The following is a 218,051-nucleotide window of genomic DNA, read 5'->3' as shown; positions in this document are numbered from 1 at the left end:
TAAAATAACTCTTTCTGTAACTTGACTTCTGAAAAAGAAAATTCATCTTCGGCAACCAACTAAAGTAAACCGACACAGTGGGAATGTTACAGGGCTAGGCGACGTCGTGGGCTCATCGTTCAACATGAACCCCTTCATGCTGCCGACCTGCAGCCAGGGCTACAACTCCTCGGCCAGCAGTCCTCTGCTCTCCTCTTCTAGCGGAAAATAGTGTCTCGGAATGACGACATAAGGCTACCCTCGAAGACGATGCTGTTCATGGCAGAGGACGCACTCATCGTGTGATGCAGCTGATTCTGGCTCGTCGATTGTGTATACGCGATAGTTATTATATAAGAATTAAGCAACGAATGAAAAAGGAGCGTCGAAAAATTATTTATTTGTTGTTTTGCATTTGGTTTTTCGATTGCGAGGAAAAAAGTATTGAATCTATGGTACTAATTTGACAAATAATCACTGTTCATGGCATTGTTTTGATATTGTTTGAAATTTGAAGACTGTACAGATCCTTCTTCGTTCGTTGTCCCAAAGCGCACATAGTGCGCTTTTTTCTAAGATAAATTTTTCTTACGCGCATAAAGTGAGAAAGAGTGAGCGAAAGCATATCACATGCAATCTGTTATAGAATTTTATCGATATAAGAAAATTCAGTGAAGGATAAAAATATGTAAAAGTGACACCAGTGCAAATTCGACGATATACATATACGAAAACGTTCAGGGCGTGTATTTATACGAGAGGGTCTGATTCACGGATCCTCAGGCATAATGTAGTTCAAAAATTTATACATATCTAGACTGGAAAGAGTAAATTTTCATCCGACTTTTATCATCCTGCTGTGGCAAACTGTAAAAAGATCGACATCTGTGTAAGAAGAGGCTTCATACACCCTATTTATCGTATTTTCGGAGAAACAGGGAAACTCGGATCAGCGACTTATATAGATACACTTCAGTGAAAGAAACAAGTATACAGCAAACTAAAAGTTAAAAAACTTATCAAAGTGAACAATTTCTGAAAGTATTTTTTGTACTAAAACGTCAACGTAATCACGCGTCATTACATGCAGTACATAGGGATCACGGTTTGAAGCCTTTCTATCGCATCGAGTTTGTTTACCTTGAATTTCCAAGTGTATCAAAATCCACGTCAATCAACTTTGAACTACCCTTCTTTTTGTCGCGAAAAGAAAGTACGTACGTTTTGTTTGAATTTCAAGAGTACCGAGAGCGCTCACGACGACGAGCATATGTCAAGCAGTGGGTTTCCGGAAAGCGTTGAATCTTTCATAGAGAAATGGTCGCCGTCGCAGAGTTTTATAACGGAGGTAAAAGATGCCACTAGACAGACATATCGCTTATCAATGAGTAACAGACACACGCTACTCCGTAGTAACTCGTATACTGTGTACAGCGCGCAGCGACAAGTCAGGAGGATAGACTGTGCCGAGCGAGAAACGATTGATTTTTTTTTCCCGCGCGACCAGCTATCCCTTATCGAGTGCGTTCGCGTGAATTCCTCCCTTTCACCTCTTTGCCTCGTATATGAAAAGTTATAAGGAAAAAAGAGTGCATCTGACTAATCGATAATCTCGTAGTAAGTTAAAACGTATCAATGCGTGCATAAATATACGAAGAGGGCGAGAAGCAAGTAAAGGTAAAAAATGAAGAATTGTAACTTGTACATTATTTTGTAAATATTGTTGCGATGTACAAACAAGAGGTAACAAAGTAGAATATCGGGTCGAAGTATCTATTTATAAGTTGCCCCCCTACGAAGTGAAAGAAAAAATATAGACACGAATGTAGAGTAATCGTTAATTATCTATACATAGATGTACATAATCTTAGAGCATACCTAGCTTATCTTTTCTGTAAGAGGCTCTGCGTGGCCGACAATGTTCTCCGACATCTAAATCTTCTAGGAGTTTACGGAGGACAAAGGATTCCTCCAGTGAGTGATAGACGCGATTTCAATTTTTTAACGTTGAAGCGTCATCGAGAGCATTGTTGAGTCACACCGAGTCTCCGCATTGTAAAAAAACACACTTATAATTATAAGTCGGATTGTTTGATAAATTGGTCCAAACATGTCTTATACAGAACTCATGAAAGTATACGAGAGAGGTGGGAAAAAGCGAGTCGTCGCCGACTCGACGAAACTCAGAATTCTATAAGCGAAAGCGAAAATGCATTGATTCCCGATTTTTATGATTTTCTTTGGATCGTCGCTTATGTTTATTGGCTTAGATTAGAGACATACAGTCCCTTCAATCCTACGAACGTAATCCATAGAAGTCTTGTAACTAAGAAACACAGCTATACGACCGTAAGATTGTTTCCGAGAATAAGCGTCTCGTTAAGTTTTGCGTTCGATCTTCCTTCTGTGTAAGAAATTTTTATTCGTCCTCGAGGCCCATCACGCACAAGCCAGGAATATGTATAAGTCCATTTTCAAATGCAGGAAGTATCTAAAGAGACGAATCTTGTTGATGTATATTAATATAAATGAAAATTTTTTTGGGAATTAAACATTTTGAATTCATCAAATCTTCGTACATTTTGATTTCACCGCTCTGTCCTAGTATATCTCCTTTTACCAAAAAAAAAAAAAAGTCACGGGATAATCCACTAATCGATCCCTGAAGAAAAGCGCAAACACAAATTCGCCCACCTACGGTATAAAGCATCAAACGCAACCGCCCCGTTCTCTCATTGTCCTCCTCATCCCTCCCACCGGCGGCAACAAATAGCGAAACAGGATACCTAGCCCTATAGCATCGTGGTCGTACACACTCGAGGACCACTTCAGAGCGATTAGTTCACATGGTGTCCCGTTTCAGGCTCGACGAGCGCTCTGTAGTATAAGCAGCAGCCGGCCATTGTGGGGGCTGTTTGCGTTATTAGATTTAGATTGCTCGGCACGTGTAGTCCGCGCCACGTGGCGGGAGAGCTTTCTGCGAAAACGCGCCGCTGCATACACTGAAATTACTTTGACGCGTGGACTTTGTGTGCGCTTCTTTTTTCCCTTCGATTATTTTTTCATCGACGGCGCCCCTCTGCAGCGCGAGTCCGTATGTGTGCGGTGTATAGCTTGTTCTCGCAGTGAGAAAACACCGGTAGTATTAATTTGTAATTGCGCGCGTGCGTTCAAAATATTGCTGGGGCGAAGTCGCCTCGCCGATATGGAATTGGATATGACTCTGGTGGATTAGTTGGAGAATTTTCAATGGAACTTGTGCACACACGCATTGGATTTGAATTAAAGTTGCGGCGGTGTACCTACATTATTAACGCATCGGTCCTTTCTTGTTAGAATCAGACGCCGACGTGATGTCTTTTATGTTTATGCGGGAAAGCATTTCACTTTGAATTTTTCTGCTTCCCCTTTGAGAAACTCCCATCTCCATTAGCCACTAATCCGCCGCGACCAATCTGCTTACTTTTTTGCTAGACCCACGCGTTTTAAAACTTGCTTTCATGCGACCCTAACGATCTGTATTGACTTACGGAGAAGATGAGAAGTATTTTAAAAGCAAGAGCCCAGTGGATCCACGACAAATGTCAGACTTTTGATATGTAAATGGCGCAAAATGTACTTATACCATGAGCTTCCCCTGTAATTTTCGTCGAGAATACGATTCAAAATGCTTTAAAAATAGCCGCAACTGTATTGCCTCCACTGTCTGACGTAGTAAAACTCTCTTGTACATCTCGCAAAGTAGCTTATTCTCCAAAAATCACACGAGCTAATCCGACGCAACATCCGTGCAGCAAAAAAACTAGCGATAAAAGCATCCGCCGCTCAGTCCTAATGAAGGGTGGCCCCCACACACGTACACTCACACAACCCGTCCACACATACACGAGGTCTCCCAGCCCAAAAAACCATAATACGAAAAGGCGAGCTGCGACCCTCCTTACACACCGTATATACGCGCACAGAAAGAGCTGTCAGCTCGAGTTCGAACTGGCCGGATTGCGAGCGCGCGATACGAGCGAAAGATGAGCATCGCCGGGGTTAACCCTGGCACGGCTGGGATAGGAGCAATCGCAGAACGATGATGATGCTGCTGATGATGATGCACCCCCGGCTTTCCTTCTACTCTCTGACAGCCGCACGATAAGATCTCCGCTCGGTTGGCCTCGTGAATTTCGTTTTGTCGGCCCGCCAAGCTAACCCCCTTGAATGTACTTTTACAGGGGGGTAGTGCGCTGCATGCGCTATTGTGTTTCGCGCGACGGGTCGGCAAAGCACATTACCATCTGCTGATTACCGGTGGATCTGTCTGCGTGTATGTGTTCCAAGATATTACGTTACTTCGACTCGCCAACGTCTGTTCCTCGGCTTTGGCCAGACTCGTAGTCGTTGGGCTCCGCATCTCATTGTTTGCAGCGGGTGGAATAAGCTATTTGCGAGGTGCGAGATCTAAATGTTTTGATGCAAGAGCTATGATGTTTACTGTAGCGTACCCGAAGCTTAACTTTTTTTTACTGAAAACTTTTCAAAACACTTTTCTGTAATTTTTTTAACTCGTGCATCGTGAATCCTTTTTAATTCTGCGAATAATTTTTCGAAAGGTTTTTTACTTGCACATAATAATAATCTTTCTGATACACAGTTCCGCGCTTAGTTTTCGCTGAATGTCCTAGGACCGAGTCCCACAATTTGATTTTTAACTCCCACATCTGTCTGAGAACTTTGAAAAATATTAAAGGAATGTTAAAAAAATTTGCCAGGTGTGGGATTCGAACCCACGCTCCCAGAGGGAACAGGAGCTTAAATCCCGCGCCTTAGACCGCTCGGCCAACCTGGCTCCTTTTTGAAGGAAAAAATATTCGTGCCCATAAAGGCTGATCGAGATCCTTTGGATCAAGCGAATGATTCATTCGAAGATTTATCGATTTTACTCAGTGTATCATGCCGAGCTGCATTAAAGTACGTATCGCATTATAAAAACGTACTAAATATTACCCTATTATTCATGTCAATTATGCATTATATCTTTTTGTTATTAATAACTATTAGGAAGACAAAGTAGTGGAATCTACGGATGCATCAATCGATATGGATATCATTATGCACATACAGATCATAAACGAATACTCATCTTCATCAAATTTACTGCAAAATATTTAAATACACAAAAACAATAAAAAGACAAACATTAGTGTAAAATTATTTACAATTTGTAAACGGTTCTAAAGTGCCCATTGATCATCTTAAAAATATCGAAGCCACGCGCTTATACGTATCTACGATTAAAAAGAGCACAATTGTTGTAAGCATGATTGTATTATTTAAGTGTTGATGAGGTAATGCCCTGTGAAAATAATATTGCGTGAATCGATTCGAAATTACGTGTTGTTCCCTTAGCAGATTGCACTAACGCCACCTACAACGAGCTTTGAAAACGTGAACTATATCCGATGTCGGTACTGCAGACGTCTCAATCCTGCCGATACTATACCAACGGGATTGCCGTATTACAGAAAGGCTCTTGGAGATATATCGGCAGGTCACCATCAGTCGAAGTAGTTTTAAATTTCTCCGCAAGGATTGGTAAGTGTATGATTTTGTGAATACATTTTTGAAGTAAGAATTTTGAACCAAACCATTTTTGAGATACGTCAATGCGCTAAAGCAGAACACTTCAACGTGCTTTTTACTTTTAATTATTTTTAATTAAAATATTCATCGTTAAAATCAACATATTGTTTAATTAATTTATTATCATTGTCAATTGATAAAGTTATCATAAAAATTCTTTTTAGAGGAAAGTTTAAGACTGCACAAAATACAGAAAAGATTTTGGCTGATTTCGAAATCTCACGTAAAGACCACACACAGATCACACTTTTTCCCGATATTTGAAAGTATGTAAAAAGACGAAGAATTAACGTGTATTTATTCCGAGTAAAAAATTGCACGATACAGGACCGCTGCGTTCCGCGCGCTGTCCAAATCCTAATCTCGGATTGGCTAATTATATATATCGGCAGACTTCGGGGCGAGGCTCATTTTTCTCCTCCCCTTATTATATACGACGCTGATGGGCAAACGTATATAGCTCCTCTTATGGCACATATTATATAGGTTTCGTTACTCTAGCTTGACGTTTACAGCATACTTTGTCGAAGGTCTTCTCCGACAAAGAATTTCGCAGAGAACACTGCGCGAAGACCCGATCAATAATTAAAACAGTCTCCTACCAATGTTAATAACTAAATTTCTCAATTTCGAATCCGGATTTGATTACACCGACGCGATAGAGTCAAAGCGTTTCGGGGAAAGAAGTTGTACAAGTTTTTTACGCATACATCCCGACGAAAATGCATATCGAACCCAAAAAGTTCGTTCCCACCCCATTTATAACGCGACTTTATTATTCCGTATATCGCCGCCGAACTTACGACTATATCACGTTGTAACACAAGCGGCAAAAAAGTTCCTCCTAGACCAGACGAAAAACGAGCCCGAGCTCCGATCGTTCATTCCGCTCTAAGCGCGGCCGTATGACGTTAGTTCCGCGAATCGAGTTGCTACAGAGCGCACAGTTGCGTTGTATTTACATGAAATTCCACACGTCCGGCAGATACTTTTCTAATTTATCTAAAACGCGCGCGCTGCGCGATAGGCCTTGCTTGCTGCAGCCGTCATTTCCATTTCGCGCGATGTAACTTAATCCAGGCCGCCTTCCACTTTCACGCGAAACGGACTTAAAAGCGCGGCGATTTATCGCTAATTTCGCCTCGTAAAGATGGTCCGTTGTTGTCCGGATCCCCGAGCTGCAGGTAAACGATACGCCGTATAGCCATTCTCATGATATTATTGTGCTGCGCGGCGTTCTAAGGTGTTTATTACGGGCTGGCTTATTAATTCTGAAATTCTCGCCTTTTGAGACACTTTTATAAAATCCGGATTTTTATCGCCCCAACTGCGCGATATCTCTCTGCGTGGCTGCGACTATTTTTCTCAAATTTCATCCGCCGGTAAGACAATCTTTCGCACTGCTGATTCGTGAATGCTTATAGAGCGCTGGTTTATCACCTACGACAAAGGCTCTCTCTGGCCAATTTTAAATTCATCGGCGGAAAATAGAAGGGTTGGCGGGAGAGACCCTATTGTGGGTGTTGCAAGTAACAGAATAATTGGATGTACACACCTTATGGCGTTTTTATGGAATGTGTAGACGGAGAATACCCTGATGTACATATTCTGAAGCGTGAAACTGCCCACAGCCATTTAAAATTGAAAAATCTCTCGAGTTCTCGACTTTTTGACTCCTTTTTCTTATTTACGGTAAAAAATGCATCCAATGGTATACAGAGTCTGAGTCTCTCTCACTTTTCTCCGCTCAAGCGCACCTATGCAGTAAAGTTGTTTCGACGCGCTGTAAAGTGCCGTAAAGTAATGGGAAGTGAAGTGAAGCGAAGTCAAGTGCTAAGTAAAGGAGTAGAGTCAATATAGACAGTGAATTCCTCGCCTTGCAAGGACATCAAACTCTCGAGATTTTGAAATTGCAATTATCCATATTCCGCAGCCAGCAAACGTCCTCTTATTTTGAATCATCGACGACAACGTGAACCCGTGCGGTTGCACAACAGATTTCCTTTTTTCACCCGTGTGTCTGTGTATCACGTTACAATTCAACACACGCACGATCTCGTTACGCTAATCTCCTCTCGAGAGCCATCAGCGCACACTTATCCCCGTCGGCAGCTCGTCGAGGGATCTCGCGAAATCCCGGCAAACAAACGCAGAAACGCGGCCGGCCGCGACGCAAAGGAAAGTCATTCGGCTCGTCTGGCAAGCGTGACTTGGCGCATTACCTTCTCATTACCGGCGTTAATTTCCAGCAAAGACGACGGCTCTCTTTTTTCCCCGGCCCGCTCCTTTCTGCATACGCGCTGGATTCTTCGCGTCTCTCTCGCGCGAGAGGTTTATTGCGACGCGGGCCATTAACGCTGTCATTGCGCTTTTGCCGCGAGAGCGTAAGACATTCGCGCGAGAGTACTGTATATCTTTATTAAGAATGCATCGCTCGTACAGTCTCGGCGCGGAGCAGTGCGTGACAAGCTCTCGCGCGTTGTTTGTTCAGCGGACAAAGGGAGCGCGTAACTGTAAATGGGAAAGCGTTGCGGGTTATATAGGGTTTGTTTTGAAGACGGAATCTGAGGAAAAGTCGCGAGCGTTTCTGCGCGTTTGCGTAAGAAGCGTCTATAGGGAATATAAGGCTATAATTTCATTGGGACTCGCAGCTCTGCGCGACTATCAACGAATCATCGGATAATCATATTAATTTACGACGATCTTAGGGCCAGGCCATTTCAATAATTCACTCGAGCGTACGGCCTCTCATTAGAGCTTTATGATTTTCATGCGCCATTGTAAGCGCGATTTTATCCTCGGAGTCCGCATAAAAACCTATTTGAGGAAACGAACTTGTCCGAGGAATTTTCTTCGATCGTCTCTTTACAGTCGGCTCGCAATGAAATTTACATAATAGGCACAATTTCACGTGCAAATCTCGGCAATTCGTATTTCCCTCTATCTTACTCAAGAGAGAGAGAGAGAGAGAGAGAGAGAGAGAGAGAGAGAGAAAGGGAGAGAAAGAAAGAAAGAAAGGTGGTATCAAAAGGTTCGCCGAGACCTTGACCCATTTAGCCGACAGGCTCTCGATACACGCATTTCATAAAACGCCGCCTCGTTTTTTTTCCGCGCGCTTAAATCATCTCAATGGCCGAACGTGCTTGAAATGCGCAGCTAAGTTTTACGAGATCCATAGAGACGACGCATAGCGAGGATGAAACGAATTTAGTGAATCGCAACGAGCGTTATTCAATTTCTGATCCTTTCAGGCTTTCAGTGGTCGAATTGAATGCGCGAAACGTTTCGCAACGTTTATTTCTCTGCCTACTCCAACTTGACCTTTACATTCCCTGGCAAAAGTAATTCCGTCGAATTCAAGCCGGCAATAACCCTCTGCTTGCGTCCAAAAACGGCGCGAAACAATCGTCCGGATCCCCGGAAAGAAAGCAAAAGCAAAGCGACTCGGTCCATGTCCTCGTATTTTCGGCCGAAGAGGACGAGCGAGGCCACACAGGAGGAGTGTGTGGCATCGACGAACACAGACGGGACGCTGCTCAGCTCTCGCTCTCGGGCTGATTTGTAATTATTGCCGCTCGCGTCGCGTGTACGGCGGTAGTCGGTCCCTTTTCGACTTTACGATCGCTCGCGGCGCCACACACGGGGATAATCACGCGGCCGCCGCGTCTTTGCAGCGAATCGACGCGCGTTAACGAAGTGCCTGATTTATCCGCGCGATTGATGCGAGCGGGTGGATATTATGCAGCGAAATTCGGTGAAAAGTTTCGCGAGTTTGTTTTAACGATTTTTTTTAACAGCCGCGCTTGTGTTTTATACGGGTGCTTAAGAGAGCCGGTGCGTAAATAACTTTAATAACGCGGAGAGAAAATTAAACTGAATTATTGCGCCCGTGAAAGGATGTCATTGCCTTTTAAGCCGATGCTCCGAGTGTCGCAGTCTATCTTGAGAAGCTCGCGGTTTAAATCAAACGTCAACGTCTCTCCTCCTCTGCTCGCTCAGCTCTCTCTGTTTTTCCCAATTTGAGAGAAAAAAAAAGATACGCGATGCGTAAGCTCGCCGCGCGCGCGCAACTAATATAGCCTCGGAAAGTCCAAATTTAAACGCAGCGGCCTTTAAAGTCGAAATTAAAATAAACACGCGCCACGAGAGCGCAGTTATGCCATTCCGGAAACGTCGGAATGCCGCTGCGCCGGCGCCAACGGCCGCAAATCAATTTGCTCGGAGCGAGCGCGGATGACCATTGCAACTCGCGCGATTTCTGCTCTATCTGTATAGATATAATACGTGTATGGAGCTAAGAGTAAGAAAACGTATTGGATGAGAAATGGGGTCGATGGTACGTGTCGAGATCGAGTGTTTTTGACATCGCGCGTACGGTAAATGCAAATTGAAGCTAATCGAAGTCGTATGAGTTATGAAGGGGATATTATTTGTCGACGAAAAAGTAGCTGCGCTCAACTTTATAATCGTGTATATTTGGACAACTGCGGACTCACTTTCATCTTTATTCGAGTATCGCGTGCTAATGGTCGTGTCGTGTCACGGGGAGAAATTGCAAAAGGTTATAACACATAGACGTCGGGGATATGTGAAAAAATCGAGATATCGAAATGCAGGGACAGAGGCGTAAGCGCACTAGATAACCGCCGATATCTCGCGGTCATACGCAAATTATTGGGGTTTATTTTTCCTTCGATCTCGTGGTTCGCAGTCGACTATTTACGTAATGAGCGCGAGAGTTTTAGGGAAAAGCAAATACCCACACGCACGGCTATTATGCAAACTTGATAGTTATTACTCTCTCTTTTGAGCCAGAGGTTTTCTCTTTCAGCGTTTTTATCGAGGATATTATTTATTAATTTTGCGAGATTTTGCAGTGAAAGTCGATAGAATTTTCGATAGCAATACAATCTCTCGAATCGATACCGGTAGGCTATGCGAGTAATTTGTAACGACATTCTTGAATTCGTATACAAATGTCCCAGAGCATCGGTCGCTTATTAGGAGGCATTAATTTTCCAAAAGCCGATCACCGCGCGTAGCTTATCAGCATCTGGAAATCTCAGCTCCGGCATTCTTTTTCGCTGCATCGCTGTAGGAACGCAGAATACATCCCTATAATAATCGAAGCTTGTTTATATCGAGCGTGTCTTCGCTCGCTGATATAGGGCGAAACGAAGGATCGGACGAGGGGGACTGGGAAACAAAAAATTCGGAGAGAACGACGTGGGTGTAGTCGCGTGGCCCGTTCTCTCCTTACGCTTCTTCGCGCCTTCCACGCCAGATCTGATTTCTTGCGATCCGCGACTCTTCCTTTTTTCGGGCTGCGCCATGGCTAACGAGTCGACTCGCGCTGCAGCGTTTGATATATACATCGGCAGCGCTGAGGGGCTTCCCGGAATGCCGACCTTTTTATTTCCGCGTGCCGCGCGGCTTGCTGCATCGCGGAACACAAAGGAACGATCTAATCCGTCTAAATAACGCAAGGCTGACACGCACGCGAATCCTGAAGCGCACACGCGAGTGTGGTCAATCTTATCCGGCATCGATCGAAGAATAGAAAAGTCACCGTACCGTCTATTATTCATCGGCGCTGCGCTAGAGTGCAATAGCCTGTGCGCAGGCTGTTATCGCGTCGGGCACGTCCCTTATCAGAGCTGCAGGTGAATAAGCGCCTGTGGACACGCCGCGCGGCTATGGTTCACACTCGAGGCTTATCGTTCGGGTATTGTGGATCTTCTCTTTTTACCGCGGACACGACCAGGTTTGGAAATTTATACAGTGAGTATTGTTGGGGGATAAGATAGCCCGGCAGAGAGTTGATTAATTGGGATGGGTCGGATATTTATAGAGCGCGATTGCGGCGTGTGGACAGAGCTTTTTTTTAACAGTAATTAGAGTTTCGATTAGATAGGAGCGTTCTGATTTCTTTGGTATCTGAATTTTTCCTTGCGTAACTTCATATTCCAGAGAGGTCCTTCGATTTATGTTTCACTTACCACCAATGATTCCCGGGGCGACATATTTTTCCTATTCCACAAAACGTAAGCCACCAATCAATAGTGTATAAAGAAGAGTCGAAAAATATACCGACAAACCCGAATTTATACAAGCAGCTCGGCTATACTGTACATATATACCTATACTCGAGCAATGACATAGAGGACGCGCGTATGGGTCCGAGATGAAGTGCTTCTGTGTCACCGAGAGGTTGCCTCTGCCGGCGCTCGTTAATCCCCCCTGGGGGGCAGCTTCGGACGGTCCATCAGGGAACGTCGATGACCCAACGAGGAGAGGACTGGCGCGGTGCCAGCTTCGAATTAACCTAACGAGTCAGTTGGGCGAGGGAAATGCTCGAGGTCGATGAAAGCGAGTTGAGATACTTTGTTCGTTTGTGGGCGCACAGCACGTGGAAAATAACATTATTTTAAACACAGGATAAACAAGTGTAACCGAAAGTAAATCTAACTTTCAAACGAGTCTGTACCGTCGACGAAACAGGCTCTCGAGCAGAGCAGCGATCGAATGAGAACAAGATCCCAACGACTACGGCGAAAAAAGGGCCACGAAAGATAGGACGGCGGCGGCGGCAGGAATAAAGGCCAGCAGCTGTATACGCCCGCCGCTCTCGTCGGCGGTTACGTGTACAGACTAGATAGAAACGCAGACATGAAGAAAAAGGACATCGCGATGTTAAGCGTTGCCAGGTTTTTCGTCGCGAGACTTATACATAAATATATACATGCTTGCATAAGCTGCACCCCCGCATCGAAGACGACGTGGCCTACATACGCTCAGCGAATCTAATTGTTTCACTGGGATGCGCGGTCATTATCCGAGAAACGTTTCTTCCACGGATAATTATATCCAGTCGCGATTTATCATTTTCAGCGGGGAAATATTTTTCTGGATACATTATGACTTGTTTTTCGACGCTCGCGGTCGGAGGTGTATCGATTATTTTGGTGAGATCCCAGTAATCGGACTGGACGGACCCCTTTCTTATATAATTTGAATCCATTCATATACCTCAATTGATTTCGAACGCTTGGTCGAACTCAAAAACCATTATCGTAAATAAATTCGATTGTGATGCGCCCTACACGACATTGAGCGCGCAACTGAATTATCGTATTGACTATTCCAAAATAACACAGCTAAATCATACCACAGTAATATGTACAGGCGTAAAGTATCGATTTTATAATCCCAATAAGGCTCCTCCGGAAAGAATCCCGCAGCACTCGTGCACTAATCTCTCAATCGTATATTTTCATCGAGACTCAAGAGCGCGAGAGATTTCAAAAAGGCCGAAAATCAAGATAAACATCTCGGGAATTATTTCTCCCTCTCTCGATTCCAGTATAGGCGAGAGAGAGAGAGAGAGAGAGAGAGAGAGAGAGAGAGAGGAAGACGTTTTCTTTTTTGTGGTCGCGTTGCCGCCGAGAGAGATGACTGATAAAATTTTCCAACCCCTTTCCAGCGCTGCTGAGGCAGGAAATTTCACGGGTCTCTCATTCGATTTTCGACGTCTGGAGCACCGTAGACATTCCTCGACTAATTATCGGCATTCCTCGTATTGGCCCTCGGCGGCTTCTCGATTAAGTAAGCGGTTATGCGCCTTCCTTCTTTCACGGTGAAAAAAATAACGGTGGGTCTTTAAATCGCCGGTTTTATGGATATTAGTATAGTTTTGATTCTATTCATGCAGTATTTCAAGACGATATTTTTGTAAAGAAAAAGTCTGCATTTTACAATACTCGTGCCGAGTAAGCATGATTCAGCAATTAGCATAACATTGCGCGATTCCTCAAAACGATCGCATCAACGCACTCGGCGTCGCTAGCACTCGAGAGATTTACGCGCTGTCGCATTCCGATGCATTCCTCCGATCCAGTATTTTCGTTATTTACGCCGCGACACCTGGTCTTTTGAGAGCGAAGCCATACGTACTCGCCACAGCGATAAGCCAACGCAGAGCGGTCAGTCCTGGGAAACGATTTGGTTGCTAATCGCGAGATTACGGTCGGGAAGAATGACGCCGGAGGTGTGTACTAAAGCTGCAGGTGTCGTGAGTCACAATTGCGGGAAAAGATAAAAGCCGGAGAGGCGAACGAACTGTTATTCGGTGCAGCGCGTCCGAGTGATGCAATTGTAAATAAAGTCAACCTATCACTCTTGAGTCACTCGCGAATCGATATACTTACGAATCGAGATGATATCGTCTCACTCGAGAAGACAACGGGTGATCATTGAAATCCTGCCTTTGTCTTTCGGAATTGCCGACAAGGATCTGTTATATCACCATACTTATCGACAGTCCGTCTCGGTATCGATCCGCCGGAATCTCTACCTGCCGACAGGAAAGGTCCTTGACAATACGGCTTATTCGAGCGACGACTGCACGGCCGCCAGTATTTCCGTTGCCACTCGATAGAGCCGCGCGATTATCGTAAAAGACTGACCGTCCGGCCCATTACGGAACTTGGCCCAATTAAGGCTAGACGCTGGCGGCGGCGGCTACCGCGTGTTACAAGGATAGAGGAAATCCATCGGCAGTTGTAGCAGTAGTTTGTTCCAGGAGCGAGTCGATGCGTAAGTCGCTGTCGAGGGTAATTTCCTGCACTTGGTGGTGGGTCCGACGTGAGAAAATGCTTAATTTATCTTTACGACGGCTGTTTAGTGGTTTTAGCTTGTCGTAAATTTCTTTTTTATTCAGAGTTTCAATTATTTCGGGGAAGATTATCTCGCGCGATTGGGGAGTTTTCTTTGGCTGCTGCATAATTGAGTCGTTGCCAGGTGTCGTCGGTGAATAATACGCTATTTATATTTTATACTGACTTTTTATGCATACATTTTTCTTTTTTTTTTCTTTTTAGTTTAAAACGAATTCGAATCCAATAAACTGAGAAACCAATGAGTCTTTTTTACAGCCTCGAAATAGTAGCTCACAATACTTTTCTCGACAGTATCCAAATATAAGGTCACATCAAAGGCAGCAAGCGGCTCCGCAAATTCTTGGCTACCTCGTAAACCGGCCAATACCCGGCCCTATTCACGGAATCCCTCTGTTTTCCCTCCATACGTAAGCAATTAACAAACGCGCCATAGAGAAAAAAATTCGGCGTGTAAAAGCTCTCTTTGCTTCTACCGAAAATATACGAGCATGAAATCGAGTCGGCAATGTGTATTATATTCGAATTGCGCAATAGTCCCAATGCAAACAATGCTGCTACCTTCGAGAAAGCCATTCTCCGCGAGAGGAAGCGTAAGAGAAAGGACACAGCTGGACGCGTCGTCCTTTTACCCTTACCGAAAAATTCAACCGAAAAGAGAGAGAGAGGGCCGCTATACATGCGCATTTCCCCAATTTCCCGTACAGGGTGTGTCGCGTGGCCCACCCGGCAGCGCATAAATTCACGCGCCGTCACAATTGCGCCACAATTAAAGGCTCCGAGCTGTGTGTGTGTGTGCATGCGTATGTATTTACACAGGAGCCGCGTCCCATTGTCGCGTGTCTCTTTTTTTCCGAGTCACTTTTCAGGGTGAGAGAGAGGCTTTCTTCGGGACGAGGAAAATTTTTCAGCTGGGCGGACGCGGAGGCTCCTGCTTCCTTATGCAATAATGGAAGACGGATCTGTTTCTCGCGAGGGACGGCGTGGTGACAAAAAATTATGTGAAAGTCATTTTCAGGGGAGAAGAATGCGTTGGGAATTCGTCGACTGTGGACAGATGAGAGAGGAAAAAAATTGGCGTGTAATTTGCATTGAATAGAAAATAGGGATGATTTTATTTTTGGGAGGACGAGGATTTACGCGGAAAGAGAAAGTGTTTGCTATTCACTCATAACTAAAAAAAAACAAAAATAGTTTACCGCCCTCGCAGACTTGGTACTAAAATAGCCAGTACAGAAATTAAAAAGGTACACCGATTTTCGAAGGACCATTCATCAACCCCGAGCGTGAAATCCAAAAACACTTACACACCCCGAGTAGAAAAAAATTAACTTACCATCCCGAGCAACAATTAATCAAGATCCATATCGTCCTAATGAATTTCTCAAGTATTCGCACTTACCAAAAAAACATCAATCACCCCCAGAAGAAAATCGAAAGCCTCTACCCAGTGCCCGCTAAAATTCCGCAAACAGTCGGTAACCTGGTCAAAGGGAAAGTGGGCGTGAGGCTCGACTGGCTTTTTTCACGATTTCGCCACCGAGTAATTCGTCAGAAGAGTCGAGGTCGATCATCGACAGCAAATCGCTCTCGGCGCGTTGTTCGACTCGCCTTTGTGCGATGCGACCGGTAGCCAACCCCCGAGAGTACAGTCGCGCTCGACAATGAACCTTCCTTCGGGAGGATGTGCAAAACGGAGGAAACGATTTTTCAGGGAAGGAAAATCAAGCTGACTCTATTACGCCTGAAAAGTAAAGAGCGTACGTGAGCACATCCACTGATTAACATAGTACGTTACGTGCGTCATCGATTTTCTAAGAAAAAGGCACCTCGTGTGTATGCAAGTATACCATAAAAAGCCAGCGCAGCCGTCAGCGCATCTCGACGGCAAAGGGCACACGACGTTTCGCCCGTATAACCGTAAAAGCAACGCAGGGAGGTCCCTCACACCCCAATTAAGATCTCTCAATTAGCGTATCTTATCTTGCGTCTGCTTATCGGCCCTGACAGCTGCCGCGGCAAGAGCCGGTCTTATCTCGCGGCGCATATTAAATATTGTACGCGCGCGTGTGCGGACTTCGATGTTGCGGATCTTGTTGATGGTCACGCCTCCGGTGCTATTTTTAGCTTGTATCTTCGATCGTACCGAGAGGCATTTTTTTGCTCCATTTCGAGCTGCGGATATAACTCGCTCGGTTAGTCCTACGGGATGGATCGGCTGCAGGATCGAAGGATTTATGAGCTCCGAGATTTTTGCACCGCGTGGAATTGGAATAATTAAAGCTACACGCGGCTGCGAGTCGGAGAAACACGAGCGCGTAACTTTATACCGATAAATTAGAAGCGAAGCTTTCAAATTTATCAGCCGATCTTTTTCAGGTTGACTTAGTCGATATTTACCTTTGACTCTCTCGCTCTCTTTAGGGACGACGATTTCACACGACTCTTCTGTGCAGCCTTGGAATATCGCGCTCTCGTTTCGCACGTACGCGACATAAAGGCAGCACTTTACCAAAGGACTCCATGTATACCGTCGGCTAATACTTCCGGCGGTCCTCGACTCAGCTGCGCGCGCAGTCAAGCGACGAGAGGAAGCGAAAAAAGGTGTACACACACAGCCGAACCTCTAAAAAAAATATATATATAGAGAGAGAAAGAAACGCAGACCTACGCGCGGAATGTAATTTAAAAAGAATTTAGATCCATCGGAGATAAGAGCGCATTATTTCGTGCGCGCGAGTGTGCGTATGCGTGTATATATATAAATATACGGCAAAGAAGGAGGGTCGGACCGGCCTACTATTGCGCTCAGGAGGAATTAAAGGGGAGGAAGTGGAGGAGATATTCTCTCTGGCTCTCCGCGATTTCCAGATCAAATATAATGCAGAGCGAGAGCGAGTCTCGAGTGATCGAAGAAAGTCGTCGTCGGCTTAGCTCAAGGGAGTGCGTATAGAGCGGAGAAAGGAAAAGGACCGAGATTTTTTCGGACGATGTTTGGGGAGCCCTTGAAGGAGTCCGCATGATGGAATCAACGGTATATGCCGTGGGGATATTCAAGTGGCCCGCGACGCTCTGGAGTAGACCGAATTTTCTCAGTCGCATACATGCGTACCTATACAGCGCGTGCTACACTCGATTTTTTGTGCTCTCTTGGCGCTGCTCGCTTTCTCTCTCTTTTCGCGGCATTGTCGTGCTCGGCTCTTTGTCACACGACGAGAGTATGATAATCCTTAGCTTCATATAAGAATATGCAATGTTATCATTATAATCAAGCTTTCTGCAGAAAGAAGCAAAATCTAATACACGCGTGGTCAGCGAATAAAGAAAGCAGCGGCGAAAGCCATTTCACACGCTGATAAATCTTGATACAAATCGTCGTCAGCAGCAGCAACGCCCCAAGCTCGGGGCATCAGCAGCGACCCTCGTACATACGAATGCGCGGTCGCCCTAATGCTTTCTCGATCTCTTGTATAAGTATACAATATAGAAGGACAAATAGGCACACGAGAGAGAGAGAGAGAGAGAGAGAGAGAGAGAGAGAGAGAGAGAGAGAGAGAGAAGTGCCGGCGGACGATGATGTTTGATTTCGCTTTTCACGAGCGTCGTCCGTTCTTCTTTCCTCCTCTCCGGGCCGAAAGTTTGTTCCGTTTTATGTGTGTGTGTATAATATAATATTTGGACGTGGATTCCAACTCGAGTGGCCGGGACAGCTTCTCGTGCCATTGTGTGGAATCGATTTGATCTGAATTATGTCGTGGATTCTCTTTTTTGTATAGAAAAATAATAACACGTCGTTTTGAAAATAAAAATTGTTTCGAAATGAAAACTAGATCGTGCAGAAGAGGAAAACGTGCGAATGTGAGAGTATATGAAAAGTAGAGAAGTAGGACTCGGTGAAGAGTAGAAGGCATATGTGCGGCATTTACAAATGCACACACAGAGCGTCAGAGTGCAGGGCAATAAAGAACACACAGAGTCGTTTTTTTAGCAGTGTATGAGCGTGTATTTGACAGTGTTTTTTTTTCTCTCTTTCTCGTATACGGCGGCACACAGTAGTTTAAGAACTCGCAGTTGTATGTATTTTTTGCGATTTGCGTTGGAATGTTAGTTTATTGCTAGCTGCGACCGGGCGAGCCGTGTTCGTTTTTTACATAATTAATTTTTTTTTGTTCTCTTCTTCCTCTCCTTCTCCGGGCAATCGTTACTCGCTTTTCCCTGCGCAGACGTATATTATGTGTGTATGTACAGCCGTGCGGCCAAGTTTTTCATACCCCCTTTTTTCTTTTGATTCGTTCATCATAGTGTATATAATTATTGCTGCTGTCGCCGGTGCGGCGTCAGATCGGCCTCGATCACCGCTCAGACCTCCTTATATAATGCTCAAACAATCGAAATATATATGTTTGTATTTGTTTTTTTTGTTTGCTTCTTATTTATCATGTTTATCATCGTATGTGACGTGTATATTATCGACTCTCCACTGCTAAATTTTTCTTAAAGAGCTTAAAATAAAACTTAGAACAATGAATTGTGGTCAGTCGTGTACAGCATGCGTGCTTTATTAATCAAGTTACATGCTGCAACATATTTCATTTCATTATCTTCGAGTAACTTATCTAAAGCTTATAACGTTATACAAATTCATATATCATATACGAAAAATCAAATTTACAAGTTTTTATAATATATATGCATGTTCAATAAATTATAACAATGACAGTATACAAATAAATAATATGACAACTGCGCACTGCTCGCACTCACATATATCCGACCGAGAAACTTCGTCAAAGTAAAATCCATTATAATGTAGAATAGCGACGTGAGACAACCCGGGAGACGGATCCTATCGCGACCGCAGACGCGCGTAACTGGCCACGTTAGTCGTAAAATAACGATCCTATTACAGTAAAAAACGTTGAACGACAGCCGCGAACGGATCCGTCTTCGGAGTCTCGCTTCGTGAACGCGCTCGCGAAATAAACACTCGATTATAACGTGTAAAAATACTCGACCTTTAATCCTCTCATCGTTGAAAATGGCTTTTTTTATATTATAAAAAATCAGAGTGTGTGATCAAAGCGTCTGAACTCTCGCGTACCACGTCTTCCTCATCACCCGCATCAACGTCGTAATCATCGTATAATCGTCATCATCATCATCATCGATTGCCAAAACGCGACATCCGCACTTATTATCCTCGAAAAATGTATGCGTGGGTGTGTGTGTGGTGTAAGTGTAAGTGAAAATTCGTCGCCCACCCCCTTTGCTATTTCGAACATTTATACACGATCAGAGCACGCCCGGGTACATCGACACATCGATTTAGTGGGTAACGGAGTATGTATGCCTCTATATTACAGCGCGAATAATGTAGGTGTATCTCACACGCTCTCTCTTTCTCTTTCTCTCTTTTCACACAGCAATTCGTATATACCTTTATTATCCTCTGTTTTTTTTGTGTTTTTTTTTGTTTGTTATGTTTGTTTGCTTCATTCGTACGGCTTCCACATAGTTGTCTTCGTTATAATCGTCGTTATCGTCGTCCGTTAACACCTCATTCTCACTCAGCATACTTTTGCATCATAATTATTATTGGTAATATTATTATTATTATTATCATCATCATCGTCATCGAGTGTCTCTAACAAGTCGGTATTAAATATCTTACAATACACATCATCTGTTCATATATATTTATTTATGTATAATATTTATATTTTACCTTTTGTTTCTTATTATTTCATTTTTTTTATTAAGTTATATGCTATCTATCTAGGGTAGTCAGATTCATCCTTTTTTCGTGTCATAATCTTTTGCTTATCTCTCGTTTTCGCTATTCGTTAATCATCGTCATTTCTCTCTTTTTCGTCGTTTTCCGCATCTTTTTGAAATTTTGTTCTCCCCCCTCTCTCCTTCTAGTCAATAATCGATCGATGGCGAAAGTAAAAAAAGTGACGTTCGACTCGCAGCCAAGTCATTCGTCAAACGAGTTTGGTAATTCATCTTTTTTGTCTCACTTGTTTCTCCCCCGTATTATTATCATCCCCACAAGCCCTGTCTCATCTGTATATATAATATATAAATTCCAATGCTCATAATACGAAGGTGACAAGAGATATCAAGGTATTTTTTCTTGTTAAAGTTTCTTTAATTTGTACACTTTTTTCTTTTGAATATTTGTAAAAATACAAGTCTCATTTGGTTATACATTCCTCTCCTCTCTTTTTCTCTCTCACTCTCTCTCTCTCTTTCTCTCGCTCTCTCTCTCGCTCTCCCTCTCTCTCTCTCTCTCTCTCTCTCTCTCTCTCTCTCTCTCTCTCTCTCTCTCTCTCTCTCGTTCTCTCGTCGAATATATATCTCGAGGCGCTCTCTCGACTTCGATGACTTGCCTCCGAGCTTGCCGATGAGTCCGCGATATTTGGCGCTCGACGAAAACACATTTCCGCCCGTCTCGCGATCCGTCTGCGTCTATCTCTCCGCGAGGCGCCACCTTTCTTTTTGCTTTTCCTCGTCGCGGCGCTGGCTGATCCTGTCTCGCCTCATCGACGAGCCGGAAATTTTTCTGTCGAAGTGTGCTGACAAGAGATTATGCTTAATACACATACAAAAAACGAGTAGATTAATTTTTAGAGCTGGCGTTACAATACCGTATTACAATACAATTACATTACAAGTTATATTAGTAGTTCTATTATTAAATAATAAGCGTCGTTCTCGCGTTCTTATTTTATTTCTCTTTCCTTTCTTACTACACGATCCTTTTTCATATCTTTTTTTTTGTCTCGTGGTCAGAGATTAAATACTTGTGTAAGTGGGTCTTTGCGACTCGAAACGTTGTTTTTGCATTATTATTACTTTTTTGTCATCGGGTCCATCGTTCGATGTCTTCATGTTCCTCTCGATGTTCTCTGACGAAAATCCGTATTTGAAAGCTTCTACACCCGGAACCGTCAAAATACGTCTTTTATATTTTATGCCTCGAAAAATATACAGACCTTCGGCGTCGGCAAAGATGCAATCGGTATTATCTGTTTCAAAACAATAGGATGCACGTTAGGTATCGTATAGAAATATCAGGACTTTTCGACGCGCATCGATAGGAACACGAGTTACTCATCAGGTTGCTCTCTTCTACAACATCAGCTTTATTTTTTCATAATTTCATAATCTTTCTGACAGGAATCATCATGTATACTTGTGTTTTCATGTAAGCTTTTTTTATTTCTTTTATTTTCCATTAACGACAATTTTATTTTTACAAACATCGCACTTCCGGGGCCCTCGGCGCACTCTTATATATCGCCGTCCGTGTGTCGATCTCGCGCTCGACTCATTGATCGTGAAAAACGAGAGCTAAAGGAGATTTATATAATCGTCGTCTTATACATTTTGAGTATTATCAGATATATATTCTGTAGTCGGAGGGTGAAAGCGTGATTGGCGGCGTTACATGTTCTGGAGGTGCGTATAACACGAGTTAGGATGACTACTTTATGTATAGTCCAGAAGATGCAACGATTCGTGATCGCTGACTGAAATTCCGCATTTTGGTGTTTGAAGTCATACATAGCTATAACGCAATATAGTTCCTCGACTATACGTAGGGGAGACTGGAAGATAAAACAACTAGGACTCTCACATTGTTTTTTTTTTCAAGCTATAAGGTTTGTTTCGTTTATTTTATAAAAATTTTTTTTCATTCAACGACCGCCCTAAGGAATCGGCATGTGGACTCTGACAATATTTCGTCGTTTTTTTGTAGTTTTTTTGTTTGTTTGTTTGTTCATTTCATATAGTTTTTAAATTGTGCGCGTAGGCCACCGGCTTGCATATAACGGAAGCGTCGTGTGGTTCAAATAAAAAAATTAATTTAATATAAAAATAAAAAAGATTCAATACACTCGAAGCACGAACAAGATTTTTGTCATCATACATCCTCCTCTACAGCTTATACAGTAGAAAATTTTGATTAGCATCGTTTCGCGTCTCTATGTAGTTTCTTAACAATCAGACTTCAGGACTTGTTTGCTTTGTTTTCTATTTATTTGACCATTTAACCTCTACGTTGTCTAGAACATTAATCGAATGTTTCACGTGTCTCGTTATTAGGTTTAAAAAATCTCTCTCTCTGAGCTGCAGAATGGCCGTCTCTCTCAATCGTGCTTTGAATGCCTTAATAATAATCGTATGGTTCAATGAAGTAATGGCGTCGCGGGTATATTATAGAGTATACTTTAAACATAACAATAATGTACAATATGAGAACTGACTTGACGTATACTGACTGTTGCTTATGGGAGAGAGAAAGAAATGATAAAAGGACAGAGAGCAGTACAAGATATATAGATTTAGCCTTGAGTTATTCTTTCTTTCTTTCTTTCCTTCTTTCGCATCTCGCGATTAGCCGTCGTGTGTGTGTTTGTCTTTATTTTTTGCTTTTTGTCCTTCGTGTACACGCGTACACGCAAGAGGAAAAAGGAAGAATGTCCGCGGCTTATTCACAGTACAGATATACCTAAACGTGATTTCAATAAATAAGCTACCTAGGGGAGCGATTCTTACAATTCTTCGTCTTATTCTGCTTATTTTTTTTCTTCCTCGCGAGAAAAGGGGTAGGCGCTCCTTAGGTGGTGACCTTGCCAGATTAAGAAACCCACGATAGAAGAGCTGCGTCCCCTGCGCAGCGCGGCCCGTTGTACGGATTCTCACTGCTTCTTTTCTTTTTTTCTCGCTCTTCGACGAAAAAACACACGCCCAACAACTGCAGCGTACTTTTTTAAGGCAATTATTTATCGCAACGCGTACATGCACGATGGCCAGTGAGGATCCGGAGCAGACGACGTGCGCGCGCGACGCTAGGGGGCGCAGCTAAAACCCCGCGGCGCGCGAGAGAAAATTAGCCGGCTTTGAATTCTATATTATAAGTACCTATAAGTATACTGGCATGGCGTTTCTTATGGCGTCTCCGGCGCGCGTCACCACCGCGTCATATATCGTGTACCTAACCTAGTAATACAGTCTGCAATTAGCGTCCTAAGGATTAAGTTCATTTTTCTTTTTCTTTTAATCGGTAATGTATAATATATTACACGCACTCGCACGCGTCGTCTATCTCGGCATGTTTACACGCACACACGCACGTTATGTGTCACCCCCGGACGTCGTCCGTGTGCTCTTTCTCTGAGAATTCAAGGAACATCTCTCTCCCTCGATATCGTGAAAAGAAAAGTCCAGGAGTACACACTCGATAAAAGATCCTTTATTCATGTCAATTTTCGAAAAGTAAGTAAAAAAAACATGCGACCACGCAGAGGAGCCAAGAGCACGCGAACGATCTCCAGAGTATACTACAGATATTATATTATAAGTAAATGTCATCGCTGCATACACATGAATCAGACACGCATACAAACTTTGTCTCACACACAAAACTACAAGTTTTAGGCGGTGTAATAGCACAGCGAGCGAGTTTTCCTTATAATTTTTTCTTATAACTTTTATTTTATATTTTTTTTTTGTGTTCAGCGCGGCGCGACCTACTGTTATAACATAGTATGCCTGCTCTCTTTTTTCTCTCTCTCTCGCGCGCGCGAGAAAATTTTTAGTACACAGCGCAAACGTTTATTATATAATCGTATTATCATATATTTTTTTTTTGCGGTGACGCGAGAGCGAATTTCGGATGTCCTCTCGCGGGAGGCGGTGGCGGCCGAGCTCAGGGGTGCAACAGTCGAGACGTACGAACTAACACCCGTCTGCGTTTATTTATATCGTCGATTATCCTCTATTGATTATTATATCAGACCCGCTGAAAGGTATTCTCTGCTGAACTCTCTTTCTCTCTCTCTCTCTCTCTCTCTCTCTCTCTCTCTCTCTCTCTCTCTCTCTCTCTGGCATGTGTATAAATAATAATAATAATAATAATAGTAATCAGAATTCGAAGCGCGCAATAAGTACGAGAAATTAATAATTACCCTATTTATATATTACTGTGGTAATTTTAAAAGGAAAGGAGGTAGTATCCGGTGATTCGCGTACGTATAGACTACTGCGCGGCACCTCTGAGCGCGGTTGACTTGGTCTTCATTTTTGCTTTAGACTCGTTCGCGCGTATACAACTACATTATAATGTGTCTGTGTGTTATTGTTGCTGTTGCATATAATATAAGTATAGTGAACAACAGAACGATTATACTTTTTTTCTCTCGCGTTATACTTTGCGGTGGGCAAGTATATGCATGTGTGGGTGTGAGTGTGTTGGTACTGGGGAGAAGAGGAGTTTCTCTCGAAAAACTGCGTGTAATAATCACTTATTTACAATACTTCGTATTTAATATTATTAATATATGGATAAATGTAAGGCTCTCCTCGTATTTACAATAATATAATTATAAACAGAATAGTGGTCGTCTACACGCTAAACATAAGTAGTAGAGTATTTTAAGTTACATAAATACATTGTGTAAGTAATACGACTTTCCTCGATGGGCCGTGTAAGTGTGTGTGTGTGTGTGTCTGCGTAGCGGGTTCTCTACCGTTGAGAACGCGTTCAAACCTTATTGCTGTCGAGGTGTACAATTCGTAATGTGTGTATAATTAATTATTAATCAAGACTCTGTTCCAATCGTTTTTTCGCAAATGGAGAACGTACTCTCTCCCTCTCGTGTATGTGTGTCTGTGTGTGGGAGCAGCATGCGTGAGAATTACAAACGACACTTTTAACGACGATGCAGCCAAATACGAAATATCATAAATAAATGCTCACAATAAATCTACGGTGCGCTCGCGTTGGAACGTAAAATCGTACAAAGTACTCAGCAGCGGTGTGTGTGTGTGTGTGTGTGCGCGCGCGTGTTCAATAAAAACGAACGGAATGAATCGCGGAAGTGCGCGAACCCGAGCAGAACTTGGAGGTGATCGGCTAGCCGTTGGTCCAATACAACTTACTGGCCATTGTCGCTCGACTGCAGTGCGTACTCGCCCCTCCGTCGATCTCGGCGCGCTCGATCGCCGCGAAGGATTCGAGCCGGAAAAATCGCAGCTACGGAGGATCGTTCGCGCAATGAATCAGACTCGCGTGTACAAAAATTATAGAGACGGCAAGAAGCTAATCGGAAGGATCCCCCGGTGGCGAGCGTCGATTTCACCCGCCCGCACATACTAATGGCTGATTCGTGTGTCCGAGCGGGAATCGTTCACGGATCGTCGTCCCGAGCTCGTCGGACGAGCGAATGAGCAGCAGCGTACATTAATACCCTAGCGCGGAATCCGTCTCGTAGCTGGTGAAATTCTGCTCGGGAGCTGGCTCGCGACGACGAGCTCTACGATAATGACGAGGAGGAGAACGAGAGGCTTCGGCCGCCGCCGGGACGAGGAGGCATCGCTCGATAACGGTGGGTAGTGCTGGTACTGCTGCTGTCGATGATGACGATGAGGAGGATGCCTCGGCTCGAGCGGCGCCGGCTTCATCGCGAGCCCTCTCGTCCTTGTAGCCGTCGTCGTGGTCGTCGTAGTAGTAGTATTATTAGAATCGTGGAGAGTAGTCTCGTGGGTCTCACTTGTGATGAGGCAGTCTTGATCGACGAGCCGCCCAGCGGCGGCGGCTCAATACTTGCTCCCAGCCTCGACGAGTAGGCTGCTACGACTACTGCTGCTGCCGGCGGCGTGTCGTCTCCTCGTCGTCGTCGAGTCCTCGCGCATCTGCTGCTTCTTCCAGCTGTTGCCGGCCTGGTGCCGATGGCGGTGCTGCGTCGCCAGCTGCGTCAGCCGGCCGCCCGTCGCGGCCGCGGAGCTTTCCGACGCCGGCAGCAGCGAGTTCTTCGGCTGCTGGTGGGACTTTCTGCTGTGCTCCGAGGAGCTCCCTCGCAGGAGCTCCCGGTGCTTCATGCCGCCCTTGTTCGACGTGATGATGTCGTTGTGGCGCTCGACGCCCGCGAACGGATTGAGCTTGATGAAGTTGTAGCACTCCTGCCGGCCGCGCTGCGACGTCATCGGCTTGCCGCTCTTGTTGAAGCCGATGTAGCGCGTCGGGTCCACGACCGACCGGTACCTAAGGTACCTGCCGTTGTAGATCTCGTAGAACTGGCACCGCTCGTCCCTCTGCTTCTTCGGCTGAAAGCAGACGCGCGTCATCGTTTCGGTTCACTCTCGACTCGCTCTAACTTTGATATTACACTAATGTGCATGTGTTTTGGATACCTACCAGGCCTATGACTTTCCACCGTTTGCTGAAGCAAATGTACCGTCTGCTCTTCTCCGCGAAGATGTACAGCTTCATACTAAAATCTTCCGACTGCGTTGTCATTTTTTCTGCAATCAGACAAAGGGGAGGCACCGTTAGCGCTGTGTAACTCGCACGGTACCGATATTCTGATAAAAGGTAAAATCGCGATTTTCCGACGTTTCACACCTCTACGAACCCCCGCATCGAGAGCAACTCTTCCACGAACGACAAAATCGTAGACTCTGCATAGCCTCTCTCTCTCTCTCTCTCTCTCTCTCTCTCTCTCTCTCTCTCTATCTCTCTCTCTCTCTCTCTGCGGTACAAAAGAAGGTGTCTCTTCCAGGAACGAGAAGCGCACAGCCTCCGGCAGGTTTTTACGGACGGCCCGACGGTGCTAATGAGGGGGACACGCAGCAGTGCGACGTCCTCCGCTCTGTGTACTTTGCCATTTAGCGCCGAGGCATAGTGTGTCGGTATGTTCTCTCTCTTTCTGACTGCCTTCTTTTATAAGGAGGTGTTACGAAATTCAACGGGGAAAATACCGTCGAGAGGTATTCCGTCGCTTTTCATCGGATTTTTATTTAAAAAAAATCGAACCTACGAAAGAAGTACACGTAGGGTCAGACTGGTCGGGAGTCCGCTGCCGTCAAAATCGGAGAATGTCCCTCGTAAAACCGGCCCAAAGGGGAAGATCAGAAAGAGGGACAAATAAACAGAGAGAAGTCGCGGTAGTCTTCGGGAAAGGACTTAATTCTGGCTCTCGACTTTTTTCCCGGCGTATTAATACAGATGTTCCTCGCTCTCTCGAGCGGCGTGTATGAGTTATGTTATTGGACGCTTCGCTGGGCTGCTTCTACTCTCGTGAGAATGTATCCCGACGTGTGTATCTCCTCTGTGTGTGTGTGTGTGTGTGTATACCTGAGGGACACGAATTATCTGACGATCGATAAATATGGAAACAAATGTCCGCGCGTGTGTTATGCAAATACACAGCGCGCGGCCGAGAGGATGTTTCGGGCCGAATCGCGCTGATTTACGAATTTAGAAACTTCCTCGTGATTGAGTTACGCGATGCACTTTCGAAACGCCCGATGATGTTTCAATTCGGCAAGGCGAATCGGTCACGTTTATATTTAGAAAAAATAGGACATTGTACGCGCACGTCACGTGTCTAAACATAGTCCGCGTGCGTTTCATACTTTTTTCATCGATTATACGTCACGGAATTATAATACGCGAAAGAGAAGCTGCTCAATTTGCGTAATTTATGTCATCGTGTTCCGCCTAAACCGATTCTCGCGCCATTGTTCTCTCGTGTCGGAGCTACTAAAACACGGGATTAAATCCGCGTACGCCTCCTCTCCAAAAATAAACCATCCATCGATAATCACCCGCGCGAAGCATCTGCACCCGCGCGATATAATTAAAGCCGGAGTTTCTCTCGAGATATACTCCATATATATATAAGCTGTCTCGCGGATTCCGCCGATGCGTTAGCGTTTTAACGGGACGTGAGAGTTCCTTTACTCGCTCGTGGCCGTCGCTCCGTTAATGGCAGTTCCCATTAATGACTAATTGAATTTATCGTCCGAGCGCGATACGACGGGATACGTGTATCGATTGCGATCGCAAAAGGGGTAGAGGGAGATTAATTGATTGACTTAACGTTTAGCCGCTCCGCTCCGCGATGATCTATTTTTTCCTCGACTGGAGCCCGCGTAATGCGATATACCCCGCGTTGGAGAGCTTCGTGTTTGCGAAAAGAGGGATATAGTGGTAGGCTATGAATATTTTACGAATATAATATTGTGTCATACTCGCGAGATTAATGCCGATGGATGAAGGAGCTGAATTATTAAAAGCGATAGACAAACAGAGCGAGCGATCGGATCTTTTCCGCGCGAGGAGATCGACGGGAAAATGTCGGGTCGGCTTCGGGCGCAGGGATCAAAGAGGTATTAATCGCTCTCGGCAGAGAGAAAAAATCATCTCTCGTTCGAGAGAGGCTGATTTATCGGCGATTGATTGGACGCGGAGAGTGGACGTGATGCGCGCGGGGAGCGACGACCCGGGGAAAATTCCTCTCCGTCTTTCCCGGTGAACTCGCGGCGTCTAATTAGGGAAGAGGAGGACTGTATAACACTGGCTTCCACGACTTTCCCATCGAAATCGACGCGTGTCGAGGGAAGCGCCCCTGTTCGGAGCCGAGTAATTGGCCACTTACGCGCCTTCTGAAACACAACGATATTATTCGGCCGTTCCGCGAACGGCGATCATTAGCCCGCAAAGCAAGCGCGCGCGCGGCGTCCAATATCGAAGCCGAATATTCGATTAGCCCGCTCGCGCTGGAGAAAATCGATTCGCTCTCCGCAAAAGTTATATCCTTACAGTGTCTCGAGAGAGAGCGAGAGAAGAGGGGGCGGCTCGATCTGAACCCGGGTCCCGGTTATTATCGTGGGGGTAATCGCGCCTAAAAGCCGGCACCCCGCTTTTGATTAAAATTGCCTTTTAATTCATTTGTGCCACGGCCTCTAATCTTCGCGGCGCGACGGCTTGATACGGGTCGCTCTCCTCGCCGTGCACTGCGTATACGGCTGTTTATTCGCGCGAGAGCGAGAGCGACTCTCGATGGATGGGTGGGAGGAGAGAGAAACGGTAGGAGAGAGAGAGAAAGATCCTCCGCAGATAGATGCAGAGCGACGATAAGCGGCACCGATTAATCGCGCGCGCGCCTCGGATTTTTTGGGAGGGGCTACTGCGCGCCTCGTATTGTGTGCAGTACCTACCCCCGAGATTTATACTTCTGGTCATGTCTACCTGTTATTATCGTCGTTACGAAATTTTTACGAGGAAATGTAAATCCGAAAGTTCGCAGTATAAGGTTTTATCGAGCTGAAAATCCGAGTTGAAACAAAGTTGCGGATCATACTCGCGGAAAGTTGTTAATAAACTTTAATGACCCGATCTTAGGGCGAATTAATACCCTCTCGTCAAAAAACACGACACTCGATCTACCGCTTGTTTTCGCGCTACATACGGAGACGCGCAGAGAGCCAAGCGCTGCTACAGCCCCTACTCGCGTCTCTCCATTAAACAGCGGAGCGAGTTCCGTCGTCGTCTTCGCCGGAAGCGCCCAAGTTCGATAATGGTAACTGGAGCGAAAGCGAACGGCCTCATACGATATCGTATAGTGTTATGGCTCGGACGTGCGCGAATATAAACGCGAGAGCGACGATCTATGTATACTTCTTCTTCATCGCCGCGCTTTTCAGGCTGTCTCTCTCTCGATGCGTATCGATACGAATCCGAGACGAAGTTGGTAATTAAGATTGCCGCGGAGGTAAACAGCGTATAGAGTGTCTGCGCGGCTGCGTACGATAAAAATTGGGAAAAAGAAACGAGGGGTGTGAGCTAAAGAGAAATCAATGCCCTCGCGGAGGGAAAGGGGGGAGGAGAATGATGGAGGGCGAGAAAGGAGGCTGATCTTGTTATGCGCGAAGGCGCGAGCGAGCGTATAGTGACCCTATCATTAGCACCTAAACGAACGGCTGGTTCGTTTCTTCCTCCCATTGTCTATCGCGGCCAGACTCGGAGTCTTCCTTTCTCACAGTTGTCTCCGATGCAAACCGTAAACTATTATTACGGATCGGAAGCATGGCATCGCGGATGAAAAATCGAGAAGAGCCGACCTGTCAGCGCGGGAATTCGCGTGCCTCGAAGAAAGCGATTAGAAGGGCTGCTGCTGCGCGGCGCGTTCCGAGGATTCTCTCTCTCTCTCTCTCTCTCTCTCTCTCTCTCTCTCTCTCTCTCTCTCTCTCTCTCTGCGGGGGTCGAGACTCTCGTACTCTCGTCGGCTTATCGATCCTTCGGCGCCGGATGCAGATTCGCAGAATCGAATATTAATGTCCCCGGCAGCCTTTGTTTCCGAAGGCTCATTTAAACATTAACATTCCTCGTGTCTAGGAGTTTTTTTTGTAGTTTCATACAGCTACATTTTTTTCTGTCTATTGCGTAAGCATATCGCTCGCGTGTGTTTACAGTTACGATATTCCAAATCGAGTGACTCATCGAGCCTATTCTCAACGCCGATAACCACAGCGACCAAATGAGTGCGTTAATGAGACCGAGAGGCAATTTGCTCTCGGTCCTTTTTTCTCTCTCTCTTACGAACTCTACGCTCGCGACCGTAAATGCAAAGTATCCCCTGCGAGACTTCCGTGTTTTCGAGGCCGTCGTCGCTCTCGTGGTTCACCTAAAAAAATAAAGAGAGAGAGAGAGAGAGAGAGAGAGAGAGAGAGAGAGAGAGAGATGTACGCTGGCATGCGACAAACCGAAAGTGTGTGTAGCGAGCTTTTTACGATTGCATTTCTATGCTAATCGGCGTAGGGCGTTCAAACGCCTCGCCATACTCACTCTCGCTCACCTTATACGTATTTTTCGCGGCACGTCCAGTGTTTTCTCTTCTACCGTCGATTATCCGCCGTAGTGCATTTTTTCAACTTAACAGTTATGCCCGGACAAATTCGTTCGATTAGAGGCACACATCTTTTTAACGCCGAGTGTCGATTAAAAAGAAAAAAGTATAGTCGCCGCTCATTTATGCGGAGAAGAGCCGTAAATAAAAGCCACGGGGACGCGTGACGAGCGAGCACGCGATGCTCGACAAAGTGTCTCCAGCCGTAAATCTCGGAGGAAAGCATCGAGCGCGAGAGAGCCGTATCGAAGCCGCGTGGATTTTCGTTAATTGATTATACACGCGCCGAAGGATTTCCGAGAAAAGAAATCGAATAGTCAGCCGAGCGAGAGCGATTAGAATATTCATCAGGCTCGTCTGGTTTGGTTGAAAAAATTCAGATTTCCGGAAGATCGTCGAGACGCTCGCTGAGTTATGATTATCTTAATTAGCGTCGTATCTCATCGCGAACGAGATGAAATTGAATTTCGTGTGCGAAACCTATTATAGACAAATATTATGCAGGTGTACGGATGTCTGTGGATGACTGTATACGTCGATTTATCAGAATATCGGCGGGTTCGTATAATTAACGCGGTTACGTAATATTATAAAGAAAGATGATGGGTATACTTACGATAGGGTGCATTATGCTCATTGCGCACTGTGGATTTGACCGTGCGTCCGTGCACGGTAACATTGCCTCTGCTGCAAGTCGAGTAAAGACTCACGGAGCGCACCGTTGACGGCACCGCCCCGCACATCACCACCTGCACAACAGAAATCATATCGCACATCTCAATATCCAACATCTATAAAAGCAATAACTCGGCCGGTTCAACACACCCAAAACGACCGGCGCATAACCATCCCTTATGGAAAAATCCTCGTACGCGTTCGCTCCGCGTATTAAAAATTCCCGCGAGCGCGAGCCACATAATCCCGAAAATCCGGGCAATTCGTTAGCCTTTCCGGCTCCGTATTCGCGCTTCGCTGTTTTCTGCTCGGGCTCGCGGATCGATGGATCCCCGAGCGCGCGCTGCACACATAACCCGTAAACTTTTCGGGGCACAGGGCGAGTCGCAAGCGCGGAAGGTTCGACGACCGGCAGCAACGACGTCGTTACGATGGAGAGAGAGAGAGAGAGAGAGAGAGAGAGAGAGAGAGAGAGAGAGACGCGCGGCTTTTACGGTCGATTCGCGCGACACAATTCGCTGCTCCCGACGTTTCGTGTACTATTTGCGCGAAGCTTTCTCTGACTACTATCGTCTCTTTCTGTGTGTATGTGTGTAAATCTATCGGGGATAAAACGCATTATGCGAGCTCGGGATACATGTTGTTTTCGAAAGGGTGTGCAGTAAACCCAATTTTCTGCGGGGAAAATAAAATTCGATCGAGTAGCCTTTCTCTTTTGGCGATAGATTCTTACGACTGCTTCGAAGGAACCCACAGCGAGCTTTCACTCTCGTTTAAACGAGGAGCCCGAAAGATTTTTCGAATTCCGAAACCGAGGAATCGATTAAAGATCGCATCAAAAACCGACAAAGACTCAATTTGCGTCGAACGACCCGCGCAGTTGAGACGTCACCCCCCGAAAAACGCGAATAATTTATTCGCGCACGACCCGTTACACACATGCCCATAGGTGTAGGCGCCCGGCTTTCTTCATCGCACATAACGGCGCTTAATTATAAATTAAGATTCAGACTCTGTGTGGATTTATTACACGCACGCGTGTCTCCATTAATCGCGAGGCTGTGCGAAATTTCTGTTTCAAATTGTACTGCGACGATTTTCCCCGTAGGGCCCCCGATAAAGTACACACACACGCCGTCGCGACTGTCTCTCTCATATACGGCTCCGTGAAAATCTTGATAATATATAACGCGAGCTGCGGCGGTATAAGCGCATATTAATCAAGAGAGTGTGAATGCGAGAGCGACCTTTAACGGCGATTTAGTGCCGGAAGGAAAAAATATGGGCGTTTAATAGTCGCGCGGCGATTGAAAATAAAGTAATTGGCCACTTTTACGAGAAAGTTAATAAATTATTTTTACACGCGATATGCGCTCGCATGCATTAGCGACTGTAAATCAAATCATTACTCTTTTATCGATGTACGTATTTTTAATCTGGATTAGCTTGATATGTTCATTCCGCGTCCATTTAATACTGGTACTAATGAATCCACTGTATAAATAACCTTGGCCCATAAATCATCCGAATAACCGATTAAAACCGCTCGCAGATCGACGACATTTTTCATGGGCGAATTAGAGTACTATATATTTCTTGGCGCGACGACGACGGCGACACACACGCGTGTACCGGCAGAAAAAAACGAGACGAAGGACGAGAACCATACGTTATCCCGGCCGAGATAAGACACGCCGACAAAAGACAATTTATGTGATTAAAAAATGAGCTGCTTCTCTTCAGCCGCGGAGAGCGAGCAGAGAAGAGAAAAAGCCGTATTCGTATCGAATTTATCGGGCACTATTAAATCGAAACAGGTTCGACACTTATATTGATTAAATCATCTCGTCGCTCACGCGAGCCCTCCGCGCTGACTGTATAATTTTGCACGCGTCGCTCTCGACCTTCTTCTTCTCCGTCTTCTTCCCTATGCCTATAAGCGACTGGAATTTTCGATCGGCGCGCGATATCGAAATTTGTCGAATCGCGGGGGACTTCCGAAAAAATTGTCGCGCGTCTCGTCGATGGTTTATCGCTCGTCGGCTATCATGGGACTTTTCTCGTTCCGTCGCTTTTCTTCGCTCGAGAATATTATAATACCGATTTTCGTTACATAGTAGAGTCGTGTCGTAAAAAGTCCCCATAAAGTCGCAGATGGCCCGATATAGTCGAGCAAAAAATCCAGCTTTAACCCACTGCCCTCCTCTTTGTCGTCGTCCATGCAAGCTCGAGAGCAAGATCCGAATCGCGTATTATTCAAATGAGTATACGGTTGGGGGGCCTTTTTCTCTCTCTCTCTCTCTCTCTCTCTCACTCTTCGGGTATAGCTAGTAATAAACGAAACATACACGCTACTCTCGCCTTCGTAGCGGCCCGATTCGATAAATAATTAAACATACCGGGTGGTGGCTCGCCGCGCGCGATAAATTTCGGGGACATTTGTTGGCGGTTCGTAATATAAGGGTCAGTCGGTGCCGGGCTATATAAGCCGCCCGATTATCGCTGAATAATGATCTAGCGATTAAATTTATAATATCGCGAGGACTCTCCTGTGTTTGTATATTCCGCCGATTTATCATACTTTGCGAGCGGCATTATGTCATTACGCCGTAAATTATGTTTCGGGGGAGCCGATGTGCTCCGTGTGGCGAAACGACTTCGTTATACAGTATTCGCCTAATGCGACGTGAGCCGCTTATTTATACGTATATGATCGCGAACAATAATTCGATGACCGTCGAGTCAAAACGATATCGGTATACGCGCATAATCAGGTCGAGAGCGAGGAAACCGCCGCAAAATGCGGCAGCGGCTATTAAGCAAGTGCAGCGCGCGATTCGTCACGTCGTCCTCGATATCTAATCTCCCTGCTCGCGTCGGTATACTTTCCTATACCCAAGAGTTTCACACTCCATAAATCCGGGCATGATTAATTTCCGAATGGATTTTCACCCGCGAATCATTCGTCTCGGTTATACTTTTGCTATAAAAACACAGACGCGAGTGAAAGTGTCGCATATAGTACAAATTTGCTTTTATACTCACCATCAGGAGGCACAAAATCTTCGCTAAGACGGCAAGCTGTGGTAACCTGAAACAAGCAAGAGCAGGGACTGCATTAAAATCGCATCTATCAAGGGCCTGAAAGAGAGAGGCTCTCTCGAGCATTTAAAATAATTATCGCCGGTGATAAATCCGCCGCTGCAGATTTATCGATTTCACCGCTGTTTATTAAAAGGACACGCGCTGAACACGCGAGACGAGAGTTTACAGGATAATATCCGTGAGACTACAAACGATACCACCAGCCGAAATGACGCTTATTCGAAAATCTTCGCATCGACACGCGAAGCTACTCAGAATAAGAAACCCAAGCCATCGCGCATTACATGCGCATACGTCCTACAGGTATGTACACTCGTATACTATTTCCCGCGCGTGCGGTCGAGTGTTATCGTTATATTACGCAACTCTGCTCACCGCGTGCGTGGACGTTATAACGGACCGATCCACCACTAGAGCACACATACGATCTCGAAATTCAGAGCAGAGCGTTACACTGTGAAGAAAATCCGGGGGATCCCGCGGATAAATCATCGTCGCTACGCCGTGACGGCGAATTCTCCTCCGCGCGCCGTTCACTCTCTGGAAAACACTCGGGCGCATTTATCATCGGCGGGGAGAGAGAGGGGAAGGCGTATACATCAAATCGTAATACGCGCCCTGCTTCTTTGAGCGCAGCTCAAGTTACCGCGAGGTTTAATTGCCGCGACGTGTGCAAGTGTGTGCGTGTGTACCTTTACCGCGTTCGCTGCACCGAGAGAATAGGCTTCGCTCGGACAAACAAGTGGGAATAATTACAATAATATCGTGAGCGCGCTGTGGATACGCAATTATAAGACAATATTCTCTATTTTGAAAACAAAACGCACCGGAATTCCCGGCTTTCTCGGCAAAGCGCGTCAAGCATCATTCAATTTGAGACTTTAAAGAAAAGCCGCCGCCGCCGGTAGGAGGAGAACTGCAGCAGCAGACGGAAGGGAGTAAGAGAGAGAAGGTGGGCAACGGCGCACACACGCCCCGACTGCAGAATCGCCTTTCTCGCATAAATCGGAGCCGCGCTACTATGCTCGCAGTAGCTCGCTCCTTCTCTCTCTCTCTCTCTCTCTCTCTCTCTCTCTCTCTCTCTCTCTCTCTCTCTCTCTCTCTCTCTCTCGCTCGCTCGACTTTTCTGCTGCGCAGGTATGCGCGCGAGTCGCGCGACAGTAATGTTGGCCGGGTGTTTACAGGAGCTGATGCTGTTTGTTTCTCAGACTCGTGATGAGTTTTCGCTTGGAGTTTTTGTTTGGAGCATAAGAATATTATATGGTCTACATTCCACAGTCCATCAGCTCGACGACGATGGTTAATCGGCCGACGAAACTGGTTATCGCGGCTGAAATAATAAGCTACACCGCGCGAACAATATAAGCGCGAGTGATTTACGAAGCAGAAGCCTATGCATGTATATAAACACACACTCACGTACACGGGAGCGAGTAGTACGAGCGGCGAACAATCGGACAGCGGCTCATTAGCGTCGAGCGTTAATTAAGGAGTGATAATTTTATTCGACACTTTTCAGCTCGGGTGTGGCGAACCGAAGTTCGTGGAAGTGGCGCGCGCCCAACTCGGCCCCCGCGTGTGTATCTCGCGCACACGCGAAGTTCATTAAAGTCAAATCAAACGGACAGTCCGTGGCAAGAGTCTGCGCCTCCGCTTTGAAAAATAATTCAAGATTTATTCGTGCGCGCGCGCGCGGTGAAAAACAACGGTATACGGGCAGGACTAATCGAATTAAATCCAGAAAGGGTGTGTAATTGTTGATGCATGAGGGGAATATTCGCGCGACGAGGGCGAGAGTAAATTTTTGCGTGACGACGCTTGATTAAGCGCACGCATTTGAAAATTGAATCCGGTATCGCCGCCGCGGTACTTTCCAGAGCAGGAGGAATTATTACACTACTGAGCGTAACTGTGTACTCGTCTTCAAATAATACACACGATATGCCGTATTATGAAGAACATTATGCAAGAGATGTTTTTATTTTTCCGAGAATACGCTGTATCGTAGTAGACTCTGTATGTGTTTTTGTTTGCCGATCGACGGACGTAAGAGGTGCGCGGAATTCCGATAATTTATATCGCGAAAGTGCAGTAAATAAATATTTGCGTCTACGCGCGCGTTTATGGGCTCGCGAGAGACGATATTGTTCATTTACGAAAGGCGATTGTAATTAGATCGCTGCATTCCATTCGTGTTTATGCGATCGAGAGTTCAACGACACAGTTATAGCGATTGATTTCTCTTCTGTCCCAAAAAACTCACCCTCGGCACAAGATCACCAGTAACATAACTGCGAGTCCACCTCATCCCAGATTCTGATCATACTTCCTCACTTTGCGCGTCGACACAGTCCGGAGCCGGATATCGGTGAGCAACGAGCGATTATTATTTACGAGCTCGAAATCACGCTTTTTCGACGTTTCCTCAAACCGCGCGCCGAGTCCCTTATCAATATTTTATGGCGGCTTTAGATGAGTCGGTGTTTCGGCTTTGATGGACGAGAAGGCAGATGATGATACACGCAAGCGGGCGCGTTATCTGTCTCGGCTGACTAATTAAAAAAAAAATTTTTGCGCCTCTGAATCACTTCTCCTTATCGCACCGCAATTTACATCTGCGTCTCTCTCTCTCTCGTAATGGATTACGTCGCTAGTGTGTTACACTTCTTCACTCTCACTGCAGCACTGAGGCATTGGCTCACCGCACCGCCGCATTGTCATCATCGTCTCGGCGATGCTAATCTCTGAGCACGCGATACAAAGCCGATGACTTTCACTTTCGCCCTTGCCTTAGGGGTTGAGGCCTTTTCCCATACTACTGGAGCATCGTGTTCTCTATTTGTTCGCGCGATCTTCCGCTCCTCCGGATAAGCATCGGACAGATGAGGGATGACTCGAACTTTCTCGCGACACTTCGAAAATTATACACTCCTCGGCATTGTATTAGCGCTAATTTTCTCGAGCCGCGCGCGCGCACATACACATACACAAGTAGTTTGCGGCAGCTGTCGCGACGCACTCATGAATAATTCACACAACTTTTCACGTGCGTATGGTATATGCAAAACTTTCGCGCACAACAACAACCTTTCTCCGATCGACCAGTGCAGAGCAGAGCGGCGGCTGTTTTTCTCCCCTCAAGACTCAGCACTGCACAAAAGACGCGACGACACAACGGAGCAGCGCGCCGGTCCGATGTCGAATGCCGGCCCGGCAATTCCGGCATGTTGTATATAGTCCAGCGGCGGCGGCCGAGCAGAATGACACCCCGGCGTGAGCTCACGTGGCCGCCGGGAGGCCGGAGTGGGGGGACGGCGCGACGCCGCGCGCGCGCGCTCGAGCGGAAGAAAAACGCCGCTTTGCGACGAGTTTTTTTCTACAGTGCTACGGATGACGGAACTGACCTGCGATCTGCGAAGGCGCCAAAATTATGTGGCGTGCGACGCGACCACTTGACGCGGCGAGTTGAAGGACTAGCGGGAAAAGACACTTTGAGCGGAGTCGCGATTGATGTGCGTATCGACGTCAAGGTTTCGCCGAGTGATGAGGTAATGCAGAGTGAAATAATTATATTGATAAACATTCCTGTGCGTTTATCCAAACGTTATAGCGGTGGTAGCCACCCAAGGAGGAAAATCCGTTTGCGCCATAAACTTTCACCGCAGAATAGAACGCATCCCGCTTCTCTCCAAACAAGCATATTTATGTACACACACCGCAGCGCGTATACGTGTATATCGACCCCCATGCGCGCGCGCATAAATAGCCATTACCGGCCAGTCTTGTCAATTTGTTGAACGTTAGCGAGATTTACAACCGCTGCTGGCTATTGTAGCGGGTGATTTGTCGCGTTGAGAGAGAGAGAGAGAGAGAGAGAGAGAGAGAGAGAGAGAGAGAGAGAGAGAGAGAGAATTTTCGGCTACGCGCGTTATTGTCGCATTCAATGCGCCCGCTCCCCTCCGATGCCAGGTGACTTTTCCGGAGGCTCCAAGTCGCAGAGGAAGAGAGGCTGTAAATTCTGCGGTTATGAGAAGAAGGCGGGACGCCTCAATGGAGACGTTTTTTATTATACTTATACGTTTGCTTTCGCCAACTGTACTTTTCTTCGCGAAAAAAAAGGAACGGAGTCCAACGGAAGATTCCTTTGTGGTAGTCAGAAAAAAGAGTATAAGTATTTATACGTTCGCGCGAGTAATTACGCAAGCCCGAGATCATAATAAACGCGGTTATAATTGATCACCGCTCATTATCATAAAGAGCCGGTGAAATATCTGTCTGCCGCGCGGCGAAAAGCCGGCATAATCTGGTCATTCATAACGAAAAATATTTCAATTTCGCCATAGGGCTTTGACGCGCGCGCGCCGAAAACGACGCTATATAATACAAATGAGAGCTAATTTTTAATCGTCCCGTCAGCAGTTCGATCGTAGTTCTCCATATCCTAATAGTTGCAAACTCAATTCGACTACGTTGGTGGCGAAATATGCGCTAGTCCTTTTTTTGCGGCGATGAAAGGTGCCTCGAACGCTCCGATATTTATGGGGGTCGCATTAGTCACGGGCCACATTCGCGTCCGATTATGATGCTGATTAGTTTTTTTCCCCGTCTCGGTACTTTCTCCGACCGCCTCTATCCCGAATTCGAACGACATGCATAATCGAGCGCTATCGTGCGAAGTTTATCGGCGCAGTTCCGCGCGTCGTCTTTGTGCGACGTAGTGAAGTCTAATCTCTCTGCCTGTGTTTCTCACCTTCGACTTGGTTTCCCCGCGAGTATACACTCGGTTTTTGCGCCTCGACGTCCAAGTATCGATTACGCGGGAGTGTATCGGCCGTCAAGGAGGGAAGCCCGGCAAGAGATTTTCGCGTGGTGCCGTGGTGCACGCGCCCCAACAAGAGCGAGTTATAGAGGAGGAGAAACACACCCTCGGCGATCGTCATGACGATGAGAATAATGATGATGATGATGAGGCGGAGGGTGACACTCTGTATTTTTTGTGGGGTTACGCTGGACGAGTTTCCGGTCGATTTAACGGATTATATTTTTTACAGGAATCGGGTTTGGAGTTGGCTCACATCAAGAGCAAAAATAAATGTTTTTCAACTTATTTTTTGTAATGCACGTATACACCATGAATCTCACCGCTCATCAGTCACGATATCAAAACGACGATACATCAGCGGGACAATCCGAACTCAAATCCCGTAGTAAAAATAAAATATTCATTATTCAAATCTATGCAGCGTAAACTGAATTTTCACCCGTCATCAAATCCTCTTAACCTTATGATCAACAGTACAGCCTTGAACTCGCTACTGCACCAGCCAAATAGAATAAAATGAGTCTCCGCTTTTTTATATGATCCCTAAACGTCGCATACACAGCCGAGGACTCTGATTCAGAAGCACAAAAAGCCGGAGGCATCGGAGACGAGGATCTGATGAATGACAGCTGCCACACGCTCGATGACCGATTGCGCAACAATAAACGCTGAAAGCTCATCTTCCTGTGCATACACGAAGCGGCTCGAAGGAGAGAGAGAGAGAGAGAGAGAGAGAGAGAGAGAGAGAGAGAGAGAGAGAGAGAGAGAGATAAGACGAAAGGGGAGAGTTATAGAGGAAGCATGAATCACCGGACGAGATCCTGTGACGAGCGCAAGGCGCGACGCATGATCCAGTGTCATCGAGCCCGCTTCTTCCTCCGCCCTCTCATCGTGTCTCTCGACGAGGCTCTCCCTTCGTCGTTTAAGTATAAGCTAGTAGAGAATAATTTTCGAACGCAGATGTTTTTGTTAATACTTCTCGCTGGGCGGGATTCACCTTGAAACAAAAAGGATCAGGTGTTTCGATTTTTTGTTGCTTCTTGGACCTGTTCTTTTTTCACCCTCGTAAATCCTTCTCATTTTCACGAAAACGGTTCCGCCGTGTTACTTATGATTTACAACCGATTCCACCGTAGCACCCGCTGCTTCGACTTTTGTTTAACCAAATCAAAAAAACTTCTTTGGACACCTTTCTCCCGTTTGCTTTCCCACACTCTTTATCTCCTCTCTTCATTCCGTCCCGTACACGCTTTTCATTTCCATTTCACTCCTTTCCTCGTCGTAGATTTCGGCTGCTGGAAAGTCGTCGCCGTAGCGCGCGCCAGCTTAATTGAGTTTTACGGAATTCGTTCCGTACATCCGCGCGATAATGGAAAAACTAGTCGTCGTCGTCGTCGTCAAGATACCGCAAGACAAAGTGAGGAATTTCAATCGAGTAGCTTTATCAAGCGCGGCACTTAAAAAACCCGTAAACTTAACGCAATAAGTGAGTAACGAGCTGGCCCGTAAATCTCCGTTTTATTATAATAAGAGATGATTCCCCTGACGAGACTCTCTCTCTCTCTCTCTCTCTCTCTCTCTCTCTCTCTCTGTTTATTTATACACATACACACACTCACGGCGGAGTTATGATTTATCGGCGATCGCGCAGATAACGAGCGCGAAATTTTTATTAGTCCATCAGCGGAGCGCAATCAAAGCCACGACTCTTTTTTATTCGCATCCGCGGACGAAAATCGACGAGAGAGACTCTAAGCCGCTACAGCATCAGCCGTCGACCAATTAAGCATCGCGAGCGCAAACCTGCATCGGTATAAACAAGGCGGAATGCAGCGCGCACGCTTACGTGTGTGCCACCGAGCGGCTATACTATCGTGGCGACGAGTTCTCTCTCTCTCTCTCTCTCTCTCGCTCTCTCTCTCTCTCTCTCTCTCTCTCTCTCTCTCTCTCTCTCTCTCTCTCAAGACGTCGTCCGGCTGATCGGCGCCGCTCGATCCATTTGCCGATAGGTATCGAAAATATACTCCGTGCTCTGCGATGCAAGACCGATGTCATCGGAATTTCTCGTTTCGCTGGAGAAAATTTTGCCGCGATGCGGTTTATAAATAAAATCGTGTCTAGCATTACCGAAAAAGCCGGAGCGAGAGGGACACGGGAGAGGATAATGCATCCTCGCGCGGTACGCGCGTGTTTGCCCGTCGGATCACGTATGCGAAGGCGGCGGTTGAAATGTGCGAAAGGGGAATATGACGGCGAAGCTGTTAAGCTCCTGTTTCACGGCCGCCCCTCGCCGGAAAACAGCGTCGACATATTGTGTACCGAGTAAAACAGTGTTTAAAAGATTTGCTTTCTCGAGCAGTTCGCACAACAAGGTCTCGAAACATCCAGTGATAGGAGAATCGCGATGGTCAGCCAAAATATCCGCACGAAAGAGTCGCTGCGCAGTTCGCGCGTGAAAAAAGGTCGGAGGCCTAATCGTATAATACCAGGAAAGCGCGTGACTGCGTGAACGCGCTTCGAGGCGTGCCAAACAAGCCGCGAAGCTTATGAAAATTCGCCGAGAAAGTGTAAACAAACGATGACGAATCTCGCGTCGGTAAGCCGATCTTCGCGCGATTCTCCGGAGCAGTGTCGTGGTCAATCGTCGCTGTAATATACAACTAGTGTACACATATCACGACGCGCATGTGTGTGTCTCCGGCAACGCTACGATCGATCCGAAGACTGGCAAAGATAAAGCAGGCGGCTCGTATTGCCTCTATATAGCCGAGGCAGAAGAGAAGCGCCCTAAAAGTGCGACTCGCGCCGCTCTTGTGCGGATTCTTCTCTCCGCTCGTGCAGGCGCGCACACTTGCCAGTTTCATATGACTAAGTTCTTTCTCTCTGACTCACGCCCTCCGCGCGCATGTGTGTGTTTGCAGAATGCTCATGGCAAGCGCGAGTTTGTTATGGGCAGCGAGAGTATCGAAGCAAAAAACGAGAGGAGCTGATGGTGAGGGCTGAGACGCTTTTCGGTGAAGCGCGCCGATGTGGGTCGTCAACCTGAGGGGAAGAAAAAGCGCGCGATTATCGAATGTTTATGTGCGGGGGACTTGCGAAAAAAGTAGGAAAGAGAGCTTCGACAAAAGTAAGTGGAATTTCGTGGTAACGACACTCGACGTGTGTCACGGCGACGATGACTAAGTTCGCAGGCGTCGATTAAGCGCCACTGATATTTTTTTTTCTAATCAACGCGGCGAATATTTATGAATTATTCACGTATGGTAATTTTTCTATTATTACTCCTTTCCGGCAAACCGTCCGCGAGTCTCTCTCGGAACGAGTTTAACGCGTTATTTTGAAAAATAACGATGAATAAGGAAAATTCTTCGATGGATCGTCAACCTCTCGCGCTATGCATTATCTCGACTGACCCACAATACCGTATCTATACACACCGCCAGCAAGCTCTGAATTCGATCGATCGCGCGTACACACGTACGCGATCCGATAAGGGCGATTATCCATTATCGCCCTTTCTTCTCTCTCTCTCTCTCTCTCTCTCTCTCTCTCTCTCTCTCTCTCTCTCTCTCTCTCTCCCCGACGATTTTTTCATTTCCAGGTCGCGAGGCGCAAACACACAGAGACGGCGTTGCGCGATTGACAGCTTTGAGCGACTCTTGACATTCTTTGCCATAGGTATGTATAATTGATAAAACGTCAGGGACCGGCCGCGAGGCACTCGAGAGCTGACGCTGTTTTGACGCGATGACATCGACGAGCCTGGAGTGTAATTGGGAAGAAGAGCTGCTACGCTGCGGATTAGGGTCGAGATTCTATTTCGCTCTGCTAAAAATTCAAAAATAACAAGATCCCATCGCCGTGGAAAAATAAAGTGAAAAAAAAGTACAGCCACTTGTAGCGGCGAATCGCTTCGCACGCGGCTTATCCCCGGCTAAACACACTCGGCTGGCTCGCCGCGAGGAGGAAAGAAGAAAAGGAAAGGAAAGGAGCGAAAAAATCCTCGAGTGACACGCGCTTGTACGCGCGGCGTATGTATCCCCCGGTGAGCGACTCTATATGTGTTATACGAGAAAAGGATATAAAGAGAAGCGGCTGCGACTGTCCGCCCCGCGTTAATGTCTTTACGTCGCATCGGATTTTCCCAAACAGGCACCGACAGCCCGATTAACTTTCGAGCCGAGTGGATTTCATGCTAGCCCGGCTGTATTACGACGCATTATATTGTAGGACAAGTGTTTTGCTCGGGATGCTCGGTTTTGCATATACTTCCGTGATACGCACTTTATCCGCGATTATATAACTCGACGCTTTCGCTCTCGCGTAATCGAGCTTATAAACAAAAAACAATGCGCGACGATTACGCTCTTTCTCACAACATTACACAGCGCGCGCACATCCGAAGAATGCGAAGAGTTATATAGCCAAACAAGGAAATACAAAGTATGATGAAGCGTGTTTTGCAAAATGTGTACGAGGAAAAGAATGAAACGATGAAAATCGACCGCACATAGCGATAACGCAGCAAATCAAAACAAAATTGAATAATCATCTCGACGCCATGGCGTAATCGGGTCAGAGAAGGCGCCACTATTACAGAAACTCGATTAACTTGCACGCAAAAAATCATCAGCTCTGCAAACTTATTAAACGCTTCTAATTAATACATTTCCTCCGATCGAAACGCGATAATAATCCACGCCTGGTCCCGCGATAACGGCAAAGAGCGCAGTATATACTGGTCCACCAGATGATGAGTATAGCGAAGAAAAAAAAGGATGAGTCTTAGAAGAGGGGCGACCGGTTAGTCACAATTAGCTGGCAAATCAATTGGCCGCTGGTGTGCAGAGGAGGAGCAGCGGCAGATTCATCAATATGCATTGGGATATAATCGAAGCGAGGTCATTAAAATGGTCGTCTCGCTGTTTCATTACCCGGAGGAAATTCCGAATGGCTTATTACATAAATAATGCCGTGTTTAAGCTACCGCGCGCGAGCCGCGATTTTTGTTTTTTTCTTTACTTTATAATATTTTCCGCTCATCGTCGAGCTCCGACACGGAATGCGCCGTGAATCAGTTTCCGAGGAAAAAAAAGCGTCGGACGCAATTTAGACAAGAACGTTTCTAGTTACGCACGAGATGCTCGACTGTAAAAAACGAATTAATAATCGCCCGTAGTGCATAAATAACTCAATTTGCGGAGTATTCAAATCACAAAACAATCTCTCGAAAACAAAGGTGTAAATCACGCAGCAATGAAGTCAACATCTTAGGCGCCGCGAGCGCTCTGCGGTGTGTGTCCAATTAATCGATATATAGCGCTTGGAAGGTGGAGAGATATTTCGGGGCGCCGCCGCGGCTGATCAGAAATGCAAACGATATGCCGCCCCTTTCGGGAGTAATGACGCCGAATCGCGCCCGGAGGCCCGTCGACGTGTGCATCCGATGCACCTCTGCTCACGGAGCTTTCCAGCTTTGGTTCCGGGAGTAAACAGGAGCATTACTCTCTCCGAGTCGCCGGAGACGCGAAGCTGGGCACGTAGTTCGATGGAACGTCCCCCTACTTCGTACGACCGTCTTGTACTCGGCTGAGAAAGCTTCTGGAAGGGCTAGATCGAGCTTCGGAATCGAACGTTTACGGAAGCATCCGTGTAGTGGGCAGTGCCGCGAGATCGCTTCTGGTTTATTGCGCGGGTGCAGCCGCGGGCCTAAAGTGCGCTCTGCACCTAATTAAGAAATGAGTCGGCCCACCCGCATCGACGCGGGTATTTATCGGCCTTTGATTTTATTGGACAAAAGGAGGAGATCCCAAGGCTTAGAAGAGCTTTTATATATGTCCGCAGGTTTATGCGGCTAATGAGGCTCTCTGGGCGTGGATCCCTGCGCGTTTTTTGGCGGGAAATTCAAACGTCCGCCGTATCGGTCACGCTCGACGCGTAACTCGGCTGCACACACACTGGTATCCTATCGGGCGTCCGGGTCACGGTCGATGCATATCGCGCTGCGGCTAATTAGCCCGACGGCCGACGATTGGACGGGCCTCCAAGTCCCTCCCCCGTCGAATTATATTGGCGCGCTGTCGCGCTAATTGCGCCGATGGGTGGCCCGATCGCTGATTTTTCTCAAGCTTTCTTCTCTCTTTCTCTCTTTCTCCTCTCGGCGCGTTATGTTATGCAAAGGAACGACGGGTGTAAATTTTTCGAGCCGCGGATAATTTGTAAGTAGCCGTCGTATACATACCCGTCAAACCAGTTCTCTTTTGCTCTCCGCGAGAGCCGCGAAAACGCGCGAAATTTTCGTAACGGAATATTATCATTATAATTATCCTGGCGGCGGCTCATTGCCGAAACTGATGCGTGAAAAAGAAAACGAAGCTGCGTCTCTATTCATCGAAAACGAGAGAATGTTGCTGTGGGAGGCGTGTGGTGTATATAATAACATATGAAACACACAGAGACGCGCGTTAAATCGAAGGTGATCCTTCAAGCGTGACACATGCGCGACCTCGCACCGATGTGTAATTTGCACTCGGCAACTCTTCGCGCATACGGTACACGCGTATGCAAGAGAGAGATATTTTAATTTCGTGATGTTTGCCGACACTAAAATCCCGACGCGAGTCGTTGCCTAATTCTTCTATTAGCCGTTCGGAACACACACGATGCGGACTATTTTTAGAAGAAGACACTCGCAGGTGAGAACCTGATGTGGGATACAGGAGATTTCTAACGCTAGATTTGCGGAATCGAACTGTATGTGTGGGTGTGTGTGTGTGTGTGTGTGGCGAGTACCCTTTTAGCGAGTAATAATTTTCGCGCGTGATTAGCACCTCGATGCACAGAATACGTGTTGGGAGAAATTTGTGGTAGCGCAATTTTTATGGTTTTCGAAAGCTATACTCCGCTGAGAGAAACTTTGCGCAAACAGAGTCTATCGATCGCTGGATCGTTCGATCGTGTTGAGAATTAACACGTTCCTTTGGCGGTGATTCGGACCGGTATCGTAAAATTCGCGAGATCTCCCACGCACATCAGCGCCCTGTATAGACATCTACGACGTCAGCAACTGCCTTGACGAGAGTTTGCGTTTTTGCAACTTTTGCGCGTACATCTTTTATCCTCCCGCTTTACTATCGATATCCTCGAGCGTGTATACATATACTCGGATGTATCATTTTGGAAGCTGGCCTTGGCGCGAAACTAAAAATTGTCTCTCTCTTTATGTATTTCCCATTATTCATACGCGCAGACGCAACGCAATACCCCGACTGATTTACTCGCTCTGTCTCGTATAGGCCGTTACCTCGAGATCGAATAAGCTCCTTTTTCTCTTTCTCTATCCGCGCACACCACAGACTCGGCTTCTCAAACGTCGTGATTTTTTATTGCGACGCGGCGCCTATGGCTTTTCTTTATCGCGCGTCGTTCTCTCTTATAATGGCCGCGCGCCGGCTTTAATGCTATCGGGGCGTATGTGAACCAGCCGTCGCGCGACTTTTTCTCCATCGGCTCTGCCACTACACTCCTTTTAATACGAGAGATAGCCTAGGAATACATAAACGCATTATTTTTTCCCTCTCGATAAAAGCGCTCAAGCGTCAAGAGAGTTTCTCAAGGCTCGACGGCTCTCGCGAAACAACGACTCTCTCCAGCAGCTTCCAGGAGAGCGAATAATAACACCGTCGCTCGTTTCCGCGTTTCCACGTCCCGACTGCCTTATCGCGGCCCTTTTACGAGTGTGTACAGCGAGAAAAGGTTCAAGGTGTGACACGTCCGAGTACTGCATAGGACACAAAGCAGCTCCGCCGAGAGGAATGTCTCAATCCTCATCTGCAGCGTTAGAGAGAAAGAGCAAAGAAAAGAACGCAGGAAAACTCGCCAAATTAACGGAGCTATCTCGAGGGGGAGAGAGAACCGCGGCGAATAAACAATTTATCGCGTCTACTTTAAAGCAGTCGCGTCTTATCGCTCGCAGACGCCGAGACCGTATACGCGCTGCCGGCTGTGGTGACGGCGGCAGCTTCGTATTGGCTCTCGCGAGAGAGCACGGAAACGAAATTTTCGATAAAGCAGAGTTACGGCGCGCGCTTTCCCCGCGCGGAAAACACGGCATAAACAAGCCGGAACCGACGGCGAGGAGGAGAGGCGGAAGCGGAGATTGCCTCGCGCGCGGCCACGCCGATCAGAATCGCATTAATTGCGTGCCCTCGCGATTATGTCTGTCGTACGTCTTGATTGGCTCGAGAGCTTTTTCGTTTTGGGGGAGCTGAGTAAATGTATATGAATTCGGTCTCTGTCGGCTTGAAGAATTTATTAGAGAGGAATTTCGAAAACCACCGCTTACACCACGCGGCTAATCGTCGTCGGCAGGGCTCGAATTTCATGCGCGCGGGAAACGTAATTGATTGCTGCCCACGGAAGGTACGAATTATAATTAGATTAGCCGCTCTCCTGAGCTCTTTATCAGTGTAATACGCGCTTCGCCATTACGACTTACCTCCGACGTCGTGCGAGAAAACGGCCCTGTGTTCTCACGTTTAGCCGTATACAGAGTTGAAAAAATTTCGGCGGGAGAGCTACTCCTCCGGATTGAAACGTCTCTCGGGCTATTTGTCGTCGCCCCGCCCATCTCGTCTCTGGCTTTTTGCACGTCGTCTGCTGATGCAAGAGACCGAATTTCGCGCGGGTAATTGAAGGTGCGCCGCGCGAGGTCGATCTCGCAGTCGCGATAAACAGCTCGATAAATCCCCGCCGCGGAAAATATAAGCAAGTCAGTGCAAATTTCGGCGAGATTGGGGGAAAACAGAGAGAGAGAGAGAGAGAGCGGAGAAAAGTTGGGAGACAGCAAGATTTAGCTCGAGTTTTCAATCAGCCTTGCGCCACCGCCCGCTGCTTTAGAGGAGCGAGACGCCCTCTTCGTCTTCCGCATGTCGTCTTGAATCACGTCTGTTTTAGTGCACTTGTTCCCTCCAAATCTCTCTCTCTCTCTCTCTCTCCTTTTAAATTTCCACTCCCACACCGTGTGTACAGGTTCCCGGAAAAAGCGCGGCAGCTTATAATTGAATCCGATAAATTCATTTCATCTCTCTCTCCCTCCGCTGCAAATTAAAATCCGTCTGCGCGCGCAAAAACGCATATCTTATACATCCCTCTTAATTTTCCCGCTCCGCGTCAGACCTCCTCTTTAATTTACGGGTATGCGCAGCTCGCATACCCGCTCGTTTTCTCCCTCCGCGGTAATCGCGCGCGTTCTGCGAACGGGAACAAATAATAAAGAGTTTGCGCGTACACACGTCTGTGTGTATAATACTGTACGTACGTAAGTAGCGAGTGAGGCGTTATATAGGGAGAAAGTGTATGTGTGTGTGCGTATAGGTGCGAACGGGATTTTTTGCACGCGCGAGAAGAAATTTTTCGGAGCTGATTGCCGCTCTCGCCGGGAGAGATGATTGGGCACGCTTGTTTGTTGTGCATTGTGCGAGTGTGTGTTTTTGAGAAAGGCGGTGAATTTTTTTGGAGAATCGCTTTTATATCGTGACTGAGTTTTTCTAAGTAGCTCTTTTCCGCATAATTCGCGATTGTGAATATATTTTTTCCGGCGAATCTTGTTTACAAACATCATTACCCGCTAAACTGCATACTCGCTCTATCTGTCGGAGTCTATCATTACAGCGATCTTATCGACGCGCGCGAAAGGGCTGCCGCGCAAAACTCTCCTAATCGTAAATAACCAGCAACACGAAATCCATTAACGCGCGTATATGCCTGTACCTGCTCGCGGCTCTAATTAATCGGACGACATTAGAAGTAGCACAATATTGCCGCGGTTTTATTCGTCGTCGCGAATCGGCTCTCTGCTCGTGCGCGAGCGCGTATAAGCGGAATGTATTCACGCGATAATTCAAAAGTAAAAGCGGAGAATTTATTTGTCGTGTGTGTGTGCAAAGCTTGTGTTCCGTTACGCGAAGTTTCCTCTTGTGACCTGTTAGTAGTCGATTATGACGCATAGGTGGCGCATAGGCACGTTTCGATTTCCCTTATCTTGATCTGTGAGAGAATAATATAAAGCAATATGTCATCCATGCCAAAACTGCCTTTCTTGAGCCCGTTTGGGCCGCTCATGCTGTATAACTGACATTTGAGCTTTATTTGTACGCACAAGCAGGTATGAAGAAAGTTCGCGTTAACAAGATAAAGTCAGCGATGGAAATCGCGATCTTCGAAAAAAGGAACGACGAGCTTATCATGTAAATATTATTTCACATATTTTACAGGCCGAGTTAATGTACAGCGTCTTCGGGAGATGAGCAGCTCTCGCGCGAGGGGCTTTTCAATTACATTATACGCGCGCGGAGATAAGAGCCAGATTCCGGCGTCCGATTATCATCGCGTATGCTTGTATATATAAGAGCCGCTGCTGCCACGCGCGCGCATGTATAAATTTCATTCTCGCGAAATTGCACAATTAACTGCGCCGCTAATTACCCCCGAGAGCTCGAGATAGGCGCGAATAATCTATCGACTCTATTCGCTACCTGAGTGTGTATAGACGTAATTAAAAGCTACGCTTGTATGTAGATAGATGCCTATACATAAGCGGAGGATGTTTCGTCGGATTTTTTTCTTGTAATACGCGTGTTTATGTTTCCGTACACTAGCAGGTGCTACTTCGTTTTCGAGCTGTGTGTGCGTCTGCGCGTACGTATCGACTCGGGCTTTTTTGCGGAATTAATTAAGTGCGCGTTGCCGCGTGGGATTTATGTAATTATTTGTTACGGCTGTAATAAGGCGGTCTATACGCTGGAGCATTAGTACTAGTCATTACGATCGTTTACTCTAAACAATCACACTCCGTTCTGACGGCCACATGAGCTTTAATCCGTCGGAAGTCGTTTGACGTCACATATACGCTGTGCAAAATCCAAACCATCGTTACACACACACACACACACACACACACACACACACATGGTAATTCAAGTAATCCCTCCTACTCCTCGCAAAGTAATCCTCGCAAACAAGCGCAAAGCGCTCGAGCCAAGGGTAGGTACACTCACGCGTCAGCGGCGAGTGTGTAAGGACGTGAAACGAGGAAAAGCGCGAAGGATGGCTGCGCGCGGCCGTAAGGTCGTCGTCGCCGCGGCGGCGCTGAAGATGATGAAGATGAAGAGGAGGGACGCGCGCGCGCGTGCGTGTGTCCTCTCTATAAATACATTACCTTGTTTGCCAAGCACTCGTACTCGTCACAGCCTCTCGCTCGACTCTGTCTGTGTTTCTGTGTGTGTGTGTGTATGGGTCTCTCAGTGTATACAGGAATGCGGCTTTACGAGCGAGTCGAATTCAGAGAAGCTTTTTGCCGGATTTTTAATACGCGTAAGGCTATAGAGAAATCGGTTTCGCTTCTCATGTGGGTGGTATTAGCGAAGGATCGGGCGTATTATGAATGAACGAGCCAATGGAAAATTATCTCGGATCGCGGCTCGTCCGCGTGTAATCATTAATTTTCAAGTTTATCGCTCGTCAGCTTAATACGAGTCGAGTTTCTTACACGCGTTATGCGTCTGGTAATTTTTCATTATAAATATGTGTGCTAATCGCACACGCTTGGCCGATGTGTCGTTATAGACTATTTATCTCGCCGGTTAATGCAACTTTATCGCCGAATTCCAGGTAATTAGATAAAAACGAGCGTATTATCGTCTGAATTTTCGCGACAGCGTATACATATAGTAGTGCGTGTCTCTTTTATCCAGAATTTTCGCGGCCGAGAGATCGGTATGCCGTTATACGGACGCTTGCGTAACGCCGAGCAGTGTGTAACATAACAAGAGGGTCGAGATTAGCATCGGAATTCATCAACGATCGAGGCTTCCTCCGAATCTCGACTGTTGAAAGTTGGTCTTTATCGATGCGAGAACGGCACTACCACAATATCGTCGTTGCTCTGGTTTGCCTTATAGCAGATAAGTGCCCGCACATTGTTACCGCGCCGGGAATACACCTTTATTTGCCGGAATGATGCGCGAACCAGTCAATAAACTCCGACGTAAGACCTTCGATAAACGCGAGGAGATGTGTTATTGAACCTAGAGATTTTTCACTCTCCTTATCGAACTTAGACTTTGCGCTGCGAGCATGTGGAATTTTTACACTCGGCGAGATTACGAATTTATTGGTAGTTTTCTTTATCGCGCGACTCTCTCGACGGAACCAAAATCCGCGACGCTTTCCAAGTACAGTTTGCCGAGCATCTCGCAAGTCACTGGCATTTTTTCATCTCCCGCCGCTAAAAATAGCCGTACCTATATCAATGAACCACGTCGCGCGGTATCGTTCCCGCGATAATATCTTCGGTCAATAGTCGCGACTGTACACCTCGAAGGTTTCCCGCGACGCAACGAAAATCGACGATGACGACTAGTATGGTACCAAAAACATTTGCTCGAGTGCAAAGATAATATAGAAAATTTCGTGTGCCCAGTGGCAAGCTCATAAGAGTGACAGGCGAGTTATTTCGTCATCCTCGCGTGTGTGTGTATAATAATATCCTCCGGAGGATCGTCGATAATTCAAGCTCGCAGCGAATTTATCTGCCCGATGACATAACGAGAGCGTTTCGAGCTGATGGAATGCGGCTGCACGAAAAGCTGACGGAGAAAAATCGGCGGAGGCTGAATAGCTCGGTAAATGATCTCGGCTCAATAAAGCTCGACTTAACGAGACTCGATTGTGCCGCTCGCTCGCATAAGCTTCCGCGCTATGCGCGCAGCGCGAGATCGATCCTGAGAGCGCGTCAGGTTGGCGCCATTGTCCGTGCGTGTGTGTAGTGAGAGAGTGACTCGGTGCACGCTCAGATAATCTAATCTCGCGATAAATGCGTAAGGTGTCGCTGAGCTGGTTTATTGTTATGCGTGCTGGTCGCACAACCTGTCTCTCGGTTTGTTCTCTGCTGATATACCAGCCCCCGTCGGGGAATAGAGTGTGTCGTTGTTGTGTACGCGAGGGAAAGCTGTCATTTATCATGGTATCGAAAATCCAGGTTTTGAAGGTCTCCGGTGTTTCACCGATTGCGAAAAATAGAGCTACAAAAGAAATTCCAGCCTGGTAGCAGTTAGACAATTACAACGGGATAAATATGCGTTTCTCGCTATTATACAGACGTACATAACTTGACGGATATTACGATCGACGGCATATCCATTAGCGTGAATTCATACGACTGTTATTCCAATAAATTGTCCCCCCGAGGTGGGAGCTGCGCGAGGCAGCTCTCCTCTCTTTATTACATCCTTTCTCGCGCGCGCTCATCCATTCGTCATTAGGATGTTCGCGCGCGCACAGTGCGCATGTACTCGCGTAATCCCGCGTCGATTTGCGCTTTGATGTTCGCTCGCTCCTATATGTACACGTATAATAGGACTGATCAGGTGGTCGATCCATCAAACGTCAGCGGCAAAACCTTGGCCGCTGCCGCCGACGAAAGGACGCGCTCACAAAGAGGAGCTGCGCCGGCGAAATAATCCTACTCGTGCCATTGTGTCATTAGTCAAGTGTGACCCAGTTATATAACAATTCGGCGAACGCGCGGCGCGTTCTACTTTCCAGCTGTAAATCGCTCGGCTGAGTGGCTAGTTCTCTATACGTGTATATACGAATTTGCATTCCACGCTATCACCTTGATTTTAGATTCGATTTTCTACGTGTGTAATTTTGCAGTAGTTGGACTCACCAAAACAGTAAGGAAAACGCAAAGAATTTTACAAGCATTTGTGTGAAGCATGAAGGAAAACTCGTTCTTACCTGAAACAGAGAAGCAAAAAAGAACAATCGTTATTGTAAATCGTATTCAGCGAGATCAGCTCATCGTTTAATTCGTCGCGTATACGCGCGTCTGCTCCTCTCAAAAGCCTCGTGATTCTCCCGCGCGAGCAAACTCGCTTTTTATACGCGTGTTACGCCGCTCGTCGTTTATATCATTAAGGAATCATTAACATTCCAGCGGGGGAAGGATTTTCACGGCCGGCTGCGCGGAACGGGTTCTCCACGCCGGGCTCGTTAAACGCAAAGTGGAAAAAAGGGTCTAGAAAACTAGATCGATTTCGCGCGAGGTGCGAATTTCTCGTCGGCTGTGTACGATCGTGTGCGGATATTGTTTCGAGTTGGAAACATTGCTTTTTCTGTGTAAAATTTTTAGCCTCGATCAATCATACTCTCGCGTGTACAAGAAAATCCTACACAAAAGCGGAGAGATTTTATCATCAAAGAGATAGTGCCGTAATGTCCCGACAAGCTCTTCCCGTCAATCTTTGGACTCTCGACTTTATCAGCGGAATTCTCGGCGTCTCTCGCGATTTTTCCCCGATCCCATCCGCGTCGTCTCTCGTCAAACTAGAATCGATAATAAGCCGCGCCGGCAGAATGCAATCACAAAGCCGGCGACGATCAATTAGCGTGTCTATATACCGAGTAATATTCCTCTCCACGATCAGTGAAGACAGAGAAAAAAGTCTCGCGGCTTATCGCTTCTAACGACGCGACTACTCGTCTATCCTTACTCGTATTATACACTCGCGCAGTGATCAATTATTTCTGTGTATACACGCGGCCGCGTGTTTTTTCTCCGTCTGCGGCTCGTCTCGTCTCGCATGTACAGCGTTTAAAAATTCGACGCGCGCCGAGGTGATCGATCTTCGCCGATGCTTTTCACGATTATCGGGCGACACTTTCACGCGCGCACCCAGTGTACACGGGTGGATCGGTTTCCTCTGCTTTTTTTGTCATTGTTCGCGCCCGAGGATAATTGACGAGGCCCTGGGGTGTTGACGTAGTGAGATGTGCGTGTGTGTGGGATTTTTTATTTTTGAAACGTGGTGTTGACGTTATTAATAATTGTATAGGGAATGTGGTAGCAGTATTCTCAAAAATTCCTCGCGTAAGGGTATCGTCAAAAGATTTACGAAAACAGGCCAATAAATAGCTTGCAACTAATGAAAAAGGAATACGCATATATAGTCTTTTATCTTTATTGCATTCGAAAAATTATCTCACAGTGTGTGACCGGAAAATCTCTGAACGATAAGCACTAGCCAAAAATATCAACGCCGCGGTATTTATGCCCCATCTCTCACCTGTCAGCGCAGACGACGATAAGATTATTTACATACGTGTATACAGGCATACGCATCGGTGAAAGCGAGTGGCGCAAAAATTCGCGAAAGTCGGGTGACGGAAAGAACGAGTGTAGGGCCACCTGCGTGCGAACGCCGAGAATATACAAGGAGAAGCGGAGGCGCATTAACATTCCGAGCGTAATTCCGCGCATAAATATCGGCGCGAGCGAGAGACCGGAGCAAAGGATACGCTCTCCGGCACGAGCACAATATCTGGTAATTACAATCACTCGCGGCAGCCGCTCGAGAATTCCGTGCGCTACACGAGCTGGCGATGGGATTTGAAAGGGAGAATTTTTTCCGCTAGTAAAATTCAGCGGTATTTCGCGTACGCGCATCAATCTTAGGTATAATCAAATCACTTCCGCGTAACCTGTCATCTCTGCTCTCGTCTTCGCAGAAGAATCAATTAGCTGATAATGCAATCGATCGCGATCGATTGCAACGATTACACGCGCGCGCGCGCGCATAATCAAACGCCCGAAAAATATACAGAGCTCGTGTGTGGCGCGCATGTAGGTCGATCGGGCGCGTTTTATGGAGCTCCTCTGAACATTTTTGATACGCCCGCGCGTAAACCCTCGCTTGCCGATCTCGGCCCCCCTTTACGAGGCCGCGCGCCATTAGCTCTGTATCTCTATCTCGAAAATAGACCGGGGCAGTAAACGCTCCTCCTTACTTATACATTCCGCGATCGTCACGCGAGGGGCAAAAAGGGCTGGACATCGATTCGCCTGAGAGAGACGTATGGAAGTCGGCGACTATATGACCGGCAGTGGGATCGGTTGCCGTATCTGACCCAGATTGCGATCATAAACTGGCCAGTCATAACATAAACAGGTACACTATACGCACGGTAGGGACTGCATAAACTGTGCGACTCTTTCGCATTTTTCGCGGCTGTACAGCTCCCGAGCTTGATTTATCGACTGGCTTTACGGCGGGAATTTTGAATTTCGAATCGTGCACATCAGACTTAGAGAGAAGAAGATCGAGGCTCGTAAGTCAGAGCGAGGAGTCAAAAATAGCGCGAGCTCCATCTATTTCACTTAGCGGACATAAGCGGCCGAATAATAGCCCGTTATTGGCGCGCAATTACACCGTTCGGTCAATCAATTCGGACTCGATAATCGCCGCGGCAATACATCAGTCGCGGATTAAGCCCGGATAATCACAGAGCGCGGGAGCCGCGAAATTACCTCCCCACGCGCGCTCGATATCTCTTCATGTTCATACGAGTTTTAGCCCCTTCGCGACGTAATAACGTACGCGCGAGAAGCGTTCATCTTCCCATCGCGCGCGAGAATTGATTCTGGATCCTTAGCCCTGTCTCTTTTTTCTCCCCACGGAAATTCGTCTCCTAACGCACATAATCCAGCCTACAAATTACCACAAAGCCCCAACACAAAAGCAATCCATCACCTCCCGAGGAAAAAAGTGTTGAAACGCATTCAAAGAAAAGCCACTCGTAAACAGGCGTGAACGCGGCCCCGGCGCGCATCCCGAATTTCCCATGCATCCTCTCTCAGCCGAGCTGTGTCTACTCCCTCGCGTGTAACGACTCGAGTCAATAGCAAGGAAGAATTCGAGTCTGCGCGCGCGAGCGCGGAGAAAAGCCTGTGTGCAGGACAAAAAAGCCGCGGCGGCGCACGTGAATTAGTCGAGGCCGTGCGCGCGTATAGTACTCGAGACTCGCGCCTCGAGATGTTTGTTTGGCTTTCTCACGGAGAGTCGAGCACCACTCGCGCGCGCGAAGCTCCGCGGCTGCGCAGCAGCAGCGAGACGTCCCGCGATGTCGAGAGGATTTGTATCGGGACGAGTGTAACCGTTTGATGCTTCAGGCATTTTTTTCCGGCTGTTTTAATTTTAGAAGATTTTAGTCAAACAAAGCATCGAAATTAGAATCGATTAACCACTTATCGTAAAGTCAACGCATAGGCCCGCATATGTTCCCACAGTGCGTTGATGATCCTCTTAATTCGCGGCCCCTAACGAAGTCTCTTTAATCCTGCACCGCTAAACGCTCGGTGAAACAAAAGTCGTGTAGGCAATCGTTTAGAGCCGGGCTAACAAATTATCCGGGAATAAGCGATGCGGGCCACCAAAGACGACGGGCGCTTTCCTCGTGTTCGCCGGGGCCTAATAGCCCCCTCCTACCGTTCGGCGATTGATTAGCTGCTCGACAAAACGCTTACGGGCTCGCTCGCTTTCGTTGTTCTCTTATTTTTCCGTTCTTGCCCCGAGCGTCAAACTTCGAGAGTCGACTCTGATCTCGGCGCGGTAAACAACGAGAAGCTTCGAATCGAACTTATCGAACTGGTTCATCGTCTGAATCATCGCTGTGCATCTGCTGTGTCACTGGCGGAACGACCTCCGAGTCTCTAGATCGCGAAAAAAAACGAACACGCGTATATCTATTGTTTCACTCGCTAAACACAAATTTCTGCCTATTGAAGCGGATTCCAGCGGTTGACGTCGAGAAAGAGAGAGAAAAAACCGCGAGCTGCACAGTCAAGCAGTCTAGCTGTGCTCATTATCTTATATCTCTCCTCGCCGACGAACAATAGCTCGCGCTCGCGGCGTATTTTACAACACTGCACACATCGCGCTGAAAATATGGAAAACGATGACGCGCTGTTTTCCTTGATCAGCTGTTCGCGGGGCCGTCAATCATACACAGACTTTCGAGGCAGAGCTCGATTGATTTTCAAAGCAGATCTGCACACTCGCGCGCATGAATATTGATATCGTGGCAGCAGCAGTAGCGTTTACGAGCAAGTTTGCGAAAATTGATTGATACAATCGTCGTGCACAGCTCGTAAACATCTCCGGCGTCGTCGCGGTTTACGGCTGTAAAATTCGATTAGGTTTCGCTTTGTCTTCGAACGAGATCCAGCGAGGTGTTTTATAAATAAAATGTAATAATCGCGCGGAGGGAGGAAAAAATCGTTGAAAATCCATCAACGTCGAAGCGACGTCGACACAATCGGTCATGCACATAATTTCATCCTTCAGAGAGAGAGAGAGAGAGAGAGAGAGAGAGAGAGAGAGAGAGAGAGAGAGAGAGAGAGAGAGAGAGAGAGAGATTACACGCGCGTTTACCCTTACGTAAGCGAACGCCGAAGAGCATCACATGTCGCGCAGGCGTCGATTCGCGAGTATTATATCTCGATGCATCTCGAATTCGTAATCTGGCGCGGCGACTATCTGATAATAGCTCGGGTAAGATGATAAAGCGCATGTATGCGCGCTCTCGAGACGTAAATATAGAAAAAGAACGGTAGCTGCGCTGGTAGCGGTTCTCTGGTTGAACCGATCGATGCGAGGGGCTGTGCGATGGTGCGACGAACTCGCCGCGAGTATAGCTGCGAGGAGTAGGAAAAGACGGTGAAACGTGGACTAGAATGCGAGTCTGTTTATTCGCGACGTTTCGTTGAGTTTTTTTCGAGAAAACGCGAGCTTTTCGACGAATGCATCCACGAAACACACAGTGCGATGGCGAAATTCTGCGAAAGCAAGGGAAAATAAGGGAGAATCGACTAGTTCTTCCAGCAGCTACGTCATGAATTGTTCAGAGCCTCGGGGTCGTCGGCTCTATACCAGTCGATACTATCTGTCCGTACACATACGCTTATACACTCGGCGCAAGACGGGGCTGGAATGCAGCGCTGTGTTTGGTCTTCGTTTCTCGCGTCTCGGTTTTCAGTCGGGCCCCTCCGACGAGCGATAAGTGGGTTACGCGCACGACTGTCCGCGAGATTATATATAGGGGATTTTGCGCGTTTTCCTGTTATTATTACCGAAGAATTGTAGAGAGAAATCAAGGCCGCGCGATTTTTACGGGGAAATCCCCCCGGAAGCTTCCGTATCATTTTTGCAGCTATTGTTCGGCGCTGCTTATCGCGCGTTATCGTGTGTCACGATATAGTAGCCGCATCGGTATTCCGATATTGCGAAATAATCATCGACGGCAGCCTCGGAAAAATCGCGCAGTTTTATCAATGAATTCCACGCGTGACGAAATGCTATACACTTTATGCACCACATATCGGGCGGAAGAAACATATAGGATATATCGAGTGCCGGAGACATGCACAATGCAAACAGAAGGTGGTGCAACGCACGTGTTTCGCAGGTGAGAATCCGAGAGTCACCCTCTCGGCTGTATAACGCAACTGTGATTCCCACGAAATAAACGTCGCGACTGCCGTCTATACGCGTTACACAATCGCGAGATTTCTCGGTACACACGTAGTATACTCACGCAGCTTATCGAGTGCGAGTTTCTGTAACGGACTCGTGTAGGACTAACAAAGCTCGCGAAAAATATGCTCATCTCCCGAGTTCGACGATCCTTCGATTCTCCGAACTCGGCTGATGTGTATAGGTTGCGCGAATAGCATTCGGCAACAAGCCGATCACTGACCCCTACTATATGTGTATGTCAGAACGAGCAGCTCTCGATCGTCCGTCGTTGCGTCACTCGCGCGCATGCAAATCCAAAGCGGCAATAATCATCGCGACACAGAGACAGAGCGAGAGATAAGCTTATCAACGTGCCTCTCGCCTTACGCGCGCGAGGGTGATGTCTGTCTTTCTTCCTGTGCCGCAGCGCGGAAAAACTCCCGGCGATGAGGAGTCGGCCAGGTATGCGGCTTTCTGTGCTTTATCATCGAGCTTTTTTTCCCTCTATCTTTTGTGTTTATAAATATTGCGCGCAGGCGAGCGAGCGACGAGATTGGAAAGTAACTCGCGCAATCTTCGAGAGCCGTGTCTGCAAACGGACGAGGAATGGATACGCGCTTATGCTTGTTTTGAAGTAGCGGAAAATGCAAAACAAGCATTTCAGGGCAGTGGATATATACGACGTCTTCGAGAGCGGCGCGCGACGCGAAATATGTATTTTCCGAAACCGCGCGGGATTATACGTGTACAGCGCAAAGTCGGCGGATCGGGCGGGCGTTTGTTGAAAAAGCTCGCGCGAACAAAACAGACATAAATCCCGGGCGTCTTCGGGAGCGAGACTCGAAATTCGAAAAATGCAGCGAGAACTCGCCGATAACACGGCGAGCAAACAAATTCGCGCGCTCGCGGGGTTTCTGGGTCAGTGTACGCTCTCTGTTACTCTCGTCGACGCAAGTCGTTACACGCGGAGGCAAGGCCTCGCGCTCAAAAAATGCTCGGGCTATCAAGAGAGCAGCGGGGAAAAAAAGCTTCGAGAGAGCAGAATTAAGCATCTCTCCGCGCTCTTATTGTTCCTTCGGCCGCTCCCACTCGCATTTGTGCTCTCCGGGGTGTAACAATCCTCCATTATTGAGAGTCCTGTTTACAAATTGAACTCGCCGCCGAGTCGATCACACACACGCACACACGTACACGTATAACAGTGCGAGAGAGAGTCGAGCTCTCGGGTGCACTTGCAGTTTTCGTAAGTTTTCGGGCGCCGGCGCCACGGCGAAAACTTTATTCCGCTGACTTGGAAGCTCCCCGCTCTCTCTCTCTCTCTCTCTCTCTCTCTCTCTCTCTCTCTCACTCGCGGCTGTTTTGTCCGTCGCCCGGGGCATCGAACCCAAAAAGACCCTGTCACGTATAACTCGCTGCTGCCGGGATTTCTCGCTCTCGCTCTATGTAGTAGAGCTATCTCGAAGGCGCTTTATGTGGATGCAGTGGAAATTCAACTGGGAGGGACACGAGAGCCGAGTTATCGATGGGAGTTTGGAGGTGCCGGGATTTTTCGGATAGCCCGCGCAGGTTGGAGCTCAGATTTATGGCTGTTTTGTTTGTTGAGGGAGAGAGCGTCCGCGCGTGCGGCCCTTCATACCGATCTCTCACGGTGCATACTTAATAGATTATAGGCGAGATGTACTTTTTCATCGATGCGTAAAGAAATCTTCACCCTCCGCAAGTCGCAATCATCCGTCGATACACTCGCTCCCCCCTGAATAACCGAGGCTTGATTGAGCCTTTTCACAGCGAAAATTCGGCTTTCCCGCGATTGAGAGAGGGACGCGACCCTCGTCTGTAATTAAGAGACGCGTCGGCTAGTCCCTGTATAATTAAGCGACAAAAGTGCCTCATTACGCGGGCCGAGTTTTTCTAGCGAGTGTAGTGCATTAACGCCACTAACGAGTCGGATTTACATCGCGCGCGAGGGATGAGAGAGGAAGAGCGAAACGAGCGCCGGCTCAATGTGTATTGTGCGCGGGAGCTTTATCAATCATCGCGGTTCAGCCTTTCGGATATTTTTGTGCAGCTGAGAGCTTTTTCCCGAGCCGCTAATCGTTATTTTATTGTTTGGGAACCGAGTGCTTACATCGCATTTTTTTTAAATTAACGAGTTTTCCAATTGCGAGCGCGGCTGTTTTCACGAGCGATTTTTGCAATCGCATTATCGCTCACGCGTACGAGTGTCCCCCAGATAAGTAATTTCATTATCAAGTGTGCAAAAAGCTAAAAATATTTTTCCGACGCAAAAATCCAATTATCTTGTTTATTCTTAATTAGAATGCAGCTCTGATTAATTGCATACACGAAAAGCGTACTCCGCAATCTGCGCCGTAATCTCGAAAGTGTAATTATACACCGCAAACTTCGTACCCGATAGCCCTTGCGCAGCTACAAAGTATATAATCCTAGATCCCGCAATAATAAAAGAACGAAAAAAAACACAATAACAATACCGAGAAAAAATTGGCAATATCGCTACCCTGTACACAAGTCGCGCATATCATACACGCCTTCATTCTGCATTCTCCGCAGTGCCGATCGATCGATCGATCGAGAGCCATCGATCGGCAGATCCTTATCTCTCTCATGAGATATCTCGCGACGTCAGCTCGAGGATGGGGGTCTGTCTGATGTAAACGGGCCCGCAGATCTATTAATCGACGTCGATGCACATCCTTGCCTCTCCCTCAACGACCTTCGATGTAAATTTACGCGCGATCGTTATGCTCGCTCTGGAGAGTGGGGGAGGACGCGATTTATGCGACGAATTTTTGAGGAGGCTCTTCCCCCATGGGGGATGACAACGTCGGGGGCGAGAGTTATTAGGATGATTGGGAATAAATTCAGCCCGCGGTTTGTACCGAATTGTGAATTATTGTTGGTACACGGTATGCGGTTTGAAAAAGGCATTCCGTCATTGTTAGCGTCGGATTTATAGGCTGGTCCTTCGGAAGGACCAATAAATTCGTCCGCGGGATTTGAGGATCTGTAAATCACTTGTATAGCGCCACCGCTCGTTCCGTCCCCGCCGACGATGTCTCGCCTTTAATTGGGGTACATCTAGGAGTCGGCTCGGAGTCCCGTGTCATATAAGGACGATCGCGCGCGGCCGTATAAGTAGCCAGAAGAGGATCCGGATGATGTTTCCATTAAGAAGAATGTTGCAGAGACTGGCTTGTTAAGAGCCCCAGGGATTTTTCTCGGACGAGCCTTGTTACGGGACCGTATAGTTTGTTAAACTATCCTAGCGAGGTGTGTTGTAAAGCCAGCGAGTAGTCGTAAAAGATTTATACCGACGACGGGACGGGATCCACCTGTCGCTTCTTTTTTATCAAACATCGGAATAAAATCGCAACTATTCGAGCAAAACAGTCCTACATCCACCTCCACACGTTACACAAGCTACTCAGTCACAGAGTCGGCTCGATCAACTGGCTTGTGTCGCCTCGGCTGCACACACCAATGCACATATATACTCTTTCTCTCTCTCTCTCTCTCTCTCTCTCTCTCTTGCTCGAGCGCATTCGCCGCGCGCGAGCGGCTGATTGACTTTTTAATTGAACCGGCGTACTCGGCAATTATCCGGGTTCCCTCTCCGTCTTTTCTTTTCCTTGGCTGCCGCATGCGCGCTCGCGCGCGATCGTTTTCCCTCTGCAAGCTCGGCACATTCTCTCTGCCCCGCTCTGCATTGCAACACTTTTTTGCAATTTCAAGTTTGCCGCTCGTAAAACGGGATGACCGTTTCATTATGTCGTGCGATGATGCGTCGATGGATTCGGACGAAAATACTAAATTATTAGTAGAAACTGTGATCGATATCATTGTCGACTCGAGAAAGAAAAAAACTCGAAGAAAAAGCTTGCTTAGCTACATTTAATTGCCCCGCGATTCCGGCTTATCTGAGAGGCATTAATAATAAATTAATTACAGCCTCTAATCGGCTTATAACTCACGGCTAATGCACCGGTCGCTAAGTATACAGCAGCAGCGGCTACTTAATGATTGACAGTTGGCAGTTTCTTGTTTTCCACGCGATCACATAATGCAGCCGTGCGCATCGCTCGCGATTATCGGCTCGGCTCATCTAACGACTTTGCGGACGCGACGAAATGAGTTGGTTTTGCTAATCGAGATTCGATCGGCTCGATACACCGACTGGACTTATACATTGGATCTTCTCGCGTACCTCGTATACAGTATACAGAGGCTGATTGCGATCCGATCGTTCAACGGCGTATGATAATTTTGGGGCTTTTTTGCTTTCCTGCAGTTTTTGTTTACATCTCGCGGATAAATTCGTGTATTATTTATACCGGCATGCGGTGAGTCAGGTTCGAAGACGGAAGCGCCGCGATAATTGCTTCTCTCTCTTATACTCGGAGTAATTATTACGAGCAGAGAGCTTTTTTGCTCCGTACAAAACGAATCGTATGTATACGTACTTTCACTACCAAGGTTAGCAAACACAAACCGTATGTGCTAGCGAGAGGTGCCGCGCTGCGAAGAAAACACGTTTGACTTACGTAAAGCTGAAAAAATTGTTTATGTATTTTATCGCTATAATATTCGAGGGAGGAGCAAAAAACGTCTCGGCTGATCGAGCCGCTCGTTTTATTGTTCTCGGAAAGGTATGGCGCCGGACCATTAAGTTAAGGGTTCGGAAAAAGGTTATTTATCCGGCAGATGAAGCTATTTTCGATCGCGCCCGAGGCTATAGGTATCGGGACTAATGCAGCGGCCGCCCATTAAGTCGTTCCGCGGTAATGATTTACTTCCCGATGTTTCAAAATTCGAGCCTCTAATTGAAAATCGTCTGGGCAGAAAAAAAAATAGTTACTCGCTCGACCGCGGAGGAAATACGGGCGAAAAATTTGTTTGCGCCACGAGATTATCGAGGCCCTTATCGCGCGTATAAGAGCTATTGACCTCCAACCGAAAATCCGTATATTCCCGACGTATAGCAGCACGCGCTCGTCGCGTCGCCTTATCTCCAAAGACGCGCGATAATTTCGTTCGGTCTCTTTTTAGGTCAGTAAGTCACGAGACGCGAGCGATTTTACTCCCTCGAAAATTCCTCGTCTCTCTGCAGCCGATAAACACCACACACGGGAAAATCGTCGTCGCTCGCTTGGCAAACAGGCAATAAAATCGTACACGCATATTTGCATCGTCGGAGGTGCGACGACGGTCACGTGCGCGACTTTTCACATGTTGACATCGACGCGCGTCTCTGCGGCCGCGGTTTATTTCGTGGTACGTGTGTCACGTGTAGGCCAGTTTTTAACGAGTTTGACTCCGCGCGTGCGTGTGTACCCCGACGCGTCGAAAGTTGCGTAATCGCTGTTTGATCTGTCGCTTGTCCGCCGCGGTTTCGTTAATTTTTTCAGCACACGGAAAGCCAAGCGTTTTCTATGTACTCTCGCGGGGGGCTATGAAAAAAAAGTGTGACTTTTATTTCCGACAAGCGGCTAATTAGCTGGAATACTTTTTTTCCGACAGCCTTGAAGCGCTACTCCGAAAAAAGAAACTATTTTCTGTACGTTCCATGCGTCCTTGATGCTATTACGTTCGCGATCATTATCTCTAGTAGGAAATTCGATTGCGGCGAGTACCGGCTATTCTAACGAGATAAGCGAAAAAACAGCCTTCGCGTGCTCTTCTGAAAAATTCCTCCATCGAAATCCCACCCCAAAAAATATCCACACATGCCGGCAGTAGTTTGTCGCGTCATCCGCGTCTTGGACACATCCCAGCCCATGACGTTAAAAGTGCAATAGCCCACGGCCGATGCGCGCTTAACGGCCGTCACACAGCCTCTTGGCTCGCGGTTGCTGCACGGCTGATAAAGCCGGCCAATGGGGGGTGTTAGGCTTCGCGGCTCGTTTTCGAAATCGCCGAGTTTAGAAGACGGAGAAGCGTGGATCGATTTTTTTTTCCAGAAAAATTGTTGCGTATCCCCTCGCGCTCTCTCGGAGTAAAGCACTGCACCCCAGGGGAGAAAAAGCTCGCAGACAGATGTATCGCTCGCGGTTTCTTTCCCGCCTCGAGCTTCCGGCTGTTTTCCTTCCTGCGAGGCAACAATGAATACGTTGTTTGGCCTGAGCAGATCCTTTATCACGCGCTGGAGAAAGCCAGTTTGCACACTGCCAGCTCGTCGTCGTCGTCGAGCTTTTTATTCGCGAGCTTTATAATATTCCGCGCGGCCCTGAGTTATGCGTCGCGTGGGAGGGTGCGGAGCTTTTTCTCATGGCTCGACGGACTGTCGGAATAATTCGAGAATAAATTCTCTCGATCGCGAGTATCGCTTTAAATATCCGGCCGCGTTATCGTCGAACTTAATCGAGCCCACTAATACACCTTATCAGCTGCGTTACCTCGTGTACGTAGTCAGAGTACAGAGCAAACAAGAACGAGGTGGTTGTATATCTCTCAAAGCTATCGATCCGAACCGAAATCTTTAACCCAATTAATCGAACGCGGACACAGCTCGACGGATGCGTGTGTCTAGATTTTTTTGTCCAATCGAGAACGTAAGTGTTACCCAACACCGTGTCTAACTCTCCCCCGTTTGTGTGTTACGCGCATATGTATGCACGCCTGTAACCCACACCGGACGCTGTTTGCCCTGAGTAAGCGCATTGTTCAATGCCGTGTACCTACACGCGCTTCGCGGATGATGATGATGCCGCGTTATGATTTTCGAGAAGTTTACTTCGCTGATCTCCGCAGTGCTTCATCAGAAGACGCGTCTGACGAAATTTACGAGGAACTGATATAACCGAAGGTCTCGGCTATCGGGTATTTTGTTTATTTAACGTACGTATAACCGCACGATTTTAATTGCTCTACACACGTCGCGTTAATAGTCCGAGGCGCAGATCGCACGCGAGCAGCTGGCACGTTATCGCTCTTATGTGCAGCACGAGGTGCTTAAGGCGCAAATGCGCGAGCACGCGAGCTGCCCCTATTTCTCTTCCCGCGCGAGTTTTACGACGTGCAAGATTTAATTGAATTATCTTTTTACCCCAGCCCCGGAGGGAAGCTTTTTACGCGGCGATATTGTTGTAAGTAATACAGCGAAGGAAAAAATGCATTCTTGTAGCTGAGCTTCTGCTTACTCACGTCGCGTCGCGCAGACATTACAGATCTCGATTACGCGGGAAAAGCTCGTCGCGCGCAATCTCAAATATTATTTTACGCTCTGGAATTCGTAAGTGCGCAGAAGAAGCCCGTCGTCGTCTGAGAGCCTCGAGAGCACGTACGCGCGCCGTGCAAAGGGCGCGAAAGCAGCAAGCTAAAAATGCGCCGACATGCGTGCCTGCGAGCTAAGCTCTTGAGTGGGGGTGTGCAGTGCGCGCGAGCTAAATGTGATTATGCGTAACGATTTTCTGCAACACTTTCTTTAAAATATATTATATCGCGACCATGTACTAATGCGAAAAAAAGAGTCGAAAGCAGCTCGCTCCCAAAAGCGCGCGAACTTTTAAATCGATAAAGCTCGCGTCCCAGCGCGCGCATAACTAGATTTCCGCGAAGCGCGCGTAAAAGCCTTTGACTCTCTCTCTCTCTCTCTCTCTCTCTCTCTCTCTCTCTCTCTCTCTCTCTCTCTCTCTCTCTCTGGTGCATTAAAGCGGGTCCATTACCCGTTATCGCCGACGATGTCGCTTCTCGGTGGTCGTGTGCCGCTCGCGAGTGCACTTGCCACACTCGTCAATTGCGCACTTACCTATCGATAATTCGGCCAATTAAGCGACCCCGATAGCGGCGCTAAGTGAGCTGCCGAAGGAGCGCCTCCGGTGCTTTATGGGAGGTTGCGCCTTTTAACTTGAGATCTGTATCGCGCGATCGCTTCTTCTCCAGCTCTCCCGACTGTGTTTGAAATAACATATCCTACACTTTTCGCGAACTTCATCTCCGCCGTATTATAATCGGGAATTCGGAGCATGAAAATACATTCTCTCTCTCTCTCTCTCTCTCTCTCTCTCTCTCTCTCTCTCTCTTAGCAGAGAGTCGCGCCGGCTAATTATCGCGAATAAAGCGGCGCATAAAAAGCGGCAAACACGCAAAAATGCTCGCGCGTATTTATTTAATTAAACCGATCGCCGCGGCCGTACTCCTCCTCGACAACCGTAAATTTTTTCTCCCTATACGTGTGTGTGTGTGCGTAGCCAGTGCGCACTATAAAAGCAGCGGCTACTCCCAGCGGGTTATTAAAAAATCCGCGTAACCAATTACAGAAAGGCTCTCTCTCTCGGCTGCGCGCGGGGAAATACACACTGACAGTGAATTAACAGTAAATTTCAGCTCCTGAAATAAGAAATATCCCGGGTAACGAGAGCACGGCCTATATATCTCCCCCGACGAATACGATCGCCGAGAGAGAGAGAGAGAGAGAGAGAGAGAGAGAGAGAGGCTACCTGAAAAATAAAGCGCGACGAGCAAAAAGTCTATGCCTCAAAAAGGTGCACGCGTATACGTGTGGGAAAATATCGGTATGCAAATTTTCCTCGCGCAGCGTGTATAGAGCTCGAACTTTAACTGCGCGAGCTCTGAAATATTATTTTTCCATTCTCGGAGGGCAGCTCGCGATATCGGAAATGGAATGCCGATTAATGCGTCCGCGGGATATAATATCGACTCCCGCCACCGTAGCCATTTTTAGAGTCGCCGCGCGGTAGCACAGCGGCAAAAGTTGGAGGATAGTCGTGCTGTAAATTTTTGCGCTGCAAGTTTCGCGGCGGACGACGGTAGTAAAGACTAAGAGAGTTTCGCTCCGAGCGCGGCGCACAGTGACCGAAAAGAAGAAGAAGAAGAAGAAGTCGTTCGCCTGCTTTTTCTCCGGCTACGCGCGCTTATACGGACTAAATTTTTCGAGCAATCATCCTCGAGTACGATCGCATGCAAGCACGAGAAAATATCATTGTTTGTAAACGAGGACTGCGATTCGCGATGAAGCCGTAGGTCTGAGACTCGCTTCTCTCAGACTCGATATCAATCCGTGACACACACGGCGAGTTAGCAGCAGATAATGGTATTACGCCGACCTTGTTTTCTCTGATTGGATTGCCCTCGAGTAGCCACCGCCTGTGTGTGTGTGTGTAAGTGTGGCCGCGACTGCTACAGAGAGCAGGTGCCTCATCGGCTCTTTTCAAATTTTGACGCGCGCGCTGCACTTACGCAAGATAAATCAACTTCGATCGAACTGTCCCCCAGCAGGCATTATCAGGAGGTATATGTACCCTCGAGAATCCATGTGTGTGTACGAAGAGGCTGCATCGGCTCGTTGCAGCTTAACGCGTGAGCGCCGCTAAAATCTTTCCTGTGTTCGCTTGTTATTCATATTAGCACATGCTCCGTCCCTGGATTTACAATATTTGCGCGGACGGCGACGATTTTTTCTACCTCTTCTCCTCCTGCTCCCTGTCGTCGCCGTCGCAGGAGGAGGAGAGAAAAAAATGTGTGTGCGCAGAGAGATCCATTAGGGAGATCGCGGTTCGAAAGCAAGCGACTCTGTTTTCGTGTGTACTCGCGGCTTGTCAGCGTAATTGAGACCGCGCGATGGGGAAACGCGAATTTTTTCGTATAAAAGCCGACAGGACTCTGTATAACGAAGTGATCCGAGTGTTACATACGGATACAGATAAGATTGAGATTGCGCGCGTATCGAGTCGATACGATCTTTTGCATAATACGCACCCGATGAGGAGCTTCCTTGGCGCGAGCTTACAGCGGAATTATCTAAGCGATGCGCGCTTCGAAAAACTCGTTTCGCGCGCTTAGTTTCGAGCGAGCCGGTTTCTTCGAAACGACGGAAGCCCTTTTATAGACCCGCGCGCGATTAGCTACTTATATCCTCTCTCGCTCGGGGTAATTAAAAGCCGACGAGGATAGAGAGAAAAAATTTTCGGAAGGCTCGCGTGCGTGAGTATAACTTAATTAATGACTCGGATTTCCGTTTGATGGATGGAGCCCGGTGCATTCTTCGGTTTAACCTAGTTTCGCGTTGTGTGCAGCGCAAGCCGGTAAGTAAGCCATTTATTCACGTCGAGATAAACACTTTCTTGAAAATTTTTAACTTCGAGATCGTAATACGCGCGCTCGCGAGCGTAATGAGTAATGAGGGTAATTATCGCATCGGGCTATTTACGGAAATAGCGCTTCGCTCAAAAATACGCTTGATTAATAACCGATCGGTAAAAAAATCGCTCGAAAGAGCTGCTGGACGTATCTGCGTACACGGATTGGGAAAAAAAAAACGAGAGTAAACAGACTCGGCGAAAGATCGGATCGGTATGAGATCGGAAAAGGAGATACGCGCGAAAATAGATCGTCTCTCCTACGCGCCTCGATTTCGAGTAAGAAAAAAACGACGCTCTCTCACCTTGAGAGCAAAAGGTGTAATAACTTCGCACAGCACACCAGTAACCCAGTGCGTGTAAGTACGGTTTCGAGTCTACAGGCTTGTAAATCATCGAGCCCCTGGTGCGTATACTTCCAGGTGGTTGTTTTCTATGCAGTTTTCGCGGCGGTGATTCATAGGGCATTAGATGAGATTCGAGTGTTTTCCACTCGCTGTAGCTTGTGTAATTCGGAGAGCGAAGGTGTAAATATTTCTCGGAAAAAGGCTTCAGAGTTACTCAAAAAGCCGATCGGTTGTTGCGCAACGTTCGATTTCTTGCGCTTTGGAATAATCTCGAAGCGGTGTGCATTATATAGGTATATGCATATGATCTATATTTACCGGCTGGTGGTCGGATTAAAAATGAAAGTTTTCACTTAGCTCTAATCTACAAAATTTAATCGCGAAATGTGGGAGATAATTGGATTAAAAATTGGTATTTTTGCAGACTATCGCGCTATCGCTTTCACGGCTACTATTTGGACGAGCAAAAATCCCACCTGTGCAAACGGTTTTTCATAATCGAACGTGTACGATTATTGGGTGCCGAAAGACCGATGTATTACGCAAAAGGTTATCGATAAGAAAATAACGCAGACTTTATGAATTATACAAGTCAACGTGCGTGGCTGACACGCAATATTCATTAGCCTGCAACAACACACATTGTCAACATCGGAAAGAAATCGAAGCACGAGAATACACACATGGAGCGCGAGAGGAAGAATTAGCATGGAATTAACGATAAGAAAGAATTTTTGCATGAATGACTAATTGACCTCACACACGCGATCCCTCAAATGCTAATCGACCGCTTGATGGAATCGCAATGAATTTTCTGCGAGACAATGCTGCTATACACTCGCGTTCTAAATTAACAAAGCCGATCTATAAAAAAATCGCGTGAGTTTATTATTACTCAACTAATCGAACCTGTGCTTTTGCTGCACGCAAAGCTTGTTATGCCATTAAACAGGGTTACCGCAGCGGGGAGATAAGAGAGTCGATCTGTGGGTGACAATTCGGCGCGAGATTTTCGGTGGAAAACTGTGGTGATGACTCGGCAGATGAAGTTAGATGGCACATTGTCGGACTATATAAATACATTCCACGATGTCAACAACGCTTATCATTTATATAACTTTGCTAAATATTTTCGGCAACAGTTTAGCAATCGATCCAAACAGCCGATAAGATCCGCATCGATAGGTATACCGGTCGGCTAATTACCGATAATTTTTATCCTCGAAATCTAACCTATAATACCAGCTCGGTTAAATCCCCGTCCACACACTCTCCGAAATTTACCGTGGCAATTTCGGAGATTCGCGCAGTAAATTTTCGAAAAAGCCATGCATATCCCCGCAATTCTATTTACACCCGCGTTTTCATTCAACAGTTTTATATTCCGCTGCACATCCTTCTTCTTCTCCAGCGCGAAGGCTTATCTTCGTAATCGGTAATCGGCGCGGCTTGTAAACAATGAAATTCGTCGCGTCGTTTATAACGTACTTGCGGATGCTGTGCCTTTCCATTGGCCGCTCTCGCGCGGACGCCGATAGCGCTGCACTCAAGTTAATTGGAAAAATTGCTGAATTTATCGGTCGCTTGTAATTTTTGAGAGCGTTGCCTCCGTTGGCTTTTATTGGCGAATTGATAGCTGGATTTCGTTAAGCTGTGCGTGTGTCTGTGTTTTGACTGTTGCACTCTCGATCGAGCTTTCTATTTTGAAAATAGAAAAAAGGCTTTTCGTTACAAAACTCCGTGAGATCTTAAGACACTGATCGATCAAACTATCTCTAGCGCTAATCGTTATCGGTGGCGGTGCAACTCCGCTCTCCTCGTTTATTATTCATCAGGTAGCACTTTCATTTATCTTTCATAATAGGCTCGTTAAATCCAAAAAAGTCACTCTCGCACTCGAAAGATAAAACGCCGAACGAAAAAAAAAGAAAAGACGACGACGAAAGAACGTAATTGGTCCAGCGCTTTTTATACACACACGGGAGAGCGTATCGCGGATACGCATCTCTCTCTCCTCCGCGTCGCCGTCGTGTGCGCGCATTACATCGATGGAAAAATGAGTCCCGATAACAGCGATATTTTCGATTATCTGCGCTGCAGCAATTAAAATTCCCGATGCCCTTCTACAGGCTCAATTAGGCCGCGGCGAAAAGCCGCGCGAATTTCGTCATCCATCAGATTTTCTCTCCTTTAACTCGGTCTCGAGTGATACGCGGGTAACGGCAATTAAGAGAAGTGTATAATCGCGCTACGGGAGTTTACGAAAATCGCGCGCCTGATAAGATGCGAGCTTGAGGAAGTGCTTTGACGCGAATACCGCTCGTAAAGCTGTTTCGAGATAGGCTGATGTCGTTTTTCGTCTTAATGCTCTCCGTTTCGGGGTAATTTCGCGGACAAATTTTCGGAGCGAAAACGATCGCAATACTCCACGGAATATGTAATTCTCGAGGAAAGTCAATATTGTGACTTTGAATGACGCTCGGAGTTGCATAGAAGAAATGCTACTATCTATTTGTCCACAGCTTCGTTGTTTTGCTTCGACTGGCTTATTGTCACAGATAAGTGTAAGCGACGAGTAGTAAATAATAAATAATCTGCGTGGAAGTTTTCTGCACTCTTCCATCGGAGATTTAGTCAAAGTGTCAATTGTAGGTCATGACCGAAACCGATACCGGAGAAATTAAACCCCGAAAGTAAAAGCCTTCACGAGAGTCACTGGCACGATTTATACAAAATATCTCTCTCTCTCTTACAAACATTCCAGACGCATCAGCAGAAGCGCCAAGTAAAACAAACTAGATAAACCCAATATCTTCAATAAAAATCGTCTGCAAATATCGTTTCAATTATACTGCGTGCGTGCCTCGTCGTCGAGCCAATAGCCGCTCGCGATTAGGCCGACAGTTCGTAATTGAATCTAGAGAGAGAGAGAGCTGGCGCGGCAAATTCAATCTCCGCGCGCTCGAGTAATCTGTCATCCCGTCAGTCGCCCACGAGAGTCAAAAGTTCAGCGTCTTTTTTCGTGATCTCTCTCGTACGCTAAGACAAGCAAGCTCGTGTACGATTTGGGTTACGATACACATACGCGCGCGACGCTAATGGCCTTGAAAGCGAGTGGCAGCGTTCGATGTACCGCGAGCGACAGATAAAACATGATGCCGATTTATCGAGCAATTGATTATGAAAATGAGCGCGCGCGCGCGCGGTGTAATTGGGCTGAGACAGGCTAAAAGAGAAAAAATTACACGACGGGTTACATTAGTGAAAAATCGCTGAACACACACGCGCTGTACTCAGCGGTTATTATAACGTTTCCTCTTTCTCTCTCACTCGTTCGTTCGTTTTTACCCGCCGATTTTTTGCCGATCTGCGTTCTGATCACTTTATCGATTAAACGCTTCGTTAACCGTCGGTACCTCTAGCTTCCTGACGCAACTACTAACAAAACTTATTATTACATCATTCATCACAGGCATCAGGTTAACGCGCAGCAGAAAAAGCGTCGTGCGTCGAAACGTATAAAAGCCGCTCCGTGAATAATCGTCCTCAAGACCCGGCGAAACGCGATAAACTCATCCCCGCGAGAATACGATCGAAGAAAGGCATCGGCACACGACGACGACAAAAGTCGAGCGCGAATTCGTTCCTCTCCAAAGAAGTCAATAATTGATTCCGTATGCGCTCGCGCGGCCAACAAAGACACGCGCAGACGTATGCGATATCCGATATAGGCCTGATGTCTGCACAAAAAACTCCCCGGCGCGTATGTGGAGCGTCGCGCGACTCGCTCGCAGGTATACGAGGGGTTGCGAGCGCGTATAGCACAAAGGACGTATAATGCGGAAGCACAATGGGAATGTGTATACTTGAATTATCGCTCGGTCGGAAGGTGATAGATGAACGAGAGGTGGCGTGATACAAATTTCTCCATGGCTATACGTTTTTATGCGGCTATACTTTTTCGATTATCGATTTGTCAGCCCCGACTTATTAGGGTGCGACGCGCTGCATCAAGTGAATCTTCGCCGCGGTAAATTGGGATCAGTCGCGCGCGCTCGTATTGTGGGAAAGTTTTATGTATCGCGCTAATGAATATGAGCGATTGTTTGCTCGGAAAAAATCTCTGCGCACAAAGCACGAGCGAGCTGGAGGCGAAAAAAAAATCGGGAGAATAGCCGGCGAAGCCGGGGATTAAGGCAATCGGGCGCGATAGGACAATGTCGCTCTCCTATTTTTCGCTCCCCCTGTGTGCGGCTAGAGAAGTGAGCCTCTGCACCCTTTTTTTCATCATCGTTCGCGGCGCGCGGGAACAACGGCTCGTCTAAATCCCATATCCTACCCACAAGGCATTTTCATTTTCGACTCGCTTGTAACAAGTCGTTATCGAATGCGTTTCTCGAAAATTTTGCACGAAACAAATCCGCATCCGAGTCTCGCCTGGCGGCGCGTCGAAATCTCGCAACAAAACGCTGTACCTCTCGCGTATACACTATACTCGCTCAGAGGAGAGAGAAGCATAACCGTCCGCGCGCACGATATTTCACACGTTATAACATTTCCGTGTTAGCTCGGGGCGTCGTCGCGTGAGCGCGAATAACACAGCGAGCGAGAGCCCGGCGCCACGATTCGCGCGAGAAAACGAGTCGAACACGTTCTTTCCGCGCGCACGCACGTGCGGACATATACGTGTGTGCATTTGAAATAAAAAGAGCGCAAAAAATAAGGGCTGCTGCTGCGAGGAAAGCCGCAGAGAGAAAACTGCTGCAGTTTACCGCAAGAGTCGAGTGACCGACTCTGCGTATCCGATACGCTCGCGCGTTTTCAGTTGTGAGGTTTGGAATGAGCTTTTATGTAAGGCAGATCGATGAGAGTGTCGAGACAGCCGTAATGCGGACTAATTTCGGCTGTTTACTCTGGGCGAGATACAGCGCAAAATTGCTCTTTCTCGAGGTGTTTGAGCGCACCTGTCACTGTTCACCATCCGAAAATCGCGTGCGCGCACCTTTTACGCGCGAAATTCAAAAAGCCGTCCGCGCACGGCTTATCGCTCGCGGCTCGCGTTATCTCGCGGCCGATAGCGAGCACGCGCTCTCGATTCCCTCTCTGCACAATAAAAGTACACACACGCAGACAAGAGAGCGAGAGAGACGAATAATACACGCGGCCGCTCGAGAAAATAGTAGAGCGAAAACAATGGAAAAAAGAAGGAGAAGTGTATATAAAACACACTCACGTGCTTAAAGTGAGACGCATCCAGGCGCGTTGCGTCAGCAGCGTCGACGCATTGCGTCGGGCTGGCCTTCGGAGCTGCTTTCAAAATCCACGCATCCGCCACCCCGCAGACCCTTCTCTCTCTCTCTCTCTCTTTCTCTCCTTCGCACTGGCCGCGAAAAAGCGTTTTTCTCTCCCCCGCGACGCACTCTCGAGTCACACTTTATCCTCTGAACACACACTGGTGTATATATTTAATACAACGAAATTTTCTCGCCGCAACACTGCAATAAGCTTCCTCAGCTAGTTTCGAACTTTCGGCGCGCTCACTTGTAGTAGGTGCAATTAACGAACAGGAAAAAGGTGAACAAGAACAAGAACTAAAATGCACTTTCTCCCTGGCAACAGTTAGGCGGCGCGCAGCTGCACTTCACTCGGCGCCGCTTGGCCAGGTCTCCTCGACTGTCCTGCACCGTCGTAACTATCATGCTCTCGATATGCTGCTCGTTCGATAATTTCTCTTACGCTTCACGCCAGAATCGGTTCCGACACTTGTGGCGATGGAGCGCGAGATGCTACCTTCGAGGCGGCCGAGCGCGCACTGATTTTTAGGCAGCGCCAGCGGCGGCGGCAGCCGACTCTCTGCCCCTGCTGCGGCGGCTCGGCGGCGCGGCCAGGCCTACTGCTGCCCGCTGCTGCTGCTGCTGCTGATGCAGGAGAGCTGGAAAGGCCGCTGACGGAGACTCGCAACGCTGGGGAAGCCGCCGGTGCAGCTTGCGGAGAGCTTTTCACCCTCATTAATCAGGAACGAGCTTCGGTCGATTTCGAATTTTTTTCCCGATCACTCCGAGGAACAGCGCCGCGAGCTCGCGGTCAGGTCTTCCTCTCGCTCATCTCCATGGCCGGTAACTGTCTAATCGCTCACGGTGCAAGAGAATGAGACACAACGAGAAAGCGCCGCAAGCTTATTCTCTCTCTCTCTCTCTCTCTCTCTCTCTCTCTCTCTCTCTCTCTCTCTCTCTCTCTGCGGCCGCTCGACGCGCACACGGTACACGTACTAGCAGCGAGTACCTCTACTGCGCGGCGGTAGGCCGGATAGGCGAAAGACGTCAGCGGCTGCTGCTGCTGCCGCTGCTTACCTGGCGCTCTCTCGCCATCCCCACTGCTCGGCTCCCTGCTCAGGTAGTATTATACACGGTTTCTCCTTCTCTCGCGGCACCGTGCGCAGCGACGGCGGTAGCTCCGTCTCGCTTTATCTGCCGCCGTCTCTCTTTCTTTCGTTCCGTCCCGGCCCCCACTCCCCTACTGTGTGTGTACTGTAATATTGAGAGAGCTGCTACACTCCGCGAGGCTTCGCTGCGTGTATAAGTGGATTACGCGGGCGCGCGCGGGGAGACTGCTGCTCCGAAATCGAAAATCATTGCGCTACGGTGTGTATGCTCTGCGATCTGGAGTAGGAAATCGGCACGCGCGTGTGTACAGCCCCCGTCGTTGCGAGTATGTCTCGTGGGTGTGTGACGGTAAACAAGTATTTTTGCATTTGTTCAGAGAGATCGATGGAAACTTGAACTTGTATCCAATTACCGACCATGGCGAACGCTTTCGATTGATCGCGCGAATTGACAATAGACTTCCCCGAACGGCGATAAGGGACAGATTTCCCGGTAATCTACGTATCGCATGCAAAACGTTAACCTCCGAGATTGCAAAAACAGAGCCGCCCACGCGGAGACTAGAGCCCCCCTCTCAATTGTTACGCGCGTGTATAAAAATCACGATGCGAGAGCCTGAACAGCTGAGCGTCGGTTAGTGGTCCACGCACTCGTGTATCGAGAGTGAGAGAGAGAGAGAGAGAGAGAGAGAGAGAGAGAGAGAGACCCCACCGCTCGAATAAGCATATTATAGCTGCAGATAAGCCGGCGTCGCTCGCGGGCCGCAATCTGAAAGAGCTTTCGACGAGTCAACAACAGCGCGCTGCGGCACGCGCGCGAAGAATTCCTGCGTGTGCGTGAGTTTTTTTTTCTCTCGGCTGTGCGATACTTTATTGCACTTTCAAAATCGGGAAGTCTATGCAAATCGCCGCTGGGTTTGCATGTTATAAATTTTAGGCGGGATATGTGTGTGTGTGTGTTTTTTTTTTTTTGTTAGTTCAAAATTAGACATCGACGGTTTCGTAAGCGGGAGCCAAGGCTTTCGGCTGTGAAAAAATCGTTAGATTTCTGGATTATTCAAAAACTACGAGCGACCTCATTGTTCGTATAATAAATTCAATGCCAATCGTATTTTCTAAACCCGGGATTCCGAAATAAAGTTCGAAAACTGGAATTTACGCACGTTTCGAGTCCCATCGCGTGTATACCGATTACACCGAGCATCGTGAATTTCCAAGCGTCCGAAATCGTTAAATTTGCATTCGAGTATGAACGAAGATATCAAAGCCGAATCTGACTTTCATATCCAACGCGCACTCGCCGATTGGAATTCCACGACAGCAATGCCTCCAATTTTCTCATCGAGCCGGTGAACAATCCCGCGATCACAATTAATCCACATCGCAGGCGCCGAGAGAATTCCTCGACGAAAGTCATAGTGCATAATTATCGGCTTTCCGCACGCGCCGCCTATACCGCTTGCGTAACGCGGCACGCACGATCTCGTTATGATGATTATTGTGTGCGTATTTATTTAATGGCCGCGGGGCTTACACAACGCCCACGTACGGTCGTGCTTCGGCGCCGTTTAGTGGAGGGAAAATCGGCAAGGGTTACAAGTGCGCGCGGCGCCTCGATTTATTTCCCGCTGGAATTCCGCGTTGACGAGAGCTAATTATACCGAGAGCGAAGTGTAGTGTATCAATTTTTCGAGATTAATTGTACGCTCTGGGAAATCGGTTGAGTTTCAGAAGGCTGTGATTATCGGAGGCATGATGAAGAGATCGGTTGCGCGGAGACAATCTCGGCTGATCGCATGTTAAAAATAGATCCGAATCGACAGGTATCTCTCGAGGCGAGAAATATCACGGCGCGCGCTATTCAAATTTATGCTAATACCAGCGCGTTAAAACAAAATATTTATATGTAGATGTATGTGGTCCACTTCGCGCGGGAAAGCAACGGCTCGTTTCAAGTCAGGTTCTCGATTTTTTTTTTTCGAATCGATCGATCGGTAAATAATATTTCTCTTCGACGGCGGTGTGCGGAGAAAAAAATCGATTCGAAAATTGTTTCGCATTCATCGACAGAGCAACTTTTCATTGATCGGGCTACTGAACCGCGGCTGAGTTTCTGACAGCTTATATACGTATACAAATTACACTCGTTGAAATCGTTGTAAAATCACCGCGGCAACACGCGCCTCAGCTAATTACTCGTAATACACATTGTGCACAAAACTCAGCCTTAAGTAATCAAGCTACCGTAAAAACTCGATCCACTTACGACACACAACAGCTGCTTCTAAATTTACCCGCGTATTTGGATGTTTGCATTTCGTGGCGGCCGAAAATACACCGTATAGAAAGCCGCGCGTCTAAAAGGCGCAGGAAAAACAATGGGGAAGCGTCGAACACGAGGCGGACGACAAAACACGTACAAGCGAGGAGAAAAGGGGAGAACGAGGGAAACGGCGACAAAGCAAGAGACTAGCGACGAGATAATTAATTATCAATCGACGTCCGAGGCTGATGGCGCTTTTTTTTCTTTCGGAACTCGTGTTCGCGTATCAGCTCTTTTATTGTTGAGACAACACGCTGCGAATAGGCCATGTGCGGCCATAAGTGACGTCATGCGCGGAAAAAAAGGAATATTTATAGCAGATTTCGGATGGAGGACGACACAGTGTGTCTCTTATCTGGCGATGGCTTTAGGTGTTGCGAGATGTGTTACGTTGGTTTAATGGATTGTGTAAGAGAAAAAAATCCAATGTATTATACAAAACAGTTTTGGACTGGCCCTTCCACAGACATCCTTCAGCTGCTTAGTATCTGACTGACGACTATAGGTGGCGCATAGACATTTTTCCATTTCCCTCATGACAATCCGCGTAAGAAATGTATTTATAGAAGTGTGCCACCTATGTCGAAACTGACTTCAGTTGGGCGTTTTTATTGCTTGAGCTGCTTATACTATAACTGCGACAGTCTTGCTTTCATATGAATGGTGGCCCCGTGAGTTTCCCTACGAGAGAAAAATCACGAGGCAGTTTTGCCACGTCGATTAGACACAGTGTTCCTCGAAAAGCACTCTACCTGGCGAACGACAAAAAGGGGCATTTAGTCATGGGGAGACCACAGTCGTTTCACGGTTCGACGTGTACACGGCACTTCCGTCAAAATTCCCGAGAGTTGTCGTCCGAGACCCAGCAATTTTTCACCGGACTTGCTCATCAACTGCGCATAGACGTGAAAAATTGCTAAATAAAAAAATTTTCTTCCGCTCACAGTGACTTGAAACTCTCAAAAACGCGCGCACAATGCCAGTTGTTTACCTGCGAGAAATACCTAAGCAATGGCCAGCAGGAAAACAACAGCTAATCATTTAGGCTATACCAAGAACCCAAAAATGACAAAACGGTGTTTAACATGTCGGTCGTGTGCCATCTCCCGGTAAAGCCAATAAATTCCCGGCCAATATACGGTATACCAGGTGTCCGAAAGTCGTTACAAAGTCAGGAAAGAACTCGGCTAGCCCAAAAAGCTTATCAGTTCTCTGAAGGGTTCGTCCTGCCATGAGCGATAAGACCCTCGCAGCCCCCGGCGCGTTTGATCGTTGCGAAACACGCGCCTGCTGTCCAGCTTATCTCCGGGAAATCTCTAGGTACTGCGTGTAGCTTTCGAAACGGCCGTCACGTGCTGCGCGGGTGCATACGGAGGACGACACGTCGGCGCGCGCGCGCGTCCGGCTGCTGCGCGGGAAAAGCTGACGTGTTCTCCTTGGACGGGGCTATATGGATCGTCGCTTCGCTGATTAATAGGGATTTTAGGACGCTTCTTCTGGCTTTTGTTGTATTCGTCCTCTCGAAGAGTTACACGAGAGATGAACGCGTCAAAATTGATCGAAACTTCCTATAAGGCAGCCGTCGGTAGGCGGCGATAATCCGAAAACAGCAGCCAATAACAACAGCAGTCCCCGGGAGCCGTGAAAGAAAAACCTGCAATTTCACCGGGCATAACCAGCATGAGAAATGGAGAATTCGCATCGCCGCCCACTTCTCTCGCTCTCGAGCACCGCATTCCGAAAACAAAGCTCCGTCCCTTTTCTCTCTCACTGCGGAAACTTCTCGACCTCCTTATCGAAAAACACTGTGGCGAAGAAAAAAAAGAAGGAGAAGAAGAAGAAGAGAGAAAAAAGAGAAGCCTCGGAAAAATAGCCGGTCAGCAAAAGCGCCGGAAGATCGAGACGTCGGCTTAATTACCAGAGGGCGACAAGTGTCTGGAGAGAGAGAGGCACCTGCGAGAGAAAACCCGGCATAAATCATTTCGGCCGGCTTTTGTTCTGCGCGGCTCTATGAGGTCTCCTTTACCCGTCGAAATTTACGGGGGAAACTTTTTCCAAGGAAAAAGCGCGCCCAGGTAACGCCGGTTTTATTGCCGAAAATTAGGTGCAAAAGGCCGCCGGGAGAATGGAATGCGACGTCATTATGCCGCAATTTGGAAAGATCACAGCGAAGTGGAGATTAAGGGACGAGGGTGTTCTTGCTTACGGTTTATTGTCTCTCGAGAGGACGTTTATTGGATTCGGTGATTATCGGAGGCGCGAAGCCGTTTACGCATAGCATCCTTACACACGACCAGTCACGACGCTCTTCTCGGTATACTATACACGCATTGACTCAGCGCGTTTATGGAAGAGATAAATTACGTTCTCGGAATTATGAAATATCTAATTAAAAAAAGCCGATTACGGCAGCGTTTGATAATGCAGCGAATTCGGTGCAGACTATCGCGCGCGGCCCACGCATTTCATCTTCTTCCGCGCAGTGAGTCAGTCGATAACGCGCGCTATTTTAATTTCTCATTCGGCGTAACAGCCTCGAACGTCCAGCAAGAGTCTATTTCAATTATTGCGGAAGATGAAGGGTCGACAACCTCTCCTACGCGAATTAAAACGTTTTCGCAGCCGGTCGCTATACCCGTCTGAAACTCAACTCCTAATTCGATCGATTCGCCGGGTACAGAGAGATGAGCACGTGTGTGTGTGTGTGCCGGCGGCAGCGGCGGATAGGAGCGCGAGCTTTTACAAAGGAACTCCTGGAACACATAATACCGTTTTGCCGCGCCTCGAGCCCTTTCTTCCCTCTTGGAGATTCGACGCTCGAATAACAAGGTCGACGACGACGATCTCTCTTATACGCTGCGCCGTGTCTCTTCCTTACGACGGGGTGTAGACACGCGTGTGCGACGCGGGACAAAGAAGTGTGCCGACGCTCGTTTTGTGCGGGATACGGGGACGGGCTGAGATGATTTGTGGATTGGATTATGGGGTTCGAGTGTAACAATTTTTTTCTTCAGATTTTTCGATGTTGTAAATAACGTTTGAAAAATAATTAATCGAGCGAGCCTCTCGACAAACAAAGCTCGCGACAATAGGCGTGTATACGTGAGTCGTCGCCGCGGAGCGCTGCAGGTTTACAGCCTCTCTCGCGGCGTATACGGTTGCTCAGACCGCATTTAATCAGTTTGCGGTCGCGCGCCGGCTGTACATACGTATACTCTCTTATGCGGCCCTTTTCTGCCCGACTCGCTTTACTGTTTCTTCCAAGAGACCGGCCATTATCGAGATGAGATGAGGTTGAAGTTTATTGAACTTGGCTTTTCGCCTCTGTATGTGTGTAGAGAAAATCGGCTCGATTTTTTCGCTCTCCGATTTACAATCACATTTCTAAGCTCATCGGATAGATTGCTCGATCCCCTTTAAAACCCGCACCCCACACGCGCTCTATTCTCTAGGCGAGTCGTGGGACTCGTAACTCAACACCGAGCGATGTGCACGTGAGCGTTATTTTTTCGTCCTGCTCCGATCGCTCATGCCAAATAAGCACGTGTCTTTGAAAACGCTCACGCGTTCGGCGACGGCTCTTGTTTTTTCGAAGCGAAATCGCACGCACGCGTGTTTTCTCGATGTTACAATGCGGTCGCGGAGGCTCGCACGTTTTTATGGTAAAGCGTGAGCGAAACGATGACTTAGTTCTGTACGCTATATGGACAATAATATCTAGCGGAGTAAACAAAAATTGTTGAGAAGAAAGAAGCGTAAACATATTTTGGTTTGAAAACAAGGAGCCCGCGTTGTTTTTCTCGGAGGAAACAATGCAAAAGCGGCGTACGGTTCAGCTTATAAAGAAGCGACTTTATTAAAAGCCTAAAGTCCGAGGATATGCCCGCGATATACGAAACACGAGGAGAAAACACAAGCGGCGATAGAGTCATCGCGCGGCGAAATCTGTAGCAGTATAATACTCCCGGAATATCCGACCGTCGCCAGGTATTTGACTAATTAATAAATTTTTTACAATACTGCTAAATGAAGACGTGTAGCGGGACAACAAAAAATCAACACATAACCGAATCCCAAAACACGTGTATATATACCCTCGCCCGATATCTCTCTCATATCTCTCTCTCTATATATATATATATATATATATATATATATATATATGCATGCTGCATCGTTAAATTATCAGAGACCCGTGCGTACCTCGCGTTCCTTTATTTTGACAAAAGCCAAGGCACAGCGTAGGCATCCGAAAAATTCGCGCCGTATTCTCGATCATAAAAAATTTAGCGTCTATTCCGCCAAACGATCCTCGACTGCATCGCGGTGTATAACTCGATTAAAAAGTTGCGCCTAATCTTGGGCCGACATCGACGCATCGACGCGCGAGAAAATTTCGGTGCGCGGGAGAGCGAGCCTTGTAAATCAATTAGCCGAGTGGCGCCGCGCTTCGCGTAAAATGAGATTTTTATAGCGAGCAGCGAGTCGAGCTCGATAACGACGATAATATAATGGTCCGAGTAGCGACGGGCTTTATGATTCCCTCGCGCGAACGTCGGTATTACACGAGAAAAATTTGCCTTTTCGTATCGGGAGTATTATGCGTTTGTAAGTTCAATTTTCAGCTGGTTTACCGAATTCGTCCCATAAACTTCCCGCTAATAGACTCACAAAAATCCGAGGCGGCCCTAAAATAATGCGAACCGCCCGGTCGCGTAAGCAAATCCGCCGTAACTCAGCCGATACAATCTTCCCGCTGCAGCAGCTCTCCTCTCCAATAAAGCCGAATAATTCCGAGGAGACGGATAACGTATTCGCGGCGCTGCTTTACATTAGCCACCGCGAGAGGACCCACCGCCGCCGCTGCAATATAACTGCCTCTCGCGCAGGCGCGGTATAACAACGTTTCGGAGACTGACTCGGGGAATGACGATATTAAGTACTACCGCGAGTGTGGCCCGAGGAGGTGATCGATTTGTGAAGAGGCTTCTTTCATTCTCGTATATTAGAGGTTAATATGATTGATGATTTCTAATGTGCCTTTTTCACTCGTTACACCCGCATCTCCATGAGAAAAGCGTGACGAATTGATGACACAACGAATCGAGAGCAACTCCTTAATCGGAAGAATTCCCCTCGCGAGGACGACCATATATACATACGGCTCATACTTCAGCCACTTTACATGAAAAATGACCCGGTAAAATTGTGAGCGCTTCGCTCGCCGCGAGCGCGCGCGGCTAATTGAATTAAAATTCAACCGCAAACTACACGGGCGGCGAACAAAAAAAGCCCTTCGTCTAAATTTAGCCGCCGCCACCGCACAATGAAGCAAGAGCCGCTGACAACATCAGAGCGCGCGACTCGCTGCGCTGGCCGCGGTTTCAGCTCTTCCTCCGCTTTTCAGGAACTCTTTTATATGGCACTCAATGGCCGGTTCTGTGCGTTTGCCGCACAAGATTTCTCCTGTTTTCCCGCCGCAAAAATGCAGCCGATAATACACTTTTACGCGCTGAAAGGAGAAGCGTCACGTGTGCGGCGGTTTTTGTGCAACTGGAACGCGAGTCACACGCTTCCATAGGGAGAAGATTGGTTTTTCTTTACTGGCGTTTCGGCACGTGTCCTATCTTCGGCTGATGCACTATTGATACTCGCAACTCTTTACACTTTTCTGCGGCCGCATTAAAGAGTGACGTTGGAAAAATAAGGAGGAAAAGGCGCAACTGCAGCACTTAGCTAATTACGAGGACGGCGTCAATGGTGCGACACGCCCATATGCATGTTTACACGAGAGCTGTGCATCGATTATCGCCGTCGCGTATGACAGAGACACGTCAATGGCGAGTATAAGTAGCCTACTCGCGTACTACACACGAGAGACCCGAGGCGGAGGAATTAGGACGAGCTCGAGTCGATTACGCAAATGGAACGTAACGATAAACGTCGCAGCGAACCTTGACGCGCTGAGTTATTTCCACTGCGATTTCCGGGGATGTACCCCGAGATTTCGCTCTACAACGTGCAGTTCACCTCGCACACGCGTGATCGGTTGTCTCCGTTAATCAGTCAGCGACGGCGATTTCCGCTTTCCTCGAACCGACAGCTCGCTCGAGCAAAGCGAGCGTTACACCTCATTACAGGCGTGTAACACTGCAAAATATTTTAATTGCGGCGCGCGAAAACGTCCCGAGAACGTATAAGTGACTCGGCAGGCGATAACGAGCTGCGTCTCACTCTCTCGAACTGGAAAACCTCTCGCCGGCACCACACGACGAGATAATTTTCCCCGTCGGACAGTTATGGTACACGGGGTATTCGCGCTAACTGGCGTCGTTCGTCATCGAGTGATTCCTCGTCGAGCCGATAGTCACGTCGACGCGGAAACGCGCGTGCGACACATGTCACGCGAGCGAGGGTACAAGTCTCTCTCACGTGCGTATGTGCTGTGCAAAGATGATCGATGCCATCATCGCCGGCGGAGGAGAACCTACCGCAACGCGGCTGTAAATTTGTACATTTGCATTGCTGATATCGGGAGGTTATTGCGGAAAATCTTCGATTTTTATCTCCTACGGAAGATTTATCTTTGAGAAAGTTTTTATGCGCTAGAATACTACTGCCGCGGAATTTTGCCGAAATTTACGATCCTCGAGGCGGGATTTTTGAACCGTATCCGGGCCGTGAAATCGGGATTGTGCAACTTTAATTTACGGTTCCGCGATGATTGACACTTGCTTTCGAGTCGACACCTCTATCCTGCGAGAGGTCGGCGAGTTTGGACTTAAACGTTCGGGGAAAAATGACGAGGAGCCGCTCCGAGGAGGTGAGAGATTTCGATCGTCGGGGGATTAAAGGGTAATAAATGTCGGTGTTTATACGTCTATATGAACTGGTTGTTTCGCTAGTCAATCGACGTGTCGGCGGTAGGTCCAGGGTAAGAGTGATCCTCTGCCGGATTTTGAGACTCACCTGTAACAAAAAAGGATTATACGTCGTTAATTATGACTTTCGTTGTTTATTGTGTGTTGAATTGTTATCATTATCTAAGATTTGCGTAATAGTGGGACAGTTTGCGTTACAATGTCTGAGAGCCGGAAACGATGTCTAGTAAGATACGGAATGCGCGATTCAGTAGAATAATTGGAAAGCCTTATATAATTGTAATCGTACGATGATTAGATCCCGGTCGATATTGCGTTATCGTTGCAATGAATTCTCGGTAATTTCTGTAAACAGAAACGCAAAAGGTAATTCACACACACACACACACACACACACCCACGATATTTTCGCTGGAAAAAATGCCACTGGTATTGTAATTCAATTATCAGCCGCACAGAAGAGATTAGATAAAATTAGTCGCTTGTCATTGCCTATCGATATACTACTATAACAATTAGTCAAATTCTTAGTATAGCTCGCAGAAAGTGTCGAGCCCCGCACGCGAAGCGACTACTTCCTCAGTTTTAATAGCGTAAAAATAGCCGCCTCCGGAGATGCTATCGCGGTGGGGCACTTCAAACAAAAATTCCTTTCCACGGAAATATTTCAAGTAGAAGACTAACTATTGCACAGTTTTCTTTTTGCAGCGTCATGAAATCTACATTGATAAAGCGCTAATACGCGTTGAAAACTGCTGTACGGTAAATTCTCGCTCGATGTAAGTGCAAATTGACTGCTGTAATGCGACTCGAAAATTTCTATCGTCACGTCGTAGCTTTACTGTGTGTATTATTGTAAATATTGACATTGATATCGAAGCAATAAATGCAGTTTTGAAAAATCATATCACACACCGTTACATACTATAGATTTCCGATCTCGAGAAACAATGCGCTTAATTCTTTCTGGTTATTTCAATGGCAGTCGATAAACAGAATCTCTTGGAGTTTTTACAATCGAATAAGCCCCTTCCGAGCAGCCATAATAAAGAATCTCGAGATAAATTGGCGAACATTATTAGTATCGCGATGGTCGAGAACGAGCTGAGAACGTTCTGTGAATCACCCATCAGAGAAAACGTCACTCAATGCAATCGTAATATATAATCCCTTTCACGTGTTACTCGTGCGGTCTATAGCACGCATCGAATCGAGTTCGGATCTTCCCCGCTCCCGTTGTAAACTCTATTTTAAAGCCAAAGCGGCATTTATCTCCCGTAAACTTCAACTATTATTATCGCGGATAAATCGATCAGAAATATATATATATATATATATATATATATATATATATATATATATATATATAATCTTCGATTCGAGAGATAACGTCGCGGCTAAGCTATTATTTAATTGAGCTCAAACCGGCTTATTTATTGCTATTTTTTGTTGTCTGGCGACAAAAGACTCCTGCTCGTAAATGGCACTCGAAGAAGAGGAGGTTTTAATAAAAAGCCCGATAACACGCGACAGTCGAACGATCGATATTTGAGAAAAGGGGAGAAAAAAGAGCTCGTGTCAAAAACGCATGGGTACAATGGACTTTCTCCGCAGCCGCGAGGAGAGCTGCGTCCTTCGCGTGTGAATCATTAACCGATATCGTTTAACGGATAAAACCAGTCGCCGCTGCTATATACGTATACAAAGCCGTTACGTCACGTTATACTCCTGAATATGCAAAACATTGTCCTCGCGCGCGAAATAAAATATTCATTCTCGCCACACCGCGGCGCATCGATTTCCTTCCCCCTTTCTCTCTCGCGTATAAATTACACGCGATTTAGTGTTCGACAAGTCGGATTCTCTTTTTTCCTTCACGGACGCGTATATGATAACTGCTATTTACGCGAATTTAACACGTGTCACGATAATGATAAAAAAATGTGTTTTGGAAACTCTCGGACGATTGTAAATTCCTGGCTGCCGATTATGCGGAAGCGAATATAACGACTTTTGTTTTCGAATTCTTCCGATTTGTTACGGGAAGTCGATCGCTTTATCCAAAGAATTCAGGGCGATTAAAGAAATCTCGTGAGTTTGAAGAAACGAATCATTCGACCGTCTCTACGTGCGGAATGCGTCGAGCAAACATCAAACGCACTGCTGGAAAAAACGGAGGGAAGAGATGACCGCGGAAGATAAATAACAGCATTTTGATTCATTGTGCCATTGTAATAATTTTGTACAGCTGAATTAGAAGCTTCAAGAATCATTCGCAACTTTATCGTCGCCTATAGAGGACGGATCAAGCGATTAAAATTAATACGCGCGGATATTTATACCGCAAAGGATATTGTTATTTTCACTGAAATCGTCTCCCGATAAAACTCCGAGCTTTTAAATAAATAACAATCAACAAGATAACGGCGCCAACTTCAGCTATATTTACGACCTGCACCTCTCGAGAGAAAAAAAGTGAGCAACGGGAACAGGTACGGAATGGGAAATAAGTCGCACTGCGGGAAGAGAGGCGTCGAGCTGTGTATAGGTGCAATGCGGACGAAAACGGAGCTGGCGTATGGACCCACGTAGCGCAGACCTGCGCCGCCGCGGCTAAAAGTATTTACCCACGTTCGTGCGGCTGCGGAGCGACGTGGTCGACGACAAAAGGAAAAGGACAAAAAATCGCTGCAGAGCTGACTATTTTTTAAGGCTTGCACTAGTGAGGAGTAATAACTCTCGATCGATCGTTCCTCAAACGAAAGAAAAAAAAATAAGCAAAGAACCCGAGAAACAGATAAGACCACGAGGGCTTCCGAGATCCTCCGGCTCGTCCTTCAGGCGAGATGTATACCGGAAGCGGTCGGTCGGTAGGGATCGGTTACTACGGGCAGGTGCTCCGCTCGCGCGACACATTAGCCGGGAGGTCCCTTCGGAGATCGCGTGTGCAACTCTGCTCAAAAGCGCCGCCGACGAGCGAGGAGCTGCTTTTTTACGGACACTTGGCGATGCATGCAGGCTATACTCGCCGGCACGCGTCGCTCCTACTGCTTTATCGGGGCTTTAAGGATTCAGTGAACTTTCTTGCTCGGACTTTTTTTGCGCGCGCGTAAAGTGCTCGCTCCTTTTTTCTCCGTATATTAAGAAACCATTAGTTTCGAGTAGAACAATCGACTTGACCGTCGCATTCCATTCCCCCTTTTTACGTCTCTAGCGTATACTGTATCTATCTATTCGCGGAAAACGCACGGCAGCGTGTATACGCTATAGGCTCGATGTTTGCCGATCGCGGAACGAAGATAATCGGCCGTAAAGACGGCGCTAATCCCCCGACGCATTCTCTCGATAAAAGCGCGATTCTGCGTTTCATCGCGCCTACCTCTCGCAGCGCGTTGCTATGGTTGTCGTTGGAAAATCGGGGGACTTGTACACGAGACACTGCATTTACATGCGAAAAGAGAGATAAAAAGTCCTTTGATCTCGCTCAGCATCAGAAGCGACCCTCAAAGGGATCAACGATCCTCCATACCGCGTCATGATCATCTTCCCTTCGGCTATTTTCGTAACAGTCTCGCGCAGGCGGCCTCGCTGTATAGGCGCCGTCTAAACACACCTTACGCGAGCGCTCAATATTTGAACTGGAGAAAATCGTTCCGCGGAATCGTACACCGCGACGAGCAGCGCGACGAGCCGGAAGCGACGTGGCGGCTGCATCAGCTGCTGCTCGGAGCCGAGAAAGTGAAGACGAGATTTCCCTTTGTGCCTTTGTGGAGGAGAGCTACTCGATCCTCTCTCTCTCTCTCTTGAGGATGAAGGCTGCAATGCTGGAGTGTACATTGTGCAAGGGATTTCGGGATGACGTTCTGCTTTTTGTTGTCAACGTCGTATGCAGATTCGACGGAGAAGACTCGATCAATATTTGGACGTGGGTTTCGCTGATCGGTGACAGGTATGACTCACCAGGGAGGTAAATGTTTTCGTGGATCTGCAGAAAAACACGTCGCGCTATCTAAAGAGTCCAGTACTTATACAATCCACATCTCTGCGCTATCATCGCGTCGGTATCGGGGCCGCGCGGGAGATCAAAGCGACGGCTGCAGTGCGAAAAAATCCGAATTCCGCGACTGTTGAAAATCGGATGATCTACGCCCGCGCTATCTCCGATATATGACAATACAGCAGCGATTGAACATTGGCGCCTGGCGACTGCGCAGGTAACGCGCGCGCGTGTCCGGCAAACAACGCGCGCTGACGCGCCGAGTCAATAAATCATAAAGTCTCCGGCGCGCTCGCAACTAGGAAAATGTTTTCCTCTCGTCAAATACCGCGTCATCGTTGTCTTTTTCCTCCTCGGCGTCGGAAATTAATTGCTCTGGAATAATTGCAAACTCGGCACATGATATGCGCTGTTTGAACACTGCGCTAATTCCAGTGAGAATTCGATAGTTTCGAGTATGACGGATGGTATACTCCTTTCAATATTTTGACAGAGAGCCGAAACGATTTATCGAGCGTTTCCCCATTCAGTCCGGATTTTCACGCGGTTTATTTCGCGGAAGCGTGATCTCGCAGAGCTGCTGTGCAGCGAGAAAAGCCGAAAAAGCGAGGCGTCATTCGGATTAATGTCGGCGACCACAGGAGTGGAGATTCTTCAAATTGGCCGATATATCGCCGCTCTCTTGGGGAGAACTATTGTACTATTGACTCTAACGCTCCCTTTTCCCGTTGAGTGCTCTAGCGCTGCATAAAGAAAGGGCTAACTCACGCCGGCTCTTCACACCGCGTGGAAACGAATCGGTTCGTTCACGCCTCGACGCGGAACGGGCCCATTTAAGGGATGAGGAGTCGATTTTCCCCGTCTGGAATGTTTTCGAATGTTTTTAACAACGGCAGCTCGCTGTTGGGTAACAACGCGTCGTGTACACGTATATCCGTGTGCCTCGCGTGTGTAGTTGGGCAATCGTTAGCATCGCGGAATCGCGAGGTGCCAAGTAGGCTAAGCTACCCAGTCATTGGCCCCAAGCCCATTTAATTATTTACAGCCTCGTAGACGCGCGTGTGGCATAATATCCGTCCTGGGACAGTAACACCGTGGCGGCGGATTCTAATTAGGGAAGAAAGGTGGGCTCGTCCGATTGAATTACCGTCTAGACTACTGCTGCGTACGCACATCGCGAGAGCGACACGGTAGTATATCGATCACGCGGCGTCTCGGTGCAGCAAAAAAGCTTCGAAAACAAACTTCATCATCCCCCATTTGTTGAGCGCGCTCTGCCCATCCAAAAATAAAGTCGCGCGTCCCCGAAAGAATTATCCAAAAGTTATTTTCAAATCCGGATAGCTCAGCATCTCCCTATCCCGAAAAAACAGCCCTCCTCATCCTCCTCTCGTCCCAGTTTCCTCTCTCGGTTCGCGAATCGAACCCAAAACTACTACCACTAGCCGTTCGGAGGCCAACGCACTTGCCGCGGCTGCCGGAGTAGGGGACGAGGCAGCAGCGGCAACTTTTCGGCAAGTCGGCCAAAGTACGCCCGTAAAACTACGAGCGAGGGAGGGGGAGGAAAAAACGCGCAGCAGCGGCAGCGACGGTGGAGGCTCTCTCGGTTATAAAATCGACGCGCGCGCGAGCGCTGTACATGAGCCGTGTCGAGGTCGAACAACACATTAGTCAAAGGCAGTTTACGCGGGTGTAGTATGTGAGAGAGAGAGGGAGAGAGAGAGAGAGAGAGAGAGAGAGAGAGAGAGAGAGAGAGAGAGGGAGAGAGAGAGTAAGAGAGCGAGGTGCACCAGCGGTATTTGTGAGCTGTCTGCCAATTTGTTTCAGCGCTTGACAAATGCATTCGCGCCGGAACCGGTCGCTGCCCTCTCTGCTCTGCTTCCCTCTCTCGAGTGTGTGCTCCGCCTGTGGGGAGAGAAGGAGGAGAGCTGGAAAAGAGATTTCCCCTGATAATTTTCAAAATCATTCTCAGGACAATTTTGATGGATACGCGCCGAGCCATTCGTCAAACCGTTAATCCCCGCGGATGGATGTACATCGGCTAAAAATCGGCGAACGCTGCGGTACATGGAACTGGTCGAAGCCAAGCGAGAGATGGCAAAAAAGCCAGCTGAAAAAAGAGGAGCTCAGCGGATAAAGTGATTGCACGATGGATAGGAGAAGAAAGTCTCGCCGGGAGAAAAAACGGACACGTCGTACATACAGATGGAGGTCGATGAAAAATTCACAGTCGACAGATAGAGAGGGAGCTACGGCCCTTATTTGGGTTACTAAACTGTAAACAAATTCGCGTCTTTTTGCCCGCGCGCCCGCCGAAGGATCGATAATCGATCGGCTCTCACGGGGGCAGGGACCTCTTCTGGCTGACTGCTCGGCTGGATGTATGATGTGTGCTAACCCCCGATTGCTGCACACACTCGAATTCTAAAGCTTGGTAGATCGTTTTCGCAGTTGCTCTGTGGAGCTATTTTTTCATTAAGACTTTTTTCTCATCGTATGTGGATTGTGGATGCATACATAAAACATCATCGTCAACTTTTATAGACACGCGTTTTACGAAGGCTGTTTACGGAGACACAGTAGCTAGCAGTGACCCGGTTTACACAGCGGGGCGCATATCGGAACACTTGGAATTTAATATCTCCATCCTCGCGTGTACACAGTAAAATTACTGGCCGAGAACCAAGAGCGGCTAGCCTATTTCTGGGATGTAACGCAGGGCTCATTAGCCTTTCTGAAGCCACTTCGGCATCGCTTCCGCCAAGTACGTAAAACTTTGCTCTTCTCTTCCTCGATTATTGACTCGCGGCGGATAGAAAGAGTCTTATTCATACGCGCGTGGAAATAAAAGGGTAACACAGATAAACATGCGAGTCTATCGCAATTTTACGGCGAGATTTACTGGATATTTATCGATTTCGAGTATTGGCAGGTATTTTATGCGCGCGGAATATTTCGCCTCGAAATATCCAGAGCAGAGTTTATTTTCTTCACTTCTTGAAAGTTATCGCGTAGCAGCTTGTACGTCAAGTGTCGATTATGCGAAATTCTCATGAGACGTTTCAACGAGCGTAATTTATAGCGACTGTGTAAACACCTCTCTGGTGTAGCTACAATGTATATCGAATTTAATATTAGTCGCGCAGTTAATCATCGCGGCGCATGACGCAATTGCATTCTAATAAATAATAAATAACACGGCCATTTTTCACTGCCTTACATCCCTTAATTTTGTCCGGATAATTAATTGCCTATACAGTGTCGCATTAACGCGTGACTTTAAAGCGTCGTTAACAGCTTCGCGGATTAAATTTACGAATACCAGTCGCTGTATAAGGCTCGAACGAGTCACCTTGCTTTTTCTCCAATTAAACGAATACACAGTTTCAATTTCGATCTCCCCAACAAAACTTTCAACCCCTCTCGCCAATCAAGCGAACGACATACAAGCCCACGTCGGCGGGGTTCACCTTGAGAGCTGCATACCCGCGCAGAAAACACATAATGCGGGCAAGCCGGGGATTTCCGTGTCGACGCATTCCACAACGCAAGCGAAGAAAGTTCCGAGAGAAGATCGAAGAAGCGCATGTCTCTCCGCGTAGCGGACACCTCATTCGCGATAAATATAAAATGCAAATGAGTCGTCGTAAAGCGCACCGCGCGAGCGCAGAAAGCGATGAAAGTGCATGTTCGCGTGAGAAGATGCGAGAAAAGGTGGAGCGTAAGGAGACTCACGCGCGAGAGAGGACTTTTCAAATGCGATGATGCCGAGGAGAGAGAGAGAGAGAGAGAGAGAGAGAGAGAGAGAGAGAGAGAGAGAGAACTTGTTTCTCGCTGTGGGTTCGTTTGCTAGAGCGGCTTGGAGGTGATGGTTTTGTTTTTGCCGCTGGTTGGCGGGTCGGTATAAATTTTAATTTCAATCGCCGATTATCCCGAGCGAAAACAACGTTCGAGCTTCAAAGGGTTGAATAGACCGCAAACTATCCGAAAATCCTCTTAATTTCCTGCGACACGACGCCTCGCATTTCCAGATGAAAAACTGGTAGCTCAGAGAGGCGACGACACAGAGCCGAGCTAATCGCACGCTAAACGACGGGGGCTAATCAGCTTAGAGCCTCGATAAAATCCACACTGCGGTAGCCACCAGCGGCTTTTTAACGCCTGTACGGCTATTTTCGGCTCTGAATAATCTGAATCCCATTTTCCGTCGCGTGCCCCGAGTCTATATCTCTTTCTCACTTCGTAAACCATTGGCCGTCGAAGGCATATAGCTATAGAGAAAATCGCAAATATTTGTGAAATAGCCCTAGCGAGGTAAGCCTTTCGCTTGGAAGGCACAAAAGGAGCACAGCCCGTCGCAGGTAACTCACACATACGAGGAGGTCCTTTTCACGGGAGCCTGCGGAAATGGATTATCTGCGAACAAAGCGCGCAGCCGAAAAAGCGCGGCCCGATGACACCGCCGCCGACGCGTCTGAAAAGCTTCGCGAAAAGGATAATCTCCGGCCGGCGGAGCTGTGTAGCATTCAAAACAAACGGCTCCTTTCATTTCAATAGTCATTTAGACTGAAAGCGCGCGCGCGCATCCCTACGGCGGCGGAACCCTTTCTCCGCTGTCTTTCTTTCGAGAGGACGTCTTATACGGCCCCGAAGACGGCTGAGGAGTCGCGCGCACGTCGTTTGGCCTGTTTGTTCCTATTCGGCTGGTTCGGTTATGGCGATGGATGGTCGAGTTTCGGTAAATAATTTCGTCGTCAATTTTCATCGAGAGATACGCGCCTCCCCAATTAGCTCGAGTATTTAGACACAAATGGGGGATTCCTCTCTAATTGTCGATCGGATTCTGGGCTGAATTAATACGCGAAGCGCGAACTAGACACCGCAGAGGGAATGAAAAACGCGCGGCATTAAACGGTAGAGACGGCTAACGAGGGACCACCCTTTGAGTTTCGGGAGACAAGGAGCTGCCTCGAAGCTTTAGTTATTGCTAATGGATTTTCGCTTTAATTTGGGAGCCGCCGGGGCAAAATTTGTTTAGGAATTAATTCCTCGGGACTCGAGAGAGAGAGAGAGATAGAGATTTTACGATTCGACTGCGAATAAAATCAGCTTGATCCGCTTGACACACGGCGAACTATCCGAGCCGTTAAGGTTATTTAAGAGCCGCGGGCAGAGAACACACGCGCAAAACATTGTTTTCTCTAAACCTGCCCCACACGCACACACGCATCACAAAGCGTCGAGACTAATAACTCGGCGGCTGCAGCGGACTAATAAAAGTCGCGCGCGTGCTCGAGAGAGAGAGAGAGAGAGAGAGAGAGAGAGAGAGAGAGAGAGAGAGAGAGAGACTAAAAATTCTGCGGCTTCCGAGCGCTCTCGCCCCTCCCGTGTAAATTGCCTAATTTAGGCAGAGCCGGCTTTTATAGAAGCCGACGTTGTTTCGCTCCCTCACGGGAATAATTAGCTTTTTAACCCGGCGGACGATGATGGAATTACGGTGCAACGTCGTTTAATGTTTGTAATTGAGCGAGAGAGGGAGGGCTCGTCCTACTCGGCGGCTTTTTCGGAAATTGGTCTTTTATTTACGGGTTTTTGTGCCGCGATCGCGGATGTCGTAAACTGCGCCCCGGTAAATTGAACCGGCTGCTTTCGGTGTTGAAGCTTTGATAAACAGCTCGTGTGTCTTATTTTTGCTGCTGTTGTTCGGAATAATAAAAAGATCGAACTCGTGGAGCATCGCGCACAGGTGATAAATTATCGGCTTACACGTGCGTGGTGACAAAGGCCGAGGAGTATTGCGCATCGATAGGTCCGTAAAAATAAAATTTAAAGCAGTACTGCAGCAGACGAGATCGTAAAGTCGACACGACGACGACGACGACGACGACGACGAACAAAAAGCAGAGACTATACACACACGTATGAACGCGGCTGAAGACACGATGAACCCTGGGAGCCGAAATCGATAAGGGTAATTATAGCTCGCGACGCGGCTGAGTATACATATGGGTCACTTTCGCCGGAAAATTCACGTCGAGACCGCAGCCGATTTCTGCACGCTCGAATAATTCAGCGCCGAAAACTCGACGGTGACGACAGAGGAAAAAATCGTCCCTGCGTGTGGACTGCCATAAAGGCTGAAAGTATAAAAGATCACTCAGTAGTTGCTGAGAGGGTGAGGGTATACAATAGATCGCGGGCGAATGCCACTCGTGCGTACAAGCCAAGAAGTTCGCTGTAAAAGTACAGAGTCGACGCACTTTTGCTTCCACTCTGTCTCCCTCGTCTCTCCCTCTCTCTCTGTCTCTTCTTCGCAATTTGTGGCACGCGAGTCAGACAGAGAAAGAGCGACCGGCCACGCGCCACTTGTTCCCTCTCTCTCTCTCTCTCTCTCTCTGGCGCTGTCTCGTGGCAAAAAGGTGGCATTCGTGCGAAAAATTGCGTATCACGGCTCGTTCATTATGAAAATTGCATTGTCCGCGAGCGAGCGGACGTCTAATCGAATTATTCGCGCGTCGCCGGGAGCAGCTCACGCTTCCGTTCTCGTCGCTCGGCTCTTTTTTGGTGCGTCCTGCACACGCAAGAGAGAGAGGGTCGCTTTTTGGCGCTTTGTGTGCGTGTGCTACGCCGCGAGGTAATTAATTTTTTGCAGTTGGTTTAATAGCTACGCTTTTAATCCGTCGGAAGCGGACTAGGCGTCGTAAATTCCCACACGCGTACTCGAGATTCAAAGGCTTATGTAAGAACCCTGTATAGTCTCCGAAAATCCAATTACACCACCCCTGCGCAATCAAAATCGTGTACATATCCGTCCATGCGATCGCATACGATCGAGTTCATTTCTGAAACCCTCTCGAATATTATGCGTTCGACAAACACATTATCGCGGCGGGCTCTCCCGTACACAGCGCGCGTGCGCGCGAGAGATATTACAAGCGAGCAAAACTCGCTGCGCAAACAAACACTAGAGTTTGACAGGATGTGCCCCCGGTACATATTTCATATCGGAGAGGGGTCGCCCGCCCGCGCATAAGCGAGCTACAGCCGAAAACTCATAAATATGCAGGAGGACTGGCATATGTATAGTGTGCACAGGACGACCCTCGCGACGACGACGACTCCCTCCTTTTGATCAGACCGCGCGAGCAGCTTTGGAGATGCTTCGCGGTGCAGCGAATGTGGTGCGCGCGGCTTGTATTTTTGCTGAAATTTAGCGATGCCGTAGAGTAGGTCGTTGTGAAGCTGAGGGATCGATTCAGCTATTTTCAATAGGATGCTTAAATATTTGCTAACTCGAACGGTTAGTAATTCGGGTTAAACAATGGGATTCCGAAGCGTCTTATGGAGCGAGAATATGTCAATATTGACAGAACAAATTAAAATACGCACATTGCTCAATGAATTTCGAAGATCCGTTCCATGTGGCTGATGCGAACCTGGTGCATCGACGCGATACGCCGCTTGCATGAATAAACTCTTCCAGCACAGACTCGATTCCTATATACAAGGCACTTTGTACTTATACGAATTATGAGAATCTTACACTGTTAAATTCGAATCTCTCGTCCGTCAATCAAGAGACCTTTGTTCTTCCGAACGGCTGGCTGACGAATGTCTGTAAATTGCGTCGTTTTGCACTTTCTTGCTGCCCCACGGAGACTTTTGATTTCTGCGCGATTTCTGCCTCTAGCCACTGTGCGTCAATTCAAATTTCAAGTGCGGCACGCGCCGCCGATCGCACGTGTAATTTACTCAGCGCTGACTATCGACGGCTATATTGTAGTCGGTGTATTTGACGTCAAGTGATTCACCCGATTGTGTTCTCTGGATAAACTCTCTTGTCTCGCCGAAGCGCATTAGAGAGTGTATTTTGAAAATCAACCGATAGAAGCGTTGCGGTACTATTATTCCACAATTGATGTACTGAAATTTTCAAAAAATCCATTAATATCCACAATAAACGATTCATCAGCTTTTCACGCAAGCGTCTGGCCATACCGAAAGCCACAATTTGTATGGTGCAAATCACTCGGACGCCTCATTGTTCTCGCCGACTCTGCTCGTACTCAATTTGGCCAAAGGGATAGTCCATTGTATTTACGAGCAATCGCGGCTGGCGATCAACGAGTGTACAGTCGCGTGTATAGAGAGCTGATCCTATACACACCTATTCAAAGGGAGCGCGAGCTAATTTGCGCCGTCGCGAGTGCTCGCGAAAGATAGCGCGGGGCAGAAGGGACAGGCGGCTTGATAATTGTTTCTGGTCTGGCAGGCGTCTATGGCTGGCGTACGCGTCGACTGGGCATTTTCTGTGAGCGGACATATTCGTGTTATGGGCTGCTGGACTTTTTGTTGATGGGATTTTCAAACGATTGTTTTACAAATGTAATTTCAAAAGTTATTAGCCACAGATTTCCTCCTCGAATCGAAAATTCTCCCTCGAAAAACGTCCCTCATTAAGAATGCAACAGCCAAAAGGGCTCCATCCATCTCGGTCTCGTCTGCGAGCAGCTCCCCTCACCTCCAGACGCTCTTCTCGTCATCGTTTGATATATCCTTGCCCTCTTTCTTTCGCCCTCTCTCTCTCTCTCTCTCTCTCTCTCTCTCTCTCTCTCTCTCTCTCTCTCTCTCTCTTACTCAGATACCCTCCGCGAAGACAGAAACGTGGAAAACCGGCAGTCGCGCGGTTCCTTTGTTTGGGAACTCGCGCTCGGGCTTACAAGAAACTACGACTGTGCACGAGCATCGGAAATTCAGCAACGTTTCCTTCCCTCTCTCTCCGTTCCATCCCTCTTGATTTTGCCCTCATCCATCTCCTTCGGCGCGTGGCAAGCTTCCAAGCTTCCTTCTCTCGTTTTCGCTGCTCCCGTTCTCTCTCTCTGTCTCTCTCTCTCTCGCTCTTGCTGCCGTGGGATTTAATTATCGGACGCGCCGATTGAACTACCCCCAAAAATTCGCGCGCGCTTGCTCTGTTTTCCCAGTTTTCGGAAGCGTCGTTGTCGCCGGTTCTCTCTTTTTCGGGAGCGGCTAAGTGAACGATCAAACGCGCGGGAAAACAGGCAGCCAATCGTTTTATCGTTCTTGTTTTTTCGCGCGCAGCTAATTCTTATCGATCCTCGACTTTTTTCCCTCGCGTAATCGAGTTATAACCGATGCTCTTTTTGCTGTGTTATCGCGAGGTGGCAGCTGTGATTCCCGACGGTTATGCTATCTTCTCTACGTCATTTTCGAGTTATTAGAGCGGAGTGAAGATATGCAAGAGGTCAAGGGTCACTGCAGAGTTTTGAATAGACAATAAATAGGGCAAACGTCGCGATAACAAACTCGATCCAACGTTAACCAAAACAGCGAAAGGCTCAGCTGATTCCGATTGCTCATCGATGCAGAATGCGACCAAACTCTCCTGTGTACCAGTGAATCATCAGACGCAATCGCTGTACGCTTAGCTACACCCGTATGCTCGACTGGGCATTTCTCGGATATAGAACCATTGCCGTTAAGATAATAGCCTATTCAAACCGAATCCATTGTTGTCATTCGATCGAATCCTAGCCTCGCTTTACTCCACCTAAAGTCATCTTCTGCATAACGAGATCAAAACTCTCGAACAAAAAGCGTAATACATCAGAAAAGTTACGTAAAAAGAAGACACGCAGCAGCTCCAAGTGCTAAATAACTGCAGGGTGAAATTCAGCGTGAAAATGCTTTTAAAGGCGGAAAAGAGACTCTCGGCCTCTCGACTACCACGACCACCACCACCACTACTACTACTACTAGCTTCAGCGCCACACTAACGAAATCAAGCGCCGTGGAAGTAGCTTAAAGAGAGCGTTTACTGGCTCTCTCGCTCTCTCTCTCTCTCTCTCTCTCTCTCTCTCTCTCTCTCTCTCTCTCTCACTCACTCTGCACTCCCATTAACCTTCCCTCGCGGACCTTCAATCATCTACATTCTTCGCCGGCGGCAAATTGCATTTGCCCTCTCGCTCTCACCTTTGACGCTCGTCGTACATTACCGAGGAGCATCCTCGCATAATGCGCGACCTTTCGAGGATGATGCTGCTGCTAGATAGCTACTAGGTGTACTACTACTACTATTACTATCCGTAATACGCGGGCAGCAGCTCACTTATCCCGGTGACATTTGCTCGCTCTAATACCATCTGCTCTTTAATCGCCTTGAAAGCTTTTAATGCCGGAGAGCAGGAGGGCGAGCTTCTCCTCTATACACACATGTCGAAAAATGGGACAGTGTCCATGAAAGGATGTGGGACAAACTTCGCGCAGTGGAGGGTAAAAAATTACGATTCCTATTCGCACTGTCCTACATAATATATTCCGGAGAGTAACTTCCGACGCGAAATAACGCGCTCGACCCTCTCATTTTGCGGAATCACGACGTAATCGCCGTACGCGCGCAGCTGATGCGCGGCGATTACCCCCACCACTGGAGCCGCCATTTAATAGAGACGTTCGCGCGGCCATTTTGCTGCTGGGTGGCGCGCGGCGGTCCTAATTACTATATAATAAAACGAGACTGCACATGCACGCTAAGTTTTTTCGCATGAGAGCGATACGCTTTGGCGCCTTTAACGACCACCTGGCAAGTCGTCCGCGTCTCGTAAAGTTCCCTCGCGGTGTGGATTTTTCGCTTTTACGAGGAAATCTTACCGACTCCCGGCTAATAAAGTAATTTCGGAGGCCCCGTACAGGTGCGTCCAAATGGCTTAACTTTAAAGAGTGCACGCCGTCTTTGGTGTAAATTATAATTATACCAAACCTCCAATGCTAGATTCTCCCATCCAGCGGCGAGCATAACCATTCGAAAAACAATTCCCCGTGCGGGCGCTCAAAAAACCAGGGATTCCTTGTTTACGAGCTCGACCTCCCCCAAAAAAGCGCCGGCGTAGCCACCCGCAAAAAAGTCCTAGCGCAAACAGCGGCTCCTTTTCTTCTGCCCGCGAACCTGGGCGTGGAGCACGCGATCGTTTCGCTGCACGTCCCCTCGAGAGCCGGAGCTTCTCTTTTTCGCTCGAGGATGACGAACCTATAAGCGGTAATTCCATCAAAGCGAGAGAGAGAAAGAAGGTGCCTTATTTGCTTTTCGAGACGGTTACGCCCTGCCCCACCGCGAGGGCGTTTTTCTTAAGAGATCGCTTCATCCTGGCCGGAGAGCCCAGGATTTCGCGGAATTATCCGTGTACTAGACGGGGTAGATTGAATTTTCTCGAAAAATAACGCGCATCGTAAATATGAATATTTTTAAAGTGAATAACGACGGGCGTAACAGTAGCCATATCGCATTCGTCAAGCGCGGACGTAAAATTCTCCAGCGCGAGCACCTGTGATTTTTGGTAGCACCGTAAATCACAAATAAGTGGCCGTAAATCACGGACCGAATAAATATTTTAAAGCCGAAGAAAAGTAGTTCCAGCGCATAACGCTTTCCGCGTAAAAATTCACTCGTGAGAATCGGCTGGTGAACGACCTTCTCCTCGAGTTTTCGGCTCGTTTTTTCGCGCGAGTCGATATCGTGCCGCGCGTTATAACCGAGGACGTGTACACCCGCGCGCACGCGACGCGCGCTAAATTATTGTTCGGCTTGTTGGCTGCCAAAATGTTTACAGCCATTGCGGACAAGCCGCCGGACGTGTCTGTGTGTAACGCTGCGAGAGAGGCAGATGAACAGGTAGCCAATATGGGCATGTTTAATGAGTTATGGGCTGGCCGTGGGTTTTTCTTATATATTTGCCGAGAGAAAGTCGGCTTTATTGAAAATTAAAAGCTTTAAACTTATTCAACTCCGATAGTTTTTTTTAGAGAAAAATACTTTTTTCTCGCGGACGAGTCATCGCCCTCGTCCACACCACAGCCTATGCCCAAATATCGATCTCCACATTCTCGTAAATCAGGCGCACACCCTCGGCCGCCGCGATTTTGCGAGGAGAGCAAACTGCAAGTCGCCGGCGCTCTTTTGGCCTACACGCAATTTCGACACGGAAGCAATATCCGCGCGCGTATGCGGGCGCAAGAATAAATACGATAAATTGCGTCGGGCTCGAGATAAGCCGGAGGAGACGATCGTGTTCGAGCATTTCGGGCGTCTCTTAGCTCGACGTTTGTCTTTGGGGTGTTTGTTGCTGCTATGCGCGCTTATTCCAGTTTACGCCTTTTGGGCAAGGGGGCGAGTGAATTTATGATTGGACTTACGTGACGCTAGAAATTCTGTGCTCCGCACTCACCTGGAACAAAAAAAAAACACTAAAGTTAGACAGGCCAAATCGAAAGCTTGATAATAATTCAACATTTTGTTCGCCACATCGAATCACAAAAATCCATCTGGTCTAATCAGCGTTCGCTTCTACACGTGAAGCCTCGATAAATTAACCGGCTCCTCACCTCGCGCTCAGCCTATAATGCCTAAAAATATGGCTTTTATTGCAAGATTCCCAGGCGTGGCTTTGACGTACTAAGCGACTAAGGCTGGTCCGCTGAATGTATATTTTTACTGCTCGCGCTTTTCGCTCTCTCTCTCTCTCTCTCTCTCTCTCTCTCTCTCTCTCTCTCTCTCTCTCTCTCTCTCTCTCCCGCTCGTTACGCACATTCGCGTATTCATATGCTAAACCGGCGAGCCAATGACGCGTTTACCTCCGCGGCGCCTTCGTTACGCCTTCGGGAGGAGATGCGTGCATGCAGCCTCTCAGCGATCTCGTAAAAATATCCGAGAGAGGAGCCTTTGAGTTATGTGTGTTATTGTGCGTTTGGCTCGTTATTCGCTCTCGGCTAATTTGACTGGAAATCGATCGTTATTGGAAATCAATGATGCACCTGGTGCGCGGTAATGTGGAATAACGATCGCGAATTCCACATTCATCATCGCACGCTGCAGTGTACATATGGTTATTAATTTCGATTCCGCGAGGATTTCCTTACCTTCGCCCGCATAAACTCTCGGCTTTTTTTCGCGAGGCTTCCGCCAGCAATCACCATAAGTTTCGCGCGACGCGTCAAATCTATTTTGGTCAGCGAGCAATTTTGTACCTTTGACAAAGTTCGTTCGTTAGCCCGGGGTTCGAAGGTGAGAGCCGCTGGAAAAAAAAATTAAGTCGACGAAATATCGCCGCACGTGGGAAGAAGGTTCTGACTTTGAGATTTTTATTTGGTCGATAAAAGTAAAAATAAAGATACGATTCGACGCGTCACAGTGTACGTACGTAATTACGGGTCAGAGTTTGTCGACGAGTTCAGGGCTCGATCAATTGGCGCGTTCACGATGTACCGATCTTGGCATTTCTCCCGCAATATTTTTGTGGCAGTCGGCTTCCTCGAATTCCGTCCATTCATTTCGTTGTGTTTCTTAACTCATTCAATCGATGCGCTGCAGCGCTTGCTCCCTGTTTCGCGTAATTAATTTTCGGGTTCGAATTCATTTTAAAAAAGTTTACAACAACAAAAGCAGGCTTTGATATAATCGAAGCTGAATATTGAATATATTCAATTATAAAACATCGAGTGATTTCCAATATTTATCTGTCAAATCAATTCAGCGCCGAGAAAATAATTCGAGTGGATACTTGGGTGGCCCGACATCGACAGTGCCGGGGTCGATTGCAAATCAGCGCCAGGACACGTCATCGACGTCTTGCGACAACAACCAGTGACAAGTGTTGACTCCCCAGTGTGGATGCATCTGACGCTTCGGGCCTCTGTACACGTTACGACAGGTCAAGATCTACTACAGCAATGTCACCTGAATTCTTCCGTGGGTTTTCTCTTTGATTTCCAAATTGCGGTAAGTTGAAGGTAAGGAAGAATAAATCTAGATACAGTATCTCATTAATACTAGCAGATTTTTAGCTCGTCAAGCCCAATTTCAGTAACGAACTTGCGTCCCTCGGTAAGCGTTAAACCTCTCAATTGGCGATCCTCCCAAATTCGCACCCACGTGTGGAGGAGCGAAACTCTTCACTTGAAAGGAATTCCGACGAGGCTAAAAAACCAGATCTCCGATGTAAAAGGGAATCCTCTCGGTGTGCGATGTCGAGGGTATTGTAACTTTGCCGATGTTATAGCTAAGGATTCTGTTACAGGGTAACGTTTTGATTTGCCTTTTAAAGAAAGATTTTTATGTTGCCGAGTTTCGACTGTAGCATTTGTTTTTCGGCAAGATTTAATCTCTCAATCGAGTATCAGCCGGATGGGACCAAGTGTGTGACGTCTGAATTTATAATTTCAAAACAATAAACAGATCTTCCAGCGTACTAATGATTCTATCAGATCAAGTTCAAATGATCGTACAACGACGATGACCCAAAACCTCTGTTCCACATGAAGCTTGTCCCAGTAAGAGTTGCTCGCAAACACACACGAAGCCGTTGGTAAAAAAGCGGATCCATCGAACTTTTCTGCAGCTCGCACACACAAGTTGGCTCGCGAGTGATTAATGAAATAGTAGTAGGAACCGACGAGTGCTGCTGCTGCAAGCTTGATTTACACGCGCGGCGCACATAATTCGCCCGGGCTTTTTTAGGTCAATGCGCTCTCTCTCTCTCGAACTCAGGGGAGGAAAGAACTAATTTTGCCCTCGGTAATAGATGGTTCGATTCTCTCGGTCGCGCGCGCGCGCGCGCGGAGTAATCGTTTTTGTTTACCGCACCGAGCGCAGGAAGGCGCGTAAGGGATGTGTTATTTCGTCGAGGAAAAATTTTTCCCGCGACTTTTCGCGCTAGCTGCGCGGCCAGATTTATCGCCGATATGCGCGTTGTACTCGCGGGAATATACGTAAGGCGGTATGCGGATATCTTCGCTTGCGGAGCTTTTAATCCGGACTGGCTTTATTGTTGTAGTTTCGAGAGGTCGCGATGAGAAATGGTTACTTTTTATGCGCGAGAGAGTTTCACTTCTGCTACGCCGCGGCGGCCGTTGAATATTTATGGAAGTTTTGATTTTCCTGCGGGCTGCGCCCCCAGCTCTATATCTCGCTGTATACGTAGGTAAATAATGTCTTCTTGTGCGCGAGGCTATATAACACGCAACTGGGTCAGCTCCCCAACTTTTTCGATGATGGGGTGAATTTTAAGATTTTTTTTTTCATCCACATTTTTAATGCATTCCCTTAACGACCTCTGCTACAACCTCGATGATGTTGCTGAATGTGTGCATACAGCGATCTTTCTCTCCTCCGTGTGTTTGGATGAAATATTACGGTTGACGAGGAGAGTCGACCCTTCTGGTGTAATCACCGGGTATCGCGCACTGCACCCCCGCTAAAAATGTGGGTGGAACGGCAGATACTGCACTCGAGCCAACAGTCACTTAACGCGTCTGAGTAGCTCGCGGGCCGATCGCACAGGTAGGGCACGTAACGCCGAGGATGACAAAAAGAACTTGATAACGGGTTGATTTTGTCGGTGATGCTTGCGGGGCGATAGAAACGTTGAGTAGCGAGAGACTCTTTCGTTAAACTTTTCGTGCGTCATTGTAATTTTTGAGATTCCAAGGGACCATAAACTATGCAAATAACTGCTCATAAATCTCAGGTAGTTTTTATAATTCTCGAGGTCCTCCCAGTAGTTTTGACCATAAGGCACGTTCTCGCCTCAATTAAATCGCATGTTTACTCCCCGATGAAACTATCAATTTAACTTTCGTCATCATTAGCATAATTATAATCGTTAACCCAGACGACTACCTGTTTCTGTCAGTTTCAGTCCGATTCTCGAGGTTTACGATGCCGATAAAATCGCGAATCCTCCATAACTCTCCTGTCGCCGATTTTTCCACGACTATGCTTACCCATAACCCGAAATGGAAGACCATACGGAAGGCAAAACAATGGTCGCAACGTCGCATCGAATTCGTCGAAGCGCAGCCTTGCGTTCACCCGCGCGACATCCGCATGAGCTCAGCGGGTATAATTACCGGTCCTACAGCTAATTGAAGCCGAGCTGTAGCCGCAAAAGACTCCGTTAACACTATACGCATAATGCGTGGGAGTCTGACTAACTTTTCGCGGATCTCTGCGTGCGACCCATTACTCGGAATAAATTTCGTCGAAAAAGCCAAAGCTAATAAGAGACAATGACAGCATACCTGCATCGGGCGGAATTCGTACATTTTTCTTCGCGCGCGGCCGGGTATTCCCCAAAGTTTATCGGCTCGCGGCCGAGCGAACATCGCGCGGTACTCGGGGCTATTTGCCAATTATACGGATTTCGCGATCTCGCTCTCGTTCTGCCGCTTTAATTGGCGCCTTATACTTTCGAGAATGGTTTTTTAAAACGAAAAAATCGATCCGCGCGCTACTTTCAATCGTTTTATTGCGTAGAGAGCAGTAACGTCGTAAACGGCGCCGAAATATCTTCACGCGGCGAAACGTATGCGCGGAATGAGATATAAAGTCCACTGCGCGCGAGTGTATGTACGCAGAGGGAAACCCCCCGGAGCGTCACTCCCACGGCAGGTCGGAGCCGAAATTCAATTTGCGATTTCGGAAGTGCCGCGCGCGCGCTTTAAGCATAGGGGTGCACTTGAGAGCTTTCTAATTATCGAGCGAATCGGGGCTCCTTACTTAATACTACCGAGTATTCCGCGCTGCAGTCACAAAAATGTAATAATACATGCATAACACAGCCACGTATACATGCGCGTTTGGGAACTCGAAACTACCCCCCGAGAGGCACGCGACCGCCGCTCCGATATGGAGCCGAGCCACGCGAGCCGAAGCGCTCCCACACGATTTCAATGTTCGCCGCTGCTGCGATGTTCCTTTTTTATTTTCTCCTTTGTCTCTTTTTCTCGTTCCTCGCTCGAGGATATATACACCGCGCGTCGTCGGGTTTCGCTTTTTGACGAAAATCGGCCGAGGCGTGCGTGAGAGATACTCTCTCTCTCTCTCTCTCTCTCTCTCTCTCGAGAGAGAGAGAGAGAGAGAGCCGTATACGTCTACCGCCTAATGCGTCTAGAATTTGAAGCGCATTATACGACGCTAAAATGAAAAAGCGTATACATATGTATACAGACTCTCTCTCTCGAAAGCGAACGTTAATTACATCGCGGGAATAATTTAAAATCGAGTGAGAGAAGGTAGTTTCGTAACCTTATCCCTCTGAACTCGACACAGCGCTGCATCTCGTCCAAGCTTCGGCTCAACAGCTTGCACACATCGCAATTACACTCGCGCAAATTATTAACGCCGTCTCCTCCTCCTCCTCCTCTCTCTCTCTCTCCCTCTCTGACACATTCCCCGCGTTAACTCTGGCATAATAAGCTTAAATCAATCCCTCGACGACTGCGTGCGCGCCTCTCCTCTTCTTCTTCTTCTTTGTGCGTACACGCGCTGCTGCTACTCTCGCCCCTGTCTTCGGTTTCGTGGCTTTGAATTAAATTTCACAGCTCGTGAAGAGCCTGTCAGAAATCCCCTCCAGCCTATACACGACGTGTCTAGAAGCGACGCGTGTGTGTACGCGAAAAAGCTCGTCGTCGTTGTTTTACGCGCGCGCGATCATCGGCAAATTAATTTGGCGCTCTCTCACTCTCGCTCTCTTCTCCGGCGCTTGATTGAAAAATGGTCGAGGGGATATATCTCTCGCGGTATGTCGAGAGGATGTTTCGGCGCGCGCGTGCAGTCGGCGTTTAGTGTAGAGAGGAGCAGTAATTGAAATTTCATACTGATTTGGCGCTTTTCGACGCGCTTCGTTATCCGAGCTATTGATAGACGAAATTCGGTAAGCTGTATAGGGGCAACATTCGAAAATTCAACTTTACCGCCGAATATGCTTATAAAAACGTTAACGCCGCGGCTACAGTCGTAAAAGTCCAATTACCCGCTCCGAAAAGACCGCGTGCACCGCGAACGTGTGAGAAAAATCGCCGGGCTAAAAATACACGCGCTCGCGCATAAAAGAAATGCCCTCTCGCTCATTATGTTGTCTTGAGTTTCAAGGGGGAGTAGAGTTCACGGAATATGACTTCTCCCGCTCGCTCTCTCGCGAAATTGGAGGTTTTCTCGCTTCGATTGTCGTATTCTTGCAGATTTAATGCTCGTCTCGGCTTACTCCTTCTTTTTTCTTCCTCAGCTCTCGTACGTACATACACACACGCGCGCGCATATCGAGAGAATATATCCCGATATAATGATTATCATTAAGATAAGCGCAAGCGAGCCTTTATGACGACTTTCGGCCTGGTAATTGCCCTCTTGAGAGCCGGCAAAACACACTACATCAGCCGCCGTGACACATCGATCCTCGCGCGAAATCTCGCTGCAAAAGGTCTCCGTGAAAAATTGCGCAAACTCGCGCTCGCCCAATCTCTCTCGGTGAATCTCGCACGTGAGATTCGATAAGTTACACGTGTGTGTGTGTGTACGGAGAGGATCGTGTACTGGTCCGAAATAAGCGCGACAGGAGGCCGGGCTCGAGACTCTCGCTTTCGCGCGCGGAGGAGCGTGCGACCAGTTTTCGGGGGATCCTATCAGGACATTCCGATCGGCTTCGGGCGACAAATGCGAGAAATTGCGCGCCGAGAGCTTGTACAAACGCGGTTTTCGCGTTCGGACTTTGCTCTTGTTGGGTGGCTCGCGCCCTGAGAGCAAGTGTAATTAATTTCGCCGGGTATTCGCGCATTGTTGAAAAAAAAGGCTGATAAATAATCGATTCGTCACCGAAATTTCGGGTCCCAGCGTTGCGGAGATCTCGAGTGTCGGGTCGGATCGAGGAAGCTGTAGGCGACTACGGCGACGAGAATAGAAGCGCCAAAATTTATGGACAGCTGCGCGCGTGCCCGCGCGATAAAGACGTTCGACGCTGCAGAGCGAGCGACACCGAGAAAAAAGAGAGAGAGAAGGAAGGGTTCGCGTAGTCCCGATCGGATTGCCGATGCTAATTTCCAATCTCGTGTCGGCGATCGCTCGATGTGTTACTGAAGTTCGGCGTCTAACCGATAGCTCCGCGTGTTCGCTCGCGCAGGAATCTCCGAGATAAAGTCTCACAAGAGGTAAATCATCTTCAGCTGGAAAATATTTTGAAAATTGGTCGCGCTCGTGATTTTAATAATCATCATAATATTTAATAATCTTAAATTGTAACCGAGCGAAGCCATTAGTCCCTCCCGTCCAATTGAGGTCGCTCGAATCTCGTCTATTCTAGTATATAGTGTAGTAGTAAAGCTTCTTTCCTCCTAGCCGAAGATCTCCCTCTCGCGCAGTATTTAAAAAATACAGACTGCAATCAGAGCACCGATTTAGACGCGTCGCTGTAAAGGTGAATTATACACAGCGGAAGGGACTACGTATAGGAAAAAGTCGCGGAGTGAGTGGAAAAGAGAGATTCACGACACGACGCCCCCCGATCGTCGTGTGTTTTTAAAAAAGATATTTAGGCCCCACGCGACGACGGCGCTCTTTCTTTCTCTCGAAATAAAATCTGACCCATTTTCCGAGCTATACGCGCTCTTTTTTTCTCCGCGACAGACGATTCTTCTTCGCCGCCCGCCGGTTTCCTTATGGTTTCCCTCCGTAAACACGGGACTTATTTACACGGATCTGCTTGCGATTGCTCAACGATCGATCGTTACTATAAATACAGAGCTTCGCTTTTTATTGTCGCGATTCGCGGAATTCAGACACAGAGCCGCAGATATGATAAGGTCGGAAGGGAAAAGGAGCGACTCCCGACCCATTAGTGCCGACGGTAATAAAGTCGTCGTCGCGCGGTTTATGCTGCCTCGGTGTATCGCGGGAGCAGGACGGAGATTGTAAAAATATGGAATATTAAAGGGGACGGGATAATAAGTGCGTTTTGAAAGCCTTCGAAAGAATAACTCGAATATAGGCGTGTGCTTACCAATTTTCGCATTTTTTTACCGGTAAAACTCGATCGAGTGCGATTGTTCACTCCGGTAAACATTTCCGACGTACAATAATCGTAAAATCGCGAGAGGATCGTTTCTATTCTTAATGTAGCCGTAAACCGGGCATTAAGATGCCGAGCGATACTATACCGAAAATCGATCTCTCGCCGTAGTATAACCCCTTGGGTGCAGGCGCACCTAATTCCATTACCGGTCGCTGCGTGTAATAAAGATGCGTTACTGTTATTATCGCCGCAGTTCGGGAATGTGTAACGAATATTAAGCGATCTTATCGTCACGAAATCCGGCGATATTTCATCGCCACAGCGGCGCTGTTTGTTATTCCCTCGCAGCTCGCCCCCGAAATTTATTGCTAATAAGTAATTAAAATTTCTTCTTCACACACACGCGCGATTATTGATTTCGCTCCGGAGGTACATACGCATTCGTTTATTACCGTACGATTATATGCGTATCGACTTTTTATTAATGTTCTCTTTCGGAGGTAAACAGGGTCGTTCCGATTGATAACGTCGGGGCAACAAATTCCTGCTTATCGCTCGCGCTTATCTCGGCAAGCGCGTTCGGGCGAACAATGAGAGAAACAGAAAAGCTCTTCAATAAATTCAATTTGTCCCGTCGCGGCGGCGGGCCCTTATTCTGCGGGAAAAAATGCGTTGCCTAATTTTTATGCAGAGGTAGAGAAGGGAGAGAGAAACCGCAGTGCGCGCGACGTCAAACGAGCCTCGTAACTCATACGCGGCCCCCCTGGACCTCCGGAATTCGGTGCTCGGCTGAAGCTCTCCTCTTTTTAATCTTCTCTTTCGTGCGCAGCCAGTCTGTTTTCGTCTTCTAATTTTCGGGTTCTTAGAACCTATCGCGAGCCACCGTGGGACATATAAGGCCTGAATTAATAAGTGCGTATGGATTTAAAGTTATTGTACACCTATATCGAGCTGGGAAGCGTACGGTAACCGTTAAAAAAATCGCACGCGAATTCGATAAACGCCGGCTTCTCAGCGACGAGACCACATGCGTCTCGTACCGGTTTATTCCACCTGAAGATCTTATCGCGCGAGCCCTTCGAACATCGCCGAGTGTATAGTCTCTCTTTTTCTGTTTTTTTTTTGCTTCACCGATATATTGTAAAGTATTGTTCCAGTAAAACTGTGTTACGACCTTTATCTCAGATAAAAGCATTGATTTTGACATATTAGCGAAGCCGCTTTCGTGCAGCCGTAGTTCCAAGTATAAGCGATTTATAAGTTATGGAATTCCCACTAACACTTATAGAGATATTTGCAATGGAATTATTGTGTTCTCCCATTACCTTAATTAGTACTTCATTAGCCTATCGCGTCCGCGGCTCCTCTATATTTGCGCGCGAAATTCGAACTCGCTCGATTTTCCAAGAAGCCACGCGGATAGCGAGATAAGGATTTTTCCTCTCAAAATTTATTTATAACCTTCGAAAGTTCTTAAAGGCGCATACCTATATAAAGATAAAATTCCGGGAAACCCCGTTTTATCTCAAGGATAATTACGCGAAGTTTATTATTTTCGCCGATAAATAGCCCCGCGCTAAAACGGCTCAACTTATTACGTATATATAATGTACGAAACGATGTATCGAAAGTCGAGCAGATATTATCGGAGTGTACAGAACGAGCCGGCGATGTTAATGACAGCATTAACCAAGTGCCCGCAAAGAGATTATAACGAAACTGGAATGTAACCATACGCAAAGCGTTAATGCTCTTCGTACGAGAAACCAAACGGTTTGCTCGTCATCAATACAAAGCCATCGCGTCGAGTATGGAAAATAAGCCGCATCGAAAAAATTTTCCAAGCCGAGAGGAAAATTAACAGCCATTAACACGTCGTTGAATCTCGCGCGCGCGTTAACAAGCGCGATAATTGCGCGTCGCGAGCACAATGATCCGACGACGACGCACTTGCGATTCTGCGCGATAGCGATCTTTTCACGCGCGGTGCGAGCTGTTTACACGCCAGGAGAGTAATGCCTGCTCGGCGCGGTTGTAAGTGCGCCGTACCAGACGTAAACGGCTTGAATTAATAATGCCTCGATTTTGCGTTTTGGTATACGTTATAAATAAATGCAGCGAGTTAAAGCAGTCGCGCAACAATATAATTCCGAATGACACGGCCGTAAATCGCGAACAGCTCTCTCTCTCTCTCTCTCTCTCTCTCTCTCTCTCTCTCTCTCTCTCTCTCTCTCTCTCTCTCCCTCTCTCGGCGCTCTCTATCCTCTCTAAATCACATTGCACAACTCAATCGTCTCCGCGCGCGTATACGCGAACGCATGCACAAAGCCACCGTAAATCGCCGGAGCATCTCCTCCGGTGGTAAAAGCTGCGCAGCCGCGCGGCCTAGAGCAAATAGCGCTGGCCAATAAAATCGAATTGAGACGCGTAGGGAGTGAGAGAGATAGTCGGAGTTATTTACGACGAGCCGGCAGCGATGCTGCTGCTGCTGCTGCTGGGCTGCCTGTGCTCTTGTCTATGTGTGCAACTCTTGCGAGTCTTGTTGTTCTAGGACTGAATTATGCGTTTTTTTTCTAAGAGTAATAGGCGAGGAATCAGGAGCTAGAGGATTTTTCAATAGAGCAGGTGCCACGGTACAGCTAGCCATGATGAAACTGATTATGAAGCAGTTCTGTAAGCATGAGCGGCCCGAGCAGGACCGACGAGTCTATTTCGGCACACCAGGTGTAGCGCACCAGCTCTATATCTAGCAGTGTTTGGCGAAATGGAAAATCGGTCGTGCACTACCTATCGGCAGCCGAAAAGTTCAAGCGTCGCGATAGAGGCAAGTGCGGAATTGCTTCGCGTTTTACTGTTACTCGAGCCTCGTCGGATCTTTTGTCCCAGTGTGTACAGTCCTCATCGCCGGTCCAGCTGATTTACGAGAGAAAGAGAATCTCTCTCTCCGCGCGTCGGCCGCGAGAAATAAAAATAAAGCCGAGTGTGTTTCAGGGGTTACACGTATGTGGGACCACTACGCCGATCGTAAAACCACGTGTGAGCGCTGCGAGGGGCTGTAAACACCGCAGCCACGGGGAGTTAGTTGTAGCAGTATTATACCGAGAAACAATGAGGGTAATAAGAGTTTTATGGCTAATTTTCGACGTCTTCATTTTTTTTAAAGAGAAAGAGTAGAGTGTGGGGTAAAAATTCGAGAGGAAGAACGCACGCGGCTGTGCATTAATCCGAGTCATATCGAAACGAGGACGAGATAAGAGCTGACTACAGGATTCTCGAAATCTCTCTCGGGCTTACACATTTCGCGCCGATCGCGCTGTAATCGACCTCAATATTTCACGCGCCCCTGAGCCACGACATAGAAGCGTTTTATCAATCGCTTCTTACTTTTTGTTCCTTCCCTGATGATGTATGCACGCAAAAAAAGACAGTGGCGACTTTTAAATACCGACAGCCGAAAAATAAGACACTCGCCTTAGATTTACGACGGTTTTAATAACACTTGGCGGCCTCTCAAATAGAGCAGCCACCTTTTTTACGAAACTTCCTCTGCGCGCGCGCATCCACACTAAAAACTCTTCCAAATGACAGTAGCCGCCGTAGCCGGCGATAAATCCAGAGCGGCGATTTAGACGATAAAATTTGTTTGCGTCCGTATTCTCCCTCTCATACGCGCGTGAAAAAAGGGCTCGCAATATCAATTTTCAATTCGCGCCGAGCGAGAAGATTCCCGAAACGAGCGGGGGAAAGTTATGATAAAAGTATTGAAAACTGCGAGCGCGCTTTTATGGCGCGCCGACGGATCGCCGCCCGTAAAAAGTGTGTCGAACCAATCGATGACGTCGACTCTAGTTTCGAGGTCCAGTCGAAGGCTTCCGCGCGAGATGGGATGTGTGTGTGTGTGTGTGTGTGTGTGTGTCCTTTGAGAATGATTTTGAGGTCGTAACGGGTCGCCGGCGATGCACTTGTTATTAAACGAGGAGAAGTTTCGCGGATATTGAATTTCGCTTTTAATTGCTCGGAGGGTGTAAAAAAGTCGTAAACGCCAGGTGCGGAGATATCAACAGCAAAGTTTCCTTAAAGAGTATTTTAATTTCGGATTCGAAGGAGTATATATATATATATATATATATACATAGGTTCGAAGGAGTATGTTATAACAGGCCACGTTAAAAAATAATTTCAAGATGATCAAATTTTCTACGTCGAATAAATCGTCGCAAGTTCCATGTAAAAAGACCGTTTCCTCTCGAAGGCCGCGACTCTATGACGCTCTCGCGCTATGTGAAAATGAGAAAAAAATAATCGATACTCCGCGCCGCGAGAACACGTTCCTCCCGTCGTTACGAAATTCCTGCGGCTGTCGATTATCGGATATTAATTTGAATATTCCACGTGGTTCGCGCTATTCTGGTGCGGCTTATTTATTTCGGAAAAAATAACGGTACGACGACATTAGAGGATAATAGCGCCGCGTTTATTTATAGTTTTACGAAGATACCGCGACGCTGATCCTTAATTACGAGTATTATTCGACTGCTTTCAATGGACTGGCCCGCGTGAAAGCACAGCGCGACTTTTCCCACGAGAGACCACCTACGCCTCTCGGTATACGCGCGTTTCGCAACACGTGTGTATCCCATAGAGCACATAATCGGAAGACGTTGCTCTTCGGAAAATGTGTTTGTAGTTCATTAACGCCGTGTGTAATGCTTGCTCGTGATGTCGGCCCCGGGCGTCATCAGCCTCGAAACTGTGAAAAAGCTATGCTAATTCCGCGGTACCGCATCAGTCGCGCGACGCTAAGAGCCAAGGAAAACACCATTAATGATGAAAAGCCCTCACCGACATCGCGGATCTCCCTCTCGACAAATTACAAGTGGATTCTTTTCCCGCCAGCGCGTGAATCGAGACACAAAAGCCGGCCCGGGCAAACAGGTGTGGCGTTATTTTCCAATTTAAATGGGACTCCGGACAAAAAGCTTGCATCATATTCCTTCGACACGTGTCGAGTACACGAATAATACGCCAGTATCTCGGCTCTCCCGCTAATTCGAACAGCTTATACGATCCGCGGGAGGAACGATCTCGCAGGCACGTGTGCGTCGAGCTGCGACGAGGTGAGAACGGAATGCGGGGGGACAGCGCTCATTAGCCGCAGCGAACGCGAGACTTCAATCAGATTATGCGTGCGCGCGCGCAAGAGAAGAGGATCGAGAGCTGGTAAGGCGGGTTCGATGAGCCGCTGCGCTGCAGTCGTGCAGGAGACAGCCGACGCGTGTAACTTTCGATGTTATGAGCTGCTGCTGGTATTTCATGCTCGATTTTTTAACTCGGCTGCCTCGAGCGGGGGCAAAAAGTTGTAACGAGCTTTTCGCGATATCGCGATTCGAGTGTGAGAATTAATCAGCGCGGGTTATCCGAAAACCTGAAATCCGCGCGAAGGAGATATTGATAAATGCAGTGGAGTATATAATAATTAATAACTTACATCTCGATCGTTTATTTGCTAAATAGGCTGCTTTTAATAATTATTACGGAATGTAATTTATATCACTGCGCGCATAGCGAAGAAAATCAAAATCGCCATCCATCTTTCACTGCTCGCGGTATATGTCCGCTTGAGTTCTGCGCGCGGGCCGATTTATATAATAAATGCACTAATTTACGTCTAATAAGACTCGTTTCTCTTCTAATCTCTATATTTAGAATCGCGGCGCACTCGGATAAATCCAGCGCTCGCTGGAGAGCAAAAACATTATACGCCGCTAATTATTATTTCAAAAAGACGAGATCAGCAGCTCCTCTCTACGGTAATCCTAAGCGTTGCCAAATTAGCAATGTCTTGAAGCGAAGACACCTGTTCGATAAATTAATCGCGACTTTCGACAGAGCGACAGCCGATGACGACGTTGATCGTCGAGCGCGTTATGTGCGCTGGCTGGTTGGCGCGCGAGGGCCGTGCGTCATTGGCCGCGGCTCTCTGGGAGAACAGCGCGACCGGCCAATAAATTACCCGTTCGGTACGCACACTCGGCTTCGAATCGCTGCGACACGGAAACAATTTTACGGCGATGCTCCTTTTCGTTAATATGAATATATATATATATATATATATATATATATATATATATATATATATATATATATATATATATATATATATATATATATACATACATACACGTGGTGGTTTTTTTTCGTTTTTAAAACGGACGACGCGGACTGTTGCCGTCGCTTGTACATCAATGGGTTATTTACGTTTATTACTCTTTTCGAGTGTAAAAAACTCGTATCGAGGCACGTAGCGAAATACGTGTGCGTATATAGCAGCGGCGGCACTAGATTAGATCGAAAGCAATGGAGCCCTCGGCACTTCATAAATCCCGGCTGGCACATCTCCCTCCTCGTTTGACGTCGCTCGGCGAAATTGACAGATCGCAGCAAAGGAGAAGAAGAGGATCGAACTGCGAGCATAAATTGTTCGATTGTTTTCTAAATTGAAAGACGAGGCGTTATCTTTCAAGAAGCCCATACGCCTCGTATACACGCAGCTCGGATAGAGATCTCAAAAAAAACGCGGACTGCGAGTATACGTTACCACCTCGAAAGATTCATCCCAGATAAATACCCTCGCGCCCGCGGCTACGCGGCTCGTAAACTCTCACGTGGCTGCAGCAGCACCTGCACATACACCGGTAAGTGGCCGATAATCTCTCGAGCCGCGCGTTTTACGCGTCGCGCACCCACGTTTACCCGACGAGACGATATGCTCATACCCCCGAGCTGCTGCGCGTCCGAGAGTGCGATGATTGAAAGAGTGGGCTGAAAAATTGGCCTTTGATGATTTTATCCGCGCCTGCAGCGCAGGATTTATAGTATTGGAATTTTCGAATATGTGGTGAGAATTATTAATAGATCAGCGGCTACTCGATGCTTGATTAATCAAGTATAATTGAGCGGCGCGTTTTATCGCATCGGCGACTCTGTATAAACTAGTTGGCGATAATCCATCAAGCGCGAATGCAAAAACCGTAGTGCAAAATTCAAGCGGCTGCCGACGTAATATAACAGCGTGAAATCGTAACTTTCGACAATCCGACGACGGCAGCGGCGGTAAAGGAAGAGAGAGAGAGAGAGAGAGAGAGAGAGAGAGAGAGAGAGAGAGAGAGAGAGAGAGAGAAGTGAGACGTCGAGGGAGAAAAGAAGCAGAGTCGAAAGGAAGGCGAGCGCTGAAAGCCGATCGATCGAGCCGAAGCGACAGGCCACTGGCCGCTTGTCTCGTCCGTCTCCGTGTGTATACGCGCGTGTGTCGTGTGTATCGCACGACAAGTGCAGCAGCGGCGGCGGCGGCTCCTTCATGGCCGAGCGCTCCTGCCTGTCTCTCGGGCGCTTCGAAAAAGAGTAGCTCGCCGATATCACTGACCCGACGGCCTGATTGGCTGCGCGGACTTTTATGGCTTTTATTTATTTCCCGTGCTAATGACGCTTTTTTTTTAATTGCTCGGTGCACCATAACCGCACCTTTTTCTCGCGAGGATGATCGTCGGCGGCCAACTTTTCCTCCCACGAGTCCTTATGCAGGCAAGAAAGAACGAGAGATGGATTAACGCGGGGACCCGCGAAGCTAACAAGCGAATTATCTCCGAGATATATTACACGGCCGCTTCACGGGTGGTTAAGTACGCGCGAGCGAAAAAACGAGGAAGGAGAATCCGGCGCTGCTAAAAAATACACCGTGTTCTCAGCTCCTCGACGTCGTCGTGGTATATACCTTCGCTGGAATTGTGTTATTCCCCGGAAAGCCGAAGGATTGATTGAGTTTGCCCGATAGTGGATTACCGTGTTTACGTTGAGTCGGGAGATTTTTATTTTATATCGAAGTCCCTCTCTCCCGATAGCTCGCGGGTTGTAAAAATTTCAGATGATGCGACGCTTCTCCGAGAAAAAATCTCACGGTGTCTTATGAAAACCCCGCAAAAAGAGAGAGAGACGGCAGTTTCCGAAACGCCCACTCTGGTCTGCTTTTCCCGAGGGTAATGCCTCGTAAGCCCGGGGCGCTAATCTCCTTATATACCGGTCGCGTATTCCCTCTCTCTCTCTCTCTCTCCGGCTCTGATTTACAGGGATGTTTTCATTGTCTTTCGGCGACTTCAGCGGCCGACCGTAAAGATCAGCTCTCTCCAGCCCTATATACGTTGTGTAACGCGTTCGTTAAGAGGACGACTTGATTCGGGAACACGTTTCGCGGACGCATCGCTGACTTTTAGCCGATCGATACCGAAATAATGCGAAAATCTCTCCGCCGTCGCGCAAGACGGAAGAGAATCGAGGAAGGAACGCAAGAGTAGAAAAAGAGTCCGGAGAGGGAGCTTAATCACATATCTGCGGAATTCTAAAAGCCCGGTACATATACAGAAAGAGAGAGAGAAAGAGAGAGGGAAAGACTCGATGCACTTCGATCGCTGAATTTATGTGCCCCGGCGAGGCCAACGAACCCCCATTAAATCCCGCGGGTATTCGTGCGTACTCGGAAAAATTCTTGCGCTTATATTCTCTCTCTCTCAGCTCTATGCATGCCGGCACGAGAGAGTGTATTATGGTGTGCATAGAGAGAGAGAGAGAGAGAGAGAGAGAGAGAGAGAGAGAGAGAGAGAGAAAGAGCGAAAAAAGAAAGCCCTCGCCGTCCTTTTTCCCTCATAAAGTCGGAAATCCCCATTGATCGACAGAAAGAGTCGTAAGAAAATATTATTCCTCGAGGTGCAGCGCGCCGCTCGAACAGAGAGAAAGAGAGAGAGAGAGAGAGAGAGAGAGAGAGTCGCTCTTTCTCTCCGTGTGAGCGTGAAAAGGGTGAAGAGCTGCTTGCGCTTTTCCGCGAAAATAACCGGTGCCGTTGTCCTGTTGGCTTTTCGCACGCCGGAGGCTGAATACTAATTTGGACAGAGTAAACACAACACTCCTACGGAAAATAAACAATTTTTGTTTTTTAAACGGAAAAACTTGCCTCTATTGGATCACCCAAGCTTTATCCAGTTGGACTTCTCGCGACGAGTTTCCCAAGTTTTGAATACATATTTTTCCGGAGACTACCTATGGGAGAAAGATACGGCCCGATGGTTTTTGGGCGACGATAGCTGTTTTTCCAAAGATATCGCGAATTAAATAACGCTGTTTTTTTCTCGAAATTTCGACGCTCCGAAGTTTTATGTCTCACTTCCCTTCGAGAACCCATACAGCGATAAGCCCTTGGAAAAACTTGGCGAAAACCATAGGGCGAAGAGCCGAGGCATAAAGTAAAGCATCGACACGCGTAAGTCATACAGCCCCGAAAGCGAGCTCACGCGGGAAATGTGGCCGAGGCGAAGTAATGCAAGGAAAGCCGAAGAAGAGATAAAAAGAGTCTCTTTTCCTCGCGCGCGAGAGTGTATGGAAGCGCACGCCGGGGCGATTTAAGGGAGTGGCCATAAAACACGCGGTATACGTGTGTATACCCCGATATTTTACCTACGCGCGCGAGAAAACTGAAAAATTTCGCCGCGTGTGTGGGAGTTGTTTTCGCGGACGAAGAGGCGATGAATTTATAACGTGTTTCGGGAAAACTTTTCGAAACTGATACACACACACACACACAGAGAAGCGGCGACGACGACGAGTCGTAAAAATATACAGCGGACGTCAAATTCACCGCTGGGGGTTGGGGTATATGTTTCAGGTATATCCTTCTGTAACTTCAACGTATAAATCTTGTTCGCGCGCGGGCGGTGTGTTTGTAATCGAAATTCGTCGAAAAATATAATATCCTTCGATTAAAAACGCGCAGCCGTGAAGGATCCTCGAGTCTCGAGTTCCACAAAAGGCACACACACGCCAGATCGAATTTTCCGCGTGGCCCCCTACACGGGCGGCTCTCTATCAAAAATTCATTGTCTCCCTGCGTGGCATAAAGCGTCGGCCTAATTTTTCCGCGTCTCTTTCCCACAATCCTCGCGTTCACATGCGGCAGAGAGCGACGCGGAACATGTGTATAGCAGCAGGTAGTCGAAGGAGGCGCAGTGTGCATAAGCGGCGGAAGAACAAAAGCCGCCTACTCTGCGGCAGACTCCACAGGTGCTCCGCTCGCGTTTTCCTCGGGAAAATTCAGGCTGTATGCAGACGGGGAATCGGCTTTGATTTTTCAAGCGCGTCTTTGCTGGCTCATAACGAACGATCGCGTTTTTAAATTCAAACATCGCGTTTTATACGATTCCATCTAAATTCAAGAAGAAGAAGAAGCCCGCACGCTCATCACGGCGCCATTTAGCTCGCCTAATTAAAATTCCCAAAAGCGCACTTTCTCTCACTCTCGTCGGGGCGCCTCAGCGGGCGTCGCATCGGGGCAAACATCGCCCGCAACTTTCTAGCGCCTCGTCCGTTATGTATTCCACGGCGGCGTGCAGTGTATTACGGTTCCGAGCTGGGCGCGGTCATCTCTCTCGGCTCGCAGCATAACGAGCAAACTTTGCTCCGCTCAAACACTCTTCTGACGAGTAGCCGCGCGCATCTCCCTGCGGGATTTTGGGAAAGCTAATATTTTCTCTCGCTCAACCGAAATTTCGTCCAGAGCGCGTAATAACACGTACCGCAGTGCGTGGGAGGAAATGAAAAATTAATGCACTTCTGGACCGTGGCGTACGACACTCGGTGTACTGCGTGCGCGCGTTCCATTATACATCCTCGCGGCCGCGTTTTTATCCGTCATCCCGAGCGGCGTCTCAAGGTCTAGACGCGCTTGTAACGCTCGCGCATCCGCATAAGAAATCTCCATTTCGTATACGTGTACGGGATCGATCCAGCGCCGACGATCAATCTCAATTAACCCCGTATAAAAGCTGCAGCTCAAAACACACGTGAGCGAGTGAGAGGAAAGAACGTACTTCCTCGAAGCGACTGGCTTTCGTGCGATCGCGCAACAACGACACCCACGATTACTCGCTCGGAATAATACCCGAGACGGTAATGGCTCGAGCGGCAATAAAGCCACTGCGGGGTGGTAGCCGCTGCTGCTGCTGCACACACGGAGAAAGAGCCACTTTGCTCGCCGCGGCTATTTTTTTTCTTCTCCTTCTGCGCGTGTCTCGCGGTCGCTTTAAGTGCCGCCGCCGTGCTATTGTTTTCTCTCGGATATGCGAGCGAACGTGTGGGTGTGTGTGTGTACTTTTATACGCCGAGGTTCATGACCACGCCGAGCTCTGCGTGCAGTTAATTCGAATCGGATTTTACTCGGCGTCGATGCTCGTTGCGCTATTCTTGGAACTCGGGAACGATTAGTCGAGATTCTCGCCGGCATACATTTATTCGGATGCGGGAAGCATGAGGCGCCGCGTGTATAGTAAGCTCCTATGTGAGTGGAAGAGAGGACACCTTTTAACGGCGCAACGGCGCGTTAACGTCGCGGAAGCAATTACGTTCCGCGCTCGTGAAAGACCGCAGTAATATTCTCTCTCTCTCTCTCTCTCTCTCTCTCTCTCTCTCTCTCTCTCTCTCTCTCTCTCTCCAGCGGAGGACCCGTGAAAGAGCCGAGGCTCTGTACGGTGACAATAGTATTATTATTCTGACGCGCCGTATAATAGCTCTCGGTCGGCGATTTTTCTCGAATACCGAGGAATCTATACCGTCGGCTTCTCGCGCATTGATGATAATTTGTCGTATAAGAGTAAAATCGCCCGCGGCTCGATTGTCGGCCGAAGGAAAAGTTATTTACGTTACGAGCCCCGAAACAACAATAAACAAACTCATCTCAAGCCGTGCGGAGGGACATTCGGGCTCATTATACGACACAACGCCGCGTAACACAATGAGGGCCATTACGTCGCGCATTAGCGAGGATTGAGTGCAACCGAGGCCTGGCGATCAAAAAATCTCGACAAAGCTCGGAGCCGTAAAGACACTATAAAGGAGTTTACGAGGTGAAAGTCGGAGAGAGCAATTTTGCAGGGTGTGTGTAGTTGAACAAATATCGTTTAAAAAGGACACGCATTATGTACAAGGTTCGCGAGTGTGTAACTTTCGAATCAGATGCATCAGGAAAAAAAGCGCGTGACCCCCTGTGAGAAAGGGGCGACGTGCCAGAAGCTTCGATATAGGTAGCGGGAGGCTCGCGCAAAAATAATTGGAGCGAAGAAGTACATCGGCTTGTGGATGGAGTTACGTAAGATGCCGAGAGGGATATACGTGTTACGTGAGGAGCCGCGAAGTAGCTCGGAATTTCGCTTCTGTTGCGCGATGAATATTGAATTCAGAGCTGTGCGCGGAATCGATAGTGCAAGAGAAATTATGAGCGACAATTACCAGTGCGGTGATGGACTACTCATGCTTGCGAGCAATAAGCGAGGCGCGGCTAAAAAGGCATCCGCGTGTACTCGAAAAACGGCCAAATCCATTCAGCTCTCGTCCTTATTCCATCTCCGAGGCAAGCGAGAGAGGGAGGGAGAAGAACTTATTAAGCGAGCTCTTGCCAAAGTCTGATTCCGCTATAGGAGATTGGAAACTGTTCCTCTCTCTCCCTCCGATTCGATTCTCCACGCGAAGAGCTCTGGCCGCATTATGTCAAAGTGCATTTCTGTGCTTGAAATATCTGGGATGTGTATACGTACGTGTATACGTATGTGTGTGTATACCGACTGGATACGTGCTGCGAGAAGAAATCGGAAATGGAAACTCGGCTGTATCGACCTTTGCACTCGTTCTCGCGAAGTGGCTTACGTATAAACCCTCCGCTCGATCCATTGTTTGGCTCTGATGAGTTCTCCGTTTTGCATGCAGAGCGCGAGAGAGCTTCTTTTTTCCGAACCTTCTCCTTGCGTTATAATTCCCCCCTTCGAGAGTGAAAAAAGCCGGGCACTTCCATCATCTCGATTCAAAAATTCGCGGGAGAGAGAGAAGGAGGCGCAGGCCGAGAGAACTAGCGAACGAACAAACAAGTCCATCCGGCAAAAAGCGCGGCGACATAACTCGCGCCGGAAAATCCCGGGAGTATGATGTTCACGAGGGAGAGAGAGAGAGAGAGAGAGAGAGAGAGAGAGTAGCGCCGGCCAGGCGGCAAAAGCCAAAGTGCCGGGGCTGCAGCGCTGACAATGTCGCGAGGCGCAACGACACCATTAATCCCACCCGGAATCGCGGACAATAAAGCATTTATCCAGCCGGCGGCTGCTACTCTGCTCTGACGGATGTTCCTCAGACGCGCCGCCGCTTATACGTGCGTGTACGCTATGCGGTAACAGCTCGTTTTTCAAGAACTTTGGAAAATCTTCAAAAGCTTCTCGGTTCTAGAATGAAGCTCGAGATGAAGAAAAAGCCAGGCTTCTCGCAAATCATAAGAATCCTCTCCCGGTAGAGAGCGTAAAAAGCTCGGCTGCATCAGCGCAAAAAGATCGCATCGCATTGGTAGCTTCCTTCCCGAGGAGCTATATACGAGCGCTCGATGAATGAATAAACCGAAAAATAGAAGAAGCCAGTCCCAGCGAGAAAAAGCACAGCCATTGCTGCGTCGTTAGCGGGGTGGCAACTGCACACAGAGACCCACACACAGACACTAGTCTATCTCTTTAATCTAGCAGCAGCAGCGCTGCAGCCTTGGCTCGCGCGCGTTATAGTCGTCGCTCGGCGAATTTCGCTCGTTTCTATTTTCGGCGGCGAATCGAACGCGCGTCGTCGGGAGGGAGGGAGAAGCGAAGCGCAGCAAACGTCGGGGGGCAATTCATATCGTCTTCCGGGATTCTCGCGCTCTCGCGAGAGCTGCGTCCTTCGGACGGACGAACTATCGCGTGTACGCTATTTTTGGGGGGAAAGGCTGAAAGCTCGCGATATAGCCGATAGGAATTAAGAGATGTAGGGGGGTCATATTGATCCGTGATTGATGAAGCGCATAGGGAGAATCGTGGAAGCTTGGCAAGCTGATTGTTGGAAAATCGTTTTTTGGAAGACGCGCGTGCGGTTGTTATTCTGGCACGGAGCTGTATGGATTTTCGGGAGAATTTATCGCGCGCGATTTAGACAAGTTTCGTGCAGTGCGCGGTGAATTATACCCGTGGAAGTGGTGACGCGCGGAATTGTCTCATCGGCTCGCTCGAAATTTATTCGTCGGGGTGGAGGAGCCGCCGCAACTCTGAATGAAGCGTGCGGTTGGTTACGTAAGTAGTAAAGGCCGGCTTCGGCGAGACTCAGCCGAGTTGGTTTCGTTGAGGGAAAAACGGTGGGTCTCGGGATTCCTGAAATAAAAGAGAAAAGAGAAAAAAGAATGGACGAACCTTATAAAGAACATGTGTGTCCCGTGGTCCCTCGATTGACAGTCATTGGGTCTCACTGGTGGGCGAGTAGGGTGCGGGTCCGTAGGCGAGCTTGTCGTCTTTGGCAAAGTTGCAGTGGCACCTGCAGCCGGCCGCCTCAGCAGCAGCAGCAGCAGCACGCATATATAACCGCACACTTCCGCCACGTGTTCTCCTCTACCAGAAGCGGCGACGGCGGCGGCGGCGCGACTACTCTCCTGCACCACTACTTCGACTCCCTTGCGCCGCGCTATTCTCTCTCACCGTGTTCTCGGCTATATGGGACTATCCTATACTCTCTCCCTCACTTATCCTCTATGTCACAGTTGCGCGACGTCGCGACGAAGCACCAGCGCATGATATTTAAGCCTCATGCAGTCCCTTTCGCCCTCGGCTCTCACTCTCTCTCTCGATTCGCAAAAGCTCGAGCTTTTCTGGACTCTTGCGGACGAGTTGCAGCAGCGGCACGTGTGGAGCACGCGAGCCGGCTTTTCGCAAGCGACTGACTGCCGAAGGGGCAGCAGCAGCAGCAGCTCTCCGCTATTCTCCCGTGGCTGCGTGTGGGTGTGTGGGTGAAAGAGAGAGAGAGAGAGAGAGAGAGAGAGAGAGAGGCGCGGTGGTGGTCGATAGCGCGGCGCTCTACTGACGTCGCGACGGCTCGCGGCTTCCACCCCCGACGAGAGTAGCTCTACACTGCCGCCGCCGCCACCGCCAGCGCTTCTCTACTCCCCCTCCGTCGCTCTTTCTCTCGCTCACCCTTTGCGCGCGCATAGCCTCCGGAACAACCCGGAAACTGACGAACCTCGCCGGCTGGATTCTCCTCTCTCTCTCTCTCTCTCTCTCTCTCTCTCCCTTATTTCGCCACGTCCCCACTTCCTTTCTCTCTCCGCCACCCCCGCAACCAACACCCCCACGAAGCTCCCCTTCGACGCCGGCGAAGGGAGGAGAAACAGAGATGCGCCGTCGAGGGTTATCTTCTTGCGGCCGAATCTTATTGTTTTTGGAAAGTGTCTCGCGAAATGCAAATATTTACGCGCCTCGCGTACATTGATTACTGAGGCAACAACGCTTGAGAGCTCATGCGACGTGTGTGCTGGGTATTTTCGGCATCAATCGGGCTATTTTCGACGCGAGCGCTGGGTATTTTCGCCGCCGAGATTTGCGCGCGAGTGCGGAGAGAAAAAACGAGGGAAAATAAGGACAAAGAAGAGACGCGCCGTCGCTATTTCCAAATCCGCGCGAGAGGAGATCAAAGACTTCAACAGGTCGTGCAGGTTTATCGGATAGGACTCGCGGTATTTATGCACGCGCGTAAAAGCTCGCTCCGCAACTTTTCACCGCGCGACGAAAAATGTGTCCATCGCGCTAATTAAAACGCGAGTGACGAAAAAAAAGTATCTTTCCCCGGGAAAAGTCAAAAAGAGAGGGAGAGAGTCCTCGTCCGCACGTGGACGGTGGCCGTGTGCCAAATAACTCGCTTGGCACGCGTAAACAATTACTCGGAAAAGTCGGTGTTATCGTATTATGCATGTCCGGCAGCTCCTCCGCCGCCTTCTCGTCAGTAGTCGCGCACAAACTTTCTCCTCTCCCCCCCTTCCATCCCCTTACACCCCTGGGGATATAATGAATTTCGCCCCAGTGCGCGGAGCGTTAACGACCGAGGGATGCACTTGAAATTTCGCTAAGGAAGACTTACGTCGTCGCGGGGAGAACTTAGAAGACGATTTGTTGCCGGCGAGCGAGCTGAGTTATCTTTATTATCGGTCGCGGACTTTTTTGGAGTATCGGTGATCTGTGGTTATCGCGCGGCCCAACCGACGATCGCTCGTTTCTATCTGGAAAAGTTTTTTTTTCGGTGTGTGTTCGAAAGAAAAAAAATCGGCGTTATTTCACTCGAGTAGCCTAATAAAACTGCATCCCCCTCTCGTGACCCGGTTGCAGGCGCTCTTTTTGTTCGTTATATGTGCACCCGAAAGCTTTTAACTTTTGCTCCGTGCTATCGCGCTCGCGCGCGTTTATATGCCATGAATTCGAAAATACACGTTCTCTCTCTATCCGTCGACCCACGCGAGCTGATTATTATCCGGGCCATCGCGATACACCCGCGCGCATTTTAATTTTCGCCGATTTTTTTCTTCTCTCTCGGCTCGCCCCGGAAATCCTCTTTAATTCCGGAGAGCGAGCACAGTAATCAGCCGGAAAAGCTTTCGCGGGGGTTGGCAGAATTTACATGCTTTTCCAACATTTTCGGGAGCATCAGGATAAGAGGCAGCTAAGTGAAGTACGAAGTTATATGAGGCGCGCGCCCGCGAGAAGAAGTTCGCCGGGAATTTCGAAGAAAGCGCGGCGTTGAAATATTAGAGAAAAATTTTGCATTGTTTCGAGAAACGATCTAATTGACCGCGAGACCGTCATCTTCCGCGTAAAATGATCGACGCGAGATCGATTCATACGGTCGGTAAGAAAGAGGCATCGCGTCGCGGGCGCCGGGTGTAGAATTTCACACCGAGCTCCAAAAAGGCGCCGCGACGCGGATGTGTATGAGCCGGCGAGTTTGCATATACACGAATAATTCTAACGTTTCCCCGCGAAATACCGCACGCCCGGAATACCCGAGACGCCCGGCTTGTCTGTCGTGCGAGGAGGATAAAAAAAAAAGCCCGAGAATGTCATCGGCAAACATCGTAAAAGCGAGTTTCCGCTAAATCAATTGAGTGCGAGGATTGCCATTGAAATGTAGCGGTCGAGCGAGGCGATGACGAAAAATTTTTCGAAGATGGTCCGATATTTCTTGTTCGTCTGTATAGGATTGAATTTTTGCAATTTTTACAAAGTTGTCGAGATTTTCGAAAAGTGCACATTTTCTTGAAAGCTCCCGGAGCTTTCGCTTAAGGCAAACTATGTTTTGAGCAATACCAGAACGAAAATCCGAAACTTTCAACGATAAATATCGTACAACAATTAAGGCAAGCGTCGAACGAGCAAAATTTATCCACGAGCCCTCGACCTCGAGAGCCAGCATCCCCCGCAATAACGCAGCCGATTGAGTAATTGAACTCTCCAAACTGCACAACTCATGCACTCGAGACCTTAAGAATCTCTCTCTCTCTCTCTCTCTCTCTCTCTCTCTCTCTCTCCGTCTCTCGAAACAAACGAGCGGTTATACTGCTATGACGCAACGTCCCGTCGCCTCGTCACAAACGTACATACGCATTCTCACACACTTGTACACGTACATACGTATACACTCAGCTGAATTAGACGGCGGCCCTGACCTTTCGCGTCCGCAATCGCGAAAGCGCGTCTTTTCTTTGTTGGACACGTTCTCTCTCTCTCTCTCTCTACGCGTTCTGTGAGAGACTTCCGGCTGCATGTATGCATAAGCGCGATCTTGAGCTTTTGTTCCGGCGAGTTTGCGCTCCTTTGCGTGTCTTTGATGCGACTGGCGGAGATTCTTCCGGAATTATTAATTCGACTGAGTAAAGTCAAAATTCAAGAGGAATTTCCGCGTAAAGATCGACGTGTGACACGCCAAGCCCACGACGAGTTTTACGAGTGATCCTCTAGGAGAGATTAACCGCACGCGCAGCTCGCCCGTGTAATGATGATAAAGCTTGCGCGAGCGAGGATTAATGCGGCTTTTAAGGTTCTTCTCGGTTTTACGCTACTTTTTCATGGAAAGGAATCGCGCTCGATGAATTAAGCCTGGGACGAACGAGTGTGAATCATTCCACGATTTTCTTCAGTGTACACAGGCCTGTTATATTCCGAGTCGATACCGTATTATAACCGACGGACGGGGGATGGAGTGAATGGACAAAACGGCTGTATTACTACGAGATGCACACCGGCCTACACACGGCGGGCTATCTCTCTCTGCGGCGATCGACAATGGCTTTCGGCCAGAAAACGTCAGACGCGGCGCATTGTGCTTAATAACGACGTATGCAATATGGAATACGACCTCCCACTACGTCTTCCTCAGAGGAGTCGAGGATCTCCTTTTTTTCGGTGTGAATTTCCTAAATTTTTTTTTCGTTTTTTCTCAAAGTACAACATTACTTTTGCAAGCAGATACGCTGCGCGAACGTCAGAGGATTTTTCTCGAAAATTAAGATTTAAGACTGTTAGAATAATCAATATCGCAGTCAATGTTGGGGAACAGCCAAAAACAGATTTTCCATGTATGAAATCATGATGTCACCGCTCGCCAGTTACGTCAGCAGACCGCGTTCTATATACGCATGCAGATATTAAACTTTTCCTTGAATTTCCTCTCGTCTCGCGAGAAAAAAAACTGGCCAAAAAATTCCAGCGCATTTTCCCTCCGAATTCGATGCAACCGAGCTAATGCAGCTGCAGGAGGCGAGTCCTTTTTTTTCGTCCGCGAAACGAGGTCGAAAGGCCCCGGTGCGCGAAAAGCTCACGAGAGAGCTTGCAGCGAGCATTGATTTTTCGAGAGAGCCCTAGAGCTGGAAAATGTGTGGGCGTGCAGTGCGCGCGCTTTAATGCGATTTTCTTGACCCACTTGACGACACGCGGGCGCCGAAATTTTCGGTCAATTTGAACCGACTGTGTCTCTCGCTTGGCTAATGTTGCACCGAGCGTTATATATTTCTCCTCTGCGTTTATCGCAGAAACGCCGTACATTGTTGCGTGATGGGCTCGAAAATCGCACACGCTATTGCGTCAGCGAAAAACGCCGATCCATCAAGAACTATAGCTCAGCTCTTACGTCGTTTGCGTAAAAAATCGAGAGCAGCATATATTGCGAAACAGCAAAATCACTGCCCCGAAAACTCCTGCGTCTCATCGTGCTGTACACGTACTATAAATCTCGCCTGCTTTGGCATACAATAAAGTCAAATTTTTCTCCCACGTCGAAGCGCATCGAGCGTTAAAAACCCCCGCAATGTCACGCGTTATTACGAGAGAACGACGTGGAGCGTCTCCGCGTCTCTTTATGTGCATACGAATTGCAGTGGAAGCGCGAGATTCTGAAAAATTTATTCGAGCGAGTGGCTCGACGTCCCGATGGCGGAGTCGAGGTCGCCGCAAACGGTGTGACTCAACTCTCTTTCGCGAGAGCTGAACGCGCGGGTGGTTCCTTCGAGTGCTCGCGGTCGAAGGTGAGGAGGGGATGGTTTTGTTTCTAAAAACCTGCAGCTTCATCGTTTCCATTGTTTTTCCAGCTTTCGAGGACATCTCTTATCTTTTTCGATCTAAAAGTACATAAATAGCTGGTTTCTTACCCTCCTAAATATCCGCGAAAACTCCGACAAATTATTTACCCTTGTATCCAGATTCATAAAATCTCCTCCACGCAAGTTTTTGCACATATCTGGTACCGCGAAATAATCCCACGTCATTATAGCGCGCGAGAGATCCACCCCTGCAGCAATAAACCTCGAGCAAAAATCGCGGGCGTCAAAGTGTGAAACGAGCGCGCGCCACCAACGCTCGAGCTTCTTAAAAAGTCAAACTCTCCCCGCATATAATACACACAGAGAAGGAGAATCAGCTCCTCTGCATATCCGTAAATTAGACTTCCTAGAAGTCAGCAGCGGAATCTCGCCTCGCGATCAGCAGCTCAACGCACTCGCGTGGGTGCTCGAAGTTCGCCGCGGCTCAAAAAAAGCTCGACACCCCCTCTCGAGTGAAGTCATCGGTTGGCAGGGCTCTGCGCATGCAGAACGAGAGTGTGGATGGCCCTAAGCTGGGGGGTAGATTTTTCGAAGAGGGAGAGAGGGACGAATTTAGGGTATGAATCAGTGCGGTGGTAGCGGCGGCGCCTGAATGAATGAATGAATCGACTTTGCCCTACTTTCGCGCAGCTAGCGCGTGGGCAGTGTGTGACTCTCTCTATCATGCTAGAGAGAGAGAGAGAGAGAGAGAGAGAGGACGTGCTGTGTACATAGATCGCGTGACATTCCTCTGGCTCGTCTGGAGGGAGCCAAAATTCGCCCCGGACGAGAGACAGCGAGAGAGAGAGAGAGAGAGAGAGAGAGAGAGAGAGAGAGAGAGGGAGAGAGAGCGGGGATTCCCCTACTACCGACGCCAGCGCCGCGCGGGAAACGACCACGCAGAAATCCATTTCCCGCGCGCGCGGACATCCCTTCTTCGGATCTGGTGATGCTAGACGTCGTGGGTCGAGGAAGAGGGAAGGGTTGAGATTGCTTGGCTTTGTCGCGCTATCGACTGGTTTGTTTTTCTCTTTTCAACGCTCGCGGGGCGAGTTCTCGTCTCTGTCGTGCGCGGTCTCGCGTATCGATTCGTTAGATTTCGTCATCTCTCTGGTGGAGGTGGTGAAAAATTATTTATTCAAAACTCGAATTATCTTTCAATTACCAGTTCTAAAAGCTTTTCACGATTTCGTTACCAAATTTTGGTACACGCTGCGAATGGTCATACTTGCAAGCCAAACTGCATCAGTCATTAATATAACAGCCATCCGCCCTCAATGCCACCGAAGGATTGTCCTGTTTATCACATGCGCGCGATCATAGGGTTAACCGATTCTCGCTAGTATTTTCCGGATTCCCTCACTACTCTTCTCCTGTTTTCCCACTACTCGCGCGTCCGCGATCGAACGTCCACGCTTTCAGCCCCTCTTCCTCCCACTACTCTCCGGTTATTTTGACGTAGTCGCGGATTTCGCGCGAGAGAGAGAGAGAGAGAGAGAGAGAGAGAGAGAGAGAGAGCCAACGGACGAATACGAGAGTCGCCGGAGATGTACTTATATTGGACCGGGGGAGAGAGAGAGAGAAAAACAGCGCGTGGGACGATGAGCGATATCGAGTATAGGGCTGAGCGTGCGGTCGTTTGGTGCCGAAAAATTCGAGAATAGGATGCTTATAGTGCTGGTGTAAGAGATTGCAATGATGAAACTTAACTTGTAATATTTCTTAGCATTACGACAAAATAAGTCGAATGAATTGCAATTCATTATATTTCTTTATAAATTACGCATTAGGTTTCAATAAACGCCAGTCGCATTTCTGATCACTCATTTTTACATCGGATATAATAAATCGCACGCACTCAAAAGTTCTCCAGCCCCTCTCGAGAACAGCATCGAAACAGCGTATCTCAGGGTATCTTCGCGGAACATCTCTCGAGAAAGAAATACGTTTACGAGACATATTTCGAGTCGCGCGCGCGCGTTACAATAAAGCCGTGATTTGTCGCCACGCGACCGGACTAGAATATCTTAGATCTCCGCGCGCGCAGGGGTGGCGCACACGACTCTCTCTTTTAAACTGCTGCACGACTCCTTTTTCTCTCAGTCTCGATAGGCTGCACGATCGGCGTTTAATAGAACCATTGTCTGGAGTTGCCTGTTTCATTCCTTCTCTTTTTTCGAGGGTTCAAGCACTTCGACTTCTCGGAAAGTTCGCTCGATCGGTCCCTGACCATTGCGTCGAGTGGTGCAATAACGTACATCGATGACAAATAATATTCATGAAAAAAAGAATCGAACGCAATAATCGTAAATACGCGAAATCGATTCGAACCGATCGTACGCAAAAAGCGCGCGGTGTTGAACAACAAGGTGAGCTTCCTCGCGCGATAAAAATAAACTCATTTGGAATAATACTATGTACGACGGGAAATTAAACGGGCGTAATCACCCGCGATGAAATTTAAAGCCCCCTAAAAGCGTCCGATTCGATTTCAACAAAGGCTTTCAAAACGCGCTGCAGCGCGTAGTCTTCCGAGAAAAGCCCGTCTCTCTCTCTCTCTCTCTCTCTCACTCGCTTACTCGGTCTTTAGCCTTGACTGTAAACACACTATACACGCGACGCGTGCATCCATTTAAGTTCATGTTCATGAGATGTAGATTATATTTCGTAAGAGCGAACATTTGCGGTTTGCGTCCCTCGAGTCGTTCTCCCGCGGAGCCGGTATACGCAATGACACCGTTTCCAAGGCATTTATGAGCTGGAATTCTTAAATGCTGTGCGCACCACTGTGTGCGCGTGTATATGATTTTTTTCGGCGAGTCTTAACGCCTTTTCTTCATGCATTTCTAATGACATTCGACTTTTGGTATTTACTATCTCGAGAGCTTTTCCTCGCGACGAGAGACGATAATTTGCATGCGATAATGTTTTCTCGAAAATCGCGCGGATTCCGCAAAAACTTCAATCATCGCTGGCCAGAGCAGCGACGAATGAATACACACATGTAAGAAACACAGCGGCGCCGAGCTTTCATTGACTCGTGTTTCTCCCTCTCTCTATCTCTGCCATTGAGCGAGAGACAACTGCAGAGAGAAAGAAGAGACTCAACCCTACCCTCAGCTTCTCCCGAAAAATCAATGTACGTTATTTTTGGCGAACGATCCGGCCGTGACGTAGGATGACTACGTATGTACCCGAGAGAAGGATGTATATGATGCTACACTGGTTGGAGGGTCGCGCTTACGTAAAAGAATTCTGCTTCTTCTTCTTCGATGACGAAGATGTTTTCTGCGTGAGTGTAGGAGGCTGCGGAGCTTCTGTCAATAACCCGCAAACACGTGCGTCGTGCTTTATGGCTGTTTGTCCATGCGATTATAATTCTGCCTTCATAAATGGATTAGTCTCGCGAATACTCCGAAAATCGACATATCGCGTACTGTACAAGAAACCTTCGGCTACAGAATTAATTTTTGCCACAGACGTCTCTTATGCAGACCGGCGAACCACCTACACGCGCTCGGCTGTCCTACGTTATAATACAAGCCCCACACGAGGATGAGGCTCGGTGAATCGTCCCTTCTCTCTCTCTCTCTCTCTCTCTCTCTCTCTCTCTCTCTCTCTCTCTCATTGTCTCTCGAAAAATAATACACGCCTTGACGCGCACGCCTTCTACGAAGAGGAGAGACGCTTGCACCGCTCGCTGTCTCATTAATTTTCATTATATTTGGAATGGCGCGTTTAGCGCCGCCGGCGTATACGAAACGCCCAACTGTGTGCATACGCGCATCGAGTCCTAGAGTCTTCGCGAGCTTCTTTTTTTTCCTCGGCGAGCAAAAAGAGCGAGGGAGTAGGTACCTATATATTTATTCAGACGTGCGGGGTAATGGATTTTTATTTCGCCCGTTCGACGGCGATTTACGATACACGCGCGCGGCAGAGGTGCACTTAGGCACGAGCGCGGCTCTGTTATTTCGGCGACTTTATGGGGTATTGCTTTTTACTGCCGTTCAGAGTGAGAGACGCGTTGGGAGATAAAATGTTGTTGTTTGGTTCGATCACGAAGTCGTGTACGCGTGTGCTCTTTCGTGCGAGCGAACCGATACCTCATACCGATTGTCGCCTTGCGTTAGCGCCGCCGTCGTAGTCAATCCTCAAGGTGACAGTCCCCTGTCTCTCATCGTTGTACCGACAACCAAGTCGATCAATACGAGCCATAAATGAAATCTCAGAGCAATTCTCCACCATACCCGCAGGTCGCCAAAGCTCTTCACTCTCTCGCGCGTACAAAGGCACCGCGCGGCTGCTGCACTAATCGCCTGTACAGCCTACTCTTCTCCGGTTCATCTTGCTTTCATCGCTGCCGTTCTCTCTCTTTCTCTCTCCGGGGCCTAATCGTCGAGCTCGTTTTCTATAAGGCCGCGCTTTTGGCGCGCGGAATGAATAGCCCGGCTCATTCGGCTGGAAAGGGTCGCGCCAGAGGTTGAAAAAACGACGAGACTCCGAGAGGCTGTCATAAATTTAAACAACAATTAACATTCAGACTCTGCAGCGGCGGCGGCGGCGGGTGCAGTGTTTTCGCTTCCCACAGGTATACGCGCCGCCTTGAGCGCTGCGCGGCAGCCTGACAAAGTACTATACTCTTCGAATTCCGATTCGCGCATTCCTTCGCCCGCCGATGGGAGTATCCGAAAATCGTCGCGGAAAAACTCTCGCGTACAACGACCATCATCCGTTTAAAAAGAGAGTATCGATCCTCCCGCGGCGAGTTTAGCATAGTTGAGCGTCTGCAAGCGCGACGCGTTCGAAAAAAAAGAGAGAGAAACCGCTGGCGAGTTATTAATTTTCTCTCTCTAGGCTCTCTGAGCCGGGAGATAAAAATTCAAAGCCCGGACATAGTTAGCCAGGGTGTCGTCGATCTCACCGGTGGCGCGAACTCGCCGCGTAAAATAGCGATGTCAACGCGAGCGTTATTATCATTGTTTCTCGCAGCGAGCTCGCGATGCGACGCGGACGCTGCTGCGCGGCGTGATATATGGAGTTTGAAGGGGATATAGCTTTGGCCTCGGGGCGCGAACTCGTTACAAAGATGAGGAGTGCGCCCGCTAATCGGTAATTACACGGCCTCTTAATTGTCCGAGCTGCTTCGGGTCGTAAATAAGCCGGCGAATTTCTCTCGCTCGTGTATGTGTGTTTGTGTGTGCGTCTGATGCCCGGAGAGAGGCTCTGTGTAGTGAATTCGTGAGTATGAATCTTGGGCTGCACTTTACCTGACTGTATTAGCCTGTGAAGCTGGACTGGTGTACGTAAACTTGAAAAATCGAAAATCAATTTCATGTGGTTCACACAAAAATACATCGACTTTCCGAACTCGACAAATTTCTCGTTCTGTCGTCATTCGCGGAAATTACCAAACGATGCTTCCTCTCGAGTGCATACAGAGACTTATGCGCGCGCGCGGTAATTGAGTTGTTTGCCGGGCTGTCAGTCCACTTGCGCGGGCTTTTCAAAAACTAACGACTGACGGCTTCGCCTCCTGGCGCTTCATATTTGGCAGCCGCTTATTACAGCGCGCCGCCAAAGTAGGCCTAGAGTATCTCTCGCTCCATTGTTTATCTTGCGCGTATGTGGTTATTAGAAGCCTTTCATTTGTTGCGCGCGCCGCTCGAGCCTCTTCTCTTTTCTCGATGCTAAATCAATGCGGGAGTTTGTTTTGCGCCTCCCGACATTTATTTCATTGCTTCGAGGAAAGAACTCTGCGCGCATGTGCTGTGTGTTCGGAGAACTTTTGAATTTGATGTACGACGCGTATTCATACGCCGATGTACAGTGGAGATAACGATAATAATTGATTCTGCATCGGCGCGATTGTATCATAGACCTGATTACGCAAACGTATACGTGTTGCGGCGCGGAGGTATCGAATTCTGCGCTCGACAGGAAATCACTGAACAATTACACATCGAGGGATTAGATGCTCCGCTTGACACGGGTATCGCTAACTAAGCTGCGGTTCGCGTACAACACAGCTGTTTCGCTCCTATCACGCAATGATAACTCGATTCTAAAAAGCGAGTCCACGCACTCGAAAAAAAATCGAACAATGCAAGACCCGTGCACCGCAACGATTGAATATCAAATAAAAACTAGATCAGGGTGACGAAGTCCTGAGCAAGCCACAAGCCAGGCTCGCAAAGGCTCGAAAAAAAGAGCAACTGCAGACACTATAATACGACCGATTGAAGCCGCGAAGGTGAGCGCAGAGAGAGAGAGAGAGAGAGAGCGAGAGAGAGAGAGAGGCAATAAATATCGCGCGATTAGATCAGCCGACGGGGTTGCGATGCTCCGAGGGAGCGACTATTAATCACCGAGCGTTAATCAAGCCGATCGCTAAGTAGGCCGCGTATGAGCTACTCGATATTCTTTCCGCGTCGGCGTTATTGCGCGATACTCTATGATTGACTGGATGCGCTCGCGAGCGAGAGGTATGTCTGTGTAGTGGGGCTTGGCGCAGTAGTGCCGTTAACTCCGCTCGCGGTTTGAATTTCCCGCGCTGTACCTTTGTTGAATAATTAAGTTATCAGCGTTGACTCTAGCGGTCGATCTGTGTGTAATTAACGAGTCTGCGGAACGTCGAAAAAAAGAAGAAGTCCGTGTAATAAATCTGCAACACGTGCCTCAGATCTAAGCCCGCGCTTCGAGCGATAAAAACTCACTTTTCTCTTTTCACTTCCTCCTCCTCCTCCTCTGCTGCCGATGCTCTAACTTATAATTACATCTCGCATTAATTGAGGCATACTCGCGCAGATCGGCAGCCGAAAGCGACGTCTCGTTGTGCAGTCCCCTTATACGCGCGGCGTAGTCCCATCGTTCTATTATGTTGCCCCTTTTACCGTTCGACCTACCGCAGACTGCTACGCATCGTCCTCTCCGGCGCTGCTTTTCATATGCAAGCTAGCGCGCGATCCATTAAACAAATTTTTTTTCGCTCTCGATTTATGGCTACTTATTCGAGCTATGCATGCGCCGCGCGGAAATTAATAGTGAAAGTTTCTGCGAATCCGCGCTAGAGTAGGGTCGATGGGGGTATTGCGAGCTATACGGAGGTCTTTATTGCTGCGGAAGTAGTGGAATGCCGTGTGGGACGTATAACGCTGTTCTTTTTTCTTCAACCTTCAGGGTTTACATTTCAGACTCTTGTTAAACGTTTTTATCGAGTCCTTTATATCGAACGCACAAAGCCTCTCGCGGATAGGCAATATGACGAAATCCCGAGGATACACACGTCTCCTTGTGCGTCCCCCCGACTAACTTCATTTTACAAAAGTGAATCTCCGAACGAGAGAGAGTCTCGAACTCCCCGGCGCACAGCGAAGGGATGAAAAGCCGAACTCGCGAATCTCTCTCTTCCAAAGAAAATACGCCGATAAATCTAGCGTCTGGTCGGGATAGGTGCGCGCGCGCTGCGCTGCTGGTGCGTTGCACCGGAAAACTCTTATTCCCCATCCCGTGATGCGTCGTCTCGCGATTGCCTTAGCCGATATGAGACGGAGGAGAGGGAGAGAGGGTAAAAGTTAGCCGGCGGACGATATCGGGCTTTACTTTGAGCGAGACGGCTGATTTACGAAGAGGGAGGTATACGCGTATACGTGATATTCTCCAGCACTGCGCTTCGCTGAAAATCCTTTCGCTCTGCTTCCCTTTTTTTCGTCCTCCTCCTCTTCTTCTTCTTCCGAGACGACGGCTTTTAAACTTGAACTCTCTCTCCGCAGCTCGATCGTCTCTCCGTACACACGCCATCTATTTCTCTCTCTCTTTCTCTCTCTCTCTCTCTCTCTCTCTCTCTCTCTCTCTCGTACGTACATCGCATTAACATTTTACCATATAGTCGAAGCGGCGTATTCTAATCGCGAGGAATTACTTACAGGCGCGCGTGTCTTACATTCCAAGGCTGCGAAACGAACTACTCCGCCCACGCATGTTCTCTCTCTCTCTCTCTCGCTGGCGCCGCGCGCCTTTCAATGTGCGCAGCGGCGGCGAATTAATATCGCGCGTGTGTACATTAATCGAGAGTATATACCGCGTGCGCGACGCGAAGGAGAAACGATGCGAAACGTTTTTGCGCGAGGAGCGCACACTTTGTCGATTCAACGCCGGGATAAGCGCGAGAGGATGGGTTGGTTATACACGAAAGTATTATAGCCGATATTCTTTGCGAAATCGCTCGCGGTGTGAGTTATGCGCGCTCGTTTTTTATCCCTTTTTTCTGAATTGGAAATCAAGATAATCACACGGTGCGTGAATATTGAAAGTGAAGTTGCTCGATGAGGATAATCAATCGCTGGTAAAAATTTTCTTAGCCGCAGTGTGCAGTGTTTGGCGAATCGTAAGAGTTTTGATAGATAGCTACTTTTGTGCGCAAGGACGATGTGTAACGATTCCGAGAAGTAATAATGCGAGCGTGATTGAACCGTTAAATTCTGTAAAAAAAATACGATTGCGCAAACGGAGCGATTCAAACGTCAAAAGAAATATAACGTCGTGGCGTCACGATTTGTAAGGACGATTGTACAATAAATAAACTCAGTTGCGCGATCGGCGATATTCAACAATTAGTACACAGCCGAGAACATTAAGACGTTGACTTATTAACCGAGTCGTCGATTCGAAAGATACTCGCACGGTGTCCTCGTCGATTTTTGCCTCGTTGCAGGCAATGAAATCATCGACGCTCGATTGTATCGCATGCGATTGTCAGTTCGCGCGGTGCACTGGTTTCTCGATTAAATTACTACCGACAGGCTGGCCATTGAGATATGGGACTCCTAGACCAGATTTGCTATTATTATCGAGGTTCGTATATTATTTGCGTGATTTGTTACCGTAGTCTACTTACCAATTTTTAAGGACTGGAACTATAAAGGACGTGTAAGAAAGGAACCCAGTTGATATAGAACGATCATTTATTTATAGTTAAATTCAAAATTAATTGAAGCCACTATCGCACGATTTCGGCATGGCAATAAGTAGCGTATTTACTAGTCTTTCACGATGCAATGCGTTTGAAAATACACAAAATATATATGTAGGTATGATGAAAGAAGCTTATCTAGCGCAATCATACGTAGAGTAGGTGGAAAACGTTGACTGAGGCAAATACGAAAACCAGTGTGAGCTTTCGTATAACGCACGTTCGAGGAAAGAAAAACTAAGGAAATAAAAATACATCATTTACTCCTTGCCGATAATACAAAAACTGTTCGGCGCAACGAAAGCAGCGAGTCTCAGCCGAGCACAGACTTCAAAACTGCATACATGATACGAGCACATACCTTTTCGCTCTATTGTAGCTAATACAAATCGTCGATCGAAATCTGTGAACGCGTTAAAAGAAAAACACGAATAAACTGTATACCAGACTGCGAAGCGTCCGCTGAGCTCGATGAAAATTATGACAATGTTTACACGTGATCTCGCGCCCAATATATCCGCTCAGTTTAGTCCATCAAAAATCTTTGCCATACGCTCCCAGCGAGTCATGCAGTAAAAATCTCTCTTCATCGGCGCGTTCTACACAAACACGTATAATTCACACTCCTTCTCCCGATCTTCTCATCTATCGTCAGTTTTTACGATACGGTCTTTTGTGACCAGCTCTCGAGGGCTTGGCCGCCAGGTTCTCCTCGAACACGTCTGCGGTGAAATCCTGATCGTTGAGCTGTTTGGTGCCTGCCCTACCGACGGCGCGAGTGATAGGTCCTTTAGGTGGCACTATTTTGCTGGGCGATAGCCTCATAGGGGGTCCAGGTAGGGGCCTCGGAGGTCCCGGTAGTGGTGCAACTCTGGGCGGCATTCCAGGTGGTACACGTGGCGGAGGGCCAGGTGGTCCCATGACTGGAGGTGGTCTTGGGGGGCCAGGAGGTATGCGCATGGATCGAGTTCCTGGTGGTGGGGGTAACGGTGGTCCATGTCGCATCGGCGGTGGTGGGGGTAGAGGTCCGAAGGGTCCGCCACGTGGGGATCTGGGAGGTCTGTACATCGGACCACGCGGTGGTGGGGGACCGACCATCGGTGGTGGGGGTCTCGGCGGACCAAATGCTGGGGGCCTCGGAGGGCCGAATTTACCGGGAGGTGGTGGTGGAAAGGGTCCTCCGTTCATGAAGCCACGTGGCGCCGGTGGGCCCATGGGTGGGAAGGGAGGAGGACCTCGTGGGCCTCCCTGGTGCTTCATGCGAGGCCTGCTGTTCTGAGGTTTAACGGGTACGTTCAAGTTCACCTTGCTAACGTCCAGCTTTGCGTCGCGTGGTGCATGATAGAGATCAGTGACGTAAGTCGAACGTTCAATCGCGTAGCCACGAGCATCTGCGAAAGCTGAAAACAGAATGTAATTTGCCTCTTTAATTACAAATCTAGTTTTAAATGCAGGCTGCAAGCTTATACTGTACAGTTGTACCCTGAACTTGAGTTCAGAGGGCAAGTGTATTCACGATGAGAATGTGCAACAATTGCTCATATCAATACTCAAAATTATTTGCAAATATCCTATTGTTAAAAGAAACGATTGCTTACGCATGTATAGTTTTGAATTACACTTTTGCAAGAAAATCCATGGAGGTAAATTCAATTTAGTACTAAGATACTGTAATAACAGTCTGAAACAGTTAGACTTTAAAGTAATGTGTGCGAAACTTGTATTACCTTTTAAGGCATCTGAGTGTTTCCAGCCTAATTGTTGCACAAGATACCTGTAAATGCCATAGTTATGTCTACGTTAATAATTCCAACAGCACAACTAAATAAATGTGGTCATGCAAAAAACACAATATTCAAGTAATGAAATAGCCTTTGAAAAGCGTTTGCTAGTTTCCTTATTCATACCTGCAAATCAAATACCCTGCCCTGTTAATTCCATGTGTACAGTGGACTCCTATGAGCTCATCTGAAAATCAAATAGTAAACATTTACGTATGTATTAACAAGACATTTCGTGCGTAATGGAAGCTACCAAATTCCGCACTAGTATATAACGCTATAAATTGAATCAATTACAAAAGCTTTCAATCAATCTTTCACGTCCACATCTTGTTCATACACGAGTGCATGCGGAATTGCCCAACGTCACCGAATTGGTAAACATCGTGTCATACAAAATCAGCCCATGATCAATCCTTCGGCTCACACCACTAGAATCGAGCATTTAGTAAAGTGCGAGATCTAGCGCTAGTGTGGAAGAAAAAAATACCTCGCCGAACACACTTTCGCCGCGTTCGTCGGCTTTTCCCATGAAAAAACTATACATGATCGATCACCGAGCTAATTTGGCGATGGAAGCCGACACCGATTAGGAAACGCAGAGCCGCTTTCGCATATCTTTTTTTTTTGACTGCTGCAGTGCGGTGAGAAGTTGATGAAAGAGCGCCGCTTGTACTTTTTTCTCTCTCGAAAGGGATATAATATAATGTCGCAAGAGGGAGCAAACAGAGAGTGTATAGGTATATCGGTATGTGTGTACCGACGAGATGCGAGTGGTTTATCCGGATACTCTCGATCGATCGGTCGACCTCGCGGGCTATGAAATTTACCGCAACCTCTGACCCCATCGGCGTTGCCCGTACGAGGTCAACGAGGTGTCGGCGCTGCTTTTTTAAAAGGCCCTTAGTTGTATTACTGTAATAAGAATGTTTCGTTTCAGAAAACGCTTCGCAGAAAAACGATCCCGATTGTAATGACGTTGTTCGCGCTTTCTTATAAATTCGTGTATTTTGCGCTCTCACGTCGATAATTGACCGACGCGAACGCGTTAAAACATGGTTTATGCAACAATGTGAAACGTGCAGCAAGTGTGATATTCGAAAAAAGAACGTTTCGAAAGTCATATGTAAAATTTTTAAAATGTATAACATAATCAATTTTTTTGTTTAACCTCAATTTTACGTGTGAAAAGTTGATAAACTAGTCGATATTCCACGCGTATAGCTATATCGATGAAATATGATACAGCGCGGGACACACGCAACTTGTTATTTAAATCAAGCGCGCAACGATTTAAAAATCAAATTTTCGAATCGCGCTCGGCCCAGAAACGATTTTTCAAAGCTCACTCGTAACTGCAGAAAACCACGAGCAAACACGCGGCCTCGTCAAATATTCCAAATCAATCCCAATAGCGCCGACCAGCAACGATACATCGAGAAAAACGAGTTTCGTAATAAGAAAAGGGACATTGACTCGCGCGCGTGGGCTCGGAAGTAGCTTCGAAGCGCAGCATAGTAGAAGGGGAAAACACGTGTTGATTACTTCTGGGAAGACGACGGCGGCAGTGCCGACCACCTGGTTTATTGATCGAGCTGTGTATACATGTATATACGTCCGAGGTGCGCTGAATGTTTTAGAGAGAAAGAGAAGCAACGGCTGCAGTGGCGATCGTTCTATTTTGTAACGGGGCGAGACGCTTCGGAGAAACGCCGGCGCTGCAGTGCGCGAGCGTGTGTTATATACGTGCGCTACAGGCCGGTTTTCTACGGGCTGCACTTGACTCATCGGCCGAGCAATCGATATGCATTGCCGAATGCCTCGTACCTGCCCGGTTAGAAATTAGACGTTTGCTCGGCGTGCTTTTTTCACTGAGAGAAACTGCTGTGTTACTAAGCTGGAATTTATGCAAAGGAGCTTTTTTAAAAATATCGAGCATCCGGAGATATTCAATTTTTCCTGTGACTCACTCGTTCCCAAATCGTCCGGCTGCGTTGTAAAAACAATGAAAAAAACCCTCCCGAGCGAAAGAACGTCTCCTCGCGCGACCTTGGGAACCACATGGAAAGACGCAGATAAAAAGTAAAACGGCGATAAGAAGCGGAAAGAGTGGGGGGCGGAGAAAGAACCCGAAAAATGTGCAACGGTAATCCAAGAGAGCTGGCCTCGTTCACGCGCCACGTCAGCTTTCTTCTTTTTCTACGACCACGACGTCGACCACTTCCGAGGTCGGCGAATTTTGCATACGCTCTGCACGAAATAAGAGCGAAAAAAGCGATATCGCGTTCTTCTCTCATTGTCGCGAAACGTCTGCGGGTGTAATATAGAACTTCTTGCGCGTCTCCGCGATGTTTTTTGGTCGAACGTTAATTAGCTGTGTAACGCGGCGCCGTGGTTTTTAGAAAAACAAACACGGAGTGTATAAGATATGATTTATGTAGCATTCATAGAAATTCGCAACTTTGAGATTTATAACCGGTGTAAAACGGAGAAATCGATAACTGCTCTCGTAGATCGAGCGTAAATCATCGGCTCTCGCTCGGGAGAATCCAAAACATATGCTTTAATCGTTAATAAACCCGGCGGCGGTATAATTGCATTTTATGCTAATTCGGGAAAAAAAGGGGCTGACTTATGGGCGATTCTCGCGCGCCTGATCCATATTACTCATTTCGAAGCCTCTCGAAAGATCTCTCGCCCTTAATCCGAATGCGCCTAACCCCCGAGAGTGCGAGATAGGAGCGCGCGAGAAGATTCGGACCCGGCGCTTACGCGAGACCATCTTATTTATCGTCCGAAGGGGGTCCGCTTGAGGTACAACGCGCGTGTGGATTTTTAAGGGAGTATAGACGGTGTTCCATTGCGAATCCAAGAGTTCGTAACGATATTTCGTCGCGAGAATTTTCCATCGATCGCGTAAATCACTGAGTATTTGCAAGAAAAAAAAGATCGTGAACTTCTGAAAGCTTCGGCAAAAATTCAAGTCACGCGGTCACTCTGAACTTCGGGCGAACACGTAAAGCTCCGTGTACACAAAACTTCGCTAAAAAACAAGGGTCCTCTCGTGCGCGAACAACGCCGCACGCTCGATTCGAATTAATCGAGGCTGCCGTTGCAGCTATCTTTCTCCCTCTCTCGGGGCAGCTAATTGATGGCGGCGCTGCTCGCGCTTTCGGCTCCCGTTGAGCAATGCCTGCGATGCGGCGCAACAGCGGGAGTGCGCCACCGCTGCCGCAGAACTTTTCACTCTCGGCTTATAGTGGCGCCGCGAGCAAGCATTTTATAAGCTGCGCTGACCGTATCGTTTTGCTCCTCGCGGGCTTCTCTGCTTCTTACTCAATGTATAGGTACACCGATAAATTCAAAACATGCAAATGTATACCTTTCGCGAGATTTCCCGCCAAAATTCCAAAAGCTCTTGATGAATCGACCACCGCTCGCGAACTCATCTGCATAAAACACAGCCCTGCGCGGGCTGTTCAAAAACTCGAAAAATCCCTTCATTTCGCACGGAAAAACGCATCGGCGAGGATCGGTATTATGCTCTCTCGCGGAAGCTTCAACTTTTTAACGGCGCGATCGATATCCAGTGGCGGCGGCGGAAAATCGGCAAAGAGCTCGCTCCGCACGACGTCGTCCGAGTCGTATTTTTCAGGTTTATGTACCGGGCGCAGCGGCGACGTTAACGTTCTCCCGTTTCAGCCGGCGCGCGCGTACATACATTTCTCTCCTGCACCGGCGGACTTTATGCATGCGCACGCGAGCCCGCCGTCGGATGTATGCGCGCGCGCAAGCGTTCTACTCCCTCGCCTTTGCATATACATACATCATATTGCCACATTAACCGTGTCGCTCCGGGATACCCGGCGAGACTGTACAATACCAAACGGCGGCTGCTGCTGTGGTGCGCGAAAATCGCGGTCTTGAGAAGAAGTGCGGTATACCTTTTGAGACATTCGAAAACGCAGCTCCACGGATTTCCCAATCGCAGCTACTCAATTATCCTCGTTAATACTTGACACCAAAACCTCCATACGTATGAACACACACGCTCTGTATCTAATCGCGCGTCGAATAATTTCCCGAGAAAATGCGCGCGCCTCCCAGGAACAAATGACCCTTGAGTAATTCCTAATGGAGGCCCGGCTTAAAAGCCACTCCGACCCGAGCTAGGTGTCGAGAGGGCGATTCGAATAATATAATCGGGAAAAAGACCCACACGGGTTAACGCGAGATAAGGCGCGCAACTAAGTGGACGTTTTTTCCCGTAGCGGGATCACATGGTATACACTCCTAGGAATGCATCGCAGTCGCGTATGCATATGCGATGGGCGGTGCGCTATCGGGGGAAATTGTAAAGAAAGGGCATAAAACGCCGAAGAAAGTTAATTTAGCCGATATGGTTTATTGGCGCTTTAAGAGCCGAGCCGCTATCGCTTGTATTTGGGCTCTGGATACGCCTGTTGTTTGACATTGATTTTTTATTCGAGTGCGGGGAATAAGGTATTTCTTTCCTTCGAGAATACGGCCCGGCCACGCTCATCTCTGCGCTATAAAAACGTGGAGTTAATGAATTCTTTTCTTTTATGAGCGCGTGCTCCGACGTTGGATTGAACGGTATCGACGGCCGGCTATCATGGGAGAATTTTATTTTTCTTCTCGGTTTTTAATGTATACCAGTTACCGGCGGGCCCTAGTTAGCAGCTTTAATCGTCGATGCTTTAACGATGTATTTTGTAAAATTGTGCGCTTGATTTATCGCTCTTGTGAATTACTGGATTCAATAAAAAAAAGCGGTTACACAAAATAAAATGAGGAATTACACGCAGAGTTGTCGTATTAGAAGAGTGTAAAATCTCAGGATGATTGATTTATACTGTGGTAGAGATCGAAATTTCGAAAAATCTAGCAAAGTTCTACATCTAAACTTTCCCGTAGCAATTGACGCGGCGCGTCAAAGCTCGTCAATCACACAGCTGCCTATAACAGAGTCGAATTTGTCAGCGGATCTACGGGCGTCGCAGTCGAGAAAAATGATCGACGACGACACGAGCTCGTCTCTAGCGAGCAATCGATCCGACGTCTCAAAAGTCGCCGAGACTAGCGAGAGAATCGTCGTTTCACGCGTATTTCAGTGGACGCCGATTGAAAGCGTTTGAAATCAATCCCCGAATTTAGTATGCTTACCTGGTCCGCACTCCTCCGAGAATGTTTCTATTGCCTTGCAAAATCTGAAATCAGAAAAAAAGTCTGGTTAACTAAACATTGACGTAGTTGTATGACGAAGCTAGTATAACTACTTTTTCTATTTTCGCCATGTTGTTTGCCAAAGACAACGTGTTCCGATGATTCATCGAAAATCGACTAGATATACCATAACGCGAATCGCATCTTTGCTCCATCAATCAACCTCCAAACTATAAAAAAAAAATACCTCCGAAGCATTTTTCGATGCACCGCCAGCGCATCCTCGAGGAACGCGAAGCGAGGAACAGGCCGAAACGCGAGATGAAAGCGGCGAGAGAGAGAGAGAGAGAGAGAGAGAGAGAGAGAGAGAGAGAGAGAGAGAACACAGTCCCTACAGCACGCGCTTCAGAGCCAATTGGCCGTTTAATAGGCCGTTTTAGCGCCCTCTCATCCCTTTCATCTTCCTCTGCTGCTGCTGCTGCTGCAACCCCCTACAGCAGCGATTAGTCTAACGTGATTATAACTACTAACTCACTCCTCGCGCAAGATGCAACGCTGCTACAGCACGAGGAAGAAAAAAAGGCCGAAAAAAGGGCGAGAGATCGCTTAACTCATCATAATGACTCTCACAATGCGAGAAAGCCAAGCGGTCGGTTCGTTTCACGGTGCGCGCGTTTGGGATGATGGTATGACGAAAGCAGAAAGAGTGGTAATAATAAGCGAACGAGAGGAGAGTGAGTTTGGGGGGAGAGGATATTGGCTGCAGTGTCGAGAGAGTATACGCGCGGGCTGTTTCGTGTAATTTTCTCGACGCTTGTATTGACAAACGGATCAGGCGTGCGAGCTCGGAAGGTATTATCAAAAGTGTGTATACCTGTTGCTGTTTTCATTCGAGAGACGTCGCTCGTGCGTGTATTATTATACTCTCAATGATAGAGATCCCTAATGAATCGGAATTCCACCGAGCGGCGAGAAAATCAATTTGGACGGAAAGCCGCGCATAGGTGCGCGCCGAGTCCGAAAAATAAATGATTAATGGCTCTATTACTTAAACAATTTGGAAAGACGTCATTTTTCACGCAGCGCCGCGGCGTTCGAAACTTTATGGAGGATTCCCGAGTATCCCGGAGAGAAAGCCGACAAACGACTACCGACGCGCTGCGGTGCACATACTATAGATGCTATGAAGAAAGAAACGATTGCCGTGATTTTTGGTATCGAACATTAGCGTCGATTAGTCGTTTTTTTCTTTCTTTAAGAACCATACTCCAGACGGTAAACAAAAGCGCACCGCCTCGTAGCGGGCGTGTAACTACTTCCTAATCCCCCCTTTTACGAAGAAGAATAAGAAGAAGAATAGAAAAAAAGCCAACCGAATCAATTGGCTCTCTTCTCGCCTGCGGAGAGCCGCATTTGAATTACAGATATCGTCGCCGAGGTGTCGCTCTCCCGCGGCTATTGAATGCATCCGAAAATCAAGAGCGCGACTAATACACACACACATGCACGTGCGGACGGCATCAATATTTATAAGGGCGCCGATCCATCAACAACAGCCTCCTCGAGTCGACGAGCTGCAGGACGAGAGAATCGTACGTCGACCTCTTCGATACAAGACCATTTTCGTCGCTGCTTTTATCCGTATATGGTTTTATTAATAATTATCAGAGGCACACAACGCTTATCAAGCAGGCATTATCTCCAAATTGAATCAGAGTTGACAAATCCCAGCGGCGTTGTTTGGCCTGGCGCTAAAAATGCAGATTGCGCTGTAAATTCGCGGCACGCAACGTTTATGAGGGCTTTTACAAGCCCATTTCATTTGAATATCAGCGCGCGAAATTGCCCATAGCACATTTAGTATCGAGTGTACGGTAACGACGGGCTGCACGCGCCCCCGAGCAACAAACTGCTCTGCGCACTGGCGAGAGCTGATAGCAATCGCTACTTTCAATATGCTCCCGACTCACATATTTTTCTCTCTCAGCTCTCTCGCCGCATAACGCGAAATATCGTTACGATACGCTTTTTTCGATCACGACGCTCATTTTATTTTCGCGTGAAAATTTCAAGATCGAAATAATCGAATCGGCGCACGAGATTCGGATTATCATAGCGAACGCCATCGCGGGTGCGGGCGCGGAGACACATGACTGACCTGAAGTGCGCGCAATCATGCTGCAGCTGTCATGCTCGCGCGCTCTTTCCTCGATGCGCGACCCTGAAGGTAATGAATCGCGGCTCGAGTGGCCGTCGCGTCAATATCCGCGGCCTCCGCTGCAGCAGCCGATGCGCGAAATGTCATCGCTCAATCCTTTCGGCCACGTCGTCTAAATTACCCCGAGACTCTTCAGTTTAGGATCGTTACTTTTTTCGTCCAAATTTTCCAAACTGGAACGTAACAACGGCAAGATGTGCAACTGTCCCGAGGATAAGGCCAGTCCGCAGAAGGAACCCGTTACTCCGAAAAACGACAACCAGCTGTGAGTCGTCGTAACCTCGCGTTGTTTTGATTATTGCAACCTCGAAAAAAATCGTTTCAGCTCGCCTCAGGGAGCGAGTGCCGAGCAGCAGCGCGAGACGCGGCAGAAGAAGCCCTGCTGCAAGACCAAGCGAGTCCTCACTTACGAGGACGAAACGATAATCCCGGGCCAGTGTCGAGATGACAACGTCATCGCTTTACCGCCACCGTGTCCTAGGCGCGCCTCGCCGATGAGACACTGCGACCTCAGTGGGATCGCGGTTGTTCGACGTCGCATCGACAGTAATAAAAACCGATATGACATATCCCGTACTCCGACGAGGTTAGAACTTCCTCACCTGTGCGATTAATTTTCAGCGAGCACATCACCCGAGCGAAAAGCCGATACCTCCAAAAAAGGTTCGTCCCACGTCAGATCCGTAACCTTTAAAGTACCGCGTACAGTCGAACGTTGAAATGGAAAGGTTACCATTCCAGATACCGCGGCTGAGTCACTCAAGAGCGACGCTGACAAGGTTACGGAGAAAGATAAGAATCCAGAGAAAGCCAAGGATCCGGAAGCCGCGGGGGAAAAGGGTAAGGAATCCGCTGAAGACAAGAAGGACGGCGAGGACAAACCGAAAGAAAGTGAAAGTCCACCAGCGCCGAGCGGGGAACCACAGCCGGCAGCCGAAGCTTCGGTACAGATGAAAGATAAGGAAGCAAAGGATATCGTGACTTCGACGCCCTGTCCGGGAAAGCTAAACCCCAACAACGAGTGCAACTGCTCGCCCGTTCCAAAAATCGCGTGAGGTGATACATTTTTTACTGTGGATGCGGCCGGTATTCTTCGAAAGCAAAAAAAAAAAGAAAAAAACAGAAAAATTAAACTAACCACTTGATTCCGACTACTCGCGTTCTGTTTGATTTCCAAATGAAACCCCGACGGGAAATGAAAGTCCATCGACTGTACGAGATCTAGAGGCTCACTCGAAAAAATTTCCAATCGATTCCCGGCGTTCTTGGAAACGAATAGGTGTACACACACAGAAAACAGGTCAAGCATCCAGAGTCCAATAAAGTAAAATCTCGCGCGCAATTGCAAGCTGAATCACAAGCACTTCCCCGAAAAATCCAGCCCGTCAGGAATCCGGATAGCCTACGCCGGTTAGTCAGTCCGATCTCGAGGACACTTCAGCTGCATCAGAAGATTCGGTAAACGTTCGAAGCAGCGGGAATCCGGAGGGTACGAGTACTCGGCAAACACTGCAGCCTCGCGGGCTATGCGCGTATCGCTTTGTTTTATACGGCGGTTGTGTGTGTGTGTGTGTGTGTGTGTGTGTGTATAAGTACTTCCGGATCGCGATGATTCGATTGCTCGTTTCTGCAGCGGGACCGATTGTGAAAAAGCGGCTTGATTTATGCATTTAATATTTCAAATTGAGGAAAAGCTTCTTATTAGTCGGGAGGCAAAAACGAAGAAGAGCCTACTCGCAAGGCTCTCTTGTGCGACTTTTTGCGCGAGGTTCCTCGAGAATAATGAGTATACGAGAAGGTGCGTTATAATGAGGCGAGAGAAGAGTGAGAGACCGGGTGGATTTGCGTAATGAAGAGATCGCCGGGGTGGTCCCCTTCTAGAGCTTCGAGAAAGTACAGTTGAAGACGCTGCGCATACCAAAGAAACGCGTCACCGAATCAATCGATATCGAGCAGATACCGTAGCGCGAGGAGCGATAATAAAAAGCGGATTCCGTTGGTCACGTGTAAACCCGCGAAATTCCAGGTGAGCACTGGTTAACCGGTCGGCGTTATGTACCCTACGACCTCTTGTATAAGCCGAAAGCGCGAGGCGCCAAAGAGAAAGAATTTCTCATTCTCTTTCCCGCTGCATCGGAGAAACGAGAAACGGCGCGCGGGAGAGAGACAGAGAGCGTGCCACCCACAATCGCGGCGTTTCTCTCGCCTGACGAGGCGCCGAGAGAGAGAGAGAGAGAGAGAGAGAGAGAGAGAATGGGCTACGTCAAAATATTTGAGATGGGTGAGACGCGCGGGCCGTATAAACGTCGAGAAAATCGAGGAGGAGACGCTCGGATTGAGAATTAATTGGGAGGGATTTCGCAAATTAATTAGCCACTTTCTGACGCGTTGTGGGAATGCGCGTGGCTCTTAGGCTTATTGAAATCTACTCGTCCTCTCCTTTTTGGCATTATCGTGCTTCGTTAACTCTTCGTATGGCAATAAAAAAACTTAACGAGCTCCGGTATACCTCATCTGCCCGAGAACCTCCGACTCGATCTCTGCGCGGTTGTATTGCCCTTGAGATCGCGAGCCCTGAAACGCGTATCCCCTTACTTACATCCTCATTGTTCGCGGCGAGTGTAGAGCGCTGCAGCGTCTAGAGACAGGCGACACGCGCGAAACCGATGTTCGACGTCGGCGCGTAATATAAAGACGTCGCACGCGAGGCGCCACGCCGACGACGCCCACGCGACGAGACGCGTGCCTTGGGAGGCTGTGCGCGCATTATATGCGTGTGTACGCGCGCGCGGTGATTCATACGCGCAGCGCGTTTGTTTACCGATCTCACGAGAGGGCTGAGCGCATAAGTACTCGCCAACTGTGAGAGCGAGTTGCAGATCCTTGGAGTAGGCTTTCGGCGAGCCTTTTGCTTTATTTTTCGAGGTACTCGATTTGAATAATCGCGTAAATCGGTGAGGAGGTTGCTCACTCGGATTCGAATTCTCGATAACAGCTCGCGTTGTTTGTTTTCACTTCTCGGACCCATCGCGCACCTACATATAAGTGTACTAATTGTACCTTCCTCGACTTCGGGGAAGCAGCGTTTAGACGGCTCTCGCTAACATGTCAGCGATTCTTCTCCGCGCACACGGCGCTGTTTACCAGCGGCGACAAAATCGAGTAGCTTATTACACGCCTCGCTCGATGAATTATTCAGAGCGATGTGCGCTCCTTTGTACTACGCGCTGCTGCTGTGGTTGCCACGTGCGAAGGAGTAATTTGTTGTACCTGATTCGATACTTTCGAGCCGCAGCGATTTCATGCTGATGCAGTGCTTTCGCGCGCGGGATATTTGCACACAAAGGTCTCGAGAGACGGGATGAGCTTTCAGTTATGGAAAACGGGATTATGTGCTCTTTATTTTTAGAACCTCGCACCTGACGGATTGTGTCCAGATGAAACAATACGTGAATCTTGGAAACGTACTAAGATGAGTTTGTTTGTCATTCTTCAAAGTCGTGAATACGAGAGGCGTAAGCGGCGGAAAACTTTCGAAAATAGACTGAAATTGATTCCAACGCTCGATCAATATTAAAGAGGCGGTTTTCAAAAAACTTCGCGTAGGTGTATTTCAATTCGACAAAACGTACAAAAGTGTATGCAAATGCGCGCAATCGATCACGATATACAGCGGTAGCGCGCGTGTGTATAACCGCGACGGCGGCGACTGTCGCCGGCAGTAACGGCGGCGGCGCTAGATTTAATTCAGCTATGAAAAACTCAAGGAAAACCATGATCGAGGAATGCATTATAGTCGCGCACGAGGAAAGGTCGATTATTTTTCGAGTCCCTCGCTCTCGCTCGCGCTAATAAATGACGAAATTCGAAGTAAATAAGTTTATGGATTACATAAATTAAATCCCGATGCCGCCGCGTATCGTCGTTTTTCTTCTTCGATCGTTTACGCGCGCCGAGTTTTCTATTTTTCTTCTCCTCTACTGCTTCTTCGACGAGGTGTGTAGTAGCATCGAGGCTTATTTATGCGACAAATAAATTAAAGACGATTAAAGTTATTCTTATTAATTAATTATACGCGGCGTCTCGGCAGTCTGGGTTTATTTATTGGAAAATAGATTGAGAAATGGTAGCGTTAATTAATTTCGATAAAAAGTATCGACGGAGAAAGTCGAAGCGGAACTTCGTCCTGTAATTGGAAGTGACTCTGTATTTGATCCTGCACTACACAATAGAGGATTAAAATATCCAATCGCGTCTATTGCCAAGACTTTTATCAAGATTTTCAGAATCTGATGAACTTGCTCGCGGTATAATTGGCCGATAAATACTACCGCGGCAGTGAGTCTATATTTCTTCTTAACACTATTAATTGTTTCTATTATACATTTGAAAATTTCAGAAATAAACAGTTCACTCCGCTGATTTAATTACGCAATAAAACTATATAACACGTTATGCAACCTTATATTACCACTGGACACTCTGAATAATTTTGTAATAACATTTCCACGAAGACACACACCGCTCATCGGCTACGTCATCAAAACAATCGCACACCTTCTCGCCTCGCGCACACGGCATAAAATCCAAGTACCCCGTCGGTCGACCAATAAAATTACACGGCGCACGTAAACCAATAAAATTAAGAATCCGTAGAATCACGTGCGAGTGCGTTCGCGCAATCCGAGATAAGATAAGATGTCGCGTGGCTCACGCGGAGAGAAGACTCGAGCGCGCACGAGTAGAGGGAGTAGAGTATCAGCGAGTTCAAGGATATCCAGGACATTAAGTGGCGCCTAGGTTAACCTCGAGAACCTTCGCAACGCGCTCGCGCTCGTCCGGCTGATCCTATCGATGCAGTTAATTGCGCGAGCTCGATAAGGCCAGCGAAATTTAGGGGTATGGAAGCGTGGCCAAGGAATTTCTGTGTATACTTGACGCGCGTTTCGAGAAAAGAAGATCCAGTAGTGTGGTAGTCTTCCAAAGTACCGGAGCTTAAGTAAAACCTTTGAAACGCGAGAGGATACACACTGCTGCTGCTGCTGCGGAAAGAATTTTGAATACACATTTGTCACATACGAGCGCAGAAGGAGTATAGCGCTGCGCGCAGACAAAACCGAAAGGGCTGCGGAGTCTCTTTCGCGCGCGAGCACAAGTGAAAATGCAAAGTCAAGGCGACAGTGACGACGTAGTAAAAATCTCTTTCTCCCTTTCTCTCGGGGGCCACCCGCGCTCGCATAAAGAGCTCCTTCTGCGCGCGCTGAGCTTTCGCGCAGTTGCGACATTCAGCGAGAATGCGTATACGGCTGTGTAGTTGTGGGAAAACCGACTGCAGTAGCTTACGCGACGACGACGATGACGACGACGACGAGAATAAGAAAAAAAAACGAAGCGACTTTACGACGATGCTACCTGCCACTGCTATGTGTAAAGGCTCGCGTTGTTTTGTACGCTCGCGCGCGGAGAGTGCTGTTTTGGCGGAGGGAATTTTTGAGTTGTGCATTCGCATTTTGAAAATGTTTGTTTCAAAATTCGCTACGTCTACGAACAATTTACTTTTGAGAGGATATCGGCATTAATAACTTTTTATTGCTCGGAAATTTGCCTTGGCTGCGTGTGTTTACCGCTCGCTGCGGTAATGGCTTTTTTAGTTGCGGAAAATGTTCGCCTCGCTCCTACGACAAATACCGCTTCCATTATTCTTCGCAAAGGTTCTTTCATACAGTCTGTGAAAAAAGCGAGCGAATTCGAAACAACGCCTTCGATCGGCGCTGCTGCACACTCTCCCTCGAGTCGTCGTCGTCGGCGTGCGAAGAAAGCAAACGAGCTAGACACGCGCGCTGCGCGCGTTCGGTAAATCATCGGACGTTTATTGCAGTTAATTAGCCGGCCGGTACTGGGCGCGGGGCCTATTTTGCATGCGAGACGCGAGAGCGCGGAGAAGGAAAAACGAGTCCGTGTTTCTCTCTCTCTCTCTCTCTCTCTCTCTCTCTCTCTCTCTCTCTCTCTCTCTCTCTCTCCCTCTTTCTCGGCTCTCTCGGAGAGTATTATACGCCTTCGTGCGTGCTTGCGCGTATGCATGTATGCGTGTACACTCGGCTTATACACGATGGCGCCGTGCAAAGGTTAACACGCTACTCCATCTTCGCGAGAGTCTCCGTCGCGACGAGCAGTCGCGAGAGGTAGATTTGTTTAATGAAGTCGAACGGTTTTCGTGCATTGTTCTCGCGCTTGTTACGCCGCTCGTTCTTCTGATTGAGCTTCATGCGGCTTCACGCTGAGTTTTATCGGGCTCTCTGAATTCGCCCTCGTTGCGGGAGCTAAGTACGCGAGTACGTGCGAAGGTCGGATTAAAGCTCGCGGTCGAGCGGCAATCGGAGATAACCTGGAATTCTCCGAGATAACCGTGTGCTTTTTGATTCGAACACTGTAATATAGAATCTGGAGTAACAGCGTGTGGGCTTATCTCTCCCCCACTGAGCGACCGATGGGATTTAAGAGCCTCGGCTATATCCTTGCCAACACCTCGAGGCTCTAACAAGCCCATATCAAACGTTGGGTTAAATTAGCTCTCCGAGTGCACAGGCATATCGGATTCGCAACCAAATAAGACGCTCCAATTATAACCGATCGATAGCCCACAGCATCTTCAAATCGGTATACTTAACGGTACGCGGACGCGCTAACTCGAGCCTGTCGGACGGATAATACGTTACGAAATTTACAATGAGAGAGCCAGTCGCGTGCCGCGAATACGTTTAGCACTGACCGCTCGTAAAGCGCTAGATCTTATTATGCGCGGGTTAAAGTAAAGTCCGCGAGAGCCCAGGCGAGATCTGGTTTTCTCAAGAGAAACTCTCTTCCCGACCTTTTCCGAGGGGGATATATAGATTTCAATGTTCCGCCGCGCTGTGTAACGGTGCTGCTGCCGCAACGACTCGGGTGGTTTATGCGTCCTTGTTCGCGCTCACGGAGACTCTGCGCTATTTTCATAATTGAGCTGCGTGGGGGGTGGTTTTTCGAAAGATTCCGGGGGGCGTGGCCTCGATTACTCTTGGCAGAGAATTTTGGAAAAGTCCTCGTCGTACGACATAAAGTACTTTTTCTCGTCGAATCCGAGGAATGCGGTCTCGTATAGCACCTTTCTTTGATTCATATACGTATGAGAAAATAATGCGCAGGAATATGCATGGCCGCATTAAACCGGCCGCGTACGTTTCTCCGATTGATCACTCGATGAGAAAAAAAGGAAGGAAGCGTCGCCTACAATTTATCTAATAATAAGTTGCGTCACACGACGAGTATAGCAGCGTAATTTCATTTTCGAAACAAATCGCCACCCTGTCTTTCTCGATCGGTAGCGCGCAGCTTCTCAATCGCGTCCGCGAGCAATAATCGTCGCAGTCGCCAAAGGGGGTCTACGCGTATGTTGAAATACGATTGGCATTAAGCCTAGATAGCCGCTTAACACGGCTCTTACACGACTCGTTTCTCCGGGCGCGGCGATCGCCGAAGGGCGCCCACGCTATCCTCTCCCCCCCCTCTCTCTCTCTTTCTCGCGCTCTTATATACTCGATAGCGGATGCGCTACTTCAGGAGCGGGTGGCGCCCGCAGGTTGGATTTGAATACTTGCGTATACCTGTACACGCGATTGCCGGTTGGGAGTATGTTTTAAATATTGTTAGAAAGCGCGCGTTTTAGTCGTTTTTATGGGGATACAGCGGATGTGGGTTAAGTGCATTTTTCTGACACGAGCATAATAGCGATAAGTGTCGCGGGTGATTGTCGAGGTTTTATACCATTCAACGCATGCATAATTTATCGCCGTTAAACGTTCACCATGTTTACAACGTATTCTCTTTGTTTCGAGCTGACGCTTTGAATTCTGCACCTATCATCACATAAAAATCTAATCAAGTATATATATATATATATATATATATATATATATATATAGAGAGAGAGAGAGATAGAGAGAGAGAGAGAGAGAGAGAACACGCAGCGCACGGCAGTAAGATAAACTCCAAAGTTGCTCTCTGGAAAACTCTTGTCGAAGGTACACACGTATATATCACTTACGCTTGGGAAAACTTTCAAAAATAACCCACTTCCCCGCCACGCGGTATATGGAGGAGAGCTGCCGGGAAAAATTTCGCCGAAACTTTGCGAATTTCAACAAGATCATTCGTTCGCATCCGTACGCCGCGTCAAAATTCCCCCTACGTAACTTTGAATCCGACGCGACGAAAATACTCCCCTTAGTATTATTATTATATTAAAGCAATATTTGCTTTTTAAACGACAGCAAGAGAGAGAGAGAAGAAAACGGCGACGTTCATTACCGAGCGCGAAATTTACAGTATTTGCGCGGCGGCTGCGTTGCAGCGCGAGAAGTTTTATCCGCGCGCGGCGTGCGCTTTTGCACGCGGTGAAAAGAAAGGCGTCCGCGCCTCGTAAAAGCCGATTTTATGGTGGATAGCGAAGCAGCAAGAGATGCAGCAACGACGACGACGAGAGGCCTTGAATTAAGCGAGCACGCGCGCATGTATACTTTATGCAGTTTGCTCACTCACCTTTTTACATACTCCAGCGGCGGCACTTGCATTCCCGGAATCATAACTTTCTGGTACTTGACGCCGGCTTTGGTGAAGTCCTGTGGATCAGAGAAAACGGATATTATATAGGTGTATATAGGACTGGATATCAGGTTTGCTCCTAGGCTGATTTAGCCTTACGAGGCTAATTAAAAGCTCTTCGCGCGGACATTGATGATTTTATTGGATTTAATGTACACCGCCGCTGTGGCTGCGTTAAATCTTGAGAGAGGAGAGCTCTAAACGACTTTTTAATTCGACGCCACGGCGCAGTTTAACGAGCGTCGTCGGAGATTGAGACATTCGTCTCTTTGAAAACTGGCGAAAAAAACAACGAAGACGAAGAATCGAGGTAGGGAAAGGGTCTTGAGACAAATCGTCTCGAATCAATCAGCGCAAAACAAAGCGACGGCAGAGGCGCGAGATTTAAAGAGCTCGCGCGCCTCTAATATAAGCCGCGTGCGTTAACCTCCCGTGCTGGAGAATAGCAGCTACTCGTGTATCTCTAATTATCCAGGCTAATCATTACGACGAGGTGGGAGCCAGCGACCCCGTTAATTATTAATGACGTGAATAATTACGTGGGCGGACCTCCGGAAAGTTGAGCGTCGAGCGGATTGCTTGGGAAAGAGTTAGGGCCTTTATTGTGAAGTGATTGAGGCGTTACGTGAAGTTATCGGATTTGTTTTTTTGCTCGAAAATAAAATGCGATTCTGGCGTATGGAATGGTAATGACAACTTCGGTAGCTGCAATTTGTTCCCAGGATAACTATCGACGTAGGTTACAAGAATACGATTGCTACGGTCAATGCTGTATTATTAGCGAAGTTCGGATCGATTTCTACTTCTATTTCCGCTTCCAGCCAATGCCGACGACAATTGCGCTACATAGATTCCAACTACTGTCTTGTCAGAGCTTTACATCCGAAACCGATCAAAAATTATAATTTTCAAACATCGACTAACGTCCAAAGCTGTCATTACCCAGCACCGGCCATCTCAGGCTTCCCAGGCTCTTTCCTCTCCGGTATCACCCTTCCCGATGAAAATTCCCGTCGTCACGCGCTCGACGGCGAGATGGAAGCTCCTTTTTTTTAACGAGCCTCGGATGCTTCAGATTTTTATCGAGAGGAAACCCACTGCATACCCCGTCGACTCTAACTTCATTTGTAGTCTAATATAGATCTCTCGCGCTCGCTCTTTATGAATTTATGACGGGCTAGTAGGCAGCCGGTGAGATTATAAATTTACGAGGCCGCGAGCAAGAAACGTAGAGAAGCATATAGAAGCAGCGGTTCACCTTCGCGTTTTTCCCGATGAAATTCATAAATTCTTCATCGCATATATTTTAATAGAGGAATTATTTATGTCTTTCATCAGAGCCTTTTTTTCATTGTGCGCTGCACAGGCCCCCGATGTATATAATGTACTCGTGCAGGTATTCTCGTGACTGCGCGGGTTATGAGAAAATGGAATGCATAATTACATTTTGAATTTGTTATACGCACGCGCCGTTGCTGATAAAGTTTTTTCTTCGCTCTGCGAGTGCATTGGAATTAAAATGTGCGAAAAAATGATAGCTGCAACGAGTAGATTATATTTAATCAAAATCTTGCATGGCTTTCGAAATAACGATCCGACGAATGAGCGAATCCCTTGTTAGAAGAAAAAAGCCGACTAAAAGCCATAGCTTATTATAAAGCAACTTCGATCCATAATCCTATCACACAGTGACCCAGAAAGAAGAGAGTAGTACAGCATCGCACGGGGGTTGCAGGCTGGGCTTTTATTACGCGGTTTTCTTAGACCTCCCGTCCCTCGGCTAACTACCAGGGCGCAGCATCAGAGCGCGCGCACGGAAAAGCCTCATAGAGGCGCAGGAAATTCAATAATAAGCTCATTAGTTTTACCCGGAGCTCTCTCCCTTCCTTTCTCTCTCTCTCTCTCTCTCTCTCTCTCTCTCTCTCTCTCTCTCTTTCTCTCTCGCTCCATATTAGCCCCGCAGCTCTTGATCTTCCGTAAACGCTTAATAAAGTCAGGTCTGACCTCGCTGTACGTGAAAAATAGGGCGAGGGGGAGTGGGGAAAGCGTCGAGATGACTGATACGTCCATGCTGGTGTTTCGAGAAAATCCATCGCCGGGGAGCATATTGCGGCTATGAAAATGATCGAGTGGAAATCGTAGCGACGAGAGTTTTCATACACGTCGAAGGGTTATTTAGATTGGGATTATTATCCGTGAAGATCGAAAGTTTTGTCCCACTATGTGTATGACAACTTTACAGAAGGTCAGCAATTATCTCCGGGAGAGGATTAATAGATTATTTTGAAATCCAGCGACAATGTTACAGAAGAAAGTCCGACGGGCTAATAGAAGAGATGTAAGGGCCATGTCGGACTAGAATCAAAGAATCCAGATGCGTTGACAAGTCGCTGGAAAACGAATGACTCGACTCGTCTATTTAAAAGCTCGTCCCAGAACAGAGGGGAACGTCCTCCCACGATCGTAGTAACCCGATCGCGCGCGCTTATACATATAGAAATTTAATTTTACTCGAAACAATGAGGCTTCATTTGCATAATATGAACAACGTGTATACGAAGCATACTTACTGCTTGGTCATAATAACGCGTCGTGTTGGTCAGGTCGATTATGTATTTGAGTTTGGGGAATGATTTCATTAAAATCGCCGTCGTGAACCTGGAAAAAAACTTTGATTAATAACAAAAAAAAAAACGTTACATCTACGAGTCGCATAAATCTTTCCGACGATCCTATAACACCCGTTTTTTTCAGCGAAAGAAAGCGAATTGCTACACTGGTTTCCCGAAAAAAAAATTAAACTGCCTCTTCCCATCAGCGACATAATTCATCCCGTCCGGGTCGACATTTGCCTGTGCTACTGGTCACCGAAAGCGATTCGCACTGACGCACGGCCTCGTCCGAGCGAATAAACATCCCCCTGTGTCTTTCTTATCAGACGGAACATCGCGAGCGAATGTTAATTTAATAGAGCGATCCATATTTATAAAGTCTATTGCGCAAACTGCTCTCTCTCTCTCAATCTCTCTCTCTCTCTCTCTCTCTCTCTCTCTCTCTCTCTCTCTCTCTCTCTCTCTCTGCTGCTTAACCTCTTTCCAGACGCGTGTCCGAATATGGAGCAAATCGTTTCTTTTTTGATACTGTGTACCGTATAAACGTGAAATATCACGCGGACGACTGCTATAACTCGTTCCGTATAGGCGATTTAGAAGACGTAACTGGCTTGTGACTCGAATACACGATATTATTCACATCGACTCTGCAACGAGAGAAAAAAAGTCGAGCAAACGTTGAAAAATAAATATCTCGTACACGAGCGATCACCTTGATTTGCATAATTTCTTTTTGTTCCTATATCGCGAAATTCTAACGTGTCACAGCCCACAGAGAGTTATCGTCCGCATAAAGCCATAAGCGGTATCATATCTACACGAGCCTTTCATCCCGCTGATTCCCCGTATAATCATTTCATTTTCCTTTTAATCGCCCGGCGGAGTTAATAAAATAACCCTCTCGCTCTCGGGCGCGCAAACAGAGCCGTAAAAAAGCCCTCGCGAAAACTCGCACGCGTTGCGCGCGCGCGCGAGAGAGAGAGAGAGAGACAAAAAGAAGCCCCTACAAGGAGAGAGAGATCGCTTTATTTACGACGTGCAACAATGAGCGGCGGCTCTCGCGCGGCTCGGGGAAAAAATTCGTAATTGAATCCTTTCCTCGTTAAATCTCTCCTCGTGCGTTTTTTGCTCACGGTCATGAAGGTCATTTTTAAAGGAGGCACATAGGTCTCTCTCTATATATAAACGCATAATACGCCGTCTTACGTGCGCAGGTACATAAAAGTCATGATACTTACTGCTGCTCGGGCTGCAGGTTCCTGGCGACCGTCTGAAACAGAAAGAGAAGAGAGAGCGTGAGAGACGATGACGATCATTGGGTTAATGAAGGGACGGCTCGCGGGGCTTAATTAATAACCCGACGATTTTGTCGGCGACGCTCTGTGTGTGTGCGAGCTTCGAAAGAGACGTTAAACCAGTTAACGCGCTGCTGCGGCTACTCCCGATGCGGCACCGAGATTTTCAAAGTTTTTCGAGGGCCACCTATGTAGTGCCGATCAACATACTCGCATCACAACAATCTCTTTCTATTTTATACATAAAAATACTCATAGAGTCTATGCTACACGTCCTCAATGAAGACACTCGAACAACCGACGTAAAACGCAGGCGGTACACGCATTCCATCCTCGCGCAGACACAAAAAGCGCTGAAAGGGTTAAGAGTGCAGTCGGTGAACTCTTTTATCGTCGGCGTGTACAGCCGCGCGGAGAGAAAACGTCCGAGTCATGTTGTAGGGAGTACTTGCGCGACGGCATAATTAATAGCGCGCGACTTTTCTTCTCTCTTTTTCGACCGCCATCGCGCGGAGTGATTGATCAACTGCCGGACGAAAGAGAGAAGCTCGCTCGGAGGCCCGCCAACGCGCGTATCGGATAACGATACGCGACGACAAGTCGTGTGTGTACGCGTGTACGGGAAAAACGAACGAGAATTTCGTAACGTCAGCTTGACTAGATGGAGATGTCTCTATGCGGCGTTATCTGGAGCGTTCGGAGATCGTGTATTTTTTTCGTTTAAAATGGCTGGTAAAAGAGTCGCACGAACGAAATATCTACATGGCTAAGCTTTTAGAACCTCGACACCTCCCCGGAATTCTCGATTTCGGCACGAACCGATCTCTCCCCCCCCCCTCGATCTAAAAAAAGGAAGCGAATCGTAGAGCATACACCGTGTAACTCACACGAGCTGCTTTGTGTCTCCCGATATCGAACGAAAATCGTTCTCGTTTCTTTTCCGATCCTCTCCCACTGACACAGACCGCACCGGCCCATATCGTCGCTCGAGTATCACGTTGCCTCGCGGCACATACCTGCTCTGGCTCTTTGAGATATTCCACGGGGCTAACTAGACGCGCGCGCGACTTGTCTCGATTCGGATAATGCATTGTCGCGAACCGATCAGCTCGCGTGTGGCTCTCCGCTCGATGTCGCGTATCTGGATCGAGGACCCTTTTCGAGCGGATTAGCGAAGGCTACACGCGAGTCGCTCGATAATCGAAGAGAATAACTCTCGGGGGTAAGCGAGCCTTTGTGTAGAGCGATAATCCAGGTACGATTAATCAAAATACACTGATCGCTGCACGCGTCGAATTACCGATCTTCCCTCCCACGACGCTGCGCAACGAGTCTCCGTCTCCCCCTCGTGTGTGTAGGTTAGAGGTAAGCGTTAAATTGAAAAGTTAGAGAGGCAGAGAGGAGGAAGATCGAAGAAATGGCGCGCGGGCGAGTGAGCCAGTTTATGGGTGGGCCTGGCGACCGGTAATTGCCGGTCTATAGGTGCACCGCAGCGAGATATCCAATTGGCTGGGCGTGGGAGATGCTTATCTACGCGCACGCGCGTATATTAATAATAATGCTCCGCTGCAACGCATGCGAGTTTTCGGCGGGTTTATATACGAGTTTCGCTATTTCGCCGCCGCTCGTGAGAGAGCCACGCATCGAGAATAATAAACCATACCATCAAATTATAATTGGCACGGACATCTCTTCAGAGCAGAACAAATACGCTATTCCTTCCTCTCTCACTCTCCCTAGACCTGAGCAAATTTGACGAACGGGCGACATTGAACCTCAGCGCGACGCAAATACGCCGGAGATTTACGAGCCGCCGCGCGGAGGGAAAAGTGCGCGCGCGGGGGGAAGGAACGCGTTCTGCGAGAGAGAGAGCGGAGGCGCGTGTGAACCGAGAGAACGCCTGCGTGATGTGTGTTGTACCGAGAGGTCGTGCGTCGCTGCGCGCTTTATTGAGACTTTGTTTCGCGATGTGTTTTTCGCGTAATTCGATCCGCGCAAACTTTCGGAAGCTAGAAAGTACACACACGGCGTGGCTGGTATAAACATGTCGGATTAAAAATGCCCGCGTTGCGTAAAATCGTTTACAGATTTCATTAAAAGCCGCTACGGGCGTGTGTGTACTCACTGCGGTTTTCTGATCCTTATCGAGAAACTCGTTCGAGAGAGGATTTTTCAAGAAAGCCAAACAGTCGCGGCCGTAAAAAGATGTAATCCCGAAGTTTATCGCGAATAATCGCCGACAGATTGCAATCCCTCGGGCAACGTTGTAAGCCTGTTAACGGCTCATCATTTCTCGAGTCTCGATGTTGCGCAACGCGTTTGTAGTCGATGCGGAGAATAAAGTTGTATTATACGCACAGTTTCGGCAAATCTGACGGCATTACGACGGAAGCTTGAACACATAACGTCGAAGTTGACAGAATCCTCACAAAGTCGTGATATTTTTTTCGTAGAACTTCGGGCATTTATCGAGCGGATAATCCGTCGTAAACGGTACGGCCAAACTGAACGTGTTAAAAATTCCAGATCAAGTTCAAAAGCGCGATAATATGCGCGCTGACTCAGACTCTCTCCGCTATATTCCAATATTCTCGTCGCGGCGTATTTTCAGATTTCTGCTCTCTCGCGGGCTAACAGAATATTAAAAATTAATTCCGCTTCTTTTCAGCGCGCCGAAAGCTCGACGCCCCATAACTTAGAAATCCTAAAACACAAGCGCGTATAACTCAAGAACGTGCACTAAGCCCAAAATTTTACGAGATACGCTACCTTTCCTCGATGCGCGCGTAGCAAAGCCTTCGCTAAATCAGCGGCACACGCGATATGTAGGCGTCGGCGGTTGCCGAGCGCATCGTATAGGCATTTATTGGGGATATTTATGAAGGGTGTAAGCGCTGCCAAAAGGAGCGGCCGTCAAATTCAGCCGAACAGAGAGATGCAATTTCGCACGCAAGAGATCAAAGTATCGCGCCCATCTGCCAGAGCTCAGCTGCATCGCATGAAGGAGCTTTGAAAAATAGACGGAAATTGAGTTTTACCATACTTATCGGAGCAAGAAAAGTTTTACTATGTATCCGTATACAGAATATAGCGTTTAGGGAGAACATCGGCTGCATTTGCCTCTGCATACATTTCGCGGCGTAGAAGCGAGAGGGAGAGAGGGGGAAAACCATATAGACTGCTATATGGCTACCACGGACTGATATACGAGCGACGTTACGCGTATCCACTTACTTCCTCCTTTGGCACAGACGCGTAAGCGTCTCAGGGTGACTTAGGGTGTATTCCCCGATGCTAAAATGGGTCAGGCTTACCAACGCGCAGCGTCTGGCAATTTTGGTACATATAGGGTGCAATTTACCTTTGCCAAGGAGTACAGCCTGATGGGGAATAGGTCGAGAGAGGATGATTGGCTGGTTGCAGAGGTATAAGAGAAGAATGAGGAATATCCGAGAGATGCTTCCGTCGAATGCGCTTCTACAATACCTATGTAAGAGGCGCATTGTCGGCCCGTAAGAGGATGATAACAATTAAGATAGGCCAGTATTTTTATCCTTATTATATACCCTCTAATGCCTTTGTGTGATCGCGATACCGGCCGCAGCATCTCATTAAATTTCATCACGAGCGCTTGCATACAACTCGGGAAAGGAATATTGATACAACAATAATTCCAGTTCGCATCGCGGAGATAAAATATTCTCTCCCTCGCAGTGTGAAGAGAAATATTGACTCGAAGGAAACACCTATGCCTTTTCTCATGACGCGAGCGCCCACGCGATGCCGACGCGTCGCTGATGGAATGCAGCGAGATGAGAGCAGAGAGATAAGAGAGACTAGGCTTTTGGAACAAATTTTCGGCGCGAGTACGCGGAGAAAGGCGTATACTGCACGGAATAGATGGAAAATCGATTGGTCATAGGCTCTCGCTCTCGCGCCCACGAAAACGCCAGGTCAGAATTCTACGAGCTCTCGCGCTTCAACGTGTGTAAGTATACCTGACTGCTCAGCTCCTAACGATCCGATGATTTACGCGCGTCTGAATCTCTTCGGCCGGGGCAGGTGTAACGAATTTAAATGTGTATCGGAATATAGAATGCAGATTCTGAGAGGAGGCTAAAAATAGACGCCCATGGACTGGGCACACTTTTGAAGGTAAATACGCGATTTATGAGCGCTTGATGATATGTTATGAAATGGCCGTTCGTTTGCACTTCGGCAGCTTGATAACGTAATAAAGCCGGCGATGTTATATTCGCGAGAAGGGTATGAGGATTGCGTAATAATTATTCATGAACCTTATAGTAGAGAGAGAGAGGAAAAAATCCATTATCCAGCCGCGTCGACTGAGGAACGAAGAAACAAAGGTCCATTAATCTCGATTTCGCAGCGGCGAACGAGTCGAGGATGTGTATAGTACGAAAAATGGATTCCACGAAAGGTCGGGAAAAATGATTCACGGGACTCGCTCTCTCGCCCCGATACACGGCCGAACAAGTGTTTCTGTCTCTCGCTTAATTATTTATCCAAAGGATCGGCCGCCGGACCTCACTTATTTCAGTGCAAACAGTCCGTCGAATTCTTTTTTTTATCCTAGCCGCAGTTTAGGAGGCTCTCGATCTGATCCACTGAATCTACAAGCCCGATTTAATGATTATTTATCGGTGTCGATACGCGGACGATAAATCTACTATTTCATGAATACTGATTCGCGCGCTCGAATAATCGAAAGTGTGTTTGCCCGATAAAATTTTTACCGTGAAAAAACGAGCTTGCCAAAGGTACATAAATACGCGGTATAGGCGGCGGCGCATCCCGTCAGCTTGCGAATAAAAGAAACCCTTGCGGTGCGGGGAGTGATTGACGCCGCGGCTGGAGAAGCTCATATTGCGCCTCCCATTCCCCGATAATCCAACAATACGACGCCGATTACGATTCCTTTGTACTTGACGAATTGGCCATTAAAGTCCCCCGAAGGTATCGTCGTATACGGAGAGCCTTTGGCGGGCTTTTACTGCTGGCACTCGGCCCGTGCGCGAGCGGCGAAAAGGAGAGAATATGAGACACACGCACGGCTGCGGCTCTGTGTACACGAGGATGAGAGAGAGAGAGAGAGAGAGAGAGAGAGAGAGAGAGAGAGAGAGAGAGAGATACAAAGATTTCGCGCACTTTTATTTCGAGAGGGAAAAGAGAGCTGAGACAAAGAGTTCGAAGCCAGACGCGAAATAGTTCCGGATGGGCTATTGAACTCTCCAATGTATATGCGTTTGAAATTCCCGCCAAATAATGTTTTGAAAAATATTTGTACGCCCTCGTGGAAGAAAAAATCTCGACGAGGCATCAACGAGCAAAAATGCATTCCCAGAGAAACGGAAAGCGAAATCGCACGGACACGAGAACTCGGTAGCCACGGGGGGGTCGTTCCCTCGGCCAGTAGGTACCGTCCTCGAGTCTCTCCTCTCTCAGGCTCCCGCCGACGACGGGCTTATTTATGTGCCCCGATCCCGCGCTGCCGATAAGCCGGCAATTAAAAATCTCTAGGAGCCGAGAGAGACCGGAGCCAAGGAAACACGGAGACGCACTCGCCGACTTTCGTGGAAGTAGTTGTGAGATGCGCTGCGGCGGCGGAGGATGTGCAGCGAGGTCGCTCGCTCGCCGTATGTATATACGTCATTTCGGACTTTTCGGTGCAGCAGCAGTGTATACAGCATCGCTGAAGGCTGACGCGCTTCTGGTTGATCGTTTTCGTTGTAGATGCTCTGGGAGATTTTTTTCCGGTAACGTCGCTGGTTTCTCCTGGTTTTTAGATTGCGGGACAGCTAGGAGCCATAGAACTTTTATCGGCTCTAAAATTTAATGAGAGTCGGTGTATTGTTGAGGAACTTCGAAGAAGTCGCGGCGAAGTTCTCGAAAGTCGTGGTATAGCGAACGTAAATTTTTATCCAAGCACCGACGCTATCAATGAGACCAATAAAGGCTCGTTACGAGCACTTCGATTCGCGCATAATGAGAAGCGTCGGAGAAGCATTCAACACCTCGTGATTAATTCGTCCCGTCCGATCCTATGATTGATGAACGCTGCACTCGAACCTCCCTGTCTAAGCAGCCCCGCACACAAGTTGTATAAAATTCGAAAAGGCCACAAAGCCCAGCCGCCGGCTCATTACCATTATTTTTTTCAATTTACCACAGCCGCGCGAGGAGGAGCAACCTAAACGCGCCACCGGTGTATTTTACTGTTAGCCTGTATATAATATACTGAGCAACCCATACGTCTGTCGTCAACGAGGAGGAAGGATGAGTGAAGAGGAGACCACCGAAATTTCAGTTGTCGCAACAAAGCGATACTCCGTTGTCGTGGGTGTCGAGTCTCTGATGGGAGGAGGGAACGAAGACAAAAATGAGAGGAAGGTAGTTCGAGAATGAGTAGTTAACTGCGGTTCGCGTAGGGATGATGAAATAATACAAAAATCTGCCCAATCATTCAAAATGAAAAGCTGGTACTCGAAATAGGTGTAGCTAAAGAGCGTGTAACCCTCGATGAATGTAGACGTATAGAACATCGAAAAAACCAAAACGACCGGCGCCGCAAGTGCATCGGACGAGGAAACCGACTCAAAAGCCCGCGAAGAGTATAAGGAAAAGGAGACGAGAGAGACGCTTACTCGCGCGCAGTCCATTTACGGCGCAAAGGTACACGTCGTCGTGTGCGGGTAGTTCGAGCGCTCAGGTCGTCGTCGCATTCTTACGTCACGATAAACTTTGCGCGCGAGTCGTTCGTTTTTCAGCCACGCGAGGGCGACTCGTTGTTATCTCGAGTCCACGATCTCGAGCTTGACGTGTCACTCTCTCGGGGCATATTTGTCCCGTCACGAGTTAACGACTAATTAGCGCGTGTAATTTGTTGATCCTCCCGAGATACGGAGGGACTGATTAAGAGCCGTCCAGTCTCGAATTCTAATCGATTTCGAATTCACGAAAAATCGAGGCTCGTATATTTCAGTTTTCCTGTTTACAAACAAGCCGCGCTAAAAGCCGGCGCATAATAGAAAACAAAATAAAAAATTGAAAATCACCATCCCCAATATCGGCCAGCTGAATCTCCCGCGGGAAATTTATGTCCCTACCGGCGGAGGTCCAAAATATCGATCAGTTGAAAATTCCCTTATGCACACGCATGTGTGTATACCTGGCGCGATTACCGACGCCACTTTGGAGCCTCTCGGATCGATAAATTTCGAGGAGTTGCACGCGCCGGCGCTGATTGTTTTAGCAACGGGGGTGAATGCTTGCGTTATATATTAACGAGGCGTCTGTCATAAGGAGGCCAAGATTAACGAGGCCCGGCGCCTATTTGTGGCGTGCCGCGCGCAGAGGCGTTTAGGTCCGAGTGTTTTGGCTCCGGCTGCGCCTCCCCTAGGAAAGGTGCGCGCGGATTCGCGCCGGCTCCGAGGCGGCAGATGCCAGAATGACGCCTTTTTTCCGACGCAGCTTTCGTTCTAGAAAGTGAAATTTTGGTTTCTTTCTTTTCGGGGGAGACACCTGTCGGATTGCGTTTACTTACGTAACGATGTGGATTTGATATTTGACAATAGTTCGAAACTCACCTGAAACAGAAAAAAAATCATGCGTGAGTTATACGAAAGTTTCAATAGCATATTCAAAGGTCCTTCACCCGCAGACAGCCCATATCAAAAGCGATAGTCCGTATCCATCGTCATATTTTCGACACACAAGGATGCATTACACGTGCTTGCCAAGTGGACGCTCCCGACGTTCGCCTCCTATCGTATTTATACCATAATCCGGAGACTATATATCGATTGCCGCCGAAGCCGAGGCTATGCACGAGGACGACGCACCGCTCGCAATATCGGTGTATACATATATACGTCGCGCGCTCTTGTTCCATCGTCGTGCGGTCTAGACGCGTGGCCTGAGTTACGAGGCGCACTTACCGATTTGTCTTATGCAAATTGCCCTGACGCTGCGCGCGCGCGAGGATTCGAGGAACGCACCGCTGCACCAGCAGCCACCCGCGAGAGCAATAAACTCGTGCTCGCGACCGTTACTTCCTCGATACGATTTTACGGAATCCTTGCGTCATCTTTCGCTTTGTTTTCCTCGATGTTGAGGATATTTTTAGATCCTCCGCGGGATAATGCGAGAGAAAGAGACAGAGAGAGAGAGAGAGAGAGAGAGAGAGAGAGAGAGAGAGAGAGAGAGAGAGAGAGAGAGGAACGTAACCCTACTTATTTTATCGAGCGATTTTCAGAAGCTTCGCGGATGCATTTTTATTCGACTCGATTTTTGTCGCTTATGAAATTTCATGCGGCGAGACGCGGGTGTAACGGGAAAACGGGATTTTTTAGACAAAAAGAATTTTCGACCTTCGATTATATACGTTATGCTGTACGGCTTTTATTTTACCGAAGGAAGTATAAAGTTTGCAAAAAATGTGGAACGCTTCACGATTTTGCGTGTCATCCTTGCGCAGGGGCCATGCTAATCTTCTCTGTATCGTTCCAATTTTAGTATATGTACTGCCGAAGCAAGTACGACAGAGAATCGATGCGGGCGGCTTATATATGAATCGCCATCGTTTCTCTGCACTTGCGAGAACGGCGATAGGGGGCGACGCCACCTAGCGGATGTGTCGTAAACTGACGTTTATCGATTCAATTGGCGCGCATGCGTAGACATTGCGCAATGGCGTGAAATTTGAAATACCTTTGATATAATTATTTGCATACAATATTATATTATTGTTTTTATAGACAGGTGACATGAAAATGTTTTATTGACCAAAAAAGATTTTTTTCAATAGTTGTTAGCGTAGGTACTTCAGCGTCCAACACAAAGGTTGTTTTTACCTGCTGAAAGCGTTTTTACGACAGATCAGTCGTGTGTGCGCAGTAAATACTATAAATAAGCAATAAAAAATTTTACACCCATCAACAGCGATTCAAAACTCCTCGTCGAGGAAACTTCTGTCGCTCATCTATCCACGCCCCAGAGTCTCGTGCCACGCGCTCCAAAAACATGCCCGGCAATCGTCGGTCGTAGAAAGGTAGCCCGTGCCCATAGTCTCAAAGAATACCCTACACAGTATTTCCCGTTAAAAAATACGCAGCAGCCGTCTCGCATTCGTTTCTTTCCGCCCCTGCGGTCCTTGCGGCATCTCATTCGTTTGTCCACCTCCTCCAGGTGAAAGAGGCCGCCACGCCTCGCATAGGTGTGAGCGCAGTTATAGAGCACATCCTGTACCGCGACATCTCGTCTTTCGCCTAAGAAATTTCCAGCACCTTTCGTTCCTCGTAAGCGAGAGAGAGAGAGAGAGAGAGGAAGGTCGAGGGGTGGTGCAACGATAAATTTTGATTGAGACGAGCGAGTATCGGAAGTCTATGGTTTGCAGAAGGACTGGCTTGCGTCAGTCGAGTGATGTTTTAGGATGAACGGATGTATACGAAAATTAGGAAGTAAATTCTGAGAAATTATTAAACTTTTGGTGAAATTTTAGTGCGATTAATTATTCCGGCTACATAACTTCTGTAGACAGTCATGCCTTTCTATAGAAAAAAGTATATTCCTGAGCAGCAGTAAAGTATCCGGCCAAAGCAGCCGGCAAGAATAAGTGTATTCTAAGAAAGAAAAACACGATTGTTTATTACCGTCCATCTTAAATCATTTATAAAGAAGTTATATACTCTCTCCAAGCAGAGAGCATTTGAAACGCAAAGTCGCGCCGTATCCATAATTCTCCGATATCCATCTAAATTACCCGACTCTCCCGCATCATCCCTATTGTGTGTCCGATACGTACATAAACTCGGCCAGACCGTAGTCGTACTTTCGTATGCCTCCATCCCCTCTGCGCAGGACGACCGTCAAAATTCTTCCGAGACAACAAAAGACGCGCGCGAGAAGAGACAAAAAGGCAAGGAATTCGTGTGTACCCACGAAGAGTACGCACGAATAGTAGAAAGCGTATATGTGTGCGTCTGACTGCGGAAGAAGAGAGAAAGGATACGTGAAAGTTATGTGACGCGCGAGAGACGCTTTGGTGGGGGGAGGGAGCAGGTGGGACGCGAAATGGCGTCGCGTGCGCGGCTATTCAGGAGAGATTTGTGAGGCGGAGGAGGCACAAAGCCAGAGATTGACGCCCGAAAGCACGGCTGAGATATGTACCGGCTGTATCGGGTATCAGAAGCCTTCGCCGACGACGTTCAGCTTGGAATCGTTGCCGCGTAATATTTAAATATTCCTCCCGCATTAATCACAACTCATGCGTACACGCGCTGCACCTCTGCAGATAAGCGATATCAGTCGAGGCAAAGAAAAAAGAAAAAATTATATTCCTCCGACTGTCGGAGATATATCAGAGCGGTCTCTCCCGCACACGATACAATATCATCGATATGCGAGCGCAGAGGGTATTGCGTTGCAGGCGCGTGACACCGACCACAATTCACGATAAAGGATTCCGTCCGCTTTTTCACTTCGCCGCTATTAATCGCGCAGCGGCGCTAAAAAATCCCGTTCTCCTTCGATTTTCGGCGATGCCCAAGTACACGCACAGCCTTTATCTCGTTCATCTGCGTCCGTGAAGGAGTCTGCGTCTGGCGGACCCCCGCGAGAGAGCAACAATGCATGACGGATAGCGCTCGAGATATCGCCGCCGCCGTTGTTGCGGGAGACACGAGAAATAGTCGTTGACGATGAAAAAAGAGAGAGAGAAGAGAAGAGCGAGGCATACATAAGAGAATACGAGAACGTGCGCGCGAGAGGAGAGCAGGAGGAGGACTGACGAGTCAATGTGTCGGATCGTCCGACTATTCAATTGGTCAGCGATCTTCGCGAGATAGGCTTCTGTCTCCGGCGTGCACACTTACGCCGCGCGCGGGGCAGACACTGAATGTGACGCGGTTTTTACACCACAGAGCAGTGCGCACTGATCGAGTGGACCGAGCAGCATTGTTGGCTCGTCGATTCGTGTCCCTCCGTAATGTAAACAGCCGAGAGAAGGGAACAATAAAGCAAGCGCCGTCTCTTCTCTCTCTCTCTTCTCTCTCTCTCTCCCCCCCCCTCTCTCTCTCTCTCTCTCTCTCTCACTCTGACATTTAGATGACCTTCCGATACAGGGATATAAAGCTCTCGATCCTCTCAGCGGTGTATTACATTATAGTGTGCTCGCGCGTGTGTACGATTCCCTCTCGTAATGCCAGGCTGTATTTATCGTTATTTTTACTGCGACGTGGAAATACTCGACGAGAGAGAGAGAGAGAGAGAGCTCGCAGATTTATGTACTCGCTCTCTCTACCCTCACCGCGCATCTGCACACCGCGGAAAGCGTGTGCACGAGAACGCCTCGGTGCGGGGAGATTTTATCGACGCCCGAGCGGTTAATTCAACAGTAGTTAATTGTTGAGCTAAGACAAACATTGATGCGAGATATCTCGCGGATTTATATTTACGACGCTCCCGGCACCCCGAAAAAATCGATCTAATCGATTCGATTACGGATCTTAATAGCCGCGCGTTTCTCCGAACGCTGTAAGCCTTGTCGCGAAAAAACTCCCACAGCCGCGTTTTTTACCCAGAAAACAAACGAATACGCGAGGGTGACGTCCGCGTCTCGGATGCAAATTCTTGTCGCGCGCGTGTGCAGGTAACGAGCGAGAGAACGCGAAAACGAGCGAGAAACTCCCGCGCGATCGGCTGGGCCGATAAGCTACCGAGCGCGTTTTCGGCTTCCCGGAACACGATGGACGGGAGGAAATCTCATCTGCAGCGCGCGCGCGCGAGAGAGAGATGTATGTGCAGTATGCGCGGGAGATATATCCGATAGGAGAGCCCGAGGCGCGGAACGACGAACAAATGGAGCTACACTCTCCGGTAGCCTTTCTCCGGTTTGTTTTGCTGCTGCTGCTGGACGTGAGGTCTTATTTTCGGAAGATGTCGCCGGGGAGATTGAGCTTGATTTTAATTGCTCGCGCGGGAATGCGATGTGCATTTTTTATGCACCGAAACTTTGAATTTCGAGCCAAGGCATAAACTCCGAGGCAGCGTTGAAACTTCGCAAGCATTTTCGAGACCGCTCGGTCCAGTGGTCGTCTTCGTATCAGCCCCGGCTTTCGTTGAACTTCCTCGAAGAAAAGTCCAAAGTTCGCGGCCCATTAAGTACTTTACGAGGACGCTATTAGAGTGCATCCCTCTTCACGGTGTGCACCTCGTATATACCTTAGGTCGTGCGCCAGTTCGTGCGTTCGCTCGATGCATAAAACGCCGTACATCAGAGGCGATTTCACTTTCGCCGCGCGGCGTCGGCGCTTGTGTTATACAGCCCGAGAGATGCTCGCCTTCTTCCTTTTTTTCATCGCTCGAATTTACATCGCTCGCGCGCGCCGCGTGACGTCCCCCGTGAGAGAGAGAGAGAGAGAGAGAGAGAGAGAGAGAGAGAGAGAGAGAGAGAGAGAGAGAGGTTTTTTGGGTAGAGCAAATTTTGGTACACATTTTGGCTGCATTGTATTTTTGGAGTCTATTTTGAATAACGATTGTTGAAACTCGATACTGTCGTGAAGGTTTTTGAACCCGAAAGCGTATATGCAATCAAAGATCGATTCTCTCGGAATTTTCAGCAACCAAAAGTAATTTCATTGTATCGAAGTAAGCGAATAACGGCACTCGCGTAACCGGTGGTATTGTGAAAGTCCCATAAAAAATACTCGTCCCTCGCACGAAAAATAATTGGTATGAATTCCTCTATCGCCGTTGATTATCGATGTATAGGCGCCAGTGCCTTAGTGTACAAAGATGCATCAGCTGTGTGACGCAACAAGGCAAAAGAAGCAACACAATAGAAACACACACACAAGAGGAATACGACGACGCGGGGACACGCCGAGGGAGAGGAGCTTGAGAAAGAAGGAGGAAACGAAGGCGTTCCGACGATACATACGCGGACCAGATAAGATCTCCGAAACGGGGATCAGCAATATTTTACAAAGTCATCGAAGTTCCTCGCCAACTTCGGCATAAATTACACGTCCACCCGCGAGCGACTCCTATTTTCTTTGAACTTTCCACTCGCGAGAGAGAGAGAAAAGAAGCGCCGCAGCAGCGAGAAAGATCCTTGCGCGAAACTTTTGTATACACACTACTTTCGAGGGAATTGATTCAATGGTTATATTCTCACGCGTCGAAAGATTCGCCTTTTAAGCTTCGATGTGCTTCAAAATTTGAAGAGCGCGCGGGTCAACACGGTAGAGCGAAAAAAAGAGGCTTCAGACAATCGCATTTGCACGTCGAAGGTCCTGCACACATACTTCTTCCCATCGACGTGCTAATAGCGTGTGCGATGGACAAGGCCCCGATACTTCAGGAGACAATGCCTTCCCCAAAAATCCCTGGGATCTCTCTCTCCTCTCCGAGTTTGAAGATGAAGAATTTCCGAGAAAAGAGAGACGGCTGCTCGCCGAGTGCAATGTCACGATGACCTTTGATACGTGTGTATGTGCGTGTGTGTGTGTAGGTGTATGCACCGCGACGGTTTATGGTAATGCCGCGTTAATTGACGTTTTCGGCTGTTCAATATTTTGCCGAGACTTTTACCGGAAAAATATCGCGCGCGTGCGCGCGGGTGTTACGAGAGCTCGCGCGTGTAATATCTTGCATAAAGTTCGGTTATTTACGCCCCTGGCGCCAGCGCAGCGTGCGCGAGCGGAAAGAAATGTTTTCGAAAAAACTCATTCCTCCCGCAGATCGCTTGTTACGTGGCGAACGTCCGAAATAACGATGACTTTCGAAAAAAAGGGTCCTCGCCGCCGGTATTCGCGACACATTAACATAGTAACATATTGACATAGCTAAGTGAAACCTGCGCGCGCGGAAGATCAAGGCTTCCGAATTTCGAGCCACAGATCTCGTCGGCTATATTATAACGTCGTCTGTTTGTCGGCGACATTAGCAGGCGTGCGAAGCTTCCGCTGCCGATTTCCGCGATCGGATCTTTCCGAGAGATGCGAACGATCAGCCGTGACACGGATTCGCCCAGTTTTTCAGCTGTTTATTGAACCTTCGCGTAATACTCGAGAGTGAGAGAGAGAGACTGCGCGTAAGCGTATACGACCCGTCCCAAGGTGAAAGGAATGCGAGAGTGTGATTTAGCGTCCGCGTGTTTGCACTTCTTTTATTTCCCGGAGGAGGCACTTGCCGATTCTTTTTTTAAGGCTCCTCGACGCTCTTTTAATTCGCACGTGGTATACATTTTATTGCTATTATTGAGGGGCATGTACCGTTATCGACGGGAGGGTCATACGCGAGGAATGTCCGATGTTTCGTTCGTTATTCCCGATCGTGAGATTCTTTCTCGATATTGCGTACGGCAATGATTATACCGTTTTAAATTTTTCAAAAGACGCGGGATTCATCTCCGGAGGAGATAAAGAGGATACCGGGCTTATCATAATGGAATTAATCAGACGGAAGGCTCGGGACTCGTTGTTAATGACGCGCATCGGTGGGTTACACGCGCGCGGCTATCTCGTGAATCGGTCACCTGTTGTCTCGTGTATACAAAAGACGTCGCGCCGATAGCATCGATTTTTATGAACGGCGTTTAAAAATAATTTTCCACTCTCGAGGCATCGCGTATGCTAATTACGGTTTTCTCAACGTCACTCGCGTGAAGGATCGCGCAAGGTGAGGGGTAAACGAACGATGTGGCTTGAGGTCACTTTTCGCGCTGCAACGAGATTTAAATATTCACCGGTCGAATCATAACGCGGCGCGGAGTATCTCGGCATCTTTACGAGCGAGGAATCCCAAATATGCGTGTAATTTCCGGCAAGGACGTAACTTTCCGTCGAAATTCCCTCTCGCGCCTTTTGTTCTTCTCGGAGCTGCGAAGAGGTGCGAGGAGAGAGAGAGAGAGAGAGAGAGAGAGAGAGAGAGAGAGAGAGAGAGAGAGAGAGAGAGAGAGAGAGAGAAGTCGAGGTTCGCGAGCGCGCACGACGTGGGTGATATCTGAATCTAACTCGAAAGCTCGGAGTAGAGATGCCTATCGGTTACACGTGTTCCCATTGTCTCTTCGGCTGCTGGAATAGGGAAATTCACCTCGTAATTCAGCCCCCGGCTGCCGGCTGGCTTTCCTGCAAACTCTGAATACTTTCCCGGCTGTCCTCTGACAAACTGGGCCGCGCGTCTTTCTTTTTTCCTCGGCTCCGAGGGAGGTAAGCGCGTGAATTAGCTACGCCGTGGCTAAGAAAGCGAGTCTGGATTTAAACGCCATTGTCCCGTGCTTTGCAGCCTCTTTGTTGCCCGGACACGCGAGATTGCTTTATTAGAGCATTGTTGGGGTGTGATTGTTGATTGATAGTATAGCCGCGTTTCGATTCAGGAGTCCGCAAGGTCAAAGACACCCGGGTGTGTAACGTGAATAAACAAAATTCTTCGAAGCATCGCGCAGGAGAAAATTTATCACTTCAAAGCCGATTCTTCCCTGAACTTACCCGAAAATTTGACTATCGGATAATTATACCCCTTCGATCTCCCGCTTCCTCGGAAAACCCAACCTCGTAAATTTCTGCCCCCGTCCCACCCGGAGAAAAAAAAAGTCCAACGAACAAAAAACAACAAAGAAAGTCCTCTCTCCTCACCTCTCCGACAAAAGAAAGCGAGCGGCATGCAAAGTAGCGCCAGAAGGTCGCCGCAATAGTCAAAACAGCCGCGCTGGCGACCCGCAGGGTTCCTTCGACTCGCTCTGCGGCTCATTACCGCGGGGAGAGAGAAAAAATTATCGCACTGCGCGCGAACTGGCCTCGTAAACAACGCGGAGAGGACAATGGGTGTGAGAACGTGCGTCGATGCCGGTGGGCGCGCGCGATCGGCGTCCAAGATTTTCCGAGGGAAGGCAACTCGATACTGCGCGCGGAGAGAAGGAGACGAGTCGGGAGAGAGTAGAGGATCGATGACCGGGAGAGAAGGTTCCCGCGAGATTGGGAATCGTTAGCAAGGCAGATCGAATTGTAATCTAATAAATGTAATCGAACTCTTCTCGGACGTTCTCTCGCAGCTTGGAAAAGTGTTATCTTGATTTTCCTCCGCACGCGGGATTGATCGTATTAATGCGCATCATCATCGGACTTGGGGCTTGTTTATTATTGGCTTCGGGAGGTAATGGAGGCTATTAGAGGAGGTTTATGCTTCGAGCTTCTGAATTATTTTTCTTGCTTTTTAAAGAGTGTCCTAAACTTTGAAAACGCAACAGCCCTCGATTTCAAGGAACCACGCGGAGTGCCCGATGATCCAGCAGTAAAACTTCAAAAAATCCCATGCGATTTTATGCTACACGTACGTTTTCCACCCTCGCGTATAGAGCGGCCGAATTCCCAAGGCATATAACGAGCCGCGCGTATGTGGCCCCCCGTAGCGCAGCGGCGGCAACCTCCAATCAGAGATTTCGGAGGGCCACGAGGAGACTCGTTTCGTCCGTGAGGGACGGCTGGACGCTCGATTCAATTAGCTCCACGCGTATACGTGCGCTTTTTATCCGCGCCGGACTCGTTAGGGCATTACAACTGCATTTATGATGCTTTGTCGAATTTCGATCATATACACTCTAACACGTGTGAAAACGAGACTATAGTCCTGCAACGGCACCGGTTTCTTTTTCTCGCAACAGCGAGAGGTGAAAATTCGCATGCTTAGCTCTCATTGTTTACGGGGGCCCTGACGAGTAACTTTTCTCCCTCCGCGTAATACTCGAGAGAGATAAAATAGAGATCGCGTTAGGCACGTGTTAAGAGCGGGGTTTATTCGTGCGTTATTGTAATTGCATTAATTAAAGCGTCCGCCAGCGTAATTCCGTGTGCCTGCTATACGTACGCGAAGAATTTAAGAAATCGCGTGATTTCAAGCGTCTGGTAATTGGGGCTGTTCAATTAACCTCGTCCACACTATGCACTAGCGTGTTTATCGTAGCAAATTGCGCGTATTAAGCTTCCGTAAACACTTCCATACCCGCGAAACGATTGTTTATGCGCAAGGAAAGCTCTCGCACGTACAATATTCCCGGTAGAAATTCTTCATCCTCGCGTTCACAACAGAGTCCCGGCCCATTGTATCAGCGCGGTAATGGAGTCACCCTCGCTCACCTCTGCCGAACCGATTGGGACGTTAATTATTCACGCCGGGCTAAAAGGCGTCGTGACGGGAGGCAATTTTCGGTGAGCTTTCGCGCGCAAAGCAGCCGCCTCGTTGAAGAATGAGAAAAAAAAGAAAGACACTGCGAGAGATATAACTCGATGCGCTTCTCTCTCTCGCGTGTGTGTACAATTAGCGATGCAGGCGCTTGGCGGTGAATTTTAATGAGGCATCGACTGGCGAGCGTATAGGCTGTACACGCGCGGGGGATATAAAAATGGTTTATGCCCCGCGAAACTCGGCACCGCGCCGCCATCAATTAGACCGGCCGCTGCGCGTCTTGTCTTCTTCGGAGCGTTTCTTCCTCTGCAGCAGCGGGGAGAGATGAAAGTTCAAGGGAGATCTTATTTTGCTTTACGACGAGAAGTTTCGACTGGCGCTGATAATGATAGGGGTACTTTGCGCCGGGTGACTTGTATTGTGCGCGAGAGAGAAATTCTTGCCTTTATTTAGCCATACGCAGCGGCGGATCAGCTTGGATTTCAAATTCCTTCGTTGTGAGTAATTTTCGAGAAGCTCGAACGAATATCTTCCGCAGTCAGATAATCAGCATATTCAACGCGCGAGCGAGCGGCTGTTAAATCGATAAGGAGGAGAATTGCCAATTTGTGTACACGAGCGAGGTGCGAGGTCGAGCGTTAAAACTACATCCTACTTAAGGACAATTCGGACTTTCACTTCTTAACCTCGCGCGATGAAGCTCGGGTGTGCGTTTCCGGATTTTTACTCCGCACACGTTAAAAGCTGTGTTATTTTCGAATCGATCGTTTTGCATTATCGCGCCCTCGTACCTTTTTCTAGAATATCGCTCGAAAATTTATCGACGCGTTGTAAAATCAATGCGTACAAGCTGTGCGTACAGCGGATGACTAATTGCCCGCGTATGAAAAATGAGTGAAAAACACTTCGCCCGCGCATCTTATCCGACTTTCACATCTCTCGAAGGAAGAAAAAATCTCCATGACAATGAGCTCGGCACTTACAAACGCGACACGCGCGTCGATTTGTAATGTTTCTATCGCGCGGAGCGCTGCAGCGACATTTTTCATAATAGCCGATGCTTATCGGTAAAAAAAGGAGGCAGCAGAGGAGGAGGTTGTTATTAAAAGGGACTCTCTGCTCTCTGACGGCGTTGTAGTCTCGCGTTACACTCCACGCGCGTAACGGGCCGGCGATTTATTCTTCGTGTCTTATAAGCGCTGACAAACGAGCGGAGTAGGTGACGGGATGCGATGATTATTAGAGCAACAACTAAATCAAGGTTCGAGTAAATATTATATCCCAAACGATTTTTAAATAAAGAATAAAGAATCAATACACAGCGATGAAGAGCTCGCACAGTCGGAGATCGTAACGCGTTGGGAAAGCTCCCTCTCGAGAACCGCGGCGCAATAATAACCGCGGGGGGCTTCGCGTGCAACAATACTACAAATTTGGTAGCTCGATCCGATCGGCCGCACTCGATCACCGTCGATTTTTTCCTTTTAAAAGCGCTACCAGCACCGCAGCTGCCGTATACACGTGTGCGCGTATAGAGATATGGAAGCCGCGTGACGTACTGTAATTGCGACGAGGATTTACGAAGAGGAAGCTCGAGCCGATACTCCGAGTATGTAAGTATTAATACTCGCATAACCGATTTTTACCGATCGCGAGCAATCGAGCCGCGGTGAACCTGTTGAAAAGGCTCTCGATAAAATACAGACCGATAAACAAGCCTCGAATTCCGAAATCCGTGTAAGCGCGCCCGCGTCTATTCCTTTAAAATGAGAGGAATCCGATGCGATCTTATCTCCCAACGGCGGCGCTGGATCCCTCCCGCGAAGAGGGCAGTATATACGCGCGTTTGATTTACCGCACGGCAGAGCCAGCGAGGAGAGAGAGAGAGAGAGAGAGAGAGAGAGAGAGAGACGGACGGAGGAAGAAAGTGAAAGATAATAAGAGAAAGAGAGAGAGAGAGAGAGAGAGAGAGAGAGAGAGAGGAGATAAAGGAAGGGAGATAGAGTCCGAGTGTCCGCGGCGAAAGGTCGGATAAGAGCGCGAGCGAGAGGAGCCTTTTATTATTCCCGCGGTATAAAACCTTAACTCTGGGAACGGCGAGACCGGCTCCTCCTTGGGGTATTATACCTTTGTTTTTTCGCGCTGCTCCTTTTGTCCGTTTCTCGCTTTGGAACGGCGCGTGCATGCGCGCACGTATATAAAGAGTCGCCCCCTTGGAATTAGTGGGATAGTCCGCGAAATGTTCAGATAACGTATTATCGCGCGCGCGACTTGCTCGCTTCTTTTCCCGGAATACCTCATTCTTCTCTCTCTCTCTCTTTCTCTGCGAGTACGTAACGTTTTGAAATTCGTGGAATTATTTCAAGTTCAAAATCAATAAAAAAAAAAATCATCGCATCACTGGAGTCATCCAATCACCCTCGACATAGCACTATACACAGTCCCGCGGAGTATATGCAGTTAGCGGTCGCGGAGGAGAGATAGAGCGTGCAAAGCTGTCGGCACTGCCACCAAAGCACTGATTTACATCGGCATAAATCAGCGAGCGAGCGCGACTACTACCATCGCGCCGCGCCCGCGGAACTAAGGCCAACGCGAGTCGAGAGCCCATGCAGCGAGTTTATAACGCCGAAAAGCTTTCGGCGCTCCCATCCTCGGCGTCGGGGCTGATATGCTTCTTCTCTCTTTCGTTTACTCCCTTTTTTTTTTAATTGCGCGCGAACGAGGCGTCGGGATGTAAGACATCAATCTTGCGCCGCTGCGCGCGGAGCGAGTAAATCGCGATTAAAGCTAAATGGCACGGGTGCGGTCCTTAATTTTCAGAACAAACAGGAGGCGATCGTCTGGAAGCTGTTGGATGGTATTTTGGAAACAAGTGGTTGATGCACTGCATTTTCGGGGGATAATGGACTGCTGCTGCTGACGATGAATTTGGGAAGTTTGGACTCGCGCGTTATTCTTTTCTTGTGTTTTGGCTAAATTAAACGCTTGTTGTTGAAACTCACCTCTTTGAGCGGTACTTTGAAAGGCAGGATTTTCGTTCCAATGATCACTTCGCCGTACGCCTTGTAGTCCAGCCACCTGAATCAAGAAAATGTTCTCGGTAAGACACGTTTTAAAAAAACGGTGCATTATGAGTATTGTTGATAGCGGAAAGATAGCGGGATAACGATGCGATTTACTAGACGCGTAATAAATTGCATGATTATCGTTCGAATCACGCGGTATACACAGCGTTCCACCTAGCAAGTAATTCTGAAACCACGTGCTCTTAAGGCTGTGCTCGATCGGTAAAACAGTCAAAATAGCGGCCAAATCCGCATCAGTAGATGAGCGTCGCAATAAAAACAATAAATTCGTTTGAACGTTTAACGAAAACCCAACGATAGCACGATCGATTCTTCTCTCCACAACGTTAAAACGATCGTCTTGCCACTATCACAACAACAACACAGCGAAGCGGTAATTCCACAAAAACATAACCTCAAACTTCCACACAAACAGTCGAGAGCGCACGCAATCGAACAGGCAGCTCGTCCGTCCGCGACAATTTGTTCAATAATTAAAACCTTCGTCTAGCTTACCTGTCTGGTATCGATTTCGACATTGTGAATATTTTTTCTCAGCACTTTTTCAGAAAACCGAACGCATCATACGCTCGGAGCAAGACCAACACTGGCCACACGCAGCCGACGGACGCCCCCTCTCGTGCTTTTTGAAGCTGTCTGTCTGTGCTGCCGTCGCTTTATTTACGCGGTCGATATTGTAATTGCTTGAAAAGCACTTGTTCGACGCCGATGCACGCTATCGTCCAATAATTGCCTGCGCTTCGCCGGCTGTGTTGAATAGAGCAATGTGGTATAGGAAAGGAGATTGTAACGAATCGTCTTTATTTACAAAAAATTTGAAAAGAATTCAGTATATAAGATGATAGTGCAGTTTGATCAATAAAAAAATCTCTGTTTAAACAATTTTCGTGTGAGATGACGTTTTGTGAGATCGACAACTGAAACAAAAATTCTAAGTGCATATGAATAAAGCTAATGCTAACTTATGTATTATAATTGAAAATTGAAGATGTAATTGATATCTTGAAAAATTGTATGCAATTCACATCCTATTATAGCTAAATTCCTGTTGTTAGCTTGCTGGACATTGAACATCTCCATCTTTTGATACTTTTAATTGCGAAACCATTTCATATACTTTCTTCTCCATATCAAGTAGTTTTGGAGGCTTTTTGTACTAAAATTGATAATAATTTTTTTAATTTATTGAATAATTATTATAATAACTTTATTTACATACTCCCATAGAGTATACTCACCGTGATAATCAAAGTATTGAATTGGTGTGTGAAAGATATCCTGTCTTGTTCTGGTTTTAACCCTGCTCGCTCTAAATCAGGTACATTTATTTTCTTAAAATACTTCTTATTACTAGTTCGCACGGTGATAGTTCCATCATCTTCTGCAGTAACTGAGTACACATCTTTTGGATATGATAAATTCCTTATCCTCCATTCTAAAGCAGTCTTGGTGGTCCTTCTTGAAATTATGGGCTACAAAATATAAAATCTTAAAGTATGATACAGAAGATAAGAATAACAATATTTTTGGATATAGGATACACACATTACTTGAACTTTCACGAATACCCACAGATTCAAGATTATCTGCAGGATTGGGCTCTGGATCACCTACTTCAACTACCCAACCAATTTCTTGTCCTAGCTTACCTTTTTCTTTCCAAGCCCTTTTTACTAGAACGTTTGTGTCTACACTGTATTCTTCAACCATTTCACGACCATCTGTCATCAGGAAATGCACCTTTCTTTTGCCTAAAAAGAAAGATATTTCTATTTTTACTGTTCCTTCAGAAATTTGATAAAGGTGATAATATGAAAGCAACTATGAATTTTTTCAAATTCAAAGGGATACACAATGATATCAAATATTTACTTTGGTACTAAAATTTTCAACTTCTTTTACAGAATTTATTATTACTCAATTAAATTGAATGACATATTCTTTAAAACTTTAACAATATCTCAAAAAAATTGTTTGATTAAAAGTAAATTTTCTGGTAAAAAAAACTACTATAATTCATAATGCTAACGTTTTTCAAAAGTCAAAATTTAAACCTCTTTTTTTCAACATGTATATAATAGAATATAGATATTGTTTTGGCTTGAACGCCGGTATTGATCAAACAGTTAGGTTAATATAAACATCAATCACACGACATTTGAAAATTTAGGCATGTCATCTATCGAATTCAAACAAATTTTGATAGCCATGAAAAGCAAGTATTCAAATGAACAAAACTTATCAATTATTCAAATTACCATCCTGGATAATCGCAGTTTTCTTCGCATCTTGGAGGAGCTTCAACCACTGCTCGGTGGTTGCCATATTTACAGTTTCCCAACGTCTGACTGTCAAAGTGAAGGTGAGCGCAAATGTTACGTCTCCGAGATCTCGAAAAATTCACAACGTTTGCTCGCCTAACTTCACTCGCCAGTGCCGTATGGTTCTCATTTGTTTTTGTTTGTCAATTTCTAACCCGCGACAATCTTGCCTCCGACATCGCGGAGATTACGTTTATTTTTTTCGTTTTTTGTTGTAAGTTAACTTTAATTAACTACAGAATCAAGTGAATAACGCTGATTATTATTTCAGGGTTACTACGAAGATGAGCCATATTGTTGTCATCAGACCTTACAAGCCGGGAGACGAGTTTAATTGTCACGAGATGATCAAGGACGGAGTCACCTCCTCGATAAATAGTGCCTTTTTTGGGAATCTTTTCAAAGAAATAACGTTTCAAGTGATGATCCTTATGGCTGCTATAATGTTCATATTTTTTGGAATGCCATTTACCGTATGTTTGCTCGTTATACCTCTGGTTATTATTATGACATATGTTGGCACATACTTAGCATATACGGCTAAAGCTATGGAAGTTGACCAAGAAGTGTCAAACATTGCAAGGTCCACACTTTTTTTAATTGCGATTATTTTGATTTGTCGAAATCTCATAAATATGAATATTTTTGTTACAGAACTTATATGTCAAATGCATTTTCATGTTTTTGGGTCGCAGAGGCATTTGAACCATACATGATGTCTCGCAGTCCATGTGATTTCAATTATCAGGTTATTACTGAGAATCAATTTCGAGAATCGAATATCGACGTCACTTCGCAATCCAAGAGGATTGTTGGAAGTATTGGTTTATTGAAGAGTCACAGTCTTGACAAAGGAGCTTGGATTAAACGTCTCTGCGTGCATCGTAGCTACCGACGCAAAGGTATTGCCTCTTGTCTATTAAAAGTAGCAGTTGATTTTGCCATTGAGCAAGGTTACAGTTGTGCAAATGTTGTGGCATCAGAACATACCGAAGGTGGCAGAGAATTATGCCTTAAAAAAGGATTCGAATTGAAACAAATGTATCATAAACCTATAGTTGGTTCTCTGATAACAGTTTTGATGTATGAATTAACATATCAAATCAAGCCGGGGGATGATAACTATGTTAGCTATCCTAAAAGGCTTTTTTCCTTTAGATAAGTAATTTATTTTTATATCAACATTTAATACTCAGGTCACAATGATCAAGAAACAGATTTACTGAATACTCAGAAACTATTTTAAGCCAAAGTCTGAAAAAGCTTTTGATGATTTTTTCATCAAAGGTTCAAATTACTAAACCTGATAGCTTAGTTTTTATTTATAAGAGCTTTTTCATAAAAGTAAACATTTTATGACGTAATGGCTTAAATATTAGAATAGTCGCGTTAAATGCATTGCCTTAAGTCTGATATTAATGAAAGTATTTTCCAGTATATAGCAAAATGTTATTTATATAAAACTTTATTGAATATCTTTAAAAATCGCAATTCCTAGAATTGTTATATATAAAATAGTAACTTTATTAGATAAATGAAGTGAGTAAGTCTTTGATTTAGCGCTTCATTTCCTTCCAGTATTTTTCAAGGTCAGCTCCTTCCCAATGTTTCGTAGTTAACTTTGACAGGTACCTAAATAAAATATTAACGAATTGTTATTTTTAAAATGTGAAACGTCAATCTTAGGCCTATTAATTTTAACTCGACTTTATCAAATTAGCTGCTTCAACCTACAAATCTTTGTTCCAAACAAATACAAACATAAGGTTCCAAAGTCAAGTCTGAATTAATAAACCTAGCAAAATTTCTAAACATTAAGGAAATCAGGGTCTGTACATTGGGTGTAATTATTTGTAAGTACTTTATCTCTTGATAAGTTGGAAACTTACCACAAGATTCATTATCACAATGCTGTTTACATATCTTTATCAAAATAATTGTTCATGTCACAGTACGTCAACTAAATCAATAAGAGCCTTCGATTCCGACAGCTATTAAGAAATATAAAAACCTTTAAATTGTTCTCTTATAAGAATTAACTCTACTTTTAAGCTGATTTAATGCTCATGAGCTGCAATGTCACTGATAATGGTTAAGAGTGATGTTATTTACTTTTTATTTGCAAGCACCTCGGGAGTAATCTTTTGGGATCAATTTAGCATTTCTGTTTTTCATTTAACTGTTTACTTTTCAATCTAAATACTGTTAAACTGTTTAATAACATAAGATGTCAGTTGGTCATGAAGGTGGTCAATGTGAAAAATTAGTAGACGTATTTTCATGCAATGTTAGTTGACTGTCCCTATTGAAACTGCCCTTCTGATACTTACTTATCTTTCATATCCTTTAGAATCTCCTTTTCCTCTTCCGTTATCCCGTTGTGAAGCACATCCATATTTATATCCAGCTCTCTTAAATTTTGCATCCCAATCAGATGAGTGGCAACATCTGGACATTGGAACGAGTGCCAAACTGCCAATTTAGTGAATTCCAAATCTTTTTCCTATTGTAAGAATATATCTTTGAGCATATGCAAATGATTGATTCAAGAGTAAATGGTGATACAATTTGTTATGTACCTTGCAATAATCTCCAGCTTGTTTGCAAACTTTCTTTACATCATCCGATGCTGGATGCCACTTTTGTGGTCCTTGACTAGTTAATAAGCCCATGCTAGGTGCTGCAGCATTTATGATTCCTATATTGCGTTCCTGGAATTATATTTGCAATTATTTATGCGAACGAACATTAGTCTTAAGTCCTTTGTTATCATAGTATGAACTAATGAGTGATGCTTGTGTAAAACGAAGTACCTTGAAAAATGGAATGTATTCGAGGAGTGTATCGTCTATGAGGGTGAATCTGGCGTAAGTTAGGACAACGGCAATATTGATGTTGCTCTTCTCAATGCATTCCTTGAGAACAGATATGGGATAGCCAGTGATACCGATATGTCTAGCTCGACCCTCCGCTACTTGACGCGATAACTCTGGCAAGGTTTGAGTTATGATAATGTCCAGGGATGGCGCGAATTCAATGTCATGGATCTGGAAGAGAAATTCACTATTATTAGTTGCAAGTTATATATATTTTTTTCTAACAAATTACGAAGTTTTGTTTGCAGCGTTATTGTCTATATTATAACAAGATATTGGATGATTACTGCCACGCATTATTGATATTATCTCTATGTGATAACGTTTCTACGAGAAAAGCAACGTTTTTTTTTATTTATCCCTTAAGATAATGTTTATAGGTTTTTCAGGTATGCGACTTTTGTGAAGCAACAATTTTTTTAAAAAAGTCTAATTTACGCTTAACACTAATTGATATTACGATAATCATCGAGAAAACTAACGATAAAATACTCAAAAGCAAAAAAGCAGTATACTCACTTGAATGACATCGACGTAATCGAGCTGCAGACGTTCCAAGCTCTGCTTGACGCTCTGACGGACTCTTTCCATCGAGAAGTCGAACATGTTCGCAAAATCCAGCTCGTACCTTCCGACTTTGGTCCCTATGTAATAAGCTTGACGAGGAATTCCTTTGAGTGCCTGTTTTACAAAATGTGCAATCTTATATTTGCTATATGAATTTTGTATTCACTTTAAATAGGCTAGGCGTTAATACTTGTAAGAGTATTTTTTTTCTAATAAAAATTTTAAATGATTCGATATTTCAAAGTTTTTACTTGTTCCTGGGAATACCATTCTAAGATTAGATATGCGACGCAGCTGCATTGTTTTCTTTTTCAACGAGGTTTGTTTACTTAACGATACTTTTATTATCTACAGTTGTTATTTAAGAAAAGATAAATTTCCAATCACCTTTCCGATTATCAGTTCAGATTTTCCTTGACCGTACCAGTAGGCAGTGTCGATGTAATTTATACCTTTCTTGATTGCTTTTCGAATTGTCTCTATGGCTTCGTCTTCATCGAACGCTCTGTAAATTCAAAAAATGTAATAATCGCAAAATCCCGTTAAAATAGAGACTGTAGAGTAGCTTTGCAGAATGCAACGTGCCACATAGGCTTGCACCGGTGAAAGCTGCATATATAAATAGATATCCTTTGAAAAACTCACGCATAATGGCATCCCAATGTTCCACCACCTAGAGATAGTTTGCTAACCATCAAACCTGTTTTTCCAAGTGTCCTATATTCCATGGACTTCACAGCTTGGAGGTCGTGAAATCCCTCCACGTAGGTCGGCGGTAATTCCTTATCCCTGCAATAAAAATTTTCTTTTAATACTTAAAAGTACAAAACTATATAATGTTCGTTTTTTATACAAGTTCAAAGTTACATCGTTTCGCGAATCAAAATTATTCAATTTGCTTATCGCTCGATGGCAACAGTCGGCTACTGCACGAAACCTCTGTTTACACCCACGCATCCTCACACACTTTTCGCGCAAAAATACAGACGAAAGTCGCCGAGCCATTGTATTTAGATACAAGCGCGCGAATATACACTTCAAGGTGTCCGGAAATAGAGCCTATAACCTTTCCCAACTTACTCCACTTATCTTTGAACTTTCCAAGCAATTTCGAGATTGATGCCGTTCATTACACACTTCATTCACGGAAAATTGAGAGTCGCTCTGATATGAATTCACGGCCGCCTGTCCCCGCTAGAAATAGAACGGACTATAGAGCTGCAGTTTCGTTGCATAAACTGCAGCGAACTGGCGAGCAATGTGCACTTGAACTTGAACGGACTCAGTGAGGCTTGATTAACACCGCAATTATCGAGCTTAGTATTTCACGGAAGACGAAGTGCTGCACTCGTGAAATTTTCTCCTGCTCGTTTCAAAGAGTGCTGTGTTGGAGAATCGATTCTTTTCAATTATTCGATTGCGTGGAAAAAAATGAATCGAAAGCTGTGCGTTTTATATTTGGAGATAAGACGACAGCAAAAAGTTGATTAAGTATGATCGATACTTTCGTCTTGTTTACAATATAATTTAAAGGCCAATCCTCGAGCACAGCACAATCACCAAATGAATATTCAACTCACATGTTTTCCGTCGATTCACAGCAAAGACCAATACTTTTCAAGCCAACAATGCGGCACTCGAGTCAACGCCCTAAACGATAAACTCTTCTGTTTCGCAACTTAATTGTTTAGCGAGCACGATAATCAAGGCGCGACTCGTGCAGCTGCTCGATCATATTGCAGTGCGACTGCCGCATATACACACGCACCGACGGGGTGACCGTGTGTGTACCTCTTGAATATTGGTTATCGCGAAAAATCGTTTATAAACCGCGGAGCCAAGAGTGGTTGCCATCTGACGCTTGTTGAGAGAACTTTTACCAGAATAAGTATTGATTTTGGAGACTTACCGACGGATGGATACTTAGAGGCGGCTTTTATCGGTGCGATTTGAATTGTTACTTACTCCCCTGTATGCTTATTGATTTATCGTTTATCAAAAATAAACAAATGATATTTTTTAGTAATTTTTGAAATCTGTAGATGGTTGAGAATGATCTGATGATGCGTTTTACAATTATTCGTCGCGAAGCTTGCAGTCAGTGAGCTTTCAGAAGGCTTTCGCAGTACGCGAAATTTTTCACATAGTCTTCAACATCCGGCATTCTCTTTACGTTACAGCGCTTCTAATCCTCGCACATATCAAGATAAGCTTTTAAACATTTGGCTGCGCTATTTTTAGTTTCTGTAACACAATACAAAAAGCTGTAGTCAAGCACTCCGATTTCAAAATACACTTTCCGCGAATGCAACAAGTGCTTGAGCATGTAATCAAATGAGGTAGCGAAAAATTCTCAAAAATCCTCCTCACGATCCCGCTGATTTTTCAACCAACTGCGTTTATTCTCGCACGTCCGCTTGACACACATCGCCGACAGGTTCGAAACTCGTGCGTCAGTTGACGTATAATATGTAACGTCCAAAGTAGTGTAAAGCGCGTCACGCGCGACGGAAGCGGTGATCTCTATGCGCGAGGATTATATTGCGGTGGATTTCACACGCGCGGAAAATTTTGTATAAAGACAATTTCTGCACACAGGACCGTGAGGTTTCGATAGCAACGGCCGAACGACGCTGTGAATTTTTATGAAGCTTGCATATGTATATGCATTAACAGAGAATGCAGTGTATACGTCCAACTGTACTCGGACACTACCTACTTCGCCAAACCGCAAGCTCTCCACTCTACACTATATGAATATGCAATCGTTGCATGCGAAATTCTTAGTCACTCGAACGATCCCCAAAACCTCGAACATTACATAGCCATCGAGATCCACAAATTAAACCCCAATCACTCGCACCTGTCATCTCGAATTCCACCCCAGCAATCTTCATTCCGATCATCGCGACTCCATATCCACACAGATACACATACACACACACACAAGCGGATGCAAGTATAATCAAAACAGCCGGAATGCGCCGCGCGATATTCGCTCTCTCTCCCGACGGACGACGCGTCAGCCGACGTATTTATAATGTATGGCCTCGGTGTCCTTTGTCGAGGCACATAATTCACACGGCGGCAGAGCCACGTTGCAGAAACCGAAAATCGCGAATTCGCGCGCGATATATACGGCGATTTCTGCATGCCGCGAGTGTATGCAGGTATATAGCTTGGGTAATTTATAGCGTGCGAGGCTTAAATCACGCAGGCAGAGATGGTGCTGCCGTGAGTGAGCGGAGTCGCAATTAATCCAGCGTTGACGGATTTTTCGGGGGTAAGGTGTTTAGGAAGTACGTCGGCTAGTTGATTCGATGTGCACTGCTGCTGATGATGGGGTTCATGCGTTTGGTGGATGGATGTTTCGTTCGGGCAAGGCTTTTTAAAAAAAAATCCTTTTCAAACAGATTCACTTGGTACATTCTGAACGAGTGTGAATCGGCGTGGGTGAGAAGCACTGAAATATGCGTCTGCGGAAGTGTTGCGAAATGCTAGGGATCGAGAAGCCTAATATTTGTCTTGAACTCAGCGAGTGCTTAGAAAAGTTGCCGGTGTTTGTCTTGCAGGCTTTCGAGAGACTCTCGGCCTCCTGGAAAAGTATACGTATAATAATGTACCTATGCACACAAACAGCTTGTACGTAAACGGAATCAAGGTGAGCGGGAAAACCAATCTTCAAAAAACATCGGCGAAAAAATCGTGGTCATATGCATAACAAAATTGCCGCGAATCGCCATTAGTAGAGAAAAGATATCAATACTTCCCCTGTATACTCCTCGTGTGCAGCGAGTAAGTCAAAAGACAACGAAAGGCTTTCACTGTCAGGAAAGGAAAATAGACACATGCGAGTAATCAGGCGAAACACGCGCCGTCGTCTCGGCGCTAAAAATAGCCCGGGCTTGTAAGTATAACAAATCGATTCGGTAACAAGCTTAAAAAAACAAGATTTTTATCGGGCTTAATTGAAGTTTTGTGTAAGCCCGATTACACGGGTTAGCACTAGTGCTTAGTTGTTCGAAAAAATGAGGCCGTTATACAATGTCTGGACGTTTTGGCTCGATACAATTCACCCTTTTAATCTGCTAGCTATACTTATCTTCGTCAGCCAAGGATTACACACGCACATACACAAACCGTTTAAAACCAAGCGCGAATAAATCATTATAGCATCAGTTACGTACATCACGCGAATCAGTGTGCAACAACCAATCAACAATCAGCAGCTATCGCGATACTCGCGGCTAATCCCGTTAACTCTGCTCCTCAATTATGCAAAGCCTCCCGGCGATCCTGGCTTAGCACACACACCCCTGTACTCTACCGCGAAAAAGCTCGCGAGGAAACAACAGCAAGCCGAGCGCGGATAGCATCTAAATCGGCGAGTCGATCGAGAGAATTTATTTCGGCCACATATAGCGAGGTCGATCATCGTCCTCGGAAACATGCGAATGCCCTTCGACCTTCTCTCGTGTCGCGCGCGTGCGCGCGATCGCCGTCGACGATAATTTTCTAAATTAAGCCAGCCCTCCCGTGACGCTGCGGTTTTTTTTTCTCTCCTTTCCGATTTCCTTCTCTTTTCGGGAGAGAGTAGCACGGCATGTAATAAAACTTTTCGGCACGGGGAAAGCGTCCTCGTCATCGCCGTATTCTGAGGCAGATTTTTTTCTGTATTTATAGGAGGGAGAGATGTATTTTTCATTTCGGAGCTTCATTTATCATTGAGAGCCGAAGCTTTTGACGATCGAAGGAATCACCCGCGGTTTGTTTCACGATGTGTAAATAGCGAAAACGTTTTCCTGTCTCGACTTTCTCAAAAGCCGTGAAAATTGCGCGATCGTTAGCGACCCCGAATTACGATGTAAACGACTTGCGCCGCCCACCTTTTATTTATCATCCCTGTTATCATCGGTGGTACTTTTCTTAATTCCAGGAAGCCAGCGAGCTTCGCTTTTAGGCAGGCTGTATACGAGAGGCGGAGAAAGTTTGTTCCTTCAATGGAAACGAGGAGAAAAGAAAGCGAATGATTCATTTGGGAGCTTATCCGCCGTGATTTAAAGAACAGCTGATGGGACAGAACACGAGATAAAGGCGAATTTTGCTTTCGGTGCAGTCTCGTTTAGCTTTTTTCGAATAAACTGATAGGAACAACGTAACCGTTAGTAGAATAAGAAATATTCTCCGCGATTTTTTCACTTTTTGCCGCGTTTCATCGTAAACATGTAAACGCCGGTGACCTCGTTGCTCCGAGTGCACAACAATATAGATTATCAAAATCTAGTCACGAACGTTCGCTTGAATATTTTAAACTCCCACTTAATGCTCATTCCAATGCAAAAATACGCTCTTATCCAAGTTTCTGAAAGAAAAAACTTTACATTTGGGAGCGGGCTTTCGTTATCTCGAAATCGATTTTTCCACAAGTCTGAGAAAATCTATACCTTCGCCATGTCGCCGAGGTGAGCGATAATTCTTAAGAAGAAAAGAAATCTCCATACTCTATCTTTCATCCCAACGACAGTATTCGCACCTTTTTCATTCCTAACCAAAGAGTGTATAAGGTGCTGCGCGTGCCCGGGAATACCTAGCCCCTGTCCTTGGCTCGCAAGACCGAATATTCGCCCGCAAGCTCGGCTTTGTATTAGCCTCACTCTCTCTCCTTGCCCCGAACGGCTAATGAATATTTAGGCCTTGTCGAAATGACGATATTTACTTGTGCAGCGCGGCGACACTCGATGTGCGCCGGCTATTTTAATGGGATCGTTTTGAGGGTTTTCTACGTAGGTGGTATAGCGCTGCACCTATATAGGTGCGAGCGCGCGGGAAATTTGAATTGCAGATGCCCGCAAGAGTGCCTACTGCAGTTCCGCGGTGTGTAGCTGGGTTAAGAGGATGGCGTCAAGATGCCGTTCTGCTACTGCGCGCGTTCCCGTTTTCGTCCCTCGCGATCTGATAAACAAGCGTCCTCGCTGTCTCGAGATTTCAGCGCTTCCGTACGCATTCTGTCAGAGTTCTGATTTAATAAAGTTATTTTTCCTTTTTTTTTCTATTTCGTAATCAGACGAAGTGCTAGCTTAAAACACGCTGATACAATAAATTCGGATGATGGAACGACGTTTCGGGTAGTATCTATCTCGAAAGTTAATTAACAGGGTAGCTGCGAAACGGAAAGTTTTCCTAAACGCTTCTAAAACTTTGTCGGTCCAATTATGCTATAAATTCAACCATAGAGCGTGCGTTGTTTTTGCGATTTCAAAGGTGCAATGTACAGTCGCTAGTTTCCAACTTTCGCTTATCGTGCGCGATATAAATAGAACTCTGTGTGTTTCGTCTAAAAATATGCCGACTCGTGGCGTAGAACGGATCTGCGATGATGAGACAGCGACGTGACCGAAATTTCTTCATCGATTTTTCAAATTTTTCCGCTGTATCGCTAATTATCAGGGGAAAAATGCTGAGCACACGTACTGCTCATTATCACCAAGCCCCCGAAAACGTGAGCCGCATGTACCATCCGACTCCCAGCTACCGATTCTTCCCCCGCAATCAAAAAATACATAAACCCAGTGAAAAAAGTCGATCGATCAATCTAGCCGAAAAAAAGAGAGGAAGTCTTTCGTTTATCTTGCGCAGGAGCTAACTCGGTCAATAACAAGGTCGTGGTAATAGCCGTCGGGGTATATATTCATCGCCGCTGGCCAGACAGCGAGTCGTCGATCTCCGCTAGGCTCGACGTCTGTTACTGCTGCTGCACGTGATATTGACTTATTTGCGCGACGGCGCAGCACTACCCCGGAGGCTATAGTTAAGGTGCTGGCTATGTAGCCGAGGTATAGATTTCCAGATTGATGGACAATTCGGACGAATGTAAATTGATATTCTTGGCTCTGGTGTAATTAGAAGTTTTGCCATCTTATATTATGAGAATATCTTACTTCAAAAAGCAACATAGCCTGTATAAAGCAAGTTTTTACACCCACAGGCCTGGGACTTGGCAATAAATGTAACTTCATAATGTGCCCGTAAAAACCTCGCTGACATCAAACTCGTTTCACGAATAATTTACGCAAGATACGATTCAGAATACCAATTTCAATAACGTGAAGACTTTACTCGTTAGCGAAATATGATCGCATACTTCGGCAAGTCACTTTCTAATCACAGGCCGCAATCCACTTTCATACGTACGACTAAGTTTTCTACCTCCTAAATAATCGGCCAGGACGTACGGGCTAAATCACAGTCGCTGCTGGTGGCGCAGAGACGAACCTCTGACTCTCTCGCGTGCTTCCCAGCGGTGAATCAGACCTCATGGCCTCTTCCAACTTCCGCTTGAGCGGTATAAAACAAGGAGTATGTGAGTGTGCGCGTGTGTCTGTATGGCGAGGGCAAGATTTCGCTTTGCAGAATTCGATGAGGTGGACGAACGGTGGATTGTTGAAAGAGCTGAACTGACTGGGATTTGTTTTAATTAGGCTAGTAAATGATCGAAATTCCAGTGCCGGATAGTAGAAAGTGGTCTTTGTATACTCCTCTACCCTCTGTAAACTCGTAAAATCAACGAGAACGCCCAATAAGTGAACCCCAGAAATACGCGATTTTCGAGGTCGGATCCGAGCCGATGCTTCGTCCCTTAGCAGCAACTGCCCGAGGTTCTACCCTACCTAGTTTTGCGTGTTTTTCCGCCCTCTTCAAGCTTATGTAGGTTAGATTAACGAGAAAACGTGCCAAGGTACCGAAAATGCCCGATAAGTACACCCAAAAAATACGCGATTTTCAAGGTTGGATATGAGGCGTTAGTTCGGTCCTTAGCAGAAACTGGCGGTAGTAGAGACATACCTAGATTTGCGTATTTTGTCGTCCTCTTTAAGCCTACGTAAGTTAGAATAACGAGAAAACGTGCAAACGCACCGTGAACCCTGGAAATATGCGATTTTCAGGATTGGAGACGAGGCGATAGTTGCGCCCTTAACAGTAACTGCCCGAAGATCTAGTCTACCTGTTTTTACGTATTTTTTCGTCCTCTAGCCCATGTAGGTTAGATTTACGAGAAAACGTGCCAAGGCACCGAGATCGCGCGATAGGTTACTTTCAGATATTTACGATTTTCGGAATGAGCGTACGAATTTAGTAGTAGGAATCAGCCAATTACTCTTTTTTCCATGTTTTTCTGCACACACTTGCACCTACTACCAAGGAGAAGACTTTCTGCACTGCATATAAATCCACGGGGAATATAGCATAGCGCCATACTTTTACTTTCGGTGACTTCCCTTTTCCCGCCTCTCTCCTTCATTCCCAAGGTTTGTAGCGCTATACTGTTTACGCTACTCTTTATACACGCTCTTCCGTCGCTATACAGTTTATCAACGCCTGAAAAGCGTGAATAATGCGGCATTGCACGCAGAGAAAAAATGCAGTAGGTGCCGTTGCCCATAAATTTGCAGCTTCTTCACCCTCGCGGCTCTTTCTCTCAAGGCCTTGGGCCATATTTAAATCGAGCACGTTTCGCCAGAGGCAGCTTGAGCATAGATACCGGGAAGATGCAGCTCTTGTCGATTATTAAGGAGAGGTGCTTTGTTGGATGTGCCAGTGTTTCAATTCTGACGTGTTCTTGTGATGCGATTCAATCTCGTCACACGAATCAGCGGTGCTACCACCCTCACACAATCCTCGCGAGAAAACAACAAACTGGCTTACGCGTCCCGTCGCATCAACTGCGCGTCTCCTAAAGTGTCGTCACTCGCCGTGCACCACCAGACGGATGTTCCTCGCACGTGTCCTGCATGAAAGGTACAGCCCCGCGCGCAATAAACTCTGCGATTTCGCTCGTCGAGACGAAGATTTGTCATTACTGGAGCCCGGGTGCTGCTTCCTTCTTTTTTCACTATCCAAATCCTGGACTCTCTCTCTCTCTCTCTCTCTCTCTCTCTCTCTCTCTCTCTCTCTCTCTCTCTTTGTCCTTCTCCACACTCACTGCTGCTGTTATTAGGCCATGATGGATGATGATGACGACGACCTTCTCGTAGGCTTTTTCTGCGGCTGTGGAGGAAGAGCCTCCGACGCTCTGCTTTTGTTTTGGTTGCGCGGGAGATTAGAGCAGGCGTCGGATTGTGTGTATAGCGTTTTTAACGCTGGGGAGAGAGAAATTGATGGGGTTGGCTACTGCGCCAATTACAAAATAGTGCGCTCGAGGGTCGGAACTGGGCCGCGCGCATTAGTTTTGCCGCGGACGAAACGAGCAGGGAATGTCAAGATGAGTTTAGAGGATGCCTTATGGTTATTATGGTTATTATGGTTATTATGACGAATTCTTGGGGTACATTTGTATAAATTGCCGTTGGAATATTTTTGCTTGGCCGAGAAAAAAGCACAGCAAAATTGGGCTAATTCTGAATGAATGAGGAGGGATCGCTAGGATTGTATTTATATACTGAGGATGAATTTGCGCTGAATTCAATGCATATCGTGTTTTTGATCGAGATCGGGAAAATTATTATCAAACGCGAAATTTGATCGAGTTCTTGAAATAGCAGCGCTTTGATGTTAAAATTACTATCCTCGTGCTTTGTTTTTGATGGGATTCCAGCGTTATACCGGGAACTCATGAAATTTTTATAAAATTTATGGATTCCGGTTCATCACGACAGAAAGTCTAAACAACATCTAGTTCATTGCAGTACAGTATCTCGCTCAGTAAATGCATCAGCTGAGGTAACCGCACTGGCGCTTGCCCGATGGATGGTCCAAAAATTGGCCATTAAATTTCTCCTCGTGCCACCGCAGCGATCGACGGCAGAACCGAGCATTTCACCCCCTCCACTCAAATGATAACACACGGCTGTAAAAGCCCTGGGATATATCTGGACATCGGGGAATCGGCCGGCCTACCTCTTGCGCGCAAAAAGGCAGGGAATGAGACGAAAGAAAGAAAGGAACTCGATATTTCCGGGTCACGTGACAAAAGTCGGGCGACCTTCCAAGTATCCTTCTTTCTAGCTCTCTTTGGGCTATATAGGTGTACACACTTCATCTCTCGTATCACACCCGATTTTTGCGCTATTGCCGCGAAATTGGCGATGTCCGGTTATTTATGCCGGGATAGACGGACACGTTCTTTTTATCCTCTCTGTATCGCAATATCCGCCGCATCGCTTTGGTATATACCTTTTTGCCGTCGACTGGTATACTCGGTGAAATCGATAATCAAAATTCAGCCTCTCGATTCGGATATACTCAAAGTTTCTCAGAAAAAGAGGTTAATTGGAATCATTCTTGCGAGTTTTAAGGATTTGGCCTTTTGTCTGTTTTACATTCCACGCAGGTACGATTTCGATCCCAAAACCGAATAAGGTCAATGTTCTTGGAACAGAAGTGCAGTTCTTCGCTTGTTTATCCGCAATGTGTAATCGTGCAATGCTTGAGGTAGTACGAATTTTTGAAAGAGACTTTAGCCCCCATGGAATAACCGCTGATCCGTAAAGTTTATGGGTGTATTTTAACAGCTCGAACGGAGATAATGTTTATTTATTGCCTCGAAATTAGGGCATATAGTTTAGGGTCGTTTAATGATCTCAATATTTTATCAGCCGCTGTAGGTCTAAAGTTGCTAAAACTTACAGGCGTAATAAATTTTGCTGATAGTACTTACACAGCCCCAAAACATGTCGGTATGCAAAGTCGATATCTTCATTTTCATGGAAGGTGATTTACTGCCGCTTTACGTTCGTTAAAGAGTTTTGAACAAGAATTCTACACTCTTTTAAAACGCGTTAATTTTTTACCAAACGAGTTGCATGCCCGAAAAAAATCACCCGCAAATCGAGTAACGATCTCCGTCCATTTTTCTCCCAGGCTTTGATCTAGTTTATCGATCATAGAACACGTTTCTTAAACCACTCACGTTCGCAATAGTAAATGCCGTCGCAAGGCGCTATATGGGCTGATTTATTGCATATCATGAGCCTCCACCTGCCGCGAAATCATCGCGGCAAATTGCCGATGAACTTCTGCTCCGCGCGCGGGGATTAAATTTTCGGCGCGCAGAGTTGTATTTTGCAGATTTCCAGGGGTAGATTGAATTTTTTCTCGCTCTTTTTTTCATAATTGAAAAACGCCGGGCCTTTTACGTGTGAGCCAGAGAGCAATTTCGGGAGTAGGTGCCGCGAAACGAAATGAAACGAGATGCTCGAAAGAGTTCAAAAACGATCTCTAAAATGTAAGTGCTGACGTTTCTTTTAAGGATATCCTAGTGCGGGATTAGTTTGCGAAAATTATCCGCAAACACGTCGTTTCTCGGGTTCTCGATGAGATATACCGTATAACCCTTTAATTTACCTCGGTATTCGCTTGAAAATGAGAATTAAAACGTAATACTCTATAGTTAAAAATGCTTTCACGTTGAAAGCTTTTATCCGTTTTACCGAATTTTCTCTCCGAAGAGAGATCGCTTTAGCCGATTCTTGCCATGCGTGAATTTTCGCAACTTCGAAAATCATCGCACCAGGGACGTTTCTGTAAGTCAAGGTATCGAATACAGATTTGCCACGATGTTAAAAAACTTGTCATTGAGAGCCCCCTTTCAATAATAAGCCGCTACAAGGACGGGGATATAAGCCGGCGAGTCCTGCCAAGAAGTCGCTTCTCTTTCACTTCGTCTCATTCGTTAGCAATTGGTTTTAACAAGCAATCAATTCTTGAAATTGCTCGTACAGGCAGTATCTCATCCTCCACCAACTTTTTCCCTTCCGCTCGCTTATCGACTCCTCGCGACCCTCGCGACTACTCGGTATACTCGAGAATGTAGATCCTGTCTATCTCCCACTTGGCTCTTTTTTCCACATGAACTTCGTTCTGCCAGGTTACACGAAAATTCAATTATGAAGGCATACTTTTGTAGCAGAGCTATTTGGGAATATGGCCGCATTTACAAGTGTATTGCAACTGTTCAGGCTATCATAGTGAACGTAGCTGTTTTGAGGTGATGTATAGAGTAAGCAAAACTTTATGAAGAGTAATGTCTTGTGCTTAAAAGTTCGCTGCATTGCCTCAAACACAGCTGATTCGACTTTTACCACCTTCGCTATAAAGATTGATGTGCTCGTCTATAATAAAAACAACATCAACCTCTCGTACAACAATTAATTTTACCTGACTCAATTTCGTTCGGGTTCCTGAATTTTAGAATCGTCATCCCAACTTTGCGACATCGCGTGGCGAGACAATCGGAAATTATCTCGTATATTTTACTCTTCACAAATTCAAAACATTCTCCAGGTACACACGCTCTTCATCCAATGACACTCACCCTACTCACGTGTGTGTACATTAAGAAAATAACCCTCGAAGGGGTTCTCTCTAAAAAGTAATTTCAAAAACACTCTTTGCTCTGAAATAAAAAGTTCTTTAATATCGCGAAATCCGCTCTCGAAACAATCGGACTCCCATACACGAATAAAGGCGACTTTAAAATTGAAAAAAATTAATCCTTATTCCAGTTTCAACAAAAGCTTCGCTTATCCGAATAAACGCGTCAAAAACGTCCACCCCACTCCGTCACACACAATCGTCATCTCGCGCCGCCGGCGGCTTTTGCCGCGGAGGTGGTATAGCCTATATATACACGAATATAGCAGTAGCATCGCAGAGCGACTAAGGGCGCGCGCGCGCGAGCGGATTCCAGGAGTAGGGATCGTTAGACAGAGACGGCTGCAAGCTCGCGCGGGAGATAGAGCGAGAGGGAAAAGCTCTCGGCAGGCGTGCCAACCCGTGTCAGGTGCTCGCCGCCACGCGGTCGGTTCGCCGCTCAGAGTCAGTCTTATCGCCAAAACATCCCGCGCACGTAGGCCCGAGAGGTCCACCGGTTTTTTCATCTATTTTTTTTTGGTTGGACAGTTCGCTGCGTCGGCCGGTATATTAAATCAGCGTCGTCGTCGACGTTATCGTTGTTCTTGTTGTTGTCGATGTGGATCGAGGGTTGGCTTGTTATCGTTGTTGTGTCGTAACAGTCGATTCGAGCGAGCGGACTCTTTTGGTTCGGTGCTCCCGAGTAGGGTGAAAGTGGTTCGTTGTTTGGGAGGTTCGCTTTTGATTGGGTTATTGTGCGGCAAAGTGGTTTTGGGTAGCTGATTGGGCTGTGTTTGGGGAGTTCTAGGTCGCGAAATTCAAGAGACAGAGGCAAATAGCGAAGTTTGCCGTAGTCTCGAATTCAATTATAGAATGGTGTCGTTTAACTTTTCGTTCGTTTCTTGATAAACTTGACAGCTCGGTTATTTTCGCATCATCCGTATAATGAGGCATTAAACGTGTAAAAAGAGTAACAGCTTCTTAATGAGACATGAAACAGTTTGTTCACACGAGATTGTCCCCATTGATAATTCTAATGTGCGTTTCATAATTTGCTTGTGTTTTGCACTGTTTATCCACGGCACGTAAACTGGAAAACAGCCGCAAATGCAAGTGTCACGCGGTCGTCGCATGAAAGCTCGTTCTTTTATAAAATTTCTACGTTTCCCTCGTGATTAATAAACGCATAATGAATATTTTTGCCGAACCCACTACGTTTAATCAGAATAAAACACCGAAGTCAAAAATCAACGATAAACCGTTTTGTTTACAAACGCCAAATTCAAAACTTAATAAACGCCGCTCGAATCGACAGGCCACCCCTCGGAGACTGATTCGCAAACTCCAGAATTCATTCCAAGTTCAGACCAAAAGTGAGCCGTGAAAAAGTTGCCGATACATGTACCGCGTCGCCTGCAAGTTCTGACCGCGAATTTGAATAAAAGATCTTCGTACCATGGCGTCCGGTTATTGCTTCGAACGCGGTGTGGCATAAACACGAGTGACTCTCTTGGACGAGGAAAAAAGAAAGTGTCGGTGCGCGGAAAGCCGCTTCCTGACCGGCCGCTGATTTACGCATTCAACGCGGACTTTGAGAGGTGAGTCGTGAAGTCGAGGAGAATGAATTATTTATCGAAAATTTTTCCCTCCCTTCATTTTTTGTGTAAAATTACTTTTTAAGTAGACTAAAGAATTTCTTACCGACAAGCAGTGCTTTGAACTTGAAAAAAAGAAAAGGGAAATATTTTATTTACGATCTCGTCAATTTTTTTTTTTTTTCATTTATACTCGAGCGAATAATTTCGACGACAATCGGAAAAATATTATCCCGACCCGATGGAAATATAATTCGATCACTCTCAATCGGCTGTTAATCGAGAATCAGGATTCATCTCGATTTGATTGCCGTTGGCTCATTGCATTTCAATCTCCCGACGCTCATTCGCGTACGGTTATGGACGCTAAAGTGTTCGCGTAGGCTTTAATGAATTAGTGGAAGGCAGGGCTGCCATTTGTCGTAATTAGAGCGTCCCGTATTAATCACTTTATTATTGCCTCGAAGATACGATTCTGCGCTGCGTCGCAGCGACTGCAATGCGCTGATGCGGCTGCTATACGTAAGAACGAAATTGCCGCGAAATACATATTCAGCGCATAAATTTGAAAGAAGAGAAAAAAAGTTTTCCCGATCCAATTAAGAAAATATGAAGTTTTTGCAACGATAAACTTCCTTTGTTTGATGATTCGCCCAGACGGCGGTTCTCCAACTTATAATATTTCCTCGCCCCGAAAAATTCCGATATTGACAAACTTTTGCCTCGCCGCTAAGGTACACAGTTTGACTCTGGCCATCAATCCTTTGTCTCCGCGCATCATACCCGACGGGAAAAAGAAATATGGAAAAAAAAGGAAAAATATTAATTTCGAACGAGATAACCTCGCGATAAAGGATGCGCATAAAGCTCAAGAGTACAGCGACGCTATCATCGTCGTGGCAGCCTCGTGTCGCGGAAAAATAAATATTATGAATTCGCGATTCGGGTCAAGGAATTCAATTCAGGCAAGTTAGGCCACATAAACGGGAGACGGCCATAGTGGCCTCTCGATCATCGCGAGCGCGATAAATAAGGACTCGCTCGCGCGCTAGGCTCTATGATAATGGCGCGACCGGTAATTAATTGACCACGTACGGGGCTCAGTAACAATGCGGAGCCGATAGAAACGCTAGATTAAATGCAAATCCGAAAATGCAGGCGGATATCGATCCGTTCATCCAAGCCGCGCGATGAAATGATATTTTCCGGAAAGGGCTCTCTCTCTCTCTCTCTCTCTCTCTCGTTCTCTCGAATTTAATTTGACATTCGTGTTTGTTTTATGCTCGCTCGTTTCATTATGCCAGAGCGGATATAAATTATAAAGCCTACTGCGGGACACGCCACTTTCAAGTGGTTTCGCGGAGCTTCGAAATCCGATTACCGCTAAAGTATCTTTGCTCCGGGCTCATATTTTTTCGTCCCTTTGCTGCTCGTCTCGTCCCACTTGATGGGTCGCGTTTTCGTGTAAAGCTCGAACTCGAATATGATTGAAAATTGAGCGTGGTCAGATATGCAAATCGAGGAGTGAATAATACGCGAAACTGCAAAACACTTTCAGGCAATCTAATGGGGGCAAAGAGAGTATGGAAAGTCTCTGAAGACGCAAGCTGTGCGTGCGGCAAATGATAAGAGCGCAATCCGAGCCGACGACATCGCAGTGTCGCAGTGGCGAAAACGATGTCAAAGAAAGTGAAAATAACACAACGCTGCAGCGGAGAAACGGGAAGCCGGAGAGCGACTAAATTACAGCCGCTTTATGCACTCGCGAAGGAGCTGAACGGGGACGCGACGAGGAATTTTCGTACATCTATAGTGTAGCGTTCAGGGGAAGGATGATTATTATTATTGCTCGTTTCTTTCTGGAAATTCAAGTAAGAAAGTACCGCCGGGAGGCCTTTGTGCGCCGTTGGCCCCGGAAGAATGCGAGCGAATAATTAGACTTTGGCCGTTTTTTATTCCTCGTCGGGCTGACCGTATAAATTTTAAGTCTTTTAATTTCCTTGCTGGAACGAGCGCAGAGAGCTCTTCGGTGCCAATGTCCGCGGGACTGTTTTTCATGTAAGGGACGTAAAAAAGATCTTTCGCTCGAATTTTTCCTCCGTTGTTATAACGTCGTCGCTGCTTTTACGAGCCTTTCTTAAAGCTGCATTTGCACACAATGCGCGGCTGTACAAATAATTGCTGGGAGTGTAATAACTGTGTAATATTTTCTGTAAAAGCAGCCCGACGACGATCCAGGCGTTAATTGAAAATCTCGTCGTGTACTGCTCCAGGAGAAATAGGGAGTCTCGAGTCAAGGAAATCAATTGTCTAAGTTCGCGTGAACTTGCTCCGCGTACAGACTCCAGGTGTTGGCATTTGCCAAGTTCCACGCAGTATTTACACGCCATATTTCGAACAATTCTCTCTCGCGAGTCGCGCAGCTATAATGCGTACACCCACTCGAACACTATGAAACTCAAAAGCGCGAAGCCTGCAGTCGTCTGCTGTTCGCGTATACATATAAAACATCGAAGACTAGTCAGGCAGAAAATAGCAGCGACGAAGAAGCCTAAGCTACAGAAGCTATATACACTGCTATCCCCGCAACGAAAAAGCAAGCCGCGATACGAGTAACAACGCGCTCGCGGATCGAGGTTAGCCCAATGGGGTTGCCTCTATACTGTCTTCGCGATAAGATTAGGCGTTCCTCTTCGTCTCCGTCTCTCGCTTTCTCTCTCCATACGTTTTACTCTCTCCTCTGTTTTCCCTTCGGCGCAAACGTATACGGGCGCTTTATCGCTGACGTCGGATCGACAACAGCTGATATTAAGGGCAAACTCCTACGTGAGTGTGTATACTCGGAGTGGAAAACTGTAGTAACTTGGGTATACACTTATATGCGGGTGAGTATGAAAAAGGTGGCGGCGGGAGAGATAGGGCGAGATAAAATGTATTAAATTTGCAGCACTGAAGTTTATTGAATGTTCGCAAGAGTGTAAGCGAGAAATTAGCGGTTAGATAATCGCAGGAGGCGTTGATGCTCGCTGTAATTCATTGTCGTCGCGGTGACATTTGCATTTTACAATCGACGCGCGGTAACTTGATGACACGAGTTTGATATACTCTCGCCGCAATTTGTGTAATGAGCCGCGGGTTTTACGCTCGTGCGAACACTTGAAAACTTGAAGGGAATAAACGAGCAAACAAATGACGGACTTATTAAAGCACACCGGGAGAGGTATACCCAGAAACATTGGGAATTTTAATATTCCGGAGAGATGTTCTTTTGATCTTTGCCTTTTTGGCATCGGAGTTACGCTCGGTATAAGCCTTGTCGTGGTCACTTTGAAAGTTCTTTCTTCCAGCTGCCTGAATAAAAAAGAACATCGAAATCCGCTCGAGTAAATACAAGGGTCGAACGAGAGAGCACGGGGAGCATCGACACGTGCTTCCCGGAAAAGAAGCACTTTCTAGCTCTCGCCTCTTCCGCTTTGAATATTTATTCGACTTGTAAACACCTAGCTGTATACAGTCGACTCTCGGCTTGTTCATAGGTATCGGTTTGACGCGTTGCAGATCCTTTTTAACGCCAAGATTGACTGATGTGGCTCGTCTGGTGTGTAATAATTATATCCTCTCTCTACAAGGCTTGATTAACCCGGAGCTTTGATGTGAAGCAGCGGTTTACTCGATGTATCATATTGTTCAGTTAGGTCCTATTAGAAACCCAAAGTGATGGCTGGCATTTTAGAGGGGTTGATTAAATTAAATATTAAAATTCAATCCTACCGCGTGATTAAGCGCTTTGCAGCGAAATTTAACTGTGATTAATAAAAATTCATATTCTAGCAAGCATTTTTAGTTCATATTCGAATTTATCGCGGTATCTCTAAAAACTTTGATCCAAAAGCCCATACCAGTACCTAAAATACGCAAAAGCGATATTTGGCTGATTAATCTTCTCCGCGGTTACACGCAGCCGACAACAAATTTCCCGGATTCACTCCCCAAAAAAAAGTTTGCCCGTAAATCGTCGATCGATCGCGCGTTCGATACACCACCCATATTTTTCACCGCCCGAAAAGCGCTCCGACGCGTAACCCACTTGCTCCCGAGCATTACCCGGATCATTAGGCTCGATTTTAGGCAAAAGAGAAAAATTCGCAAAAAAACCTGTCCAACGAGTTTTAATCAGTCAGCTGTGCATATAGCTATACCTATATGTATATAAATGCGGTAGAGGGAAAGAGAGAGAGCATTTTTCCTAATTATTCCCCTCGAAGTCAGCGTCCGCTCCGATAATCCCGATCGAGGTCGACTACTCGCCGTGAGGGGCCACAGGGGATTCCTGAATTCCCGACAATTTCCACCCGCTATATATATATATATATATATATATATATATATATATATATATATATATATATATATATATACACACCTCCGCCGCGTCTTTTGGCTCGTTTGCCTTTGGCTTCACTTATCTCGACTCTCGAGGAATTTCCGCCGATGGACGAAAGGCCACTAGCTCTTCCGGTATACGTTCATGCGGACTGGCCTATATTTTCCTAGACGCCGGCCTCTACTCGATGTGTATGACGAATTTGGGAGAGGGAGAGCTGGTGACTCGAGATGTATCAATCAATTTCGAGTCACTCGAGCGCGATGAGATGCGTGCCTTGACAATTTTTTTTTTTTTTGTTCCGGATTCAGTGATGTATGGTGATGCGAAGACAATGATGCGTAGCTTATGTCTTGATCGGCGGCAAATGCGTTAGTTCGAAAGCCGATGATTCGGAAACGTGGTCTGAATTTATGATGCGCCAATGACAGGCATACATTGGTTATTTCCATTTCGATTGCTTTTATTCGTTGCAGGGCGTATATCTGATTAGATGCAAATATTGTCGGTTGAATTATATTTTGATATAAATTATGGAAACACGAGTACAGTCGGTACATCATTTTTTCAGATGAGAAACAAAAGAACGCTCCAAGTCGATAGAAAACTCTCGCACCCTTTATCTTGCTAATCGATAACCGAATGTACTATGAAAGTTACAAGCGATCTTGACGGGCCATAAGTCGGCTAAGGTCGGCGTAAAATTTGATGGATTTCGCGAAGAAAACTTTTTTCGACGTACACCTACTGTCAAAAGTTTTTCGCCCAGGCGAAATATACATCCAGACAGATATCCCGAAATTTGATTTATCGCAGTATAAACTCTTCGCGATATACTTTTCTCGTACTGGAGGAGTTTCCCTCTGCATACGGTTTACTCCCTGGGAAATTTTATTTTCTCCACGACACACCTTGTGTATACGAAAAGTAAAGCCAGACGGTTTCGGCGGCCTCTATTATCGAAAGCTTTTATCTTGATTATTCAACTCCTTTGTTTTTTTTCTAGATATTAGATAGTGAATCGGGTGCATAGGCAGGACTTCTATTTATACGAGCGGAGAAAAAATTCAGATCGCTGGCGGAAGTTACCACGATATCAACAGCTCGAAAGCCATCGCATAAAATGCTTTTTATTTACCTCATAATCGCCAGTGTCGTGTCGCTTTAATCGCGACCATCAACACCCACGCGTTATACCTTTTAATACAGAAAATTTTTTCCAGCTCTTACGAAAAAAAAGTCTCACTACCAATTTGCTCCGTTACTATTATTGACCCTATCGATTAAACAATTCGAGGAAAATTGAATTCGCGCTCTTCTTCGAAATCAAGAGCAGGGGAGAACCTGTAGAAGAGAATCGAGAACTTCAACTAGCGCAAGGCTTCCTCGAGAAAAATCGAGAGAGCCCGAGGAGCCAAGTACGCTTGCAATCTCCGGGACGCTTTTGCCTAGACTGGCGTCGTCGGCATCGACACTGCCGAGTATTTCATTTCGGATCATCCGATCATCCTTTTTTTTGCTCGCTTCTACACCTTCCGCGCGGGCGATGATGATTGACGAATCTTCTTAACTCTATTTAACGGATAATCGATAACTCGACGTTTTATATAGGTGGCCGCCATGTAAACCGGAGGGTCGCAACGCGGAAGGGAGAAGTTTTCGTTTCCAACGATTCATTAATCTTCGTTTTTTTTCTTCTGCTGCGAGGAAGATTCTAGCAGAAGATTACTCGCTTTCAAAAAACGATTTTCCGTGTACCGCGTGCGGCTGGCGACATTTTTATTAATTTGCATGGTTGCCTCCTATATATGGACGGACTATTCCTATATAATGTACAGCGCGTGCTGTGCGATTCCGCCGATAATTAAACTTTTTGTTTGGGGAAGATTGAGAGGATTGAGAGCATCGGTGAAATTCCGCGCTGATTACCGGCTCATTCAGAATTTAATCGAGAACATTGACGCGAGCTTTACGTCCTGGCCCATAGAATTAGATTTTTGTTAGTCGTCGACGTGAAATTGGAAAATAAGCCAGATTGAAACAATAGAAATCGATTACACACTTTCGCAACAGCGTCTATTCAATAGTCAAATTTAAATTCTACGGAAAATTAGTGCACGGAACAAATACTTTTCCTTACATGAGCGCCAGCAGTCGTAACATCACGAAATCATTAAATCCGAATCGGTACCCAACTCACAACTTCGCTCCAATTCTCCTTCATTCAAACTTCATCTCCACCCCAGCATCTCTCCTCGTGCTTCTGTGCACTCTGCATGCGACAAGCTCCACAACCTCTCTCTCTCTCTCTCTCTCTCTCTCTCTCTCTCTCTCTCTCTCTCTCTCTCTCTCTCTCTCTCTCTCTCTCTCTCTCTCTTTCTCTCTCTCTCTCCCCAACTTTCCACTCGTGAAAAAGACATCGGATTAAAAGTGCAATAGTAAGCTTCCCTCGAAGAGCAGACGCAGCAGCAACAATGGCGACTCCTCGCGTAAGTAGATAAGGGTCGAGTCAGGTAAGCCCTGAACCAAATGTTTTTTTTCTCGCTGTTATTTCGTCCGCAGACGTCTCGACTGTCGGCAAGGCGGGCCGAGTGCAGGTGATTCGGCCGCCTAATGCCACTTCATCCCGTCGGTAATCTGCCCCCGACATCTGAGCCCTGTACCTACAGCTTCCGGATTCGCGTTAACGTCCTACGCGCGCTGCTGCGACTGAGTGTTTTTTTTTTGTCTTTCGGCGGGGGAATTCCGGGGCTCGTCTACTGCAGACGTGTAATGGAGATGAGGACACGTTGTTTTTCTGTTTCCCGGGCTGAAACTGGAGAGCGCCGCGGAGAGGGATGACAACCGAGGGAAAATACGCCCGGAAAATGGACCACTCGATTGGCGAACGTCTCGCGTCGTCGTTTGGGAATGTTTTTGCGGCTGTCGTCGTCGTCGTTCGAAAATAGAACTCGAGTTCCTTCTGGAATTACAGCTCTTTCTCACCCTCTCGAAATGCTAGAGACTAGCTGCGGAAAGTACAAGTTTGATTAACACCGGTGTGCAAAGTTCTTATTTCGTCGTAAATTATTCATCGCTTCTAACGGCTCGGCTGTTGCCTCTTAGCAACAGAGCCGACTCGTCCCTCTCTTTCCGGCGCACATAATCCACCAATAAGGCGGCAGTTACAATCTCGAGGGAGAACGCGCGCGCAAATTGATCTAGATAAAGCCGAAGATCAGCCGAACTTCGAGAGCCCTCGATCCTCGAGGCCGATTAATAAATTCAACTCGCTTTTTATCCGCGAGATCCTCGAACACTTCCATTATCAGCTGTGGCTCGTCTATCTCGCCGGCATCTTCTCCCGCTGTCCCGAGGCGAGTCGTCGGAGCTACTTAGTGCTGCCTAAGCTCTTCTTCTTCTCCATCTTGCGAACTGCAGCTCAATTTCTCGAGGCCGAGATTCGCTCCTATGCCAGATCTCGAGGCGCAGAGTTATCCCTAAGTCCGCTAGAGGCAAATTACGGGAGGTTTTGCTGCTGGGCTTTGCTTCTGGAGGTGGCCGGTTTTGCCGAGTGGCTTTCGCTCGTCTTGCGTGACTGGAAGCACATGCTTCGTATAATGAATATCGTTTACGGCGCGACTTGTGGAAAAGTTGCGACTAAATGGGATTTTAAAGTTCGTTATCGAGCTATTAAATATCATCGGCACGAGGCGACGGCGAATCATCGCAGCGTAATAATCGATTAACCTTGAAACAATTAGTTTTCCGAGCGCGAGACCATTTTCCCTCTCCAGTGAACCGTCGGGCTCTCTCTCTCTCTCTCTCTCTCTCTCTCTCTCTCTCTCTCTCTCTCTCTCTCTCTCTATGTGTATATGCAGAGGCGAACTCGAGCGCACGTCTATTCGATTACAGTTGGGCTGCGCCGCGTCTTTAATGGAGTCTCCGTATAGCTCTTGACTCTCAACCCCTTTTTCCCGGTCCTTCAACTTTCGCGCCGCGTGTCGTCTCGGCTTTTTTCCGCGCGCGAAGTAGCAGTAGCTCATCGATCTTTGTTCTTTCCAATTTCCTCGTTCGTTCGTTCGTTCGCGGCCACTTCCAACCTGCGGCCCTTCTTTCCGCGCCATCGCCTCGTATTACCCATTTCGTCGTTCTCTCTTTTTTCGTTTATTCCACTCATTTTTGCGGATCGAGGGGATTCATTTGGACGTAGTTTATGATTCGTACACGGATATGAGAGGGTGTGTACAAGCGTAGGACTTGCGGATGGATTACTTAGGACCCTCGTGTACGCTTTGTCTTGATTCTATTCCGGCGAGGAAATATGTGCGGGTGTAGGCCAAAGATTACTTTTTCGGTTTGCTAAAGTATTCGGTGTACCTTATTTTCTGAATAATTCAAGCGCAATTTTACCTTAAATCTGGATTTCTTGAAACAAGCGGACAATATTTTTCACTCAGACTCTGGCTTTCTTTTATGACGTGCTTTCACGAGGGTCGACAACACTGCTCTCGTTTTTGGATTCATTTTCTGTACGTCGACCTGCGGCTTCAAGCCGTACAGTGGTCTCGAATTGCCTCGTGAACTCATTAGACTGTCGGCGCGCAGACAATCGTAACGTCAGCCTTGAACTTGTCTGGATGAGGAATAGTTTATGCCGCAGTTTTTTTCCCGAAGGGCCTTCAACTTATCTGATGTGCATCAGAGGTTTCTCATTACACTGTAAGTACTGTAGATAAGCATTTTCAATATTTGAAATGATTCTTAAGTCAACATTCATCCACGTATGTTACTTTTGAAAACGTTGAACACGTACGAGTATTCGTTCGGAATTAGCAGACTAGAAATGACCTGATAACAACGTCCAAATGAATCACTTGTAATGTATTATAATCCATCACAATATTCACAAGTGAAACGATACACCTAATAGTTGTTGAACAGAGCAATCGGCTTATTTTTATCCTACGCCATTTAAAACGCCTGAAATAGCCTGCTATATATCAGAACAATTATCTTGGACACACAGCCTATCGATCCTTTCCCCCTCGTATACCCATTGTGTCCACCAAAAAGAAGTATGACGCAAGTTCCACCGAAAGAAATAATATTTCCGTCTCCTCGCCTATCCTCGACATTCCAAAAGAGAAAGTATTCGAACTAATGCCGAAAAACTTTTCAAATTTTAAATAGCCCAGAGCCTTTGCAATACATTCTCCCTTCCAGCACAGACCGTCTGTTACCACTTATCTGATCTCACTAACGGAACGATTCCGCTAAATTGTTTCTGCGATATAGAACCCCTCGCGACGTTTTTCAGCCGCGCTGAGCGAAATTAAAACTCTCTTCGCTCTGCTGCAGCCTATTAAGAAAGTATTTGGCGAATGGTGATGCATTAAAAGCTCTGAACATTTTATCTCCCCTCATTTGTCGGGCGCGCATTCGTTCAGCCGAATTAGATTCTTCTCCATACGAATTTCCGCGGCAAAAGTAGGTCGAGCCACCCGACTATGCGGCTATGATACGTAGATCTCGAATATATAATATTAAAATATCCAGTCACACGTATACGTGTCACATCTCGCTGTGCTTGCACTCACCAGCTTTATGCGGCCCGTCGTATTATAGAGCGTATCGCGTCGAGTTCGCGCGCATATCTGAGTGGCGTTTAGTGTCCCTAAATTTTTTCGCCGATATATCTCGATTTTCGTCCGTCGTGTTTTGTTCCCAACGAGCTTCGCGCATTAGCGATGAGTATCGATTGCTCCCGCGAGAGTCGCGCCTGAATGCGCGATAAAATTCATTGCCTCCGCGGCGGACCGCTCGAGCTTTAAATGATAAATCATTATTCGCCGAATTATTTATGAAAATGACAGTCGGACCGCGAGTATTTGTTGGTATATGGATAAATATCGAACGATAAATTTGCTCGAGCGCACGTGTTCTCGTTTTGTGAAAGTTTGAGTCGATGATTTATTCTTATATTTATGCGTCGTGTAACAAAAGAGGCGTATATTTAAGAATATACATGCATTCAACGCTTGATTGACGTAATTCGCGTAACGATTTAAATTTAAAATTAAAGTCTTCGATCTAAAGGTCTGTCAAGTTTTTTTTTCCCGCCGCCGCGCAATTCTCACAGTAACAAAAATAAAATTCATGGATCCCCCAAGCGATCAAAAATGAAATCAAACCGCGTCGAAACAGTCCCGCAAGACTCGTAATCACCGGCAGTAAACCGACACCCAATCTCCCATGAAACCAGCAGCCATCAATCCGACCCAAAGGCAAACTTTCCTCGTCGGCGCAGCCCTCCTAAAATTTTTCGCGCCATTATTGCCGGTAACTTGCTTGGCCTGTGTATAGCGTGTCTACTTCCGCGTCGTCGTTATTCCCTATATTCGCGCATCGATTCTAAGCGCGCCGGCACGAAAAAGAGCCGTTCAGCCAGCTATCACATTCCACGCGCGAGTTTTGGCCGGCGTCCAACGATGCGCAACAAAACAGCCGGTCGCGCGTTGCTGGCCGCCGGCATAATTAATGCAACAGCCCGAATTTTGGCCTCGTAATGGCAGTTGTAAAATCCCATTAATCCGCAGTAGAATTTGCTACCGGAAGATCGCGAGGGGCACACACGTGGGGATTGATTTTTCACGGAGGTTTCCAGGCTAATTGTGACTCACCGGTGAGAGAGTATAACGTGAGGGCCGTTCGGGAGGCTTTCGGCCGATCGAATTTTTGATTGCGCGGGGGTGTGATGTGCTTGCGAGATAAAGGCCGTATTCGTGGAATCGATCTGTGTTTTTTTCTTCTTGGAAGGCTCATTTGTAATATGCGATTGCGTGTTTATGGGTTATGGCTGCTAATGCAATATCGTGAAAATTCAACTCGTCTACGTTTCCTTTTCTTTTTCTTTTTAATTCCACTCATAACTACAGTTATGCCCGACAAACCGAGGAACCAACAAAGAAAAATCAAATAACCGTCATTCTTTGCGAGTATCTTCCGCTGGCTATGTGCGTCCTTTCGATCAAAGAAAAGAGCACGTAAAATCATTTTCCTCGCCTCTTTCACGAGCGAGATCCACGCTTTTTCTATGCCAATAAATCCGTCACAGCAAGCCGAATTCAAATCCGAAACGAGAGTTTGCGCGTAGCTGAGCGAAAAAACAGCGATCCCGCGATTGAATTTCCGCGCCACTGCCGCGGGACGACGAGAGCAGTAGACGTAGGCGGAGTCGAGTGAGACGATATTTTTGTCGTTTTGGGTAATCTTAATTAACTATCGCAGACGACTTTCTTTCTTTTTTCTTGGATTTCGCGTCATGAATTTGAGAAAAGTAACGTTTTGAATGTATAACAGAGCGTGTGAAGTCGGAAGCTGAAACATCGTAAAGCACGTTGTCAGGTTGCCTGAGCTTGCAACTTAACGTCCACGCCAGTTATGCAGACTATCAAGATTACACAAGCTTACACAGATTAATCCCGTTGTTATTACGCTCGGAAAACATGCTTTGAAAATTAATGAATGCAATGTTTCAAGCGAACGATCCCAGAATTTCAATCGACCATCCGGCTTATTGCGGCGGCAAAACAATTTTTAGTTAGGAACATATATTATTTTCGAAAATAAAAAATATACTGTATAAAAGTTGCGCCAATTAAATAAAGCGCACGAGAATTACACAACGATATTTCAAACAAAACATGTCTCGATTGTAGCGTGCTTCAGGTCCGGCGCGAGAAGAGCACAGCGGCAAAGTTCGAAATTGTTTGTTGCTGGGCTCGTTCCCGCTAATTAGTCGAGCTTTCGTATTCCGCATAGTCGAAAGCAGCCGCGCTGCCGGATTTGCGCGAACCGCGAAAACCGACCGCTGGAACGCTTTCACATTTCCTGGTGCGCTGAGCTTTTTCGGAAAACTGCTACTGCCTCGCAGTCTATACCTACGCTTTCAGTCTCTTGAGTTCGGGGTATTTATTTCCAAAGCTGACTCGATGAATGGCTGATGGTTGCCGGCATGACACGTGTGGTTTATCGTGAAGGAAGCCGAGTATCTTTCGAACGTGTTTCACGTTTAGTCAAGGTATTTTCACGTTTGAATGAATGACGCCAATTCCGTATATAGGGTATATCTACACGCGGAGGAATTCTTCATTCGAAGCAAATCACGTTCTATTGCTCCACGGAGAGCTTTGCTCAGCTATACAATTTAACTTGCCTTGAACTCCATAAAATGACGCGGAAGAAAATAAAAGAAGTATAGTGTCACAGACGCACACGTCTGCAACGCGAGCAGCGAAGACGAGTCAGCGATAAGAGTCCGCCGAGCCGTACTCCTACTGCATAGCGTCCGAATGCATCGTAGACGTTAGCTCAGTGGTTAGAGCTCCCGCTTGTTAATCTCGGGGTTCCGCGGCTCAAGTCCGCGTCTACTCTTTTTCGCTTTCTGACTCGTCTCCTCTCCGTCCGTTACAATAGGCATAAACTTTCGTGTAACTGAGAGAGGCAAAATAGAAATATAAAAAAATAGAAAATAGGCGGAGAAATGAAGAAGAATCGGACTTTCTCCGTATCGAAACTACATCCCGCGAGTTCGCGGAATGTGGAGTTTCCGGAAGTAGGGTCCCTGCATTCAAAGTGGATACTCCAGAGAGACAAAACGCACTCGTGGGTGGGTAGAAAGACAATCGGGAAAAAGACAAACGTTCGCGAAAGCGCCGAGTTTTAAAGTGATTACATTGAGCTTTTCAGTCTCGCTTCTTTTCTCGCGTTAGTCTCGGTATAGAATATTAATACATTGAAGAAGAGATCGTCTGGGTGTTGTGACAATTTTGACGAGTTTTTTTTTTTTAATATCTCTCGTTGTTCTTTTAAATAGAAACGAAATAGTGAAAAAATCAATATACCTTTTTACCCTGCAAATTGACTTTATGATAAAATTAAACTTAGAGGAAGTATTTTGTCGACTGCAACAGTGAATATTTGATGTCGAAACAAGTTACTTCTATCTAACCGCATTTTATAACGGTCTTATTCGAATGAGTATTCTGAGAAATGTGTATTACTCTCACCTAACAGTTCACAAGTAGACTATCAAAATAAACAAACTCACGGTGTAGAGATGGTTAATTGGCGGATGTGACATTAAACGAAAACAAATTAAACTGTCTAGTATAGAGTTATACATATGTGTGTGTGTGTGTGTGTCTATATATATATATATATATATATATATATATATATATATATATATATATATATATATATATATATATATTAGTGCAGCAAACAAACAAGGTGATTCGCTTGAACACTGCACAAAAAAATTACCGCATCATAATCCTGGTAAGATTCTCGTTTATCTCCTTCATCCGGTGGGTGGGCCGTGTTTTGTTCACCTCACTCCTGAGATACGCGACCTGATCGTTCAGTATCTCGATCAGCCTACTCTGTTCTTCGACCTTTGTCCTGAAATTCGTGTTTTCCGTTTCGCAAGTCTGGAGCTTGTTTTCGATCATTTCGACGTATTTCTTTTGGCGATCGCGGTTGTGACGCGCCGCCAGGGCATTCTTGTTGGTACATTGTACTTTGATTGAACCTCTGCGTGTTTTGGGCTTCGTAGACACATCATCGTCAGCTTTCTGTCGCTTCCTACCGTATCTCAGCTGGGATTCCTGTGGCTGTTCCGGATCGTCGGCGTCCACCATGTCGTCCTCGTCCGTACTCTGGTAGCTGTTCTAGGACACTGTATTATTTGGTTACTGCTGCGCTTACGCGAGGTACTAATCGTGTTTGAGTATGATAATTTTGATCTCAGTCGTTGTACTGTCTCGTATTCGATATGACTTTAACACTTGCACGCCTTAGTATACTGTAAGCACTTTGTAAAAACCAACTGCCGAAAACTCACGCACTCTATCCTCAATATGGGCTGTCAGTATTGTTTGTTTTGATGGAACTAGCCAATAATCGAGGCGCTCACTGTTCGACGGTAATAGCAATTCTTAATCCCGGAACCGGGGAATAATCACGCAATCCTCTCGGGTATCAGCGGACTTCTTGTGCACCACGATATATCAAAACAGAACAATTTTTGAATTCATTCTTCAACCATCCATCCATCGCTTGGATTCTGCGTTTCTGGTCAGTAGAGATAGATGGCGCATAGCCGCTTTCATATTACCCTCATCGCTATCTGCAAGCCCAGTGCATATATAGTGCGGTATGCCACCTATGCCGAAACTACTTTCGGTTAGGCCTGCTTGGGCCGCTCGTACTATGATTGTTAAATTAATTGAACATTTTTTTAATAAACCAATTACTACATCGAGATTATGTGACGCAAGCTGATAATAATTTCCGATATCTACATCAGTCACACGCAGCATTCCAACAAAAGTGACCAGAAATAAATCTCCCAACAAAAAAGTTAGCCCTCAGCGAAGCAATTCATCTTTATATCAACGAGAGACTTTCCATTCCGTTTGAGCCTCTCTATAGCTTCGTCGTCCGTCGTCTCGCAAAAAGAAAAGAAGTCCGGAATTCAGCGGTTCGTGCCGATAACGACGATAAGGCGCTGAAAATGAAGGGACATCGCTCTCCCTTTCGGTTCATTGGCGAAAAAGAGACTTCCGGGCTTTGCGGACGCGCGGACTCACGTTCCATTTATTTTTTTCCTCTACCCCCCGATCTCGTCCTTCGACGAGCGAAAAAAAAACGAGCGATAGGTCCGAGAGCAGCGCCATTCAATTAGAAACTTTTTCTCGACAACCAGGCGGTGTATGCTTTTTGCATAATTCGGAGGAGAGAAGAGAAGACGAAAGTTGCGGGTAAGGTCTGTTGCGCGAAATTTTTCAAATTTAATCGGGTTGCATGCATAATGAGGGTTCAAAAGTTGCTCGGAGCGAAGGAGAAGAGTGTGGGAGCGGATATTGGATTCGATAACTAATAATTTCCCTGGGACGGGGGAGGCGTGAGAAACTTTCGTTTGTTTTCGTCATGCTAATTCTATTTCGAATAATGGGACAGAGCTCAATCTGGCTCTTGTCGGAATGTACGTTGAAGTTGAAAGGCAACTTTGATTTTGCATGGACACGCAGTATGTGTATACATATATTAACGCAGCGGGGGAAATGTGCTATTGAAAAGTACTTGTAAAGGACGGTAAAAATAGAAAATGTATTCTCGTACGTACAAGCTTCGACAATACTACGTGAAAATTGATTTTTTTCTGCTTTTTATGCTACCTCGACCAATCGCTTCGAGAGTGCATTTTTCAAGTGAAAATACTCATATAGATATGCAAACACAGAAATACTTATTATACTTTAAAAATTTTCTAAATTCACGAATAACAACAACAATGTTGCAACGTATAAAGCCCAGAAAAAATTAGCAAACTTCCTTAGGCGAAGGCGAAGCATGCATGCGTCGTTTAGCAGCGATGCACGAAAGTCCCCCTCACAGTTTCGCCTCACACATCCTCTCTAACAAGCCCAAGACAGAATGAGCGCACACGAGAGAGACAGAGAGAGAGAGGGAGAAAAAGGCGCAGTCGCTACGGCATTTGCATGATAGAGGAGTTCCCGATGTGTGTATCGGCTCCCGGCAATTTGCGTAACTGCGAATAATGATCGAGCCGACGCGGCGCGCACGCAGCGCCGCGGAAACGCCGTGTATTTTGCGAACGTAACAATTATCAGTTTCCGTTGCGCAACGTCGCGCCGCAGCTACAATCGATTCTTTTTCTTCGCTCCTTGTTTTTTTTGTTCTCGCTACTCGAGTTTGTAGGAGAAGGTCGTCGTCGCGCGGCATCCAAGTGAGCGAGCGTGATTTGCATTCGGATTGAGCATCGCACGTTGGGTTGGGCTCCGGCGATTTTGTAGATTGTTTGCCGAGGCTTCGGGCTCGAGTGGCGATTTGGATCGCGGAGTATGTGGAATTTTTATTGCTGATACGACGCTGGAATCGCTGAGCAGTATGCTCGTAGCTGGAAGACGTTGGGTGGCACCGGAATATTCTTGCCGATCGATTGTTTAGACTTATCGATTGTTGTCTATCGGTAAAAATACATGTTCTCCTTCGCGGATGCTCTAGGAATTGGGTCAAGGTCGCGGCGTCATCGGTCGTATTAAATTCGGAGGAAAGCGAATATTCAGGCTGGCCGAAGTGAGGAAATTAAATCTCCTTAACGTCTTTCGAAGATTCCGCGATCTCAGGGATTTTTGAAGGGGATAATCGTTTTGGATATCCATTGAGTGGAGTGTCTAAATTAATGGGGCATCTCTGTACTGTAAAATAGGTCGATCCTATCTTGGGCAGTATCGGGTAACTCGATGAAAGCCTACTTCGAAAATCCGAAGGGAAGACCGCAAAGCGAGTCTCATAATAGCACCGGTGGTTGAAACAAATCATTCCTCTGTATCTCTAGATATTTCAAGGATTTATTACTTATTAATAGTTATACGAGCACACTTTCTATTTCACGCATTTAACGATCAATTTAACTAAAAGCCTTTAAAAGGGAGGACTCGTTAAACCTGGATTTTACCAACGCCATACGGTCGAGTTAAATTTCAAGAAACAAGAGGGCACGTTCTGCACGACATAAGTAATACGAGTGATCTCATTGAGCATAATACACTCTCCGGATTAAAACTAGAAAAAAAGAGCGATTTTCCACACCGACGCAATTATACATGATAAAAGTGATGACACTGATAAGCGATATGCCCCATTGCCGCGAGGCGAAAAAAAAACAAAGCATCCTGCACGTTCGTTCTCATTTCTAATCACGCAAATCGCTTTCTCTCCAGCTCTCGACGGAAACAAAACTCCCAAGCCTCCGGAGCTTTGTGTGCGAAGCGTATATACGTTTTTTCTTCCGCACGCGCGAAAAAAAGAAGCTTACGCAATCGCGAGTATATAGTCTCCTCCTTCTCTCTCTTTGTCTCGGCGGCTTTTGTACATACACGATCGGGAGCACTTTCTTCTCGGTTATGCGAGCGTCGTCGTGACGAAATGTATTCCCCCAATCCGGGACAGAACGCCGGCTTGTTTGAGTTGAGGAAAAAAACTTTACGACGGGCGTCCGCTGCGGCCGAGAAATCATCTGACCCGAGAACGCCGTGCGGTGTATGTCTTTAACAAAGTTAAATCTTTACTGAGTGGAATGAAATTATAACGCGAGGCGTTGGAATCGTTCTTTTATTGGACGGGCAGCGAATAAAAGTCGGGCTATTAATTTTTTGCGCCGATAAACGCTCTGCAATATGTTTTAGTTAGCGAGTTTATACACTGAACTACAATGCAGCGCTCGAAATTATTATTTTCTTTATCGTGTAATCGTCCTCTAGTGGACGATAAAATGTAGCCAAAAACGCACGACTTTCAATTACCGACACCTACTCGGACGAAACAATGGTTCCGATGGGAAAATGTCCATTTTCACGTGGCACACGTACACTCGTGTATGATTTTTTGCCGGCCACTTAGTCTCCCGTGGCCCCGGGCTTTCGTTTTCGCGCGCCAAATTGGGAATGACAATCGCGCAACGAGCGCCGAAGGGGCTTAGCAAACGTCTGTGGCGTTTCCTTGACATCCTTCGCTTCGCGCGCGGGACCTTTTGCGCCACTGCGGAAAATTGTAAGTGTACGCATACGCCGCGATACCTTTTAATTAGGCTTCTGGAGTATCGCACAGATGGCACGTTTCGATGCGTCGGAGGTGATAAATTAATTTTGGGTCTGATGCTCTCTCGTGACGCAAGTTACACAAGGATTTTTGCGAACGTTATGCAGTTTCATTTTTTCATTATGCAAGGCGAGATTTTATTGTCACCGCCGGCGTTTAATACGTGTAATTAGACTTTCATTGCGCGCTGCTGTAATAATGAGTATTGAATTCGCAAAGCAATCGTCGTAAAAGGAGAGAGTTTTCTCGCTTTGCCTCAGGATCGAGTGTCGCTGTAACGACGTATTCTGCCAGTAACCGAGCGATTCCAGTGAAATTAAAAAACTTCGAGACACTCGCAAAGATGGAAATTGAATGAGTTTTTCCTGATACGGATACAGCAGTTTTGCGAATTCTCACGAGCCCCGAACCGCATCCGACTTTCCAATGGACAAAGTTATAATTATCACCGACAGCCGGCTTGATATGCGAGTCCAATTTCACGCCTCGAGGATCACAACAATTAAAAGAATCGACGGAAAAAAACATCCCACTAGACACGTACAGTCACCCGCGGTATACACCTTTCCCTCTGCATGGCGCGAAAGAACTTCCGAGTTCGCTCGCGAATTAATTAACCGCGTGTGTAAGAGGAAGCGGAGGAGGCGCGAGAGAGGGAAGACAATCTCTGCGCTTGCATTGTTGCGCCTCGCGTGGGCCAAAATAAAAGCGCCCGTGGGTATATATTGTGTATAAGGTGTGTGCGCAGAAAGCGGATATAGACACATGCGACAACGAAGTGGACGACAATGAGTGACACATCGGCCGTAGGTTTCGATTTTCCGTCTTCGCCTTTTTTAGAAACCGAGCGTGGATGTGCTCTGGATATATAGGTTGTATCGAAAAATTAAACGCGAAACATATTCAAGGTCGTTATAGCGTAAGCCGATGCGACAGTTACGCATCGGATCGGTAAACAAACCGCCGATAAGACA

At 47.1% G+C, this 218,051-nt stretch overlaps 6 protein-coding genes and 2 non-coding genes across 22 annotated transcripts; 2 read left to right on the top strand and 6 right to left on the bottom strand.

Moving 5' to 3' along the window:
• Positions 1-4,733: 4,733 nt before the first annotated feature.
• TRNAL-UAA lies at positions 4,734-4,816 on the bottom strand. The gene has a single exon. It is a non-coding gene; the product is annotated as a tRNA-Leu (tRNA).
• A 14,000-nt stretch (positions 4,817-18,816) lies between these two features.
• LOC100678771 lies at positions 18,817-123,826 on the bottom strand. Of its 4 annotated transcripts, none has more exons than XM_016981292.3 (5): positions 123,126-123,826; positions 34,706-34,751; positions 31,602-31,734; positions 26,491-26,597; positions 18,817-26,399 (listed from the first exon to the last, which is right to left on the bottom strand). In XM_016981292.3, exons 1-5 carry the CDS (start codon positions 123,137-123,139, stop codon positions 25,893-25,895), a joined length of 807 nt encoding a protein of 268 aa, XP_016836781.1. In that variant the 5' UTR covers positions 123,140-123,826; the 3' UTR covers positions 18,817-25,892. The 4 variants fall into 4 exon arrangements, with proteins under 4 accessions (XP_016836781.1, XP_003423826.1, XP_008215603.1 ...); XM_003423778.5 differs by lacking the exon at positions 123,126-123,826 and adding an exon at positions 74,641-75,732; XM_008217381.4 differs by lacking the exon at positions 123,126-123,826 and adding an exon at positions 53,317-53,379.
• A 13,442-nt stretch (positions 123,827-137,268) lies between these two features.
• LOC100679456 (RNA/RNP complex-1-interacting phosphatase) lies at positions 137,269-181,656 on the bottom strand. Its single transcript, XM_003423942.5, has 12 exons — positions 181,574-181,656; positions 180,861-181,066; positions 180,554-180,787; positions 179,811-180,471; positions 179,232-179,307; positions 158,968-158,999; positions 157,688-157,775; positions 155,055-155,134; positions 144,263-144,306; positions 139,202-139,262; positions 139,022-139,068; positions 137,269-138,694 (listed from the first exon to the last, which is right to left on the bottom strand). Exons 4-12 carry the CDS (start codon positions 179,831-179,833, stop codon positions 137,946-137,948), a joined length of 1,200 nt encoding a protein of 399 aa, XP_003423990.1. The 5' UTR covers positions 179,834-180,471; positions 180,554-180,787; positions 180,861-181,066; positions 181,574-181,656; the 3' UTR covers positions 137,269-137,945.
• Positions 146,383-147,631, top strand: LOC100123839. The gene is made up of 4 exons (XM_001607537.6): positions 146,383-146,745; positions 146,806-147,026; positions 147,102-147,143; positions 147,222-147,631. Exons 1-4 carry the CDS (start codon positions 146,675-146,677, stop codon positions 147,533-147,535), a joined length of 648 nt encoding a protein of 215 aa, XP_001607587.2. The 5' UTR covers positions 146,383-146,674; the 3' UTR covers positions 147,536-147,631.
• LOC116415874 lies at positions 167,477-167,583 on the bottom strand. The gene has a single exon (XR_004226427.1). It is a non-coding gene; the product is annotated as a U6 spliceosomal RNA (small nuclear RNA).
• On the bottom strand, positions 180,367-181,640 carry LOC100123832 (protein DPCD). Its single transcript, XM_032602166.1, has 4 exons — positions 181,574-181,640; positions 180,888-181,066; positions 180,554-180,787; positions 180,367-180,471 (listed from the first exon to the last, which is right to left on the bottom strand). The coding sequence occupies exons 1-4, from the start codon at positions 181,638-181,640 to the stop codon at positions 180,367-180,369; spliced, it is 585 nt and encodes a 194-aa protein (XP_032458057.1).
• Positions 181,573-185,313, top strand: LOC100123829 (N-acetyltransferase family 8 member 3). Of its 2 annotated transcripts, none has more exons than XM_031921328.1 (3): positions 181,573-181,677; positions 181,908-182,219; positions 182,291-183,083. In XM_031921328.1, exons 2-3 carry the CDS (start codon positions 181,921-181,923, stop codon positions 182,796-182,798), a joined length of 807 nt encoding a protein of 268 aa, XP_031777188.1. In that variant the 5' UTR covers positions 181,573-181,677; positions 181,908-181,920; the 3' UTR covers positions 182,799-183,083. The 2 variants fall into 2 exon arrangements, with proteins under 2 accessions (XP_031777188.1, XP_008215594.1); XM_008217372.3 differs by lacking the exon at positions 181,573-181,677 and adding an exon at positions 181,754-181,850 and having other exon boundaries at positions 182,291-185,313.
• Positions 183,084-213,278, bottom strand: LOC100114845 (L-galactose dehydrogenase). Of its 11 annotated transcripts, none has more exons than XR_004344417.1 (10): positions 212,716-213,278; positions 185,725-185,868; positions 185,467-185,584; positions 185,032-185,193; positions 184,450-184,683; positions 184,216-184,347; positions 183,967-184,139; positions 183,749-183,846; positions 183,526-183,627; positions 183,086-183,268 (listed from the first exon to the last, which is right to left on the bottom strand). XR_004344417.1 is itself a non-coding variant. In XM_016990221.2 (8 exons), the coding sequence occupies exons 1-8, from the start codon at positions 213,090-213,092 to the stop codon at positions 183,193-183,195; spliced, it is 1,416 nt and encodes a 471-aa protein (XP_016845710.1). In that variant the 5' UTR covers positions 213,093-213,270; the 3' UTR covers positions 183,084-183,192. The 11 variants fall into 11 exon arrangements, 4 of the variants coding, with proteins under 4 accessions (XP_016845710.1, XP_008215596.1, XP_031777187.1 ...); XR_004344418.1 differs by lacking the exon at positions 212,716-213,278 and adding an exon at positions 186,660-186,886 and having other exon boundaries at positions 183,093-183,268; XR_004344421.1 differs by lacking the exon at positions 212,716-213,278 and adding an exon at positions 186,160-186,336 and having other exon boundaries at positions 183,093-183,268.
• Positions 213,279-218,051: the final 4,773 nt, after the last annotated feature.

This window comes from Nasonia vitripennis, chromosome 1 (assembly GCF_009193385.2).
Source record: "Nasonia vitripennis strain AsymCx chromosome 1, Nvit_psr_1.1, whole genome shotgun sequence".
NCBI lineage: Eukaryota > Metazoa > Arthropoda > Insecta > Hymenoptera > Pteromalidae > Nasonia > Nasonia vitripennis.
The sequence above is the reverse complement of the archived record's forward strand: the minus strand, read 5'-3'. Positions and strand labels throughout refer to the sequence as shown.

Excerpts from the sequence above, each read along its gene's own strand:
- LOC100123829 (XM_008217372.3), top strand. The coding sequence starts at position 181,756 with ATGGTTCTCATTTGTTTTTGTTTGTCAATTTCTAACCCGCGACAATCT. Across the intron at positions 181,851-181,907 it reads TATTTTTTTCGTTTTTTGTT|GGTTACTACGAAGATGAGCC; the intron begins GTAAGTTAACTT and ends TTATTATTTCAG. Across the intron at positions 182,220-182,290 it reads GAAGTGTCAAACATTGCAAG|AACTTATATGTCAAATGCAT; the intron begins GTCCACACTTTT and ends TTTTTGTTACAG.
- LOC100123832 (XM_032602166.1), bottom strand. The coding sequence starts at position 181,640 with ATGGCAACCACCGAGCAGTGGTTGAAGCTCCTCCAAGATGCGAAGAAA. Across the intron at positions 181,067-181,573 it reads AACTGCGATTATCCAGGATG|GCAAAAGAAAGGTGCATTTC; the intron begins GTAATTTGAATA and ends CTTTCTTTTTAG. Across the intron at positions 180,472-180,553 it reads TCAATACTTTGATTATCACG|TACAAAAAGCCTCCAAAACT; the intron begins GTGAGTATACTC and ends TATCAATTTTAG.
- LOC100678771 (XM_008217381.4), bottom strand. The coding sequence starts at position 53,354 with ATGCTTGTAAAATTCTTTGCGTTTTCCTTACTGTTTTG. Across the intron at positions 34,752-53,316 it reads GCGTTTTCCTTACTGTTTTG|GTTACCACAGCTTGCCGTCT; the intron begins GTGAGTCCAACT and ends TGCTTGTTTCAG. Across the intron at positions 26,400-26,490 it reads GGTGGAAAGTCATAGGCCTG|CCGAAGAAGCAGAGGGACGA; the intron begins GTAGGTATCCAA and ends GTCTGCTTTCAG.
- LOC100114845 (XM_016990221.2), bottom strand. The coding sequence starts at position 213,092 with ATGGTGGACGCCGACGATCCGGAACAGCCACAGGAATCCCAGCTGAGA. Across the intron at positions 185,194-185,466 it reads CTGAACTGATAATCGGAAAG|GCACTCAAAGGAATTCCTCG; the intron begins GTGATTGGAAAT and ends TTTGTAAAACAG. Across the intron at positions 184,348-184,449 it reads AATACATTCCATTTTTCAAG|GAACGCAATATAGGAATCAT; the intron begins GTACTTCGTTTT and ends ATATAATTCCAG.
- LOC100123839 (XM_001607537.6), top strand. The coding sequence starts at position 146,675 with ATGTGCAACTGTCCCGAGGATAAGGCCAGTCCGCAGAAGGAACCCGTT. Across the intron at positions 146,746-146,805 it reads CCGAAAAACGACAACCAGCT|CTCGCCTCAGGGAGCGAGTG; the intron begins GTGAGTCGTCGT and ends AAATCGTTTCAG. Across the intron at positions 147,027-147,101 it reads TGTTCGACGTCGCATCGACA|CGAGCACATCACCCGAGCGA; the intron begins GTAATAAAAACC and ends ATTAATTTTCAG.
- LOC100679456 (XM_003423942.5), bottom strand. The coding sequence starts at position 179,833 with ATGTCGAAATCGATACCAGACAG. Across the intron at positions 179,308-179,810 it reads TCGAAATCGATACCAGACAG|GTGGCTGGACTACAAGGCGT; the intron begins GTAAGCTAGACG and ends TTCTTGATTCAG. Across the intron at positions 155,135-157,687 it reads CGCGTTATTATGACCAAGCA|GACTTCACCAAAGCCGGCGT; the intron begins GTAAGTATGCTT and ends TCTGATCCACAG.